A 266,244-nucleotide genomic window follows, 5' to 3' on the forward strand; every position below is an offset into this window, starting at 1 on the left:
TGGAACAATCATTAATTCAGGACTGGACTACGCAAACTCGCTTTACATAGGATTACCACAATATCAACTTGCGCGATTACAATTGATCCAAAACACGGCGGCAAGGCTGATAACAGGAAAAAAACCCTGGGAATCCATTTCTCCTTCACTGAGGAGCTTACATTGGCTAACCGTAAAAAATCGGATAACGTTCAAGACCCTTTGCCTCACCCACAAATGCGTGCATAGAGAAGCTCCGCAATACCTAATGGAGAAAATAAATCATTACACACCAAACCGCAGTCTTCGATCAGCCAACAAAAACCTCCTCCTCGTGCCCAAAGCCCGGTATAAATCCAAGGGTGATCGGAGATTCGCTGTCCAAGGGCCTCTGCTATGGAATGCTCTACCAATCAACATCCGCCTGGAAGAAAATCACCTGGCTTTTAGGAAAAAACTCAAGACCTTCCTCTTTTAGCAGCTGATCAAAGCTCGCCACAGCGCCTAGAGGCGATTCAGTTCGCATTGTGCGCTATATAAGTATTTCATTCATTCATTCATTCACTTGAATGCTTTACTGCAGTACCAAAACAAAATAGATTACAGTACACACATACAAAAATGACATTTAAATCCTGCAAGGCTATTTAAAACCCCTGAACATATTCAAAAATATAGAGATTTGGTTACACTATATGGCCATATAGTGCTAAGCCACTACTGCGTCAAAGTGCCCCATTATCAGTGGGTCCTTCACTATTCATAGAATGAAAGGTATTGCATCTCAACCATGGGAGACAAACTCCTCTTTATGGGAGATCTATAAGGACTCCTATAACACAGGTGGACACTAATAAGAAGTAATGAAGGGTGGATGGGGTGCTCTGGCCCAAGGGATCTGGTCAGGACCCTTACAATATACAAACAACAGACTTGGGGGGCACACCCTAAAAATGTGTTTACATTCAAGATGGTGCTGCTATAAGACCACAAACAGAACAAAATAGATTACAGCACACACATACAAAAATTACATTTAAATCCTGCAAGGCTATTTAAAACACCTGAAGAGTAGTGGGCTTATCACTATATGGCCATATGGTGCAACCAAATCCCCAAATTTTTGAATATGTTCAGGTGTTTTAAATAGCCTTGCAGGATTTAAATGTAATTTAATGTAATGTAATGTGTGCGCTATAATCTATTTTTTTCTGTTTGCGGTCTTATAGCAGCACCATCTTGAATGCATGTTTAGGGTGTGCCCCCCAAGTCTATTATTTGTATATTGTAAGGGTCCTAACCAGATCCCTTGGGCAGGAGATCCCCCATCCCCCTTCATTACTTCTTATTAGTGTCCAACTGTGTTATAGGAGGAGTCCTTTTAGATCTCCCATAAAGAGCAGTTTGTCTCCCATGGTTGAGATGCAGGACCTTTCATTCTATGAATAGTGAAGGACCCACTGATAATGGGGTACTTTGACGCAGTAGTGGGCTTAGCACTATATAGCCATATGGTGTAACCAAATCCACATATTTTCTGAATACGTTCAGGTGTTTTAAATAGCCTTGCAGCATTTAAATATAATTTTTGCATGTGTGCGCTGTAATCTATTTTGTTCTGTTTGCGGTCTTATAGTAGCACCATCTTGAATGTAAGCGCATTTTTAGGGTGTGCCCCCCAAGTCTGTAGTTTGTTCACTGCAGTGCCAGACAGCTTCTGTACTGCCTCCAGGTCACATCCTTTGTGGACTTCCTGCACTTGCTCCCAGGAACTATGGACGTGGGTCTGCTATATCCTAGAGGCTGGTGAGCTGTGGTATGCTGAACGCTGTTGCACCCTGTGCCAGGAAGATGATCTGAGCTAGGCTTGGCAGCTAAATCAGCTGCTCCAGTACCTGTTCTAGGTTTTAGACCTCCCATCTGTGACCCAGGCCCCCGTTGTTCAGATCCGCTGGAGAAACTGCCAAGGTGCTACAGGAGAAAAACAGAGAGAGCAGTGAATTGGTCACAGACCCACTGTTAAGCTGAATCTTCACTAGTGTCACCAGACGCCAATTGCAAGAAGTCACAGTGCAAGCTACCCATACATCATTGTTCAATTTGTTGCTAAACTAGGCCCAATTCAATGCAATTTTCATTTAACTGCTGCAACTGTGTCTGCCCTTTTGTTTAAGTACTAAATGGTATCAACAGATCCCTCTCTATTACTCAGTCTAACTTCTGAGGTGTAGCACACTAACCACTTGGAATATAGACATACCCCCCCCCCCCCGCGCGCCAATGTCTTCAAGGGCCCCATCCTATCCGGCAGAAGATTCACGTAAAGGACTGTCGTTGGATAACTCTATCCTGAGGGCAGACTTGTGTAGTTATCTTTTAGTTCTCATCCTCAGGCCTAAACTTAGTCCCATTGACCAAGAGCTCTTAGTGACACAGCCTTATCTCTGATGATTACTTTTTGGTCGCAGTTCATCTCATACTGAGAGCTACTGTTTATTCCATTGGAGTCACAGTATATGCTGGAATTTGAAATATTTGCAAAGGACCATGTGAAGCTGATTGTGTACTTGTTATTATGTTCATGCTTGTTAACATTAACTTGCCAATATATGCCCTTAGTCTATTTCTTAATTGCTTGTTAAGGTTTACAGAAAAAATATACTGGTGGTGTCAGTATGGTTGAGGCCTCATAGGACTGGACAACGGCATAGGATCCAAACTAACTAGTGGCTCCTAAGGGGTAGTGCTACACAAGTACTGGAACACTGTCTGCATTCCAGAACCCAACACTGAAAGAAGCCTGATGTCACTCTGTCTTGTAGCCCCTGTCAAGCGTCCAATCAGATGATGGCAGAGGGAGTTGGGTACAGACAGCTTTGTGCTGCAAGGCTTCCTGTTTGATGCTTCGCAGGACAGTTATAAGAGCTACTGCTGCCTCCCTCTGATGCATGGAAGAGACTTCTAGATAACAGATGGAGAGAAGTGCTGGCTCCACACAATGCTCTGTAACTGCACGGTGCCAGTACTGTTACAATAGTGACAGTACTCTCCAGCATACACAATCACTCTGTGGATAGAAGACTGGATGGTATTGCAGGACAGGTAGGGTTGCCACCTTTTCTTCAAGCCAAATCCAAAGGGTTGGATTTGTATAAGACCTAGGACACCTTTGGGTGCCCCAAGGAGAGTAGTAATGAGTTGTGCGTAGTGCTCTGTGGTGAACAATAGGTGTGGCCAAATTGTGTTAACAGTGGGTGTGGCTTACAGGAGCATGGTCAAATAAAACAAAAGCATTCTTGTACCAATAAAATATGCTTAGAATAATAAAACAAATGCCAATGTAAAAATATGAACTTAGCCAACCTTAAAAGTGGACTGTGTCAGTCAGTAGAGCACTGAACATTGTCAGTAGGGCAGTGGACAGTGTGTGGACAGTGTGTGGGCAGTGTCAGTAGGGCAGTGGATGGTGTGAACAGGGCACTGGGTGGTGTCAGGAGGGCTGAGGTTGGTGTCAGTAGGGATGTGTATGGTGTCAGTAGAGCAGTGTATGGTGTCAGTAGGGCAGTAGAGAGTGTCAGTAGAGCAGTGGAAATATAAGTAGAGCAGAGGTTGGTGTCAGTAGGGCAGTAGTGGATGGTGTCAGTCAGTAGAACAGTGGACTGTGTCAGTAGGGCAGTGGACTTTGACAGTAGGACAGAGGACAGTGTCAGTAGAGCACAGGTTGGTGTTAGTAGGACAGTGGACTGTGTCAGTAGATTTTTGTTTCACTATTTTATTTTTGTAATTATTTTTTACAATTTGTCTGGAGTCCAGTTGGGGGGGGCTTTGGTAAAATATCAGACCCCTGAGGTCTCACTTTTAAGACAGAGAAAGGGACTGAGGACCGAGATAATCTAGTCCCCTCCTTTGCAGCCTCAGCTGCTCTGGACAGTGATTAAATGGGAGGATATCTGAGCTGAGTGGCTTCCCATTCATTCAAAAACTGAAGCATAATAAACAAAATTTACTATGCTTCTGTTTTGAATGGACACAGGAACAATTGGTACAGATCACTCACTGTGTTCACTTAGAAAAGGAAGGGATCAGTAAATCACATATTTAATGGCCCCTTCCCTGCCCTTCATCCTGAAACATCCTCTGCAGCAACCAGTGGGAGAAGAGAGGAGGGAAGCTAACAGCAGGCAGCAGAAAGAAGTGGAACCTGAACAGAAGGGGCAGTGGGAGAGGTATATACTAGATCGGCAGCGTTTTCGTCCTGAAGCTGCTGAATGCCAGGAAGAGGGAAAGGAGGAGAACCTGGCTTTCAGCTGCTGCAGGAGGAAAATCAATTCTAGCAGGAGGAAAATCCAGGTGTCCAGATATGACAGGGAGGCTGCATGGGACCCCCTAAATGCATGGGGAGACACGGTCCAGTCTGAAAAATGTCTCTGGGTTTCAGGGTGGGGGTTTATTTTTACAGTTAGGCGCTGACCGCAAATGCGGAGAGGGGTATTTTTACAGTCAGGCACTGACCACCATAAGGACTGTAGCATACATTTGACCTGAATAAATCACATTGGTTATACTTAGCAACACCACTTTAGGACTCTCCCACTGTTTACACAAGTGGCCACATCCACCATTTGTTCTTGTGCACTCGTTGTGCCACTTTACTCCTCTTCTAGTGGGCTGGGAAGGGCAGGGTCAGTACCTGCACCCAATATCCAGCAACAAAAAAGGCCCTGTAAGTGCCACATTTGATAATCTCCTTAACAAGTTTCATTATAAATGATGGGAGAAAAAAATCATAAAAAATTAGACAGCGTGAAAGAAATAAACCAAACCAGCAAGTCTATAAGATATTTTTTCTTTACTGACTATAGTAGTAGGGACATTGTCAGTGGATATCAGTCAGGGATCTTACTGGTTTTTCAAGCCAACACTTTTTAGTTTTCTCCAGATTCAATAAATCTACTTTCACAAACCCCAGGGACAAACATTTACTAAAGTGCAGCTTACCAGTATTTAGATGTAATGGCTGCATACATTTTTAGGCTAAGAACATTTTAAGTAAGTACAGAAAATACCTTTAGATCTTGCCAAAAAAAGCTGTGTCCTTGTCAATTCTTGTGAGCTGAATTTAAAGCACAAACAATGTTATCTTTCTTCTTTTAACTGCTAAACTACATTTGTGACAACTATGGCTCCCTCCATTGATACAGTGGACAAGGTGAGCATAGCAACCCAGGGACAGGAAGTGTCTTTTGCTGGATCACCAGGTGAAAATAGAGGGGTAAATTAACCATGAAACAAGAAACCTAATACAGCCATCCCATCTAAGCACTGGTAAGCTGCACTATATTACATTTTTGTTTTTGGGTTTTTATACCCTTCAATAAAGAGAGGTATAATTTGATTCTGAAAATAGTGCGTTATGGTTTATGGAATCTAAGCATAAATACAGTGTCCTGGCTCTCTAATATTTGAATTTATCCGGTAGGAGATGAGGTGTTAAAGCACAGTTAGAACATGAATACGTTTTTATTAGGTTTTTTGGTGATCTTTGTAGAGCAGTAAACAACATCTTCTCTGTGCAGGACTGTGTTTACTGAATGCTAATGTGGAGGACACAGTTCTTGCACAGCCACACTGTGAATTCTCTATCTTATGAGGTGCTATTTGCCAGGAGGAATAAAACGAAGGCCACTGTGAATTTCCACTGGCTACCCGACCTCAGTGGAAAGTTTTGAAGCAAAGTGTGACGCTTGACTATGCTATACGAGATCGTTGATATATATGATGAAGTACTTACTAGTAGCAGAAATTCCGAGAACTCCAAGGATTTTAGCGAAGGAACAAAAAATAAAGGGATTAAACTCTTTATCTGTTACTTTGCTTCTTTGTTTAATTCCTTTGAGTGCCCAAAATCTCGTTATATATATATATATATATATATATATATATATATATATATATGTGTGTGTGTGTGTGTGTATATATATATATATATATATATATATGTATATATATATATATATATATATATATATATATATATATATATATATATATATGTGTGTGTGTGTGTGTGTGTATATATATATATATATATATATATATATATATATATATATATATATATATATATATATATATGTGTGTGTGTGTGTGTGTATGTGTGTGTATATATACACTACAGTCAAAGGTTGTAGAACACCCCTATTTTTCCAGTTTTTATTGAAATTTAAACATTTTAAGTTAAGTCCAAGTTAATCCCTCCAATGGCTTCCACTCACCCAACAAATACAATTCAGAGTACTAACAATAATTTACAAAGCCATCCACAACTCTGCCCCCAACTACATCACTAACCTAGTCCCAAAATACCAACCAAGACGCTCTCTTCGGTCATCCCAAGACCTCCTGCTCTCTAGTTCCCTTGTCACCTCCTCCCATGCTCGCCTCCAGGATTTCTCCAGAGCTTCTCCGATCCTTTGGAACTCCCTACCCCAATCTGTCCAACTGTCCCCTAATCTATCCATCTTTAGGCAATCCCTGAAAACCCTTCTCTTCAAAGAAGCCTATCCTGCTTCTAACTAACACTGTTTTACTTGCTCCATCAGCTCATCCCCCACAGCTATTACATTTTGTATCAATTGCCCCTTCCTTTTTAGATTGTAACCTCTAACGAGCAGGGCCCTCTGATTCCTCTTGCTCGTCTCCCTGCAAAGGTAAAGCATAATGGGCTACTATGCATCGCATAGTAGCCCATTATGTGTCACTTACCTGACACAGGAGCCAGCGATGTCACGGCTGTCCCCTGTAGTCCGGTGCATCCGTCTTCTTCCGGGTAGTGATGGACGAACTTCCGACGGGACGTTTCGCGAACGCGAAACGCGAACGGACCCAAACGTTCGCGAAACCGAACGTTCGCCGCGGGCCCCATTGACTTCAATGGGAGGCGAACTTTGCAAACCTTCATGTCGAATTTGCGGCCACGTGGTAATTATTAGGGGGTAAAACGTAGTCCCACCATCTGGACAATGACATAATACATGTATGAGGTGAATTTGGGATCGATAACTACAAGCATTTTTATTTTATTTGGGAAATTGTTCTAACAATTCAGGACTATGGAGCTAATGAAGGCAATGGAGGAGAGGGAAGGTCAGGGACCAGGGTAGGCAAAGAAGAGGGTGCAGGAGATGATCACCAGCAGCGTGACATACCGGAATGACACATGCACCGTGATAGAGGCATCTGACAGCAGCACCGTAATACAGAGCACTGACAGCAGCACCGTGACATACAGCGCTGACAGCAGCACCGTGACATACAGCGCTGACAGCAGCACCGTGACATACAGCGCTGACAGCAGCACCGTGACATACAGCGCTGACAGCAGCACCGTGACATACAGCGCTGACAGCAGCACCGTGACATACAGCGCTGACAGCAGCACCGTGACATACAGCGCTGACAGCAGCACCGTGACATACAGCGCTGACAGCAGCACCGTGACATACAGCGCTGACAGCAGCACCGTGACATACAGCGCTGACAGCAGCACCGTGACATACAGCGCTGACAGCAGCACCGTGACATACAGCACTGACAGCAGCACCGTAAGCAGCCCCAGGAGGAAGTCAGCACAGCACAGGGATGGTGTGATCCCCTCATAATAAGAACCCCCAGGAGGAAGTCAGCACAGCACAGGGATAGTGTGATCCCTTCATAATAAGAACCCCCAGGAGGAAGTCAGCACAGCACAGGGATATCATAAGCAGCCCCAGTAGAAATATGACACCGCTCAACCTCTTCAAAGAGGAGGGTAGGGGCATATAGTACGGTGTGCTTTTTTGGGTCAAGGAAGTGAGCCAAATGAATTAAGAAGGTCTGTGTGCTTGATTAAAAAAATAGTTTATAGACATATACATGGTCTACTGGTCACATGTGTTGAATTCCTCCGAGATCCATGCCTCATTCATTTTTAGAAATGTGAGGTAGTTAACACTGTGGTGAGCTAGGCGAGTACGCTTATCGGTCACAATCCCCCCTGCTGCGCTGAACGTCCTTTCGGACAGGACACTGGATGAGGGGCAAGCCAACAGTTCGATTGCAAATTGGGCAAGCTCTGGCCAGAGGTCAAGCCTGCCCACCCAGTAGTCTAGGGGTTCATCACTCCTCAGAGCGTCCACATCGGCCGTTAACCCAATGTAGTCGGACACCTGACGGTCTAGGCGTTCCCTGATGCTGGATCCGGATGACACCTGTCGATGGGTCGGCTGAAAGAATGACCTCATATCCGAAGTCACCAACACATCTTCAAACCGGCCTCTTCTTGCAGGCGCTGTTGGATTGGTACCCGCAAATCCTTCTCTGGGAGTGGGAATTGCTCCTCTGCCAGCGCACGCAAAAGCAGAATGCAGCATTTCTCGAAGCAAGGCCTGGAAGTGCTGCATTCTGACAGCCCTCTGCGACGGCGGTAACATTTCCGCCATTTTGTGTTTGTACCGGGGGGTCTAAGTACGTTGCCACCCAGTACTGGTCCTTGACCCTCATGCTTTTTATACGGGGGTCCCTATTAAAACACTGGAGCATGAAGGCCCCCATTTGCACTAAAGTGGAAGCGGTGTGGTGGCCTGGCTCCTGCTCATCATCCAGGATAATGTCGTCCTCTTCATTCTCCTCTCCCCATCCTCGCACAACAGGGATCCCAGAAAGGTTTAAAGCATGCTCTTCTTGCTCCTGCTCATCCGCCCCGGCACCATCCTCCTCTGACTCCTCATCAGACTCCTGTTGTTGACTTGTCTCAGATAGAGTAGCCCCCCCTGGGAATTCATCCAGCATTGCGACTTCCTCATCTTCCCGCTCCTGCTCCTCCACAGCCTGATCAATGACACGACGCAATGCACGCTCCAGAAAGAAGGCATAAGGTACCATGTCACTGATGGCGCCATGGCTGCGACTGACCAGTTTGGTGATCTCCTCAAATGGCCGCAGAAGTCTGCATGTGTCGCGCATGAGCAGCCACTGGCGCGGTGAAAAAAAACCCAGCTCCCCAGAACCGTTTCTTTCGCAGAGTTCATACAGGTAGACGTTAACTGCACGTTTCTGCTGGAGCAGCCTATCAAGCATATAGAAGGTTGAGTTCCATCGCGTCGGGCAATCGCAAATAAGACGTCTGACCGGCAGATGGTGTCGCCGCTGAATGTCAGCAAGGCGAGCCATGGCCGTGTAAGATCTTCTGAAATGGGCCGAGATTTTCCTTGCCTGCCGCAAGATGTCCTGGACCCCAGGGTATTTGACAAGGAATCGCTGCACGACCAAGTTTAAGACGTGTGCCATGCACGGCACGTGCGTGATTTTGCCCTGTTTCAATGCGCTAAGCAGATTGGCACCGTTGTCACACACCACTTTACCAACTGTCAAATTGAGCGGTGTTAGCCACTCATCTGCCTGTGAACGCAAAGCTGAAAGGAGTGCCGGGCCAGTGTGGCTCTTTGCTTCCAGGCACAACAGACGCAGCACGGCATGGCAACGTCTCACCTGGCATGTGGAATAGGTTCTGGGGAGCTTGGGCGGTGCAGTGGAAGAGACGCTAGCAGCGGAAAAGGAGGAGGCAGCTGAGGAGGAGAGGGAGGAGGATGGAGTAGGAGGAGGAGAAGAAGAGTCAGGCCTGCATGCAATCCGTGGCGGTAAAACCAAATCTACACGGGTGCCACGGGTTACATGCTTGACGGCCGTCAGAAGGTTCACCCAGTGGGCAGTAAAACTGATATACCTTCCCTGCCCGTGTTTGCTAGACCACGTGTCTGTGGTCAGATGTATCTTGGCACCGACACTGTGTGCCAGAGATACATTCACTTGCCGCTGAACATGGCCATATAGCTCTGGGATGCCCTTCTCTGAGAAATACTTCCTTCCTGGGACCTTCCATTGTGGTGTTCCAATGGCCACAAATTTGCGAAAGGCCTCCGAGTCCACCAGTTTATATGGCAGTAGTTGGCGGGCTATGAGTTCTGACAAGCCAGCCGCCAACCGTTGGGCAAGAGGGTTATCCGGCGTCATCATTTTTTTACGCTCAAACATTAGGCCCACGGAAGCCTGCCTTTTTGCAGAAAAATGTGAGCTTGGCGTGATGGAAGGTGGAGTGGAGGACAATTGTGAGGAGAGAGGAGAAGGAGAAGTAGAAGACGAGGCTGGACGGTGAGAGCCTGCAGTGTGGCTTTGTGTGTTCCGTTGCTCCCACTGGGCTCGGTGATGGCTGCTCATGTGCCTTCTTAAGGCGGTCGTCCCTAGGTGAGTATTGGGCTTACCGCGACTAACGCGTTGACTGCAAAGATTGCAGATGGCAACGCTATTGTCAGCAGCGGACACGTTAAAAAAAGCCCACACTGCGGAGCCATGTGCCGGTGTCCTGGGAGCGCCAGATGTGACCGTACATGGTCGATGACTCGCTCCTGATACATTTGCAGTCTGCTTTGTCCCTGCTGTGCAATGTAAGTCATTGCTGCTTCTCCTCCCTATCTGCTGGTCCATATCTCCCTCTGAACTCCCCTCCTCTTCCTCTCTTGTGGGCACCCACGTGACATCACTAGACACGTCATCATCAACGTCACCTTCCCCACCGCTATAAGTAGAGATCTCGGAGTAGGCAGCAACACCGGGGACCAACCTCCTCCTTGGGCTGATCTGGGTACTGGCGTCAGACTGCTGAGTAGCGCTTGTTGCTACCTCCTCTTCCTGATCCAATACCAAGAGTGGCTGCGCATCAGAAATGTCCTCTTGATATGGATCGGAAAATAATTCCAGTGACTCAAGCGGAAGGTATGTGGTGGTGGTGGTGGTGGTCGTGTTGTTGGTGGTAGTGTCTTTGGGGGTGCACATAGCAGAGAGTGAAGAAGAGGGTGCAGATCGAGAGGATGAGGAGGGTGCAGAAGAGTAAGGCTGAGCGAGCCACTCAACCAAGTCTGGTGCATCCTTTAAAGTAATTGAACGCACCTTCTGCAACTTCCCACTTTGGCTCAAGCCTGTTGCTCCTGCCCTACCCCTACCACCCCTGCGGAAGGGCCTGCCTCTTCCTCTGCCTGTCATTTTTTAAATGACCCTGTGACAAAACTCTTAGTCCCTATACCGATGAAGGACTGCTGCAGTATAGGGCAGCGGTCAGCAGTGGTGCACGTCAACCCTATCTATTGTGGACCGATAGCGGTCCTTACAGAACAGCAGACTGTACCGCACTCAAGCCTATGTACCGTAGCACCCTATACCAAGTTACCAGTCCTTATAAGAACTTTTGTGGACCAAGCAGGTTGTGTATTAGTGTTTAGCAGACTGTACGTCAGTCCCTATACCGCTGAAGGACTGCTGCAGTATAGGGCAGCGGTCAGCAGTGGTGCACGTCAACCCTATCTATTGTGGACCGATAGCGGTCCTTACAGAACAGCAGACTGTACCGCACTCAAGCCTATGTACCGTAGCACCCTATACCAAGTTACCAGTCCTTATAAGAACTTTTGTGGAACAAGCAGGTTGTGTGTTAGTGATTAGCAGACTGTACGTCAGTCCCTATACCGCTGAAGGACTGCTGCAGTATAGGTGAGCGGTCAGCAGTGGTGCACGTCAACCCTATCTATTGTGGACCTATAGCGGTCCTTACAGAACAGCAGACTGTACCGCACTCAAGCCTATGTACCGTAGCACCCTATACCAAGTTACCAGTCCTTATAAGAACTTTTGTGGACCAAGCAGGTTGTGTATTAGTGTTTAGCAGACTGTACGTCAGTCCCTATACCGCTGAAGGACTGCTGCAGTATAGGGCAGCGGTCAGCAGTGGTGCACGTCAACCCTATCTATTGTGGACCGATAGCGGTCCTTACAGAACAGCAGACTGTACCGCACTCAAGCCTATGTACCGTAGCACCCTATACCAAGTTACCAGTCCTTATAAGAACTTTTGTGGAACAAGCAGGTTGTGTGTTAGTGATTAGCAGACTGTACGTCAGTCCCTATACCGCTGAAGGACTGCTGCAGTATAGGTGAGCGGTCAGCAGTGGTGCACGTCAACCCTATCTATTGTGGACCGATAGCGGTCCTTACAGAACAGCAGACTGTACCGCACTCAAGCCTATGTACCGTAGCACCCTATACCAAGTTACCAGTCCTTATAAGAACTTTTGTGGACCAAGCAGGTTGTGTATTAGTGTTTAGCAGACTGTACGTCAGTCCCTATACCGCTGAAGGACTGCTGCAGTATAGGGCAGCGGTCAGCAGTGGTGCACGTCAACCCTATCTATTGTGGACCGATAGCGGTCCTTACAGAACAGCAGACTGTACCGCACTCAAGCCTATGTACCGTAGCACCCTATACCAAGTTACCAGTCCTTATAAGAACTTTTGTGGAACAAGCAGGTTGTGTGTTAGTGATTAGCAGACTGTACGTCAGTCCCTATACCGCTGAAGGACTGCTGCAGTATAGGTGAGCGGTCAGCAGTGGTGCACGTCAACCCTATCTATTGTGGACCTATAGCGGTCCTTACAGAACAGCAGACTGTACCGCACTCAAGCCTATGTACCGTAGCACCCTATACCAAGTTACCAGTCCTTATAAGAACTTTTGTGGACCAAGCAGGTTGTGTATTAGTGTTTAGCAGACTGTACGTCAGTCCCTATACCGCTGAAGGACTGCTGCAGTATAGGGCAGCGGTCAGCAGTGGTGCACGTCAACCCTATCTATTGTGGACCGATAGCGGTCCTTACAGAACAGCAGACTGTACCGCACTCAAGCCTATGTACCGTAGCACCCTATACCAAGTTACCAGTCCTTATAAGAACTTTTGTGGAACAAGCAGGTTGTGTGTTAGTGATTAGCAGACTGTACGTCAGTCCCTATACCGCTGAAGGACTGCTGCAGTATAGGTGAGCGGTCAGCAGTGGTGCACGTCAACCCTATCTATTGTGGACCGATAGCGGTCCTTACAGAACAGCAGACTGTACCGCACTCAAGCCTATGTACCGTAGCACCCTATACCAAGTTACCAGTCCTTATAAGAACTTTTGTGGACCAAGCAGGTTGTGTATTAGTGTTTAGCAGACTGTACGTCAGTCCCTATACCGCTGAAGGACTGCTGCAGTATAGGGCAGCGGTCAGCAGTGGTGCACGTCAACCCTATCTATTGTGGACCGATAGCGGTCCTTACAGAACAGCAGACTGTACCGCACTCAAGCCTATGTACCGTAGCACCCTATACCAAGTTACCAGTCCTTATAAGAACTTTTGTGGAACAAGCAGGTTGTGTGTTAGTGATTAGCAGACTGTACGTCAGTCCCTATACCGCTGAAGGACTGCTGCAGTATAGGTGAGCGGTCAGCAGTGGTGCACGTCAACCCTATCTATTGTGGACCTATAGCGGTCCTTACAGAACAGCAGACTGTACCGCACTCAAGCCTATGTACCGTAGCACCCTATACCAAGTTACCAGTCCTTATAAGAACTTTTGTGGACCAAGCAGGTTGTGTATTAGTGTTTAGCAGACTGTACGTCAGTCCCTATACCGCTGAAGGACTGCTGCAGTATAGGGCAGCGGTCAGCAGTGGTGCACGTCAACCCTATCTATTGTGGACCGATAGCGGTCCTTACAGAACAGCAGACTGTACCGCACTCAAGCCTATGTACCGTAGCACCCTATACCAAGTTACCAGTCCTTATAAGAACTTTTGTGGAACAAGCAGGTTGTGTGTTAGTGATTAGCAGACTGTACGTCAGTCCCTATACCGCTGAAGGACTGCTGCAGTATAGGTGAGCGGTCAGCAGTGGTGCACGTCAACCCTATCTATTGTGGACCGATAGCGGTCCTTACAGAACAGCAGACTGTACCGCACTCAAGCCTATGTACCGTAGCACCCTATACCAAGTTACCAGTCCTTATAAGAACTTTTGTGGACCAAGCAGGTTGTGTATTAGTGTTTAGCAGACTGTACGTCAGTCCCTATACCGCTGAAGGACTGCTGCAGTATAGGGCAGCGGTCAGCAGTGGTGCACGTCAACCCTATCTATTGTGGACCGATAGCGGTCCTTACAGAACAGCAGACTGTACCGCACTCAAGCCTATGTACCGTAGCACCCTATACCAAGTTACCAGTCCTTATAAGAACTTTTGTGGAACAAGCAGGTTGTGTGTTAGTGATTAGCAGACTGTACGTCAGTCCCTATACCGCTGAAGGACTGCTGCAGTATAGGTGAGCGGTCAGCAGTGGTGCACGTCAACCCTATCTATTGTGGACCGATAGCGGTCCTTACAGAACAGCAGACTGTACCGCACTCAAGCCTATGTACCGTAGCACCCTATACCAAGTTACCAGTCCTTATAAGAACTTTTGTGGACCAAGCAGGTTGTGTATTAGTGTTTAGCAGACTGTACGTCAGTCCCTATACCGCTGAAGGACTGCTGCAGTATAGGGCAGCGGTCAGCAGTGGTGCACGTCAACCCTATCTATTGTGGACCGATAGCGGTCCTTACAGAACAGCAGACTGTACCGCACTCAAGCCTATGTACCGTAGCACCCTATACCAAGTTACCAGTCCTTATAAGAACTTTTGTGGAACAAGCAGGTTGTGTGTTAGTGATTAGCAGACTGTACGTCAGTCCCTATACCGCTGAAGGACTGCTGCAGTATAGGGCAGCGGTCAGCAGTGGTGCACGTCAACCCTATCTATTGTGGACCGATAGCGGTCCTTACAGAACAGCAGACTGTACCGCACTCAAGCCTATGTACCGTAGCACCCTATACCAAGTTACCAGTCCTTATAAGAACTTTTGTGGAACAAGTGAGTTGTGAATGTTTAGCAGACTGCAGCAGAAGGGCAGCAGTCAAGTATAATATCCTTTCTATATTTGGAAGAAAGAATATTATACATGTACAAGCCTATTACTGTACCACTGATACCAGTCCTGAAAAGAACCTTTGTGGAACTAATAATAACAGCAAGTCTTTAAAATTACCCTCACTGCCTGACAACACTGCTTCCTTCCTGTCCCTATACAAATTGGCAAAAAAAGAGAACGATTAGTGGTTACTGGAACAGCTCTTTTGTGGACCTTGATAGTAACAGCTAATGATGATGATGATGATGATGATGATGAAAGACTAATCTGGCTGTCCCTGTAGCATACACCGTCCTTTCCCTTTCTCTAAACTAACAAAAGACACTCAGGCTGCTGCAAGAATCAGCAGCACAGCAAACCTATCAACACCTAACACCTATACCAGTCCTGAAAAGAACTTTTGTGTACCAAATAGCTAGTGGTTTATCTCTCCCTACTCCACACAGGAACCTGTCCCTATCGTAACAGAAGAAAGAATGTAAAATGGCCACCGGATCGGGTGTATTTATAGGTTAGGGGGAATGTACAAGTGTCCATGTGCTGTCATGTCTCAATTGGCTGTCCTGTATCACATGATAAACGTGTCACCAAAGGTTAAAGTTCTTGTATACATTAAACACGTAAGTCCGCCGCGGCGAACGACGGAAAAAGGCGTTCGAACGTGCGGACCGCGAATGTCGGAAATTCGCCGCGAAACGACCGCCGGGCGAACCGTTCGGCCATCACTACTTCCGGGTATCGCTGCTCCAGCCACTCACAGCGCCTGAGCAGTGATGACGTCACTCCCGCGCATGCGCACGGGAGCTGCCACTAACGGCATATCGGCATTAGCAGCGGCATGCTGCTAACGGCGATAGTGTGCCTGGGCGCCGCTGTCTACGGCACATGCACCGTAGACAGCTGTCACTGTCTACGGCGCATGCACCGTAGACCGTTGTTACTGTCTTTTAGTAAATATCTCCTAAACCATGTAGGTTTAGGAGATATTTCTTGGACCTACAGGTAAGCCTTAATCTAGGCTTACCTGTAGGTCAAAGTGGTTTGTAAGGGTTTACAGCCACTTTAACAACAATTGTTTTGCAGCAATGTACAGTAAGTAAATTAAATTGTTCCTAAACCCGCAACAGTAAAATCAGTCTGCATATGTAGTAAAGCATGCTTGTTATACTCACTGTGGGACCTAAGGGGTTCATCCTCTGCATTGTGTAAAAAGGCTTATCCTGTCTCCTCTGATCCCCCCTTCTTCTAGAGTCACCAATGTATCTTCTGATAGTACAGAGGCTAGGGGGCAAGCTACACATGCTCAGTTTAGTGTGTATTGCTAGAGAGTTTTTTTTATTTTCTTGAGAGTATATGTTATTAGCACAGGGGCGATCAGCACTGCCCAGATAGAGGGTCAGGGGTCCTGCATCCCCATTGGACAATCATGGGAAAATGAAAACTCCTCCAACAAGCTTTAACCAGACAAAGGTAGATATCACAAGATTGCTCTAACTGCTGATGAGAAAAGGTATTTGTCACCACCAGTTTATATTTATTAAAACTATTGCAGTTCCATGTTCTATGTGTAGCACCCTTTACCCTAGGTAGGTAGGTGCTACAGTAGTGTTTGTGTTTTACTGTCAGTGCAGGTAAATTTAGGCAGGCCTAGCTCAACTCATGGGCATCCCCAGAAATTTTTCCAAGGGGGGGGCATCATTTTAACGCCACTCATGCTCTGCCCCTTTTCGACAATCTCATGAAAATCTTTCCACTGGTAATACATATGTGTTATATAACAGATAATTCATCTTCACTTTGTATTGGAAGTTACTCTGGCGGCTGTGTTCCATGCCCATATAGCTTAGAGAATGTACATCCTTTTACATTACAATACATCTGTTGTGGCCATATTTTGATCTCATACTGTCACTGTATAGGCTGTTTTCATCAAGATAAAAATATGGCAACAACAGATGTATTGCAATGTAAAAAGATGTACATTCTTTAGGCTATATGGGCATGGTACGCAGCCACCTGAGTAACCTTGTGGACGCCCATGCTTTCAAAAACCAGCCCTGGAAAAAATTTCATACCAGCCTCACAGCATTATTATACCAGCCCAACAGCATAACGTCATTATTTTCTTGTTCATGAAAGAGAAAACCATACATTTTACCAGTTAATAGTGGTAAGTGATCAATCATCAAGGGGGACCCCAGAAACTCAGAACGTGGGGGGGACCACCTTCTGCAGAAAGAATACTCAAAGGTAAGGGGGGTAGGTTACTAATATAAGGAGGAAACCCTTTATATCCGTGCCCCTTACATTATAGTATTCACTCCCCCCTTACATCATTAAACCCCCCCCCCCCCCCCCCCCTGACTGGCCTGGCGGTGCTTTCACTGACCTCCTCTCAGGTGCACTGTGCAGGGCTCAGTCAGTCGGCTCCAGCTTGGTGGCTCTGGTTTTATCCTATAGTCTCCTGTCTACAGTCCACACAAGTCTGACTTTTCCCATGACCCCCATCCCGGCGGTGCTCCCACTCTTGACTCCTCTCCAGACTCCCTCAGCGACTGCAGACATGCTACAGGAGATGGTCAGAGAATGCAGACTTAATGCAAGAGCTCAATGCAGCCTCTCCAGTGCCCATCAAATGCAGCCTCACTGTGCCCAACAATGCAGCCTCACTGTGCCCACCAAATGCAGCCTCACTGTGCCCACCAAATGCAGCCTCACTGTGCCCACCAAATTCAGCCTCACTGTGCCCACCAAATTCAGCCTCACTGTGCCCACCAAATGCAGCCTCACTGTGTCCATCAAATGCAGCTTTACTGTGCCAATCATTGCAGCCCCTCCTGTGCCCCACGTCCCAGTCTGCAGTCTCTGTCTGTGGGAAGGTGTGTTGTTGATGCTTGGTACGGTACCTTGCATGCCAGCAGGATATCCATGATGGCCAGCAGCAGGCAGGGTCTGTTCTCATTTTGGATGGGGATTGTGCTCCTTCCAGAGGATCTGTCTGCTGTGAGATGGAGTGGTCCCTGGCCACCTGCACCTTCAGCCATCCTCATTTTCCGGCCCCAGTCAGCCTGTCCTGGGGAAGTGGAGAGCACTGGGTGGGAGTTGGAGAGAAGGGGGAGCGTACTAGAGAGTAGAGAGTACTGGCGGGGTTGGAGAACACATGGGAGGGGGGCAAAGAGCGAGGGGGAGTGGAGATCACAGGAGTGGGGAGCAGAGAGTGCTGGGGGGGAACTTGAGAGTACTGGGGTGCCAATAAGAACAGGGGTAGAGAGCACGGTAGGCTGAGAGCACTGGGGGGGCTAAGAGTGTGGGGCGGTGAAGAGCACTGGGGGGGCAGAAAAACAGGGGTGGAGAGCACGGGGGCTGGAGAGTACGGGGGGGTACAGAGAGCAGGGGGGAGTTGAGAGCACCAGTGGGGGCCAGAAAGAACAGGGGTGGAAAGCATGGGGGACTGGAGAGCACTATGGGGGGTGGAGAGCACTGGTAGGGTTGGAGAGCACATGGGTGGGGGCAAAATGCAGGGGTGGAGAGCACGGAGGGTAGAGAACACTGGGGGGGGGCTGGAGAGCACCAGGGGGGCAGAAAGGACAGGGGTGGGGAGAATGGGGGCTGGAGAGCACTGGGGTGGGGGCTGGAGAGTGATGGGGAGAGCTGAAGAGCACTGGGGTGGGGGCTGGAGAGTGATGGGGAGAGCTGAAGAGCACTGGGGGGGAAAGAACAGGGGAAGAGCACGGGGGGAGCACTGGAGGGAGTGGAGAGCACTGGGGGGAGAACAGGGGGGGAGAGCACTGGGGGGAGTGTAGAGCAAAGGGGGGAGAAAGAACAGGGGGGAGAGCACTGGGGGGAGTGGAGGGCACTAGGGGGGTGGGGAGAGCACTGGAGGGGAGAGAATTGGAGGGAGTGGAGAGCACTGGGGGGGAAGAACAGGGGGGAGAGCACTGGCGGGAGAGCACTGGGGAGAGCACTGGCGGGAGAGCACTGGGGGAGAGCACTGGGGGGAGAACAGGGGGGAGAGCACTGGGGAGGAGAACGGTGGGAGAGCACGGAGGGGAGAGGACTGGGGGGAGTGGAGAGCACTGTGGGGGGAGAGCACTGTGGGGAGTGGAGAGCACTGGGGTGGGGAACGGGGGGGAGAGCACTGTGGGGGAACATGGGGGAGAGCACTGGGGGGGAACAGGGGAGAACACTGGGATGGTGGCTAGAGAAGGATGGGGAGAGCTGGAGAGCAGGGGGGGGGGCAGGAGAGTGTGGTGGTGGAGGAGAGCACGGGGGGGCAGGAGAGTGTGGTGTGGTGAAGAGCACTGGGGGAGCAGAAAAACAGGAGTGGATAGCACGGGGGCTGGAGAGTACTGGGGGGGTACAAAGAGCAGGGGGGAGTGGAGAGCACCAGTGGGGGCCCAAAAGAACAGGGGTGGAAAGCACTGGGGACTGGAGAGCACTATGGGGGGTGGAGAGCACTGGTAGGGTTGAAGAGCACATGGGTGGGGGCAGAATGCAGGGGGAGTGGAGAGTACAGGGGTGGGGAGTGGAGAGTGCTGGGGAGCCAAAAAAACAGGGGTGGAGAGCACTGGGGGGGGGGGCTGGAGAGCACCAGGGGGGCAGAAAGAACAGGGGTGGGGAGAATGGGGGGCTGGAGAGCACTGGGGTGGGGGCTGGAGAGTGATGGGGAGAGCTGAGGAGCACTGGGGGGAGGAAGCACTGGGGGGAGTGGAAAGAAGAGGCAGGGAGAAAGAACAGGGGGGAGAGCACTGGAGGGAGTGGGGAGCACTGGGGGAAAGAACAGGGGGAGAGCACGGGGGGGGGGGGAGAACAGGAGGGAGAGCACTGGGGAGGAGAACAAGGGGAGAGCACGGAGGGGAGAGGACTGGGGGGAGCGGAAAGCACTGTGGGGGGGGGGAGAACGGGGGAAGCACTGGGGGGAGTGGAGAGCACTGGGCGAGGGGGAACAGGGGGGAGAGCACTGAGTGGGGAGAGCATGGGGGGGACAGGGGGAGCACTGGGATGGTGGCTAGAGAAGGATGGGGAGAGCTGGAGAGTTGGGGGGGCAGCAAGAACAGGGGAGGAGAAAACTGTGAGGGGCAGGAGAGTGTAGTGAAGGAGAGAGGGGGAGCAGGAGAGTGTGGTGGAGGAGAGAGGGGGCAGGAGAGTGCGGTGGTGGAGGAGAGAGGGGGGGCAGGAGAGTGTGGTGGAGGAGAGAGGGGGGGCAAGAGAGTGTGGTACAGGAGAGAGGGGGGGCAGGAGAGTGTGGTGGTGGAGTGCACTGGAGGGGGCAGGGAGCACAAGGTGAACTGGGGACAGTAAAATAAGTTGGATAGGAGAATTGGCAGGGCCCCCCCCCCCCCGGCCCTCCTATCCTGGCACTGTGGCACATAGGGCGGGCTGTACCTGCAGCATCTACTTCTCTTGATCATAGTGCTGGATGGCTCTGTGTACTGCGGCCAGTCTGTAACATGGCCCGCCCCCCCAGACCGGCTCATGTGATAGGGGGAACGTTGATTCTCTTTACTATCACATGAGTTGGTCTGAGGGGGCAGGGCCATGTTACAGAGCGGCTGCAGTACACAGAGCCATCCAGCGCTCTGATCCATGGGAGTTGGAGAGGGCGGAGGATGCAGTCGCCAGCGGACAAAAAAAAGAAAAAAAAAAGGGAAAATAAATGCAGCATGGTGGCGGCTACGGCAGACACCTTGGGGATTCCAGGGAGGGGCACTTGACCCCCCTTGCCCCCTGCTGCGGATGCCCATGGCTCAACTAGTCCTGTTTGTTTTTGATCTGGGGGCAGGGGAGTGGTTTAGTGTAGCAGCAGGTGGCTGATATGTGCTTGAGCTCTCTGGCGCCTCCTCTGTTTCCAGTGAGAAGGTTCTGGAAAAGAGGTTGGGCAGTGTGCTGGAGTAACATGGGGTGCATTTGGGAGCCCTGACCAATCCCCAACTAGGATTGGCAGGGGGCAGGCCTCCTATATATACCCATGGTCAGCCTGTGGTGAGAGGAGTTGTCAGATGGAAGAACTGAGATGATGGAGTGTTATGCCCCGTACACACGAGCGGACTTTTCGACATCCAAACTCCGACGGACTGAGTCCGGCGGACTATCCGATCGTGTGTGGGCTGCAACGGACTTTTGATTCGCCAAAGTCTGACGGACTTTAGAAATGAAGCATGCTTTAAATTTTCCCGACGGAACTCCGCCGGACCCGGTCCACTTTGAAAAATCCGCTCGTGTGTGTGCTACTCCGACGGACTAAAACCGACGCTAGGGCAGCTATTGGCTACTGTCTATGAACTTCCTACGTCGAATCCAGTCGTACGTCATCACGTTCGACTCCGTCGGAGTTTGGTGTGATGGTGTGTGGTCAAGTCCGTTCGGTCGAAAAGTCCGCCAGAACTCCGTCGGAACTCCAGCGGAACTCCGGCGGAACTCCTTTGGAGGTCTGTCAGACTTAATCCCTCTCGTGTGTACGGGGCATTAGACTGTCGTGGGCCTGAGTTCACCCCTCTCTAGGGGGTTAACTCAGGTCTGGAGCTCAGGAGCTGGAAGGAAGCCACTCTCTCTACCAGGGCTGTACCGTGCAGGCCGAGGGAGCACAGCAGCGGTGGTGGGCTGTTATGCTGACCCCCTGTCTTTAATGCATTGAGTCACTGATCAAGTATGCAAATCAGGAAATTCAGTGCAAAGTCAGAAAGGTAAGAGGATCAGCATGATAGCCAAGTATTATCTTTTTTAGTATGAAACTTCAAGCAATGGCAGCCTTTTCTCTTAGGCCGCGTACACACGCGGGGACTGTTCGCTCAACTTTGTTCGTCAAACAGTTTCAGCGGACAGTCCGCTCAAAATTAGCATGGACGGACTTGGCCACACACGACGAACGAACAGTCCGCTGAAACCGTGCGCGATGACGTGAACGGCACGTACGACGGGACTAGAAAACGACGTCCTATACACTGCAATGCAAACTTCGGCGTGTAAATCCTTTCTGAGCATGCGCAGAACTTAGTTTGACGAACAAGCCTACACACGAGGGGACTGTTCGCTGAAACAAAGTTTCAGCGGACAGTTTTTCGGAAATTCCGAAAAACTTTGTTCAGCAGACTGTTCGCTGAAACTGTCCGCTGAAAGCCCACACACGAGCGGACTGTCCGCCGAAACACTGTTCAGCGGACAAAGTTGAGCGAACAGTCCCCGCGTGTGTACGCGGCCTTAGAAAATGCTTTATTTTGTTTTCACCCATGTTGAGTGATCATTTCCAGTACCCTATCATGTTAAGGAAAGTTAAAAAAAAAATCCTCTGGAGCTGGGTCACCAGCAAGATTCTATAGGTTTGTTCTTGAGTTGGATTTGTATGTAAGTTGGAACAGGTAAATTTTTTAAGTGAAACCAAAATATAGTTTTTAGGTTTTGGATAGCATAGGTAAAGGTTAACAACCCTATAATGGTTGTTTTGATGTCTGTGTTCCTGTTCAGAAGCTTTTACCTCACTTTCTGTCCCTGTAACAATTGGATTTTTATAATTTTGGGTTGTCGTTTAACCACTTGCAGACCGGACCATTTTGCTGGTCAAAGACCAGAGCACTTTTTGCGATTCGGCACTGCGTCGCTTTAACTGACAATTGCGCGGTCGTGCGACGTGGCTCCCAAACAAAATTGACGTCCTTTTTTTCCCACAAATAGAGCTTTCTTTTGGTGGTATTTGATCACCCCTGCGGTTTTTATTTTTTGCGCTATAAACAAAAATAGAGCGACAATTTTGAAAAAAACGCATTATTTTTTACTTTTTGTTATAATAAATATCCCCCAAAAATATATAAAAAAACATTTTTTTCCTTCAGTTTAGGCCGATACGTATTCTTCTACATATTTTTGGTAAAAAAAATCGCAATAAGCGATTATTGATTGGTTTGCGCAAAAGTTATAGCGTTTACAAAATAGGGATAGTTTTATAGCATTTTTATTAATAATTTTTTATTATTTTTTTTTTACTAGTAATGGCGGCGATCTGCGATTTTTATTGTGACTGCGACATTGTGGGGGACCCATCGGACATTTTTGACACATTTTTGGGACCATTGTCATTTATACAGTAATCACTGCTATATAAATGCAGTGATTCCTGTGTAAATGACACTGGCAGTGAAAGGGTTAACCAGTGGGTGGCAGTGTAGGGGTTAAGTGTTCCTAGGGGTGTGTTACTAACTGTGGGGGGGTTGGGCTTTCATTTAGTGTACACTGATCTCTGCTCCAATCACATGGAGCAGAGATCAGCGTCACTAGTTGCTAGGCAGAATGGAGAAATGTTGTTTACACAGCATTTTCACCATTCGGCCGCTCCGTGAGACGATCGCGGGGATGCCCGCGGCGATCGAGTCCGCGGGTCCCGCGACCGGACTCACGGGCGTCCCGACCAGGGCGGGAGCGCGCCGCCGGCGGCGCGCTCCTGATGGCAGGGCGGCATCGAATATTGGACGTACCTGTACGCCAATATGCCTGCCCGTGCCATTCTGTCGACGTACATCGTCATGCTCTGGTCGGGAAGTGGTTAAACAAGGATTGGTAAGAAAGTTTCAGTGGAGATACTTTTTTTCCCATGATAACTCTGACAGGAGTGAATTTCCCTTCTTATAGGTAGACTTCTTCTCACTTCCTGTAGTCTCCCTCCATTTGTAAGTATGCATCGTATGTAAGTTGGATGTATGTAACTCGGGGACTGCTTGTAATTTAGATTCCAGTCTAGAGAAAGACAACATTAAGGTGTGGATTTCTGAAATCTGATTGTGTGTTATAGCACATCATTGCTCTTGTATTTGGGATGGTCCAAGGAAGAGAGACACGGATAGAATGTTCTGTATAGGCGTTTGTATTTGCATTGCAGTATATACCTTACTGTGCATGGCCAGCATGTTGGAAGCTAAAAATTGGTGAGAAATTAGTTATATACAACATGAGTATTAGTGTATGTTTATAAAGGCCAAGATGGGTCATTTGTGGATCACTTATACGTTGTACAGGTTCTTCACCATGTTATTATTATACAGGATTAATATATCACCAACAGTTTGTGCAGAGACAGTACAGTTACAATAAAATTCAAGAAAGGAAGGTTGAGTGGATCCTGCTGGTGAGCGCTTGCTATCTAGGGAGGGGCAAGTAATACAAAAGGTAACAGCTATGTGGAGATGAGTTGAAGGAAAAAGTTGGATTGTTAGGTATAGGCGGGATAGGCTTCCCTGAAGAGATGAGCAGGTGAAGAGATGATGATGTTATGAGACAAAGTGTAAGGAATACCAAATGCAGGTATCCTGCAGAGATGACCAGATAATTGGGATACACTTCAAGGAATCAGGAACCACACCCAGTATGATTAAATTAAGCTTAATAATTTAAATGACATCCTTACAACACCAACACACCATTAACAATGTAAAAGTGAGAAATAACAGTGACAGTGCAGCAATCCCAGAACAACAACCTAACTAGCAAACGCTAGGTACAGAAATGGAGGGAGCTCACATGAACAGGTCAGGATCAGGACTTGAACTGGGAACAAAGGGAGTGGAGCAGGATTCAGGGTACTGGATGCGGGATACACGAAATTGGGTGCAGGGTACTGGAAGCAGGTCACAGGATACAAGGCACAAATTACAGAATCAGGCAGGGACAAAGCTACACAAATATCAATCAAGGGAGGGATTATATACCTACTCAGCAGCCAGCATCAGGTGGAGAATAATTACTAGGATGAGCTGGCTACAGGGGGGCCACTCGCTGGTAGCCACCAGAAATGTGCCATGCAGCTCTGAGAACAACAGTGCCACCAGCAGGAGATCCAAGTGCTGACATGAGCCCTGACACAAGGTTAGTAATGTAGCTTGGGGCAGAGTTCAAGGTGGCTTTTATGTTATTCTTACGAATTTGAATTTAATTTGTTAAATACAGTGGAGGGATTGGCAGAGAGGGATTGGCTATTCTGAGCAGTTGGTAAGGTGGATAGGTCTGGTAGCAGTAATCATGATAGATTTAAGAGGGATAGCATGTTTACAGGTAGGCCAACACGGGGGGGGGGGTTGAGAATCTGTCACCACTGCACTGTGTAGTTTAATGTGTAACCAAACTCAAAACTTTTTATTTTTTTATGAAGTTGGGGAAATTTACCATATCTGTTTATCCAGATGACAATTGTCTCTAGGACAGAAAGTGATAAGTAATGTAAAGTTTCAACTTGTCACAATATAGGAATAGAGGGGATATATTTTAATGAGGACACTTGTTCTGGCAACATTTTAGAGTTTTCCTCACTTACTGTTATGTTTTCAGGTCAAGGAAAGAAGGGAAATTTCACCAATGGTGCACAGATGGCAATATGAACTGTACGGAATTTTAAAGGAAATCTAAAGTAACAGCATTTTATAACATCAGCATTGTAATATCAATGCAAACAATTATTATTTTTGACAATGCAATATAAAATCGCTTGAAAAATCTGCTGACCATCTCTTTTCACAACTTCCTGGTTTGCAGCTCCTGAAACTCCTTTTGTCATTAAGGCTGGGTTCACACCACAGCGATGCGGGAACGCCGCGAATCCGCTGCGTTTTCCCGCATCGCATGACTCCCGCCGGTAGTTCACACTGCCCTATGCGAACGGCTGGGAGTGTCAATGAAATGTTAATGACACCCCCAGATCCGTCCGCATATCGCAGTGCAATCTGCAGACTCGCACAGGAATCGGATCGCATGGTGTGAACACCCATGAGATCCGATTCTGTTGCGGACCAAAAAAAGGGTCCCGTGCGAGTTTGCTGCGGGAGCGATGCGAATTCAGCCATACTATCTGTATGGCTGAACTCGCATCGCTACGGAGATCGGATGTGATTTGCACTGCAGTGCGGTGCGAATCACATCCGGATCTCCCCCCGCAGCAGTGTGAACCCGGCCTAATTCAGAAGGCAGGCTCTGTGAATTGTGTGACACAGTAGTGCCTACCACTAGGCATAGTAAATATGTGTCACTGAATTCAAGGCATTAAATGTGTGGGGATCTTCATTAACCACTTTCAGACCGGACCATTTTGCTGGCTTAAGACCAGACCACTTTTTGCGATTCGGCACAGTGTCTCTTTAACTGACAATTGCGCGGTCCAAAACAAAATTGACGTCTTTTTTTTCCCACAAATAGAGCTTTCTTTTGGTGGTATTTGATCACTCCTGCGGTTTTTATTTTTTGCACTATAAACAAAAATAGAGTGACAATTTTTAAAAAAACGCATAATTTTTTACTTTTTGCTATAATAAATATCCCTCAAAAATGTATAAACAATTTTTTTTCCTCAGTTTAGACCGATACGTATTATTCTATATATTTTTGGTAAAAAAATCGCAATAATCGATTATTGATTGGTTTGCGCAAAATTTATAGCTTTTACAAAATAGGGGATAGTTTTAAGCCATTTTTATTAATAATTTTTTTTTTTACTACTAATGGCAGCGATCAGCGATTTTTATTGTGACTGCGACATTATGGCGAACACGTCAGACATTTTTGACACATTTTTGGGACCATTGTCATTTATACATCAATCAGTGCTATACAAATGCACTGATTCCTGTGTAAATGACACTGGCAGCGAAGGGGTTAACCAGGGGGTGGCAGTGTAGTGGTTAAGTGTGTCCTAGGGGCATGTTACTAACTGTGGGGGGCTGGGCTGTGTGTTAGTGAACACTGATCTCTGCTCCAATAACAGGGAGCAGAGATTAGTGTCACTTGTTGCTAGGCAGAACGGGGAGAAGCTATTTACATCAGCATCACCCCGTTCAGCCTCCCCGTGAGACGATCGCATGTATCCCCGTGGCGATCGAGTCCACCGGACCCACGACCGGACTCATGGGGGTCCCGACCAGCACGCACGCTGTCGGAGGTGCACACGCGGTGGCAGGGCGGCAATTACAAATGAACGTACCTGTACGCCAGTTTGCCTGCCCGTGCCATTCTGACGTACATCGTAGTGCACTGGTCGGGAAGTGGTTAAGTAAGCTTATTTGAAGATTGTTCATAGTAAAAGTTGAGAAATTCAATATGGAAATTAATATATGATTTAATTTTTTCCAATATAGATAAACTTTACCATTTTGGATATACACTTTATATCCAAAATGTAAAAATGTTTTGGTTTTAGATATATTTTAACTACTTGCTGACCACACTATAGCCAAATGGCGGCTACATTGTGGATAGCTATGACGGCCTACTGTGATCACGCTGCTGCTCACAGATTGAGGTAAAGAGCCAATCAGTGGCTCTTTTCCATGTGATCAGCTATGTCCAATCACAGCTGATCACGGATGTAAGTAGAAGCCAGTTATCTGCACTCCTTTCCTCATGCTGACAGCATTAGGAAGAAAGAAGAGAGTTGATAACCGGCTTTTCTAAAAGGGACATGTACACTGATTATCAGTGCAGTCCCAACAGTGCCCACCAGTGCTGTCAATCTGTGCCCACTAGTGCTGCCAATAAGTGCCCACCGGTGCTGCCAATCACTGCCCATTCGTGCCTCTTCATTAGTGTCGCCCATCAGTGCTGCCTACCAGTCCCATCATCAGTGCTGCCCCTCAGTGCCCATCAGTGCCACCTATCAGTGCTATTTATCAATGCCCATCAGTGCCACCTATCAGTGCCTATCAGTGCCACCTATCAGTGTCCATCAGGGCTGCCTATCAGTGCAGCCTTATCAGTACCCACCAGTGTTGTCTCATCAGTGCCCTTCAGTGCAGCCTATCAGTGCCCATCAATTCCCCTTGGTACTGCCTCATTAGTGTTGCTTCATTAGTGTCGACTCATCAGTGCCGCTTATCAGTGCCCATCAGTGCAGCCTCCCTATCAATGAAGGAGAAAAATTACCTGTTTGCAAAATTTTACTAAAAAAATGAAAAAGGTTGTTTTTTTGCTTGTTTTTTCAACATTTTCTGTCTTTTTTCATTTTTTTTGCAAAAAATAAAAAACTCAGTGGTGACTAAATATCACCAAAAGAAAGCTCTATTTGTGTGAAAAAAATAATAAAAAATTTGCTTGGGCACAGTGTTGCATGACTACACAATTGCAACAGCCATAAAAGCTGAAAATCGACTGGGTCAAGAAGGGTAAAAGTGCCCAGTGGACAAGTGGTTAAGCTAAATATGACTCAAAGCTACTGACAGTAAAGTCATTTTGAGGTCTTTCCTGGTTTCTGCTGACAAGTCCACATACGGTCCTTTGAATAAGAAGCAGCATGCACATTTGGCAGCCTTTACATCACATTAACCACAAGATGTAAAAACCTGGCACACAGTAATGCTATTCATATACATAACTTTACATTGCAGCTGCACACCAAGCAAATATAGCTAGAACAGGCCACAATGACAAGCAAAGAATTCTCATCGGGAAGAATTTCAGCCTAAATTATAATTAAACCCATGAACAAAAATGTAATATATTATAATTTTCCCGTTCTTAGATATGGCAGCTGCATTCATTTTAATTTTTTAGGTTAAGAACATTTTAGGAAGTACAGAAAATAACTTTTTATCTTGTCAGAAAAGCAGATCCTTGTCTTTTCCCGTGAGATGAACTGGAAGCAAAACCAATGTTATCTTCCTTCTGTAAACTACTACTTCCTCTATCCATCATGTAAATGTGACAAACAAAGCAGATATGTTTGAAGTCCAGCCTGAGTGGCAACCATGACTCTTTCCATAGATACAGTGGAGGACCAATTGTAGCCACCTAGGACCAGGAAGGGTATTACTGCTAATAAAATGAAAGGAAAAAAGCATGAAAAAGAAAACAAATGCAAGAATGAAAAATTGCTAAAGATTAGAAACAATAGCATTTTTTAGTGAAACAGTTAGCTTTAACATTTTTACTGAAATATTGTTATTTTTGTGCATTGTATAAAACTACAATTATTATTTGGCACTGATAATGTCTATTCCTTCTGAACCTTGACAGTTTGGTACAATCTTTAGAATGAATATTAGAGGCATTTGTATCGCCCATTGAGATACAGTTGTTGAAATTTAGTTTTTGGCCTCCCTGTAGGCAGGGCATGCACTAATATTCTGGGCTCTGCTACTATGCACTCAATTACTCCTTGGGGACCCTGAGACATAGTCAGGGCAGGACTTGGGCAAGGCTGCAATACGTTTTTTTTTCTTAAAATTCCCTCCTAAACTTGGGGTGCGTGTTATACGCTGATAAATACGGTAATGTATAGAAGGTTGGGCCCCTGGGCTTGAGTCACTTTCGGGCCCAACCTTCTATACATTACCGTATTTATCAGCGTATAACATGCACCCCAAGTTTAGGAGGGAATTTTAAGAAAAAAAAAACGTATATTTAACTGTCCATCAGTGCAGCCTTATCAGTGTCCATCTGCAGCCTTGTCAATGTCATTTGCAGCCTTGTCAGTGTAGCCTTGTCATTTGCAGCCTTGCCCCAGTGTCATTTGCAGCCTATTCATTGCAGTCTTGAAGTTTAAAAATGGCACCGCCGAGATACAGAGTCCTGTGTATCTCGGCAGCTCTCGGGTTCTCTCGGTGGCTCTTGGGTCCTCTCGCAGTCCGAGATAAGCCGAGTGTACTCAGCTCGGCTGACAGTCACGCCCAGTTCCTGTGTTATGTCCATCCAGCAGGGCTGGACTTATCATTGGGCGGGACTGGGTGTGACTGTGAGTGGAGCCGAGCTGAGTACACTCAGCTATGTATCTCAGTGGGGCCCCCTATTGGGCGAGGCCCATGGGCTCGAGCCCAGTCAAGTCCAATGGTAAGTCCAGTCCTGGACATAGTGGGTGGGAGAATAATGACCCCAGCCTACATGGTAATTTCTCCCCAGCCAATACCTGGTCATTATGGCAGGTGATCAGCAAGAGGCTGAGGGTGGTATAAATGGGCTAGCTCCAGGAGCAGAGGTCTCTTGTTCCTGGGGGAGTAAGACCCAACCTGAGGCGATCGGAGTACTGAAGTTGACTGACCTTGCACATGGCTACACAGTGATCAGGAAACAGTGAGTACCAGCCTTCTGGACCTAAAGACTTTCTTTGGCGTGAGTGCCTTCACCCTGAAGTCTTAGTGCAGAGTTAGTGCCCTCGTTTTCAAGTTTACAGTTACTGGAGTATCCCTAGGCTCACCCTCACCCTATCCAGGTTCTACCCAAAAATAAAAAAAGAACATAAAAAGAGCTGCACAGCCTGTTTACTGACTAAGGTGTGTGGGAAATGTTATTTGCTTGGCTGCCATGTGCCTATTAGGGAATGGCACCTGGGATCAAACCGCTAGACAAATCCTTGTCTGTGCGCTACATTATGATAATGCAAATTCTAATAAGGTTTAGTTTTGGGCAAGTTGCCATAAAAAGGATGTTAATTATATCCATAATACTACACATAACCCCTAACCAATACTCAAGTCTCATATGCGTAGATAATGTCCATAAAATTACACCATTTATTTTGTTTAGTTGCACATATTTAGATTGTGTTTAGTCTTCTGGTCTAGTCAAACCTGGGTAATGATACTCTTATCTACAAGCAGCTCTGCCCCTCATGTCATACATTAGTTGTAGGAAATAACACTGAATAATTATGCAGTATGCTGTCTGCATAATATCCATACCTATGTTTTAACTTTACAGGCCAACAAACGCAAGAAAAAATAGGTGGTTTCAAGTTTTCTGACTTATAAAGAGCCTTTCAATACACTCAACTTCCTCTATACTCTCTTCACTTCTAATTAATTTGGCCACATATATCTAACAGTGGCCAGCAGAGGGAAACAAAATATAAAAATGATCCGTCTGTAAATTTTGAGGATTGGTGCTGTCTCGCTTACGCTGCTGCCCTAGGCATGGGGACAAGAATGCTAATATGGAATATAAAGCCCTGTAAACGTACACTTTTTTGCAAATAGATATTACAACATTGTACTTATTACAACGTTTTACAAATTGAACTACAATGTTTTCATAATGTATATACATTGCTCTCAGCTTTATAGTGTTAATTGTCACATGGTTAATAATAATAATAATAAAAAAAAACTGAAATAAATACAGTTACAGTTAATATTATAAAAGGATGTTCATTCTGGTTCAAACCTGCAGCCACCTATTCCTTGCATGCATCTAAATTAAACATAACCATGCATATTTCATATGGGAAATTTTACAACTTTCCGTTAATTGAATTACAATCCTCCATGGTCACCTCTGCAGATGCTCAGACTGACAGCGCTGATAAATGGTTGTTGAAAACTCTAGAGAATTAAAATGCTTGGATGCTTACAAAAATGTCAAAATATAAGTTTGCAAAAATATTTTTCAAACATTTAAAGTAATATATTTCAAAGATGCTAGGAATTAAATAAGTTATAATTATTTGTGTTGTATTCTGTAAATTTTGTTTCCACACTATAGCTAGTATAGCTGTATTGATTTGGTAGGTAAAAGCATAGTCTGCTCTCTGTATCCAGTGAAGCTGTAAACAATGTACAGATGCTTGAGAGATCTTCAGAACCTCGGGAACCTTTGTGCTTTTGCTACCCCTCTGGTACTAATAAGTCAGCTGTGGGTCTATTTAGAGGGAACAGCGGCTGGTGTCCAGAAGAGCTTTGACCACTTAATCTCCTACTTAAAGGGGCTCTTCTCTTGCGGAAGTCTACTGTTTGTTTCAAGTTCAGACTTCAATATCGCTTATCCTGAGTATATATAAGTTCTCAGTTGTACATAGTTCTTGTTTTTGGAATATTCTACCACTACACTCAACCCTATCAAAGTTTTCCAAAACTAAAAAACACAAAACAATGTCCCCTAAACTGGTAATTGAAGCCTGCGTGCCTGGCTGTGGGGCAAAGCCTGTGAGGAAGACCTGGACAGTAATCCTGTGGCTCCTACTAGAGTAACATATGTGCATTCTCTTTTTCTCATTATAACTTTTTTACACTAATAACTAGAAAACAAGAAATGTAACTAAATTCAACATAACATATATCAACATATCTTCTCTAGATAGTGGAGTTAATGCCTGAATTATGAAATACATGAAAACTGTCTAAAGACAAAAAACTGAAGGCATTCACTTAGAGCAGGGATCTCAAACTGGTGGCCCTCCAGCTGTTGTGAAACTACAAGTCCCATCATGCCTCTGCCTGTTGGAGTAATACTTGTAACTGTCAGCCTTGCAATGCTTCATGGGACTTGTAGTTTCACAACAGCTGGAGGGCCGCAAGTTTGAGACCCCTGACTTAGAGTAAATAAAGTATACCTCAGCGTTAGGCTCCTCCTTTAATGTGTAACTGTGGTCAGAATGTGAAATCATATATTAATTTACAAGTAAACATTGTATTTGTGTTCTAAATAATCTAATAGTTTTGAAATAGTAAAATTACTTTCCACACATTTACTTCCTTTAATTCTATGACATGTATTCGTTGTAATCGGCACTGCTGTGTCACAAAATTCCCAGAGCCTGTCTTCTGAACTACAGAGAGGCTGAAAGCTCTGGGCATTAGGATAATGAAAGTATTACCATCAATTATCAATCAATATTGACCAAACTGGCTTTATGGCCTGGCAAATCCACTGATGTTAATATCCACAGAGTTTTCACTCATCTCCAACTTCAGCCCGAGGAGACTGCCTTGAGAGTCTTGGTAGCCTTTGATATTGAAAAGGCTTTCGACACAGTTCGGTGGGGTTACTTGAGGCAGGTGTTGGAACTCTTCAGTTTTGGTCCGGTCTTCAGGAAATGGATCGATCTATTATACAAAGTCCCTGTAGCAAATATTAAGCTGAATGGCAAGTTGTCATCTCCTTTTCCAATCCAGAAAGGGACGAGGCAGGGGTGTCATCCTTCCCCTGCCTTGTTTGCGATGGCTATGGAATCATTGGCAGAGGTACTAAGACCATCCGATAAGGTAGTTGGAGTTTGTGTAGGTTCCACTGTAGACAAGGTAGCACTTTACGCTGACAATTTAATACTCTTTCTAAAATACCCTGGCCCCTCACTCTCTGAAGCATTATGGATCCTAGACCACTTTGCGGCCCTCTTGGGTTTACATACTAATTAGGGTAAATCCCTAGTTTTTCCAATCGATCAGGAGGCTAGGAGGCTGGGTGATCCAAATTACCCTTTGCAATGGGCAATGACTATTAAATATTTAGGGATATATATTTCTTCCAACACTAAGGATTTTAGACAACTTAACTTGTCCCCAGATCTTCAGTGGTGTAAACAGAGGCTGAAAGCCTGGTCACATCTCTCTTTTTCCCTTATTGGGAGAAATAATCTAATAAAAATCCTCCCAGTCCTCTTGTACAACCTTAGGCATTCCCCAGTCTGGTTACTGAAATCCTTTTTTAAACAACTAGGTCCACTGATAGGCTCCTTATAATGGCAATCCCACCCAGCTAGATTTAGTAGGAAGATTTTATGCAGACCTTGAAAACAAGGGGGCTTGGTTTCATGTATCATGTATTTCAGAGTTTTAAATGAATGGTAATACCACTGAAGAGCTAAAAAGATAATCGATTCTCGAGAAAGACTTATGTGGATGTGAATAAAATATGAACTATTTCTCTAAAGGGTGTGATAATCCCCATGCATCTGATAACTTGAAAATTTTAATCGTTTGTGTCAGAGCTATAGAAGTAGATGGGGTAGAGTTGAGGTATTTACCTGATGAATTTCTAGGGGTAGATCTTCTATCAAATCCATAACTGAGTTAGTTTCCCCTCCCACTATATGTAGATTTTCAGGAGCTGTGGATTTTTTAATGGCAAAACATGATCAATAAATCTGTAACTTATAGAGGGTTTACTCAATCACATTGATTAATGCTCACGCTTTTCACAATCTAGTACTGGGCTTTACATTCTGTCAGTTTTCTTTTTTTTATATATTATTTTTTAAATAACTTTAATGCCCCGTACACACGATCACACGAAACTCCACCAGCAAAAGTCAGATGAGTGCTTTTGGTCGGAAAATACAATCGTGTGTATGCTCCATTAGACTTTTGCTGGCGGAATTTTGGCCAGCAAAAGAATGAGAGCATGTTCTCAATTTTTCGGTCGGAAAAAGTTCAGATCGGAAATTCCGATCATCTGCACAAATCCCGATGCGCAAAATTCCTACGCATGCTTGGAAACAATTTGACGCATGCTCGGAAGCAATGAACTTAATTTTCTTGGCTCGTCGTAGTGTTGTATGTTACCACGTTCTTGACGGTCGAAAGTTCAGAGAACTTTTGTGTGACCATGTGTATGCAAGCCAAGATTGAGCGGAATTTCGTGGGAAAAACTATTCATCTATTTATGATGGAAAATCCGCTCATGTATACGGGCATAAGACTTTGCCTTCAGCCAATTAAGGTGAAAACACTTTCCAGTAACCTGAGTAATTTTATATTATGGTAGAATGTATACTTCAACAACAATATCCTCAACACTCATTGGGATCCCTCTGACCCTCATTAGAGAAGCAGTTCTGTGATGACAACACTTCCTAGTCATTTATCACATGAGAAAATACCAGGTGGGGCATTAGCATAATGAGCGACGGTGGAATATAATGATTCTCTATTATGCTATATTGACAGACTTACATCTTCCAATTACAGTATATTCTCACTACACACAATGTTTGCGTTGTCAACCAAAGATGTCAAGTAAGGAGTTAACACCAACTGTACATATAGTAAGATGAACATTTTCTAAAAAGTCAGGATATTTGATAGTGTCAGCAAAATTGCTTACTCCATCTTTCATAAGCATGCTCTGTGAAGTTAGTTTGAGCATAAATATATTTGAGGGGCTTGCAATTTATTCTACGTATAAAAGTTAATAACGCTAAGCAGAGACATCCAGCATAAAGTGCATTTACCATGAATAAAATTATATAGGCTATTTGCAAATTACACTGATATGCCTTAGCCTATTTTGTAACACATAAACACCACATAGAATGTGTAAAATGTCCTTTGTAAAATGACAAATTTAATCCCAAAAAATGTATTTGTTCTGCAAGTTGTAGTTTTGTTTGTACTTCTGTAAAGATGCTGAAAGCAGAAACAATTTGGATATTTATGCAAAATTGGAACAAAGTCAGCAATGAATCTCTATAGAGATAATATCAGATGGTACAGCAATAAAATAACTTTCAAGATTCTGCAAATCCTATAAATCTTGCATTTCTGAATTTGCTTTTATATCAATGTTACGTTTTATAAAGCCTCATGTATTCAGAGTAAAACATGATTCATTATCATAATATTAGTAAATGTACAGGTCTACTGTACATGAATAACCTATATATATATATGCCATTGTTTACAGCCACAATATACACTATTTTGTCAAAAGTATTGGGATGCCTGCCTTTACACGCATATGAACTCTAATGGGTTCCCAGTCTTAGTCCATAGGGCTCACCCACCCTTTGCAGATATAACAGCTTCAACTCTTCTGGGAAGGCTGTCCACAAGGTTTAGGAGTGTGTATATGGGAATGTTTGACCATTCTTCCAGAAACGTATATGTAAGGGCAGGCACTCATGTTGGACGAGAAGCCCTGACTTGCAGTCTCTGCTCCAATTCATCCCAAAGGTCTTATATTGGTTTGAGGTCAGGACTCTGTGCCAGCCAGTTAAGCTGCAAAGGGTGGGTCAACTTAATATTGAACCCTGCGGAACAAAGCCTGAGATGCCATTCAAGTTCATGTGCCTGTAAAGGCAGGTATCCCAGTACTTTTGACAGTATAGTGTATATATTGTGCAATAACCCCTATAAGACCTGGCATATTAAATGGGCCCACTTAGCCTTATTACTGGTAATTGGCCTTGTAGCTGCACCCAGACACTCAGCAGCAATGGACAAGCAGACAGACTTCTACTCCAAATCTTTTTTGCTACTTTTTGTAAATTGTTTTGTCTTAGTTGTCCACAGGGGCGGACTGACCATTGGGCTACTCGGGCACTGCCCGAGGGCCCCACGCCACTAGGGGGCCCCATCAGAGTTGCCAGCCTCAGTAAAACCAGGTACAGTATGTAAATCCCGAGATTATAGCTGCCCCACCTCTCCAGTACCTTCTCAGCCAATAGAAACATGTCTGTGTGTACGGTGTGTGTGATTGTATACTGTGTGTGTGTTTGTGTATACTATGTGGCCCCATAATCTCTGATTGCCTGGGGGCCCCATAATCTCCTATTGCCCGGGGGCCCCATGAGTTGTCAGTCCGCCCCTGGTTGTCCAGCAAAAAAAAGCATCAGGGGTACAGGATACACATTAAAAAAAACATCATTCCCTTTGCTTAATAGTATCTTCTAAATCTTTTGCCACGGGCAAATACAGATTTGCTAGCACAGACAGACCAATAGCTTTGGGTTGGTTTATGCTGGAATGTCCGCATTCATTTGAGCTGCAAGTGCACTGGAGCATGGAAAAAGTACAAAAAGAACAAACAAGGAAGGCACAAACACCTAGTATATTACCAAAAATTCAATAGGTAAGATATAAAACCAATAAAAATGAATACTCACAAAAGTACAGTGTAAAAGAACACTTATGCCGCGTACACGCGACCGGACTTTCCGGCAGACTAGGTCCGACGATCTTCCCGACTGACTTTTGGCAGAGTTCCGATGGACTTTCCCGAACTAACGGACTTGTCCACACACGGACGACATTTTGAATGTGATTAGGTGAACGGGACTAAATAGCCAATAGCTTCCCCTGCGTCATATTTGGTCCGTCGGACCAGCACACAGACAAACAGTTTTCCCAATTTTAGTCTGTTGGAATTGAGTCCGTCGGATAGATTTGAAACATGTTCTATTTCTAGGTCCATCTGATTTTTATTTCGAAAAACAATCGGACTAGCCCACACATGATCACATTGTCTGACGGACTAATCCCTTCGGACCTAGTCTGCCGGAAAGTCCAGTCGTGTGTACGTGGCATAAGACCGGAATATTCCTTGTGGTGTAGGGTACAAGTGCTCAACAACATCCTGCTATACTGGTAAACATGAAAAAAAATTTTTTAAAGAAAATTTATAATGTGATAAATGCATAATACATTATGCAGTATTATACAGTATCTCACATTTTTGTACATATTTTATCATATCTTTTCATGTGACAACACTGAAGAAATTATACTTTGCTACAATGCAAAGTAGTGACTGTACAGCTTGTATAACAGTGTCAATTTGCTGTCCCCTCAAAATAACTTATTAATGTCCAAACCACTGGCAATAAAAGTGAGTATACCCATGGGCGTAGCCTAAGGGGTTGCAGGGGTCACAATCGCAACCTCGCCCATAGCTCCAGGGGGCCCCTACAGCCTCCCTGTCATATTATCATATCCTCCATAAAATCCAGATCCGATCTGCCCTAGGGCCCCACAGCCATGCTCCAGTGCTGGGCTTCTACTTTGCCTTCCACAGTCCACACCCCTCTGTTCCCATTGGCTGGGGAGAAGCTGTGAGCCATTTCCTGAATGGAGAGGAGCATGAGGTGAGAACAGCCTAGGATGTAGAAGTATCTGTGCTGTGTGCTGGCAACATGGAATAGTAACTGAGCTCAGCGAGGCAAGAGGAGGAGAGTGCCGTCCTGTAGCCACGATGGGACCGATGTAACTGGTGGGGTATGACACCGATCAGTGTCTCCTAGTCACCAACTGGGATTCTCTGTACCCCCTCACGCGGGGTTGTCTACTTACCCCACTTCCCTGACAACTGGGGAAAAGACACATACCTTCAGGAGGTGACCTTCCCCTAACACCTGCCAACACTGACAGAGAAACCATCAAATTGCTAAAACAAATCCCTTAACACCTCCTCAGGGGGCCCCTGAAGGGCTGCCATCTCCAGATTTTGTGTCACATGGCTTTGCCCTCTCAGATCCAAGTCTCCCCCCCCAAGCCCCCTGACCACCCCCTCCACCCTGCATGCTATGCCCGGCTGCTGAGCTCCTTTCCCATTACAGCACTCTATACTGTTCCTCTGCAGGGCAAAAATCACATTCCTTTACAACACAGCCAGTTAGCCACGATCTGCACAGGGTGTATTTGCCTACTGCAACTACACTGCCATTCCGATCAGAGAATTTCACAGGTGAGAAGGGCAACATAAAAGCCAGATACACCCTGTGAAGACTAACATACTGTGTGTAAAGGAATGTGATTTCAGCCCTGTGTAGTGTGTGTTTGTGTGTATGGGGGGGGGGGGGGCTGTATACAGTGCTGGGATGGGAGAGGAGCTCTGCCAAGTGAGCTGCCAGGGGGCCCTATCCTCTGATTCTCCAGCGGTGATTCCTGTCCTCTGATTCTCCAGCGATAATGCCTGTCCTCTGATATAAAGAGGAACTCTGGGAATTCAAAACTCTTAAGCCACTTTGAGTATCTTGGCATGCAGTGGATGTATATGCACGCACGTTGGAAGTAGTAGGGGGGGGGGGGCCAGGTCAACTTTTGCATTGGGGCCCACAAGCTTCAAGCTACGCCTCGGAGTACACCCCTAAGTGAAAATGTCCAAATTGGTCCCAATTTGCCATTTTCTCTCCCTGGTGTCATGTGACTCATTAGTGTTACAAGGTCTCAGGTGTGAGTGGGGAGCAGGTGTGTTAAATTTGGTGTTATCACTCTCACTTTCTCAGACTGGTCACTGGAAGTTCAACATGGCACCTCATGGCAAATAACTCTGAGGATATAAAAATAAATTGTTGCTCTACATAAAGATGGCCTAGGCTAGTGATGGTGAACTTGGCACTCCAGATGTTTTGGAACTACATTTCCCATAATGCTCAACTACACTGCAGAGTTCATGAGCATCATGGGAAATGTAGTTCCAAAACATCTGGGGTGGCAAGGTTCACCATCACTGGCCTAGGCTATAAGACGATTGCCAAGACCCTGAAAATGAGCTGCAACGTGATGGCCAAGACCATACAGAGGTTTAACAGGACAATTTCCTCTCAGAACAGGTCTCGCCATGGTCCACCAAAGAAGTTGAGTGCATGTGCTCAGCGTCATATCCATAGGTTGTCTTTGTGAAATAGACAAATGAGTGCTGCCAGCATTGCTGCAGAGGTTGAAGGGGTGGGGGCTTCAGCCTGTCAGTGCTCAGACCATAAACTGCACACTGCATCAAATAGGTCTGCATGGCTGTCGTCCCAGAAGGAAGCCTCTTCCAAAGATGATGCACAACAAAGCCCAGCCAGTTTGCTGAAGACAAGCAGACTAAGGACATGGATTACTGGAACCATGTCCTCTGATGACCAATATACATTTATTTGGTTCAGATTGATGGCTCTCACTAATGAGGCATACACCAATTATCGTCTGTTTTATGCCGATGTGGTGAGGGAGGATCTCCATAATAGTGAGGGCAGTGGTTCCAGGAGCAAAGCAGTATTGACTAGTGCCTAGTGACAGGTCCAACAGTATCAATCGACAATTTTACATAATTTTCAGCACCTGATATAACAGCAAAGCTTCTGCCATTAAGCAAATTATTGCAAAATACTGGGGTATACTCCATCATGACCCTTGTCTTATTAGTGCCATTTCTGAAACGGCCTAACATAATTTTTAATATACTCAAAGATTTGAGGGGCTATATAGCACCCAGTTGTAGCTGTTGTAACAGTTGGAGTTCTTTGTTTGACCAAAAGGGCAGTTACAGGTGTGGTGTCTCCAACTGTGGATCGTGTCAATACATGTGGCACATTCACTGGCAACACTAGCCATACCTACACCATACAGCAGTTAATCCATTAATTGTGGATTGCAGTTTGTGGTCTATTGACTGATATGTTTATGTTGGTCTTTACAGGTACATTTTGGGGAACATAAGAGGAACTTCCTCAAAGGTTTTGACAAACATTCAGTTCCACTTCATTTCATAGAAAAGCACAATAATGACCCCTCCAGCCTCAGGGTGTTTGGGTTGCAAACCATCATGGGTGATGTGGATTCGGGGAGACAGTCCTGCAGGCTTTGCAGAAAGGAAGCTTTCTGGATACATCAATATAGGGCTGGATGTTCATACTTTGATACACTTATCAGGATTTTAGTCAATGGGCATGAGATTAGCTTCCTTATACAGGGTACCATAAACAGATTACCAGGCATGTCTATGTTTATGTTTATACATGTATTGATTGATTTATCAATGGACCAATTTATTATATATATATATATATATATATATATATATATATATATATATATATATATATATATATATATATAATTTTTTATTTTTTTTATTATATATAGCATTAGTTCACTATTCTAAGTGAGATGATTTGGGCACTTTTTCAAACACGCCTGGTCAATATGGAAGCTTGATTTTACACTTTTTGAGTATGATTTTTTTCATATATTGATAGACCTCTTTTTTATATATTTAAACTTTTTAACTTTTCATTGATTCTTTGATCTAATTGCAATATTACAATCAGCATGAATACTTGTTGAGTGCTTTCAATTTATAACTTTTAATATTTGTAGTTACAGTAATACCTTGACTTACGAGTAACGTGGTATACGAGCATTTTGAAAGACGAGCAACATTTAAAAAAAAATGTTGTCTTGATATACAAGCACTGTCTTGATATACACAGTATACAATGGTTTTATGTAAAAAAAAAAAAAAAAGAATTACACTCACAATTTTAAAGAGTCTGGTGTTCATCCATGTAAAGCCACAAAGTATATGTACAGTAAAGCTGCCAGAGACACCCAGAGACACTCCCAGCTGGATGGGGCAGGCGTAACATGCACCCGGAAGTGATATCAACAGTTCCCGGGTGTCTCCGAATTCTCCAGGAAGCGCTGGAAGCCACCATCGCCCCCGAACCTCTGGCCACATATAGCACTGTATACTGTACACCAGTGGCTTTACTGTAATATGGACAGCAGCTTTACATGTATGAGCTCCAGACTCCTTAACATTGTGAGTCTAATTATTTTATTTTTTTTACATTAAAACTGTGATTCTTCTTTTTTTTTTGTCAACACAGAGGTACAGTACAGTATAGTATTCCTACTACATTATTGTACAGTATTAATATGAGCTATTCTCATATTTTGATCATTTTAATGTGAATAAATGGTTGTGGAACGAATTATCTGAGTTTCCATTATTTTTTATGGGAAAATTAGCTTTGATATAAGAGTGCTTTGGATTACAAATATGCTTCTGGAAGGAATTATTTTCACAATCTAAGGTATCATTGTATGTTTAATATATGCATTTTACAGGTCCTGCTGACAATTTATTTAATATATATTTTTTGTATTTGTATTTTTATCCGGGGCTATGTTACAGTCACATTTCTTTCTTTTTCCTTTTTTTCCCCCTAGTTACATATGTCCCAAATCATTTCTACATATAAGCATACATGGGACACCCTCGCAGTTATGTGTCAGCAGAAGTGACAAGGGAAGTCACTTTCGGTCGGTAGAGTGCCCTCATTAATTAATTAATTCATGCATTTATGCAGTTTTTTTTAGACTAGGTTTGCCGTTGTGACATCGGCATCTTTACAGGTTCCTGTCATTGAACCAGACTGGTTGCCTAACTATGAAGGATTGAGCGGCGAATGTGGCCTTGTGGAACCGGAAGTATGTGGTGCATTTCCGGTTCTCAGGTCTTTGTATCTTGAATTCCAGAGATTGCTGGAGATTATCCAGTGGCTATAGCAGGCTACTTTTAGATTCTTTTGGGGCACATGATGACACAACATGGATGTGCCATATTGGGTAAGTCCATTCCCATCACATCATATGACACACCTTTTTGGGGTACATAGATTGTATAATGTATTATGCATTTATCACCATCATTATAAATTCTAAAATAAAACTTTTATTAATTTTCATAAAAAAATAAATGTTTGTGCGTGACTGTGGTTCCGCCCTTCCTGTCATGGGAGGGTTAGTGTGTGTGTGCCTGTTTTTATGCATTTGAACACTGAGGTGCTGGTCAGCACAGCTCTGAGGTAGGGACACCCCCAAAAACACATCATATTGGCAGTATAGCGGGATGTTGTTGGAGCACTTGTACCCTGCACCACATGTCATCTTCCAGTCCATGTGTTCTTTTACACTGTACTTTTGTGAGTACTAATTATTATTGGTTTTATATCTTTCCTATTAAATTTTTGGTAGTGCACTAGGTGTTTGTAGGTTATCCGTTTGTTCTTTTTGTAGTTTTACATTGGATTCACCTATCTGTAGGGGGCTGCATTTGCCAAGCATTCCAGATGTTTATGGATGTGTTGCCTGCTTAGCCTTATCTCTCTGTGGAGGACCTCTGAGCGCTGGGATTGAATGTCTTTTTCTTGTCTTTTTCTTGCAAGCACTACTTTATTGAAACACAATGCACTAAACCACATGGTACAGCCAGGGCAGGACTTAGGGTGCTGGGGGCCCCTGGGCTTGAGTCACTTTCGGGCCCTACCTTCTATATTAATTTGTCGCCATCTGGTGCCGTAACAATATATTCGATCCAATCGTTATTTGAAGTGCCAAGCTACTTTTAAAAGGTGACTGGTACCATAGACAGCGTAAAATGCTAAAAAAAAGTAATAATCGATTACCGATTGAAGCTTGAAAAGCTTTTTTCCAATAAATAAATAATGATGAAAAAAGTTCAAAGTGATCAAGTGTTTATTGCAATGCACAAATGTCTTGGTCAGAATGAGAACATAAAACACTTATTTACCTGGAAAAAATATTGAAAAACTTGAATCAACTACCTTGTAAGGTTGCAATCATAACAAATCAATTGCAAGAATATAACAAAATAACATTGAACTTATATGTGGCACTGGGGACAGATGGCACTGAGGACAGGTGGCACTTATACATGGCAGTGGCACTGGGGACAGGTGGCACTGATGACGGATGGCACTTAAACGTGGCACTGGGGACAGATGGCACTGATGACAGATGGCACTTATATGTGGCACTGGGGACAGGTGGCATTGGGGAAAGATGGCACTTATACGTGGCACTGGGGACAGGTGGCACTGATGAAAGATGGCACTTATACGTGGCACTGGGGACAGATGGCACTGATGACAGATGGCACTTATACGTGGCACTGGGGACAGGTGGCACTGATGACGGATGGCACTTATATGTGGCACTGGGGACAGGTGGCATTGGGGACAGATGGCACTTATATGTGGCACTGGGGACAGGTGGCATTGGGGACAGATGGCACTGATGACAGATGGCACTTATATGTGGCACTGGGGACAGGTGGCATTGGGGACAGATGGCACTTATACGTGGCACTGGGGACAGGTGGCACTGATGAAAGATGGCACTTATACGTGGCACTGGGGACAGGTGGCACTGATGACAGATGGCACTTATACGTGGCACTGGGGACAGGTGGCACTGATGACAGATGGCACTAAGTACAGATGGCACTTATACGTGGCACTGGGGACAGGTGGCACTGGGGACAGATGGCACTGGGGACAGGTGGCACTGGGGACAGATGGGACAGATGGCACTGGGGACAGGTGGCACTTATACATGGCAGTGGCACTGGGGACAGGTGGCACTGATGACAGATGGCACTAAGTACAGATGGCACTTATATGTGGCACTGGGGACAGGTGGCACTGGGGACAGATGGCACTGGGGACAGGTGGGACAGATGGCACTGGGGACAGGTGGCACTTATACATGGCAGTGGCACTGGGGACAGGTGGCACTGATGACAGATGGCACTAAGTACAGATGGCACTTATATGTGGCACTGGGGACAGGTGGCACTGGGGACAGATGGCACTGGGGACAGGTGGCACTGGGGACAGATGGGACAGATGGCACTGGGGACAGGTGGCACTTATACATGGCAGTGGCACTGGGGACAGGTGGCACTGATGACAGATGGCACTAAGTACAGATGGCACTTATATGTGGCACTGGGGACAGGTGGCACTGGGGACAGATGGCACTGGGGACAGGTGGCACTGGGGACAGATGGGACAGATGGCACTGGGGACAGGTGGCACTGGGGACAGATGGGACAGATGGCACTGGGGACAGATGGGACAGGTGGCACTGGGGACAGATGGGACAGGTGGCACTGGGGACAGATGGGACAGGTGGCACTGGGGACAGATGGGACAGGTGGCACTGGGGACAGATGGGACAGGTGGCACTGGGGACAGATGGGACAGGTGGCACTGGGGACAGCACTTTACACTGTTTTTTTTTATTTTTTTTACTCACAGTGAAATGCACGTCGCTCTCCCTCCTCACAGGCTGTCTCTGTGAGGGGGAGAGCCGGCGATGAGAGATGATCTCATGATATCATCTCTCATTGCCATTGGACACTCAGATCAGTGCTAAATGGCCGCTGTGATTGGCCATTTAGCATGATCTGTGATTGGCTGTTTGGCTGTGTCCAAGGGACACTGCCGAGTCGACACAGTACTTCCCCGATGCGCGCCCGCGGCACGCATCAGGGGAAGTAAACGAGAGGAGGACGTCCAGGGACGTTATAGCGCGGACGCCTCGTGTATGGGCTGGCGGGGCTCGCGGGGCCCCCTATTGGACGGGGCCCATGGGCTTGAGCCCCGTCAAGCCCTATTGAAAGTCCGGCCCTGGGTACAGCGGTAATATTCGATTTAGTGCCTGCAAATGCACTGCGCTTGTGATCTTCATTTGCTGTGCCATTAACAATACATTGATGCCTGCATGCAGATCACAAGGGCAGCGCTTTCACCTGCAGTGTGGGAATCATGGACAGAACACACCTTTCCTGCATTGTGTTTTGGTGTGAATTTGTCCTCAAGTATCTTTATCCCCTTTCACAGGCTAAGGGTAACTTCACACTATACTGATGTATGAATATCAGATATTCCTGGCAGAAAAAGGGAAAAAAATGCGAGAATGGGCATTTTTCCAGGTATTCGTGTATATGTGTACACACGCAAAACAATTCTTCTATGTTTTTAAATTAAGGAAAGGTGGCATATGAGTGTATTTGCACATAGAGTATATTCTCATATATGTGTGTAGGCACGTAAAAATTACTGACCGGCAATGCAGATTTTTGTATTTTTATTTTTTTTACTGATCTATACGCAGTGCAAATTTACACTCCTTAAATTAAAGTGTAACTAAACCCAGGACCCTGCATTCACTATATCTGGTCTCCTACAGTACACAAAACATGCATAGAGTCCCCCTCTGTGCTGGGACCAATTTTATTTATTTTGTTTAAAAAACGACCTGGAGGATGAGGTAAACAGTTCAGTCTCTGTATTTGTGGACAGTACTAAGCTAAGCAGGGCAATAACTTCTCCGCAGGCTGTGGAAACCTTGCAAGAAGATCTGAATAAATTAATGGGGTGGGCAAATACATGGCAAATGAGGTTCAATGTAGAAACATTTTAAATAATGCATTTGGGTTGCAAAAATATGAATGCAATCTATACACTAGGGGGAGAACCTCTGGGGGAATCTAGGATGGAAAAGGACCTGGGGGTCCTAGTATATGATAGGCTCAGAAATGGCATGCAATGCCAAGCTGCTGCTAACAAAGCAAACAGAATATTGGCATGCATTAAAAAAGGGATCAACTCCAGAGATAAACCGATAATTCTCCTGCTCTACAAGACTCTGGTCCGGCCGCACCTAGAGTATATTGTCCAGTTCTGGGCACCAGTTCTCAGGAAGGATGTACTGGAAATGAAGTGAGTTGGGGGGCTGCACGAGTGCTGCCGGGACTGGGGAGCTACAGTTCATTGAGGGAACCATGAATGCCAACATGTACTCTGACATACTGAAGCAGAGCATGAAACCTTCCCTTCAGAGACTGGGCCGTAGGGCAGTATTCCAACACAATAATGACCCCAAACACACCTCCAAGATGACCACTGCCTTGCTAAAGAAGCTGAGGGTAAAGGTGATGGACTGGCCAAGCATGTCTCCAGACCTAAACCCTATTGAGCATCTGTGGGGCATCCTCAAAGTTGCGAACACTGACCTTTTTCTCTCTGGAGAAGAGACGCTTGAGAGCGGATATGATTTAAATTTATAAATACCATACTGGTGACTTCACAATAGGGATAAAACGTTTTTGCAGAAGGGAGTTTAACAAGACACGTGGCCCCTCATTAAAATTAGAAGAAAAGAGGTTTAATCTTAAACTATGTAGAGGATTCTTTACTGTAAGAGAAGTAAGGATGTGGAATTCCCTTCCACAAGCGGTGGTCTCAGCGGGGAGCATCGATAGTTTCTAAAAACTATTAGATAAGCACCTGAACGACTACAACATACAGGGATATACAATGTAATACTGACATATAATAATACACATAGGTTGAACTTGATGGACTTGTGTCTTTTTTCAACCTCACCTACTATGTAACTATATGCAACCCAATATCTTCTTGCTCTGCCTACTGGAAAACACTCAACTGTAGCAGGCAGAACCAAAAAACTGTCTTGGGCTTAGGGAAAACCCAACAAACCCAGATAATATAAGCAAAGCTCAGGGTAACTCCACCTATCTGCAAACACTAAATTTGGACAACCCAGCTTAAGACAGCCTGTGTATTATAGAATGCAGCGTTGTTCGGCTAAGAATTGTGCAAAAGGCTCCTTCTTTTTATTGACTATTGTCGAGCGGTGGGGTGCCAATGGGGCTACCCAAAGAGCAAATTTGGCTGATTCAACAAGAATCTGACAAAAGTCAAACCCTGTATGGCCAGCTTAAACTAACAGGTCACTGAATAGGGGTGAGAGGCAGCAGAGGGCCTAAATTATGTGAGAATTATGGAATCCCACAGTGGCTTGGCAGAGTGAGAGGAACAGTAATGCTGCATACACATGATCAGACTATCCGGCGGACTTAGTCCGGCGGACAACTCGCTGGATTTTGCAGCGGAGGTCCGCTGGATTTTCTGAACAAGTGGACCTGCCCACACACGACTTGACTTTTCCGGCGGACAATCCGCTAGACTATGGCGGGGGTCCGTCGGACTTTTGAAATGAACGGACTTGCCCACACACGGAGTAAAGTCCGTTCCTTTTGAACGTGGCTCCAGGTAGACGGGACTAGCGCAGGAAGTTAATGTCGCCGCCTCCATTGGCGAGATTGACACCTCGCGAGCCCCAACAACTGGTATGGATTTAAAGGGGAACCCCTACACCAAAAAAACGGAGTGGGGGTTCCCCCAAAGTCCATAGCAAACCCTTATCCGATCACGCAGCCTGGCCGGTCAGCAAAGGGGGTGGGGACGCCCCTCCACCCCAAAGCGCCTTTTCCCCATGTTGATGAGGACAAGGGCCTCTTCCCGACAACCCTGGCCGTTGGTTGTCAGGGTCTGGGGGGGGTTTATCAGAATTCAGGAGCCCCCTTTAATAAGGGGGCCCCCAGATCCCGGCCCCCCACCCTATGTGAATGAGTATGGGGTACGATGTACATCGGATAGGGATAAGGGGCGGGGTCACCGGGTGATGTCACAGTCCCGGGGGATGCCGGGCTCCTCTGCTAGTAAAAGAGCAGAAGATAGCGGAGGAGTCCGGTGAGAAGACCCCCGAAGATGGAAGAAGACCCCCGGAGCTGTCTAATAAAGTATTTTAAAAACCTGTGTTGTGTTTTTTTATTAACACCGTACCGTATAGATGTGTCAAGCTCAGTTAAAGGTGAAGCCAGATCATGCAACACAACGCATGTGTAACATGATACTCTGTCAAATCTGTGATTTCAAATATTATTATACTATTGAGAATCAAGTCCAAATATTAAGTGAAGACTCTATTGCAAGAATACCTGGAAGAGAAGAAAGGGGAAAACAAGGGAATTATAAAGCAAATTTTAACATACTTTAAGAAACTCAGGTTGAACTGGATGGACTGGTGTCTTTATTCAACCTTACTAACTATGTAACTATGTAAAACTTGCAAAGTCATTACTTGTGGCACAGAAGACAATTAGCGAGTCTATCTTCAGAGGGGAAGGCAGCTACATGCACCAGTCCTTCTTACCTCTCTTTGCTCTTTGAATTAAGTTGTTGGTGTAGAAGACAAATCCTCTTCCTTCTGCAAAAAAAGTACCAGTTCGTAGATAGGCCTGAAGTAGAGTTGCGCTGATCCTTCCTGAATTACCTTGACTTCTACTTTCCGAACCTTTCCATTATTACTTGGTGCAGTCTTTGTAATGAAACACATAGGCCAATGGCTGCTGTGGGCATTCTTTTCTTTCAAAAGGACTATGTCGCTCACTTGTAGATTGGGTTTGCTAAGTTGGCCTTTGCCATGCCCTTGAAGGTTGCAAAGGTTCTCCTTCTTCCAGTGACTCCAGAAGACATTGGTATGATGCTGAACTTGCTTGTGGTGATGTTGAACCAGCAATGCAGTGATGTGATATCGTACTAAAACAGTAAGAGGATTTTGTTCCTCAATGAACAGATTGGACTTCCTTATGTGACCTCCAACTCAAAGTACCATGTCGTGATCAATCATTGGATTAAATGTAGATGTGCCAAGTTCAGTTAAAGGTGGAGTCAGCAAGCCTAGTCTAGAAACAGCCGACCAGAGAGATACCAGGCAGGATCAGAGGTCAGCAAAGAGCAGGCAGCTAGGTACAAATTCATTGGGCAGAACTGTGGTCAGTAGTTCAGACCGTGGTCAGTAGGGGAAATAGTGAACATAAGCAGACAAGGTTGCTCTAAAAGCAGGTCAGGTGGGAGGCTGGTCAATGACAGGATCAGGATGAGTAGCAGAATCAGGATCACAGGAGCAAGACTGAGCACCATTCAGCAAGGAGCTTGTGCAGAATTTAAATTTAAATAGCCCACTTGGTGTCAGTGGACATGCACAAGTCCACATGTGGTTGTACATGTGTACAATGATACACATGAAGTTAAAATTCTATGCCCGTAAATATGTGCATGCTTATGCCCATGCGTATTAGGCTGGTGCAATTTTCTTTACACACAAGTACAGGGAGAATATACAAACTCAATGCTGGTACTGTGTGTGTTTTTGATATACCTGTAGATGATACCAGCTGAGGTTTTTCAAAGGGCAAAGCGACAGAACAGGTTAGAAAACCTTGTTTTTTGCTTAATAAGCCAACATCAGAGGTGTGTACATCAAAGGTACAAATATGACTACCCATATTTAGGGTTGTGTTCGACAGAAAAAATTCATGAGAGTGGTATCATGCAACATCCAACCCTTTCTAGTGTCTATGTCCAGTTAACTTGCCGGCTACATCTGTAATATCCAGTTTCTTTCCATTTTTTATCTGTAGTTCAGTTAAATTTGACGAGTGCCAATAGAATTTCACAAATTAATCAGCAGAAATCCACTGATCCCAGGATCGTGCATGCAGATGACAAGCAATATGGAAAATACAAATATATGATTAGCCACATATGAATACTTCCCACATTATTCATAGCATATGCATGTTCTTACTAGCAAGTAGGGATGAGCCGAACACCCCCCCGGTTCGTACCAGAACTTTCGAACGGACCCCACGTTCGTTACGAACGTTAGAACCCCATTGAAGTCTATGGGACTCGAACGTTCGAAATGGAAAGTGCTAATTTTAACGGCTAATATGCAAGATACTGTCCTAAAAAGGGTTTGGGGACCTGCCTCCTGCCCCAGGGGACATGGGTCAATGCCTAAAATGTTTTTAAAAATGGCCGTTTTGGCGGGAGCACTGATTTTACTGACAATGAAAGTGAAAAAAAAAAGTTAAATTAAATATGGTGCCTGGGGGGTGTCTGTAGTATGCCTGTGAAGTGCCACGTGTTTCCCGTGTTTAGAACAGTCCCTGCACAAAATTACATTAAACGGAAATAACACCATTTAAAACTGCTTGCGGTTTTAATGGTATATCTGGTTCCTGCAATATGGTTGAAAATCATTGAGAAAAATGGCATGGGTAGCCCTCCCTGCCCATTACCAGCCTATTTGGGTCTTGTACGCATATTAAGGGGAACCCTGTACCCATATTAAAAAAAGGAAATGCGTGTGGCCCCTAGGCCCTATATACTCAGAACAGCAGTATACAGGCGGTGCAAACAAGACAGGGACTGTGTAGGTTTGTTGTGTTAAGTTGAATCTGTTTGTAATTTTCAACTGGTACATTTTTAAAGTGTAGCTCCAGTCAAAAAAACTATTTTTAAGCTTTTTGGAAAACATAGGGAAGGGTTATCACCCCTGTAGAATTTGTTTTGTCGTCCATCTTTTTTCATCTCACTTGCTGCTGTCTCCTTGCGTTTGCAAGTAGGAGATGTTTGTAAGTTGGATGTTTGAAAGTAGGGGCCTGCCCTATATGCTCTGCAGAAATGGCAGAACAAGGTGTTGGTTTTGCCACAACATTGTAAGCCCTGAAAGTGACTCTTGGTGGGCGCTGGAGCGCCCTGCTGTGAACGATTATATCAAGAATTGTAATTACATGCCATTGTTGAACAGTGGTAGAAAAATTGACCTTTGGTGGTTGTGGTGCTGGTGCCACAACACTATAAGTCCTCACCGTTACTCTGGGTGGACACAGGAAGGGGCCCTCCTGTGAAAAATTATATCAAGAATTGTAATTACATGTCCCTGTTAAACAGGGGCAGAAAAATTTGGCCTTAGGCACTGCTGCTGGTGCCACCACACTGCAACCTCTTCCATATACTCTAGTTTTTTTGCTGGAATTAGCCCTGCTGCAAAGCATTGCATCAAAAATTGTACTTAAACGCCCCTGTTAAACAGGGGAAGAAAAATTGGGCCTTAGGCTGAGGTGAATATTGCGGTGTATACTGCGGTCAGGGCACGCAGACAATAACCAGAAAACAGCAGAGATAAAGGGGTATATACAGATGTATACTGTGCTGTGCTGGAGGCACACACAACTTCCAATAACTCCTGGCAATTGGGCTCAAATAGAGAACATCTATGTAGGTGGATTATAGCGGTATGTACTGGGTACAGAGCACGCAGACAGCACACACTATCTCCTAACACTACTGACTGCAAGCTCTATTATTAAAGATAGATCACTAGCTATATAGGTGAGGTGAATATAGTGGTGTATACTGCGGTCAGGGCACAGACAATAACCACTACACAAGAGCAAGATAGGAAATCAGCCAAAAACGATCGGTGTGTACTGTGTTGAAGGTACACAGAACACCCACTGCTTCAGATGCCAACACACTACACGAGGCCGCCTCAATGGCGGCCTTATATAGTGTGGGGCGTGCACTACACAGCCTGAGCTATGATTGGCCACAGGCATCCTGCCTGTGGCCAATCATGGCTCTCCTCGCTGCTGGCGCTGCGATTGGCCAAGCATGCGGGGTCACAGTGCATGCTTGGCCAATCATGAGCCAGCAATGCACTGCGCCATCGCAGTGCATTGTGGGCCGTGAGCGCCACACGAATTTTGACGCGAACGGACCAAGAGTTCGGATTTCGCCGAACGGACGAACAGCCAATGTTCGAGTCGAACGTACGTTCGACTCGAACACGAAGCTCATCCCTACTAGGAAGAGGTCACTTTAAATCCCATAATATAGAAACACTCCATTAGAACTTATGACAGAAATGTATACTGTGATCTGAAGATGATGAATGAGAAGCAGTATTTACTGACCTTCCATGCAAGAACTATGTGCTCTTTCTAAGTATTTCAATATGTGATGTCTACTTTATATTCCACAGTATCATCAGGTGTTGATCAATAGGTTCATTTTTCCCTTTCCACTTCAACATTTCATAAATTACCTGTCAATTCATTTTGTCAGACTTTGTTAGAGTCTTCTACGCTTGGGTTCAGCATTCGCCTACAAGTTATTATAATTATAAGATTTAGAAGCAAACCCAATTCACAACTAAGAAATGTAAGAAATAAGTTCCAGGGAATGATAAGAAATGTCTGGAGGGATCCTGGCAATCAATCTTAATTATAAAAGTGTCTCACAATAAAACTGTTATTCATAGAACCCAAGTATTCCATTTTATTTTGTCACTGCATCTTGTGAGGATGAAAGGGAGAATCTGATTGGTTGTCATGGACAATACTAACAGTCTGGATCAACTGTGGGTATAGAATAGTGTATATGATGTTTTTCTATTTATGTGTTTTTTTTTTCTCTGTTGGTTGAACTGGATGGGCTTTTGTCTTTTTTCAGCCAGATTAACTATGTAACTACATGTAGACCACCATTTTTCAACTTTTTTCAGTCACGGCTTAACTTAAAAATAGGCATCCGATTGGCACATACACATGAATTGCCGCCCGCCCTTCTCCCGCCCCCCCCCCAAAATATTGTTTGCCGCTCCCCCCCCAAAATATTGAGCACCAGCCGCCACTGACCCTGACCCTAAAGCAATACTAATGCTAAAGCTGTACATTCCATAGATGGTACATTTTTTTTTATTCAGCCAAGAGGCTGAACGCAAAAAAAAAAAAAAGCAGGTTCCTACATCCACACAAACAAGGTGGATTGAGGAATCCCCCCCCCCACTGACACATTTGGGTTGATTTACTAAAACTGGAGAGTGGAAAATCTGGTGCAGCTCTGCATAGAAATCAATCAGCTTCCATTTTTTTTTTGTCAAAGCTTAACCAAGCTGAAGTTAGAAGTTGATTGGCTGCCACACACAGGTGCACCAGATTTTGCACTCTCCGGTTTTAGTAAATCTGTATTTACTGACTATTCTGACAGCAGGACTCTCCACTGTCAGAATACACTGATCAGTGGCTGCAGCCAATGGATTGAACAACCTGTTTTGTTTCATTTAGCCCACTAACTGAACGAAAAAGTGGCTGAAAAAAAAAAACATCTGTGGCCACCTTTATGCCCCATACACACAGTCGAACATTCCGACCACAAAATCCACCGGATTTTGGCCAAAACTTGTGTTGCATACACACGGTCGCACAAAGTTGTCAAAAAATCCAATCGCTCTGAACGCGGTGACGTAGAACAGGTACGTTGAGACTATAAACGGGCCAGTAGCCTATTGCTTTCGTCTCTTAGTTTATTCTGAGCAAGCGTGGCACTTTGTCTGTCGGAATTGTCTACACACGATCGAAATTCATACGATCGGATTTTGTTGTCGGAAAATTTTAGATCCTGCTCTCAAACTTTGTGCGTCGGAAAATCCGACGGAAAAAGTCAGATGGAGCCCACACACGGTCGGATTTTCCTACAACATGATCCGATCGCACATTTTCCATCGGAAAATCCGAGGGTGTGTATGGGACATAAGTGTCAGTGTTAGCATCAGGATCAGCGTGAGGTGATTGGCTGCAGCTGCTGCTGATCAACAATAGTTCTCTTGTCCGTTTGATAAAAGTCAATCTAATGATCGATTTCTGATGAATGAGGACAGCCACACAAAACCAGCCAAATCTCGAATTGTCTATGGCCAGCTTGGGTAAATGATGAGCTAGCGCTCCGGTAATGTTCTTTAGCAGTTTACTAATGTTGCATCTAAAACATGTCCAGTATAACCCAATATTTTCGAGACACAAAGGTCCCCCTTATCAAGTGACAGACATACAGTAGTGTATGTCTGGTAAATTGCTAAAGTACATGCTATCAATTTATAAAGATTGTTTAGTGCCACCAGAACACCCAGATCCTCAGCCAGAGAGAACCCTTTTAAAATGTAATTAATTTTGCAATGTTTAAAAAGAAATGAACAGCTAATTGGTGAATTGAGAAAATGTTAAACTGAGATGTGGAAGTTGTGACGAGAAGTGGTGTATATTTAGAAAAAAATGCAATACATCCTGGCAATGACACATTTTTGGAGCTGGAACAAACCAAATTAAAGAGGAACTACACTGCATCTGAGCACCACAAACCACAAATGCTTTGTAATTCATTTCTAATATTCAACGTAAACTCCCCCATCCATCCATATCTCCAAGCTTTATTTTGCTGAGAAAGTGCAGTTGCTGTAGATCTGAAGTGCAGTTGCTGTAGATCTGAAGTGCACAGTTGCTGTAGATCTGAGGGGGACATGCAAGGAAAATAAAAATACAGCATTTTAGCTTGGACACGATTGGATGATTAAATCAGCAGCGCTTCTCCTCATTTCAGATCTTCTCCTCAGATCTACAGCGACTGCACTTCCAAGGGCACTTGATTTTTACCCTGTTCCTAAATGTCTGTGGGTCATACTTGGGTTCAGGGCAGGCTCCACTGGGCTCAGTGACATCATGGCGCTTGGTGCGTTTTCTCAAATGCAAGTCTGAATGCAAGCAGGGGAAGGATGGGGAAGTGAGAGCGCCGGCCTGGGAGTTGGAAGAGGATCAAAGGCAAAGCCTGCCCTCAGTGCCCTGCATCTGGCGAGCAATTACGGATGGTCAGTGTAACTAATAGCTCCAGCCAAGAGGTCATGCAGCCTGTGGAGGGTGTCAAGTCACTGATGCAAGGGGGAGAGTGAATACACTAAGGTAAAGGGGGGCACCGATATAAAAATTCCCTCTTATATCAGTAACCCTCCCTTATCTTAGTGTATTCACTCTGCGGAAGGTGGTCAGAGTTCCCCTTTACATCAGAATCTGCAGGATTTTCCCTTACAGTGCAAGGGTGAACTCTGTGGACCCTAATGTAAATGGGAACATTGCAGACTGTGATGTAAGGGGGAACTCTGATGTAAAGGGGAATGCTATGGACCGTGATGTAAGGGGCAGCGTGACCAGAGATCATAGAGTTCCCCTTTACACCTGAGTCTGCAGTGTTCCCCTTTACATCAGGGTTCCCCTTTACATCAGGGTACGTCAGGTGCACTGTAAGGGGGAATCCTGCAGACTCTGATGTAAGGGGGAACTTTCTTGACTCTTGTGTAAGGGAGGGGCTATGGTGACCTGAGACCCCCTTACATCAGGGTTCCCTTTACATCAGAGTCTGCAGCATTCCCCTTTACAGAAGGGTCCACAGTATTCTATTTTACATCAGGGTTTTCAGAGTTCCCCCTTGCACTGTAAGGGGGACCTGTGCAAAATCTGATGTAAGGGGGAAGACTGTGGACTCTGATGTAAGGAAGAACTCTGTGGACTATGATGTAAAAGAGAACTCGGCAAAGTCTGATGTAAGATGGAACACTGTGGACTGTGATGTAAAAGGGAAACTCTGTGCACTCTGATGTAAGGGGGGAACTCTGGGGACTCTTGTGCATGGGGGGGGGGGGGGGGCACCAAAGTCCACAGCATTCCTTCTAACATCAGTTTTCAGAGTTCTCCTTTACATTGCAGTCCACAGTTGTCCACTTTTACATCAGGGTTCGCAGAGATCTGCACTGTAAAGGGGAACCCTGCAGACTTTGATGTAAAGGGGAACCCTGATGTAAGGGGGGACTCTGTAGACTTTGATGTAAGGGCAAACTCCATGGACTCTGATGTAAGGGGGGACACTGATGTAAGAAGAAATACTGGGGACTCTGATGTGGAGAGGATCTCTGATATAAAGGGGGCACTCTGATGTAAGGAGAGACGCTTTGAACTCTGGTGTATAGGGAATTGATGGGGACTTTGATATAATGGGGGCCTCCAATGTAAAGACAGGGTTCATCCTGACTGCTGTTCTCTATATTTTGTTTTGTGTGTTCCTTACTCCTGTCCCCTGCACTCTATACATTATGTTGTACATTTTATAGTCCTGACCAAGGTGTTCATTGTCCCAACAATTGCTGGGTTTAATGAAGTTGAAGTTTCTCTTTAAAGTCGGCTCAGTCAGACAAAATGATATCCCTTTTGTTTGCATGAAAGCATATGCAGTGAAATCATTACACTTTTTAAAAAGTACCCTTTGTTCTGAGGTTTATTTGTGTCTGTGAAGCTGTCAGTTGTGGTACAGTAATTAGGAATATTTTGTGGGTACAAGGACTGGTATATGTGTGCAGAGTATAGAGCGACTAGGCACAGATTCTCTTTAATAACCCCCTTTCGGCCCCTCCGACTCTCAAATCTTTCCATACATACTGATCGCCACAGCCTTTTTTCTCTGTTATATCCCAGACCTGGTGCCCCAGGTCTTTCATTGTCATGCTCACCTTTTGTCATTCTGTTCGGATTTTTCCATTGTAAAGCTGGCGGATTACTTGTTCTGAGTGTTAAAGTGGTTGTATACTCATTTTTTTTACTTTTACCTACAGGAAAGCCTATAATAAGGCTTACCTGTAGGTAAAAAAAATATCTCCTAAACCTGTACGGTTTAGGAGATATTCCCCTCGGTATGCGCCGCTGACTGCAGCGGCGCATGCGCACAAGGGGATTCTCGGCTGAAAGTCCGGCAGTGGCATGTGTGGGAGTGACTATATCGCGGCTCAGGCAACTCACAGCGCCGGAGCCGCGATACCCGGAAGAAACGCAGAGGGAGCATGTCAGCTCCCTCGACGTGGATCGGGCCAGATGTCGGGGCCTCGTTCTAAGGTAAGTATTTCATAATTAGCTAGTATGCGGTGCATACTAGCTCATTATGCCTTTTGCTTTGCAGGTGGTAAAAAAAAAAAATTTGCGGGTTTACTACCGCTTTAATGTTTATATATTGTTTATACTGCTAAGTTGTGATTGTCTCAGTTTAAAAGCGTTTCTGTCATATTTGAGGACGTCAGTAAAAAATGTGCTTCATCCATAAAATGTTTTAGGTCTTCTCAGTAAAAAAAGTCACAGGAGGTTGACATCACAGGTACTGGTCCATGTGGTAAATTCCTTCCTCTTCCAGCCCAGTCCTCCCCTGTTCCTACCGTAAAATAGATGTGGGGTATGAAGCAGGCCTGTTTTCTTATGCTAATTTTGGGGAGATACTTGTGTGATAATATTCATAATTGGTATATGAATTTCTTTTTTTTTTTTTTATAATTAGCTAGTATGGAGCTGAATTTCTTTTCTACTTACCTATACCCTGTTGTCTTCTTTCACAGTTTGCCTTTCTCTCATGTGAAAATAAAGATTCTGTTTGCTTAGCTACCTTAGTTTTTATTAATATTAGTGTAGCACCCTCCAGTGGTTCTCGCCCTTGATTGGATAGATTTATAGCAGTGCAGCCATTGGCTCCCGCTGCTGTCAATCAAATTCAATGATGCAGGCGGCAGGAGTGGGGCCGAGTTTGGCATTCTGTGTCTATGGACGTTAATGCTGGACTCAGGAGCATGCCCGCAGGTAACCCCCAGGGAGAGCGCTTCTCCTAGGGGGTTTACCAATGCGGGAAGGAGCCACGAGCGCCGTTGGGGGACCCCAGAAGACGATGCTTGGGGCCACTCTGTGCAAAACGAACTGCACAGTGGAGGTAAGTATGATACGTTTGTTATTTAAAAAAAAAAATTAGAGTTTACACCCCCTTTGAACTATTTCCCAGTCTTTTCACTTAATAGGCTTCTGCTGGGCTCTGCCCCTTTTCCTATGCATATAAAACCAGGAGGGAACTTTGCCCAGAGGCAGCCCAGCCACATGGGAGAAGACAGGCTGACTGCTGCAATGTAATCCGATTGTCCAGCAACCACTTGTCTGAGGGAGTCCCTGCTCTGCTCTCCTTCAAGCTATCTTCTTGTCCAGCTGTCATCACTGGGAATTGCCTGCAAAGAGGAGCTTGCCAACATGCCTGGGTTTGCTGAGTCCTGTAGTCCCACCACACACAGCATGTCCTCTGCAGCCACCCGAGAGAGAGGAGCCTGCCAACATCTATGAAGCTGCTGGGACTTACAGTCCCCCTGAAGACACCAGCATGGACTTTACCTTTGCAGGTATGCCGGACTAAACACAAGCCTGAGTTAGGGATTTGGGGTGTAGGGAAAATAACTATTTAATGTGCATGTATTCTGTAATATTTTTCACCTTCATAAACAAAGTTTTCAACTTTGCCCACTGCCTGGTCCTAAGTTATTGCAAGGAGTGTAATGCAAGTAATTGGGGCACATAGTCTTCAGCTTGTGGGTCACTACACACATTGGGGTATGAAGACAGGACTTAAAGAGACATTCTATTGCAGTACTACATGTGGTTGCCATGGGCAACGAAAACCTACAGTCAGTTAAAGCAGCCTGTCATTAGGGTGTATCTGTTACAGGTGGGATGGCCTGTTGTAGAGAGGGAAATGTTGTCGGTACTCCTTCTGTAGTGGTCTGTCTATCATAGCAATGGGAGCTTATCAGCACCACCCAGTATGGAGATATGGAAGTTAAGTAGGTGCATGCATGGAGCCTGCGCTAAGCACATAGCCGGGCCCCATTCTGCTACCAAGGAGAGGTAGTGGCAATTGCTGGACAATGCTTATCACAGATTGAGGTGAAGAGCCAAACAGCAGCTTTTTACCATGTGATCAGCTGTGTCCAATCACAGCTGATCACAGATGTAAATAGAAGCTGGTTATCGGCACTCGTTTCCTCATGCTGAGAGCATGAGGAGAGGAGAAGAGAGCCGATAACCGGCTTCTCTAAAAGGCACATCTACACAGTGTCCTGATTATCAGTGCAGTCCAAACAGTTCCCACCAGTGCTGCCAATCAGTGCCCACCAGTGCTGCCAATAAGTGCCCATCCCTGCTGCCAATCAGTGCCCATCAGTGCCTCCTTATTAGTGTCATCTATCAGTGCCACCTACCAGGGCACATCAGTGCCACCTATCAGTGCCGCTCATCAGTGCTGGCTATCAGTGCCCATTAGTGCTACCTTTCAGTGCCCATCAGTGAAGGAGAAAAAATACCTGTTTCCAAAATTTTAGAACAAACTCTGAAAATGTTTTTCCTTTTTTACATTTCGGTCTGTATTTGTTTATTTAGTAAAAAATATAAACCCCAGTGATGATTAACCACTTGAAGACCAGCCTCTGCAGTTATACTGTGGCAGAATGGCAGGGCTGGGCGAAACTACATTATGTAGCGCGCGCCCCCCGAGCCAATGCGAGTGCCCGGCGGTCACGATCACCGCCGGGCTCCTGCGATCGCAGCTGACACATGGAGGGGAGGAGAAGAGACAGATTGTCTGTTCCTACAGAGTATGAACAGCAATCTGTAATTTCCCCTGCATAGTCCCCTCCCCCCTTCAGTTAGAACACACACTAGGGGAACATATTAACCCCTTGATCGCCCCTAGTGGTTAACCCCTTCACTGCCAGTGACATTTTTACAGTAATCAATGCATTTTTATAGTATTGATCACTGTATTAATGCCAAAGGTCCCAAAAATGTGTCAAAATTGTCCGATGTGTCCACCAATGTCCACGCAAACCAATCAATATACGCTTATTGTAGAAGAATACATATTCTCGATCTACACATCCTCCCTGGGTCAGCTGATAGCCTCCCATGGCATTCACTACCATTTATATGCTGATGACACCCAAATCTATCTCTCTGCCCCTCAGCTCACCCCATCAATCTCCTCACACATCACTGATCTACTAACAGACATATCAGCCTGGATGTCAAACCACTTCCTCCAACTTAATCTAAAACTGAGCTCTTAATATTTCCTCCCCCACGTGCCCCTACGCCTGACTTCTCTGTCAAGATCAATGCCACATCTATCAGTCCGTCCCCACATGCCAGGGTGCTAGGGGTAACCTTAGACTCCGAACTGTCCTTTCAGGCCCACATACAAGCCCTGTCCAAATCATGCCGCCTTAGCCTCCGCAACATTTCCAGAATATGCCCCTTTTTAACTAATGACACCACCAAGCTTCTAATTCACTCCCTGGTCATCTCTCACCTTGACTACTGCAACTCCCTCCTCATTGGATTACCTTTACATAGGCTATCTCCCTTTCAGTCCATAATGAATGCCACTGCCAGACTCATCCACCTTACCAGCCATTCAGTGTCCTCCACCCCTCTCTGCAAATCCCTTCACTGGCTTCCACTCACCCAACGAATAAAATTCAAAGTACTAACAATAATTTACAAAGCCATCCATAACTCTGCCCCTAGTTACATCACTAACCTAGTCCCAAAATACCAACCAAGCCGCTCTTTTTGGTCATCCCAAGACCTCCTGCTCTCTAGCTCCCTTGTCACCTCCTCCCATTCTCATCTCCAGGATTTCTCCAGAGCTTCTCCCGAGCTTCTCCCATCCTTTGGAACTCCCTACCCCAATCTGTCCGACTGTCCCCTAATCTATCTATCTTCAGACGATCCCTGAAAACCCTTCTCTTCAAAGAAGCCTATCCTGCTTCTAACTAACACTGTTTTACTTCATCCATCAGCTCATCCCCCCACAGCTATTACCTTTTGTATCAATTGACCCTCCCTCTGATTCCTCTTGTACCAAATTGTAATGTAACTGTAATGTCTGCCCTCATGTTGTAAAGCGTTGCGCAAACTGTTGGCGCTATATAAAACCTGTATAATAATAATAATAATAATAATATTTGCCTAAACTGAGGAAAAAAATATTTTTTTATATATTTTTGGGGGATATTTATTATAGCAAAAAAGTAAAAAATAATGTGCTTTTTTCAAAATTGTCACTCTTTTTTGGTTTATAGTGCAAAAAATAAAAACCGCAGAGGTGATCAAATACCACCAAAAGAAAGCTAAATTTTTGGGAAAAAAAGACGTCAATTTTGTTTGGGTGCAACGTTGCACGACCACGCAATTTTCAGTTAAATCGTCGCAGTGCCAAATCGCAAAAAGCACTCTGGTCAGGAAGGGGGTAAAATCTTCCGGGGCTGAAGTGGTTAAATGCCACCAAAAGAAATCTCTATTTGTGTGAAAAAAATGATAAGAATTCAGTTTGTGGTACAGTGGTACAGAAAATTGGGTACAATTTTCATTCAAAGTGCGACAGCGCTGAAAGCTGATAATTGGCCTGGTCAGGAAGGGGGTAAAAGTGCCCATTAGGCAAGTGGTTAAGGTACCCCATGTGTGAGGAGAGTGACCCTGTTACAGGTGCCTAGGGTAGCCCCGAAGAGCCAACCCCAGGGCTAGTCCTCTTATGTGACCCAGACTTGGCATCCAATGAGTTAATGAGGAACACAAAGGAAGGTCTGCCATCAACCGTCTCCACCTACTCCCATGCTTATACAGTCACGTGAATTGGCTCCCCTGCATAATCCAGCAGTAGCTGTGGGGGAGTGGAGAGACTGTTGACAACGGCTGCACCATGGGAGCCTAATGGCGTGTACACACGACCGGATTTTTCAATGGACTAGGTCCGACGGAATGAATCCGTCAGATATTATGATCGTGTATGAGCTCCAGCTGACTTTTTTTTCCCCAAAAGTCAGACAGACCTAGAAATAAAACATGTTTCAAATCTTTCCGACGGACTCGAGTCCGGTCGAAAAATCCTTTCATCTGTATGCTAGTCCGACAGATGAAAACTGACGCTAGGGCAGCTATTGGCTACTGGCTATGAACTTCCTTATTCTAGTCCGGTCGTACGTCATCATGTTCGAATCCTTCGGACTTTGGTGTGCTTGTGTGTGGCCAAGTCCGTTCGTTCGGAAAGTCCGTCGGAACTCCGCTGAAAGTCCGTCGGGAAGACCGTCGGACCTAGTCTGTGGAAGGGTCCGGTCGTGTGTGCATGACATAAGGGTGACGCCATCGCTCCTGACGTTCACTTCCATTGTCAGGCGTGTTCTCTCCATCCCCCTGCAGCAGCGGGCTGAAAATACGTAAGAATACACATCTTGTTTATGCAAGTTATGTAGCATTGGTTTTAGGAGGGGGAAAGAAGCATTTTTAAGTTAGGCTTTAGCTGGAATACTATTTTACTTTGGAAAAATTCATCCATTGTACGAAAATGTACATCTCTTAGGAATGAAATAGCTGTCTGCAAATGATTAGAAAGTGAGTGGGTCTTGGTTATAATAGAGTGCATGCCCTAAGTATGTTTTCTTTGCCACAGACCTGCTAAATGCATTTTAGTAGCTAGGGAAATCTGAAGCCTATTAACCTTGTGTATTTCATATAGGGAGAAAAAAAGCATAGACAGTCTTTCAAATGTCACAGTTTTATTTTAAACCATATCTTAAGAAAGATGCTGTCTTAGAAAACAGAAAAATCTGGTCAAACATTACTTTTGTGATATAGATAACAAACAGCAAAACAATAGAACTCTATGCAGATTGTGCTTTTTCGTACATACAGTACATATTACTTGAATACAATTACTGGTGGCTATATACTAGCCTCCATCAAACTCAAAATCCAGAAGTCAACCACAGATCAGGTTTCATTGTCAAACCTGCATTAAGAAGATAAAAGATCATTGCTGATTGGCTGCCTTAGTTTATCTCCATTCCAGAGCCTGTTTAGCCAAAAGCTTGACACAACTAATGCCGCGTACACACGATCGGAAATTCCACCAACAAAAGTCCAATGAAAGCTTTTGGTCAGAAAATGCGACCGTGTGTATACTCCATCGTCTTTTGCTGGCGGAATTCCAGCCAGAAAAAGATTGAGAATGTTCTGTATTTTTCAGTCGGAAAAAGTTCAGATCATCTGTACAAATTCTGATGCGCCAAATTCCTACGCATGCTCGGAAACAATTCGACGCATGCTTGAAAGCATTGAACCTCATTTTCTCGGCTTGTCATAGTGTTGTCACCGCGTTCTTGACGGTCGAAAGTCCAGAGAACTTTTGTGTGACCGTGTGTATGCAAGCCAAGCTTGAGCGGAATTCTGCCCCATGTGTATGGGGCAATAGAGAATGCCTGTTGCTAAACAATCTACCATTTTCCTAGGGCTCCAGTACAGTTCTTTCAGGTTACATCTGCCTTACATTCAGGGATGCTGTTAAAAAAGTTACGGGGGGCCCCATACAGCCTACCCTACAGCCCCCCCCCCCTCCAAATTTCAAAATGATAAAATTAGCAGAGGTCAGTTCACATGGGCAGAAGCCACTGTCTACACATGCAGATGGATAGGCAATGTTATGTGTATCTAGGGAGACAGTCTACCAATGCCTCTCACACTTCTGACACCCATGTCATGCCCCTGGGCTACAAGTACAGCATATTTTTGGAGAACACAGTACTGTGCAGTATGAAGCAGGGTCAGGTCTGCTGTGTGCAATCCTGCCCAGCCTGTATGAGCTCAGCTTTCTACATGAAATCAGCCCGCGGTGTGCTGTGCTGGCAGTGTTGGTAAGCAAGGTGGACCAGGGAGCCCCCACTTCTCTTGATAAAAACACTTGTGCCCCTCCTGCCTAACCGCCCCACCCTCCTCCCCCGGGAGCCAGAGTTGAGAGGTGGAGCTGTGCTGTGCTAGGACGTCTAGCAACCAATGACTGCAAAGAAGAGGAAGGGGGAGTGGGATAGAAGCAAAGAGCTCTTCTCCGCTGTCTCCGCTGTCAGGAGCCCGCCCTCCCGTTCTCCACCATTCTGGCTATCCCTTCGTTCAGCCATGGGGGAGGGAAGCCATGTAGGGAGATCGACGCTGGAAGAAAAAGTCAGCTGACCAGCTGACACTAATGGAGTGAAGGGGAGGAGCTCTCCGCTCTGCAGGAGACCCCATGACACAGGAGCATCCCTGGAGGCACAAGAGTAATGATGAAGGGGAAGGAATCAACTGACTAACTGACAAAATAAGTGACAAATTGTCAGTGCAACTGATCCCAACCTCTGCCTCTTACTGACCCCCCCATGGGGAAGAGAGTAGACCTGTGGTGGTGGTGGGGGGATGGGATCAAGGAGAGGCAGATGTGGTGGTGGGGGAGGATGGCACCACCACTGCCACTGCTCCCACCCCACTCACCACCACCGCCACTGATCGCACCCCCCTCACCGCCGCCACTGCTCCCACCCCCCCACCACCACCACCACCACCACCACCACCGCCACTGATTTCACCCCAGCCACTGCCACCACTGATCCTACCCCACCACCACCGCCGTCGCCACTGATCTCACCAACGCCGTCACCAATGATCCCACCCCCCTCACCACCACTACCGCCGCAGCTACTGACCTCGCCGGTACTGATCCCATCCCCCTCACCACCACCACCGCCACTGATACCACCCCCCTTTGCCACCACCACTGCAGCCACCACTGATCCCCCCCCCCCACCTCACCACCTCCGCCACTGATCTCACCATTGCCGCTGGCACTGATCCCTCTCCCCTCACCACCACCGCTACCACTGATCCCACCGCCCTCACCACTGCCACTGATCCAACCTCCCCTCACTACCACCGATGCCACTGATCCCACCCCCCTCACCACCACCACTGATCTCACCACCACCACCCCTTCACTACCACCACTGCCACTGATCCCACCCCCTTCACCACCGCTGGAGGAACCGAAAAAACTCTGGATAGCCGCACTCCGGATCAGGTAAAATAAGTTGTGCCTTTATTATTTCCACCAAAAAAACCTTCACATCATACGAGTTACAGCAGCAGAGGGAATGTAGAACAGGGAATGCTGACGCGTTTCACGCTGAAATTAGCGCTTACTCATAGTTACCCCTTCACCACCGCTGGCGCCACTAATCCCACCCACCTTTACCACTGCCACTGATCCCGCCCCCCTCGCTACCACTACCGCCATTGATCCCACCCCCCCACCACCACCACCTCCGCCACCACCGATCCCGCCCCCTCACCACCACTACCACTGATCCCACCCCCTCACCGCCACCGCCACTGATCCCACCCCCCTTCACCACCACCACCACCTCTGATAACACCCCCCTCACCACCACCACCACTGATCCCACCCCCTCACCGCCACCGCTGCCACTGATCCCACCCCCCCTCACCACCACTGCTTCCACTGATCCCACCCCCTCATCACTGCCACTGATCCCACCCCATCACCTCCACTGATCCCACCCCCCTCACCACCACCATTGCCACTGATCACACCCCCTCACCGCCACCGCCGCCACTGATCCCACCCCCCTCACCACCACCGCTTCCACTGATCCCACCCCCTCATCACTGCCACTGATCCCACCCCATCACCTCCACTGATCCCCCCCTCACTCCCACTTCCGCCATTGATCCCATCCCCTTGACCACCCACCACCACCACTGCCGCTGATCCCACCCCTCTCAACACCGCTGCCACCTCTGATCACACCCCCATCACCACCGATCCCACCCCCTTCACCACCACCACAGCCGCCAATGATCCCACCCCCACCACCTCCATTGCCACTGATCCCACCCCCTCACCACCGCCACTGCCACTGATCCCACCCCCTCACCATTATCACCGGTGCCGCCATTGATCCCACCCCCCTCACCACCACCACCACTGATGCCACTGATCTCACCCCCTCACCACCACTACCACTGATCCCACCTCCACCATCACTGATCCCACCACCACAACTGATCCCACCACCCTCACCACCACCACTGATACCGCCCCCCACCACCAAAACTGCCACTGATCCCACCCCCCTCACCACCACTGCCACTGCTACCACTGATCCCACCTCCCACCACCACCATTGCCACTGATCCCATCCCCCTCACCATCCCCACTGCCACTGATCTAACCCCCCACCGCCATCCCCATCCCAGCCCATCCCTCCACCACTGCTGCCACTCATCCCATCCACCCCACCCCACCCCTACCACTTATCCCATTCCCCCCCACCCCAACTGCCACTCATCCCATCACATTCCCCCATTACTGCCAACATTGCTCGTTGCCACTCATCCATCCAATTCCCCCATCACTGCCACCACCACTCGCTGTCACTCATCCCAGCTCCATGCTCCAGGGGGCCCATGCCTCACCCTTGTACACCTGGATAGGAGGGGCGGCAGGGCAGCATATAGCGGAACCAATAACCTCCATTTTCCTCCTGCAATCACTGAAAGCGTACTTTTCCTCTCCCTCCCGCTGACATTCAGCGGCTGCATGAAGAAAATGGAGGGGATTGGTTCCTCTATATGCTGCCCCCCCCGCTCCTCCTATCCAGGTGTACAGGGGTGACACATGGGCCCCCTGAAGCATGGGGCTGGGTCACTACATGCGTCAGGGGGGCCCTTCATGGTTTCTTGCACCGGGGCCCTGAAGGTTATACGCTATATTATTTTTTCTTTATTTGCTACAAAAGTGGAGTTACCCTTTAAAACATTCAGTCAAAGTTATATCTTGCAAATTGCATTGTTTTGGTTATGTATTTCCTCAGACTTTACAAATTGTCTAATGTGCATGTAGGATACTCTATGCAGGTATCCCAGACCACATGGGGGGGGGGGGGGGACTGCAGGGGACATAAAATGACCAAACAGCATCTGCATCTGCCTTTCCATCAGGCACTTCAAGCCATAAGTTCAAATCGTCTAATGGAACCCAGGGTTCACATGGCAGTTGCTTTCTACTCATCAATTTAAATTCTATGTAACCAAATCACCCAGGAACCTATATGGTATCTACAGTATATATGGGTCCCTACAATAAGTATTAAGGCTGCTGAATTTGCTGCCAGTTCCACATACCCTTTGCCACTAGAGGTCGCCACTTCCCTCAAAGTCTGTGTGGATTTACTGGCTGCATGGAGAGATAGCTTCTTCCCCACAGGTGTGGAAGGTGAATTGGTTATTTCAGATCTAATGACATTACAGGGATAAACACATTTTATTTGTCTATTGTATAATTGAATTTAGAAAATAAACTTGCAGAGAATCTTTAATAAACATTGATTTATGAAAAATAAACGATAAAGGAAAAAAAACAACTTGCACCTGATAGATAGGCAAGCAACTTAATTTAACTGTGTTTTATTCTATTGTGTAACCTATAGCAACCAACAAAATTATCACCTTGATTTCCTGACCCACACTAGAAAAAATGCTAGCCTGCTAGGTTTTATAGCAACCTTGTACACATTGCATTATTCTATACAAAAAGCCCTGTAGCCTTTCAGACTTTGAAGTATTGTTGGTTCTTTCAACTTTTAAATTGCTTCTGTCACTAAGTTTACAAAATAAAACATATATTACACTATAAATAACTCAACTAAACTAATATAATGTTTCTCTCTAGGCAAAAGCCTGCTGAGAAACCTTTTTATTAGCACTAAAGTGCAAAATCTATAAATAAATTTGATGAACAAGTCAATATCCACACAAAACCGGAAAACGAAAATAAAGAAAATAAAAAGGGATATTTTAACTGAAAGGCCCATTGTTTAAAGGGAACATAGTTTGGGTTGCTCTGTGAATCCTTTGGTATGGGTAAATCGTGTACCAAACTGAATATTCACATTACAAATATTTCATTTTATATAAATAGTGTGCCCTTGGTTGGGCAAGAAACATTCTTGGCTTGGTAGCATGTCAGTTTATAAAATGGACATCCTGCTTCCCTTTCTCTATCTCTTCCAAACACTACTTATGAAAATCCTGCTTTTGATCTTTTCAGGTTCTGTGTTCATCTTTACTTTGTTATCAGTCTCCAGTATGCCTAAGGAAGGACAACCTTAATGAAAGCAGGATGGAGGCGCCAGCTTACCACGTCAGCTGTACCTACTGTATTTGCATAGCAGAATGGATTTCTGAAGCACACTAAGCTATGGATTCACTTGATCTAAAGTCCACACCCACAATCACTCTCAAACCCCTAATAACCTCTCTTTTGAACACGTGGGGCTACTCAATACATTTCCAAAACCTTTTTTGTGGGTTGCTTAACTCCCCAATTTGGGAATGTCATGTCTAAGGTTTATTAAATGAAGTAAGAAAGTATACAGTGGTGTGAAAAAGTGTTTGCCCCCTTCCTCATTTCCTGTTCCTTTGCATGTTTGTCACACTTAAGTGTTTCGGAACATCAAACCAATTTAAACAATAGTCAAGGACAACACAAGTAAACACAAAATGCAATTTGTAAATGAAGGTGTTTATTATTAAAGGTGAAAAAAAATCCAAACCATCATGGCCCTGTGTGAAAAAGTGATTGCCCCCTAAACCTAATAACTGGTTGGGCCACCCTTAGCAGCAACAACTGCAACCAAGCGTTTGCGATAACGTGCAATGAGGCTTTTACAGCGTCCTGGAGGAATTTTGGCCCACTCATCTTTGCAGAATTGTCCTAATTCAGTTACATTAGAGGGTTTTCGAGCATGAACGGCCTTTTTAAGGTCATACCACAACATCTCAATAGGATTCAGGTCAGGACTTTGGCTAGGCCACTCCAAAGTCTTCATTTTGTTTTTTTTCAGCCATTCGGTGGTGGACTTGCTGGTGTGTTTAGGATCATTGTCCTGCTGCAGAACCCAAGTTCGTTTCAGCTTGAGTACACGAACAGATGGTCGGACATTCTCCTTCAGGATCTCTTGGTAGACAGCAGAATTCATAGTTCCTTTTATCACGGCAAGTCTTCCAGGTCCTGAAGCAGCAAAACAGCCCTAGACCATCACACTACCACCACCATATTTTACTGTTGGTATAATGTTCTTTTTATGAAATGCAGTGTTCCTTCTACGCCAGATATACTTGGACACACACCTTCCAAAGAGTTCCACTTTTGTCTCATCGGTCCACAGAATGTTGTCCCAAAAGTCTTGGGGATCATCAAGATGTGTTGTAGAGAAATTGAGACGAGCTTTGATGTTCTTTTTGCTCAGCAGTGGTTTTCTCCTTGGAACTCTGCCATGCAGGCCATTTTTGCCCAGTCTTTTCCTGATGGTGGAGGCATGAACGCTGACCTTAACTGAGGCAAGTGAGGCCTGCAGTTCCTTGGACGTTGTTGTGGGGTCTTTTGTGACCTCTTGGATGAGTTGTCGCTGCGCTCTTGGGGTAATTTTGGGCGGCCGGCCACTCCTGGGAAGGTTCACCACTGTTCCATGTCTTCGCCATTTGTGGGTAATGGCTCTCACTGTGGTTCGCTGTATTCCCAAAGCTTTGGAAATGGCTTTATAACCCTTTCCAGACTGATAGATCTCAATTACTTTCTTTCTCAATTGTTCCTGAATTTCTTTGGGTCTCGGCATGATGTGTAGCTTTTAAGGATCTTCTGGTGGACCTTACTGTGTCAAGCAGCTCCTATTTAAGTGATGCCTTGATTGTGAACAGGTGTGGCAATAATCAGGCCTGAGTGTGGCTAGAGAAATTGAACTCAGGTGTGGACAACCACAGTTATAGTATGTTTTAACAAGGGGGGCAATCACTTTTTCACACAGGGCCATGATGGTTTGGATTTTTTTTCACCTTTAATAATAAACACCTTCATTTACAAATTGCATTTTGTGTTTACTTGTGTTGTCCTTGACTATTGTTTAAATTGGTTTGATGTTCCCGAAACACTTAAGTGTGACAAACATGCAAAGGAACAGGAAATGAGGAAGGGGGCAAACACTTTTTCACACCACTGTAAAAACCTGGTGCTTAGTCTGAGGGGTTCCTTTTAATAAATAAATATTTCTTATATGAATGATGAATATATAATATGGGTTCTTGACTCGTGCAGATGCCCAGGTAGGTTTGGATTATGGAGGCAAACCCATAAGTGTTGAGGTTTCTAAAATGATATTGCTTAAACCCCTCTCCAATTATGCAAACTATGAATGCAGCTGCCCTAAAAACATTGACTGGGCTTTGTTTAGCAGATCTTCCTTATCAGGACAAATAGCTTGCTTATGTACAACTTTAACACTTCTATTCTTATTTCATTATCTTAGGTGAGCTTTCTAGGAGTTTGAAGATGTATGCATAAATAGGATGGATCACACCCATATGATTTTTTAACTATATAGATTAATACGTTACTATCCCATGTTCTCCCGAAACCGGACCTTTTACACCAGAGAGTGTGAAAAGGAATTGGGCCACTCATGACCAAATGGTGCAGATGTCCTTCTATGCTGCACAAATCTTCTCTTTGGTCTCCAACCTGTTGGTGGACATTGTTCCCTTATGAGTTTATGTGAAATCTCCATTATTAGCTGTAAAATATGATAATTATGAATGTATTTAATTTAGAGTGGTATCTATGGGGGTGTAACATAGCTTCCCAGAAGTCCCTGTTATACAGACGATTTGGTGCCTATGCTTGTTTATCTTAACAATGGGACCCAAAATGTAATGTTCTACAAATATTCACTTCAAAGGATCCTTCATTTAGATATGCAATGAGAGTGGCCAGCCCGTCATCAATACTTAACTTCCCTGAAAAGGTCATGTACCTACAAGTGAAATCTCCCACTCAAAATAGTCGGTGCCAAGGATTTGCATTAATGGGGGCTGACTTATGCAAAATATAGGTACAGGTATCAGAGCTACGCCATGTCAACCAATGAGGCATCAGCCAGTAATGATATACACAGACTAGATGGGAGGGTACACACTCTGGTAGAGTAGTCACCAGAATGAATGAGCCCCTAGCGCTTATGCGGGGCTCCATGGGAAAGTACAGAAGGCTGCAGTTTTTCTGGTGCTTGCCCCCACCCCCCATTTCTCTCTCTTTAGGTTGCCCCAAGTGATGGCAGATTGTGGAGCTTCATGGCAATGGGTCCCGATTGGCTGAATTGGGCCGGGCTGTGGTTATATAAGCCGGCGGCTTTACCGCTCCGTTCACCACCTGAGGAGACCCCGGCTGAAGACGGAGCCGCATGCTGCTCCCACCCTCCCTCCCGAATATATATAAATATTTGATTTTGTCTTGGCGTTTGTTAGTGGGGTTTGTCATCCAGTTCAGTTCTGGATGGACTATGTGATATTATTAATAAATTAAAACATTTATGGTTATATAATTTTAAGATTAAATATGTTGCTGTAATGGATGATTATTGTCCATTTTGAGTGACCCCTTAATAAATGCCATGGCCATTATAGCCAACATGAAATTGTGTTGTGTCTCTTTATTCAATACCTCTTTGAGTCCTTTGTGCTGTCCCATGAAACCATTGTGGATAGTAGCATGGTAACTATGGAATATCTCCATTGTAATGGTATCTAAATGTTTGTCTTATGTCTTTTCTGTCCTGTTGTTTGTAGATTAAAGTTTTGAGTATTTGACTCTGTATTCCTTCATGTAATCCATAATTTATACCCTTTTCCTGCACAATAGATAGATTTCTGTGTATTAGTCTAGGCCTCTTTACTATTTACCAATACATTTTTGTTATTGTGTTAAAGCTTTCACTCATGGTCAAACAACTCTTATTAACCCAAATCATATCTGAGAGATATTAAATCTCAAATAGACTTACGGGTAACAGCGTGGGGGGAAGAAAGTAGTAACAAAGCTCTGGATTGATTTTTCTAATTCCTCTGGTGCTCTTTTCTCTAGTTCTTGCAATCTGTAGATCCTTCCCAGATGCTGTGGGACTCACCTCTCCTTTTTATCCTCCCCTGTCTTCTCCCTATCCATCCTTTTTTGACTGTGATTTCTACAGTCATGCTGCACTCACTGGATGCACTTTGGTATTTGTTTGTCTTATCCATGGTAATACTTTTGTATTTGAAGTAATGTTATCATTCTTGATGGGAGAGCATGCTTCTCACCTGTATACCCTGTTTCTGTTCCAGTTAAGTTAAAAGGGTATATAAATAGTAAAATAATAGGATATAAAATATGTTTCAATGCTTATCAACTTTATTTGAACATTTTTCAAACCAAAATAATTTAATTTGAAATAACAATGTTGTAAAAACGTGTATTTGCAAAGAACAGACATACTTATTAAAATATTAAAATTATAATTTATATAACCTTGTAAAAAAAAATCTATGTATTTTATTACCATTGCACTTGCCCCTTTAAAGTTTTATACCATGACTCTTTAGGCCTCATGCACATTGGTTTATTGTAAACACTGTTTTCTCTTAACATAAGAAAATCAGTGTTAAAAGCTCACCTAAGCTGCGTTTTTTCAAACCAGTTGAGGCAAATTTAGCAGCTTTTGGTGTTTGAGTGTTTACTTATTTAATTGGTCAGAATTATTATTTATTTAATGCTAAAGACGCTCATTTGTGTTCTGACGTGTTTAGTTATGTTTGCTGTTTTAGGCCTGATTCACACTTATGCAGGTTGCAGTTTGCATATTGCAGGTGCATTTTATGTTTTTCAATGCATGCTTTTCATCCACTAAAATCTATGGAACCAAAAACCAGAAAAAAGTCCCTGGCCCTTTCCATAAAATGCACAGATGTGAACTACATCTATAGGAAACCATGTTAAATGGACTATAGTGTGTTTCTGCAAAACCGAAAATGCACTAAAAAATTCATAGGTGTGAACCAGGCCTCGTGCCCAAAAGCTCATCTCCTGAATGTGATTCTTTTGCATTCAACAGAAGTAACTTTAAAAACCTATATGTGCATGTACACATAAGGCTGGATTCACACTAAGGCTGAATTCACACCTATGCATTTTTAGTGCTTTTTGCATTTTGCAGATTTGCACTACAGAACGTGTTCCATAGGAAACCATGTTAAATGGACTGTAGTGCAAATCTGCAAAATGCAAAAAGCACTAAAAATGCATAGGTGTGAATCCAGCCTTATGCAGTTTTAGTGCTTTTTGCATTTTGAAGATTTGCACTACAGTCCATTTAACATGGTTTCCTATGGAACACGTTCTATAGAGCAAATCTGCAAAATGCAAAAAGCACTAAAAATGCATAGGTGTGAATCCAGCCTTATGCAGTTTTAGTGCTTTTTGCATTTTGAAGATTTGCACTACAGTCCATTTAACATGGTTTCCTATGGAACACGTTCTATAGAGCAAATCTGCAAAATGCAAAAAGCACTAAAAATGCATAGGTGTGAATCCAGGGTGGATTTACTAAAACTGGAGTGCAAAATCTGGTGCAGCTGTGCATGGTAGCCAATCAGCTTCGAACTTCAGCTTGTTCAAATAAGCTTTGACAAAAAAATGGAAACTTATTGGTTTCTATACAGAGCACCCCATATGCTTTTATTAAGGTGCGCTCAGGGGCTTAGGCAAAAAAATGCCAAAAGCCACAAAAACGTAAATTTAGGAGCAGCAATGTGCATGAGGCCTTAATTTAAAACTGATTGTCACCAACTTTTTTTGAACTGTACAGCTACTAAAGAAACTATACACTTATTATGAATGAAGATTTTGTTAAACAGATCCTCATATTTTACTGTTATTAATACTGAGATATGGTATATATATTTATTACATTTTTCTACAAAAAACTTCATTAATAACAAACTATTTACAAATGACAGAAACCACAAATATAATTAACAGAATAATAGACATCAATAAACTGATCTTGCAGGTCTTCAGTCACATCCCACCACGGGTGGCTTTGGAATGTAACGTCACTTAAGCACTAGTGCGGTGCCCTGCTGCAGCTTATTTCCAGGTACTTTGCTGTTATGTTAGTTGCCATGTCAGAAGACTGTGAACTTCAATCACCATGCTTTTCTTCTTTAGTTGACCTTGTTTTTTGATAACTGCCCTTACATTGATTTTATTATCAGGTGATAACTTCTCTCTGGTTTCCTAAGACCATGGCAACAGCAACAAACAGCAAGATTTAACCTCAGCATCCACCTTGAACAATATCCTCCCCAGAGCGTTTTGTCACTGTAAGGGTGGTGAAAATCTGAAAGCAAACATAATGTTGACATATATTAGAACAGTGAACAGTCTGCCCCTTAATGTAAGTTACTTTGGGAATTTTTACACACATTGACCCTTTTAATGAGAGCTATAACGTAATCTCATCATCTTTCGTGTTTGTAATCAAAGGGAGGCGTATTACGTGATTGGAAGGAGCCACACTGAGTTTAAGTCCTTTGTTCTTGAGGTGAAAGGCAATTAAGGAGCATTTAACTGTCACACACCAATCAAAGTTAAATGCTTTACAAAAGTGTGCAGCATGAATGAAAATTTCTCTCTAAGTGTGCAGAATTATTCAGCGAAATTCAGCAGTAAGCATCAACAGTCACAGATTGAAAACATAGAATGACATGGCTTGCCAAATCATATATTCATCAACCATCTAGGATGTCACCTAGCATGATGCATGATAGCCTAGTTCTACAATATCCAAATCTACCATCATAATTTCTGTGTGTGTGGGCATGACAAGATAGACATGGGCCCACATATGTAAACTGGTTAGAAAGGGCTAAGATAGTCCTTTAACTACAGCAATAAAACATTGCTCTTTTTAAGGTACTGAATTAGTTAAAAATGTATGCGAGTCAAATTTTGATATGGAAAGCACAACTGCAATATGTCATGCTGCATGGTATAAATTAAAGAGAAATTGCCGTTGTAACAGAGTAATTATAGGGAATCACATTGTGTCAGCCTATGGTTCTTCAAAGGCTTTAATTAACTATATCAAAAACGTCTTTTGTAAGAGCATCAATGTACTGCATGAACAAGTGCACTGTACAGTTTGTCAGCTAAACATGTTTGATGTCTCTTCATTGAAGCAGCCTCACAGAAGGCCACGGCATCTTTCAATAGCAAAACAATTATGCACATATTTCCATGTCAAAATACAGATAGGGAGGGCAGTTGTAAGTAGAACTCCGTGCAAACATAAAAACACTCTCAGCTGAGAGAAATACAGTGACTGCAGGTGCTTATAGCCTTCTAAAAATACTAGTTGCCTGGCTGTCTCTGGTCTCAAGATGTTAACGAACCTGGAAAAAAGTATGAGAACTCTAAATTTCCTATTGCAGCACAAATGCCCCTCGATAATCACTACTAGCACCCCCTCCCCCCCAATAGTGCATTTGGGTTCAGACAGGGTGGCTCATCACTGCGGAACAGCAGAAGGACCTATTTATCCAGCAGCAATTTGGGGGGTAGCTCTAAATATCTTCATCAAGCCGATTAAATGTCAAAAGTAGTTTTCAATCTGCAGCTTTCAGTAACCTCCCTGGCGGTGTGATTATGTCAGATTTTTGAATTTTTGAATTTCAAAGTGGTACATTGTTTTCAATAGAAATTTGGCATTTTATATTGTAGCCCTTGAATTATTAGTAATAACACACTTAAATCTGTCCAAACAAGAATCTAGTAGACATCACGGGTATGATGAAGTTTGAAACACAAAACCATAAATTATAATATAATAAATAACTATAAATAATTATAAAAAATAATATCACTGTTTTCTTCCCCCATGCTTCACGAGGCTCTCAGGGAATGAAGCCCGAAACACAGGACATCGGGCAGATGATCCAGTGAAGGACACAGCAGGGGACATCTCAGGATCCTGGTGACAAGGTAAGTATGTTGTAACAGGATTCTGCAATGCAATCCTGAGTGTGGCCCGGGGTTACCGCTAATGGTACTGAAATTTAAGCCAGAGCCACACTCGGGATCACCACCAGGAGGGTTAAAATAATACCTTGTGATCCTGCTATGAAGGACCTTGTTCAGGCACTTCCTCTTATAATGTGACAATGTTCTGGTCCTACCTCCCTATTGCTTTCTTGCATGTCATGTGTGTTAATAATGGAGATGATATAAACAGCTTTTCCAGTACACATTACGCTGACATGTTTCTCCATTATCACCACTAGAAAACCACCCAGAGTAATGATGTACAGCCAAAGCAGCAGCCCATGAACGTAAAAAATGCTGTCAAAAGACTGCAGGAGATCCGAAGCACTCAGATTAAAAAAAAAATGTTAACAAAAGAATAAGGCCTTATGCACACTGAACATTTTTAACACTGCTGTTAAAGGTGGTTGGCATTTTTTTCCCTGTCTCTAAACAGCCCCTGCATGTTAGCCTATGTGTCCATGCACATATAGGCATTTAGAGGCAGGAAAAAGAAAAAACACTGTCAGCGCATCCAGGAGCAACTATATTTTGGCAGAAAAATGCTTGACGAGTGTAAACGTATCTAAACACGCATTAATGCTAGCGCATCTATAGCTGGAGCATTATTTTGTTTCAATAAAATGAATTAACACTCAAGTAGCTGATACGCCTAAACGTGTCTAGATGCATTTACAAACAGCAAGGGTTCTACCAAGAGAAAAGTAACTTAGGAGAGATGGGCAAAAGCCAGGTGTGCATGAAGTCTTAGGCTACGTTCACGCCTAGGCATTTTGAACCGTGTGCGGAATCGCCAAGATTTCGGCCACGTTTTCAGAATCTTGGCAAAATGCAAGACATGTTGCAAAAAGAAATGCAAAAACATTATTTCTCAATGGCAACCCAAACGCGGTGGGATTTTACCACAATCATCGAACGACAATATGTGCTACAATCACAGCAAAAATCGAAATGTCAGATGCTCCTGGCTCTGTGCATGGTGCAATTCTAAAAACACTCCACTAAAAAACACAAAAAAGCTAACCAAAATTTGCTGCAGCAGCTGTTGCTGCGTGATGCTTAGGTGTGAATGAAGCCTAAGAATATTTCTTTAAAAAAAAACGAATTTCTGTTTATTATGCACAGTGCTTAAAGAGAAGTTCTGCCCCCCCCCCCCCCAAAATTAAAATCAGCAGCTACAAACACTGTAGCTGCTGACTTTTACTATTAGGGCACTTAATGGTGTCCTCACCCAAGCAGGTTCTTGAATTGTCTCACGGGTGCTGGCACCTTCATCTTGGCTAAGGGAAGCCTACAGTGAAGCCTTGTGGCTTCAATGCCGGTTTCCTACTGTGCATGTATGAATCGCTCTGCATTTTGTGAATGGGCCTGCTGCTGGAAGTGGGAGCGGGTACCTGCCAAAACCAGGTACCCGCTCCCCCCCCCTCAAATGTGCCCAATGAGGGAGGGGAGCAGACAAGCGGAGCTTCCCTTTTTGGTTGGAGGCTCTGCCAGCGTTTTTATTACTATTAATGTTCTGAAAAATGGGTATAAAATACTTGAGGGTAAAGACCCTACTGTTCCCCAGAGTTATCACCCTATATCCCTCCTAAATGTGGATATTAAAATTCTGGCAAAAATCCTGGCAAACAGATTGAAACACCTTATGCCACATGTCATCCACCCAGACCAAATGGGATTTTTTGCTGGTCGTGAAGCTAGCGACAACTCGCTTCGAGCAATCCATCTCATACACTGGGCCCGTACCTGTCCTGACCCTGTGCCTTACCTAATCCTCTCTACAGACGCAGAAAAGGTATTTGGCTGCGTCGACTGGTCCTACCTGAAAGCGGTACTAGAATCTATGGCGTTGGGACCAAACATGTTAAATTGGATTATGGCCTTATACTCTATGCCCAGGTCAAAGTTAATGGCCTCTTCTCCTCCAAGTTCCCAAACAGGAATGGCACGAGGCAGGGATGCCCCTCTCGAACCTCCTTTTCGGCATGGTACTTGAACCATGGTGTAGGATAGGAGTGAATGGGGATATTAAGGGCTTGAGGGTTGGTAACACAGAATACAAGCTGTCAGCATATGCTGATGATGTGCTGTTCCACCTTGCGGACCCTCTGATTTCATTACCTAACCTGATGCGGGAACTTCATCACTATGGGACATATCAAATTTCAAAATTAATCTTACAAAATCAGAGATTCTTCCTATCCAGCTATCCCCCTCCCTAACACATAACTTACAGGTGGCTTTTCCTTTTACTTGGGCCAAATCCTCATTAATATATTTAGGCATCCAGCTCACAGACTGATATGACACCCTGTATTCCATCACTTACCCCTCATTATTAGCTATGGTTAAAAAAGACTTACTGCAATGGACTAAAACTGCCTTTACCTGGTTGGGGAGGGTTAACATTATAAAGATGAACATTCTCCCAAGAATACTTTTCTATTTACAGATGATCCCTGTGCCCTAACAGGGGGCTTCTTCACCCAACTATCTAGAATGCTTTTAGGGTTTGTGTGGAATTCACGGAAGCCACGCATTGCCATGAAAGTGTTAAGATGCCCCAAACAGGCTGGTGTTTTAGGGCTCCCAGATATACAAAAGTATTATAGTGCTATTGTTCTTCAGGGTTTCCTCAACTGCCGCTTCCATACCCACACTAAGCTATGGGTTTCCCTGGAGAAATACATGGCTAGCAGGAACCTGACATATGACCTGTGGCTCTCCTGGGGGCACAGGGGTTTGTCGGACACTACCTCCCCATTGATGACCCATGCTCTTGCAGTATGGGATAGGATAAACCCAACTCTGGGTGTGGTCCCCCCTTATGTCCCTGCTAACCCTGATGGGAGGGTTCCTGTGGTTCCCCTCTGGAGAACAACTGCCCTTTTTTGGCCCTTGGGTGGAGGATGGTGGTGCGAGTTGTTGCCAGCTCATGGGGAATGGTAAACTATTGTGTCTAACTACCCTAAGAACAAGATATGGAAGCTTCCCTATGGACTTCTGGAGGTATAGGCATCTCCACCACTTTTTTTGAGATTAATGGCTATTCTATAAGGGATATCTCCTCTCTTACGCCTTTTCAATGCCTCTTTATTGAGGATGAACCAATACTGCATATGGTGTCTGAACTGTATCAACTGATTGGCTCCACCACCTCTGCAGCAAGGCCAGCCTATGCCTGGATCTAGGAAAGAGAAATGGGGCTCGAGTTCACTGCAGCCCAGCTGACACATTCTAGCTCTATTGAACCTAGAAACAGCAGGAAACAAACTACAAAATGTTATCACAATGGTACCGAGTACCGGCTGACCTTGCCCGAATCGATCCCTCAACCCCTGAGTATTGCTGGAGAGGTTGCAGCCCTCGTGGTGGGAATGCCCCATAATACAACCTTTCTGGGCTGATATTCAGGCTCAGATAAAGGAGATATTGGGCCTAGATGTTCCTCTCTCCCTACTTCACTACCTCTTGCACACCTCTTCTCTACCAATTAGCCAATACAGGAAAAGTGCAGTGCCTCATCTTTTGAATACAGAGTGGTGCTCGATTCCTACATTCTGGAAGAGAACCCAGATTCCTGACAGAGGGGAGTGGATCCATAAGGTAAATTAAATCAGGGAAGTGGAGGAATGGACAGCGACCTGCAGAGGTACTCGAGACCGCTTCACCGACGTTTGGTCATTCTGGACGAATTACACCTCTGACCCAGGGCAATTGTCATCTAGTTGAGATCTGGCACTGCTGGAACTGGCTGAGCCATCCCTTAGACAAGGGAACCAACCTAGCGAGACGTGAGCTGGGGCATAACTGGCATATGGGTGGGATGTCTTCCTTCCCCAGGTATTCTTTCTATTTGGATGGCAGAGGGCTAGGTCTGGTGTGGAAGGGGAAACTCAATGCGAGACTACAGGTATGCTCATATTTCCATTTTTTTTCTCATTCTTTCTTCTTCCCCTCCTTTTGTCTCTGTTATTTTTGTTTACAGGGTTCAAGACTGGGGGCTTCGGCCCAATATGTCATTAACATAGCCCGACTTACAGTCCTAGTGCTTTTGCCACCATGGGGGAGGCCGCCCTTTCGGGGGTTGGCATTGTTATTCCCTGCCAGTGACAATCTTTAGCCTCTGGGGAGGGGCCTTGGTCGTGGCAGAGGTGGTTGTCAGAGGCTGTTTATGCCCCTCACCTCCGGAGTCAGTGCTGCTGGGCTACCCCGTGATTAATTAGATGGATCAATCAATGTCCACTTGCCTAGTGCTGGCTTTTGGGCTCGTCTGCTACGCCAAGACCCAATAAGGGCTTTAAGCTACAATTGTTGTTCTTATTTGTATAGTTTGCCTGTTCTTGTATCTGTCTGTTACACATGCCTTTTTGCATCTAACGCTTGTGATATACTGAAATGCTCGGTATGACCTGTTATTTGTTTTCTTTTATTAATAAAAAGAGATTATACAAAAAAAAAAAATACTTGACATCCAAGCCATATTCTGTGGAAGTTAAAACCTTCTGCAGTGCTGAACTCCCATTAGCATAGGCAGAGAATAAGAGCGCTCAGCTTTAACACTTTTTAATAAATTGTGGCCCTGGGCACTGCTCTGCAATGCCACTCACCACATTAGATGTCAGTTCTGACCTTGCCTAAGAAAGAACTCTTAAGCAAGGCCATCGATAAAAGCGACAAATTGCTCTAGCTGGCATTAACTTTTCTGAAATTTCTTCTACGGCTGGATTTTATAATTTGGAAGCAATATTCTTTCTTCAGATAGCAGGCTCAGTAGCAGACTTCTAATGAGGAATAATGCTGCTAGAATTCATCAGTTTTGATCTTATGTAATGGCAAGCTCTAGGAGCGGTGACTTTATGATCTCTTCTAAATTAAAATACCTAAAGCGGAACTAAACTTTGTTGGCATGGGTTGAGCTTTCACCATAATCTGCCAGTATGCACAGCATACAACAGGAAGTTAAAGGAAATATACAGGGATATAATATTAGACATTTGTCACTGGAAATACTGTTACAGTTGGAGGATTTTCCTTTTCCTCCAGTTCTGGTGACATTGAATTACCCATCACTTTCTGTAAAAACTGACAAGGGTCAGCAGTTCAAACAGAGAGGAAGAATCTTCAAAGTAGGGTGAGAGACAGCATTAAAACCCCAAAAATTCATTATACCATATAGCAGAGACTTTGTATACCCTTGTGTAGGGGTGGGCACATGGCTAAAGGCTGGTGCCATTAAAATCCAATTGTAAAGAAAGCCAGCATGCCAACAGATTCAAGCAAGAAGTTTGCTGGAATTCCATATCAGGAGAAAAACAGCAATGTTTTAAAAAAAAGTGGAACTGAGCCCTCAAAACTGTTATTTTCCTGATATGGGACTATGGGTTTGGATTTGTTGGCATGCTGGCTTTCTTTATTTTTAGAAATCAGATTCTAACAGGGACTTTATTATTACCCCACTCTATTCAAAATTTAAAAAACCTGAAAATTATGGCAGGAGAATATAGGTGATAGGGTATTTTATTGATTTATTTATTGCAGCTAATTACAATATATAGCGGCATCAATTTGCGCAGCACTCTACATATATATTGTATATTCACATCAGTTCTTGCCCTCAAGGAGCTTACAAACGAAGGTCCCTAACTCACCTTTAGACTTCATGCACACTGGAAGTTATAATAACGTTATAAAAGCACCAGTAGCTTTGCAGTGAGTTTTTCAACGTTTATCAATAAACATTTTTGCAATAGCGTTTTTTAGCGTTTTTTGCCGTTAGCGCTTTTTAAAGTTTTTATTTTTTCCCAATGGATTAAAAATGTTAAACGAGGGTGAGCCACATGTTTATCTGCGTTTTTAAGTGTTTTTAGGCGTTTTGTGACGTGAGAGTGTTTTTAAAGCTGAAAACAGCTAAAAAAAAACACTCAGAATCCACTAGTTTTGGATTTTTTTTACAGCCAAAAAACGCTTCAGCCAAAAACAGTTGATAACAGCCTATGTTTGCATGGACACATAGGATAACATGCTGGAGAGTTTATTGACTGTAGAAAAAAATGTCTGAAGCCAAAAACAGCAGCTGTAAAAACGTCCAAAAACATGCAGCATGCTTGAGGCCTTATACATAAACACACTAGGGCCAACTTAGACAGGAGCCAATTAACCTACCAGGATTTCTGAACTTTTCCCTGTCCCTCCCCCCTCGGTAGCCAGGTGTAGGGAGCACTGGGTGACGGAGGTTGCGGGTTTGGGAGGAGAAAAATGGGATGATATGTGGAGCTTCCCTTTCACTCACTTACTATTAGCTAGGCATCAATGAATACATTTAAATTCCTACATTGGATATATTCTACTCCAGCAAAGTTATCTAATATTTACCCGGGGACCTCAGAAAAATGTTGTCACTGCTCACATTCTCCAGCCAATTTTAGTCAGATCTTTTGGCATTGTCAGGTAGCTAAAGAGTTTTGGTCTGCCATTGGGTGCTGTATCATGCAGATGACCTTTGTGCCAGTGCCTCTGACGCTGGAGACATGCTTACTTGGCCTAGTGGAGGGTTTGGTACCTATCAGGGCTCAGCGCACTCTGCTCAGTCTGCTATTATTTTATGCTTGCAAGGCGCTGATCTTTTATTAGGAGAAGCCCATGACACCCTTATTGTCTAACTGGAAAAGGCTTGTGAATAAAGTGATTCCGTTTTATAATGCCCTAAAAAGTTTGACAAAGTTTGGAAGATCTGTTTAGATAGTCCTGTTTCTGTCGCCTAAAGATTATTAGGATATGTCTACTTGGGTGGAGTTTGGTTGGGTGGTGGTGGTTATGGGTGCACCCTGCTCTGGAATTCCTGTCTCAACAATGGAATTTATCTCGGGCATAAGTGCTGCCTAAATGGTTGCATGTAGGTGTGATTAATGGCCTTGTTGCCATTAATCTCACCTAATTGCAAAATCACTGTATTTCTGTATATAATTTAATGATGGCACTCCTATACCTTTAAGGGGACTTGTATCCAGGAAGGTGCAGTTATCCGCCAGGGTGGTGAGCCTGGACTGGGGGGCGGGGAGGGGGGGTGCTTTGGGTGTTTTTTTCAACTGTTAGACCCCTTTCACACTGGAGCGTTTTGCAGGTGCTATAGCGTTAAAAATAGTGCCTGCAAAACACCCTAAAACAGCTGCTCCATTCACTCCAGTGTGAAAGCCTTTCACACTGGAGCAGTGCGCTGGCGGGGCGTCAGAAAAAGTCCTGCCAGCAGCTTCTTTGGAGCGGTTAAGGAGTGATGAATTCACTGCTCCTCCACCGCTACTCCCCACTGAAATCAATGTGCAGCGCTGCGATACCAACAGCAACCCCCTTTTCGGCGGGGGGGGGGGGGGGGTTAAAACTTCCCCCGCTAGCGACCGAATATTGCCGCAAAAACAATGGAAAAGCTAAAAATAGCTCCGCTTTACCGCTGATGTAGTGTGAAAGGGGTCTAACTTGTTATTGTGGAATCCTGCCCTGCGTGGCATGTTATTTTGTTGCCTGTTCTTTTTGTGCTGTAATAATAAAGTAAATTTACAAGAAAAAAAAACCTGCCAGGTCTTTGGAGTATGGGAGGAAACCCGCACAGGCACAGGGGGAACTCCAGGCAGATAGTGCCCTGGTTGGGGTTCGAGACAAATTTTAAGCGTTACTAAACCCAGGACCCAGTATTCACTACTTGGTCTACCACAGTACAGTACATAGAGCATGGAAATACAATAGTTTTAGTAAATATAAACTACTAAATACTGCAAAATCCCATCTTCAGTAAGAGCAGCCTTGTGACTTCTATCAGTGTCCAGCATAGCACTGGTTAAAGCTTGTAGGAGGAGTTTTCATTCTTCCCTGACTGTTCTATGAGGCTGCAGGACCCCTCATCCTCTGTATGGGCAGTGCTGATTGGCCATGTGCTGATTAAATGCACTCTCCCAAGAACAAAAAAAAACTCTCTAGCAGTACACACCAAACTGAGCATGTGTGACTTGCCCCCAAGGCTCTGTTCTAACAGGAGGTGGTTTGGGGACTGTGGAAGAAGGGGAGGATCAAAGGAGACAGAATTTTTACACAATGCGGAAGAGTAACCCCTTAGGTTCCATAATGAGTATAACAATCATGCTTTACTGCATATACAGACTGATTTTACTGTTGCGAGTTTAGTAACACTTAGTAACACTAAGACAAATACATATCCGGTAACTGGACCATGCTCCCAGGCTCCACCTATACTCCTGAATAGACTGACTGTTTAACTGCTTTGTATGTAATCATGCTTATGGCAAATTATTAGGATGAAATGATTGTCTAGGTACAGTAGTTTGAACACCATAATTAGATGTCTATGGCGGATACTGTCCATATGTTTTAGGACACCACATATCTTGGTTATGGGGCTGCCTGTAAAATGAATGGTCTGCAGGCAGCTGTTCTCAGTAGCTAGGTCTTATCATGAGCTCAGTTTGATAATAAACACATCAAATAGCAATGATCGGAGAGGAACACACATACCTCTGCACATACTGGATGGATTCCTATCGTGCTGTCCAGCTGCTCTTTTGTGAGGCCACATTTTATTGCTACTGCAAATCCTTGTGTGATCTCTCCAGCATTAGGTGAAAGTACATGGAAGCCAACCACTCGTTCCTATAATGAAATGCAGTGGATATGACCTTTAAGCATTATTTCACCATCAGCAAGTAAAAAAGGGCGACAATAACAACCACATACCGTACATAATATTGTAATACATTATATAAATCCATTCATAACATGTCCTCCATGTAAGAAAAGCATATTGAATGTACTGGCGCTATATAGAAGTCACACAGAAGATTTCCCATGGGGTTCCTTCAGCATTACTTTAAACTCTTTCTAAGAAAGCTGCCATTGCTAACCTTAATTTTAAAATGAAAATTTTAGTTGCTTGGTTTTGCTGACCTGTCTTTAATACTTTCTGACTCACTAACCTGGAATAATTATTCAGATTTGGAGAAGTCAGAGCAAAATCAAGTATACTTATGTGCAAACTAATTCTGGTTCATGACTTATGCCCCATACACACGATCGGAAATTCCACCAGCAAAAGTCCGACGTGAGCTTTTGGTCAGAAATTCCGACCGTGTGTATGCTACATCGGACTTTTGCTGGCGGAATTCCTGCCAGCAAAAGATTGGGAGCAGGTTCTCAATTTTTCAAACAAGCAGGACAAAACTCTGGATAGCCGCACACTGGAAAAAGACTTGAAATCCCATCTTTAATTGAAACAACGTGGGTCACATCAAAACAAAATCAAAAAATACACAGCAAAAGGAATAGCAGGGTACAGGAAAAACTGATGCGTTTCACACCGTAATCACTGCTTACTCAGCTATGAGAAAGCACTGATTACGGTGCGAAACGCATCAGATTTTTCCTGTACCCTGTTATTCCTTTTGCTGTGGATTTTTTGATTCTGTTTTGATGTGACCCACGTTGTTTCAATTAAAGATGGGATTTCAAGTCTTTTTCCAGTGTGCGGCTATCCAGAGTTTTGTCCTGCTTGTTTGCTCATGGAGTGTGTAATGGTCAGCACCTGGGGCTCATTAATAGGAGACAGAGCTTCAGTCCTTGAGGATTACTTTGGAGTGGTGGTTCATCCTTTCTCAATTTTTCAGTCGGAAAAAGTTCCGAACAGAAATTCCGATCGTCTGTACCAATTCCGATGCGCAAAATTCCTACGCATGCTCGGAAACAATTCGATGCATGCTCAGAAGCATTGAACTTAATTTTCTCGGCTCATCGTAGTGTTGTACATCACCATGTTCTTAACGGGCGAAGGTTCAGAGAACTTTTGTGTGACCGCATGTATGCAAGGCAAGCCTGAGCGGAATTCCGTCGGAAAAACCATCCAAGATTTTTATGACGGAAATTCCGCTCGTGTGTACAGGGCATTAGAGGGTTTGCATGACAGTCAGGAAACTAGATGCAAACGTCAGCAATGGCAGCCTATATGTTTCCAAAAGGTATCCATTAGAGGGAAACTATTGTGTATTTTCAATTACTACAAAAGTTTTATTACTGTGCAATTAATTTTAAAGCAATATTTATGGTTAACATTTGTACATGCTTATTGCTCGATACATGTCATCATATTTTGCTCTTCATTTATTTGTTTATGGACCACACAAGAGCAATTAGCTTTTTTTGCTATATTACTTTTAACATAGGGTATTTGAAGAGCTGTTTTATTTTTAACTAATTTGGCAGGCTCAAACTTTCACTAAGAGGAAGGAACATTAAAGTACATTCACTGTGTTGAATTACTAACCAGGGGTTGATTTACTAAAAGCGGCGAGTACATAATCTGGTGCAGCTGTGCATGGTAGCCAATTAACGTCTAGCATTAGCTTGTTCAAATAAGCTTTGACACAAAACCTGGAAGCTGATTGGTTTCTGTGCAGAGCTGCACCAGACTGTGCACTCTTCAGTTTTAGTAAATCGACCCCACAATGTTCATATATAATAGCTACAGTTGGCTACACCAGTGTACACAAATAAGTGTACATAACAGTGCATCTGGAAAGCATTCACGGTGCTTCACTTTTTCCACATTTTGTTATGTTACAGCCTTATTCCAAAATAGATTAAATTCATTCTTTTCCTCAAAATTCTAGAAATACCCCATAATGACATTGTGAAAAGAAGTTTGGATACACTGTAGACACACAAAAATTGATTTGAATTAATATGTTTTTTTACATGAATATGAACCTAAAAAGTACATGAACGGTGTCCGGAAATACCTGTGTTATTCTATATAAATGATCCTAAGCAAATGCTGAATTCAGGCCGTTAACTTCACTTATGCATTAAAGAATATGTAAACCAAACATTTCATACTCTTGATATGTGTCTGCTGTATCATGTACTTGTATGAAAAAACATCCTGTTCTCTTTGTATCGCTTCCTTTGTGTGAAATCCCTGGTGTTACTGCCAGTCCCTCTGCTTTTCTATTAAAAAAAGACCACACTGGACATGAGAGCACAGCATGGTCAGATTTAAAGCTATGCTCGGAACTCAGCCTGCTCTCCTGCAACGATCAAACTTCTGAGGACATCCCCCTCCCAGCACAGCCATTCACTGGGAAGCTCAGTGTACTGCTGTTTCTTATCCCCCACTTCTCTTCGTTCCTTAATGCAGCTGAGAACATAGGGTGTGTGATCACAAAAAAGAAAAAAAAAGGTATTTATATATATATATATATATATATATATATATATATATATATATATATATATACACACACACAAATGTTTTGCCGTTCATTTCTATTGTTGTTTTACAAGATGAGGATTTACATATACTCTAAATAAAAATAAAAGGTCTGCCGCCCTACTCTCCTCCTCTCTGAAGCTGTTGCCAGCAGTAATTGCCTTCCATCAATATATGTTGCCAGGGTTAAATGACATCCAATATCATACAATCCAATTCCTGTGAAGGCACGTTTTCATAGGCCCTCCACATAAGGCTGATTGATTTACTAAAACTGATTTACTAAAACGTACTTGATTTACTAAAGCTGGAGAGTGCAAAATGCGGTGCAGCTTTGCATAGAAACCAATCAGCTTCCAGGTTTTTATTTCTCAAAGCTTTACTGAACAAGCTGAAATTAGAAGCTGATTGGCTACCATGCACAGCTGTACCAGATTTTGCACTCTTCAGCTTTAGTAAATCAATAAGGGGAGGTATCCCCATGGCACGCTGCACTCACAGTATAATGAGGAAGAGGACGACGCTGGTGAGACAGCAAGAATAAAGCTCTTATTTAAAGGGACAACTGTATTGGGAAATGTTCATATCCAAAGTGAAGAACAATCCATTTAGAAACATTTTATAAACCTAATGACTACCATTCTTTGCAGGTTTATATACAAAATAATGATCTCACGATGAATCACAAGAACATGAGCAATAAAGCAACAAATCAAGTTGAATACCTTGAACATAGAAATGTCATGCTTACGCAATCAAATTAGCATAAAGAGAAGGTATGTGCAGTAACTCATAGCAACTATAATAGATGCTTTTTAATGATGGCTGGAATTTAAGATTTAATTTACAACTCTATAATAAAACGAAAGAAATACTAAAATAAAACGTATTAAATAATTTCTGCTTGCTGGATAGGAGTGTTTAGATGTCAGTAAATCCCTTAAAAACTTTCACGTTCACTGTAGGGAGATGATATTTGATCTCTCAGAGATGAAGTTACTATATGTTAAATGTCTAGTTTTTAGGGCAATCACTATAGCAGTTATGTAGCACATAAGTCAGCTTGTTTTATAGGGGTCAGCCGACTTCACGAGCCAGGTTAGTAGAACTGATGCGATTCTCCTGCCATTCATCATCTTTATGATTATGGCCTGTCGCATTACCATAGTCAGCACAACACAGGTGAGTGGTGCAAGGTGACAGCCACCATCCAAGGAGAATGGTTATTTCAATTCTTATTTCTTATTTAGCCTAGCATAATATGCCATGGATATTGGATGTGGAGGGAAATTGGAGGCTAGAAGTGACAATGATGGAAAAGTAATGGTGTTATCTATATCAGCACATTTTACAACATGTTTTATTAGAGTACAGACATTAGTTAGTCTCATCATTCAGGAAAAGACAGGCTCTATTCTAATGACAGAGCTCATAAGCCTCTGTTTATAAAATACTGTGGGGTTGTTTTACTAAAGACAAATAGACTGTGCACTTTGCAAAGAGCAGTTACCCTCTGCAAGTGCAGTTGCTCCGAAGCTTAGTAAATGAGGTCAAGCTTCACTTTGCAAAGAATACCCAATCACATACAGGGAAACTAAAAACGGCACTTGCTTGCACATGATTGGATGATGGAAGTCAACGGAGTTTCTGCTCATTTACTAAGCTCTGGAGCAATTGCACTTGCAGAATATTATTGCACTTAGCAAAGTTCACAGTCTGTTTGCCTTCAGTAAATCAACCCCTTTGCATCATAGGCCAAATCTGAAATCTAAACTCCAGGTTTATAAGGGACAAATTAGTTCAGCTCTGTAATTAATTAAATGAATTGTTCCTGAATACAAGCAGTGTCAGTATATGAATTAGACTGCTTCTAGAAAGCAGAGCTCAGAGAGGGGAAGGGAAGAAGCACAAGGATCCAATTCCATGTGTTGCAGTGCAAGAAACATTCTGACTGGAGAAGAGGGCAAAGAGATTAGCCCATTAGCGTGCTGCTTCTATTTAGTGACTAGGTGTGGGTAGGGAGGAGACCATAAAGTTAAAGTTAAATTGCAGCAAAAAAAAAGGTCAAGTCCCCTCCTTTACCAGACAGGACTATGCTGTGGGGCAGAGATTTGTTGGGCTGGCTATAGATTACAGCTTTTTTTTTAATCTGGTTGATTGAAAGCTGATCACAAAAACAAAAACAAAACCATAATGGACTCCCCTATCCACACAAGTGAGGTGGATGGAAAAATCCTCCCTTCTGTGTCATTGTATTCTGACAGTGGGACTCCTCCGTTGTCAGAATACACTGATCGATGGCTGCAGCCAATTGGCCATAGACACCGATCAACAAAAATTTTCCAACATTCCCGTTGAACAGAAGTTGATCATTAAATTGATTTGTGTCGAGTGAAATCGACCATACATGGATCAAAATTCGGCTGGTCCCTGCTGAACCTGCCAAATACTGATCCATTTATAGCCAGCTTAAATCTCAGGACAGAATGGACAGCTAATAAAGGACAAAGCAAATAAAGGGAGTGCAGGACCTCAGTTATGGGGGAAGACTACAAGCATTTAACGTATTCTCTCTGGAGATGAGGTGCTTGGGAGGAGATATGATAGCGATCTACAAATACCTTACTGGTGGTGACCCTAGCATAATGAAGAAACTTTTCAGTGGGAAGGAGTTTGAAAAGACACATGGCTATTCATTGAAACTGGAAGGAGAAGCGGTTTAACCTTAAACTGCGTAAAGGGCTCTTTACTGTCAGGTTGGTGAGGATTTAGAACTCCCTTCCACAAGCAATGGTATCAGCAGGGAGTGTCGCTAGTTTCAAAAAACTTTTTAAATGGGCATCTTAACAATCACAACATACCACGATATGGAATTTAATATGGACATAAACACACACACACACACACACACACACACACACACACACACACACACACACACACACACACACACACGTTGAACTGGAAGGACTGGTGTCTTTTTTCAACCTTAACAACTATGTAATAACTATGTAATGTATGTAAATAGAAATTCTTTGGCAGGCAGAACAGCTTTCATATATATATTTTATCTGTGTATTTAGCTATTTGCCTGCAGTGCAACTGTAAGTTATAGCAATGTAAGTTCTCATGAAAGTCTCATTGCTAACCCATTTAAAAGAGAAGTGTGGGATTAAAAAAAATAAACATACATACTCACCTAGCTGGATGCAGCATTGATCTGATGCTGCATCTGGGCCATGTCTTCTCTAAGACCAAGATCTGAGCGATCAAAGACCTCTGATCATTCAGTTCTCGGTCTTTAGTGTGCAGAGAGCTGGTGACTGCCATTCACCGGCTTTCTGTTCTTCCCTTCCAGCACTCACTGGAGTGCTGGGCTGTGGAGGGTGCGTGAACAACTGGCTCAGGCTCTCAGCAGCACACTGGAAGTCTGGAATCTGGGCAAATCCTGACATTAAAGTTGAGATCCCTCCAAAGTCTGTTGGCTGAATACGGGTCATAGGAGAGCACTTTCTTCTGCACAAAAAAGCTTTGGCCCTACTTCTCCTTTAAACAGCTGTAATGTCTTCATGTTCTTATGCCCAACATAAGAACATGGTTGTTATTTTTTTTTGTTGCAAAACCACAATATTGCTGGGATAAAATGTCAGCTTAATGAGGTTGTTAACTTCTGAAAAAAAAATGGCAAAAAACAAACAAACCTGCAAGACAAAGGCATAATGAGCTAGTATGCATCGCTCTTTATGAAATACTTACCTTAGAACGATGCCCTGCAGTTCTGCCCACACTCCGCTCCCATGTCCAACATCTTTCCTGGAGTTACTTTCTGGTTCATGGGCTCTGGCACTGTGATTGGCCAGAGCCGCAATAACGTCACTCCCACACATGCCAACGATCGCGGCACGGGTCCTGAAGAAACAGGACAAGCGGGCCAAGCGGTGCAAGTTTAGGAGATACAGTACCTACCTAAGGTAAGCCTTACTATAAGCTTACCTGTAGGTACAATTAGAAAGGAATATCTTACGTCCTCTTTAAAGTACCATCCCATCACAAATGATAAGTTATAACACTCTTTAAAGTGCCAGTATACCCAGAAGTGTAATTTACACTACAATTCAATATGCATTGTGAGTGAATTGACCCTTTAATACATTAACAAACACACCACAGGCTCTTAATCTTAGATAAAATCTCCTCATTGTAAACCCAATTAAGTTCTTCAGCTATACTGTAAACGGCTGTGCTAATATGCACTCTAATTATACACAAGAAGCCAAAAAGCTCACTTTCTGCAGAGATAAAGATATTGTCACACATGAGCATCATCTGTTTTCTGCGGTTGTCATTTTTACCTTATGTTAACCAATTCCTTGGTTAACTAGTTACCAGGCAATGTTCACGTTTACCAGCTGAACCAATAAATTGATTTTGTAAAGTGTAATTTAAAGGAAATCTGGAGTACTTTTTTTCACATATTTAAATTATGTTTTGTACCAAAAACGAAATGCGTTAAAATTGTCCTTTTATTTAATTATAGTCGTGTCAGTTTGAAATTGTGTGTGGTTAATATTTCATAATTGCGGCAAGAAGGTGGTGAGCTTGAAGCTACTTTCCATTTTTATAAAAGCTTATTTACTGGTATAAATGAATAACAGTGAATAAACCTGAACAGGAGATTGACAACAAAACAATTGAGACTCACCCCCCTCCCTCTCTCCTAGCAGAGATGGCAATTTTTTAACTAGTCAGTTCACCCAGGCAACCACAATTCATTCAGCAAATGTTTGTTTAACCACTTCAGCCCAGGAAGATTTGGCTGCTCAATGACCAGAGCATTTTTTGCGATACGGCACTGCATCGCTTTAACTAACAATTGCGCGGTTGTGCGACGCTGTACCCAAACAAAATGTATGTGCTTTTTTTCCCACAAATAGAGCTTTCTTTTGCTGGTATAAGATCATGTCTGCGGTTTTTATTTTTTGCACTATAAACAAAAATAGAGCTCCAATTTTTTAAAAAACACAATATTTTGTACTCTTTACTATAATAAATATCCCAAATGTAAAAAGAAAAAAAAACAGTAATTTTTTTTTCTCAGATTAGGCCGATATGTATTCTTCTACATATTTTTGGCAATAAAAATCGCAATAAGTGTATATGGTTTGATTTGCTCAAAAGTTATAGCATCTACAAAATAGGGGATAAATTTATGTCAATTTTATAATTTTTTTACTAGTAATGGCGATGATCTGCGGTTTTTATCATAACTTTTTATCATAACTGTGACATTATGGCAGATACATCGGACATTTCTGGCACATTTTTTGGATGATTGACAATTATACAGCGATCAGTGCTATAAAAATGGACTGATTACTGTAAAAATGCCACTGGCAGAGAAGGGGGTTAACACTAGGGGGCGATCAAGAGGTTAACTGTGTTCCCTGACTGTGTGTTCTAACTGTAGGGGGAAGGGACTGACTAGAGGGGATGACAGATCGTGGCTATTAGGAACTCACGATCTGTCTCTCCTCACAGAACAGAACAGTGTTTACACACACACACGTCCCTGTTCTGCCTCTCATGCCCATGATTACTCGTGGCTGGTGGTCAAGCGGTTAAACTGTTACTAAACCGAGGACCCTGCATTCACTATATCTGGTCTACCACAGTACACAGAACATGGAAATGCAATAGTTTAAATAAATAGAAACTTCTAAATATCTTTTTTCATCAGCAGTATTGAGCAGTCTTGTGACTTCTATTAGTGTCTGGTTAAAGCTTGTGGGAGGAGTTTTCATTCTGCTCTGACTGTCCTATAGGATTGCAGGACCCCTGACTGTCTGGATTGTGCTGATCACATGCATTCTCCTAAGAAAAAAAACTCTCTAGCAATACACACCAAACTGAGCATATGCAGCTTCACCCCTAGCCTCTGTTCTATCAAGAGAGGGTTTGGGGACAGTGGAAGTAGCCAGAATCAAACAGCCTTTTTACACAATGCAGAGGATTAACCTCTTAGGTTCCACATTGAGTATAACCAGCATGATTTACTGCATATACAGACTGATTTTGTAACACTATACAGTTTGTTTTTGTTTTTTTACTAATAACTAAACAAAACTCATATTGCATATCAGTTTGAAAATGTGTAAATTAAAAAATAATATTAAACATAAAATAATTGCATTTTAGACATGCTTATGTGCTTATGTCATAACACACCTAAAATGCCGCTTGAACAAAATTGTTATAGTGTACCAAATAAAACATAACCTCTTTCTATGAAGAAGGTGTTAATGACAGACATTGTTTACATTAATCTGCAGTTTTTTAGGGTAACTACTTTTTTTAATACTGTAAGGATTTTAGGGCACTTTAAGGAACTGTCCAAATATTGAAATGCTAACATGCGCACTAAAAAACTCTTTAAAATTATCTAGGGAATTTATGATAAATATCTTATTCAATATCTTATTCATTAAAACAGAGCTCCACCCTAAAGTGGAACTTCCGCTCATCGGATTCTCCCCCACCTCCAGTGTCACAATTGGCACCTTTCGGGGGGAGGGGGGGCAGGATACCTGTTTTTGACAGGTATTCTTTCCCACTTCAGGGAGTCCGGCCGCGGCTGTGATGTGGCTGTGACATCTCCGTGGGGCTCCCTCCTCCTCCTCCCCCGGCCGCCAGGCTAATAGGAGAGAGGAGCAGGGCCTCGCACATGCGCAGTAGGGTTCCCGGCGTGAAGCCGAAAGGCTACACTGCCGGGTTCCCTTACCCGCAATGTTGGCGGCAGCACCCGACAGCTGATGGAAACATCAGCTGCGGTGCCGACATCGAGGGACTGCAGGACAGGAAAGTGTCCATTTATTAAAAGCCAGCAGCTGCAGTATGTGTAGCTGCTGGCTTTTATTTTTATTTTTTTCCCCGGAACACCACTTTAGGTAGATAATAACTCAGTTTCATTTAAAGTCAATGGTTTCCTAAAATGTATTATTATTATAACAGAAAAATTAGAATAAATATGTTGATCTTTCCTGACAAGTTATGTTACATATGTAGGATGTCTTATTTTTATTTATAGACTCCTTTGATTTGTTTTACTGGGTATCACACAGTCACCAATCAGACTAAAACTTTCAGTTTCTAATCATTAAAAAACAAGGATCGTAACTGGAGGCTATACGTAGTAATTCCTAATAAATTTGTGTGAGACTGCAGCATGCCTTTAGGGAATATTCTACTATGTTATACACTAATTAGAGTGGGAGCTTTTAAATTGAGATAGTCCCTTCTCATAACCTGTATGGTGATACTGTCTTGTAGGAAATATTCTAAAAAGATATACAAAGACTTAAAAATAGCAAAACATTTTGGCAACTGTCTCCATTTATTTTTTGAATGATGCAATTAGTTTTAGATTATCATATTATAGGAGATATGTCAACTGACAGTATTAATGGAATGACCACCTGACAGGCAGCATTAAATATGCAAAAAAAAAAGAGGTAGAAATGTATCCACACACAGAGTAGATTTTGTCCTGCAATAGACTTACTCCATTGGCTGAAAGCACTGATCGGATGCCGACCGACAGACCTTTTTCAGTCATGCCCCCTCGACAGAAGCCAGAACGGCAGTGCTGTACACATGGGTTGAATGTTGGCTGGTTTCTATTGAACCTGCTGATGCCGCCCGATATTCTGCCCGTGTATACAGCCCTTTATTCAAAGAGCTCTTCGGGTTAACAAAAAGACATTCAGACCAAGGCCCCCTAGGGAAATGTTCCAGAATAGGCTTGGCAGCAATAAAACCTGGTTTTATTATAAAAAGTAATCATTCCTGGTGTCAGGGAAGCATAGAATTTGTTTCTAGCACTTAACGCAAAAGATTTAACAGAGTTAATTATGTTCTATTAACATACAGATAAATTAGGAGATAACACAGTTATAGCTATTAGCCCCATTAACTGAACATTAAAAGCCTAGGTGGTTTTCCATGTGCTGTCACCCATAAGCACACAGTCCCTGGTCAATGCAAAATCAGTTATATAACCTTTACAGTTGTTAAATAATCAATGTGGAGCATGTAGTTGACTATTATAACATAAATCATTTAGCATTCAATAAAACCCTGCAAATAATTGATTTAAAGTAATATAATAAGAATAAACTAACTGTACATTTTCAAAATTCTTCATATAGATATATTTAGATTGGCATTCAGCACAATTTCTCTACAAAATGAAAAACACTTTCAACGTTATTTTCAATGCTTTTGTTTGTCACCAAAATGCACATAGAATGCACGAAATGACTGCATAAGCTACAGAGCAGAAAAGACTCTATGTATATTTACAGTTTTGCTTTTTTTTTTTTTAGAACTGAAAGTATAATGCTTGAGATGGCATTGACTTGTAAACGTGAAAACTGGGCTACAAATGTACAGCATAACTGATAACAAAATAATCTTCAATGTATATTTTGTTACACTATTTAAAATTGGGGTTGGGGTTTGAGTTTTCTATAGCCAGTCTCTTTTCAGAGATACAGGATACCAAACCTTTCATTAAAATTTAGAACTAACTGAGGGCCCTGATGATAAGTTAATTGATTTGTCAAAGAAACTAGAAAGGTAGCCAATTACTAAAGTTATAATGATAATCAGTGACTTGATATTATGACTTATGCTAGTTATACCAAGGTTGGTAATACACAATGTGGTCAAATCCCTAAAGCATAATGCATTTTCATTACTCTGCTTTGTTTTTACAATTAGAAGCATTCAATGAGCTTCTAACTTTATCAGTAAAATACTGTACTAAAAGCAGAACTCCAGCAAAGAATAACAAGAGAAAAAAATTGACAAAATAGCCAATAAAAAAACATAAATAAAGCATTGTTTGCTAAATTATTCACCAATCCAGAGCTGTCCCCTCAGTACTTCTTTAACACCACTATATTATTTTAGTCTGATATCCAACATCATTTCACCCACTTCCTCTGAGCCCAGGCTGAACCCGGATTAGGACTCTGCCCAACCCTCGACTTTACATGAGAAAGGAGAGGCTCATCTCTCTGTCAGTCAAGGCCCTCCTTCTGCCATATCTTGCCAGCACATGAACTGATGGACTAATTTTACTGCTTTTTCCCTCAGTCAAGTCCTACTATACAGGGCCTGAAAGATTGCTACCAGGTCAAATTCAGATACATTCACAGTTTACATTCAGCAAATAAAATAAATAATGTTTGATTATATATTATATATACGTGTTAGTTTGTGTCTATTATATCAGTCTAGAATTTATCTTTAAAGCCCAACTATCCTTGCAGTGTGGCCCCCACATTGAGAAGAGCTAAATGGTGGTTATCTGGAGTGGGTGAAGGAACTGGCATTATTACTTACCCCCATCCCCTGCTCCAGGGCTGTGCAATTCTCCCCAAAACTCAAGTCTGTGGATGTGTGGGCGGGGCTTACTGCACCCGAGTGGGAGCCTTAAGAGAAGTCTCGCTAGTGCCCCAAATTGCGGGTTGAGGCTGCCATTTAACACAATGCTGGTGTTAAGGCAGCACTCCAACTTAAAAGTGTCCAATAGAACACAATTACCTCTGTACACGTTAGATTACAGTTCCTCGTTATACTTCTTAACTCTTCTCTCTTTTCTTGTATAACATTTCTGAGCCAGTACCGCTGAGCTTGCACTGGACTACACCAGCCCAGTATTCAGTCAATTCACTACCAGTGACATCGATTTGTAGATTTCCCTTGAATATTAGGAAGCTGAACTTGTACATAACCCGTGCTTATTATCTCCCTCACTCCATCTTCCGTGACTGCCAGGCTGAGTCCCTAGGATGCCCCCTGCCATGATGTCTGACCCATTAGTGGGGTCCCGGTCACTAGTCGCCTTGTACCCGGATTAAGCCCTGTTCTTTTGGATATGCCATGCATGGCACCCTTTTGAGATTGTCCTCAAGTATCTTCAGATCAGGCCAAGTTGATTACCATGAAATGTTCTTTACTGAAGTTGTTTGACTGTAACAAATGAATAGTTCAACAAGTTATCTTCACTACACCTGTGTTCACTACACATTCCTGTACACAATCTTCTCTGTGCCCCTTAGTTAGTCCACTGGTGTCCGTGAATGCCCCACGATGTAGTCAAAACATAATTAGGTTAGAAATTCCCTTTAAGTCCAAAGCATAAGTCTGCATCTCTGGAACCCTGACTGGGTTCCCAACAGGGGGTGGTTTCAGGCATATAGTCAATTTCATCCTAGTTCAGCTACTGTTCCTTGAGTGGTGAGACCTGGAACCATACCTCCAACCATCTTTATAACTACAGCGCCCCCAAAAAGTAGTTTCCTTCCCTTTATATATGTTTGCCCCAACAGAGGGCAGTACTTCCTCAAAAAGACAAGAAAACTTGGCCAGCAGAGTTAACCTTTACCTCTCAAGGAGTACCACCTCAGCTGGGCAAACACAACTAAACAGTGCAATATTCTAACACATAAATCTAACCATAGACAGCAATTGAAAACAACAGAACCCTTTAATATAACATAAACGTAAGGTCCACCTGCTAACGGGGGGTCTCTCTACATCATCACTTTCAAAGCAGGGATATTAATCCTGAATTTTACATGGAGTTGCCATTAGTGCGACTGAAGCCTTGAGCTTAGAAAGGAGGCGGCAGAACCCATGACTAGAAGGACCGTGCTGGAGAAAGGAATTCAATATTTCTACTTATTTCAGCACCCCTAGACATAGTGAGCATTTAACTCTTGCAGTGTGCACTGCAAGGGTATATTTGTTGTGCCAGGAAAAGAGAAGAAGAAGGGGGCGCCTCTGGGTGTAGATTTTTAAAAGGCAATTTATTCACAGGTAAAACAAACAGATGATGCACTCACAATTTCCAAGGCATAAAAAGGCATGTAGAATACAAGGGGGGCGGTTTTTTCATCTGATTCGTCCGTCACATAGGATCCGGTCCGCGGGTGTCATGTTGTTCTCTCCTGGCGTTACCACGAGTTGGCCTGATGAAAGAGCGCGGTCGTCTCTCCACCTCGACCCGAACGCTCAGGAAACGCGTCGCCCGCCGTGACGTCACAACCCCGCGACCCGCGTGTCACCGCTAACCAAGCCTCGCTTTGGAAACACATCCTCTGCGTCCACCAAGCCGGCATTTTTTAACAACAAACTCGTGGTAACGCCAGGAGAGGACAACATGACACCCGCGGACCGGATCCTATGTGACGGACGAATCAGATGAAAAAAACACCCCCCTTGTATTCTACATGCCTTTTTATGCCTTGGAAAATGTGAGTGCATCATCTGTTTGTTTTACCTGTGAATAAATTGCCTTTTAAAAATCTACACCCAGAGGCGCCCCCTTCTTCTTCTCTTTTCCTTCAACAGTCTAGGAGCCTGGTTTCAGCTCCCTGTGGTGGCAGCCCTGCATTCCAAAGTCCCACTCAAAGAACGAAAGACACTTTCACGGGACTTGAGAACTAAAAGTTCTCATTCATATTATTGTCCAATATAACTTTATACAGACAGCCCTCTGGAGTATATTATTTTCTGATCTTTTGCGCCTCTACTTGTCGTATATTTGTTGTGCCCACTGTTGGACTAGAAAATGAGATATGAACCCTTACTGAATAGTTTTTAGTTTGCCAAAGCACCTTGTATCATAAGCAACCATTTTTTTAAATAAAATACAGTGTTCACCTTTTTTTCATCCTATGTTGCATATCATCACTGCTGATCTCCTGCAGCCACTTCATGTCTACATGCATGTCCTTTAGCAACTGCTGTACATCATTTCAGTGGAACATGCTTAGTCAGTGGCATGGCTACTTGTAGTCTCCATCATAAGAGCGGGTGACAACTCGGAAGAGACATTGGGGGTGCTGTCACCCTATATTCATAGCAGATCACCAGGTATTATTTTAATGAAAGGTGATATTTTTAAATGATTGAAAACTTTTGAACCTATAATAATGTGGGATAGATTATATGAAATTTTAGTTATTAGGATTATATAGTAAATTCAGTAAATACAGTAGAGTATAGTATAGTAGAGTAGAGTATAGTATATAGTACATTTATGTAGTTTATCACAGTTTGAGTTGTTGTTGTTTGAGAATGTGTATTCGCCTGCATATTAGAAAACACCTATTATGAGAGCTTCTAAAAATTCTGGCTTCCTGACTTGGACTCGCTTAAGTATTTCTGAGTCAAAACCCCAGAATAAACATACAACACAATTGTCAGAAAAGTGTCAGTATTCCTTATGTTTATACTTGTTCCATGTTAGTGAATGAGGCCCCATTCACATTAGGAACTGTTTGGAATTGCGGGCAGAATCTTCGTCATTCTTCCCATAAATTCCAAATCACGGCAAACCAAGCAACACGCATTTGGGTGTTATTGGAGCCAGAGCATCAATATGACAGCAAGACAACTAGCATTTTCAGAAAAAAAGTCAGAATCGGCAGCCTGTTTCTATTGCGATAATTTTCCTTTAAGCACTTCTATGCAGAGAACTGTTTCCTGCATCACCAATTCACATTCTGTCATGTATAAATAGGTCACTTTTTAATATAAATTGTAGAATATGACATTGATTATACAAAAATCTAGTTATTGTAATGGAATTGCCCCATAATAAATTGTGATACTCTATTAAGCCTGACTTCTTCCTACTGATTAAACAATGCCTTTAAATATAAACTTTGTATCCATATTAAATATTGACATTAATATCAAACATTTCAACATGGTAATTTTAATTTTAATGGCTTGTATAAAACTAATGAAGCCTTTGATAGTTATAGTCAGCAAATAACTCTTGAGGTTGATAAACTTTATGTCTCTTCAGAAAATTAATTTAATGCACATGAAATAAAATAATCACATTATTTTAATGTAGCATGGGATCAGAAATCCTATCACAACTAGAAAGTTGTAAGAATAGTTACTTAGTTATTTCATGGTATATGTCATACGTGAATTAATGAGCTAGTGAATTAATTATATCTTGGTTTTTATTAAAAAGAAAATTAATAACATTTATAGATTTTGTCTTAAAGGAACTTGCGTGATTACCCACTTTCCATTAAGAGCAATTTTTTCATTTTTCGCATACATGTTAAAATTAGCATTTTTAGCTTCGATATTACATAAAACCACCAAAAGATTATATATTTTCTTACAGCAGAGGCCCTGATGGTAGTTGCAATGTTTTATGTTGCATGATATTTATGCAAGTGTTCATAAAATGTAAATTTTCTAAAAAAATACACAAAAATACATTTTAGTGCCCACAAACACAATTTAACCCCCATTTTTGTACAGAATAAAATATGAGTTTGTATCAAGTAAACAGATACCAAACATGTTAAGCCTTGAGACTGTGCCCTCTAAAGCCTCTAATACCCTCTGACCCAGTCAACTGCAAAGCATTTTAGTATATCAATTCAAAAAGCGACAGGACTAAAAAAAGAAAACGAGGGCATCCACTACATATAAAGTCTGGTAAGCGTGACTATAATATATTTTAGTTTTGAGGATAAAATATACTTCAAAATAATGTTTCCTACACTGAACTGACTTTCTACCCAATTCACCAACAATCCAAATAAAGGACATTACAGGCACCTATGTAGCTAAGAGCATCTTAAGAATGACTGCAAGGAATAGAAAAAGGCAAAATCTATGTAAAACATGCAATTTTCAGTAGTTGGTAGGTATGAGGAATCTTTGTACTGAATTTTACAACAGCATGAGTAAAAGCAACAGAAAGATAAGCTATACATGGAAATCTGTACTGCAAATCAATGGAGCAATAACATTAATTTACCTTTATAAAGCATTATTGATTTTTTGGGGTTAAATGTCCAAAGTATTTTTAATGCTGTACAATGGCCTATGTATTTTAACTATTGAGAGTTCTGGTTCATATAGTTATATAGTTATCATTTATATTTTTAATAACTGTAACCATAAGCCATACACACATACAAAATATTTTTATATACAGTATATATATAGCTATATATAAATATAAATATAGACAGCATACACACATATACAGTATATATATATATATATATATATATATACACACACACACACACACACACACACACACACACACACACACACACACACACACACACACACACACACACACATGTCCTCACTTACATTGTCTTTTATATGGCAGATGATTTTAGCATAGCATTTGTTGCTGTCTCTCTCTGGAACTGTCCATTCCAGGGGCCAGAAATAACTGTGATAGACCTGCAAGAGGAAATAATACAGGCTTACAAGATAAAAACTACATACAAAGTAAAAAAGAATATGTAGATCATGTATTCATTTTGGAAATATATGTTTGTGTGTCTCTGTGCCATGCAAAGCAGAAGATGGGCTATAAACGCACAAGCTTAGGAACTGAACTATTGAAGCTGCACATAAAAAAGGCAAGCAGAGGGAAAGGGGCTTGCCAGTATTGTCTGTGGACTCCCACCAACTGATGTTCCCCTGATTACTGACCTACCATGCTCTAACCTGCACTGTGCCTTTGTATGGAGGCAGCCATCTTGGTAGAGGCAGGGCTTTGCTTTGTTGTGTCAGAGCCTCCACTAAGGAGAACACCGCAACTCATTATCACCGCATCTCACTCCAAATCCAGGAAATGCAAGATAAAATCTTTTGGGGTGCAGCTTAAACAATCTATATGTATGGATGTTCCCTATAATATAGAAAATCTTAACTTTTTGAGTTCAGGTTCACTTTAAGTGATAGATCTAATTTTGCAGTTGCGGATTATTGTCCTAAAATGGTTACAGGGAAACTGGTTGTTTTTGGTCAATTTGCTGTTTTTTTATGGGGTTTTTTAAATGTAGTTTTGTATCTGGTCTCTCTCTCTCTCTCTCTCTCTCTCTCTCTCTCTCTCTCTCTCTCTCTCTCTCTATATATATATATATATATATATATATATATATATATATATAAAAAATACATAAACATTTTCATAAATGACATTTGCATAAATGGCAAGCATTTCCAAAGTACCATGGTTTAGCTAAAGGCATAGTATCACAGAGCAGCTTGCTTTGCAGCTCCTTTTGTCAGATTCACATCTCCTACTGAGATAATAGAGAAAAATGAGTTTATGCTGTGATGGCATCAGTTTTGTAAACAACGATTTTTTAAGTGCAGTTGAGGGTAATACTTCTATAGGAAACTAGAGATTTATCTACTGGGACAGAAGACTGCATAATGTTATTTATGCAATATTTAAGTGAATAAAAAAGAATAAGGAATTTATTTTGAACAAAATTTATATATTAAAACAACACTATACACTGCCTTTAATAAGCTCTACCGTGACAGAAAGTGAATGGTACCATCACACTTGTGCAAGGTTGGCTGTGTCTTACCTCTATATTATCCTCCCCATACTTGGCAATAGCATTTTCTTCAGATAGCCCACATGCTCCATATTCCAGTGGTGTAAATACAGTAGTTGGGACAGTCACATAGTCACACTATTTAAGAGATTGTAAATAAGCAGTTAAACTCAGCTATGTTATTATCTATTGACATTTCTCTAAAACGGTGTTTCTCAACCTTTAAAGTTCTGCAAAATCTTGAGGCACCCCATACTAAAATGTAAAAAACTAAACTAATAGTGTTACATGGCACAGCAACATGCACACATGTAGGACACCCAACATTAGAGGTGATTTATTCATCCAAAAAAATACACTTTCATATACAGGTACTGACTATTATACCAATGTTTCTCTCCTACCTTATTTTCTCTCTCTTATTCAGCTAATGTTACCCCAGAGGGCCAGGGGAGGTAAATACAAGGATGCTGTGCAGGAGCCCGACATTCTCTATATCAACCGAGGACATCATTGGTTGTTGGGAGGGCAGGGGCTGGAAGGTTGTAAGGGCGCACAATGAAAACCTGTGGCTTTGTGTAACTAAAAGGCAGGCTTGAGCCACCCTCTGACTTGTATAAAAATGTTGCCCAATTTTTAGGCATTTTGCTAAGGCACCCCTGAAGAAAACTAAAGGCACCCTGGTTGAAAAAGGCTGCACCAGAAGGTCATGACCTTCACAACTGCTTAGGTATTTGTAATACCTCCATCAATATAAATCATTGTTTGTGTATACTTCCCATGAGGACTGAACTTCCTTGTACCATGGATACATAATGCAAATTTATATTTTGGATAACTGACCTTTACAGTGGATCCACCATAGAGTCTCTGAGCCAGAAGGCGACCTGCTTGGATAGCCACTGGGGTAAGCTCTATTTTGTTTTCTAGTATATCGCCAATAGCATAGATATACGGTACAGTTGTCTGCTCCTCATCATTGACTGGAATTTTTCCTGTCCTGTAGGAGATTAATTGGAAAATGTTATGAAAATTATTTCAAATAACAGCTATAGCACATCATTACAGGAACTTCTGAATAAGCACATGGAGGCAATCTTTCCCAGAATTGATTATTCTGTTTTCAGCAGACTTCTTTAGGGTTTGATCCATGTTTTTCAAGGTGACTGAACATGTCCCCCACTCCACATCATGCTGTAATCAGAACAATATTTGTCATGTTGTCATGTAGCAATGTCACTCAATCCCATGTGACTTGCATATAACCCCAGGATACCAACTGCTACTTAATGGCATGTATATCATTTATTTTATTATTAGCTACACAAGTACTTTTGCTAGTTTTTGCCATACTTTTCATTGATCTTTACTCCAGGTATATCCAAGCCAATTTTTCTTGTGCACGCATCTCTTCCAATTGCAAGTAACACCTGACAAGTATATATAATATCTCATTATTATTGTTGATAAAGAGCAGACATTTGTTTACAGATACATAACATAAAATATAAAATGAAAGCCTCACATAACAGATAGATAGAGATTATACCTCCAAAATAAATAGGGAATCCTAATTTCAGAATAAGGATATCATTATTAGAAAGCTCAGACAATTTCTGTACAATTTATGTAGCAACCAATCAGATCCAAGATACACTATTAGTTGGGAAATTGAAAATAACTTCTAAATGGCTTCCGAGGAAAGTAGCCCTATTCTTTTTTTTCCTTTTAAAGGATCATTTGCTGTATTAAAAACATTTACTACCTGTTGGACTTTTATCTATACCAAATGTCTAATAAGTTAAATATCTGTAATAGAGCTCCCTGTTTGTGCACACATACAGGGGCTGATAACGACATATTCATTAGCACAGAAACATGTGTGCTTGAAATACTTAACAAGGTTAAAGGGAAGTTTCAGTGTATAATGGCTCATTTCCATCACCAGCTGCATTATACCCCCTAAAAAGATTATAGGGAAACTAGTTGCATTAATGCATCACATTGTTTCATTTTTTTCCCCCAACTTTATTATGTTACGTGACACTTCATTCATCTTTATTCACAGCTGCGGGTCACTGCATCTTAACATGCTGCGCTGAAAAAAGTACAGCACTTCAAACTTTTCTCAAAGCACACCATTACAGCTCTGGAGTGTCAACCGAATTAATGGGACATAAGGCAAATTGCCCTGGCTATGCTTTGATATTGTTTATCATGTTGTAATAGATATCATGGCAACTAATTGAAGTTATAAGATATCCATTGAATTCCACACCAGGAAGTCACTTCCCATTGTTATCTGCAGTTTAAAATCTCACGTTGTGTTATTGTCAGCCAACCTACTCAAAAATGACTGACTTTCTTAACTAATAAGTCACTTACATTGATTAACTGAATTTCATACAATACAGCATACACACAATAAATATATACCGTATATACTCGAGTATAAGCCGAGATTTTCAGCCTCTTTTTTGAGGCTGAAAGTGCCCCCTCGGCTTATACTCGAGTCACCGCTGTCTGACTGCTCGATCAGCGTATCGAGCAGACAGACGGCGGACATTAAAATTCAAAAGCCGCGCCTCCTTCTCCGCCTCCGCCTGTGATAGGCGGAACACTGAATTTCCCAGCAGTCAGTGTTCCGCCTATCACGGACATCTGTTCATTCTCATACTACGGACGAGTATGAGAGGATGTCCGTGATAGGCGGAACACAGGCTGCTGGGAAATTGAGTGTTCCGCCTATCACAGGCGGAGGACGGAGGCGCAGCTTTTGAATCGTAGAATGGCCGCCGAGAAGAGCGGCGATCCATCGGCACGACACGGGACGGAGGAGGCACGGGACAGAGGAGGCACGGGACACCGGAAGGCACGGGACAGAGGAGGCACGGGACAGAGGAGGCTCGGGACGACGGCGGCTCGGGACGGAGGCTTGGGACACAGGTAGGCTGGACACACACACAAGGCTGCACGGACACACACACACACACACACACACACACACACACACACACAGGGATGGATGGATGGATGGATGGATACACACACACACACACACACACACAGGGATGGATGGATGGATGAATACACACACACACACACACACACACACACACACACACACACACACACACACACACACAGGGATGGATGGATGGATGGATGGATACACACACACACACACACACACACAGGGATGGATGGATGGATGAATACACACACACACACACACACACACACACACACACACAGGGATGGATGGATACACACACAGGGATGGATGGACGGACACACAGGGATGGATGGATGGATGGATGGATGGACACACACACAGGGATGGATGGACGGACACACACACAGGGATGGACGGACACACAGGGATGGACAGCCATGTCTCACCCTCGGCTTATACACGAGTCAATAAGTTTTCCAGTTTTTTGGGGGTAAATTGGGGGCCTCGGCTTATATTCGGGTCGGCCTATACTCGAGTATATACGGTAATCAAATATAATATTTATTAAAAAAAATCAATAAAAAGAAACATTATCCAAATAAGTTAAGATGCAAATTCAATAATTGTGTAGTCACAATTGACACACAATACTATACCAAATAAGTCCAAAAACTGAATTTAAAGATGAATGACAAATGCACAGTAATTGATTCATCAGTGGGAACCCATAACAACCATAAAAATATGCTAATATTCATATGGTCGATTAATTGCTGGTCTGTGAGAGATCAAGGATCTCAAGCTTGCAGAACAATAAATATTTGGGTTGTTTTTGGGAAGAAGGGGATGGTCTAATTTCTGAATTTTTTAATGTATGAGATTCAAGACAGAAATGGTCTACCCAGAACTGGAACACAAAGTATAGGAGTAAGTCTCTGTCAGCAAGGCATTATCAGTCTTTTTAGTCCCCCAAAAGCAGTATTTTAGTTATAGGTGAAATCTGGTAATTGGATGCATCATTTACAGATGGCGAGGATGCGTTTTATCACCTCCTTTTTTTTAACCCCTTACACCCAGAATTGCAATGCATGTGTAACCAGGCACCCCCATTCAGCTGAAGCAGGCAGGCCTTAGCCCCTGGTTTTTCTAATTGTCAAGAGTAAGCCCCCATACACACAGTCGGACATTCCGACGGAAAATGTCCGATCGGACCGTGTTGTCAGATAATCCAACCATGTGTGGGCTCCATCTGACTTTTTCTGTCGGAATGTCCGACCAACAAAGTTTGAGAGCTGGGTATAAAATTTTCCGACAGCATGATCCTATCGGACTTTGTCCGATTGTTTGTAGAGAATTCCGATTGGACAAAGTGCCACGCATGCTCAGATCAAATTAGGAGACCAAAGCTATCAGTTACTAGCCCGAACGTAGTTCCGTCTTAACGAACTAACGTCATCACTTTCCGAACGATCAAATTTTCTGACAACTTTGTCCGACCGTGTGTATGCAACACCAGTTTCGGACAAAATCCGTCTGAAAAATCGGTCAGATTTTGTGGTCGGATTTTCCGACCGCGTGTACGGGGGCTTAGATTTCTCTGCCATAATTCCCAACTCTGTTTCTGCCCACTTAGGAGGTGTGCAAAACTATGAATTTGAGCAGAGAAATACAGTCTTTGAAAGATCAAAGACAGTATCAGATGGTTTAGCTCTCCAGCACTAGTATCTAAAAAGAATCCGTTTTGGTTGGACTGACAGTTTAACTATAAAACATTTTATGATGAGACTGCATAAATAGTATGTTGGCCTAGAAACTTCATCTGAATTAGCATGTCATGCAAAATATAGTCCACTGTAATGATATATTTGACATTCTCTGTAAGAAAAAATACTGATATATGTAACTGTCATCATTACAAAGACTTCTGGATAGTATTGAAGGGATGTCATTATTCAGTAATTGGGAAAGATAATTATGGCGGGTTTAGTACTCACTGTATTGTATTCTTCAACAATCTCTTTACCGTCAGCTGACTGAGATGTCACTTTTAGCCTCCCAGGTGCTCCTACTTCTATCTGCTCTATCTGCCAGAAGAAGATAACAAGATATCATATGCAAGCATAATGACATAAAAAGTAATCCCACACATATGAATGAATCACTGAACAAGTTATATATTAAATGAACAGTATTTTTGATGGCATCATTAAGTACCGTAATTAATTTAGTAATCTCCACTTAGGAAGAACTCCTTCTTTCTATAATTATTATCTATAATAATTCTTTCTATAATTAATGGTTAAAATTAGAAATGGTGAACAATAATAATATAATGAATTATATTTTACCATATGACGATGAACATTTTCATAATAAAACATCTAATTGGGTGCAAAAAACGTATACAAAGAAGAAAAGAGAAGAAAAGAACAAAAAAATACAAAAAATACAAAAACCAAAAACACAGCGCTGGGCATTTTAAACATAACATAGAAATTATAAACATAGATTGATTACCTAGAATGAAATCCATATATCAAATATTTAGTAAATTCAGACACATATACCAGTGATTATATCCAAATATTGACATTTGCTAAAAATATGTAGCATGGTCTTGAATCCTCTGCCTTTTAAGTTTCCTTATTAGTCAATCGGGCAATATTAAATGACCAATAGGAAGGTTTGGACTGTGGAAGGGGACAGGGTACAGTCACATCATTTAGCTGTGTATAGCTCGGAAACTACATATCATTCTGACATGTGGTTTTCTCTAAGGGTACCCGCTAATTATGCCACTTTCATTATAGGCTCAGATTAAATTGCCCAGGTTTGTGAAATTATACGTTTAAAAGCTTGAGTTGAAGGACTTTAGGCTTGTGTCTATGCCATCAGTTTGAGATGCTTCTGAGATCATTTGAAATTCTTTGATTATCAACAACTGATCTCCTTCTAACCAGAATGTCATCTGCTTCTAGACAGTTTTGCATTCCCATATACGCGTTTGGAAATGCAAAACCAGTTCAACATGAACAAAAGCCCATCACTACCCTAAAAGTATAATTACAGTTTTGACAGTTCATATACAAAACTATACAGTATCTTTACAGCTGTTCTACAAAGATAAGAATTTGGAAGGTACCTTTGCAGGCACATATTCTTTAATGAACTTGACTCCATGCTCTTCCATGTGTTCGCCAATTTTATTAGCCATTTCCTGGTCAAAACCTCTTAACAGAATGGAGCGCACCATTACAGTGACATCCAGACCAAGTCCTGCTAGAAACCCAGCACACTCTAATGCCACATAGGAGGCACCGACCACAAGAGTCTTTCCTGGGCAATATGGCAAAGAAAAGAGGTCATCACTGAAATTAAACGGAAACAGAAAAGATTACTGTTGTATAATGTAAAAGAAAAAAAACACAAAAATAAATGTACACCTGAGAAGATTTTGCAATCCCATTAAAACTTAGGGTTAGTATCAACACTGTAATTTTCCCAAGTATAAGTGTGTGTATAGTCAAAACAATTTCTTTCCTTTAGATGGAGTAGAAAGGATTAGAACCTCTTTAAAGTTTGAATGGCTGTCTGTCGCCCCTGCTGGAATGACTTGCCCTGTTTGTCCTAGTGATAATTTTTTATTGAGACAGAAAGTAAAGGGAAAACCAAAATGTAACAGTTGTCTCAGGAACAAGATGTCAGGGCAGATGTTATTCCAGTAATAACTACTTAAGAGGTTAATTCTAGGGCTGTTACTTATTAAAATAATTTGATTAATCGATTTTTTTTTATTAATTATAACACACATACAGATCCAACTACTTTTAGCTGATCTCCTTGCATTGCAACCCTGCATTAGTCAGTGGTAAATGTGGTATACACTATATACAATCACCCGACACTAGTTAGTTTCCACAATCCATGACTTAACTTCACAGTTCACACAAATAAGTTTTAAATTCAAACTTCAGCACTGACGTAAGTAATTTTTTTTCCACAGTAGCATGACAATCCATCCACCTCCGGTCTAACTAATCACTCTCATCTTATGGCATGGACCCCTGTGCAAACAGATGGTCATGCAAGCGGGTATCAAAAGGGTTAACACGGACCATAAACTTCTCTCACATCTCCTTAGATCTCAGCAAGGATGCCAGGTCATGGGTAGAAAGAAAAGAAAAGAAGTGCTCACCGCTTAAGTATAAGATGACATTTTTGTGTTCAAACATAAACTACTCACATAAAGATGATAAAAACACCATGTAAAGCCGAGAATTATGTTAGTTCCGTAGGGCAGCAGCGGGTGACGTCATGCGTAGCTCCTCCCCCGTACTCGTTACGTTCAATCAGAACTTCAACGTCACCGGACTCCTCCCCCCTTCCCTTCGTTAGCAGACAGAGGCACTTGGAGAAGGGGGGAGGAGTCCAGTGACGTTGATGTCCTTGACGTCACCGGATCTCAGAGAGAACTCCCTGATAACCCAGAAGCTGACAGAGAGGTGAGTATCAATCAAAAGAATTTTGATCGATCAAAAAAATTTATCGATTAATCGAGGAATTAATCTTTAATTTCCACAGCCCTAGTTAATTCCCTTCACTTTGGAGAGATTTATGTTGCGTCTCCAGCACAGAGAGTGAAAGAAATCTCCTCAGCAAATATACCAGGGTTTTTAAACTTTCCAGATTCTATCTAAAATTAAAAATAAAAGTTTTGACTATACATATACTGCTTTATGACCATATTTAAGGTCCTATTGTATACACAAGTTAAATATTATCATTTATGTATGGACAATCACGCAAATACCATAAGAATGCCACAAGACTCTACATAACCCTATATTTTATTTATCAAGTATTGCTCAGTACACGTTGGATCACAAAAACATGTATGAAACAAACAAAAATCATCGAGGTTGGTACCTGGTAATACAGTATTCTTTGTCTCCAGGTATTCCAGGGTAGCGTGGTCTTTCTCCTGTAGCTATGAGAAATGTATTTGCAGTATAATATTTCACTCTTCCTTTTGGATTTGTTGACTGCAGAACAAAATTGGTATTTTAAGGAAAACATGAAATACATATTAAAAAGAGACCTATCCAGGGGCAGACTGACCATTGGGCCACTCGGGCACTGCCCGAGGGCCCCATGCCACTAGGGGGCCCCATCAGGGTTGCCAGCCTCAGTAAACCCAGGGACAGTATGTAAAAATCTGTTTTTTTTTACATCTGTCTCTGAAATGTCCCTTACTGACATCCGTTTGGTCTAAAAATCCAGAGATTATAGCTGCCCCGCCTCTCCAGTACCTTCCTTCCCAGCCAATAGAAATATGTGACCCCATAATCTCTGATTGCCTGGGGGCCCCATAATCTCCTATTGCCCGGGGGCCCCATGAGTTGTCAGTCCGCCCCTGGACCTATCGTCACATAAACATGAACGTTGCCATTGCTTACTTCCTTTTCTGCATATGGGTCAGTGAATGAATGTATAAGTAAGAGGGTCAGCATTACAGCCAAGCCATAAGCATGTTCATAAAGAGCAGTGTGACAGTGTTAGGCTCTGCTACTCTGCGAGTATTGAGAAAGGTAAAATAGGGTTCACACTAATGCAGAGTGAGGGGCTCTGGATTATTTTGTCTGAGCGGAGAAGACTTGATGGGGCAATGCCTTCAATCCTGTGTCCAGGCCTTCCTGGAGACCTGCAGGCTGTGTGAGTGGGCAGGTGTGCACACTCTTTATAAGCAAGGACTTGACTGTAGCTCAGGGCTCCTGTCAGGAGGCAGCTGTGTGCTACATTCAGGAGACTCCCATTAGGAAAGGTGCTCTACTGAGGAGACAGCACTCTATGTTGGAGGAGAAATTCCTTACCCCACAGGACTGAAAGAGTCAGGTTAGCTAAGCGAGTCTGGAGGACTGGGAGAGCTGAAGTGGAAAATCCTGATGTACTGTAAAGGGCTTTGCTTTTCTTTAAGTTTGTGTAAAAACAAAACAAAAAAAAAACTGGGCTGACAACCCCTAAAACCACAATTTTGACTGACGTGGACTCACTACAAATGCTTCTACCACTGAGCTGAATTGCCCCAATATCACAGCAGTCAGCAAGGTTGGAATGCATTTGTTTTCATGACAAGTTTTCTTTAAGCTGTGCAAAAAAACACTTGATGGTTAGACATGTAAACACAATCCAAGCATCTAATAATGGGGGTTATTTACTAAAGGAAAATCCACTTTGCACTGAAAGTGCACTTGAAATTGCACTGAAAGTGCCCTCGGAAGTAAAGTCGCTGTAGATCAAAGGGGGACATGCAAGGAAAATAAACAGCATTTTAGCTTGCACATGATTGGATGATAAAATCAGCAGAGCTTCCATTCATTTTAGATCTACCCCTTAGATTTAAAGCGACTGCAATTCCAACTGCACTTTTAGTGCACTTTCAAGTGCACTTGCAGTGCAAAGTGGATTTGCCTTTTGTAATTATCCCCCAATGTCTTATCACACAGATTCAACCCTAAACATGAAGCCTTCAGTTACATAAGTAGTATTCATGTTTACACCGTGAGAATAGCTAGTGGGGAGGCACAGCACCTACACTACCATGACTTTTCTCTGTAAAGACAATATTCATCAGACAAGGAAATCTACCATGTCCAATTGCTTCTTCTCCTAAAATATGTTGGCTGGGAATGTTGCTCACACACATGAGATCATCTCTTAGCCCCATTCACACTGGAGCGTAGCGTTTTCAGGCAGAAAGTCACGCGATTTTGAACCCTCTCCATAGAGAATAATTGATTTTTTTCCCCTCTTAGCTTCAAGCTTCAAGCTACATGTGAATGGGTCCTTAATCTGGACATGATACTATCATTCCATGTCCATAGGCACCTTTCCATTGCCTAAAAACAGTTTCATGACAGAACAGCACATTTCTTGAACAGAGAAAAAGTATTAATTATAATGTTTAGTACAGTGATGAATGGTTAGGTTCGCTGCTTTTTTTTGCTCCATCACCATTGGGGAGATTTCTTCGGAGTTCCTTTCCCATTGACATATTACAATGGCTATAGGCAGGAGAATGTGGTAGTTCAGAATGTGTGATTAGACATTCAGATGCTTAGAATCTTATGCCTGGCAGTAATCAGATATGCCTGATGTTAACTGTTCATCTCTATTTTACCAGCAAAATTAACAGAACATCAAATGAAACAATCCAACAAATATGTCCGCTAGTGATGCCTATGCCTGTTTTCTGTATTAATCCAAAATGACAATCTATGCACCTTACACTGGGTAAATAATTCACAGTAATGCCGCGTACACACGAGCGGACTGTATGGCGTACTTAGTCCGTCGAAACACACGAAACACATGTGTGGGCTTCAGTGGACTTTTTCAGCATGCAGTCCGGCGTACTAAGAATTTCGGATTTTTCGAAATTCTGTCCGTCGTACTTTGGTTTCAGCGGACAATCCGCTCGTCAGTATGCTAGTTCGACGGACTAAGAATGGCGCATGCCCAGAAAGGATTTACACGGCGGAAGGGTGCTTTGCTGTGTCTTGGACTTCCTATTTCTAGTCCCGTCGTACGTACTGTACACGTCATCGCGCAAGCTTTCGACGGACTGTTTGTGCATCCGTGTGTGGTCAAGTCCGTTCAGTCGAAAGTACGACGGACTGTCCGTCGGATTGCATGACGAACTAAGTACGCCATACAGTCCGCTCGTGTGTACGTGGCATTACACTGAACACAATCATATTGCGTGATAATCTCTAAGTTTATATGGCAGGCATTATACGTAAGCCATCGCTATATGTAGTAGTAATACAGCCTAATCTATCTTTAAAAAGCAAGTAAAATTCAATACCTTAATCTTGTGTGCTTCCACAAACTCTCCAAAACCATTTTCATATTCCACATGGTTTTGTATGAGTGACACCCTGTAGTTCCAGTTCAGAGAGCGAATCTGGCTCTGGATTGACTTTGTCATCCTCTCCCAATTGTGTTGCACTGGTAATAGAGAGAAAAAGGGACATTTTATATTGTATAAACAGCTAGTTAAATACTCAGAAATCCTATGTATATCAAAATGATACTCTAGAAAGGTGCCGTACATTTTTAGTACATACATAATTAGAATAATTACTGTAAAGTTTACCTATGATTCATTTTTTTTATGTGAATCAGTTTTAATTGCTTGCTGTGCCATATTTTTTGAAGATATAGGTTTGTAAATGTTTCCACTATTGGTGCTCTCTATGTCAGACAGTGCAATCAGCAGTTTTGCTAAATCGCTACTGACTAATGACAGCCAAATGAATAACAGGTTGCAATTTTATTGCTTTCAGTGAGTCAATGTGATTCTCAGCTGACCTATAGACCAGATACAAAACAGCAACTGCTAAGAGGGACAGCATGCACATATGGCTATCGAGGGGAGCAGTTATCAGTGGGACAGGAAGACAGAAAGTAATAATAACCTCTTTTTTTTCCCACTGTAGAAAGATCACTTCCAGTGTTGGTCACTCCATTAGGGGCACAGGGGCGCTGCCCCCTAATCCATGTGTCCCCCGCCCCTAATCTATATGCAGGGTGCCAGACGCATGGATTTCAATGGGGTTATTTTTTCTAAGCACATAATTAGAGCCTGAGGCTATAATTGGCTTCAAAAAAGGGTGGGTCCAGGGCGTAGATCGATTCTCCTCCCGACCAATCAGGAAGCGGGTTCTGAGACCCGATCAGCCAGGGAGTCTTAGAACTCACGACCAATCGGGTCTCAGGGGACTCACTTCCTGTTCAGAAGAGCCTGAGGCTCTAATAGGCTTCAAAAAGGGGTAGGCTCAGGGCACATAGCACTGCACCCTGAGCCTACCCAGTTGTGTGACAATAGCGAATTAATATTCACTATTGTCTTACTGATTCTCCACTAAGAGTCTCCAAAACTACGGCCCTCCAGCTGCTGCAAAATGACACGTCCCATGAGGCATTGTAAACCTTTGACATTCACAGACATGATGAGGCATGATGGGAATTGTAGTTCCTGAACAACTGGAGAACCATAGTTTGGAGACCCCTGCCATTATTGTTTAACATGAATTAAAATTATATACTGAACAGTTTTACAAGCTATTAAGTTAATCAATACAAAGTTATAACTAAAAGCCCAGGCTGATAAAAATAGAAGTTGGATTATTATACAAGAGACAAGCTGATAGTGTTTCTAGGCCTAATAACAGCCATTATTCTGTCTAGGGACATATAACCTAAACAGGATAAGTCCAGATCTGAACCCCATGCTAATTTGAACTTCAGAAACAATGTGCCCATCATCAGCATAAGAGATTCACAAAATAACAATTCTCTGTTTCCTTGTTGCTAAATCAGTGAAGTGTAAAAAGAAAGGATGCAGGTAATCGCTTCAAACAATTCTGTATGATTCTATGTAATCTCCATAAATGGTCATGATATCGTTGCCAACATTGATGTGGATGCTTCCAAAAATAATTCAGTAATTGTATGTTATGGTGTAACTATTGTTTTGCTATTAATTATCACCTGTTTATGATAAGTAATGTATATGCTAAGTAAAAGATACATTAGAGGCAAGCAGTCATGGAAATAACATAAGCCCATAATATAATGTAAAAAAAAAAGTACCGTATATACTCGAGTATAAGCCGAGATTTTCAGCCTCTTTTTTGAGGCTGAAAGTGCCCCCCTCGGCTTATACTCGAGTCATCGCTGTCTGCCCGCTCGATCAGCGTGTCGAGCAGACAGACAGCGGCCATTCTATTCAAAAGCCGCGCCTCCGGCTCCGCCTTCGCCTGTGATAGGCGGAACACTGAATTTCCCAGCAGCCTGTGTTCCGCCTATCACGGACATCGTATCATCCTCGTACTACGGACGAGGATGATACGACGTCTGTGATAGGCGGAACACAGGCTGCTGGGAAATTCAGTGTTCCGCCTATCACAGGCGAAGGCGGCGGCGCAGCTTTTGAACTTTACAATGGCCGCCGACGAAGAGGGCACGGGATGGAGGCAAGGCAAGGCACGGCACGGCACGGGACGGGACGGGACGGGGGCAAGGCAAGGCACGACACGGGACGGATGCAAGGAGGCAAGGCACGGCACGGGACGGAGGCAAGGAGGCAAGGCACGGGACGGAGGCTCGGGACAAAGGTAGGCTGGACACACACACACACACACACACACACACACACACACACACACACACACACACACACACACACACACACACATGGATGGAGACACACACAGGGATGGATGGATGGATGGATGGAGACACACATACACAGGGATGGATGGATGGATGGATGGAGACACACACACACAGGGATGGATGGATGGATGGATGGAGACACACACACACAGGGATGGATGGATGGATGGACACACACACACACAGGGATGGATGGACGGACACACAGGGATGGACGGACACACAGGGATGGACGGACACACAGGGATGGACGGACACACAGGGATGGACGGACACACACACAGGGATGGACAGGCATGTCTCACCCTCGGCTTATACACGAGTCAATAAGTTTGCCAGTTTTTTTGGGGGTAAATTGGGGGCCTCGGCTTATATTCGGGTCGGCCTATACTCGAGTATATACGGTATATAGTAGGGGGCATCACATTTCTTTTTACAATAAAAATGTCAATTGTAACCAACTGAGTAGCACTTCAATGTAAAAAAACAATGATGAAAGTGTAGTGACCCAAAGCAACCAGACATATTTGTATTTAATTTATTAAAGGAAAATCAGTAAAAAAATATTCTTGGCTTATGGGTTACTGCATCTTGCTCCTTATCCTAACAAATTGTGGTTTACATGCAGTAGACATTTTAAAACAATGAGTATATCATTTTTTTAACTTGATTGCCTCTTTACTACAATGGAAAATACATACTTATCATAGATGCACAGTAATGATGTTAACAAATTCAATACTTCTGTGTTTTATTGGCACCAGGAATGACTGGGCATTCAGCTACTGGCATTTAAATTAATCCCTTCCCTCTCATCATGTTGTGCGGCCTCACTATGAGTAAGTGGAGCCAAGAGAATAAGTGCTGTTTAGGAACACTGCTTTATTAATGACATACCATTATCTTCAATTTGCCAGCCATATTTGTTTGAATCTTTCAAAGCTTGTCTCAGAAGAGCTGCTTGATGCATTAGCTTTTTGGGAATGCAGCCCACATTTACGCATGTGCCTCCAAGACCTATAAAAAGAGAAAATACATTACTGAAATGCAAAATGAATGCAGATTGTTATTTATTAAGAAATAAAAAACATCAGGAGCTTGTGCAAACCTATAACGCGGTGTAGTGAGCAAAGGTGTAGTGAAATCCTGCATATTTGTATACTATTATGTATAATTGTACGATAACATGTGTTTTTTATGAACTCTGAAGTGAACCACAAATAGAAATGGACTGTGCTATTGTAATGCCAACATCCTACCTATTAGGAATCTATTTATCAGTTTTTTTACATAAGATTTACACAACTTTCACCCCGGATTTACAAATTTTTCTGAGTTAGAAAAATGTGTGAACCTTGTGTCAAAACATTTATAAATAGATCCCTAAGTTTCATCTGAACTGATTTGTTGTGTAATTTTTATAGGTTTTCTAGCTGCCACTAGTAGATAAATTTGGAAAATGATTTTGAATACTACAGATAAACTTAGAAGGCAAATAATTAGCTTATGTTTAAATAGTCCTTTCCATCTTACCCCATTTGGTTCCTACAGGAGATGGGATAACGTAATCCAACACCAACACTTTCTTGCCATACTTTGCAGCCTCCTAAATAACAACAAATTTAAGCTTTTTTAGTGTTCTCCTTCCACTAAATATATCTATACAAATATATTTTTGATGTTTTTACCTTAGAAGCTGCTAGACCTCCAGAGCCTCCACCAATAACGATGAGGTCAAAATCATAGGTATCCACTTTGGGTTTATCTTCCTTACCTTCCAGCAGTTTCTGGAAAAGACCATCCTTAGACAACTGAAATATTAATAATTGTAGCTCTGGTTAGTGTAGTCATACTTTGTCAAAAAATCTGAAAACATCATTCAAGGAAAGGTAGCACTTCTTCTTGGCTATACTTCTTAAAACGTATTTACACCAGAAAATATAGCATTACCTATATCAGTGATGGCGAACCTTGGCACCCCAGATGTTTTGGAACTACATTTCCCATGATGCTCAACTACACTGCAGAGTGCATGAGCATCATGGGAAATGTAGTTCCAAAACATCAGGGATGCCAAGGTTCGCCATCACTGACCTATATCAACCTCTTCAGGCAATAAGGTTTTTATACGTGTCTCTGACCCCATCGTAGAGATTGTATAGTCCTGACAGCACACATAAATGCTTGTAGCAACAGAATGGAATTCCAAAGTTGACAGCACTTCTTTAGTAAGAAAAATCTCTTTATTACAACATCATTTGATTCCCCCACTTGGGCCAGGTGCTTTCATCAAGGTGCATGTAAACTCCCCATTTTGGAGATCTCACCTCATTCTCAGTCACAGGAACAAGAAGACACAGACAGTAATAATAACCCAAGGTTTCCCTCCCTACTGTGTCCCAAAACTTAAAAAAAAAAGCTTTGCCTGGAGTTGGGATGAGGAATTATGCCTGATATGGAAAGACTGGCTGTCTCCCTTGAATATATTCTGTAACCAAAGATTGATATGCATTCTTCTTTTACTGGGTGAAATGGGGGTATTTTGTAGAACAGTACAGAAACAATCACTGATAACAGTGAACAGGTGACAATTCCTATCATAGTTTAGTTTGGGTTGAATTTTTGGGTTATGACCATTTTTATAAGTATCAATCAAGAGAATCAGTTATTTTTTTGTAATTTTTTGACAAGGCAGCTAATGTGCTGTCAGCCCTGTCTGTTTACACCTACAAGTATTAGGTAGGTACCTAAAGAGTCCTGTTCTCTTAAGCATCAGAAACCACTACTTTGAAGAGATGTAACTTTTTGGTGGGTACACCCTCTAAAGCTACCCCCTAATGATGAAGGTGATTTGGGTAAGTATTGCAATGCTAATACTATGCATTCATGCCTGCTGTATCATGCTAATAGCATCAAGAAGAGATGTGTAAACTATTTAAAAAAAAACTTTTAAGGCCTCCTTTGAATACACAACCAAACTTGTGTGAAAAACGAAGACTGTAAGCTGTAAAGTAGAAAGATTCACTACTTCAACTTCCACATATAGTTATTGATGAGTGTTGCTGGGGAAATATCCCTCGTCAATGTTGTCACATGGACATGAAATAAGATGAAATCACCCCAATGGGGCAACAGTTACTAATAAAAGCAAATGTTCTAATTCTTCCCCACTATCTTCAAAATAATATACTGTATAGCAGCAGTGTGCATATTCATTAACAAATGAAATGCCTACCTAGTACTTAATATGTTGCAAAACAGTTAATTATATTAGTCACTCTAACTTGATCAGATGGGCTCACAATATATGCAAGGAAGCATGAATTTATTATCTGACTCATCCATATTCCGGTTCTGCTTATTTAAGCTGCCACATGTGGGAAAATCCCAGCACCTTACGCATCACTTTCCAGACTGAAGGAACCTCTCCTGCTTTTTTTGGGTGTGTCAGCATTATTACTGTACTTCTCAGAAATAAGTTGGAATGTTTTTTCAATACAGATAAAATACTATTTCGTGCCATTCACGTGATCATCAAATGACAATTGTTATTAAAATGTCTATTTGCAAGTACTGACGTTTGGTACTGACGTTTGGTACTGACGTGTTAACGTTATCTATAGTTCAGAGAGGTGACCAACTTGGCTGACTGCCTTGTTTTCATTATAAAATATAGCTATTCTGGGCTTACCTCGTGTGCCTTTTTTTAAATGGAACAGTAATATCTGAGAAAAAAATGTTAGCATGCTGTTAATACAGACATACTGGAACTGTAACAACCATTTTCACATACTATACTGTAATTAATAGTTCTTCCACTAGGTGACAGCATTTATTGCTTGTATAATATAGTGTTCTTAGTGGAACTACGCGGTTATAATTTAATTTCCTGTTTCTGTTGTCTCCAATAAAATAGGAAGACACAACTATGTGTCCAGCACCATTTGACTGATAAGAGTCATATCTGCAGCAGCTTTCAATCGAATAGCAGTGTCCTGTATATAGTAGTTCTAAATCTAAACCCTTCCTGGAGGTCATTTAGTTTGCTAAATCGCTGTGTATAATAAACAATTACTCTGAGCTGATTTACGAAAAGTGACAATGGTGGACCATGGCTGTGTAAGATGTTTTGGAACGATTGCTTTTAGTCTCCCCCAGGGGTGCATGTGAAAGGGTGACATCACGGGAGCACAATTAGAAAATAATGCCATCCTGCCATTTGTGTATGTGTGCTGTGGGGCAGGGAATGGCCTGGCCTGCACAGTTGGTTGGATTTAAAAAAACACGATTTGATTGTTTGGATAATGATGACTTCGAAAGCCAACCAAGTTCTTCTCTGGAATGTACCAATGCCAAAAATAAAAAATAAAAAAGAGAAAATTGTATCCCTCCCTGACACTAAATTGTCAGGTCACCCTTACAGGTCCAAAACACACTGATGATATGGCTCATGTGAGCCCACTCTTTTATAGAAAGGGGCTCAGCTATCCATTTCTTTTAATTATTGACTCTTGCAACTCAGCTGACCTGGGGCAAAGGCTATGCACTGCATTACAGGTTGTTCGCTATCTCTGCCAGTGAACCTGTAAACTATTCGGGAAAATGTTTCCAGTTCATGAACTTTGCAAATCCCAAGGAATTGCCATAGACCCATTCGTAATGGTGAGCCCAAACCTCATCCTTAACCCACATATGTTTTTATCAATTAATGTCTGTCAGTCTGTGTCTTTGACAGTCTAGTCTGCCCATCACCATCTGTTCATAAGTCTGTGTATGTAAGCCTTTGTAAATGCTAGGTTTGGTTTATTAGAAGTACACCCTGCACTAAATTATTAAAGCGCTGGTAAACTCTAATGCAGCGTACACACGACCAGACTTTTCAACGAACTATGTCTGATGGAATGAATCAGTCGGATATTACGATCGTGTATGGGCTCCAGCGAACTTTTTTTTCTCAAAAAGTCAGAAGGACCTAGAAATAAAACATGTTTCAAATCTTTCCGATGGACTCGAGTCCGATTGAAAAATCAGTTAGTCTGTATGCTAGTGCGAAGGATGAAAACCGACGATAGGGCAACTATTGGCTACTGGCTATGAACTTCCTTATTCTAGTCCGGTCATACGTCATCACGTTCGAATCCGTCCGACTTTGGTATGCTTGTGTGTGGTCAAGTCCGTTCATTCGGAAAGTCAGTCAGAACTCCGCCAAAAGTCCATCGGGAAGACCGTTGGACCTAGTCCGTCGAAAAGTCCAGTCGAGGGTACGCGGCATAACAATACATTTCTCTTATTTGCTCCATTTTGGTCTGGTAAATATACAATAGAAAGTTCTCAAACAAAACAATCAGAGCAGTCCTATAATGATACCCCAAAAAAAAAGATTCCTGCTAGAACATTATCCAGTGCTTTTCACTACACCTCACAAGTATGCAATAATCACATAAAATCACATAAAAGGAATATAAAATAATTATAATAAAAAAGCATAAAGTCCCATCTATAATGTCCTCTTATGTGTCCATCAAAATCCACCATCAATGTGCTGTAATAGTAATCTCTTCAGTTCCTCCAAACTCTAGGTGATACATGCATCCATTCCATATGCATCCAACATGCTCACCTTTTCTATTGGACCTCAATATAAATCGAGGCCTCAATGCACTTGTTGCCCCACAATAGGCTTTTAGTTATCTATGGCCGCAGGGTTTGAAACAATAACTGTTTTGCAAGGTATCAGCTTTACTCCATCTCAGGTAGGTATGTAAGTAAAATAAAATGGAACCAAAAATAGTGCTCTCTGTATAGAACTATTAAAAAAACTTCTCCAAGAATAAACTCACATTAAACAAGCACCCCAAGTGCTATGTGAATAAAATTATAAAGACTCATTTTATTAAAAAGCTCCTTAGTGGGTAAACTTACAAAAAAAAGCACCCCAAGTGTTATGTAAACAGCATTAAAAAGACATAGGTAACAGCACCCACAGTGCATCTAGCTCACCAGCTTCATCTTGGTTCCTGTATGCCTAACGCTCCCAGTCAGAGCTTCATCAGTAGCTTTACATGGGAATGTAAAGCGTATAGGAACTGTGAGATACATTTACTGTGGTTGCTGTTACCTATGTCTTTTTAATGCTGTTTACATAGCACTTAGGGTACTTTTCATTATGAGTTTGTGAGTTTACCCATTTAGGAGCTTTTTAATAAACAAGTGCTATACAGAGAACACTATTTCTACTCATATTTATCGTACAGTACAGTACCTGAGGCGGAGTGAAGCTGGTGAAGAGACAGAGAAGAACAGAGTTCCATTTCTTATGGCTATAGATGTCTAGATTGCCCATGGTAGGGCAATAAGCACATTGAGACCTTGATTCATATTTATGTCAAATAAGAGAGGTGAGTATATTGAATGCACAAGGGGTGGATGCATATGTCACCTAGAGCAACTGAAAAGATCACAATTATAGCACATTGGTGATGGATTTTTTATGGACGCTTAGGAGGACATTGTAGATGGGACTTTATGTTTTTTAGGTTACAATTATTTTATGTTAATTTATGTGATTTCCCTGCATTTTATGTATTGCATACAACTAAAAGTATAAGTAAAATAGCTGTTCATCCAGCCAGCTGATACCTTCCTGTGGTCTATGCCTCTGGACTGATATCATTTTTCCCAGCTATCTCTGTGAACTGCAAAACACTTTCCCCTGTTATGGAGCAGATAGGGAGGGACAATGTAGTCCTAACATACTTCCGGTCCTAGGGAGACAGCACTGCTTAGTATCGTTGTCACATGACAGGAAATGTGTTAATGACAGGATTACCAGGTTACACTAAAATAAAATAAAAAGTGTGATCAAAGAAAACCAATGCAGCCACCACATCAAAGGACCCTAAGCTGCAACACTATATTTTTTTTGTTCTTGGATTTAGATATGTTTTAAAGGCATTATGATTTACAGAGCAATTTGTTTACCTTTATATATTCACTTTGCCTACAGCCTCATGCATTTACTGTATATTGCAAACAAACTTCCCGGATATAAAGCAGGCCATACATGGTTGAATTTCGAACAAATTTTCTGTTCAAAATCAGAAAGTTAATTTTTTTTGTGATCCAATGATGCCACCATTGATTTTCGAAATTCGGCCAACCAAGCCTTCAATTTCACCTCATGTTGCTACAGAAAAAAAAATTTGTGGCCGGGAATCTTCTTTTCTCTCCGTAAATATTCTTTTCTTACACATGCACATTTTTTTTTCTTATTACATTTCTCGCACGATTCTCCCATCATTTATTAGAAAATTGTTAATTTTTCAAAACATGTCTAACATGTCCGATTCCTCAAATTTGATTGCTGCACGAAAATCGGGCCTTGCTGTAGCCCACTAATGGTGCGAAATTAGTCTGAAAATTCTTAGATATGATTTTCGAAAGAAAATTCTTTCGAAATTTGAACCGTGTATGGCCGGCATTAATGGTACATTATTCCATACATAATGGAGACCTTTGTCCTGTGTCATGGTAACAAAATCTCGATTGTTCAGTATAACAATGGCACACTTTTGTACACCGCTGTACTAATTTACAGTGCTAGCAATTTCTGATCTATGACATGAAATGTAGCATTGTAGTATTGTAGCACCCTCCACCTTAGGTAGGTAGGTGCTAGAGTAGTGGGTTTATTTTGTACTGTCAGCGCAGGTAAATTTAGGCAGGCCTATGCTGTGAGCTAGGCTTGTTTGTTTTTGATCTGGGGGCAGGGGAGTAGTTTAGTGTAGCAGCAGGTGACTGACATGCCCTTCAGCTCTTGGGCATCTACTCTGGTTTTCAGAAGGTTATGGAAAAGAGGCAGGGCAGAGGGATGGAGTGACATGGGGTGCATGTGGGAGCCCTGACCAATCCCCAACTAGTACTGGCAGGGGGGCAGGAATCCTATATATACCCATGGTCAGCCTGCTGTGGGAGGAGTTGTTGGGTGGAAGAACTGGATGATGGAGTGTTAGACTGTCGTGGTCTAAAAAAAAAACCTTTTTGGGGGGTGACTTCAGGCCTGGAGCTCAGGAGCTCCGAGGGAGCCTCTCTCTACATGGTCATTGAGAGGTGTCCTGGAACAGAAGCAGGAAGAGGACAGTTGAGAGCACTGCCAGAAAGTCATTCAGGAGGGATCCATGTTGGGGTCGGTGAGTGAGAAGCACAGTTTGAAGCTCTGAGAGAGACATGCCAGGATTTGGATGTGGAGCCAGAGGGAGAGACTGTGGTGTTGTTTTGGAGTCAAGTCATTGCAGCCACGAGGGAGGGCAGGATTTGCATTGGACGTTCTGGGATCAGTAGTCCACCAAGTGTCGGTTAGCTTATTTATTCTTCTCAAGTAAAACGGTTGCTACCACAAAGGGGGCTGCAGACCCCTGCCTACAGTTCTTTCAGACAGTTTGACATAAACAAATGTTAACATAGTTAAGTTATAGTTAACAGCAGTAGCTATAAAACAGTAAAGCGTAAACGTCTACCTTAGCATTTGCATCCTGGACAAGAATTAAAGTGGTTGTAAACCCTTACAAACCACTTTGACCTACAGGTAAGCCTACATTAAGGCTTACCTGTAGGTCCAAGAAATATCTCCTAAACCTATAAGGTTTAGAAGATATTTTCAAAAAGACAGGCACCATTGTCTACGGCGCATGCGCCGTAGACAGCGGCGTGCAGTCGCACTGGGCATGCCGCTGCTAATGGTGATATGCCATTAGTGGCGGCTCCCATGCGCATGTGCGGGAGTGACGTCATCGCTGCTCCGGCGCTGTGAGTGGCCGGAGCAGTGATACCCGGAAGAAGATGGACGCTCTGTGCTACAGGGGACAGTTGAGACATTGCTGGCTCCTCTGTCAGGTAATGACACATAATAGGCTACTATGTGATGCATAGTAGCCCATTATGCTTTACCTTTACAGGGAGACAAAGAGGAAGTAAACCCATCAGGGTTTACTTCCTCTTTAACCTTGGACAAAGAATAAGAGAATAGTCTAGATTTAAAACAGAGGAAGGTCTTTTCACTGCAACTATTCTGCATTTCCTGTTATCTATACTTAGCTTTATTGATAAACCTATTTTACACTTCACTGCAATCAGGGCATATTGTTTGTGATACATTTAAGTAATCTGTTATGCCTGTCAGGTGCTGCAAATTTAAAGTAATTACTTTGGATGATGCCAAAGAATACACAAACAAATAAGATTACAGCCATTACAACTTACTTTGCTTTGAATGTCTAGCCTTCACTCCAGAAACTACTTGTACAGCCCATCGGTAAATTGTTATATTAGGGTGAATATGTAATAGGGAGAATGAAAAATGTATGTGCTCTCCATAGCAACCAATAAGATTTTAGTAGTCATTTTGCACTAAAGGAGGATAGAAAATATAATTTGGATGCTGGGATCTAATTTTACTGACTGTTTACTGAGACAAGGCTTTCCACTAAATTCGCCATAGCTGAGAATACTGAATTCAGTTATTGTGGCCTAAATGTATTGCAAGGCTTAAAGCTAAAGATAGCAGAATTGTAGTAGAGTAAATTAAAATATGATAATATACAGGCATAACCCACTTTTACGTACACAATGGGGTTTATTTACTAAAACTGAAAGTGCAAAATCAGGCTCCCCTCTGCATAGAAACCAATGAGATTCTAACCCCAGCTTGTTCAATTAAGCTTTGGCAATAAAACCTGGAAGCTCATTGGTTTCTATGCAGAAGTGAGCCTGATTTTTCACTTTCCAGCTATAGTGAATAAACCCCACTGTGTACTTAAAAGTGCCTGTATTGGTTTAGCCACTTAAGCCCTGGACCGTTTGGCTGGCCAAAGACCAGAGCACTTTTTGCGATTCGGCAATGAGACACTTTAACTGACAATTGCGACGCAGCTTCCAAACAAAATTGCTATAAAAAAATTGCTAATTGATAAATTTGCTATAATAAATATCCCCAAAAAATCTATAAAAAAACGTTTTTTTCCCTCAGTTTAGACCGATATATATTCTTCTACATATTTTTGGTAAAAAAAAACACAATAAGCGTTTATTGATTGGTTTGCGCAAAAATTATACCGTCTACAAAATAAAGGAATAGTTTTATGGCATTTTTAATAAAAAAAATTGTATTATTAGTAATGGCAGCGATCAGCAATTTTTATCGTGACTGCGACATTATGGTGGACAGATCAGACACTTTTGGCGCTATTTTGGGACCATTCACATTTATACAGAGATCAGATTAAAAATACATTGATTACTGTTTAAATGTGACTGGCAGCAAAGGGGTTAACCCCTAGGTGGCGCTGTAGGGGTTAAGTGTGTCCTAGTGAGTGATTGTAACTGTGGGGGGGGGGGGCTGTGGGTGACACGACACTGATCAGCGCTCTCGATTACAGGGAGCTGTGATCAGTGTCAGTGTCATTAGGCAGAATGGGGAAATGCTTGTTTACAATAGCATTTCCCTGATCTTCCTCTCCGCAAGACGATCACGGATATCCCCGCGGACATCGAGTCCGCGGGACCCGCGATCATGCTCACAGAGCTCCCGGCGGGTGCGCTCGAGCCCACAAGCTGCCTCTTAAAGAGCAACATACAGGTACGTTAATCTGCCTGTACGTGCCCTTCTGCCGCAGTATATCTGTGTGTGGGGGTCGGGAAGCGGTTAAGAATAAGCTTGACCTGTCCATTTTGAATTTTGTAGGTTTCATTGTATATTGCCTGTGCATTATACTGTATGTTCATATCAACTGGTTTCTAGTAGTTACATTCTTAATTGCTACACATGTGGAATTCCTTAAAGCTGAACTCCAGGAAAAAGCTAAATACACCACTTAAATACAGATATGGTTGCTGTTTACTTGTCAAAGGATTTGTAATTCTGTCCATCCAGTCCTGGCATTTACACAGCCCATATTCTGTTTGATGACCTGAGTTGTCTCTATTTCTTTTAAGACAAGGCCACCGGCTTGTGATTGGACAATGAATACATAGAAAGATACTGATAAATAAATATTTGTATTTTGTAAGCATATGTACTTGCAGAACACCTAAATGGCTAAAAGCGCTGCCCCTCCTTCTCCCAGTTTAGATTGCTGCTATACAGAGACTAACATCAAATCCTATTCAGATACCTGTATTTATGATAGTTGCATTAATTCTTCTAGGGTAACAGGAGCACATTAACTATTGTACTCCTGTGATGGGGGCAGAGCTTCAACAATTGTATCCCATGTCAGTGTGTTTTAGGTAGGATAAACTACCTAACTCCCCTACTACAGGTACAAACAACAAATAACATTGAAATATGTGGTATTGTTGTGATCATCAGGAGCTGGAGAATTTATTTTGGGTTGTTCTTTGATGGTAAGTTATGGTAAGAGCAAGTAACTATTTTGGGCCAGTTTTCTTTTAAAGGATAAGTTATTAAAAAAAAAACAAATAATAATAAGTGCACATTTTTGGTAGTTAAAATAATTGTGGATTATTAAATTTTTTCTGTAGGAGTCTGGAAAACATTGCACCTGTGATCAGCAAATTGCATATGCCATGCAGGACTCCTGCAGACAGTCAGTATAAGCTGTCTGCCTGTACATCAAATGGACAGGCAGTTGCACACTGACAGGAAGAATCAATGGACTACCAGAGTGCTCAACAGCGTCCTTGTAGTTCATTAAAGCGGGAGTCCACCGGGACACCGCGTTTTTTTTTTTTTTTTTAAAAGCCAGCAGCTACAAATACTGCAGCTGCTGACTTTTAAATAGTGACACTTACCTGTCCAGCGCGCCCGCGATGTCGGCACCCGAAGCCGATCGCTCGCTCGGCTGCCGGGTCCCGCCGCCATCTTGGGTATGGGAATCAGGAAATGGAGCCTTTCGGCTTCATTTCCCGGTTCCCTACTGCGCATGCGCGAGCCGCGCGGCGCAATCCGGACGGTCCCCGCTGCCTCTGGGAGCTGTGTGTTTCCCAGCAGGCAGCGGGGCACTTGCTGAAGGGGGCGGGCGCTGCGGAACGTACGCCCCGTTCCGCAGAGAGCTAGCCCGGAAGTGGGTGCAGTTACCTGGATTATCCAGGTAACTGCACCCCCCTCCCCCCTGAAAGGTGCCGATTGTGGCGCCGGAGGGGGGGGGATTCCGATGAGCGGAGGTCCATTTTAGGGTGGACCTCCGCTTTAAGAACTACAAGTTGATAGCCGCAAAGACTGTCGGTACTTGTAGTTTTCACATTCACAGAACTCTGTGAATGAGTGACGTGGCTGATGCATTTTTTTTATAATTGTAACAGTGAGCGTGGGAAGAAGATCCCCCACTCACTGTCACAGCGGTGGATCGGGCAGTGCGGGGGCCAGTGCTACAGTAACATGTTACTAAATATGGGTATAACATGTTAAGAAAGGTGAACTTATTCTGTCATAATAATAAGAAATCAGGAGATATCCGTTACCATTTACCACCAAATGAAAGCCCCATTTGTCCAGAAAAAAAAGGTAAAATTGATCTGGAAACACAAAGTAGTTGTGATCATATGTACGGTTTTACTTACATGTTTAACACATGTCAAGGTTGCAAAATTGGGTCTGGTGTGTTTTACCCTCAGTCATGAAGGGGTTAATAATGCATATCGTTTTCCTTTTTTTTCTATTTACAAGTCTACAGACACTGAGTAAAGGGTCAAAAGTATAATAAATAAAACATCTTTCAAACTTAATTATCTGGTTCATAAAATTATATTTTGCTCCTGGTATAAACAGCCTATCTTACATTAAAAAGAGGTGATTGACATTAGATGATGGTTGTTAGAAAATCATCAAATTAATGAAGAATCCCATGTGCAGCCATTATACTGAAACATTATGCTGATCACCAGAAAATATACAAGCAAACAGCTTTTTAGCTTTACATTCAGAAAGGTAAATCACAGGATAAAGGGTGATCAAGCTCAAGAGGGTTTTCATCTAACACAAGGGCCCTGAGGTTGCTTCTTAAAATTCTTTTCATCAGATACTATTACATTTCCAGTCCTGTGGTTGCTTGAGCCGCCAAAAATTAATTTTTGAAAAAGAATGCAATCAACCAGTCCCAAGTTTTACAGATGATGGCCAGCAAAATAATACTTCCCAGGATAAACTTAATAATAAAAAGTAAGTTTTTTTATTATTCATTTTCTATTGTATTGTTATTTATGTTGTATTATTTTATATATTTGTTATATTGTTTTACATAATTTTTGTATTGAGGGGGGCCATTCTGTGAAGGGTTCTCAGGGCAATAGCCCCCTTTGCCCCCGTATAAATCTGGCCCTGACTCCAGCTCCCTTATAGTGTATCTAAAGCCAATTTATTTTTTAGTTTTGAACTGAGAAGGGAAGGTTTTGAACCCTGATGCTCAACCTGGGCTCATGGACTATATGCCATTGTTTGGCACTTATTGCGAGACCTCTGAACCTCTTTATCTCTTTCACACTATTTTACCTTTTCTGTACTGTCCATCCCTTTTCTCTGTTTATGTTTCTAACTAATACTAATAAAGACTAAGACTAACAAATATGCTGCAAATAATTCTTATTGGGTTTGTATGGAGCACATATGGGGAAGCATTGGTTTGTAAAGGGGCTGTAATAGAAGGGATCTCTAGCAGTCTCATGTAATGTTTCTCCAGTCTATGAGTGTCTCCTGAAGCATATCCCAAGTTTTTGACATATAGCATGTTTTCTGTGTCTGACTATCTTCTGTAACAGGCTGCAGTCTCTGACAGATTCTTTAGTATTAGGTTCACTTATTATTATGGGCAGCCCTTTGGTGATTTCAAGTGAGTTAATCACTGCTAAATTAGAATCTCTGTCAGGTTTTTATTGATGTTTGTGTCACTTTTGGGGATATTTCTCTGTTTCTGTTTCTCTATTTCTTTGTTCTGGTGACCATTGTCACTGGGAATGAAAGTGTGAGAACATTTGAAATTTAAGGTGGTCAATGGAATACGAATAAAAGTGAAATCTTCCAATGGGGATTACCTAATCCAGGCCACTTTGTATTATATTTCAAGGCAGGGAGTAAAGGTAAATTTCCACAATGGGAAGCCTTAAGCAACAAATCTTGACAGATGTTTTAACCATTCCTTATTCTATCGAAAAACTCAACTTTTTGCTTTAGATATATTTTAGGAGGCCCCTTCTGCACAGTTTGTGCATATTCTCCATGTTTTCCTCTGAGTGCTCTGGTTAGTTCCCACAACCCGAAATCTTACTGAAATATTAACTAGCATCTTTCCTAAAGTGTGAATAAAGTGAACATTTAACTCATGTGAGACATACAATGAATATTACGTAGGTGCTATATAAATGAATATACTTGGTAAATTAATTCAATGGAAAAAGTATACTCCTCCCTGCCAACTCCTCAATAATTTTTCTATAAACCCAGCCTCCTCCCCTTTAGAGGATGGGACATATACTGGTCATGATGCCACAAACACAATGCTCCCTCCTTATTAATACAAAACTTTTTAATTAACTAGTGCTTACATTGCCTTTTCTTGTTAGCCCAGGGATGTTCCATGCAAGGAATGAATTTACCTGGGGATGTCTAAATTAGAATTGTTAAACTCCCTGCACTTTTGGCAAAAATCCAAATAAACATATTTGTAAAATAAAATGCAAACAGATAGAAGTTAAAGCTTTATGTTTAACTTGCCTTGTTAATGTGTCAATGCAATACATATGAGATATAGAATGTAATTCATATATTGTCGTATCAAATCAACATAAACACAATTTTTGATACTAATAAAACAAATGTGACTGTGATAGATTTATACGAGTCAACAAGATTTTACATAAACTCTATTAAAATATAAATAACTGCCATACCAAGGCACAAATACAGATTTCTTTCAGCATGATAAATCTTACAAGGTAACATAACCATACCTGAATAACTTGATCGTAGCCACCAATAAGTTTCTCCTTCACAAAAACGTTAGGTAAGGCCGTTTCCATGGTATATTCATAAAGTTCTTCTTCAATTGTCAGTCCTGAGTCTATGAAGAAATCATAGGTGAGCACTACATTTATAAACTGAGGATGAGCCAAACAGGGAGGGACATGGAAATTTCACAACCTTATTATCACTTCCTTTCTTACACATCTAATGATTCCCCACTAAATGTGTCATCAAGTGTGACTTGCAAATCTCAAAAGATACAAGGAAGATAGCTCAACTTTCAAAGGACTTGGCAAGAGATTGAAGATATATCCAAAGATGAGGGCTTAATGTAATGCTTAAATATTGGTGTATATATTACCAAACAGTTTTTCCTTTCACTTTAACAAAAAAATTGAATATTACCACCTGAGCTAATGTTTACTGCTTGTTATTCTTTTATTAGTCTTATAACAAAACCATGCAAAATGTACAGTTCCTATAGTCTTAAACTGTGTTTTACAAACTTTTCATTGTGTATTTTTAATCAAATGAGTTTTCCAGATTACCAATTAGAATGGGTTTAAAAGGTTATTTTTTTACATGTAGATCTGTAAAAAAAAAAGATGAAAACAGTCTATAAATGATTTGCTATATGCATGGTTCTCAGCCTCTATATACAATTAAAATGTAACATATAATTTAAGTATACACACAAAAATAAAAAAAAGGCTTCAAAGCTTTGTCCTAATATTCTTGACAATAATCAGTTATTCCGATACCTCTTTTTGGGTCCCCATAACAGTGACAAGTTGTTGTTAGTGTCTCCTCATGTTTTCATGGAAAAATATCCTTGATTCCCAATAGAAATTAACTCTTCACACTGGAAACACAGTCAAGGCTGGATTTCTGCTTCTTCCATCTACCTCAAATGACCAGCATAACTTAGTATTACCCTAATTACTTTAGATGTCATAGTCACACAGAAAGATGCCAACAGCCTGTGAGTAAGATTGAGGACTAGAAAAGTAGGGCAAACTATTATCTTATTCTGACTTTATTTCGTTACAACGGGACTACGTTCAGGCTAGTAGCCAATAGCTTTGGTCTAGGATTTTTTTGTCGGAATGTCCGACCGTGTGTACAAGGGCTAAGACTGATTCCATTGTGGTAGCATGATTTTAGTATTGCTTGATGTTTCTTTAGACATAAATCAGTCAATGGATGTTATTATATGTGGAGATTTCTTTTTTAAAACCAACCGGTTCAACATGCGCATGATCACATGTAAGAGAGATATAATTAGCTTATAGGAAAAAGTAAAAGTAGTAGAACTTGCTTGCTTCATAATGACAAAGCACAAATCTCAATTTATATAAACGTGTTACTGCTCTAGATGTGCTTTTATTAGGTTTCTACTTCCTCAGCTTGGAATTTCCACATTGGTAAGACCTAGAAATAAAATGGATGTAATGGGGATCAATGTCTTTGACGTACATAAAATAATAATTTAATGTTAAAGTGAAAAAAATCTACATAGTCTTTAAGGGTATTTACAAAAGAAACTGGAAGACCTTTGTTGCATAAATATTCATCCCCTTTATTATTAAAAAAAACCTATACAAGCTCTAGCGCATGGGTGCTCAACCTGTGGCCCTACAGCTGTTGCATGAATACAGGTCTCGTGAGACATTGCAAGGCTGACCATTACAAGCATGATTCCTAGAGGCAGAGGCATGATGGCACTTGTAGTTCTGGAGCTGGAGGGCCACAGGTTGGGCACCCATGCTCTAATGCAGGGGTCTCCAAACTATGGCCCTCCAGTTGTTCAGGAACTACAATTCCCTTCATGCCTAATCATGTCTGTGAATGTCAGAGTTTTACAGTGCCTCATGGGATGTGTAGTTCCACAACAGCTGAAGGGATGTAGTTTGGAGATCCCTGCACTAGTGCAACTAACTGCCTTCTGATGTCATACATTTAACTGAATTGAGTCCTCCTGTCTGCAATTAATATCATATGGCCTAAAATAAAATACTACACATTTACTAGGCATGAGTAAATGTGCCTGTGTTCAGTTTGCTCTGCATTTGTCAAACACATAACGAAGTACAAAAATTGCCAAGTTAAAACCATGCCCCACTGTAGTCTATTGGGGGGGGGGGATCTTGAAAAAAAAATGTTGGCTTTTTTTAGGCTTATAGGCAAAAGATTGTTAAAGGGACAGTACCCAGCATGGGGAGCTGGGCATTGCCATGACAATTCCTAATAGAAAAGAAAAAAAATGAAAATACTGTACAGATTATAGAGGGTCCAATTTTAATGCAAATTCAAGGGCGACATGTGAAAAACACAATACTTTAACCACTTGAAGACATCTCCTTCCAGTCTAGGTAACTTTTCCTTACTGTCATATTTGAATGGCAATTACTTAGTCATGCAACACTGTAACCAAATTAATTCTCTATCATGTTTTTAAGCAAGATATAACTTTTTTCTAGTGATATTTAATAATCACGGTTGTTCTTGTTTTTTTTTTACCATATATAAATGAAAAAAGACCAAACATTTTGAGAAAAAAATGGGTTTCTTCGTTTTTGTTATAAAACTTTGCAAATGATTAATCTTTCATCCTTAATTTAGGCCAAAAGGTGTTCTGCTACATTTCTTTGGTAAAAATAGGCAAATAGGTGTAAAATAGTTTATTTATATGAAAGCTATAGAGTCTGGTGAGGAAGCCAGGAAGAGGATGGCGAGCTACAAGGCTGGTGATTCTAAAATGGAACAATTTAAAAGATACTTGGAGACGGCAGGAGTACTCGACACTCTTACTATAATATTGGTAGAGCTGTATGAAAAACCAGAGAAGCCCAACAATGCACTAGACTTTTTAAAACAGCACTTAGGTGCTGCAGGCCCTGAAACACAAGATGTGGAAGCTTTGCATTTGGAGGTCACAGAACTGAAACAAAAGTATCATAACTATGGTATGTATACTGTATGTGAATGTGTATATATACTGTATATATAATGTATCAACTCTGATGTACTAACTGACTCTCAATGCCAAAACAGTACAAACACCTGCAAAATTACCAATTTTTTGCAAAGTAGACAGTCCAAGGTATTTAGTAAGAGACATGATTATTTTTTAAAGTTGTAATTTTCTGACACAATTTTTGTAAAATTAGGAAAATATTTAAAATTTGATTTTATTTGTCACTGGTTATTTGTCACACACAGCATGGACATACTTACAATTACACAAAAAAAACTAATTTTTCTACTCCCCAGTATGGTGATACCATATGTTTGAGACTTTTTTGCTGCCAGATGCAAAGAGGGGCTCAAAATTTAAGAAACACCATCAGACTTTCAGAGGCATAAAAAATGCATCTGATTTTTTGACTTCCAATCACATTTCTTGAGGCCCTAAAGTGCCCGAATAGGGGAATCACCCACAAAATGATACCAATTTGCAAAGTAGACCCTCCACCATATTTAATTAGAGGCATGGTGAGACTTTTGAACATTACATTTTTTCCCACAAGTTTCTTGAAAATGAGAAAGAAAATTCAAATGTATTTTTCTACATACAGCTGTCACGTAAGATTTTTCTCACACACAGCACGGGCATACTTAGAATTACAACCCAAAACACATTCTGCTTGTGCTCCAGAGTTTGGGGTTATCGCATATGTGAGAATCTTTTGCAGCCTAGCCGCACAGGGCCCAAAATGAAGCAACTTCATGCTTTCAAGGGGCATAAATAAGGCATCTAATTTCTTGACTTTCTATCATGTGTTTGAGGCCCTGGAGTGCAAGGACAGTAGAAACACCCATAAAATTACCATATTTTAGAAACAAAATACCCCAAGGTATTTTTAAGAGGCATCATAATCCTTTAAAAATATATTTTTTGCTGCCACACATTTTTAAAGAAAGGATCTTTTTTTACACAGTTAAAAATTTATTAAATGTTCGTAACCTGACAACATATATAATATAATATAATATTTTGGCAGCCTAGTTGCATAGAGGGGCCCAGAATTCAAGGAACTCCTTCAACCTTTCAAGGGGCATAAATGATTTAATTTCCTGACTACCTATCACAGTTTTGGAGTCTGTGGAGCACCAGGATAGCAGAAACACACACAAAATGGTCACATTTTGGAGCGTATACACCCCAAGGTCTTTTTTTAGGACATGGTGATTCTTTTGAAGATTTCAAGTTTCAGGAAAAGGAAAATTAATTTTTTCACACACAGTTGTCAATTTAATAATATCTTTTTCACATAGCAGGGACATACATTATATCTTACATAATACAAAAATCAACCAATTGTACCAAAAACACTGTACACGTCACCTCTATATGAGTGATGAGGGAATATAGCTTAGTGTAGCATCACCTATAGCTGTCCCCATTACTATAAACCAAGCAAGCCTAGCCTACTGGTATATGGCTGCCCCCAGGCATGCCATGCTCACTGGCCAGGAAGTACAGGCAGAAACTAGGAACAAAAGAGTTGCCACGGTTCCAGGAGTTCAATTGTCCACAGAGGATGGCTGGGACTGGTGTCTTACAGGAACATAGCCAGTGGTACATGCAGATGGGTAGCAGGCAGAAACATGGTTAGCAAACAGGCAAAAGATTACTCCAGGCAGCAGGCTGGAGTAATGTTCTATAAACAGGCCGGGGTTAGTACAGGTGTCAGGCAGTAACAACACTGCAATGGTATGGCAGAAATCATGGACACTGTACTGGCTGCACTGGTCACACTGTACAGATGTGGCAGCAATTAGGGACACTTGATGGCTACAGTGGCTCTGGTGACACTGTCGAAACTAACAACCAGGAACATGTTTGCTGGTTGTTCTGGTCTGGTGATATTGTAACTGGTGTGTTGATGGAGTACACTGATTTGGTGACACTGGGATTGGTATGGCAGTGATCATGGACACTGCTGCAGGCTGCACTGGTCTGGTGTGGCAGCAATCAGGAACACTGTTTCTAGCTTACATTGGTCTGGTGACACTGGAACTTTTGTGGTGACGATCAAGAACACTGATGCTGGCATAAACTGGTCTGGTGACACTGGGACTATAGGGGCAGTGATCAGGAACACTGTTGCTGGCTTACAGTGGTCTGGTGACACTTGGACTTGTGTGGCAGTGATCATGAATACTGATGATGACATACAATGGTCTGGTGACACTGGGACTGGAGTGGCAGTGATCAGGAACACTGTTTCTGGCTTACACTGGTCTGTTGACACAGAGGACTGGTGTGGCAGCATTCATAAATGATGTTGTTGGCTTACACTGGTCTGGGGAAACTGGGACTGGAGTGGAGGCGATCAGAAACACTGTTAATAGCGTACACTGGTCTGGTGAACAAAGCAGAGGGGGAAGGAGGAACACAGCACAAAAGATATAGTGCACTATCATCAATAAAATGCTTTATTAGAAACAAACCATCCTACGTACAAGATTAAAAACATCACTGGCAGGGGGAACATGAGAAACTTCTGGAAATATGAAAATGGGGGAGCTATGGCAAGCTCCCTGGCCAAGGGCATGGGTAGAGATGGACATCTGGTGCTTTGGAAAGCCTGGCTTGATGACATATGAGCCACACTTATCGCCAGTTCCAACAGTGCTGCCCCCTCTATGGAATGTCACCACGCTGGGGTGGGTAGCCTTGTTAGGTAAACTGAGAAAGAGGAAATTGCTTCGAAACACATCCTGAGCATACTCCGGTTGTGACGTCACATGGGGGGGCTTGGAATTGCGGACAAGCAGTGTAATCACACAAGGCTTTCCAGGGTACCAGCAGTCCAGACACTGCTTTTCCATTTTCACCCATGCTGCTGGCCAGGGCACTTGGAGGAGTCCAAAGTCAACAAATTTTCACACTGCCAGCAGTTTCTCATTTTCCTCCGTCGGTGATGTTTTTAACCCTGTGAGTAGGATACTTTATTTCTAAAAAAAAAAATTTATTTATGATACTACACTATGGTTTTTGTGCTGTGTTCCTCCCTCCCCCCTCTGCTTTGTTTTAACAAACCAGAATGTTCCTTTATTGCAAACAATGAAGACACGTTACATCAAATAAGTCCAACATGGACCAAATCCAAGCAAAGAAAAACAAAATATAGTACATGTACCGGAAGCAGACATAAAATGAAAATACATATCCAAAAAAAGGGAAAACGGGAAAGTTACAGGGAATAAGACAAAGAGAAGGAAAAAAAAAAAAAAAAGGTAATTAGAAGGACGTGGGACCCCCACTCTCCCACCCAACGGCCCCACCCTCAGCCCGTCCATGCCATCCATACCTTGGAGAATTTTTGGGGACAGTGTCTGTTCATGTAAGTGAGTTTATATAACGGGAGCACCGCATTGATGGACTTTTCCCACATACCAACCGTAGGGGGGGAAGAGGTGTGCCACCTCAGTATAATTTCCCTTTTGGCATAGAACAGGAGGTAAGTCAACAGCAGTTTGGTATATCTGGGCCTCTGATCATCGTCCTGAATCCCCAGCAAAGCCAACTCCGGCGACAGGGGGAGTTCCAGCTGGAGGCGACCATTAATAGTGTCAACTACCTGGGCCCAGTATTTAGCAACTTTGGGACAACTCCAGAACATATGGAAATACGTGCCCACAGCCTGTTTGCATCTGGGGCAGTCCCGCGATCACTGGGGATACAGTTTATGAAGCCTTTGGGGAGTGTAGTAGACCCTGTGCAGGAATTTAACCTGAATCAGCTTTTCCCTGGAGGATATCAGGATAGCGGCGCTATCCGCCAGACAGTCCTCCCAGTCAGACCTATCCAGGCCAGGTAAGTCTGCCTTCCACAGGTCCCACAATTTATGCATCTTAGCAGAGTCCATCCGTAACAGGCCAAGGTACAGATCCGACAGGGGCCTATCCACCCTCTCCTGCACTAGTATCCCCTCAATAGGGTCCATCTGCAGTCTAATCGGGGAGGGGAACTGTGCCCCGATGGCATGGCGTAACTGGAGGTAGCGGAACAGCATCCAACCCGGCAAGCGGTACTTCTCCCGGAGGGCTGAGTAGGAGAGCAAGACACCATCCTCGTATATGTTCCCCAACGTGCTAATCCCATATCGAACCCAAATCCGCGGATCCGGCACTCTCTGTACATGGGAAAGACCAGGGTTGCCCCAAAGAGGGCAGTGAGGGGACCAGTCCCGCGGGCCAACAAGCCCTCGTCTGGCCACCATCCATGCCCTGAGGGTAGTTTTTGTAGGTGCCGGGAGCTCGCTGCGTGCCCGCCCCCCCTTATATACCAAGGCGCTCAGCTCAGTGAATGACCCCACGACCTCCGCTTCTAAGCACACAGCAGCATTCCCTCTAGGGAGCGCGAGCCACCACCGAACCGAGACCAACACCGCCGCCCAAAAGTACGCCCGATAATCCGGTAACGCCAACCCCCCACAGCGGGCAGGGAGCATCAGGGTAGCACGAGCCAGCCGGGGGGTCCCCCCCCTCCAAATAAAGGAGCCCACGCATTTGTCCACCTCCGCAAAGAAGGACTTGGGCACCCAGGTAGGACTTTGGCGAAAAACATACAAGAATTTGGGGAGGAAAATCATCTTCAGCAGATTGATGCGGCCCATAAGGTTCAGAGGGAGGGTGGCCCAAGCCGCACACCTAGTCCGAAGCTGGGACAGGACCGGCTGCAGATTAAGCTCCCCAAAGCTTGACAGCTCCCTTCCAACCCGGATGCCCAAGTATTTAAATTGATCGACCCAGCGGAGAGGCACATCTACAGTGCGGTCCTGAACTTGCGGGTCAATTGGAAATAAAATGGATTTGGACCAATTGATGCGGATACCGGAAAATCTACCAAAGGTGTTAAAGATCTCAAGAGCCGCTGACAGGGAGTCATCCGCATCCTGGAGATACAGAAGGGCATCATCCGCGTATAACGAAATTTTCTCCTCCAGCGATCCCAGCCGCAGCCCCCGCACCCTCTCCGAGGCCCTAACCAGCACCGCCAGAGGCTCAATCGCCAATGCAAACAGGGCCGGGGAAAGGGGCAGCCCTGCCTCGTACCCCGCTGTAGTGGGAAGGATGTCGAGAGGCTATTATTGGTCCGAACACGGGCCCGAGGTTCCCGATACAGTATCCGCAGCCAACGGAGAAACCTAGGCCCAAACCCGAAGCGACCCAAGAGTTCCCATAAAAAGACCCATTCGACCGAGTCAAGCGCCTTTTCGGCGTCCAGGGAGGCGATGACCCGTTTCCCGCAGTTACTATGCGCTATGGATAAGTTAATAAAAAGGCGCCGGAGGTTGATGTCGGTGCACTTCCCGGGCACAAACCCAGTTTGGTCTGAGTGGACCACCTCCTCTAATACCGCAGACAACCTGTTCGCCAGGATTTTCGCCAGCACCTTGACATCTACATTCAAGAGCGATATCGGACGGTAAGAGGAGCAGTCTTCAGGATCCTTACCCGGTTTGGGCACCAACACCACCACCGCCTCATACATAGATGCCGGTAGTGCCTCCAGACGGAAGCACTGAGCATACAGGGACACCAGCCGGGGGGCCAGTAGATCTAAATACTGTGAGTAAAATTCCCTAGGCAGGCCATCTGCCCCAGGGGTCCTCCCTGCCTGCAATTGCGACAGGGCAGCCTGGACCTCCTCCAAGGTAATATCCTTCTCCAGTGCCGAACATGCCTGAACACTAAGGGACGGAAGGGGAACACCCTCCAGGTATCCAGACAGCTCCTGAGAGCTATAGTCCACCCTGGTCGAGTATAGGTGTCGATAGTACTGGGCAAATCGTAGATTCACCTCCTCTGAGGACCGCAGTAATGTCCCGTCCAAGGCCCGTACCCCAGGAATGTGGTTGACCGCAAACTGTCCCTTAGCCAGCCATGCCATCAGACGTCCAGTCTTGTCCCCGTACTCAAAAATTTTTTGGGCTGTAACTAGCCGTGACTTCTGCATCCCCTCCACCCGATTCAGGGACAACCGGTGCAATGCAAATTGCCATTCCCCATAGGCCAGCTGATCAGGATTAGCCACATACACTTCCTCCTTTTCCTTAGCAACCCGCTCTAGTTCATCCAGGGAGTGGGAGGCCTGCCTGCGAGCGGCCGAAATCCTAGCAATATATTCCCCCAGCCTCATTCTCCAGCCAGAAGTGGCACATCCCCTCCTGTACTGCCTCCCGCACCCCCTCATCCTCCACCCAGTACCTGGACAGCCTCCATATCCGCTCCCCCGGCTGCCCATACGACAACCTAAGGAGCAGCGGAGCATGGTCCGAAATTCCCCTGGACAGGATGTCCACCTCCAATAACCGCCGAAGCATGGAGCCGGAGGCGTACACCATATCAATGCGGGACAGGGTACGGTAAGTATTAGAGTGGCACGTGAACCGCCTGGAGTCCGGGTTAAACCGGCGCCAGACGTCTGTCAGGGCGAAGCTGTCAGCCCAGGCAGCCAAACCAGGCGTCCACCTAGACGTCGCACCCATCCTATCCACATCAGGGGTTGAAGTCAAATTAAAGTCCCCCATTATCAAAACATCTTCCACCCCATAGGAGACCACTTGCTGCATCAACTCATGAAGCAGGGCCACATCCGCCGGGGGGGGGGAGATATAACCCCACTAAAATGCAAGGGCTGTCAGCTAGCAAGGCATGAAGGATCACATATCTTCCGGCAGGGTCAGTCTTGATATCCAAGAGCTGGAAAGGCAGCTGCTTGTGTATCAGTATACTGACCCCCCTAGAGTAAGTAGACTGCGTGGAGTGGTAGTGCGAGCCAACCCAGGCCCTTTTTAAACCCAGAATCCGAGAACCCAACAGATGAGTCTCCTGTAATACACAGACTTGTGGGGAGTATTTTTTAAGGTAGTTAAAAACCAGCGTCCTCTTTTGGGCAGAGTTCAGCCCCCGTACATTCCAGGAGATCATAGAAACCTTGGCCATTGTACCAGTAAAATAGAATGAGGCACACAGGACCGGACAGGTGCAGCGGCAGACAGTGCCAGCGCCCCCTCCAACCAAGCAGCACTGAGCCACCCCCACCGCCTCCCCCCCGTCCCACAGTCACCCATATTGGATATTTGAGCATGCCTTAAAGGAACAGAACAACAAAACATAAGAAAATAAATCAGAACATAACAAACCAACACCCACAGAGTGGGCAAACCCCAGTTAGCAACGGCCAACTTCCCCCCCCCTCCCCCACCCCGCAGAGCCCACCCAAGGTAAGTCTGCATGTTTCCCTAAAAACCGGCCCGAAGGCAACTAATAGCAGGAGGCGTGCGTGTTCTCAAGAGGCAGCAACGTGCAACGCCTCATCAGCTGCAACAGTTAGAGTCACTCAATCTGTGCTGCCCTCATGTCTGTGTAAAACAGCATCAATTCCATGAGATGCTGCCTGAAATTTTAAACCGTGTCAAGAAGATCACCCGACCGAGGCCAGGGGTGCAAACTTAAAGTACCTTGTGCTTCGCAGAAATGTACTGGAGAACCATCACTGTCCTGGAAAGCAGCGGGCATAAACGGACCGAAAGTGCAGGGGAGGCAGATGAAACAACCCTCAGCTTATGGAACTGTAGCCTGAAAGGTTCCTTTGAAGGTCAGGGGATTCATCATAGTGAAGACACCAGCAAAACGCTCCAGCACCCCCTTCTCCTCTTCCATGTATACAGTGTGACAGTTGGTCACTCCGATGTAAGTCTGCCCAACCGCAGCTATCTGGACCATATAAATAGCTAGGGTCTGCACGGAACACTCCACCGGCTTGATATAAAGCTGGGTCTCCTTGGGCTGCAGTGCTCGCTTGGGACAACCAAGCTTCCCCAGGTGCTGGACAAGATGTAGTTCCCCAAGTGTTAATCTAGGGGGGAAAACAGCATCTGCAACGGAGCCAGCGCGAGCCCCACAATTCCCCCCTCCCACATGCCAGGCGTCCAAAGCAAGTCCCAATAGAGTCCCCCCCACAAGTCCAAAGGCACCTAACCACCCCACTGCACGGGTCAATCCAACCAGTACTCACAGTCCAGCAGCCTAATAGACAAGGTAACTTGGTTCAGGTGTTCGGTACATCTTCATCCCCGTGGGGGGATAGTTTCAATCCACGCGGCCGCCTCCTTAGGGGACAGGAAAAACCTGGTAGTTTCCCCATCAATCACCCGGAGCTTGGCAGGGAAGAGTACGCTGTACTTGATGCCCTTCGCCCGAAGAGCCGCCTTCACAGCATCAAAGGAGCGGCGGAGCTTCTGCGTCTCCAGGGAGAAATCCGGGAACAGCATCAGCCGGTTATTCTGGTAGGTCAGCTCCCCCGCCGCCCTAGCCGCCCGAAGCAGCTCATCTCGGTCCCGGAAATTTAGCAGGCGTAGGATGAACGTACGGGGAGGGGACCCCTGCGGACCGGGCTGCGGCGGCAGCCTGTGGGCCCTCTCCACCGTAAAGTAAGGAGACAACCGAGCCGCAGGGAGCAGGGAACGGAGCATCTCCTCCGCAAATACAGCCGGATTCGGGCCCTCCGCGCCTTCCACCAGACCCACAATGCGCACATTATTCCGGCGGCATCTGTTCTCAGAATCCTCGGCTCGGTGCTCCAGCAGTTTAACTCTAGCGTGCAGGGAACGGATGGCGATGGTATTTTGCCCCGCCGCATCTTCCACCAGTCCCACTCTGTGCTCAGCCTCCGACACTCGGGAGCGGACTTTATCCAGGTCCTGCCGGAGAAGGCCCACGTCCATCTGTACCTCCTCAATCTTATTAGTCAGGGCCGCCTGGCAGGACGTAACGGCCGTCTGACACGCAGCTATCGCAGCCATGACTTCAGGGATGCCCGGGGCTGATGCAGCAGCGTCCCCTCGCGCGTCTGTCTGAGACGCCATGTTACAGCGAGGCGGCCGGTCGTTAGGCCCAGAGGGAACCGGTCCGGTCTCCAGAGGAATATCAGGGGGAAATTTCAGTCTCTTACCCCCTTTTCCGCGCCCTGGGAGTCTGGAAGGCATTCACCGACCCCAACCACCAAAAAGTACAGCAATCCAAACGGTTTAGCAGGTTACAGGATAAAAAGGGCAGCAGAGCTCTCTGGCACACGTCTTCTCACTCCACCATCTTGGACACGCCCCCCCTCTGCTTTGTTTACCAGACATATATATATATATATATATATATATATATATATATATATATATATATATGTATATATATATATATATATATGTATATATATATATATATATATGTATGTATATACATATATATATACACACACACACACACACTAGCTCACAAAATTGAGTACACTCCTCACTTTAAAAAAAAAAATGTATGTCTTTTCATGTGACAACATTGAAGAACTGACACTTTGCTACAATGTAAAGTAGTGAGTGTACAGTATAGTGTCATGGTTATGCATTAGAGTTGTTCTCCTTACCTGTCTGCATGTGTTCATTTCTAGAGACCAACCGAGCTTCACCTGACTGCTTTTATTTCCTTCCTCTGGAATGGCTCCACCCTAGCCCCTATCAGACTACACTATATTAACCTTTGCACTGCTAGCCTATCCTGCTGATCAACCTTTGTGTATTAGCTTCCTGTTTCCTGTCGTGTGCTCTGCTTCTGATTTCCGTTACCGACCTTGGCGTGTTCTGACCATCCCTGCTTGCCTGTGACCCTGACCTATTGGCGTGTACCCGACTATTCTGTTCTGCTTGTGGCCCCGACCTTGGCTTTGTCCCTCACCATCCCTATCCTCCTGTTACCTACTGTGGGTGTGAGCTGGGGGACCCTGGGGGTTGCGACCTGGAGCCAGTTGCAGCCAAGACCATCTTCACCACTCGAAGCTCTGGTGAACACCAGCTGGCTCTTAGACTCCGCGCCCCGGGGAATCTTACGCTCTTATCCCAGTGGGATCTGTCCCCCGTCTGCAGCCGTCAGCCGTAGGGTCCACAGCCTTGCGGTGCATCCCCAACCCTACGGTGTGCACCTGTCACCTGGGCTCTAGGTGACCTGACAGTTTGATCAGCCATGGACCCGGCTGACGTGCCGCTCCCTGCAGTCGATCCATTGCAGGGCATAGTGCGGAGACTCGAGACCCAGGAATCTAATCAGACTCAGGTGATGCGATTCCTCCAGGATCTGGCTTCTCGCTTCGAGCAGCTACAGGCTTCCTTGGGAACCCCGAACCCGCAGCCTCATCGCACCAGTCGCATCCACGCATTCATTAGTACTGCCTGCTCCGTCCCGTTTCTCTGGGGACTCCAAGGCCTGCAGGGGCTTCCTCAGCCAATGCACCATTCATTTTGAGCTCCAGCCTCAAAACTTTCTATCCGATCGGGCAAAGGTAGCCTATATCATTTCCCTCCTCTCCGGTGAAGCTTTAGCCTGGGCTGGCCCCTGTGGGAGAAAAATGATCCAGTGGTTTCCAGCCTGTCCGACTTCTTGAAGCTCTTTCGTAACATCTTTGAGGAGCCAGCTCGGGTTTCTTCTGTGGCTAGTGCCCTTTTACGCCTTCGCCAAGAATCTGGTTCAGTGGGCCAATATGCACTTCAGTTCCGTATCCTTACAGCGGAATTGAGCTGGAACAATGAGGTCCTGGTCGCAACCTTTTTACATGGCCTCTCAGACCGAGTGAAGGACGAATTAGCAGGAAGAGCTATCCCCGCCGGTCTAGACGAAGTCATTTCCTTATGTAATCAAATTGACATTCGCTTCCAGGAGAGGTCCTTAGAAAAAAGACGCCAGCACCCCCCAGGTTCTAGTCAGCCTGAGCTTTTTCCCCGTCGCCCTGTGGAGCATTCTCCGTCTGCTGAGGAGCCCATGCAGCTGGGCCGGACCAGACTAACCCCCGAAGAACGTGCTAGATGCAGAACTCTGGGCTTGTGTCTTTATTGTGGGGGAAAGGGTCATTTTCGTGACTTCTGCTCGCTCCGTCCGGGAAACGATCGGGTCTAATACATTTGGAAGGTGGAGTATTGGACCCAGAAACATCACCTTCTCGTCTCCTTCTTCCGGTGTTCCTCCATGTAGGCACTTCTCCCCAATCAGTCCTAGCATATCTGGACTCCGGGGCTGCCGGCAATTTTATGGACTGGAGAACTGCCTCTTCTATGAAGCTTACCCTTTCTCCCCTCGCTACTCCACTAGTAGTCTCGGCAATTGATGGCACTGTGCTCCCAGGGGGCCCTATCCGTTTCCAGACGCTACCTATTAGGATGTCGGTAGGGATACTCCACCAGGAGTGGATCTCCTTCCTCATCCTACCCAAGGCCTCTACCCCCATTGTATTGGGTCTTCCTTGGCTGCAGCTCCACTCGCCACATGTGGACTGGGTATCTGGGCAGATCCTGGCCTGGGGTCCTTCGTGTTTCTCGTCTTGTCTTTCCAAGGTGACCCCCAAGAGGAAACTTCCCATTGCTACCACATCTGTCTCGTCCGATCTTCCTGCGGCTTATAGCGATTTCCGGGATGTGTTCTGTAAGAAGTCTGCTGAGGTACTTCCTCCTCACAGATCTTTTGACTGTGCTATTGACCTTGTCCCTGGAGCAACCGTGCCCAGGGGTCGTACCTACCCTTTATCCATTCCAGAGACCCAAGCCATGTCTGAGTATGTCGCTGAGAATTTGGAGAGAGGTTTCATCCGGAAATCCTCATCGCCTGCAGGAGCAGGGTTCTTTTTCGTTGCCAAAAAGGATGGCACCCTCAGGCCCTGCATTGACTATAGAGGTTTAAACGCTGTGACTATTAAAAACCGTTACCCCTTACCTCTAATATCTGAGCTATTCGACAGGTTGAAGGGGACTTCCATTTTCACTAAATTGGATCTCAGAGGTGCATACAATCTCATTCGAATACGAGAAGGTGACGAATGGAAGACCGCATTTAACACTAGGGACGGGCATTACGAGTACTTGGTTATGCCTTTTGGTTTGTGTAATGCTCCAGCTGTGTTCCAGAACTTTGTCAACGAAATATTCAGGGATCTACTGTACCAGTTTGTTGTCATCTATCTGGATGACATTCTCATCTTTTCCCAAAATCTGCCTGCTCACAGAAACCATGTACGCACCGTACTTCAGCGCCTTAGAGAGAACAATCTCTATGCCAAGATGGAGAAATGTTCCTTTGAATGTTCCGAGGTCCTGTTTCTGGGATGTTTTGTTTCTAGTGAGGGTCTTCGCATGGATCCCGGAAAGGTCTCTGCCATTACCAACTGGCCCCTTCCTGCTAGCCTCAAGGCCACACAGCGCTTCCTTGGCTTCACAAATTATTATAGGCAGTTCATAAGGAATTACTCTTCCATTGCTGCGCCTATTATCGCTTTGACCAAGAAGGGTGCTAATGCCAAAGACTGGTCTTCCGAGGCTGTCTCTGCGTTTCACGATCTGAAACAGGCCTTTGTCTCTGGACCCCTCTTGAGGAGACCAAATCCTGAAGACCCATTTTTTATTGAAGTAGACGCTTCTTCGATGGGGGTGGGAGCTGTGCTTCTTCAGGACTTTGAGAAGAAACGTCAACCATGTGCGTTCTTCTCCAAAAAAATTTCTCAGGCAGAGAGAAATTATGCCATTGGTGATCGGGAACTTCTCGCAATTAAATTGGCGTTGGAGGAGTGGCGTCATCTCTTGGAAGGTTCCCCTCACTCCATAACGATCTTTACTGATCATAAGAATCTACAGTACCTACAGAATGCTAAACGTCTGAACCCCAGACAGGCCAGGTGGAGTCTCTTCTTTTCTCGTTTTAAATTCACGATTACGTACAAACCTGGTTCCTGCAACGGTCGAGCTGATGCGCTCTCTAGGTCATTTGACACCTTGGACGAGGAGTCCAACCCTGATCCTGAGCCGATCATTCCTACCTCTTGCATTGTTGCCCATTCTACCACCCTGGAATCAAAGATTCCTCCTAGTAAGACCTTTGTTCCCACGGAGCTAAGAACCAAGATCCTTCGTTGGGGACATGATTCCAAGATGGCAGGTCATGCTGGGTTCCTCCGATCCTTCCTGCTTATCAGTCGTCACTACTGGTGGCCTAATCTCCGCTCGGATGTTAAAGACTATGTTAAGGCTTGTCACGTCTGTGCTCAGTCTAAATCTTCCACTCAAGCCCCTGCTGGTCTTCTCATGCCCTTGCCCATTCCTAAGGAGCCCTGGTCTCATATCGCCATGGATTTTATCACTGATCTTCCACTATCGGAGAATAATACGGCCATTTGGGTAGTAATCGATCGGTTCTCCAAGATGGCTCATTTTGTTCCTCTTCCTGGTCTCCCTTCTGCCCCTGCCTTGGTTCCCATTTTTGTACGAGAGATTTTCCGCCTTCATGGTGTTCCTTCGCATGTCGTCTCGGACAGGGGTGTGCAATTTACTTCTCGTTTTTGGGGAGCCTTTTGCAAATCCCTCGACATTACCTTGGATTTTACCTCTTCTTATCATCCCCAATCCAATGGCCAGACTGAGAGAGTTAATCAGGAGTTAGAGGTCTTTCTCCGTACCTTGGTCTCTGCCCATCATGATGATGAAAACACCCTTCCTCACTGTTTATGGAAGACATCCTCAGCTTCCCCTTCCTATGATTTGTTCTTCTGACATTCCAGCTTTGGCTACTGTTCAGGAATCATTCAATTCCATGTGGGCTGACGTTCATGATTCCCTCCAGAAAGCTGCCAACAAATTCAAGAGTTTTGCTGACCGTCGCAGGCGTAAGCCACCCTCTTTTCAGCCAGGAGACAAAGTCTGGCTCTCCACCAGGAACATCAAACTCTGGGTTCCTTCCCTCAAATTTGCCCCAAGATTCATTGGTCCATACACCATAATTTCTAAACTGAATCCGGTTTGTTTCAAGCTCCAGATTCCCAAAAGCCTCAAAATCTCTAACTCCTTCCATGTTGCCCTTCTAAAGCCGTTAGTCCTCAATAAGTTCTCTCGTCCCTCCCCTACCATAGCACCGGTCTCTGAGGATGATCAGGAGTACGAGGTTAGCCAAATTTTGGATTCCCGACTCTGTAGAGGCATTCTCCAGTACCTCGTGCACTGGAAAGGTTTTGGTCCTGAGGAGAGGTCGTGGATTTCGGCTTCCGAGGTCTTTGCACCTCGTCTGTTGAGGAAGTTTCATTTGAAGTTCCCCTCTAAACCTGGTCCCAGGCGGGGGAGGGGGAGGCCTCGTAAGAGGGGGGGTACTGTCATGGTTATGCATTAGAGTTGTTCTCCTTACCTGTCTGCATGTGTTCATTTCTAGAGACCAGCCGAGCTTCACCTGACTGCTTTTATTTCCTTCCTCTGGAATGGCTCCACCCTAGCCCCTGTCAGACTACACTATATTAACCTTTGCACTGCTAGCCTATCCTGCTGATCAACCTTTGTGTATTAGCTTCCTGTTTCCTGTCGTGTGCTCTGCTTCTGATTTCCGTTACCGACCTTGGCGTGTTCTGACCATCCCTGCTTGCCTGTGACCCTGACCTATTGGCGTGTACCCGACTATTCTGTTCTGCTTGTGGCCCCGACCTTGGCTTTGTTCCTCACCATCCCTATCCTCCTGTTACCTACTGTGGGTGTGAGCTGGGGGACCCTGGGGGGTCGCGACCTGGAGCCAGTTGCAGCCAAGACCATCTTCACCACTCGAAGCTCTGGTGAACACCAGCTGGCTCTTAGACTCCGCGCCCCGGGGAATCTTACGCTCTTACCCCAGTGGGATCTGTCCCCCGTCTGCAGCCGTCAGCCGTAGGGTCCACAGCCTTGCGGTGCATCCCCAACCCTACGGTGTGCACCTGTCACCTGGGCTCTAGGTGACCTGACATATAGCTTGTATAACAGTGTAAATTTGCTGTCCCTGAAAAATAACTCAGCAAGCAGCTATTAATGTCTGAATCACTGGCAACAAAATGAAAATGTGCAAATTTGGCCCAAAGTGTCAATAGTTTGTGTGGCCACCATTATTTTCCAGCACTGCCTTAAACCTCTTGAGCATGTAGTTTACCAGAGCTTCCCAGGCTGCCGCCGGAGTCCTCTTCCCCTCCTTCATGACAACATCACGGAGCTGGTGGATGTTAGAGACCTTCCGCTCCTGCACCTTTCATTTGAGGATGCCCCACAGATGCTCAATAGGGTTTAGGTCTGGAGACATGCTTGGCCAGTCCATCACCTTTACACTCAACTTCTTTAGCAAGGAGGTCATCTTGGAGGGGTGTTTGGGGTCGTTATTATGTTGGAATACTGCCCTGGGACCCAGTCTCCGAAGGGAGTAGATCATGCCCTGCTTCAGTATGTCACAGTACATGGTGGCATTCATGGTTCCCACAAGGAACTGTAGCTCCCCAATGTCAGCAGCACTCATGCAGCCCCAGACCATGACACTCCCACCACCATGGTTGACTGTAGGCAAGACACACTTGTCTTTGTACTCATCACCTGGTTGTTCCCACACACGCTTGACCATCTGAACAAAATAAGTTTATCTTGGTCAGACCACAGGACATGGCTCCAGTAATCCATGTCCTTAGTCCACTTGTCTTCAGCATACTGTTTGCGGGCTTTCTTGTGCATCATCTCTAGACGAGGCTTCCTTCTGGGATGACAGCCATGCAGACAAATTTGATGCTTGATGCATATGGTCTGATCACTGACAGGCTGATCCCTCACCCCTTCAACCTCTGTAGCAATGCTGGCAGCAATCATACATCTATTTCCCAAAGACAACCTCTGGATATGACGCTGAGCCCATGCACTCATCTTCTTTGGTCGACCATGGCGAGGCCTGTTCTGAGTGAAACCTGTCCTGTTAAACCACTGTATGGTCTTGGCCACTGTGCTACAGCTCAGTTTCAGGGTCTTGGCAATCTTCTTATAGCCTAGGTCACCTTTATGTAGAGCGACAATTCTTTTTTTTCAGATCCTCAGAGAGTTCTTTGCCATGAGGTGCCATGTTGAACTTCCAGTGACCAGTATGAGAGAGTGAGAGCGATAACACCAAATTTAACACACCTGCTTCCTTATTCACACCTGAGACCTTGTAACACTAACGAGTCACATGACACCAGGGAGGCAAAATGGCTAACTGGGTCCAATTTGCACATTTTCACTTAGGGGTGTACTCACTTTTGTTGCCAGCGGTTTAGACAATAATGGCTGTGTGTTGAGTTATTTTGAGAGGACAGCAACTTTACACAGTTATACAAGCTATAAACTCACTACTTTACATTGTAGCAAAGTGTCATTTCTTCAGTGTTGTCACATGAAAAGGTAAAATATTTACAAAAATGTCAGGGGTGTAATCACTTTTGTGAGATATTGTATATATATATATATATATATAGGCATATATTGGTTGTATATTAGCATGCATTGGCTTTTTATATAAATGTTGAATACTGTATATCACATATTTTAGGTTACTGTGTGTTTAACCTCCCTGGCGGTATGATTATGTCAAATTTTTAATGCTCAAAGTTGTACAATGTTTTGCATTGAAATTTGACGTCTTATATTGTAGGCCTGTAATTCTTAGGAACAACTCACTTAAATATGTCCAAACAAGAGTCTAGTAGACATCCCTGGTACGATAAAGTTTAGAAAAACAAAATCATAAACTATAATATAATAAATAACTAGAAATAATTATAACAAATAATAATATAATACTAATAAAATATATTTACTAATGTAATCAAAACAAAAACACAGAAATTTGCTCAGTTGCAGAATTGTCACTGTCATTACTTTCAGTGTTTGATGACGAATTTCCCCACAAATCACTATCTTTCAATTCTGCAAGTGATTCTAATTCATTATCGCCATTTCCTAGCTGGTCCAAAACCGATTTTGACGTAAAGGGACACTTTTTCGTTGCTATGGACAATCTCAAGTTTCCAGGCAGAAAGAACAGTATATATAATATAAAACTACATGCAGGGCACTGGTCAAAGCATTAGGGACAAAAAGGAGGTGAAATAATTTGATATAGTCATGTAATCTGTGGCGTGACGCTCGCAGGGAACGGAGTCCGGCATTGTGATAGATCGTGATAGATCGAGCGGAAGACACAGCTAGCACACACAGCGGGGAGACATTGCAGGATCCAAGGTAAGTAACTTTGCCTGGATCCTGCGATTCAACCCCGAGTTTGGCTCCGGGTTACTGCTTTTGGTAATGAAAATTCACCTCGAGCCACACTCAGGATTACCACCAAGGAAGTTAATATACTTTGGTCTCACTGAATTGAGCCCTGTGTGCTGAGCCCCTTTGGCATTTTGCAGTTTTTTGCTTTTGTTTAACACTAATAACACTGGTACTGGTGTGGCGGGCATCAGGAACACTGCTGCTGTCATACACTGGTCAGGGGACACTGCAATTGGTTTGGCGGTGATCAGAATGCTGGCTTACACTTTCTTTAACAGAAGTCATGTTATGAACACTGCTACCCAGACTTATCCTGGTTTATAATTAAACACCTTTTCAGCATCTTTTTCTTTCTCTTATTGGCATTGAGCTTTATATTATCTTATGATAGATATTTTTTTTATATCTGTGTAATCTATTTCAGAGGCTTTCATTAGCCATTACTGAAAAAAATTATCTGATTTTCTGTATAACATGATTTTGTTGGCACCTGAAGTCAGCAATGGTGCAATAGGGCCTTGCTTCTTCTGCTACTTGCTTTTTGTAAACTTATGAATCTACAGGTGAGAAATTAGTAGGGCATTTAGGAGTCTTTACTGACAGTAAAAGGAATACTAACCATTGAGTATATATTACAAAATACAAATGGAATAGTCTTTGAACTTACTAATAATACATATTATTATTAAATTCACCTACACTCCACAAAATATAGGATTTTCAGTTTTCTGTGAAGACATCTTTTATTATGACATAGCAAAAGCCAACTCCAGAGGAAGGTTCAGGTTAAATAAAAAAATAAAAATAAATGCTCTTTAGGGTTCCCAAAGGGATTACTTGTTTAAAAGTAAAGGTAAGTCTTTTGATGCACTAGTCATGCAGCACCTTTTGTAACAGGACAGCGATGGTCTTTGAACTGAATTAGGAAAAGAGACAGCAATAAGACACAACTACTTTTATGCATTAAAACAGATAGTATTTAATAAAGAATTCATAATAAAGGAGAAGTGAATATGTCTCTCCCCAGGCTCATGACAGGCTTATTCACTTCTGCTTCATTGTGAGTGCAGTATTATTGTTCTTTATTAGACTTTATTAAATTTTATGTGTATAATGCACAAAGGTTGTAAAAACACTGACATCTTCTTAATAACTGAATTATTGTAGGTTACTTAAGGACAGACAACCTAAAACATGATTTTCTGGGTTAAGATGATCTACCCTGCAGGCTTGCAAGCTTACGTCTTACCTGTTTTGTCTATTTCCACTGCCAAATATGGAACATCCAGTTCATCAAAGAGGTTTTTAACCTATAGGGGGAAAAATAATCATATCTTTAATCGTAATTCTGTAGCCCACAGTGTTTGCTTCTTGTCTTGCAATGCAACAGAATTGTTCTGCTTAAATGCCCCTTACAAGGAAAACAGTTGTAGACAGAAAAACATGTAACCTGGACATAGTGTTTCTGGTGGCAAAATGGTCTGTCCTGAACCAACAACAAAGAAGAACTATGATCATAAATCTAGAACTATGATCAGAAAATTCCAGAGATAGCAAAGACAACATTGCCACCTTGCCAAAATGTTCACTACAATTTCCTCCCCCAAGTTTCTGGCTTAAAGACAGTAAAGAATCCCATATACATGTAGGCTCATTGACAGAGCACTCTAAAGGACTTTCATTCAGTGAGAATATGGGAGAGATTTATACCTCGTACACACGATCAGATAATCGGCTTTCGGATTGATCGCACGATAGTCTGATTATTAATACACAGCTTTTGACAGCCGATCACAACAGTTCCTCCAACAATTTTCAAAGGGACAAACATGAAAACTATGCTCTGAAGATAGTCCAGTGAACGACAATCGTTTAATCAGTACAGTATGCATCCGCTAAAAATCTATAGACTAACAACAGGCATGACCGGAAACACGAAAATAACGCAGAACGAGATGGGAGAACAATATGAATGGAAATAGCCAAAAGGCATGGCAGACAGGGGTCAGATGTATTTGACATCATTTACAATACGTAGCTACGCAAACTGGAAGGTTTTCCAGAATTGTACAAAAAAAAAATTGTACATTTCGTAGAGCGCAAAATGCACTGTTGAATTCAATATTAATACTATGCAACAAAATGCAAAGGATTAGTTGTACAATTATCTGATCCTGTGTACGAGGCATAAGGCTCCATTCACACATGTGCGACTTGTCATGCAACTTTGGACAACAAAGTTGTTCCCCATGTTTTCCAATGATAACCATTCATATATGTGCGACTTAAAGGTCCAAGGTCCAACTTTAATGCAAATTCAGGCCCCTGGACATCAATAGTAACTTTCAAAAGTTGCATTAAAGACATATCTGAATGCTATACAATGCAACGGTTGTCCATTATCACTGGTCAAAGCCAAAGCCGTATACAAGTTGCACCCATCAAAAGTTGCGTCAAGGTTGCATTAAAGTGCACCAAAGTTGCACTCCAAAGTCTGCACAACTTTGGAATCGTACAAGCATGAATGGAGCTTTACAAAAACTGGTCCTCACAGAATTTGGTGCAGCTGTGCATAGTAACCAATTAGCTTCTAACTTCAGTTTGTTAAATTAAAGCAGTAGTAAAGCCAACTGTTTGATTTTTACCTACAGGTAAGCATATAATAAGGCTTATATGTAGGTAAAATGAAAAGCGGCTATATCCAGGGTGAGATTTTCACCCTGGATGCAGCTGCTGACATCACCCGCGCATGAGCTCTAAAGGTCCGGCATAGTGTGCGGGACATTCAGTGCTTTTTGCCACAACTAAGGGCTCCCGCACACATGCACAGGAGTGACGTCATCGTGGCTCCGACCACTCACAGCAATGGAGCCCATGAGCCCGGAATGTCAGCCCTTTCAGCAGTGACAGTGTGCCACTGGAAGGGCTTCACTCTAGACTAAGTACAGTAGTTCGAATGAAAACATTAGGGGACTAGAGGTAACAAACCTCTGGACTTTAAAGGTGCTATATAGGTTGTTTAGAAAATGTCCAACAATATTGGATAAAACATATAAATGTTATTACAAATGTTTAAAAAACATGAGACAGAATCGAATTAAAAAAAATTCAAATATTTCACTGAGGCAAAATGCATAGCTAATACCACTTTCTCAACATGTTTCGCTTGGCTGAGCTTCTTCAGGAGACTTAGCGTGTGGCATCTAATATGCTATAAATCACCAACGATTTGAATAAACGCTCATGTTATAAATATAATAAATCCATAAAAAATGGCATACATGAATTGTTTAAACATGCAATACCAAAATATATTAAAAGATATCAAATTTAAAGCCTAAAGAAAATATATATTCTCAATAGTGACTATAAAGCTACAGAAACCCCCCCCCCCCCCCCCAAAACTTAAAGAAATGAACCTTACCCAAAACTGTCTCAGGTATGCAAGTGACTCATGGTTGAAGATCAAAAAATATATATATATGTAGGTATCATTTGTTCAAGCCAAAGCCTACGTCTCGCATTCCATTCTCTGTGGGATTTTTTAAGATGGCCGCCATGGAGTGTACGTAATCTGTGCCATCTATTGCGCTACCATTTTAACCTCGGCGCATGCACAACGGTACTCTTTTACATCCACAACGTGGCGATGACATCAGACACCATTGCGCCGGAGAAACAGACAAAACGGGGATTTTCCCCATCACTTTCTGACGGTCATACCGAGAGTGAGGTAGGAGTTGACACCCTCTCCTTGCCAACCTCTAACCTCAAGCCTATCTCATCACTGGTAAGAACTTTCACTGTACCTTACTCAACCTTATGCTCAGCAATGCTTTTGCGCGTCTGGGATGGACATTTTTTAAATCTGTCTTATTTGTTAGATTCCTACTTTTGTTGTTCATTATTATTTTTTAGGCTCCTCTACTTGGAGAGTTTCAGCTTATGGTCCTTTTTTGGCCCCGCTCTATTGAATTTGGGGTCGTACTGACCAAATGCTTAGCCTTTCATTCCTCTCCCTACTTTTCTACATCCCTATCAGCAGTGAATCACTCCAGTTATCACTGTGGATGTAACTCGAGGACAAAATTGATTCTATTGCAGTGACTGATTGAAGGTAATTCATTCCTTTCCCTAAGACAATTAGATTTGATTCTCATTGATTTAACTCATTTACATACAACATATTTTCTATTTTTTCTATTTTCTTTATACTTTTCTGTGTGTTTTTTTCTAAACAGAAAAAACTTCCCAAATGACAATCTTTGTCCTTCTCTGCAAACCTTGAGGGGATCCGATGTGAAGAGGCTGGCTTTGGGTTGCACAAATGATACCTACATATATATATATATATATATATATATATATATATATATATATATATATATATATATATATATATATATATATATATATATATATATATATATATATATATATATATATATATATATATATATATATTTTTTGATCTTCAACCATGAGTCACTTGTATACCGGAGACAGATTTGGGTAAGGTTCATTTATTTAAGGTTTTTTTGTTTTTTTTCTGTAGCTTTATAGTCTCTATTGAGAATATATATTTTCTTTATACCCTAAATTTGATATCTTTTGATATATTTTGATATCTCATGCTTAAACAATTCATGTATGCCATGTTTATAAATTTTTTATATTTATAACATGAGCGTTTATTCAAATCTTTTGTGATTTATAGCATATTAGATAGATTCTACACCCTAAGTCTCCTGAAGAAGCTCCTCCGAGCGAAACATGTTGAGAAAGTGGTATTATCTATGTATTTTGTCTCAGTGAAATATTTAAAAATTTTTTAAATTCGAGTCTGTCTCATGTTTTTTAAACAATTGTAATAAAATGTATATGTTTTATCCAATATTGTTGGTAAATTGATATTTTCTAAACAACCTATATAACGCCTTTAAAGTCCCGAGGTTTGTTACCTCCAGTCCCCTAATGTTTTCTTTCATTTTATAAATTGGGATGTGGTGTTTTCTTTTTGATTCCTCCCTTCCGTCCTTTGTTGTAAGTACAGTATTTCATTATGCCATTGTCTTTCAGGTGTTTGTTTTTTTTGTAGTTCTGCAGCAGTTTACTACCTCATTAAGCTTGACAGTAAACCTATAAGCTGACTAGTCACTATGACCAGCTGCACCAGATTCTGTGTGCATCAGTTTTAGTAAATCTCCCCCAAGGCCTCATGCACACTGGACATTAAAATAATGTTCTAAAAACGTCAGTAGCTTTGCAGTGTTTTTTTCAAAGTTTTTTTTAGCGTTTATTTGCATTTTTTAGCGTTTTCCCACTTTTAGGAGTTTTTTTTTGAAGAAAAATGTTTTTTATTTATTTTTTCAATGGATCAAAAACGTTAAATGCTGGTGAGTGATGTTTTTGAGCGTTTATTAGCGTTTATCAGCGTTTATCAGCGTTTATCAGCGTTACAGCGTTTTTACAGCTGAAAAACGTCTCTCAGAACCCACTAGTCTTGTTTTTTTTTTTACAGCTCAAAAACACCACTGCCCAAAACTGCTGATAACAGTCTATGTGTGCATGGATACATGGCATAACAAAAGTTTAATGACTGTAGAAAAAAACATCTACAACTAAACACAGCTGCTGTAAAAACGTCAAAAAACGTCCAGTGTGCATGAGGACTTAAATGTCCAGATAGAAGATTTTGAAGGAAAATGTGACTTGCACATGCTAGTAAATAGGGACAGTATAAAGGGACTGAGCAGGCTAAGTAAGATTAAGACTATTATCTATTATGATATGTAAGTACAGCCAAGATTTTCCCAGAAAAACAAGCCAGAACATTTATTCAATGTCTCATGGTAAACTGCCATAAAACAAAGTTGAATGCTATCAACTCACCATCTGTTGCTAAGTTTACAGCTCACAATTTCTGCTTATAAAATTAAAAACAGCTTTCTACTCAATTTTAATTTAATATTGAAGCTGATAAGAATGCAGAAGCTGTTGATGCAGAGTTAATGTTCAATTTTACAGCACATTACTGCTTATTTAATGTTGTTTTATTCAGTTTAAGAAGAGTATTGATTTTCATAAGATGTGTAGCAAGAATCGACTTGCTAATTATATATGCCAGGCAAAGCTAAGGGCAATATTTATATGATTAGAAAGTTCTGTGGTTATTCAGCTTCGAATAACATGAACAATGTTTTGCCCATGACTAAGCTTGAAAAATTCAAGGTGGTTGTGTTAAGACTTGTTTACACAGGATATGTGTCTTCATTACATCTACATTGCTTTGCATTTAAAAGACACTGCTGGGGCTGAAAGCAATAAAAAAATCCAAAGGTTTGAGTTGTCACTGGAACAGGAATGGAGAGGAAATCCTCTATTGGGGACACTTGTTCCAGTGATGACTGTGTAGGAAAGATTTTACTACCTTTGAATAGATTTCCTATCACTTCCTGTTAGTTTTACAATAGGAAGTGAAGGAAAAACCACAGTGCATCAGTGTGAAACACTCTAATGCCGCTTACACACGGTCGGAGAATCCGTCGGAATGCATCTTATCGGACCGTGTGGTCAGATAATCCGACTGTGTGTGGTATGCAATGGACTGATTCCGTCCGAATCTCCGTCGGACCCAATTTTCCAACATGTTGGAAATATTTCCCGACCAACTGGGCCAGTCGGACGTAATCCGATCATGTGTAGAGAATTTTGATCGGACCAAGTGGCACGCATGCTCAGATCAAATTCCTACATCAAAGCTATTGGCTACTAGCCTGAATCTAGTCCCATCGTAACGAAATTACGTCATCACGTTCTGAAAGATCGGATTTTTCGACAACTTAGTCCGACCGTGTGTATGCAACAGTTTCGGACACAATCCGTCAGACTAAATCTGACGGACAAAATCCGACGGATTTGGTTGTGGAAATCTCCGACCGTGTGTACAGGGGCTTATAGGGGCTTAAATCAATCCCTACTCTATCCACAACGAAAAGGTTTTTGATTTAAATATACTTCAACCATGAAACCCATTGATGTGGACAGATGATGCTTAAAGCAGTTGTATATCACTGCACGTTTTTTGTTTTTTTTTCCCCTAACCTGCAAGGCAAAGGCACAATGTGCTAGTATGCTTAGCATACTAGCACATTATGTGAAACTTACCTCTAAACAAAGCCTTCCAGCGATGCAATGTCATCGCTGGAGACAGCGTTCATCTTCACCCGTCTTGCTTCCATGTTCGCAAACTCTGACTCTGTGACTGGCCGGAGCCGCGATGATGTCACTCCTGCACATGCGGCACAGGGCTCCAAAGAAACTGCACGGGCGGCTGTTCCTTCAGCACGCATGTGCCAGTGATGTCATTGGCTGCATGTACAGTAAATATCTCCTAAACAGTGCATGTTTAGGAGATATTTACACTACCTATAGGTAAGCCTTATTATAGACATACCTATAGGTAAAAGTTAAGGATGGAAGTTTACTTCATCTTTAAAGCTGAACTCCATGTAGAGATAAAAGACACATATTAAAGTGGAAGTAATTCCTATAATAACGCTTACCTGTAGGTATAGTGAGTATCTCCTAAACCTACATGGATTAGGAGATATTTACACTGCATGCAGCTGGTGATGTCACCGGCACATGAACTCTGAAGGAACAGCATATCCGTGCCATCCCTTATGAAAAGTTTGATGGAAGGAGCACTCATAAAACTAGATCTGCTCACAGGTGCCAAGGCTCAGTGTGTCCTTTCACACACAAACAGGACAAAAATAAATAGATAGAGCCAGCAACACTGTAGTTCATAAAGTGCGTTTACTGGTCACATCAGAGTGACAAAATATTATGGATCTGGCGCATTTGGGCAGAAGCCTTAGCCGTAGCTAATTTTAGACTAGAAATGGCAAGATATTTATATCTAAAACAAACTCCACCTTCAAAGGAATCATCATATTCAATTGATATAATTATTTAATTGGGTGGTTATTGCACTAAAGCCAAAGAGACAGACAACAGATCAAAATGGGCGATCATAAGGTTCACAGATAAAATGAAACACCTTAAAATTAACATTCAAAATGATAATAAATTTGATGAAGCACACTTTGTGTGCGAAACATGTAAGCTGTGTCTCCCTTGCTTGTTCATGTAGTGCTCCTCATGTTGTGCATCGTAGGCTCTCGTATTAGGAACATCATTTTCGGACGACTCGGTATTCATTTCTGGGTTATGGTCCGCGAGGAGATCGTGCGGTGCCTCGTTTCTCTGGGGTCTTGGCGGGGGTGTGCTTTTTCCCCATGAAGGTCTGGCACGCCAGGGGACGCAGGTAAGGGGAGTCTCGGCTTCCCTTTGTTTTGTCAGAGTTCGTGGTGTGTAGTTTCAGGGTTCATATGGGGGGGGGGGGCTGTGTGTGTTGTGGGCTGATTGGCTAACTGAGGTCAGGTCAGGCACACCCCCCCCCCCCCCCCAGGCAGTCAGTCACAAAAATAAAAAATAAATTAAAAAAAATGTTTTTTTCCCTTAAATGGCCCTTTAAAAAAAAAGAAAAATGAAATGAAAAAAAGTGCTTAAGTGCACTGTGTTTGAGCGCCGGACACAGTGGACTATGTGAAGCGCCACGTCAATTCAATCACAAGATTGCAGACGCGGCGCTTCATTTGCAGGGTTTTAACCCGCCTTGTGGCGCAATGAAAAGTGCCTATCTGCATCCGCCCGGCGCCCATAGGATTACTATGGCCTTGTGCTTTGAGTGAGAGACTAGTTAGTATGTCACTTCCGGTTTTCCCTGTGTCAGACAGTGCGCCCGAGCGGAGGAGCGGACTCCTTCACTTGCCTCTGTTAAAAACAAAACAACAAACACCTAGTTGGAAATCCCACTCACTCACTCACTGTCCATCCATCCCACTCACTCACTGTCCATCCATCCATCCCACTCACTCACTGTCCATCCATCCATCCATCCCACTCACTCACTGTCCATCCATCCCACTCACTGTCCATCCATCCCACTCACTCACTCACTGTCCATCCATCCATCCATCCATCCCACTCACTCACTGTCCATCCATCCATCCATCCCACTCACTCACTGTCCATCCATCCCACTCACTCACTCACTGTCCATCCATCCATACATCCCACTCACTCACTGTCCATCCATCCATCCATCCCACTCACTCACTGTCCATCCACCCATCCATCCCACTCACTCACTCACTGTCCATCCATCCATCCCACTCACTCACTGTCTATCCATCCATCCCACTCACTCACTCACTGTCCATCCATCCATCCCACTCACTCTCTCACTCACTGTCCATCCATCCAACCCACTCACTGTCCATCCATCCATCCCACTCACTCACTCACTGTCCATCCATCCATCTATCCCACTCACTCAATGCCCATAAATCCATCCCACTCAGTGTCCATCCATCCATCCATCCCACTCAGTGTCCATCCATCCATCCCACTCAGTGTCCATCCATCCATCCCGCTCAGTGTCCATCCATCCCGCTCAGTGTCCATCCATCCATCCATCCCGCTCAGTGTCCATCCATCCATCTCGCTTAGTGTCCATCCATCCATCCTGCTCAGTGTCCATCCATCCATCCCACTCAGTGTCCATCTATCCATTCCCTCCCACCCAGTATCTATCCATCCATCCTTCCATCCCCCTACCCAGTGTCTATCTATCTATCTATCTATCTATCTATCTATCCATGTGTCCATTTATCTAATTTCTCTGTCTATTTATCCAACTATCTGTAGGCCCTATTGCGGGCAAGTGACCAGCGGGGGGGGGCGAGGCTGGTTCGGGCATTCTTTGCGCCCCCCCTGCCTTTGCATATTCTCAGGGCATGTCCTGGGTATATTGCACCAGTGTAAAAGGAAAAAAAAAAGTAGTTTGCATGTTTGTTTGTTTGTTTGTTTTTTCTCTCTCTCTATAGTGGGTTTGTGTCTACATATCTACAGGAGGCTCGAGGTTGCGTTCTTGGCGTTTTTTTTCTTTCTTCTCCCTGTCCATCTCAGGTAGGTATTTGTTTTCTTAAACACCGGTTCAGGGGGGCTTATTTTTGTTTCAGATCTGATGCTTCAGGTTGTTGCTGAGCAGTTGTGTGTATTTCCTTCTGTAGTGGTGATTTTCTACATTGCAGCAGGGTTCTCAGTGACTGTTTGGTTCCTGGGCACGTTCAGGCATGTTTTTTTGTTTTTTTTTGTTTCCGTGACAAGTCTCCTCATCTGTTCTCACGCAGCCTATCGTTTCTCATGCAATTTACGTTTTCTAAGGCAATTTACGTTTTCTAAGGCTATTTACGCTTTCTTATGCAAATTACGTTTTTAATGAAAAATTAAGTTTTCTCATGCAATTTGCATTTTTCTCATGCAATTTACGTTTTCTAATGCAATTTACGTTTCTAATGCAATTTACGTTTCCAATGCAATTTATGTTTTCTAATGCCATTACGTTTTTAATGCAATTAAGTTTTCTTAGGCAATTTACATTTTCTCATGCAATTTACGTTTTCTCGTGCGATTTTACGTTTTCTCATGCAATTCACATTTTCTTTGAAGTTAAGTTTTTCCAGGCAGCACGTTTTCTCATGCAGTTTTCGTGTTCTCATATGGTTCACGGGTTCTTGTGTTAGTTTCACGGGTTTCTCGTGCAAGTTTCACGGGTTTCTCGTGCAAGTTTCACGGGTTTCTCAGGCGAGTTGCATTTTCTCATGCGATTTTCATTTTTTCCTCGTGCAATGTTTAATTTTTCTCGTGCGATATACGTTTTTCATGCGATATATATTCTTGTATAATTTTATATTTTTAGGGGCAAGTTACATTCTTCAGGCAATTTTAGTTTTCACGCTGTTTTATTGTTCTCGCAGCCTCGTTCTCATGCTGCTCACGTTTTCACGCTTTCATAAGCTTTCATTCCCTATGCAGTTTGCTATTGTCTATCAGCTAACGTTTCTCATGTGGGTTATCTTGTTTCTCCTAGTGCTGCTGGGGACCATTTATGTGTTTTCTCTCTCTGGTGTCAGTTTCACAGTTTCACAGTTTTATGGTTTTCCAGGGGCTTTTGCGTCACACCTTCACATTAGTTAACATCCCCACTACAGTTACCTGTCACATGTTCAGGTTCATGAGGATTGAGTTGGTCAATCGGCTTGTGCGGTGGTAAGTCCTCTCATGGATCTTACTCATGTACTCCTCGTTCTTTCTTGTTCATAGTACATGTTACCACTTCTTTCGCTGGCCTGACACGGTTCCGGGCTATTAGGCAAGAATTTATGTTTATTTGCCTTTTACACCTCAGGTTGCTCAGCCTGGTTGTTGACGTACTGGCATATTCAGTCCCGTTTCTTACGTTTGTTTTGGGGGGGTGGCCAGTTGGTCACAGGTAAGTCATGCGGTTGGTTATCATAGTTCTTTATTGTTTATTGTTTCGGTTTTGCAGGTCATGTCGCAAGCAGCTGATATTGGGAACTTCGCTTCCATCTCACCGTCTTCGGTTAGGGGGTCGGAGCCCGGTAGCTCGCTATCACTCAGAACCTGGACTGTTTCGAGACTGACGGCAGAACATCATCGCAGAGGGATTTCATATCCGGGATCAGCCCGGAAAGCCCAGCTTTTTAGGTTACTTTTCCCTCGGGCATCAGACTCAAGGACGGAGCAAGTAACTCTACGGACTGTGGCTTCATCCCTGGCTCAAATCCACACTACACGAAGTTCCCTGGTCATGTCCTGTCAAGAACTGCGCAATAGGGTGGAGGTTTTGGAGAGCCAGCCAAGTGCAGCTCCTGCAGCGGCTGCCGGCCCTGTGACCTTAGCAGATCCCGGGACCCCCTCAGTACCAGGGCACGTTCCGGTAGGCCCAGGTCATTTTTTGGGTGCTCCCCCTGTTACCCCAGCACACTTTATCCCAGCTAACATCAAGAGGGATATCCTGGAGGGGAAGGATGTTAACCTGGCATCCCTTTTAATAGCGGCCCACGATGTTGCGGACAACAGGTCCTACGCTTGCGGGGATGTTTCAGTGGTGGTGAAGACCAGGGATTACAGGCTTAGTCGCAAGTTGTCCATCCCTGAGTTTGTCCTGGCTTTTAGTCTCTACAGAGATATCATTTGCTCTGTGAATCCTCTCAGAAGGGAAGAGTTGGACCTGTACCTATATACGATGGTCGAGTTAGGCCACAAGTATGGGGGATCCAACTTTTACGATTATCATCAGTCCTTTTCCGCTAAGGCTGCGGCCCGGTTTGCTTAATTCCAAATAGTTACGGTTTGGAGCAACATACAGTGGTGTGAAAAAGTGTTTGCCCCCTTCCTAATTTCCTGTTCCTTTGCATGTTTGTCACACTTAAGTGTTTCGGAACATCAAACCAATTTAAACAATAGTCAAGGACAACACAAGTAAACACAAAATGCAATTTGTAAATGAAGGTGTTTATTATTAAAGGTGAAAAAAAATCCAAACCATCATGGCCCTGTGTGAAAAAGTGATTGCCCCCCTTGTTAAAACATACTATAACTGTGGTTGTCCACACCTGAGTTCAATTTCTCTAGCCACACCCAGGCCTGATTATTGCCACACCTGTTCACAATCAAGGCATCACTTAAATAGGAGCTGCTTGACACAGTAAGGTCCACCAGAAGATCCTTTAAAGCTACACATCATGCCGAGACCCAAAGAAATTCAGGAACAATTGAGAAAGAAAGTAATTGAGATCTATCAGTCTGGAAAGGGTTATAAAGCCATTTCCAAAGCTTTGGGAATCCAGCGAACCACAGTGAGAGCCATTATCCACAAATGGCGAAGACATGGAACAGTGGTGAACCTTCCCAGGAGTGGCCGACCGCCCAAAATTACCCCAAGAGCGCAGCGACGACTCATCCAAGAGGTCACAAAAGACCCCACAACAACGTCCAAGGAACTGCAGGCCTCACTTGCCTCAGTTAAGGTCAGCGTTCATGCCTCCACCATCAGGAAAAGACTGGGCAAAAATGGCCTGCATGGCAGAGTTCCAAGGAGAAAACCACTGCTGAGCAAAAAGAACATCAAAGCTCGTCTCAATTTCTCCACAACACATCTTGATGATCCCCAAGACTTTTGGGACAACATTCTGTGGACCGATGAGACAAAAGTGGAACTCTTTGGAAGGTGTGTGTCCAAGTATATCTGGCGTAGAAGGAACACTGCATTTCATAAAAAGAACATTATACCAACAGTAAAATATGGTGGTGGTAGTGTGATGGTCTGGGGCTGTGTTGCTGCTTCAGGACCTGGAAGACTTGCCGTGATAAAAGGAACTATGAATTCTGCTGTCTACCAAGAGATCCTGAAGGAGAATGTCCGACCATCTGTTCGTGTACTCACGCTGAAACGAACTTGGGTTCTGCAGCAGGACAATGATCCTAAACACACCAGCAAGTCCACCACCGAATGGCTGAAGAAAAACAAAATGAAGACTTTGGAGTGGCCTAGCCAAAGTCCTGACCTGAATCCTATTGAGATGTTGTGGTATGACCTTAAAAAGGCCGTCCATGCTCGAAAACCCTCTAATGTAACTGAATTAGGAAAATTCTGAAAAGATGAGTGGGCGAAAATTCCTCCAGGATGCTGTAAAAGCCTCATTGCACGTTATCGCAAACGCTTGGTTGCAGTTGTTGCTGCTAAGGGTGGCCCAACCAGTTATTAGGTTTAGGGGGCAATCACTTTTTCACACAGGGCCATGATGGTTTGGATTTTTTTCACATTTAATAATAAACACCTTCATTTACAAATTGCATTTTGTGTTTACTTGTGTTGTCCTTGACTATTGTTTAAATTGGTTTGATGTTCCGAAACACTTAAGTGTGACAAACATGCAAAGGAACAGGAAATGAGGAAGGGGGCAAACACTTTTTCACACCACTGTAGATACCGAATTATTTTGCCGGCATTTTGTTGGGCTCAGATCTCCAGTATGTGTGACTTGCCAGTCATCTACGCACACTGCATACTGGTGCCCAAATTCAGAGGTTTCTGTGCTACCGAGTACTTCCAGAGGGTTAGGTGTTGCTCTCCCTTCCTCAGGTCACCCGGCTCCCTTGGATAAATTAGGCCGTTCTCTCCATTTTCTGGGGAAATCCCAAATCTGCAACAACTTCAACCTTGGGGTATGCAATTACAGTCTATGCCGGTTGTTGCATATCTGTACCGGGTGTTTCAGGGCTCATCCCAAGTCGGCCTGTTCCCTTAGGCAGAATAAAGCTTCATGACTATTTGCATGTGCCTTTTTTTAGGAGTGTTTAGCCTCCTACCCGTCTCCTTCTTTGTGCGTTTTTTTGGTTAAGGGTTTCACTGAGGGTTGTCACACGGGGTTTGTCTCCTTACCTTCGGTTAGTTTCAAGTGTCAGAACCTTAGGTCATCATCGGTAGACACGGAACCGGTGGATTTGTAGCTGCAGACAGAAATTGAAAAGGGTTTTGTCATTGGGCCATTCAAGTCACCACCTTTCTGTGTATGGAGGGTCAACCCCCTGGGGCTTGTTAGAGGGAAATTTTCTAATAAACCACAATCTATGACTTGTCTGCCCCTCATTGTTCTCATGTGGCTAGCCTCAACTCTTTGATCCCTTTCAGAAGAATTTTCCCTGAAATATGCTTTGGTGGATCAGGCGATTCAGTCTATCATTAAGGTAGGCGTAGGCGCCTGGTTGTCCAAAGCAGACATTGCGGACGCTTTCAAGCTTCTGCCTATTCTACTCTCTCTCTGGCAGTGGCATGGTATCAAATGGAAGGGTGTTTACTATTTTGCTACCAAGCTTACGTTTGGGTCCAAAAGCAGCCAGCAGCTTTTGCTCAGACTCTTAGGCCGCGTACACACGGGCGGACTGTCTGCCCAACTTAGTCCGCCGAAACACATTTGAGCGGACAGTCCGCTCGTGTGTGGGCTTCAGCGGACTTTTTCAGCGGACAGTCTGACGAACAAAGTCTTACGGAATTTCCGTAAGATTGTCCGCCCAAACTTGGTTTGAGCGGACAGTCCGCCCGTGTGTGTGCCAGTCCGCTGTACTTTCGAAATGAGCGGACTTTTCCCGCCCGGAGAAAAGTCCGCTCATTTCGAGCGGGTATTCAGGTAGGCGGAGCACGCGACGGAGACGTCGCGGGCCCCGCCGCCTGGTATGGACTTAAAGGGGAACCCCAACGCCGAAAAAAATCGGCGTGGGGGTGCCCCCCAAAGTCCACAACAGACCCTTGTCCGAGCACGCTACCCGGCCGGCCAGGAAAGGGGGCGAGCGAGCGCCCCCCCCCTCCTGAGCCGTACCAGGCCGCGGGCCCTCAACATGCTTGGGTGCCCCCAAAGCACCTTGTCCCCATGTTGATGAGGACAAGGGCCTCTTCCCGACAACCCTGGCCGTTGGTTGTCGGGGTCTGCGGGCGGGGGGCTTATCGGAATCCGGGAGCCCCCTTTAATAAGGGGGCCCCCGGATACCGGCCTCCCACCCTATGTGAATGAGTATGGGGTACAATGTACCCCTACCCATTCACCTGTAAAATAAAAGTACCAAAAAAAACACAACACACGAGATAAAATATTTTATTGCACAGCTCCGGGGGTCTTCCGTCTTCGGGGGTCTTCTTGCCGGACTCCTCCGCTATCTTCTTGTAGCTCTTTTGCTAGCGGAGGAGTCCGGCTTTCTTCCTCCCCGCCGCCGGCCTCTTCTCCCGACTCCGGGGGTCTTGTCCCCCTCTTCGGTTCTTCTGCCAGGCCACCGCGCCTTCTTATAGCTCTTTTACAGGCGGTGGCCCGGTCTTCTGTCGCCTCTGCCGCCGCTGTCGCCGCCGCCGCCGCCTTCCGTTCTTCTTCTTCTTCTTCTTCTTCTTCAGGAGATGTTGCCTCGACGATCTCTCCGGCCGGAATGCCAGAGCCGCGCTGCGCGGCCACTTATATAGTGACAATGGGGCAGTGTCACATGGTATATGTCACATGGGTTGGTGTCACATGGTGACCCCGCCCCCTTACGATGTCATAGTCCCCATGTGACATCAACCCATGTGACCAACCCATGTGACATATACCATGTGACACCGCCCCATTGTCACTATATAAGTGGCCGAGCAGCGCGGCTCTGGCATTCCGGCCGGAGAGATCGTCTGCTCAAAAAGTGCCGTGTGTGGGCAAGTCCGTTCATTCAAAAGTATGACGGACTGTCCGTCGGATTGTCTGACGAACTTAGTTGGCCAGACAATCCGCCCGTGTGTACGCGGCCTTAGTTGGATTCTCACATACAGGGAAAATTGTCAGAAGGTGATCCATTATTTAGATGATTTTCTCCTCATTCAAGGTTGTGATCAGGTCCCCTCTGACCTTCTGAAGCTTACATCTGTTTTTTCAGCGCTTAAGATTCCACACGCAGTTAAGAAGATGGAGGGGCCAGGTACCAGACTTATGTTCCTGGGCATCACGCTGGATACGCCTTCCATGCAGGCCAGTCTTCCCACAGACAAGCTTGTAAGAATCAGAGATCGCATTCATGCTTTTACAGTCTCCCGAGTCTGTACCAGGGTCGAACTACTTTCACTTCTGGGCATGTTAAATTTTGCTATGAGGATTATCCCCCAAGGAAATGCTTTCATTTCTAGATTATTATCTTTGTTGCCATCAGCCCCCAGCGCTAATTCTCGTGTGTGTCTGGATCCTGCGGCTATTGCGGACCTTCAGATGTGGGATAAGTTCCTTCAGCATTGGAATGGGGTCACTATGTTTATCCCTGCTGAGTGTAGTTCCTCCCCCCAAATTTCCACAGACGCAGCAGCCACCAAAGGCTATGCAGCCGTATTTGGCTCACACTGGCTGGTAGGGTCTTGGTCAGATGAGGTTTTGGCAATTCCTCAGTTCACTGAGACATCGGCTTTGTTCTAAATTTATCCTATAGTGGCAGCAGCTCAGGTGTGGGGGCATCTATGGGCAGGATAGATGGTAGTGTTTTCTACTGATAATCAAGCGACCTCTGAGATCATTAATAATGGAAGATCCAGGTCCCTGCTGATCATGAGTTTTGTACGCAGGCTTGGTTGTCCCTCCATTTCAACTTTCACATCCATTGTAGGTTCATCAATGGCATAGATAACATAGCAGCCGATGCTTTGTCACGGTTTAACCTCCCATTATTTTTCCAACAGGTCCCAGATGCAGATGCCTGCGCCACGCCTTCGCCTCAGTTCCAGCAATTGGTGATGGATTAGATTCTCTTTGTGTTGATGCAGCAAATTTGATCAATAAATCTTTATCAGTGAATACCAGGAAGGCATATGCCACGGCTTGGGGGGTCTTCCAGGCCTTCAGGGCTAGATTTCCTTGCCTTGATAGTTTTAATATCCAGTACCTACTAGCTTTTACCGCTTTTTGCCACTCTGAACTCAAACTGGCCCATAGTACTATCAGGACATATCTAGCTGGCATTCAACATTTCATGTTTTTGGGGGACCCTGTTAGGCCCTCCTTTCTTTCCACTCACCCGATTAGGGCCACTCTCAAAGGGATCCAGAAATGTAGCCCTCCTCCCAGGCACTGTAGACTTCCCATCACAGGCCACATTTTCCAGGACATGTCTGATATCCTCTCGAGATCTCCTTTTGGGTGGTTATCCAGCTTGGTGCTTAAGGCAGCTATATATCTGGCCTTTTACGGTTTTCTTAGGCCAGGGGAATTTACGCAGTCTGGTACAGGGTCTCGCATACTTTTAGCCAATCAGTTGGTTAGGTACCCCGGCTATTTCTGTTTGCATTTACATGTGTGCAAGACAAAGCAAGGAGGCAGCACGGACATTACGTTTTTTGAGACCAGGAATGCATGGTGCCGGTGTCAGTTTTAGATCAGTTGGTCAGTGCTACAGCTGATCTGCCCAGGGACAGTCCTCTGTTGCCTTTCCCTTGTGGTACCCTTTCTGCAGCCCAATTCATTCAACATTGCCGCACCATATGGGCCAATCTGGGTTTGGACCCTAAGGCATACTCTGGCCCAGGGCCGTCTTTAATGTTGATTGGACCCTGGGCAAAAATTTTCTTGGGGCCCCCCCCCCCCCATGCAATTTCACTCTCCACCTGCTCTGAGACATACAATAAATAGTAGCTAGACTTAAAATCAGTTTACTGTATCAGATCAGGCAGCACTTGCAATTGGTTGCCAGAGGTTACCGCATATCATTGCTGCTTACCGACTGGTTGCTTAAGGTTACAGCACACATTACGGCTCGCTGATTAGTTGCTAGAGGTTACAGCAAATGGTTTCTGCTTGTTGATTGGTTGCTAAAGATTACTGTACAGTATTACTGCTCATTGATTGGTTGCTAGAGGTTACAGCACATCATCTCTTCACTGCAGGGGGGCATGATATACATACAAATACCTCCTTTATTTACATATCAATGCCACTGGCTGCCGCTATTTACATATGAATGCTGGTTATTTACATAGTAAACATGAGAAACACAGAGTTCGCAGGTGAGTCATCTGTACACAACAATAAGGCAGAGGTGGGCAGCATTAGTACCAGCACTTCACACTGAGATATCAGGACACAGCACAGGACTAAAACTTCAAAGGACAAGGGAATTTAAACTGGGATAGTTGGCAAGTATGAGGCAGCTGCTTTGGGCCCCACAACAATGACAGGGCCCAGGGCAGCTGCCCCTTTTGCCCTGCCTTAAAGACGGCCCTGCTTTGGCCATTCATTCCGAAATAGGTGCGACTTCCGCAGCCTCGTGCCAAGGGGTCCCTGTTCATATCATTAAGACATTAGGCAGGTGGAGGTCAGCTTGTTTTTCTAGGTATATCCAAGGTCCTTTTTTGGAGATATCTTAAGCTTTTGTCAATTTGGCTAATTGAGTATTATTTAGTATGTAAATACATTTTTGGTTAAGCTTTCATCCTACTGTCATTGTTTGCCCCCTTTTAGGCATACTGACCATGTGACCCCGGCACACCTCAGGTCAAATGTTCTCTGTTGTCTTTTGTTCTTTCCTACGCTATCCACAGGTTGACTCCGGGTAAAAGTGTAAGGCTGACCGCAGGTCAGCCTGTTTTTGTAAGCAAAGTCAGGCCGCATAAAGCCTGCCCCCCTCTGCCTCCTTCCCCCTGTGGTCGTAGGCTCTCGTATCCCACCCACCCATTCCCCTTTTACTTTTCATTTCATTTCATTCCATTCTAGGGTATGCCTCCTTTTAGGCATACTGACCACACCTCAGGTCAAATGTTCTCTGTTGTCTTTTGTTCTTTCCTACACTATCCACGGGTTGACTCCGGGTACAACTGCAACTATATAGACATTTCTCTGAGAAGCACGGGTAAAGAAAAATGATGGGAGGGAACAAACACAGAAAATACATCACATGGAACCAGAAGGCATACACATGAACCATGAGTTGTAGATTGAATTACTTCAGGAAGAGATCAACATCCCATCTGACGGTTTATGCCTGCAGGGATACGTGTCCCCAGAGAAAAAAATCCACATAACTTCCTGTTTAAGAAGTTTCTGTGCATGTCACCTTCACGTACTGACAGTCTAATTCTTTGTACTGCAGAAAAAGAAAGGGAATTCATATTGCCAAAATGCTCTAATTTAAAATGCTTTGATAGACATCTTTTTCTCAAGAAAGGCAGAGGATTGGCAGTGCCCAACCCTTGACTATATTATATTGCAGCCCAAATGCAGCATCTGATTGGGTCCATGGCCCATGATCCAGAGGGCTCCTCAGTAAGATTGATGCTGATCGGCTCTGGAGCGGAAACCATTCCAATGGGCCTGGAGGCACAGAGGTTTCATAAATCTAACAAATAGATGCCCACCCTTACTCTAATCCAAAAAATATGGAACAAGGGCAGACAGATACAGGAGGTGCTAGGCTTCACTGAATATAGCCCGATATGGGGGAACCTTTCTTATGTTGAACTGGGGAAGTTGCGGCAGGGACCCAAGTATCGATACTTCGGTGTAACAATGCTGTCACAAATATTTAAAGAAGGCAAGCTGCTCTCCTTCTCTGAATTGCAAAACAGATTTATTTACCATTTACCATGTATTACTCCTATCTCCAGCTCAGGCACGCAGTGGGCATGCAAGGAGAGGCTACCCATTGGACTATGTCTACTACTCCCATCTTTCTTTTACAAATATTTTATTGAAAATTAAGCATAACATAGCAATTCAGACATGTGACTGAGACATCAGACAGAAAAATGAGGGAAAAAGAAACGAATGTCTCGATGAGGGGAGGATACATAAGTGTTATAATGTTCCACAAGATAATAAAGGTAGCAAAAGAAGAGGAAAAAAAATAAAATAAAAACAAAGGCCCAGTATAAACAGATAATCATATTGTAAATTCAATTGCGTCTCAAAAAGGCCATATATAGTGCAGCCTAGCTCAGGTAACATCAAAAATATTGATATAAAGACACATAAGTGCCGGGCTGTGCTGCTAAACAGACATATAGAAGGAGCGATGGAAAAAAATAAAGATAAAAAGAAAATGGAATTTTCCTCTCTAAGGTGAGCCATCTCGTCTTCAAAATATCTCATATCAGTATAATCTTCAACCACATGTCGACTCCTCTAAATGGGAGTCACCGAAAAGGACAAATAGAAAAAAAAGATGAATAGATAGAATACAGACCGTGGGTAAGAGTGCCCACAAAGAGGGAGTAAAGAAAAAGGTAAAAAGCAAAGAAAAAGGGGGGAAAAGAAGAAGAAAAGAGAAGGGGAAGAGGTCCTCCGGGGCCGCGCCCACGCGCCCTTAGATTGAAAGAAGTTGGTCATTAAATCTAGAGGGCCGGATATAAGTTATCCATGGTTGCCACACTCTGAGGAATTTGGCATGGGTGTCAGAGGTAAATGATGTCAGTTTTTTGTTAATCATTATATCGTTCATGTGGTTTTTAACAGCTTCAAAGCTAAGTGTTGGAGTTTTCCACACTCTTGCGATGGTAATCTTAGTGGCGCTAAAAAGATGCTGGGCTAGCTGCCTCTCCGGGCGAAAAAGTTCTGGGATAGGCTTACATAAAAGGGCTACGAAGGGGTCCCTTCTAAAATTAGAGTGAAGCATATTACGCAGTAGGGTATAAACCCTAATCCATAATCTACAGGCCTTAGGGCAGGACCACCAAATATGGGCCATGGTGCCTGCACTTGCACAGCCCCGAAAGCAATTGGGTGAGTAGGAGGGGATAAAGCGAGCTATCCTGGATGGCGTATAATACCACCTGTAAAAAACGTTATATGCATTCTCGAGGATGGACACATTCCTGGAACTTTTCATAAGGGACAATGTCATGGTCTGCCAGTCCTCTACATCCAACCTCCTGCCCAGGTCCGTTTCCCATTGAAGATGATACTTCCTAACGGGGGGTTTCTTAAAAGTAGTAATAAAGGAGTAAATCAAAGATATTAGTCCGGAGGAATGAGGTTGGGACCTACAGACACGTTCAAAGGGGGTCAATACGTACGGGGTAGGAAGAGCTTTGAGAAGCTGTTGAATAAAATGCTTGAGTTGAAGGTAACTGTAATGCTCTCTAAGGGGGATATCATGGGAAGATCTCAGGGAGCCAAATGTTAGCACTCTCATTGGGGTGAGCAGAGAATGGACATCCGTAAAACCATTATCCACCCACCAGGAGAATTGCCTAGGATTTTCACAGCTAGGAGGGAACAAAGGGCAATGAACAAGACGTAATAATGGCAGATGGGGGGACAGTAATCCCGCCGAGTATTTGACAGAATCCCATACCCGGAGGGAATGAGTCATACAGGGCCCGAACCCACTCGGGCGATCCTTTGGGGGCAACCATGGTATTGAGGAGATAGGAATAGGATGAGAATCAACAAGGTCCATGGTAGCCCATAAAGGCATTTGATAAGTGTCGTGAAGGTGGGCCAGGGGAGCCACGGTCGCCGCAGCATAATAGGCTTGAAGGTTAGGGACCGAGAAGCCTCCTTTAATTCGACGAGCGTACATTATTTGCTTATGAATTCGGGGCCTAGAGGAGCTCCAGATAAATTTTAGCAATCTCTTTTGATGAAGTCGGAGGATATGGGAAGCCACCGGTACCGGTAACACTCGAAAAAAGTACAATAATTTTGGGAGATAAGTCATGCGTACCGCGACTATTCTGCCGAACCAGGAGAGCGGAAGGTTAGTCCAAGAAGATAACGAGTCAGTAAGTTTCCTAAATAGAGGGGGAAAATTTGCCTGGTACAAGCCCTCATAGGTAGGAGTAAGACATATCCCTAAATAGGGCAGCGAGGGGAGCCACTGAAAAGAGAAATTCATTTTCAAGGAGGCCAATTCTGATAGAGGGAGATTTACCGACATAGCTTTTGATTTAGTGGGATTGACTCGTAGACCAGAGAAAGATGCAAAGGAGTCCAATAGGGAGAATAGGTTGGGTAAGGAGACTCTAGGAGACATCAGTGTCAATAGGATATCATCTGCAAATAATGACATTTTGTGCTCAGAGCCAGCAATCAGAATGCCTTTTATGTCTGGATGTGAGCAAATCGCCTCGGCCAGCGGCTCCAAGGCCAAGATAAACAATAGGGGGGAGAGCGGACAGCCCTGCCGAGTACCCCTCTGTATGGGAAAAACAGGAGATTCAAATCCATAATATTTTATTTTAGCTTGGGGGGCATCATATAGGGCCTCCAACCACCGCATAAACGGGGCACCAAATCCATAATGGCGGAGCACTGACATAAGGTAAGGCCAGGACAGAGTGTCAAAGGCCTTATTCACATCCAGAGATAAAAGCATAGTCTCCATTTAAAAGCATAGTCTCCAACTACTCCCATCTTTCACCTTTTTCACACAAGCACTGAAACCAAAGGGATCATTTCAAGTTGCTACCAAATTTTACTGACGCACCATTTAAGGGAACACCCCACTAAGGCACCATTCCTATAGGAAAAAGACATACCGCTGACAGTAGACCAATGGAAGGAAGCTCTGCAATCAATCACCACATGTTCTCTTAACGTGGGCCAAAAAGTTTCCCAATTATACATAGTGGTCCAGGTGCATTACACCCCGCTCAGAGTACATAAGATGCCAGACCCCCTATGTGACAGGTGTAGGTAACACCAGGGAGATCTAATTCACCTTCTATGGAGATGCCCAAAGCTCCCCCGGTACTGAAAGGTGGTGCTTGGGGCGCTTAATGAAGTGTTCCAGACAGCCATCCCCTTAGACCCAATTCATTTTATCCTGGGAACTTTAGAGGTGGTTATCTCAGAGGAAGGGGTGAGAATAGCATCCTCTAGAGCACTGTTCCATGCCGTAAACTAATTTTTCTGGGATGGAAATTGATCTCACCACCCACAGTAGCCTCATGGATAACACATATGGGGAACAAATTGATAATGGAAAGATATATTTACCAACATATGGGAAGCCCAGGTAGATTTGAAAGAATCTGGTCACCCTGGCTAGACAACCCTGGACTTAGTCCCGGGGAATTGGTGATGTCTAGAATCTTACAGGGCAATTTGGGAGGAGCCCAATAATAAGCTTGAAATGCTTAACTCCAGTTAAAATGTATGAATACATGTACCTCAATATATGGTAGACCTGATGGTCATGAAGACAGGATACATGTAAATGGCACTGAGATGAAAACAAAATGTAAATGTAACTTTATGTGAATACATTACATTAGAAATTGGTTAAACTTGTTCAATAAACATCTTTTGATTGAAAAAAAAAGACATCTTTTTCTCATTGCTATAAGCTACCCCATTAAAGTATTCACTAATCTATATGCGTAAGGCCCTTGAAGTGCATGTCACATAAAGTAATTGACAGAGACCCCATTCAACCATGTATACCATATATTTTGTACTGCAATTAATAAATAATAAATTAATTAATAAAACTCTCCCCCACTCTGATGCTTCTTTTCATTTAGTCCATAATAATAAGTATTTATAGCCAAGTAAACTATAGCCACTGTAATCCAACCCAAATCGCATATTACTTACTGTTTAAAGAAACTTTTAAAAACTTGTTTCCAGGGGTTAGGCAGCGCCATCTTAAGTATTGTTTTCTGAGTCCACAGTCCTATTGTGTATTTCCGCCCTTACATTGAGCACTTCCTGTACTGTTATCCAAGCCTCCTTCTAAATCCAACGTTTCTATGGCAACCCTGCTTCCCTGTTCATAGCTGACTTGTTTTATTTCATAGTATTTACTTGTGCCTATTGTCTAAAGCTTCAACTGATAAGACTGCAGTAATGGCCAAGTTTGCACTGCATGTGATATCACATGGTCACATGGTGTGTAGGAGGAAGCTCTGAATGATTCTGCAGCCTCCTGGGATATCAGTGGTGTGCTGTAGGAAGTCTGGATAACAGATAGACAAGCACATAGAGAGTGTGCTGTAAATCAGGGGAGATCTGGGCATGCTCAGTGTTGTCATTCTAAAGAACAAAAAGGATTACAACAATACTAAATGAGTAAGGAGATATCTACAAGCAGTGTTCATTAGGGTTTTTTTATGCTGATTTACATGGGACAAAGTTGTGGGGGAGAGTTTACAACCACTTTAATTGCAAATACTTTGCCATTGTGGCATGAGGTGATTGATTTGTGATTTCTGTTGTGTTTATCACAATATTGGCAGGTATTTAACCCACAACTATACCAGCCACTGGTGCTGAGCCAGGTATTAGTGGTGGGGGATGATTGATACAATTCCCCAAAATACAGGTATGGTGTCAAGAGAAGTTGCAACCATTGGAGAGTACTTCAATAAGGTCCTTATCTGAAAAGAGAACAGGAAGATTTTTTTAAATTTTTTTTATTGATTTGGTCCCATTCTCTGGATAAAGTGGTAACAAAAGTAATGGAGAGATTTATTTTTATTGCAATTGCATTGCATTGTTTCTGTCCCTATTTGTGGCAATGGCATTGCCTATGTTTATGTGCCACTCTTGATAGTCTTGGTTTTTCAAGTGTGAAGAAATGTTAAGACATTCTGATTGGAAGCTGTCAGGAGTGGAACAGTTGCACCTAGCCCTGATACGTTCTATTCCAGTTGGCAAATTTATTGTATGGGAAGGATGGCAACTGGAGGCCAGGAGTAAGGAATTATAAGTACCAGTATATATAACCAGTTCTGTCTCAACAAATTAAAAAAAATGGTAATCTTAGATATGAATTATAGGAGGAGTAAGGAATTGCCTGCAATGAATTTGTGAAAGGTCCTGGTATCTATATTGCCTGTGCTCTGGTCTCCTTTGAGAGTAATATCAAGAAAATCAAGTCTATCTTTGCTGCTTTTTTAAAACAATTCAAGATTAAGGCTGTTGTCATTTAGATATAAAACAAAGGAGAGCAGAGTATGATTCCAAATAAGGATTAGATCATCTGTATTCCTCCCATATCAATGTATATGGGAGGCATAGATGTCCTGTTGATAAAAAAGGAAGTATTTCTCCCACCAGCCCATATAGAGATTGGCTAATGACTGGGAAAATTTGGCTCCCATGCAAGCCCCACAGTAATGTACATAAAAAACTTCATGGAAAATGAAATAATTATGTTGCAATAAAAATGTAACTGACAAAATGATTAATTCTTTCAACGGGGAATTATATGTACCGTGTTTGAACAAATTAAATTTCAATGCATCCAGTGCCAGGGAATGCGGGATGCAGGAGTACAAGGACTTTACGTCCAAAGTGAGACAAGAAAAATGATTTTGCCAGTAAATGTAATTTACACATTTTAAAATTGAAGCTGTGTCTTTTATGTAACCTGGCAGTCTCATCACTAAGGATTGTAAGCATTGGTCCACCCACTCACCTATTTTCTGTAAAAGAGAACCTATACCTGCTACCATTGGATGACCTTTTATGGGGGTATCCTTCTTGTGAATTTTGGGTAGGTGGTGGAACACTGGGACAACTGGGTGATCCACTAGTACGTGCACTGCCATGTTTTCGGTTAGGACCCCCATTTCTAATCCTGAATCCAAAAGATGTGTCATTTTATTTTTGAAAATCTGAGCGGAGTCAGACCTGAACATGCGATAGATAAGGGAATCATTAAGTTGGCGCAAAGCTTCAGCCTTGCAGTCCCTATCATTGAGTACAATTACAGCACCACCCTTACCTGCCTCCCGTATCACAATGTCTTTGCAAGTTTTGAGGTCAATAAGGGCTTGTCTCTCCACACACTAAGGTTATGGAAAGGCTGTGCTGGGGCAGTGTTCATTTTTTCTTTAAGGGACAAAAGCTCTTTCTTCACTAGATTTCGAATACCTGTGACATCCCTTCAGAGCTCCTTGACCCCTGCACACATTCACAGGAGTGATGCCATTGTGGTTGCGGCCAATCAGACGGCCAGAGGATGCAAAACCCGGAAGGAAAACCAGGTGAAGATGGAAGCTCTGTCAGTGGCAATAGCGACACTGGAGGGCTTTGTTCTAAGGTAAATATTTCATAATGTGCTTGTATGCGATGCATACTAGCACATTATGCTATTGCCTAGCAGGGTTTAAAAAGCAAAAGTGCGGTTTACTACAGCTTTCATTAAATATTAAATGTATTTTTAGATGCAGCAGGACCTAGTCAGTTGTGCTGAAGTGTTCATATAATAATAAGGAACATGCTGAGAGATGAGTTTATCAGTCTTCTGCTTTTGCTTTCATTATCCACATGCTGGCGGAGGAAAGAGACCTGTGTTACTTAAGTGTAGCAGAGAAAAATGAAGACTTCTGCCTGCAAGACACGGTTGTGATGTATAGCAGAACTGTAAATCTGATGACAGGATGGACAGAAACGTTGGCAGGTACACCTGCTTCCTTATATATATTAAACTGGTTGTAAAAGCTAAATATTTTTTACCTTTATGCATTTTCTCGCTCCTCATTGGCTGAGACAGTGTGTGTGAATGGACATGCAGAACCCGTGGCTCGGCTCAGGTGCCCACATTGCAAGCTGTTGGCTCTGAGGGCACTCGGCGGGAGGGAGGGGCCCGAGAGACCAGAGAAGAGAAGGATTGGGGCTGCTCTGTGCAAAATCGCCAATAAAACGTACTCAGTCCGTTTGGGTTTAAAATGCTCTGGAAAATTTTAAGCATTATCGCAAGGTCAGGGTTTACGAATCAAACCATTTTAGACTATGAAATACCCAAGGGAGCTTCTGTAATATATTTTTTTCATTTTAGTAAGAAAACTACTAATTGATTAAACATACAGCAAACAATTAAATGTGCATGCATGAAATGGTGACCCTTTGGAAAGTATATATGGTACCTTGGAGCAGTTTTCACAAGTTGTCTTGCTGAAGATAACAACATCACTATTGCTGATGTATTCCTGGATTTGAATTCTTAATTGAGTCTTTCGCTTTTTCTGCTCTTGCGTGTTTCGGCCTTTCCCATTCATACTGACTGGTCTGTTTTCAGGTGTCTTCACATATTGATCCCCTGCAGCTACAGCTGGTAAATTCAAAGAACTATTATTGAAAAAGACTATGGTTTTCATATTTTGTACAAATACATTTTTTAAGATAAATAGTAAAAGACAAACAAGTATAACCTAATTTTCTTAGTACTTTGATAACATTGATACTGGTCAGTGAGATTATAAACTTTGTTAAAAATATTTATTAACTTGTTTCCTAAAGGTTAAACTGTATTATACATTCAGTGTTTTTAATACACATGTAAATGTTATCAATTTAATATAAATTATATTAGTTTCATAATTTATTGTAAAAACAATTGGATAATGCGACGCACTCTGGATATAACAATGTCATTTAAAATGGTATAGGTAAAGGAATAGAAAGTATAACATATAAAACAGTCCTTATTTGGAGATTAGTCCATGTGAGGATAAGAAATAAACAAATAACTGTCCATGGAGGGCTGCCAGTTCAGGAGTTTAGAAGGCAGAAATAACTCTGTAATGTAGAAAGGACAAAAAGATCAGCGCCCTCTAAGTTCAGTATGCAAGTATTTTAATGTAAATTAAAGGTATATTAAAATACAGCCACAAAGGTGTAATGGGAATTGGCATGTAACATGGTGTCATCCGCTCCGACTGCCGGGTGAAGAGGAGGTCCAATGCTGTTATTATGGACGTGTGTCTGCGGTCCTGTCCTTCCTCCGGCCACACTGTTGTTGTACAGGGCTTCCGGATGGCAGGGACAGCATTCAGCGGCGTGCGCAGGTGATCGTCACTTCTGTCACTTCCGGGTCGGGTCAGCGGGTGGTGCTTCGTGTTCGGGACATGCATGTCCCTTCATCAGGCTTCAGTCTGACCAGGCCCGGAAATGACCGAAGTGACGGCGGTCTGGCCTTTATGGAAGAGTGGCAAGAAGAAAGCCATTGTTGAAAGAAAGCCATAAGTAGTCCCTTTTGCAGTTTGCAAAACTGCAAAAGGGACTACTGTGGACAGATTCTCCCACCTGAGCTGTGGATCTCTGCAGCTCCTCTAGAGTTACCATGGGCCTCTTGGCTGCTTCTCTGATTAATGCTCTTTTTGCCCGGCCCATCATTTTAGGTGGATGATCATGTCTTGGTAGGTTGCAGTTGTGCCATACTCTTTCCATTTTCAGATGATGGATTGAAAAGTGCTCCGTGAGATGTTTAAAGCTTGGGATATTTTTTTTATAACCCAATCCTGCTTTAAACTTCTCCACAACTTTATCCCTGACATGTCTGGTGTGTTACTTGGCCTTCATGATGCTGTTTGTTCACTAAGGTTCTCTAACAAACCTCTGAGGGCTTCACAGAACATCTGTATTTATACTGAGATTAAATTACACATACAGGTGAACTCTATCGGCAGAAGGGCTTGTACAGGCAAACTAATGTACCTGCACATTGCCCTTTAAGAGGTGGCCTGCTGGAGCATGCCCGCGGCAAGCTCCGTGAGTCGGGTCACGGGTCCCAAGGACTCAATCACCACGGGGATACCCGTGATCGTCTCACGGAGAGGAAGAATGGGGAGATGCTAATGTAAACAAGCATTTCCCCATTCTGCCTAATGACACTGACACTGATCACAGCTCCCTGTAATCAAGAGCGGTGATCAGTGTCGTGTCACACACAGCCCCTCCCCCCCCCCCACAATTAGAATCACTACTTAGGACACACTTTATGAAAGAAAATGTGAAAATATTCCCCGTGGGATTTTAAGGCAGCAAATTGAGAGACTTTAAATGAATTTTTTCTAAATACTTTATTGCTTATAAAACACTAAATGACTCCTGTCACAGTGGATAAGCATGATAAGATTAAAATATGAGCTTTGGTGTGACAATAAAGATCCGTAAGCTTTTTTACAATATTGCTAGATTTACAATCCTAGGTAAAATGTATCTTTACTTCTACCCATATAACAAGTAAATAATTAATGTAAAATACAGTATCATTAAACAAGCACCTATACAGGCATCTCCACATATTTACCCTTTCTATAGTGATCTATGTACAGGCCGAAAACTCTCGTAGCAACATCTAATTCCGCTGGAGGCAAACCCGAACTGTCCACACCCTGCTATTCATGTCCACATAATCCTCCGGGGAGGGAAGGGGGAGAAAGATAGTTCAATACATGAACCGGGAGCCCTTTGGGACCTACAAGCGGTCACAAAACTTTTGAGGCTTCCACCATCCAAAAAGAGGAACGGAGAGTTGCACCTGAGAATAATTACGTTTATAAAATAATTCTTTATGTATTTGTAAATATAAGTAATATATTAACTATTAATCTAGTATCTCGGGGGAGTGAGGGAGGAGAATATATATATGTATCCTGTAAATTTAATTACAATACAATTAAATTTACAGGATACATATATATATTCTCCTCCCTCACTAGCAGGCTGTGGACAGTTCGGGTTTGCCTCCAGCGGAATTAGATGTTGCTACGAGAGCTTTCAGCCTGTACATACATCACTATGGAAAGGGTAAATATGTGGAGATGCCTGTATAGGTGCTTGTTTAATGATACTGTATTTTACATTAATTATTTACTTGTTATATTGGTAGAAATAAAGAACCCCCTGAAGAAGACTGTGACCAGTTCCAATTTGAAATGCATTGGGGTATTTCCCTACACTAAGTGGTTTTGTTATAACATGTAAAGAAATAATTTGGGAACCCATAAGGAGAGATCTTTTGTTGAAACGGAGATACATTTTACCTAGGATTGTAAATCTAGCAATATTGTAAAAAAGCTTACGGATCTTTATTGTCACACCAAAGCTCATATTTTAATCTTATCATGCTTATCCACTGTGACAGGAGTCATTTAGTGTTTTATAAGCAATAAAATATTTTGAAAAAATTCATTTGATGTCTCTCAATTTGCTGCCTTAAAACCCCACGGGGAATATTTTCACATTTTCTTTCGTATAGATTTCTGGGATGTGCAGCCTTTCTTGAAACCCAGTAAAAATGTTCAAAAATTTTTTCTTAGGACACACTCAACCCCTACAGCGCCACCTAGTGATTAACCCCTTCGCTGCCAGTCACTCTCCCTGTTCTGCCTAGTGACAGTGTCACTGATCTATGCTCCCTGTGATCGGTCAGTGATGTGTCACACGTAGCCAGCCCCCCCACAGTTAGAAACACTCCCCAGGACACGCTTAACCCCTGCACTGCCCCCTAGTGGTTAACTCCTTTACTGCCAGTGTCATTTACACAGGAATCAGTGCATTTGTATAGCACTGATTGCTGTATAAATGACAATGGTCCCAAAAATGTGTCAAAAATGTCTGATGTGTCCGCCATAATGTCGTAGTCATGATAAAAATCGCTGATCGCCGCCATTACTAGTAAAAAAAAAATATTAATAACAATGGCATAAAACTATCCCCTATTTTGTAAACGCTATAACTTTCGCGCAAACCAATCAATACACGCTTATTGCGATTTTTTTAAAATCAAAAATATGTAGAAGAATACGTATCAGCCTAAACTGAGGAAAAAAATGTTTTTATATATTTTTGGGGGATATTTATTATAGCAAAATGTAAAAAATAGTGAGTTTTTTCAAAATTGTCGCTATTTTTTGGTTTATAGCGCAAAAAATAAAAACCACAGGGGTGATCAAATACCACCAAAAGAAAGCTCTATTTGTGCAAAAGGTTTGTGGGAGGTCAGGGAGGGAGTAAATTCTTCTGTGGCTGAAGTGATTAAAGTGAATGGGACTGTTGGGGAATCAACAGCGGGTCAGAGGAGGAGACAGATGACAGTTGCTCTTTAAAAATTATGATTTAAAACAAGTTGATTTAAATCAAGCCTTTTTACTAGTGATTTAAATCATAATTTAAATTGACACCCTGCTGGTGACAGCATTGACCCAGAACCCAAAACCACAAAAAGAGTAAATATATAAACTAAGTCTTCCCTGCTGTATCCAAAATGTAAAAAAAAAAAAGTTTTAGCTAGAGATACATTATAATAACAATATTAACGTTTACGCACATGACATATACACACATATCTATATATTTTACTTTTCTCTGAAGGGCATTTTGGAATCTTTTTAATCAGAAACAATCAATCAATCAATAATGACAGCACTATGTTACAAAGTCTATCTTGGGTAATTGCTTGGGGTTTTTCTTTTATCAGTCTAACGACTTCATTGACTTTAGAGGCATAAATGGAAATTTTCAGCATGTTGCAAGCATTGAATGGAAAACGTAGACGAGCTGTACAATGAAATCTGAAATAAAAGCTGAAAGAACAAATCAATCTTCAAAAATAGTTTTCCTGGTGCCTCCATGGCAGCATACCTGTGACAAGCTCCGCCTTGGCTCCTCCCTCAGGACTAGTGAATATTATAAAAGAAAAGGTTAGTACAGCCCCCGCATTCTCCTTTTTTTCCTCATACCTCATGGCAGTGAATCCTGGTCGGCGTCCTTACCTTCTGCATTCGGCAGCGTCCGTCCGGGTTCAAGCCTCTCCCGGACGCAGTTCCTTCTCTTGGGCAGCTAAATGCGCTTATAAGGTTGGAAGTCCCTTCTGTAGGATCTTTTGGGACAAGCAGTTTGTCTCTTAAGTAAGAACTTTACCTGCAGTATGGGTGTTCAGGCTCCAGTCTATGGCAGCAGAGGTAGCAGCTTTGCTCTGTCCCTGAGGTTTGTTTTTTCCCTCCAGTCTCATCTGTCCTTCCTCTCTCCTGCGCTCTGTTTCCGCGGTCCCCATAGTCCTAGCTGGCCCCCCTTTCCTTTCCCATGTGTGTTTGTCACTCCCAGACTCACTAGGGGCCGCGCGCGGCGAGTCTGTGTCATTTTATAATAGTCTAGCGTTCCCGCCGTCGTCTGCGCATGCGCCGGCGGGTCGTATGTTTCGACGGTCAGTTTTGACGTTCGGCGCGTGCGCGGTAGCGTCGGAAGCTTCGGCGGCCATCTTTTTTGAGGGCGAATGGTTCTTTTTGCCCTCAGAGTGTCAGAGGAGGAGCTTTAGCACGACATCACTTCCCCTCCTCCTATTTATTTCCCCAGCAGCACAAGTGAAATGCCTGTGGTCAACAAGAGAATTACACTCTAGAGTTCCAGGCTATTCCCACCCCTGTTAAGGTAAGGCATGTTTTAATGCATTTGTTTTTGTACATGTGATCATCCGAATACATTGGTATAGCTCTGATGGAATGTCTCTTTTCACTTAAAAAGAATTAATTTATTAATATATTAAATTATTTAAATCGGAGCCTCCAAAAAAAAAAAAAAAAAAAATATATATATAAAAAATGGATTTAAAAAAAAAAAAAAAAAAAAAACACAAAACACAACACACAGTAACGGGGGGTGGGAATCGTCACTTTTGTAGGCAAATTCCCTTCTTTTCCGTGAATCAGCGCACGACTGGTTGACGCCTTTTTTCCTCTGCTTCTTTCCTAGCCGTTACCTCTGCTAAGCCGCCTAAACATGAGCCTTTCGCCGCCCGCTCAAGATCCTACTCTACTCCCAAGGTAAGGACCTACGCCCAGGTAAGTTTAAAAAAAAAAAAAAAAAAAAAGAGTGCACTAAGGACGATACTTTTGTATTTCAGTCCTGTACGCCAGAAGACGTCTAAGAAGACCTCAAGGCGATATGGAGATGACGATGATGATTCCTGTCACAGCAGAGACAGGTCACCCAGACATGGGCATTACAGAAGCGGCAGGAAAGCTTCAGCTAAGAGGCGCCGTCATTCGCGCTCCCCGAGACCTAGACCTACCAGATGTCAGGCCTGCGGAGGCTCCCCACTTCCGGACAAACTAATTTGTCGAGACTGCCTTAGAGACTATGCAGCAGACAGAGAGTCTGAGAGCCTACAGGTGGCAGATCTCCTTAAAAAGGCAGTAAAAGACTCCCTTACGGAATTGGTCGCTACAAGGCCGACACAACAACCGGCATCTCCTCCTCAGGAGCTGATGGCTGAGGCCTCCATTCCTGGTCCATCCACCAGTGGAAGTGGTCGTCTGTTCCCTCCCTCCTCCTCTAAGCATCAGGACGAAATGGCCATTTCAGAGGATTCCTCAGATGACACAGATGCCTCTGGCTTTGCCTTTGCCATGGTCCAGCCCTATGTGCAGGCCGTTAAACAAGCAATCGGTTGGGAGGATTCCAACGTGGAGGTCAGGAAGTCCAAATCATACTTCCCCTTCCTTAAGCGCCAGATCTCCTTCTTCCCTCTTATGGAGGAAATCAGGGAGGTGATCGAGGAAGAATGGGGGAGGACAGACAAAAGACTTTCCACCAATCGATTGGGAAAATTATACCCTCTCTCCGAGGCAGATTCCAAAATGCTGGAGGGCCCTCCGGTGGTAGATGCCGCAGTGGTAAGGCTGGCCAAGAACGTCACTTTACCCCTAGATGATTCAACCTCCTTCAAGGACCCTCTGGATAGAAGGATGGACCTTGACCTTAAGAAGGCCTATCAGATGGCAGGATATGCCTGTAAACCTGCAATAGCTCTGACATCAGTGTCCAACGCACTACGCGTCTGGACAGATAATATAGAGTCGGCAATCCAACAGGATATCCCTAAAGAAGAGATAATAAGGGCATTGGATGAGCTGAAGCTCTCAGCCGACTTCATTGGAGAAGCCGCCATCGATTCCATTCGTTGCTCCGCAAGGGCAATGCTTCACACAGTAATGGCCAAAAGGGCACTGTGGCTAAAACCATGGGCAGCGGACGTTGCCTCGAAGCAAAATTGGTGCAAGATACCTTTTGACGGTAAAGCCTTGTTCGGGGAAAAACTCGACAAAGCCATCTCTCGGGTCACCGGCGGAAAGTCAGGCCTACTTCCTCAAGACAGGCGATCTAGACGTTTCAGATCCTCTGCACCAAGGTTCCAATATTCCAAAAATAGGGACTACCGACAATCAAGACAAGGGAAAGGCTTCAGGCACAACTGGAAGAGCACACAGTCTACGTTTCTCAAGTCCAGGAGGCAGAGGCCGGTACCTACCCCACAGGAGCCATCAAAATCTTTTTGACGCCAGGCCAGCCCAAGTGATCCCTGTGGGGGCCAGGTTGAAACAGTTCTCAAAGATTTGGGAACAAAAATGCAGGGATCCCTGGGTAGTTGCAACAGTCAAACACGGTCATTCCTGGTCCTTCCTAAACCAACCCCCCAAGGACTATTTTTCCCCGACAAGGGTGTCAAGATCTCCTCAAAAGGCGGAAGCTCTGAAGCGATTTCTTCTTTCCCTACAGGAACAACGGGCAGTAGTTCCAGTGCCTCCATCCGAGAGATTTTCAGGTTTCTATTCCACCCTGTTTCTAGTCCCCAAAAGAAACGGAGGGTGGAGACCTGTGATAGACCTAAAGAGGCTAAATCGCTACATTTTTCTGGAAAAGTTCAAGATGGAGTCTCTTCAGACGATCATTCGCGTAGTCCAACCAGGGGATTGGATGTTGTCAATAGACCTGCAAGACGCCTACTTACACATACCTATACTCCCTACGTTCCAGAAATACCTGAGATTTGCGGTGGGGCAAGTACATCTCCAATTTCGGAGCCTTCCGTTTGGCCTCTGCACGTCACCCAGAGTCTTTACAAAAACCCTGATTGCCATCATAGCACCTCTGAGAGAATTGGGGCTCCGGGTGTATCACTATCTGGACGACCTTCTACTCCTGGCGAAGAACCCAACCCAGTTATTAGAACACAGGGATATCCTGTTAACAACACTAGTGGATTTCGGTTGGAAGATAAACTACGAGAAAAGTCTTCTCTCTCCGACCCAAGAGATGGTCTATCTGGGAGCCCTGTTCAATACAATGAAAGGATCAGTGTCTCTCCCTCCTCAGAAGGTATCTTCCATTATCCAACAGATGAAGAAGGTGAGCTTGAGATCCTACCTGACAGCCTCAAATTGTTTGAGCCTGATAGGTCGGATGTCATCATGCATCCCTATGGTCCCCTGGGCCCACTGGCATTTGAGACATTTTCAGCTGGAGTTCTTAAGAATGTGGAACAAACGATATCTATCCCAACCCATACACCTGACAACCCGGATGCTCAGGAGTCTACATTGGTGGATGAAGAGACAGTCGCTTCTGAAGTCTTGCCCGCTAGGGCATGTCGACTGGATCATAATTACTACCGATGCCAGCGCAGCTGGTTGGGGAGCACATTCCAACAAGACCTCAGTACAAGGGAGATGGTCCTTCAATGCAGCAGGCGTGGTGTCCAATGTCCTGGAGCTCAGAGCGGCCTATCTTGCACTGCTAGCCCTGGAGTTCGAGATTTCGGGCAAACCAGTTCTCCTCAGGATGGACAACAGGGCCGCTGTATCTTATGTGCACCGTCAAGGGGGAACGCGCAGCAGATCCCTCCTGAACGAGGTGGAGCCCATATTCCTCTGGGCCGAAAGGAATCTGAAGGACCTGAGGGCAGTCTATCTGCCCGGCCATCTCAACTCAAGGGCAGACAGCCTTTCCCGCAGGTTCGCAGACACCAACGAGTGGTCCTTACACCCGGAAATCTTCAACTGCATAATGATCCAGTGGGGGCCCCTCGAGCTAGATCTCTTTGCGACAGCATCCAACACCAAACTTCCAAGGTTTATCTCGAGATTTCCGCACCCCCAGGCGGAGGCAACAGATGCCCTATCAGCCCCGTGGGCATGCGATCGGGCCTACGCTTTTCCCCCACGGCCCCTCATACCGAGGTTCCTGTCAAGACTCGTGAGGGAGACATCGACGGTGATAGCGGTTCTGCCATACTGGCCAAGAAGGCCTTGGTTCCCTACGGCAATGGATCTGAGCACCAGTCCTCCAGTCAAAGTTCCAATAGTACCCCTCCTCCTGTCGCAAGGATGTCACACCCACCCAGATCCCCGCAGGCTGGACCTTCACATCTGGCAACTGAAAGGGAAAGGTTCCAATCCCTAGGGTGCTCCGACAAGGTGATCGCAACCCTGCTCAAGGCAAGAAAACCATCCACAAACAACATATATGATAAAGTATGGAACAACTTCAAGACCTTCATGCTTGATAGAAACTGTGATCCAGGTTCCCCTTCGTCATCTCAAATTCTTGAGTTCCTGCAGGCAGGCCTGGACCTGGGTCTTGCATTGAGTACTTTGAAGGTACAGGTATCAGCGATCTCAGCAGCAACCAGTAGAAGATGGGCGGAGGATCCATTGTTAATCCAATTTTTTAAGGCCGTCAGGAAGATCAGACCACCGTCTAAACAATCTTTTCCCACTTGGGACCTTACGGTCATCCTGGAGTCCTTAGCCAATCCATCCTTTGCCCCTTCGGACTCAATATCACTCTGGAACCTAACTTTAAAATTAGCCTTTCTGATAGCCATAACCTCCGGCAGACGGGTGTCAGAGCTCCAAGCTTTGGGAGCAGATCAGGATCACATTATATTTTACCCAGATAGAGTGGAACTCAGAACAGTACGAGGGTTCATTCCCAAGGTCGCTTCATCCTTGAGCATGTCAGAACCCTGGGCACTCCCAACATTTTCTGAACAGGACTCTGTTGCTCTTCATGAATTAGACATCGCCTCCACTCTGAAATGCTATCTCCAAGCCACAGCTCCATTCCGGGCTTCCATCAGACTGTTCATAATTCCCTGGGGAAAACGTAAAGGAAAGGAGGCATCAGCCAGAACAATCGCTTCATGGATCGTCAAACTCATCCACAAGGTGTACAGGACAAAGGGACTAGAGACCCCTTCGGCGGTCAGGGCGCACTCCACAAGAGCGGTCTCTGCCTCTTGGGCGGCAAGAGCGAATGTGTCGATCGAAACTATTTGTCGGGCAGCGACCTGGTCGTCCCAACACACATTCCTGAAACATTACAGGGTGGACCCAGGAGCTCTCTCCTCAGTGGAGTTTGGCAGACAGGCAATCACTTCGGCCTTCGCCTCTTCTAAATAATAAATTCTTTAAATAAACCTCTAAGCATTATCCCACCCGTCTCAGCTAGTTATTTGTCACAGGTATGCTGCCATGGAGGCACCAGGAAAACAGAAAATTGTACTATACTTACCGTAATTTTCTTTTCCTGGTGCCTATCCATGGCAGCATACATTCCCACCCTCGGTATTCTATATTAACGAGAATGCGGGGGCTGTACTAACCTTTTCTTTTATAATATTCACTAGTCCTGAGGGAGGAGCCAAGGCGGAGCTTGTCACAGGTATGCTGCCATGGATAGGCACCAGGAAAAGAAAATTACGGTAAGTATAGTACAATTTTCTGTTTTCTATGTTCCCTGTTCACACCATACATGCAAGAACAGAAAAATTCAGTTCAATAGACATGGCATGGACAAACCCTTAAAGAGACCCTGCCACTAAAGCTTTAATTTCAACAAAAATCTTCTCATAAGTTCATGGAAAAAATCCTGAAACTGTTGCCGTTCTCCACCATCTTTCATGTGCTGTCAGCAGTCCTAGCAGACTCAGAACTGTTACTCAGCTAACGCCATCCTTTTTTTTCCACAAATAGAGCTTTCTTTTGGTGGTATTTGATCAACCCTGCGTTTTTTATTTTTTGCGCTATAAACAAAAATAGAGCGTCAATTTTGAAAAAAAACGCATTCTTTTTTTACTTTCTATTATAATAAATATCCCCCAAAAATATATAAAAAAAAAAAATTTTCCCTCAGTTTAGGCCGATACGTATTCTTATACATATTTTTGGTTAAAAAAAATTGCAATAAGTGATTATTGATTGGTTTGCGCAAAAGTTATAGCGTTTACAAAATAGGGGATAGTTTTATGGCATTTTTATTAATTTTTTTTACTAGTAATGGCGGCGATCAGCGATTTTTATTGTGACTGCGACATTATGGCGGACACATCGGCCATTTTTGACAAATTTTTGGGACCATTGTCATTTATACAGCAATCAGTGCTATACAAATGCACTGATTCCTGTGTAAATGACACTGGCAGTGAAGGGGTTAACCAGGGGGTGGCAGTGTAGGGGTTAAGTGTTCCTAGGGGCGTGTTACTAACTGTGGGGGGCTGGGCTTTGTGTTAGTGAACACTGATCTCTGCTCCAATCACATGGAGCAGAGATCAGTGTCACTTGTTGTTAGGCAGAACAGGGAGATGCTGTTTACAACGGCATCTCCCTGTTCAGCCTCCCATGAGACGATCGTGGGTAACCCCACGGCGATTGAGTCAGCGGGACCCGCGATCGGACTCACGGGGGTCCCGACTGGCATGCAAGCGCACCTCCGGCGGCGTGCACGCGATGGCAGGGCGGCATATAGAAATGGACGTATCTGTACGCCAATATTCCTGCCTGTGCCATTCTGTCGATTTACATCAGCGTGCGCCGGTCAACAAATGATTAAAGCCTGGCTTGCTGACATCCCTTCTGGCTCCTTATCCTGCTTGCTGTTGCTCTACTTGGATCCCTGACTTCTGGCCTGGCTGATTGCCCGATCTGGTTAATGAACTCTGGCCTGGATGACTACTCTATCCGGTTACTGGACTCTGGCTATGCTTTGACTACACTTTTTCTATTTACAGTGCCTTGTGAAAGTATTCGGCCCCCTTGAACTTTTCAACCTTTTGCCACATTTCAGGCTTCAAACATAAAGATATAAAATTTTAATTTTTTGTGAAGAATCACCAACAAGTGGGACACAATTGTGAAGTGGAACAAAATCTATTGGATTTTTGAAACTTTTTTAATAAAAAAATGAAAAGTGGGGCGTGCAACATTATTCGACCCCCTTGCGTTAATACTTTGTAGAGCCACCTTTTGCTGCGATTACAGCTGCAAGTCGCTTGGGGTATGTCTCTATCAGTTTTGCACATTGAGAGACTGAAATTCTTGCCCATTCTTCCTTGCAAAACAGCTCGAACTCAGTGAGGTTGGGTGGAGAGCGTTTGTGAACAGCAGTTTTCAGCTCTTTCCACAGATTCTCGATTGGATTCAGGTCGTTTATTTGTGAACCATTCCTTTGTAGATTTTGCTGTATGTTTGGGATCATTGTCTTGTTGGAAGATAAATCTCCGTCCCAATTTCAGGTCTTTTGCAGACTCCAACAGGTTTTCATCCAGAATGGTCCTGTATTTGGCTGCATCCATCTTCCCCTCAATTTTAACCATCTTCCCTGTCCCTGCTGAAGAAAAGCAGGCCCAACCATGATGCTGCCACCACCATGTTTGACAGTGGGGATGGTGTGTTGAGGGTGATGAGCTGTGTTGCTTTTATGCCAAACATATCATTTTGCATTGTGGGCAAAAAGTTCGATTTTGGTTTCATCTGACCAGAGCACCTTCTTCCACATGTTTGGTGTGTCTCCCAGGTGGCTTGTGGCAAACTTTAGACGAGACTTTTTATGGATATCTTTGAGAAATGGCTTTCTTCTTGCCACTCTTCCATAAAGGCCAGATTTGTGCAGTGTACGACTGATTCTTGTCCTATGGACAGACTCTCCCACCTCAGCTGTAGTTCTCTGCAGTTCATCCAGAGTGATCATGGGCCTCTTGGCTGCATCTCTGATCAGTCTTCTCCTTGTCTGAGCTGAAAGTTTAGAGGGACAGCCAGGTCTTGGTAGATTTGCAGTGGTCTGATACTCCTTACATTTCAAAATGATCGCTTGCACAGTGCTCCTTGGGATGTTTAAAGCTTGGGAAATCTTTTTGTATCCAAATCCGGCTTTAAACTTCTCCACAACAGTATTACGCACCTGCCTGGTGTGTTCCTTGGTCTTCATGATGCTCTCTGCGCTTTCAACAGAACCCTGAGACTATCACAGAGCAGGTGCATTTATACAAAGACTTTATTACACACAAGTGGATTCTATTTATCACCATCAGTCATTTAGGACAACATTGGATCATTCAGAGATCCTCACTGAACTTCTGGAGTGAGTTTGCTGCACTGAAATTAAAGGGACCGAATAATTTTGCATGCACCACTTTTCAGTTTTTTATTTGCTAAAAAAGTTTAAAATATCCAATAGATTTCGTTCCACTTCACAATTGTGTCCCACTTGTTGGTGATTCTTCACAAAAAATTCAAATGTTATATCTTTATGTTTGAAGCCTGAAATGTGGCAAAAGGTTAAAAAGTTCAAGGGGGCCGAATACTTTCGCAAGGCACTGTACCTTTTGATTTTTATTTAATAAACAAGTGCGATTTAATTGTACTTCTGGCTTGGTCTGCTTCATGGTTTCTGACAGTAGGTGAAGGCCATGAATTCAGAAGATACAGTCAATCCACTTGTTAGTAATATTTTTTCAACATTGGATGAGCAAGATCACCGCATGGGTCAGTTTGCCATGGCGTTACAAACGCTCCTGAGTCGCACGGCTCACCTGGAATCCCCACGGTGGCTGCTCCGGTACAACCTGAGTCGCAGGCCGTCCCTGCTGCTGTGCCAGTCTCTGTGCAGGCACCCGCCTTGAGTATTACCTCTATAAAAGGTATGTCTGGTTCCGCTCCACTTCCCCAGCGATTTGGGGGTGATCCAGTTCAAAGCAGAGGGTTTCTCAATCAGGTTGAGATATACTTCGAGATGCTGCCCCAGGTGTTTCCCACGGACAGAAGCAAAGTAGGTTTCGCAATATCTTTTCTTTCTGAGAGAGCCTTGGCCTGGGCTAACCCTCTATGGGAGACACAAAAACCTGTTGTCTTGAGTTATCCTCAGTTTGTGGCCTCCTTTAAAAGGGAATTTGACGTTCCTGCACGCTCCTCTTCTGCTGCCAAGTGCCTCATGTCAATCAAAAAGAGAACTGTTGCCGACTACGCCATTGAATTCCGTACTCTGGCAGCAGAGGTTGCTTGGAACAATGAGGCCCTTGTGGCTGCTTTTTCTCATGGTCTCTCGGATTCCATCAAGGATGAGATAGCAGCCCGAGATATAGCAACTGAGCTGGAGAGCTTGATCTCGTTTGCCATCCTCATTGACTCCAGACTCAAAGAAAGACTTTCTCTTAAGGAGCACTTGCAGAAGCCTCCTGTATGTTTGCCTCCAAGCTTTGTAGTCCCACCCATGCCTCCCTCACCTCCCATGCCTCCTGGTACCAAGTCGGTCAGTAAAGATGAACCCATGCATCTGGGCTTCACGCGTCTCTCTGCGGATGAGAGAGCCCTTAGGAGGAGGGAGAGATTATGCCTTTATTGTGGCCAGGCAGGTCACTTTTTGAAGTCTTGTCCTACCCGTCCAGGGAACGCCCGAACCTTGAGGTCCTGTCATGGACAGACCTTAGGTGGTGTTGTTTCATCCCCAGTTATCCAGAAGGATAACCCCAAGGTTTCGGTCACCCTTTCTTGGGCTGAGTCGTCCATCGAGATACAGGCTCTAATCGACTCTGGGGCTGCATGCCTGTTCATTGATGCTGCATTTGTTTCGCAGCACTCGATTCTGCTGCAGCTGCGTGACACTCCACTTGCCATTGTCGCTCTTGACGGGAGACCTTTACAGCCTGCCCATGTGACTCATGAGACGGTTCCATTGTCCATGGCCGTAGGGGCTCTTCACCATGAGATAATCCAATTCCAAGTTATTTCCTCACCCAGGTTTCCGCTGGTTATTGCTTATCCTTGGTTACACAGGCACAACCCCTCTTTTGATTGGCTCCATGCTGAGGTTCTCTCCTGGTCACCACAATGCAGTGAGACATGATTCCTGAAGGTATCCAAGGTCCTGTGCACCTCTTCACTCCCCTCCCTGCCAGAGGAGTACCGCGATTCTAGCGATATCTTTGATAAAGGTCAAGCCGGTAGTTTGCCTCCACACCGGTCTTATGATTGCGCAATTGACCTTCAGCCTGGTGCCATACCTCCTCGTGGCCGGGTTTACTCTTTGTCGGTCTTGGAGGATAAGGCCATGGTGGAGTATGTTGCTGACGCACTTTCTCAAGGTTTCATCCCCAAATCCTCGTCTCCTGCTGACGCTGGTTTCTTCTTTGTGAAGAAGAGCGGTGAACTGAGACCTTGTATAGATTATAGGGGTCTCAATCGTGTCACGATTAAGAATGCTTACCCGATTCCACTGATTACAGGGTTATTTGACCGACTCACGGGAGCAACGGTTTTCACGAAACTTGACTTGAGAGGGGCATAAAATCTTGTGCGCATTAAGGAGGGCGACGAGTGGAAAACTGCGTTTAATACCAGAACAGGCCATTATGAATACCTGGTAATGCCTTTTGGCCTTTGTAACGCCCCAGCTGTTTTCAAGGAATTTATTAACGATGTCCTCCGAGATTTGTTACAGTTATGTGTGGTGGTTTATCTCGATGATATCCTCATGTTTTCCAAGTCCCTGGAGTGCCACCACACAGATGTCTGTCATGTGCTTCAGAAACTAGGAGAGAACAATCTCTATTGTACACTGGAGAAGTGCGAGTTCCATCGTGAACAGGTTACATTCCTGGGCAATGTCATTTCCACTGCTGGTTTTTCGAAGGACCCAGAGAAACTTTTGGCAGTTCTACAGTGGCCTCAACCCGTGGGTTTACGTCCTCTGCAGCGTTTCCTGTGTTTTGCCAACTATCGGAAGTTTATTCGTAACTCCTCGTCTGTGGTCAAGCCCCTAACTGATATGACCAGAAAGGACAGTAACCCACAGAGTTGGTCTCCGTAGTCCATTAAGGCCTTTGAGACTCTCAAGGCTGCCTTTGTTTCTGCTCCTGTGTTGGCACATCCTTATCCTGCGTTGCCTTTTATCCTAGAAGTTGATGCTTCTGAGACTGGAGTTGGCGCCCTTCTGTCTCAACGTCCTAATTCTGAGAGCGCAATGCATCCTTGTGGCTACTTTTCCAAGAAATTGTCACCTGCTGAGTGCAATTATGAGATTGGTGACAGAGAGCTGTTGGCGATCATTTTAGACATAAGACAAGTAGGGGCGCAAAACACCTAAAATAATAACCAAACGGGGAAAAAAATCCTCCTTCAAGACAATACATATACAGATTAAAACGTCCAATTATATGTTTATGGCGTCTAATCCCATAAAAATTAGTTGGTTCCGGGGGCGTGGCTTGGCGCGCGGAGGAAATGGCTGCATAGACACAGAGCTCCCGGAGACTCACGGCCCGTCAGCACTTTCCCTGGCCGATTTCGCAGCGCAAGATGAGCAAACAAGGGCGACATAACGCTGGGACCAGATCACGGCAACAATCTGCTTCGTCCCAGACCCGCAGCATCCAGGACATCTTCCTAACTCAAGTCCGTTCGGGCCGCAACACGCCGCACAAGATGGCGCTGCCACGAGGCAAGGAGGAGGAGATGAGTGATGGCTCTAAAGGTACGGCGGACGACCTGGTAAGCGGTATGAGCAACCCCGATCAGCCTCTCATGCTGGGTGGCATGACGTCCATAGCCTCAGACATTAAAAACACACTGTTCACAGCGATCACAGATCTTAAAGCTGATCTCCTTTCCCTGACTGAAAAAATGTCTACGCTGGAGAGAGCAGAGTACAGGAGAGACCAGGCTGTGCATAGGCTAGAAGCTACAATGGCCTCGCATGCTGCGCACCTGATTACCATTAACAGACATTTAGAGGACCTTGATAATAGGGGCAAGCGCTGCAACATCAGGGTGAGAGGGGTCCCGGAGACAGTGGCCCCCGATCAAATACCATCCGCACTACGCTCCATATTTAATAACTTACTGGAGAACCCGGCCGATACCCCCATTGACTTTGTGCGGGCGCATAGAGCTCTACGGGCGAGACCTGCGGAAGCTGCTCCACCTAGAGACATTATATGCTGTCTCCAGAGCTTCCCTCTGAAAGAGGAGATTCTTAATCAAGCTAGGAAGAACGCTCGGATCCAGTTCAATGACAGTGAACTTGCGCTCTATCAAGACCTGTCACCCATCACTTTGCAGAACAGGAGGGCTCTTCGTCCCTTACTAGAAGTACTACGGGAGAGGGGCATTGTCTATAAATGGCGCTTCCCTTTTGCACTTCAGGCCTCTGTTAATGGGAGACAATTTATGCTTAAATTGCCGGAGGAGCTTCCTGACTTCTGTGCTGCACTTAATATCCCGTGCGTAAACCTTCCCGACTGGTATGCGGAGTTCAAAACCCCTCCACCTGCTGTCAGCCCGGAGGACTCACCCCACACATCACCTGCGAAACCTCCAACGAAGAAAAGCAGAGGCAGCAGGCTGAGCTCCGGAGCTGGAGAGCGTCTTAACTTAGCTGCGCGGCAATCCAGAAGCCAGGACCGCACTTGAGTGAATAACGGACCACGGTCCACGTTAGTTTATTCCATCTGTTCTTACGCATTTACCTCTGACAGGGTCTAACTTGCAGGTGTACTTTTTCTTTCACCTCTGAATATAAACTCACCCTGAATACTTTTTTCTAGTTGCGGAACTTCTGCACTCGTATTGTTTGTGACCTATCTCCGCCAGTAAGATACACGTCTCGTGTTGAGGATGGTTGCCCGAGTCAGAGTCATCTGTTAAACTGTTGCCTAGTTGACATTCTCTGGCCAGGGGATGTACATTTGCACCGTTCTACACTAAATATGGGCCTGTGAGTCTCCCCTCTGGTGACTCTGGGTGGTTTGTTTTTCTTATTTGTTCTTGTCCTCTTTTTTGTTTTTCTCTTTAGTGTTTATTTCGTTGATACTATTATATTTAATAATTTTTTTTTTTACTTTTTTTTGTCATATCCTGTGCACCCATCCCTTCGGGGGTGTTCCTCCCACGTCCCCACAAGCGGGCCAGGGTGGTGCTGCCGGGTTTTTCCTGGGAGCACTTTTCCCTGCCTTCCCATTAGCTTGCAGTACAGTGTTCTGCAGGCAGAAGCCGCTACCTCTAGATACACCCTGAGAGCAGGGTGTTCTCCCCTATCCACCTTGCCACTACCCATACCCTTTCCTATACCTTCTCTCTTTCTGCCCTCTCTCCGTATTCTGTTTCTTTCACTTTTGCGCTTTCCTTTTTTCCTATAGGGCGAGTCCCCCGAGGAGGGAACCGGTATCCATACTCATCGTTGGGTCGTTGCCCGACTCTGATATCCCATAACGTGAGGGGTCTGAACATACCGGAGAAACGCACCTCTATTCTCAGGGAGTTGAATAAGGTAAAACCTTCATTTGTATATCTGCAGGAGACACACTTCCGGGCAAATCAATTCCCCAGACTGTTTAACAAACATTTCCCGCGGGTGTTCCACGCAGCAAACCCTCAGGCCAAGACGAAAGGGGTTTCGATCCTAATTCACAGGTCAGCGGGTTTTGAGGTGACCCAGCAGCTAGCAGATCCTGAGGGTAGGTACCTGTTCCTGAAGGGAAAGTGGGGCAACACGCCTTTAACGCTGGCCAATGTTTACTTCCCCAATAGTGCCCAGGTATCTTTTTGCAAACAGGTAGTGACGGAGTTAAAAAGCTTTGCCACGGGATGCATTTTATTAGGTGGGGATTTTAATGTGCCGCTCAATCCAGTTCAAGACACCTCTACGAGCAAATCGAGCCTGCCCTTTCGCACGTTAAAACAGATCAAACAATTGTTGCAATCACTAACTCTGATAGACACCTGGTGCACTTTAAACCCTGAAGGCAGGGATTTCACTTGTTATTCAGCACCTCATAACAAGTATGCACGCATAGATTACACCTTTATTTCACAACGGGACTTGTTAGAAGTAAGAGGTTCACACATAGGACTCCAGACTCTCTCAGACCACCGATCTCGTTATCAATGGCGCACCCGGACACGAGACCGAAGACTTGTATGTGGAGACTGAACCCCTCCCTATTGACAGACGTAGAACTTCTCCCGACACTGACGGAAGCCCTCAGCAACTACTTTAAAGAAAACATCTTGGACGAACTTTCCCCTTTAACCATCTGGGAAGCTCACAAATGTGTAATGAGGGGGGAGTTCATTAGAGCTGGGGCATCGCGTAAAAGAAAGGCGGAATTGCAGATCACTACTCTGGCCTCGAGAATTGCGCAGCTCGAATCCAGACACAAGCACTCCTTAGATACCATGACAGCTCAGGAATTGTCTCGGGCGAGGACGGAGCTGAAAAGCATTATGGAGACCAAAAGCAAACGTGCACTTTTTCTAAAACAAAAAATGTATTATGAACATGGAGATAAGGGAGGTAAACTTTTAGCTAGAGCAGTGAAGGAGGCCACTCTTTCTAACAACATCTTAGCGTTCAAATCGACGGATGGCCATCTGACGAACCGTGTAGACAGAATTGCCGATAGCTTTTGCCAGTTCTATACTAATCTTTATAACATCTCCCCTCAACACAAGCCAGGCGGGTTGCAAGGAGAGAGAAAACAAATTATACAGGATTATTTATCCCAGAGGGGCATGCCCACTCTCTCCCCTGAGGATGCGGAGACTATGGAGAACCCGATCTCCTCAGAGGAATTACTAAAGACGATAAAAAGCCTCAAACCGGGCAAGAGCCCCGGTCCTGACGGACTGACGGCGCATTACTACAAGGTCTTCTCAGGCTTGCTGGAGAAACCACTCCTGAGAACACTTAATTCTCTTCGGGATCCCCACCACCTCCCGGCCTCTTTTTTAGGAGCCCACATAACGGTGATCCCCAAGCCTGGGAAAGACCCCACAGTGTGTGCTAATTACCGTCCCATTTCATTACTTAATATCGATTAAAAAATTATGTCTAAGATTATAGCAAACCGCCTAAGAAACTTCCTGCCCCACCTGATCGGCCCAGACCAGGCGGGATTCATGCCGGGGAGGGAATCCAGGGATAATGTAACGAAAGCTTTGAACCTGATCCACCACTGCCGGAGCGCTCGGATCAGGGGCCTTCTCCTGTCCACGGATGCGGAGAAGGCCTTCGATAGAGTCAGCTGGGATTTTCTGTTCGCCACCTGTGCCCATGTTGGTTTGCGCCCTTGTATGCTTTCCTGTATTTCCTCCCTATACCAGAACCCGACAGTGCAATTGAAAATTAATGGAACACTGTTCGAACCCGTGAAGATACGCAACAGGACGAGACAGGGCTGCCCCCTTTCCCCACTTTTGTTCATACTTACCTTAGAACCATTTATACGCACGGTCAATAATACTCCCTCCATGGCAGGCTTTCCAGTGGGACGGAGAGTCTATAAAACCGCCGCTTATGCAGAGGATTTGTTATTCTTTCTGACCCACCCTCATACCTCGATTCCAAATTTGCTACAGGCCTTTTCAACCTATGGTTACCTCTCAAACCTCAAGATTAACTATTCTAAATCAGAGGCTATGAACCATTTACTCCCCATAGACGCACTGACGCAAGCCCAATCGAACACGTCGTTCAGGTGGGTGACAGGTACACCGAAATATCTGGGGGTTAACCTTACCCCTTAGATAAGCAACATTTTCACCCACAATTTTAAGCCCATGCTGAAACAGATTGGACTGGATTTGACAAAATGGTCCCGGGGCCTTTTTTCGTGGTTTGGAAGGGCTGCATTAATCAAAATGATAACGCTCCCGCGCCTGCTCTATCTTTTTCACACACTACCTATCGAGCTTCCGGCCACCTTTTTTAAACAACTCCAATCTTTACTGTGGAAATTTTTATGGGCACAAAAAAGACCACGCATTGGTCTGAACTTGTTGATGAAACCGAAGGAGGCGGGGGGGATGGGATTCCCGAATTTTAAACTGTACTATTATGCTACCCACTTAGCTAGAATCATCGATTGGTACTGCCACGCAGGCAGCAAGGACTGGACCTGGGTAGAGGACAGTGTGTCGAGGACCCCATTGCGATTTTCCCCTTGGATCCCGTGGACTAGGTGTCCTAGGGAACTATCGCAACACCCCCTTATTGGGGCCTCGTTGAAGGTCTTCCACAGCCTGGCTTCTCGCCACCACTTTACTTCCTCCCCCGGCCCACTCACTCCCCTCCTAGGCAATCCAGACTTCCCACCGGGGTTGTCGGCCAATACCTTCACAAGACTGGCAAAATCACCCCTCTTGACCACACATTTGGTACGAAATAAAAAAATCCTCTCCTTTGTTAATCTACAGGACACCTTCCCTCCTGACATGCTGTCCTTCTGGAGCTATAGACAGGCATGTCATTACCTCTTGGCACCTGTGAGGAAGGAGGCAGTTCTTAGGGACCCTACACCCTTTGAGTTGATTTGTCTGCGTGGGGCACCTGTGGAGAAAACAACATCATTCATGCATGTCTCCAGCAGTTGGATCGCACAGGGTCAGATAGATTTAGGGAACGCTGGGAGAAGGCGCTCCATACCCGCTTTACAGATGCACAATGGCGTGATGCTTGTATCCTAGCCCATAAAAGTACTATTAGCACCAGATTACAAGAAAAGTCATACAAGCTGCTCTTGCAGTGGTATGCAACCCCGACCAAAGTGAAACGGTGGTACCCGACGTCCTCGGGCCTCTGCTGGCGCTGTGGAGGGGCTGCGGGGGACATGCTGCATGTCTGGTGGAGTTGCCCACGGTTGACTTGTTTCTGGAACGAAATCCGTAAACTAATAATACAGATTACCAACACCAAAATACAGCTTACACCAGTCTGTTGTCTCCTGCACATATCAAATTTACCGCTGAGCAAGTACAATAGGTCCTTGACAAAATATCTGCTGATAACGGCCAAATCGCTAATTCTTAGATACTGGAAACTCACTACGGTACCCTCAGTTGTGGAATGGGTACACACGGTCAATCACATCTTCGCATTGGAAGAATTGCTTGCCACGGCAAAAGATACAGCAGATAAATTCCACAAAACCTGGTCCCCCTGGGTTCAGTTCAAGTACTCGAAGGCTTTCCGTGACCTGATCGCTGGCTGAGCTATCGCCCTCAGAGTAAAATAACAGACTTTATCGTAGGTCCCTGACCCTGGTAGGGCTTGCCCTACAACTCTCCTAGCCTCCTCGGGGTGGCATCCTTACTACGCTCGCTCTCTCTTTATGTTTCATTTCCCACCTCCCCTCTTCTTCTTCTCTTTACCTTATCTCTCCTAACTTCCCCCCCATCACTCCTAGGCCAAACTCCCAATTTGATCGGAGAAAAAACTTGGGAAAATTATACCAGATTAGTGGTTATGCCGAGATAGCGTAGCTATGGCTCTACCTAGTTTTGTTTAATGGAAGGTACGGATCATAATGCGAGCCGGCTACTCTCATTGAATTGTTCTGAGCTCTTGTCTCTGAGTATGGTTTTTGGCTATTTCATGACTGGTCTTGGCTGTATCACATTTATGTATAAGGTTTCTGTTCTTGTGAATCTGCTTAATAAAAATGTATTGATATAAAAAAAAAAAAAAATTAGTTGGTTCCTTTTCAGGGATTTCCACATGCAGGGCTGCCACCAAGAAGAAACTGAAACCAGATTTCCAGACACTATAATGCAAACACAAATAAGAGGGGTGCCTCTGGGTGCAGATTTTCTTTAAAAGTATAAATGTATTGTTATGCTGTTAAAATTAAACTCACATTTTCCATGAGTAGTTAAGGCATTGTAATCCATCCACAATGATTCGGTCAGTCATCCTATTCATCTGGTCCGCAATTACTAGCTGCTCTTTTCCTGTGTCTCCACTGTTAGATTGGTACTGCCAGCTACAGTGGACGCAGTGTATGTTAAACCAAAATGAGGCTTGGAGCGCTGTAACAAGTGGGGCGCAGGGAGATGACGTCACTACTTGGCAATGCGTTTCCTGAGCGTAGGGTCGCAATGGGGAGGCGACCGCGCTCTTTCTTCAGGCCAATAGTGGATGTCGGTGAGGGCATTAGATAAATAAAGGGGTAAATAGACCAGCGGCATAGCCGGAACTTATTAAATCAAAAGGAAATCCCGATGAGAAAAAAAGAAACAAAGAAAAGAAAAATAGAAAAGGGGACAAAAAATGAATTAACCAACAGTGCATTGAAAACACTAATTAAGGGGAAAGAAACAATACACTTGTGAGAAGCAATAAAAGATTAAATAAAATGGGGAAAAATAATCATTAGAAAATAAAACGGACTAAGGAGATATTTAAATGGAGCAAAAGTAACAGTATTCAGAACATAATTGGTGATAATAAAGGAACAAAAAAATAAAAAAATAAATAAAAATACATAAAAAATTACAAAAAATAATAAATAATAATAGTAATAAATAAATGGATAAAACAGTAATAGGCGATAATAGTAGTAAGATGCTAAATATTATGAATTTGACAAGAAAAATTAATAATACTTTTAAAAAAAATAATAATAACTGAAAAAATTACTGAAAAAATGAATGGAAATGGAGTCTGGTAAACAATATATATAATAAAAAAGACGGAGGGAAATGGGGAGTGGCCAAAAGGCTCTCAATTAAATAATACAAGGAAATAAGGGAACAAGGGAAAAATTGGCTATAAGCATATTCCGCCTTCTTGCGACAGCGCCCAAAGCATCGTCTTCATAGACCTAAATATATAAACATACATTTAAGGAGGAGTAAATCAATATTATTTTCTATAAGTCCATCAATAGCTCATATATAAAAATATAATCAGATAAACAATATGACTTGTATACATATATTAATAATAAATAGAGTATTAAAAAGAAATAGTAAATATACTAAAATAACTATATTATAATAATAATATAGTTGCACCTGCAACATCTAGATATAGTCTAGAAATATATATTAGTCTATGAATATATCTCCATAAGTTCATGCGTGAGAAAACACACAGGTATATACAATTATAGGCCATTGAATGCTTTAAAGGGAAATAATCACTATTTTCATATATAAAATTTCCAATATTTCTATGTTTCAGCTTAATGCTGAAAGAATATATAGAAAGAATTATTATATGGAAAATTATATAAAAAATGTATGTATATAAAAGCTATAATAAGAGGGATATCATATCCAACATTAAGACTCAACGTAAAAAAAGGAAGAAAAAAGAGAGGAATATTAGCTCCCTGGAGTTAACACCTGGAGTTAGCACTATAATATAGTCGCAATCTCAATGCATTCAATACCCCCTGGTGAGAGAACGTCCAAGGTGTAAATCCAAAAAGTTTTGCGGACACACAGCTTCTTGAATCTTTCGGCCAGGGGAAAATGATTAGGGATCTGTTCTGTGATCCAGACTTTTAAGCCCACCGTAGACCCCTGATGGAACTGGGCGAAATGTTTGGGGGCACTATGGGGGTCAGTACCTCCCTCTATGAATCTTCTATGTTCCCAAAGCATTGTCTAAAATGAAAGAGCGAAAAGTGCTCTAATATTCCTCCCTACATAAATTAGACCGCACGGCCAACTAAGTCCGTATACCACAAAGTAGGAAGAACAATTAAAGAATTCTTTCAATACATAGGTTTTACCTTTGGTTGAGAATTATTTTTGTCCATGACAGACAAATTTACAAGTCTTGCACAATGCTTTCGACATTGATACATACCTGTTAAGGGTATCAACGTCGGAATGGCTGGGGTTTTTTTTTGCGCGCTAAATTTACTAGGTGCGATCTTGTTTTTGAGATTGGGAACCCTGCGATAGGTTACTGTCAGACGGGTTGGGAGCACTGATCTTAGATGTGGGTCTTGTTGTAAAATCCCCCAATGTTTCTGTAATATTCACTCCATACCTTTATATTTATTGTGGAAGGTAGTTATGAATCTACTAGAGAAATCTTAAGACCGATTTGTTTTAGCGGGTTTTCCTGGGAGATATTGTTTAAAGGCCTCATCAACCAGGGATTCAGGATATTTTTTCTCCAAAAATTTGGTTTTTAGAGTTGTTCTCAACTCTATATAATCTGATTCCTTCGTACAGTTTTGTCGAAGCCGACAAAATTGGCCCTTAGGAATATTCCTAACCCACTTTGGATAGTGGCAATTATCAAAGTGCAAATAGGAGTTGCCTGCGGTTGGCTTAGTGTAATTTTTTGAGGTAATAATATGGCCTTCATGTCCCAGCTCTAGGTCCAGGAAGGCCATAGCATTAGGATCCATATTTGATGTGAATGACAATCCATAAAATTTGTCATTACAGTGTTGGACGAGGAGGAGAATCTGGTCAATTGCACCATCCCAAATGATGATCACATCATCAATGTATCTCCCGTAAAATATAATATTTTCTGCATTAGGGTTATTTTTATGGATAAATCGGGATTCCCAGAAACCCATCGCCAAATTTGCGTATGAACGTGCAAAATTAGCTCTTATCGCCGTTTGTTGGTTTTGTTGGTAGAAATCACCATCAAAGGTGAAATAATTGTGTGTTAAACAGAATCTTACTGCTTCAATAACAAATTTCGCTTGGCGCATGTTAATTAGGGGAGCATCATATAGATATTGTTCCACTGCCATGAGTCCAAATGTGTGTGGTATGGATGTGTACAGGGAGCAAACGTCAAGCGAGAGCCAAACTTATGAGGGCTCCCATTGGTAAGGTGCCAAGAGTTCCAAAAGATGGAGACCATCACGGATAAAAGACTGCAGTTGTACCACTATCGGCTGTAGGAATTGAGCGATATATAAACTAAAACCTGTTGTAACACTGTCCATTGCAGCCACAATTGGTCGACCCTTGATTGATTCCTCCCCCTTTATCTGCAGACTTGATTACTAGATCTTCTGTCTGTATAAGGCTGTCTAGTGTTTTTATTTCCAGAGGTAAAAGATTATTATCTTTGGATTTGGAGGCTATATTACAAAGTTTAACTAAATCTGCGTAAACCGCCCTGTAGAAACTTTCACTGTAGGGTCCTTTTGATTGAGTGGGAAAGAAAATTGACTTGGGTTTCAAAGATGTATGAATAATAGGGGGGGATGAAGCTAAATGTTGTGTGAGTATTTGAGACATGAGTTCCTCATCATTAGAAATTTCTAAATCGTCGATGTCCAACAAAGCTGGATCTGGACTCAGTTCGGGTGAATTTATGATGGATATTGTAGTGGAAATGGTGCTAGGATCATTCAGACCCTTCTTATTTTTCTCCTGTTTTATATAATAGTGCCTTTTCAAGGAGAGGTTGCGTACATAGTTATTTAAATCTTTGAAGAGGATAAAGGGGTTAGGTCTATTTATTGGTGCAAAATTTAGCCCACGACTGAATAATGAGATATTAGCTGGTGATAGGGCGTGGGAAGACAAATTAAAGATCTTTACCGTTTTTGGTGTTTCAATACATTTGCGTAACTTCTTGGTTTGTCCTCCTCTACAGCCTCTTCTGTGAGCTTTCTTTTTCGGGAAGTTGAGGTTGGAGGAGGACTCACCACTAAAAAAGATGGTGTTGTAAAATCTGCTGTGGGTAGTATACTCCGAGTCTTTTGACTTGCCAATGGTAAAATATCACATGGCTCCAAATTGTTAGAACATTCCCCTACTTGGTCCATTAGTATTGAGAGTGATCTTTTATTATTTTTGTTTTTGTTTTTATTTTTATTTTTACAGGGAGTCAGCACTTCATTCTGTTTTTGTACAGATATTGGGGTTTGAACTCTGTTAATATCCATGGTAGATAGGGATGTTATTAACAGGGAGGTGTCAGAGGGCCTATTATAGAATTGATTCAAGGACTTAATTAGTCCATTAATTTTACCCTTATTTTTATTTTGTTTCTCAAAAAAATTTTGTGGTTGACTTTGACCTACAGAGGATTTTTTCAACCGGTTATTGTAAACCTCTATAGGAATGATTTTACTGAAGGGATTAATATTCATGAGGGCAGGGAGGACTCTATTGGGCAACACGGAATTTGTTTTTGTTAAATTCTTACGAGATGGAGAAAAAGAGGGTTGGGAGGTAGAGGGGAAAGGGACCGAAAGATCAAAAGGTGGGTGCTGGTGCCTGTTCTTTTTATTCCAGGAAAACACACGATTCATATTATAGTCATCCAAATCGCGTTAAAATTTTCCTATTTTTACATTAATAAGGTCATCCTCCTCTTTTTTGGTATTTTTCTTTAGAATATCAAGCCAGGATGATGGAATTTGCACTGAGTGGTGATCATTTTAGCCCTGAAAGAATGGAGACATCTCCTTGAAGGTACCACTGTGCCTGTTCTTATTCTTACTGACCATAAGAATCTTACATTCTTGTCTGAGGCTAAGCGACTCTCTCCCAGAAAAGCGCGATGGGCTCTTTTCTTGTCGAGCTTTAACTACTTTGTCTCATTCTTACCCGGTACTAAGAATGTAAGGGCTGATGCCTTGTCATGACAATTTTCCTCCACTTCCAAGTCGGAGTTACGGTTCCTATGATTCCTCCTGATCGTATCTTGGTTACGGTTCGCACCAGTCTTACTTCTCCTTTGGGTGACAAAATTCTTGCTGCTCAGGTCCATGCTCCTCCTGAGAAACCTTGTGACTGCTGCTTTGTCCCAGAGAGTCTCCGTACTGCTGTGCTCCAGACTTACCATTCTCCCAAGGCAGCTGGCCATCCTGGGAAGAATCAACTCATTTGGGCCATTTCCCAACAATTCTGGTGGCCTAGTCTACGGGCTGATGTTACTCATGTGTGCTCAGAGTAAGACTCCACGACATCTTCCAGTGGGCCTCACAGTTGGGAATACAGCTTGCGTTCTCTTCTGCGTATCACCCGCAGTCTAATGGGGCCGCAGAGCAAGCCAATCAGTCCTTGGAGCAATTCCTACATTACTATATTTCTGACCATCATAACAACTGGTCAGACCTATTACCATGGGCAGAGTTTTCTCACAACAGTGCCTTGAATTCCGCCTCCCGATTGTCTCCATTTATGGCAAATTATGGTTTCCAACCTTCCATGTTGCCTGGCTCGTTTGTTCTGCAGAGTATTCCTGCGTTAGAGGAGCATCTCTGTGGTCTTCGTTCCACTTGGGTACAAGTCCAGGAGGCTTTGCGTCATGCTAATGATAGGTACAGACTCCATGCTGACCGCAGATGCCTGCCCACGCCTTCCTACCAGGTTGGGAACAGGGTCTGTCTGTCATCTCACAACCTCCGACTTCGTGTTCCCTCACTGAAGTTTGCACCTCGGTTTATTGGGCCTTTCCGTATCCTTCGCAGGATTAAACCAGTGGATTATGCATTGGACCTTCCTCCTAGTATGCGCATCTCAAATGTGTTTCAAGTCTCCTTATTGAAACCGTTGGTCTGTAAACGATTTACCACCTCAGTGCCACACCCTCACCCTATTCAGGTTGAGCACCATGAGGAGTATGAGGTACAATCTATTGTTGACTCCCGTAGGTTCCGTGGGCGCATACAGTACCTGGTGCAAGGGGTACGGTCCGGAGGAACGCTCCTGTGTTTCATCCTCGGACGTACATGCCCCTGTCCTCCTCCGCGAGTTCCATAGACGGTTTTTCCTCAAGCCCGGAGGCCCTCCGAGGGAGAGGGGTCATTGAGGAGGGGGTACTGTCAGGGCTGGCTTAGCCCTTCCTTCTCTGGGCTGGCTGCTTAGCTGTCCAGCTCACTTCACCTCTGCCTTCGCCTTGGTCACATCACAAAAAACCATCTCCTGCGGTTCTGTTTAAAGACTGGCTTGCTGACATCCCTTCTGGCTCCTTATCTTGCTTGCTGTTGCTCTACTTGGATCCCTGACTTCTGGCCTGGCTGATTACCTGATCTGGTTATTGAACTCTGGCCTGGCTGACTACTCTATCCGGTTACTGGACTCTGGCTATGCTTTGACTACGCTTTTTCTATTTACCTTTTTATTTTTATTTAATAAACAAGTGCTATTTAATTGTACTTCTGTCTCGGTCTGATTCATGGTTTCTGACATCCGCCCAGGTGTGAGTCTTTTGTCTGAGCTGAGCCGGCCCATCATACCAAGCGGTGGCTCGAGCAGAATGATGCAATGGGCGGAGCCGGCAGGGGCAGTGGTGTCAGAAAGCTGCCCAGTGTCAGGATGCCATCTCCTCAGCAAAGGATAACTATTTCAGTATCAACAGGATCACATCTGGCAGCTCTGCAGTGTCTTCCCAACTGGGAAACAATCCAATTGGGTGTAGCATTCCAGTGCTGTGTTCATCCCAGCAGCCAGATTCAGCTGGGAATCTGGTTTCTACAGATTCTGGCGAGTCCCAGCAAATACATTTGTTGTGTGAATTGTCTTCTTCGCTTTCAAACTTAGTTAAAGAGTTGCATTCAAAATCAGCCATTTCATCCAGTGTAATAGAGAAAATTAGATTATTGGGTGACTATGCTTTATTAGCTAAGGCTGGTGTTTTAATTCATTGGGTTTTCATTTTGATGATAAGTTTTATTTTGACAGATGTCTTCCAATGGAGTGCTCCCTTTCTTGTTATTATTTTGAATCATTTTCCACTTTTTTAGAATGGGTTGTTTCAGGTAAGTCGGGTTCTCCTTTTTTAATACATTACCTGGATTTTCCCTTTATAGGAGCCGCAAATTCCACGCAATGTATTTTCCTTTTGAAATTTTTTTGTGATACTTGTGCTGAATTCTGGGTTCCTTTGGTGAGGGAAAAAAATGTTTGGCTCACAACATGCCTTAAATTTTTAGGTATCACAATAGATATGGTTGATAAAGAGTTTAGACTTCCTTTGGAAAAAATTCACAAAATTACCAAGCTGCTGTTGTCATTAATTAGAAAAAAGAACATATTGCTAAAAGACATGTAGTCATTACTAGGGCTCTTAGCCTTTACTACTTGGGTATGGCCAATAGGTAGAATATTTTCTAGAAAGCTATATTGCTATTTCTAAGCTGAAGAATCCATTTTCACATATAAGGTTGACCAATGACTTGAAAGAAGATATGCTGTTAAATTTTTTAGTTCATTTTAAAGAAAAAACATTCTGGCAAGAAGAATTCATTGTAGATAGCAACTTTTATTTGTTCAGTGATTCTGCTGGATACGTTGGCTTTGGAGCCACTTGGGGCACTCATTCGTCTCCATGTCCTGCTGATTGGATAAGCAAAGCTTTTTGTAAAAATATTGTGCTACTTGAACTATTCCCATTGATAGTGGCTATTGAGATTTGGGGAGAGCATTTTGAGAAATAGAAGACTCCTTGTTAGCACTGATAACAGGGGTGTCCTGTTTGCTGTTAATTGCCTCCCCTCAAAGTCACAACGCATTATTTCTCTTCTGCGCTACTTGGTATATAAGTGTCTTTGTTTAACTATGTGGGTCAAGGCACAATATATTCCAGGTAAGGAGAATACACTTGCAGATGCACTTTCTCGTTCGCAGATGGAATGGTACTTTTTCCTGTTGCCAACGGCAGATTCCCAAGGTACACCATGCCCTCAATGTCTATGGGAAATCATATAGTTTCTGACTGTATTTAAAAAAAAAATCGCTAGCTTCTTCATAGTGGGTTGGTTACAAATCCTCTTGGATGTTATGGTTAAAATTCTTGAATACTAATAACATGGACATGTTTTTGTGCTCTGAACATATTGTTTTGTTATTTTTGGAGTCTCTAATGAGTAAAAATTATTCCTGGACTCATATCTAGAGGCGATTCAGTTCGCATTGTGCGCTATATAAGTATTTCATTCATTCATTCATTCATCTACAAGACATTGTCAGGAATCTCCTTTTTTCAAAAAAGAAATAATCTCCTGTCTTGTCTGAGTTTCTTTACAGTTCATCAAGCATTGAAAGGTTACAATAAGTGTAATTTTCCCCCGATGACAGGAGTCCTATCACCCCTGATAGTCTTACTTCTTTATGCATGATGACTAGTTCAATTTGCTTTTCTATTTATGAGGCTACACTGTTTAATATTGTTTTTACCTTAGCTTTTTTCACAGCATTGCGCATTTCTGAAATAATTTCTGTTAACAAATCCTATGGGGTTGCTGCAACTGCATGTGATTCTTGAGGAAGGAAAGTTAAAACTTTATTTGTTCCAGTAAAACTGATCAATTGGGCAAAGGTACTTGGCTTATTTTATCTTCATGCCCCGGCTCACCAATATGCCCAGTTATGTGTATACAGACTTACCTATCTATCTAATCACCCTGATGCGGGGAATCTGTTGTTATTTATATATGCAAATAGGTCACCTTTAACCAAATTTCAAATTAATAGAATTTTTACTAAATGTTGCAAGTCTTTGCAGTTAAATGATAATATTAAGATCTCATCACATTCTTTCAGAATTGGAGCTGCTACAGAAGTTGCTAGAATTGGTTTTGATTACAAGGACATAAAAACATTGGTCAGATGGAAATCTGATTCCTATAAGTTGTATGTTCGGCCTAACGTTTTTATTCATTTTTATAGGTGGCCCGAGAGTCGTCTTCCTGATTAGACACAAGCTGCATCTCGTTACTACTCTACTAATTGAGGATTGGATCCTTTGTTTCAAGTTTATTGGTTTGGTAATGGTATGTTATGGGAAGAATTGTTATTTGAATTTGGTAAACTTCAGTTAGTTTTCCTGCCCTGGATATTCTATTAAAACATTTGGGAGGCAATGTCAGTCAACAGAAAACGCTGAATTTAATTTTGAATATCCAGCATGCTATTCATCAAATTAAAATTTCTTTCCCTGAAATGGTGATAATTTTTTTTTTCAGAGATCATACCACAAACTTTGATGCTTAAACCATTAGAAAGAGTATGTAAGAGGATTACTAAAGCCCTGAAAAAGTTAAATGTACCCAGTCTATGATTGTCTTTTAAACATACTGACTTGGATGGTGGACTTCTGGACTTATACCAGGATGATGGGGTCCATTTGTTGGAAATTGGCCTGGACATACTAAATTTCGATTTTTTGACTAGTATCGAATTGGCCGCAGGCTTTTGGGGTGGAGTGACAGGAGGGGTGTCTTATTACACCCACCTGTCAGTTGGGAACAGTTGTTAATAAAAAATAAAAAGTAAGTATTGAAGTTTATTTCAGCTTGAGTCAAAGTGGCTGAGCTGGGAGTTTTAGAAAAGGTGTTATATGTATTAATGCTGGTATAAATTTTTACCTAAGTTATATGGTATTAAAATAAACCAATGATAATAGCCATGGCCAAAAATATTTACCCAAAAAAAAAAAAAAAAAAAAATATATATATATATATATATATATATATATATATATATATATATATATATATATATGAATTTATAAGATATTTCTAATGGCTTGATTGATAATATATTAATAAAAAATATTTTAATTAGTTTGGTGTCATGTTTATTATTTATGTCCATATCATACTGTCTGCGATCCCATATTCTTTAGTACATTCGTTTATGGAAAAATCTGACAGCAATTGAAAATTATGATTGTTTCCGCACTTTTACCTGCAATTTTATTAAACTGGTGACTGGGTTTTAGAACCACTTCCCATCCGGACCAATTCTGGCAGTTCGCTCCTACATGTAAAAATCATAATTTTTTCATAGAAATTACTCAGAACCCCCAAACATTGTATATGTCTTTTAGCAGAGATTCTAGGAAACAAAATGGAGCTCATTGCAACTTTTTATGTCACATGGTATTTGCATAGCAATTCTTCAAACATGTTTTTTTTTTAATTAAATTACATTTTATTCATGAATTAAAAAGCAAAAAAAACACTAAACTTAGCCTGATTTTTTTTTATAATGTAAAAAATTATGTTACGCTGAGTAAATGGATACCTAACATGTCATGCTTGAAAATTGCACACGCTCGTGGAATGGCATCAAACTTTGGTACTGAAAAATCTCCATAGGCAATGTTTTACGTTTGTTTACAGGTTACCTTTTTAGAGGTACAGAGGAGATCTTGGTATAGAATTATTTCTCTCACTCTAACATTCACAGCGATACCTCACATGTGTGGTTTGAATGCCGTTTACATATTTGGGCACGACATACGTATGCGTTCGCTTCTGTATGCGAGTTAGCAGGGACAGGGATGCTTTAAATTATTATTTTTTTATTGTTTATTTTATTTTCATTCTTTGATTTTTACACTTTCCCGTTAAATTATAATTTTTTGATCACTTTTATTCCTATTACAATGAATGCAAACATCCCTTGTAATAGGAATAGGGCATGATAGGTCCCCTTCATAGAGAGGCTTATTGACCCCACATCTCTGCTCTAAGCTGGAAAGCCTGAGGTAAAAAAAAAATAGGACAATCTCGGCTTTCCAGCCGAGTATATGGCAGAATTTACAACTGCCAGGCGTGACGTCATAACGTGGCACCCGGGCCTCCGAGAGTCATAGAGATGACCGGGACCATCTGTTCCCCAAAAATCTCAATGATCAAATTCCGGCGCCGATGGATTCCTTCTCCGGCTCGCGGATCACACGGACGAAGTACCGGAGGGTGGCAGGAGGAGGGGGACGTCCCCTCCCGGCGCCTGTAAGAACAATCAAGCGGCTGTCAGAAACCATGAAATCAGACCAAGACAGAAGTACAGCTGTCTGTAGATCGTGTGGAGCGCAGCTGGAATGCACGCCGTCCTCCACAGATCTTGTGGTGTAGCCGGGATTTTTTAGCAATAAGCTATCTGTTTATATTTTTTCACCAATTGTATGAGGACAGTTTCTCTAGCACTCGGGCCAGCAGCAGATCACGCTATGTTACGGCGATACCAGTGTATGCTGTTGGGACATAGCAGGTGCATTTTTTACAATCTTTGCCCTCATGCATTATATTGGTTTTGGTTTTGCTATTGTGGCTGTCGGACACTATATATAATTTTAATTACTATTCTATTTTACATTTTTATTTTTGTTTAATATATATATATATGTATATATATATTTAAACAAAAATAAAAATAGAAAATATATATATATTTTTTTTATTTTTTTTATTTACAGATTGCAGGTAATACAAAAACAGACTAAACAAGAACATGTTACTCAGCTTTCCTTGGTACCGATCAATACATTATGTACAGTATACAGGTCAATTACAAAAGTACAGTATTACAGTGTTACCAACAGCTAATACACTAGGTCAATGACTCTAGTTCTCTTTACTGGCCTTCTTCCTAGCGATCTCCATACATTCAGGTAATTCTCTTAGGTGTCCCTTTTTCGGTCTGTCCCTGAGAATTTGCCTCCAAGTCAGGCCCTTACCACTAAAAGAAAAGGCCTGGGCGGTACTATGCTAATAGGTGCCATTCATTGGTAAGGAAGATGAGGAAATAGTATGACAAAACCCTGACAATCACAAGATTTTTTGCTAAACTAAGGGGTAGGAGCAGGGGGGGGGGGGAGAGGGGAAGAGTAGGGCAAGAGGAAAGAAGACAGAGGGAGGAAGAAAAAGGGATGAGTGGACCAGCGTGGTCAAGAACTGGTAGGGCAAAGAGGAGTGACTCCAGTGGTTCCCACGAGCCGGGACCTCCATTCCCCTCCAACAAGGGGACTCACAAATAAGTCTTATATTCATCTGAAAACCTGAAAAGATTCCAAGGTAACCATCAGGCGTCATGCTCCGTCTCCCTATCCCCCATGGTCGACGTTAGCTGCTCCATACGATGAATGTCGCAGACCCTCTCAAACCATTGTGTTACTGCCGGCGGGGACTGTTGCCTCCACGTACTAGTGATGCATGCCCTGGCCGCGTTTAATATATTTTTTGTCTTGATTTGTATAAGAATTTTTTAATAAATGAATTTTTTGGTGACAAACATACTGCACTATGGGAGCTGCTTTTTTTCTTTCTGAGGATCCATCTGCCTGCTAAAACCTTTTTAAAGGGGACCATCCTAGACACAAAGCAGTGAAAGAAGGTGGAGAAATCGAGCGTAAAGCAGTTGGAGACTGAGGAATTATACGCACGCAACCCCTTAGGGGAATAAAGATCTGGTGAGTGGGGACCCGAGGGGGGTGAGCACAGAAGTCACTGGACCTTCCTGAATGAGCACTAAAGTCACCTAGTTTGATTCACATTTAATTCTGGAGATTTGCTACACATTGACTGTGCACTCTATATCTACCTCGATTATAAATTGTTTATTATTTTTCACATCATTTCTTTTTTTCATAGATTTTTTAGCAGCCATTTTGGGATATAAAAATTAGTTGGTGCTATAATATTTTTTTGCACATGTTTTTGCACTTTTGTGCACACTGCACTTTATGAAACTTGGAGTACTGTATGTGTGCTTTTTTGCACACTTTTTTTGCACATTTGTTTTGCACATTATTTGGACTCTATTGCCACATTGGATGTATTAGTGATGTCCCTTCGCTCTTGCACATGGAGATACATATTGTGGACTTAATGAACTCTATAGAAACACTGTGATTGAGGACTTTCACATTTATATTTATAGTTTTGATCTATATAGAATTTTATTTCTGTGTTTCAGAATTTTTTTCTGTGTTTCATATTTAGAATTGTGTACTACATCTCACTGGCCTAATTCATCCCAACACCCAGTATTGGTTTATATTAATAGGCTGTACGTAGAGAACGGGGCGCTTTTCTTTGTTTATTTTAAGTGTTAGTTGTATACGCACCTAATATAGGGGAATACTGTATACAAATTCCTCATTGGACATTTAGTCCGATAAAAGATAAGTTAGTGTAATCTCACCACTAGAGAAGATATTTTGATTCTTCCCTCTGTGTAGGTGGGTCTCTGACCTCGTGTAGCAGAGAGGTTTTAGAGGACCCCCTAAATATTGTTTTAGCTCATATAATATCTCTTTGAGGTAGTGCCTAGGGCCCTATTATTTTCTTATAAAACAGAAGTACAGTTAAATCACACTTTTTTAATAATAAAAGTAAATAGAACAAGCGTAGTCAAAACATAGCCAGAGTTCAGGAACTGGAAAGGATAGTCAGACAAGCCAAACATCAGTAGAGCCAGGAGATGAGCGTAGTAAAACAGCAAGCAGGATCTGGAGCCAGAAGGGATGTCACCCAAGCAAGTATTTTGACAGGAATTCAGGAGAGCGTCTCTGTGATGTTGACTAAGGTGAAGGCAGAGCTCCTCTGGACTGGACGGCTTAAGTAGGCAGGACTGACGAACAGGATGTCAGCAACAGCTGAGAAAATGTGGAGAGATAGAAGCTGGCAATTAGCTGACAGCTGAGTCAGCCAGCTCAGAGAAGCAAGGGCTGAGCCCAGCCCTGACAGTACCCCCTCCTCAACGAACCCTCCCCCTCCAAGGACCACCAGGCTTGGGGGGAAAATGTCTATGTAAATCACGGAGGAGGACAGGGGCATGTGCGTCCGAGGATGAGACCCAAGAGCATTCCTCCGGACCATACCCCATCCAATGCACCAGGTACTGTATGCGCCCACAGAACCTACAGGAGTCACCAATGGACTGTATTTCATATTGCTCATGGTTCTCAACTTGTTCAGGGTGAGGACGTGGCACAGAGGTGGTAAAGCGGTTGCAGACCAAAGGTTTTAATAAGGAGACATGAAATACATTCAAAACACACATGTTAGAAGGTAGGTCTAATGCGTAAGCCACTGGGTTAATCCTGCGAAGAATACAGAAGGGCCCAATAAACCAAGGTGCGAACTTCAATGAGGGAACACAAAGTCGGAGGTTGTGAGATGACAGACAGACCCTGTCCCCAGCCTGGTAGGAAGGCGTGGGCAGGCATCTGCGGTCAGCATGGAGTCTGTGCCTATCATTAGCACGTCGCAAAGCCTTCTGGACTTGTGCCCAAGTCAAAGGAAGACCACAGAGATGCTCCTCTAATGCAGGAATAATCTGCAGAACAAATGAGTCAGGCAACATGGAAGGTTGGAAACCATAGTTCACCATAAACGGGGACAATCTCGAAACAGAATTCAAGGCACTATTGTGAGCAAACTCTGACCACGTTAATAGGTCTGACCAGTTGTTATGATGGTCAGAAATATAGTAATGTAGGAATTGCTCCAAGGACTGATTGGCTCGTTCTGTGGCCCCTATTAGACTGCAGGTAATACACAGAAGAAAAAGCAAGCTGAATTCCCAACTGTGCACAAAAGGTTCGCCAGAACCGTGACACAAATTGACTACCCCTGTCCGAGACAATTACCTTGGGTATCGCATGTAAGTGAAAGATCTCCCGAGCAAAAATGGAAGCCAGTTCCTTAGAAGTGGGCAACTTCTTAAGTGGAATACAATTAGACATTTTTGTTTACATTGTAGACATTTACCGTTCAAAAACCACCATAAGGATAACTGTGTTGCCCTGGGAGTTGGGTAACTCCACAATGAAATCCAGACAGGTGGGTCCAGGGCCTCTCTCCATTGAGTATAGGTTGTAGAAGGCCCACTGGAAGATGTCGTGGAGCCTTACTCTGAGCACACACGGAACAGGCAGCTACGAAGGCGGTACTCCTCTGGCAGGGAGGAGAGTGCAGAGGTGCACAGGACTTTGGCTACCTTCTGGAAGCATGTCTTACTGCATTGTGGTGACCAGGAGAGAATCTCAGCACAGAGCCAATCAAAATAGGGGTTGTGCTTCTGTAACAAAGGATAACCAATAACCAGCAAAAATGTAGGTGAGGAAATAACTTGGAATTTAATTATCTCATGGTGAAGAGCTCCTACAGCCATGGAAAACTGAACCATCTCATGAGTCACATGGGCAGGCTGTAGGGGTCTCCCGTCAAGAACCTCAGTGGCAAGTGGAGTGTCACGCAGCTGCAGAGGAATCGAGTGCTTCGATACAAAGGCAGCATTAATGAACAGGCCTGCAGCCCCAGAGTCGATTACAGCCTGTATCTCGACTGATGACTCAGCCCAAGAAAGGGTGACCATGTGATAAACACGAGATCAGCAGAAGGAGCCCAAAGGGTGGCACACATGGTGCTGAACTTTCCTTTTAGAGTCCCGTTGTACGCGGCTTACGTCACCGCGTTCTTGATGACCAGAAATTCCGATAACTTTCTCCGACTGTGTGTAGACAACACCAGTTTCGGACAAAATCCGTTGGAAATTATCCGACGGATTTGGTGATCGGAATGTCCGACCGTGTGTACGGGGCTAACTGTGGAGAGATAGGAGCTGGCAATTAGCTGACAGCTGAGCAGCCAGCTCAGAGAAATAAGGGCTGAGCCCAGCCCTGACAGTGGCTGAACTGCCGCTATGATTGTTCTTACGGTGTAGGGAATAGCCGGCTGAAGAGAACGATACTGGGTTGATGCCTGTATATGCAGGCATCAGCCCGATATAACTACTTAAACAGGGTGTCCAGGTACGCCCTCCCAGCAGGAAGTGGTTAAGGTACCATGATGTGCTTATTTTGCCCATAATAACAGCCTGGCTTTGCCACATTACTACCCAAAACTACCAGATGTTTTTGCAAAGTCCATTATACGCAACTGACCATTTACTGGCTTACCCATAAAATGTACTGCCCAGTAATGGCTCGTGTAGGGTGACATATCATGTCTAGGAAGACATATGCAAGTCTAGCTTTGGTCTGTAACAGGAAGTAAATTATAACAGGAAGTAAATTCATAGCAACTATATAACCTGCTCATGCAAGCAGATGTTTGATAACAAAAGTTATTTTTTATGTCAGCTTACAAAACCAAGTGCAACTTCTTGTAATAGCCTTCTGGCTATTTTGTTGCACTGCTCTATTTCCTCAACAAGACATAGCTTCATTAGTCCCAGAGTGTAGGAAGGGTGCAGCATGGTGTACCAGCAATAATACACAGTCAGGTGCAATATAAAACTTGTATTCAAGTAATGCAGCAACAGTTCACAACAAACCTTGTGGAAAGACTGCCCAGCCAGGTGCACTCACTGTTTCCAGCAAAGTGAACAGAGCAGATTCCAGCTGGGCTGACTGCATCTGAAGAGAAGGGCAAAATGTGGCCTGGCCGTCTTGTGACCAATCAAGACGGCTCTTTGCTTTCCCTCCTTGTCAAGAACCTTTCCCTACCACTAGAACTGTCCTCAACAGATGGGGTACCTATGGGAGCCAGGGCCTTAAATAGGCTCTGCCTGACCCAAAATGGCTGATTGAGTCATATGGAGTGGCAGCATCCAATAGGATAGCTTCTCCAGTGACACAGGAAACCATAGAGCAGGGATACTGAATTAAAATTCACATAGGTCCGGTCTGTAACATTTTCTTTCTTCAGAGGTCCGACTCTAATTTCTGTTCTATGACTCAGATCCTTCACATCATAGCGCTGCCCCCCCTTTAATATCACAGCCCCCACTTATATCACAGCTCCCATTAACATGACAGACCCCCCTTTGACATCAGAGCTACCCTCCTCACAACAAAGCCCCCCCTAACATCACAATCCCCCTTGCAATCACAACCCTCCACATCACAGCTCCCCCTTCTCGCATCATAACCCCCTTTGCAATCACAGCACCCCCCATAACATTATCCCTCCTTCACATCAAAGCCCCCCATATCACAGCTCCTCTTGACTTCCTCTCCAACAACAGTGCTGCTGCAGAAGAGCGCCACCTGCAGTGGAGAAAATAGACTGCAACCGTCTACAAGACTTTCTGGTGGACTGGTTCTCTAATTCACCAAACTGGGACATCAGGCTAGTGGTTCTTCAGCTCAAACACAAATTTCCTCTGTCTGTCAACAGTCTACAGCTCTCGCTGATTTCAGTGCCTGTCTGTTGGACCAGATAGGTCTAGGCACGTGTTCTTTATGTGTCCTCACACATGCTACTTTTGCAACAGACAGGAACCTTGACTGATTGGAAACATCCTACCACCAGCAGGCAACACCTGTCTGTCCAGTCTCCTCTGTTGGGAATGCCTGTTCTGATCATTCTGGGACCCTTTACTGCCCAAACAGGCTATATCCTTGTCACTTATCAAATTACTATAAGTTATTGTGTAGCGCTTGCTCCTGACGAGCAGGTGCTATGATTTTTTCAAAGTTAACTTTCCTGAAACCACAGTTGGGTTTCAGTACCAGTCTAGCTGGGTTGCACTGGGTTCTCCTTGACCACAGGTGTCACTGTCCCCGCCAGCAAGGTTGAGAACGCAGTCTACCTGGGTGTATTGAATGCCACTGTTCTTTCGTAAAACCAGCCCAGTGGGAGTGTTCTCCTGCTGCATTCTGGGAGGTGGTATTTTAGGTGCTGACATCACGTGACCGGGGTCTGTTCTGCTCTGTTGGAGAGAATATTTTCTGTCTGTTTGGTTCTGGTCCTCCTGACCAGCCCCCATGGCCCTCCTGGCCTGGGGTGCGGAACCATGCAGTTAAAGTCTCAGGGCTGGGTAACCCGAGGCAGCGCAACTGCAGGGACAGACCTGAATGGATTTCGGGGCCTATTGATCCAAGGGTGAAGAAATAAAAAGTAGACTTGGCGCTATACCTTTAAGACATAAACAATAGTAAATAATAAATGATATTGTGCTCCTTGTAATTCAACTATATTCTGCTTGTGTCAAAAAATAAAGTGGAAAATAAAAATAAATATAAAAGGTGAAAATACGCAATACAAAAAGAAAAATCTCAATAGTGACAAGTCCCCTAAATTGGGGTTGAATATGGGTGTGATATTACCACATATGAGAAAAGAAGAAAAAAAAATTGTGTAATATTATCTATATAAATGTATATAAATGAATACCCTTTAAAATCACACTACAAAAATCTTATGCATAAGTGCATGTAACAAAAAATACATATAATGCAAAAGAGTGAAGCCATCCAATGAACCACCAGTAAACATGCGATTATATAAATGCAAAAAAACGCTAATAGGAGTTCAAAAAGTCCCAAAGAATGTGAAAGTAGCTTGTGCAGAAGATGTGTGACCACTAATAAAGATCTTCCCTGTGCGTGTGCCAAATACTGATATTGCCCTCACCAGATACCCTGCCCCTGCAGGGGTAGGATCGCCTCCACAGTGTAAGCCCCTGTGTCGCTGTTTGATGATTCTCTGGGGGGTTCGTTTGTCATCCGCTGGGAAAATTTCACTTGAGCTCACCAGCAAAAACTGTGTCCCATTCAGTGTTCCCGACTGCTCCAGGGGTCCCAAAGGCCAGGTCACCAGCTGCTTAACCTTCTCAGTCCAAAACAGTCCCCCACTCTTGCTCCTCAGTGTGTATTGCTTCAAAAGCCCTCATAGACAGGTGCTGCTTTTTTTCTATTTTTCATTGATCCAAAGGTGGCCCGGTGCCGTCTCATCCAAGGCAGAGGTCCAGCAACTGGAGAAACCCCAGGGGAGGACTCTTCAGGAGAAGGCCGTGCGCAAGGCTGGCTTCTCTAAAGAAGCCTGGAGGCTTAGTTGAAGGACACTACATGGATCTACACTCATATGGTATCGCCAGATCGGCTGAGAGATACTGGTACCGTATGATAGCTCTTTAAATTTGTCTATGTCCCTCAGTAATGCTCAAGTCTGTGGCAAAGACTTTTCTCAAATATTCTACACTCAAGTCTGTGGCAGAGACTTTTCTCAAATATCCTACACTCAAGTCTGTGGCAGAGATTTTTCTCCAATATTCTACACTCAAGTCTGTGGCATAGACTTTGCTTAACACCCTACCAGCTGCTAGGCCTAGTGAGAGGAGGTCTATCCGGGGGTTGTAAAATCCAGCTGTGAAACAGTCGATATTCTCTGGATTTTTCCTACAATAGACTTTCTATTTTTGCAGTCTAAAGTAACTGAGCTTAATCCTAACCCTCTACCCTTGTCTAAAGACTCTCTTTCTGGTTCAAATAAATAACCCAAAAGAAGATTCAGTGTCAGTTTCCACATTTCTATGGGCCATCTTCCATGGGAACCCCTAGACGGAGAAAAGGTTAAGAAGGTAACCCAAAAGAAGATTCAGTGTCAGTTTCCACATTTCTTTGGGCCATCTTCCACAGGAACCCCTAGACGGAGAAGAGGTTAAGAAGGTAAGCCCAATAAAACCAGCAGCTCCTTCGGGGGTCAGTGCTACACTTGTATCCTAGCAATCTGTGCAAGACAGTTTGTGTTCAGAGGAAAATTTCCCCAAAGGAAGACCAGAGTATTCTCCAGTGTGTAGCCTGTGTCTTACTGTGTAAGCACACATATATCACTCCCCCCTCTCCTACCATTTGCTTTTCCGTCATCATCAACAAAAGAAGCAGGCTCAAAAGATCAGTCGCTAATGTCCTGGATCTCGTTAACTGTGTGCCATTTGATCTGTTATATAACATGGAGGTGCAGGGAATCAAAGGAAGTTTCCATCACTTTCCAGCAGGCACATGATCTGAGAGTAGGCCTGCCTCTTGTGTCTGCACTGACTGCAGGAGTAGCTTATCTACTATATTAATATTCTCTGACCTCTTAGACTGTAGCCCAGGAGTAGGGAACCTTGGCTCTCCAGCTGTTTTGAAACTACAAGTCCCATGAGACATTGCAAGACCCTAACGATCACAGGCATGACTTCTAGAGGCAGAGGCATGATGGGATTTAGGCCCATTTGGTCAGAAGTGAAGGCTCTCTTTGTATCATATTCCAGACCTGTCTGAAGTTTGTAATTTCATTCCTAGTTTGTTAATACAATGCTGATCAAAATGCAAGTGCTTCGTAAAACAATGATAGTGATAAGTAATTGTTATGCCGCGTACACACGACTGGACTATTCAACGGACTAGGTCCGACGGTCTTCCCGGCAGACTTTTAGCGGAGGTCCGACGGACTTTCCAAACTAACAGACTTGGGCACACACGAACGGACGAAGTCCATTCGAAATTCTGTTTGGTTTGAACGTGATAGCATAAGACGGGACTAAACAAGGAATTTCAATAGCCAGTAGCCAATAGCCATCCTTGCGTCATATTTGGTCTGTCGGACTAGCATACAGATGAACAGATTTTTCGACCGGACTCGAGGTCCGGCGGATTATTTTTCCTGAAAAATGATTAGACTAGCCCACACACGATCGGATTGTCCGATGGACTGATCCCGTCGGATCTAGTCTGCCGGAAAGTCCGGTCGTGTGTAAGGAGATCTAGGGTAGTAAAGGGCAATACAGCAGGTTGGTAGATCCAATGGTGCAAATCATTTTAAAAAGAATAAAGATATAAAAAGGTTGTCTAGTACATAATATGAAAAAAACAGATAAATAGGAAAAAATTATATAGATAATAAAATCAGTGCCTCAGTGTTGGTGGGCAAATAAAAATATTTGTCCTGTACATCTATAATGCTAGTATTAAAATACAACAAATTGTTGAATATCGGGGAGAAAAAGATTTATATAAACAGCACAATTAGGGTTCTGTAAATAATATATATATATATATATATATATATATATATATATATATCAGGACTTTGGACTTTGACTCAATAATCACATCACTAACAAATTAAACAGGTTATTTCATTGTTGTAGATTATAATTAACATTTTTTTTCATAGAGATTCACCATGGCGTACCATTAAAATCGATGTAGTAACTTTGCAGCAATTCATACATTAAAATAGAAGTATTGGTTTGAGGTTGTTTTAAAAATCATACTTACCTAGGTGGATACGGCATTGATCCAGAACCTGCAGGTTGTCCCCCGCCGCCTCTAAATGTGAGAGCTGAGCTATCAAACACTGCTGATCGCTCAGTTCTCCCTGCCACTCTGAGCAGAGAGCTAGTGCTCTGCCCCCATGTGCTCACTAGAGTGCTGGCCTGTGGAGGGGGTGGGAGCGGCTGACTCAGGCTCTCAGCGACTTGCTGGAAGACTGAGCCAGGTGCTGATCCAGGCTCTTAGGTGGATCCCGACCATATGGTTATGATCTTCACCCAGCCACAACCAGCTCTGTGATTCCAGGCTTAAAAAGGGGTCACAGGAGTACAGAACAGACAGCACTTCTCTGATCCACAGATGTACAGCCAAATGAGCTTTGGCTGTACTTCTCCTTTAAATGTCAATGCAGGGCATATAATGTACTCTGGAAAACTGTTTGACACATTTAATGGAAAAAAACAATCTTTTTTCACATCCCATATTCGAAAGTTCACATCCCATATTCGAGGTCTGATCTGAGTTTTCTATACTGAATTCTGCCACAAACCCTTGTAGTGCTGCATTCTACTCAAAACCCATACCCACACAGAAAATCTTGATCCTCCTCAGCTGCCTGCTGAATTCAAGCACCCAGGTGCTGATGACACACTGGGCTCATCCTCCGGCCTACCCCTCAGCTAATCTGTGTGTTTGATCCTGCAGACTCCTGGGAGATGTGATCTAAGTATCCCAGGAGGCTGCAGGAGCACAGATACGCCATTCTAGACCTAGGCAGGGCCAAAGAAAACCAATTAATAAATAGGTAAACAGAAAAAAAAAAGCAAAACAAAATTGCATGCACTCCAAAGGTCTAGGCTGATCACAGAACAGGGTAAAGAGCCAATCACAGCGGGCTCTTTACCACATGATTAGCTGTCAGCCAATGACTGCTGATCAGGAAGTAGACAAAACAAACAGAGATTTCACAGCTCCAAGTCATGAGCTATGAGTAAGCGCTGTTTGTAGCGTGAAACGCGTTAGCAATTTTATTCAAAAATCCTTTTTTGTTCCCTTTTTGCTGTGATGTTTTGTGCAACGGAGTTTTGCACTTGCATTTTGAAGAAATAAAGGCATCTAATTTTTACACAATCTGGAGTGCGGCTATCCAGAGTTTCGTTCTGAAACAGAAGTCGGTTATCTGATTCTCGCAATCAGCGTGAGGAGAAAAGAATAAAGCTGGTAACCAGCTTCTGTTACAGGGACATCAGTACTGATCTGTGCAACCTATCAGTGCCCACAAATGCCATCTATCAGTGCCCACCAGTGCCACCTTTCAGTGGTGCCAATCAGTGCCCATCAGTGGCTCATCATCAGTGTCACCTACCAGTGCTGCCTACCAGTGCCTATCAGTGCTTATCAGTGCCACCTATCAGTGCCACCTCTCAGTTCCCTTCAGTGCCCCCTATCAGTGCCTGCTTATAAGTGCCCACCAGTGCCACCTCATCAGTGCCCATCAGTGCAGCCTCATCAGTGCCCATCATTGCCACCTCATCAGTGCCCATCAGTGCAGCCTATCAGTGCCCATCAGTGTAGTTTCATCAGCACACATCAGTGAAGGAGAAAAATTACCTGCTCGCAAAATTTTATAACAAACTATGAAAAAAAATTCTGAATTTTCTGTGTTTTTTTGTTTCTTTAGCAAAAATAAAAAACACAGTGGTGATTAAATACCACCAAAAAAAGCTCAATTTGTGTGAAAAAAATGATAAAAATTTGTGTTTGGGTATAATGTTGCATGACCACGCAATTGTCATTCGAAGTGCAACAGCGCTGAAAGCTGAAAATTGGCCTGGTCAGGAAGGAGATATAAGTGCCCAGTAGGCAAGTGGTTAATTGGTAGGCCATCGTTCTGCTTTCATTTGAAAGGAATGTACAGTGAGCCATTATGTCGAACAACGTGAAAAACAGATTTAGGGTTGAAAAAAATGAAGTATTCACAAGGAATTCTATATTCTCACTCAAACATATCTTCATCCCAGAGAAGCATAATTAAATGGAAAATAATAGGGACTTTCTTGCAATGCAATTTGCAATTCATAAACAAGTAAGACAGGTTATTATATCGTTAATTATTATAATTAAAATATTTCCATTGATGTGCTCTATGTAGTACTATTAACCACTTGCTTACTGGGCACTTAAACCCCCCTCCTGCCCAGACCAACTTTCAGCTTTCAGCGCTGACGCACTTTGAATGACAATTGCGCGGCCATATAACACTGTACTCAAATGACATTTTTATCATTTTTTTCCCACAAATAGAGCTTTCTTTTGGTGGTATTTAATTACAGCTGGGAGTTTTATTTTTTGCTAAACAAACAAAAAAAATGCAAAAAAAAAAAATCATGTTTAATAGTTTGTTATACAATTTTGCAAACAGGTAATTTTTCTCCTTCATTGAAATGCACTGATGAGGCGGCACTGGTGGGCACTGATAGGCTGCACTGGTGGGCACTGATAGGCACAGTTAAGGCGGCACTAATAGGCACAGATAAGGTGGCACCGATAGGCACAGATAAGGCAGTACTGATGGGCACAGATAAGGCGGCACTGATGGACAAAGATGGGCACAGATAAGATGGCACTGATGGGTGGCACTGATGGGTGGCATGGATGGGTGGCACGAATGGGTGGCACTAAGGGGCACTGATAGGTACCACTGATAGATGGGACTGATGGGCACTGATAGGTGGCACTGATAGGTGACTCTGATAGGTGGCACTGATGGCGGCACTGATGGTCACTGATGGGCACTGGTAGATGACACTGATGGGCACGGATATGTGGCACTGGGGTGCAGCACTGTTGTTGAGGCAGATTGTGGGCACTGATAGGTGGCACTGTGGGTACTGATGGGTGGCACTGTGGGCACTGATGGGTGGCACTGTGGGCACTGATGGGTGGCACTAATGTGGGGCACTTTTTTATTATTTGGGTGGCACTGGCAGGGGCCAGGTGGGCACTGATAAGCTGGCCGTGATCGAAAAATAGCCGATTACCGGCTCTGTTGTGTCACATGATCAGCTGTCATTGGCTGACAGCTGATCACGTGGTAAGGGGTCGGGATTGACTCCTTGCTCCGATCTGTGATCAGGCGAGTCTCAGGGGGCACGCAGGCCGCTCGTGCATGGGACGATGTCAATAGACGTCGTCCCGGCAAAGCAGGTCCGCGCTGTAGCCGTCATTCGGCTATAGCACGGATCTCAAGTGGATTAAAAAAAGTAGATATATATTGCAGCACAGTGGCTAAGTGGTGGGCAGCACGGTGGCAGCAAGTTGTTGGCACTTCCGCCTAGCAGCACTAGGGTTCAAATCCCAACCACGACACTACCTGCCTGGAGTTTGCATGTTCTCCCTGCGCCTGTATGGGTTTCCCCCGGGTACTCCGGTTTCCTCCCACATTCCAAAGACATGCTGGTAGGCTAATTGAATCCTGTCTAAATTGGCCCCAGTATATTTATGAATAGGGACCTTAGATTGTAAGCTCCTTGAGGGCAGGGACTGGTGTAAATTCGATATATATGTTAAGAGCTACGTAAATTGATGGTGCTATATAAATACCTATAATTAATAAATATATTAACAAAATACAATAGTTATGAGTATATCTGCACTTACAGTTTTCATTTAGCCCCCCCCCCCCCCCCGACAAAGTCCCACAGATACCTGTCAGTGAAATCTACCTAATCCAGCTCCCTGTGATGGTGTGACAAACAATGCTGTACTGCTCCTGAATTAAGAGAAGAGATGCCATTCTCATGTAGGCTGTGCCTGTTTGTGATGGTATGACAAACAATGCTGCACCGCTCCTGAATTAAGAGAAGAGATGCCATTCTCATGTAGGCTGTGCCTGCTTGCACGAAAGTGGGGTAAAAAAAAATTGCAGGAGGCATACGGTTATCAGCATTGTCACTGCTGAATCACCAGCCTATAGTTCATCAATCAGTACCTGGCCACACCAAGCCCTGCCCACTTCTTTCTGATAGCACTGCCTCTGTTGCTGTAACCCTCCCACTGTGAGCTGCAGTGTCTGGGAGGGGGAGCAGTTGAGAAATAAATGAAGGAGGATTTGACGCAGTCAGGGAAGGAAAAGGACGTTTTTTTTTTTATATTATGAGGCTTGTGCATCGGCTAGTAACTGAATGTAGGAATTTAGAATAATTTACGGGACCTTTTAGTTGTACTTTCAGCAAATCTTTTTTTTTTTTAATCCATTGCTAAGATTCTTACCTGGAGCTCCTGCCAGTAATAGCACTTCCCGCTGTAGGGTGACAATGTTAAGCTATTACCTCTTAATTAGTAACAGTCGGTTTTGTGCACTCCTTTAGTTGCCTGCTGGCCTGCCTATCAAGACTTTATGAGGCATGCACACCTACGATTTCATGCTGGGGTTAAAGTAATTGTAAACAATCACCTTGTAAAACAACCCATTCAGTTTATAATATTTTTTTAATTCATTTTTTTTTATAAGTGATCACATTCCATCTCTTCCTTCTGTTTTCAGCTGCATAGGTGCTAAGATGGAAGAGAAGCAAGAGTACACTGAGCTTCCCAGTGAAAGACTGTGCAATGGAGGTGTGTCAGGACAAGTCCCGATCATTGGAGGAGAGCACACTGAGTTTCCAGCACAGCTAGAGAACTGACCACAGTGTGCTCTACTGCTTAGTGTGGTCAGTTTTTAATAGGAAAGCAGAGACTGGCAGAAACATCAGGGATTTCACACAAAGGAAGAAATACAAAGAAATCAGGAGACTTTCTCATAAAAGCACATGTACAGTAGGCACATATCAGGAATATGAAATGTTGGGGTAACAAACACTTTAAACACTGCAATTCCAATTATGCTACATACCATCACTAGTGTAAGCTTTTAATTTACCTCTTATCATTTTTATCCTACTGTTTTTACTAAGGGTGGGCCATTATTGTATATTTCTGCAGTGGGCCTCAGGTACCCCAGTCTGATACTAAATTATTTAATTCAACATACAGTATCTCACAAAAGTGAGTACACCCCTCACATTTTGTAAATATTTTATTATATCTATTCATGTGACAACACTGAAGAAATTACACTTTGCTACAATGTACAGTAGTGAGTGTACAGCTTGTATAACAGTGTAAATTTGCTGTCCTCTCAAAATAACTCAACACACAGCCATTAATGTCTAAACCGCTGGCAACAAGAGTGAGTACACCCCTAAGTGAAAATGTCCAATTTGGGCCCAAAGTGTCAATATTTTGTGTGGCCACCATTATTTTACAGCACTGCATTAATCTTTTTGAGCATGGAGTTCACCAGAGCTTCACAGGTTGCCTCTTCCACTCCTCCATGGGGTTGGTGGATGATAGAGACATTTGAGTGGTGTACTCATTTTTGTGAGATACTGTACAAAGATCACCGTTTTAGAGCATAAAGAAGAAGAAAAAGGGCCTATTTCCTTTTTTTGAAACAAAGGGTATCTATTATTCCTCTGCAGGAGCATATAGAGAATCTCACTTATTCTAGTTTTTAAAATAAATGTATATGATCATAATCATATAGGAAATCTACCGAACAAATGATACAGCTCCAAATAAGGTATGCAACAATATCTCTGAGACTTGTTGATGAAAATTGTATTAACAAGAACCTTTATTGTGTGCTCACAGCAACCAATTAGCTTCTATGAAATGAAGAAATTAAAATGAGCTAATGATTCTTACTGGTTGCTTTAGCCAACTGAAACCTTTTTTAACTTTAATAGATACACCTGTTTGTCATCTTTTCTGCTCAGATACATTAATGATAGAAGAGATGGTATAAGCAAGATGTTTCTAGTTCTGATACTACAGCATTAACAATTCACAGGACACCTATACTTTCCTAACTACATGCTACAAAGATTAGTTATGTTGCAATAACTCATTGCAACCAATCCAATACATTTTCAAAAACTTGGAAAACTAAAGAAAGTTTATTTCTGACCCGTTGCTGCTATTACTTCTCTTTGCCCTACTCAAATAGTCTGCTAAATACTGCTTCAGTATAATGTATGCAGTATTAACAAACATGCAACTATATTAAGCACAAAGAAGGCTGCACAATGTGTCAAGTAAAAAACAAACAGTTATATGAAAATGTAATCATAATATGTTTTAATCCTCAAAAATAAAATAAAAAATAAAAAAAGCCACATTATAAAAAAAAGTTAAATAAATACTTAAATATGTAATACACTAAATAGAAGTAATATGTAAGTAAACATATTAAGACAAACAAAATGCCAGCTTACCTGCTTTGTAGAGACTCAGGCTCTTAACTTTATTCTGATCCGCTAAGACAACCTTCCCTTTCTTCACCGAATTACCCATTGTGTAGCTTAGAAAGCATCATGTGCACAGTCCCAGAGTGAGGACAAGGTCTGTTGCCTGTCACCTATTATCATCACCTGTTTGTTGACCTTAGATATCATAACCAGAAAAAAAATGACAATGGCTGTTCTTGTTCATCCTTCTGCAGTCACCAATCAAACCTTTGTACCTAGCAGTATGTCACCTGGTTTATCATTGTATTCTAGGAATAGAAGAAAATGTGCAAGTGGCCTGAATTGAAAATGTATGTTATTAGTGTATTTGTAGATGCAACATGGGATATATAAGGCAACAAATTTCCCTTTGAGGATTGCTTTTATTGTTTAGCTTTGTTACATGTATCAGGGAATGGGATTCGGTCCCTTGATACAAGTTAAAAAGAGCTGTCATTGCCTGTATAGTTCATGATCTGCTTTTATCCTCTGCTTGATGTTGTATACTGGTAAACAATGACCTCTGCTGGCATGTGCTGATCATTGCAATAATGGAAACCGGTGCAGAGGAATATGTAGGCTTCCACTGATGACATCATTCTAGCCTTTGGCTACGGTGCTTTCTAAATCATTGAACAGTGGGGATGAGGTTCAGGTTTGCAGCTACAGTGCCTTGCAAAAATACTACCTATTTTGTTACATTACAGCCTTTAGTTCAATGTTTTTTTAATCTGAATTCTATGCAATGGATCAGAACACAATCGTCTAAGTTGGTGAAGTAAAATTAGAAAAATATATACATAAAACTATTTTTCAGAAATAAAAAAAAAGGATAATTGGCATGTGTGTATGTATTCACCCCCTTTGTTATGAAGCCCATAAAAAGCAGAGAGGCAGCACAGAGACCTAAGGTAACCCTGGAGGAGCTGCAGAGTTCCACAGCAGAGACTGGAGTATCTGTACATAGGACGACAATAAGCCGTACACTCCATAGAGTTGGGCTTTATGGCAGAGTGGCTTTTACTTTCAGCAAAATACAAAATGGCACGTTTTGAGTTTGCAAAGATGCATGTGGAAGACTCCCAAAATGTATGGAGGAACGTGCTCTGGTCTGATGAGACTAAAATTAAACTTTTTGGCCATCAAAGAAAACGCTATGTCTGGCACAAACCCAACACATCACATCACCCAAAGAACACCATCCCCACAGTGAAACATGGTGGTGGCAGCATCATGCTGTAGGGATGTTTTTGTCGGGACTGGGAAACTGGTCAGAGTTGAGGGAAAGATGGATAGTGCTAAATATAGGAATATTCTTGAGCAAAACCTGTACCGCTCTGTGTGTAATTTGAGGCTAGGACAGAGGTTCACCTTCCAGCAGGACAATGGCCCTAAACACATTGCTAAAACAACACTTGAGTGGTTTAAGGGGAAACATGTAAATGTGTTGGAATGGCCTAGTCAAAGCCCAGGCCTCAATCCATTGGAAAATCTGTGGTCAGACTTAAAGATTGCTATCCACAAGCACAAACCATCCAACTTGAAGGAGTTGGAGCAGTTTTGCAAGGAGGAATGGGCAAAAATCCCAGTGGTAAGATGTGGCAAGCTCAGAGAGACTTATCCAAAGGGACTTGGAGCTGTGATAGCCGCAAAAGGTGACTCTACAAAGTATTGACTTTAGTGGGGTGAATAGTTATGCACATTGACTTTTTCTGTTATTTTGTCCTATTTGTTGTTTGCTTCACAATAAAAAACAAAAAACAAAAAAAAAACTTCAAAGTTGTGGGCATGTTCTGTAAATTAAATGATGCAAATCCTCAAACAATCCATGTTAATTCCAGGTTGTTGTTAATAAAGCAGACATTAGGTAAACTTATAAAGTACAAAGTACACTAGGTCATCTATATGGCAGATTAAATGTTACAACCATACTTAGTTAGAGACCTCTGAACAAGTAAAAGGCATAAAAGCATCTCTATGATTCATCCGTTAGTCTGATAAGGTATAGGTATAAGGCATAGGTCTGTCTATATTTTGCAACTGTTCCAAAGGAAAATGGAGAATAAGGTTTTTATCAAGCTCGAGAGCAATATAAGAGTGAAAGGGCTTGAGATGAAGGTTATAAAGAGAGAGAGAAGAGATTGGAGAAAGAAGAAGGGGGGGAGTAGGGGGGGCAACTAGTGGGGGATAGAAGAAGGAAGAAGGGTGTAGGGGGTATCGGTGGCATGCAGGCCATCAATCCAGCTGTAATATAGTTAAAATCTATGAGATCAGACAGAAAGTAAACCACTTCACATCAGTGACCAGGCCGTATATTTGTGAGAAATGGCTCTTTATGTGAGTTATTAAAAAAAAACAACGTGAGTGGCGTCCTAATGAGTTTTTGACATGATTTCCTTGTAGCAGGAGGTGGACGTAAATTCAAGTCAAGGTGCCCAAATACGTTTGTGTCAGTTGGAGGGGCCTCTAGCGTTGTGAGTAATATCCTCCATGAGGTGGACCTCAGCGACCTTTTGTAGCCATGTTTTTATAGATGGGGTTGATGGATGACCCCACAGGGTCAAAATTAAAGCTTTAGCTGAGTTCAGCAAATGGGGTATAAGCGAGCATTATATGAGCCAACGGAGACTTTGGTCGCATTAAAGAAGGTGGTCCATGGATTGTTTGGTAGGGAGACCCCTGTGATTTGATGAATCAGATTGAGGATGTTGGTCCAGTAAGGGCGGATGATTGGGCAAAACCACCATATATGTGCGTGAGTAGCTTTGTTCCCACAGCTCCTCCAGCACAATGGGGAGTTGGCGGAGAACATATGGTGTAGTTTGGATGGTGTGTAGTGCCACCTGGTAAGCAACTCATAGTTGAGCTCCATAATTTTTGAAGCTAGAGAAGAGACATGAGCCAGTTTCAGGACCTTGTCTTTTTGTTTGTTCGCAATGGATAAGTTTAGGTCCGTTTCCCATTTTGTCAAGAAAGACGGATGGCCAGGGTTTTGGAGCTCGATGTGAGCTTTATAGAAAGTCGAGATGCTATGTTGCGGTGGGTCCTTTTGGTGAAACACTACCTCAATGTCATTAAGGTCTTATAATTCACGTAGAGGTAGGGGGAGCCACCTTGTAAAACATAGTAGTTGATTATGTCCCCATTGGTTCATGAAGGTGGTTGTATTAGATCTCGGAGATCGGCTTCAGTGAGTTGGATTGGAGAACGTGATGTGAGCAAGAGAGGTTCATTTAGGGACCAGGATTTGAAGCCAGAGTCCAAGAGGCCCGGTAGGAAGTATATGTGATTAAGCAGAGGCATCAATGGGAATTGTAGGCCCAGGCGTATTTTCTATGCAAAGCGTCCCAGACATCTAAAGAGGACTTGGTAAGAGTTGGGGTCAAATGATTAAGATTCCTAAAAGATCAGGGGATCCAGGGAGCGTTTGAAAGATCAATGCCACTCAGCGAATGTTCAATTTGTAGCCATAACTTAAAGTCTTTAGTGTATTTCCAGTCAGCCAATCTCGATAAAACTACAGCTTTATAGTATGATCGAAGATTGGGAAGAGCCAATCCTCCTGTTTAGAGCGAAACAAGATTCAAAATTCTCTAGCTACCCTGGGGTGGCTATCCCGCCAGATAAAGTGGGAGATCTGTTGAAGAACCCTATAGGAACACCCAGTGGAATCATTTGGAAAATAAAAAGAATGCGAGGGAGAATATTAATTTTGATTATATTTATTTTACCTAACGAGGAGTGAGAAAGGTTAGACCACTTTCTCAAATCTTCCCTAACGCTGTTTAATAAGGGGATGTAATTTTGTTTATGGACGTTTGTTCCCATTTGAAGGGGAAAAGGGGTTTCAGTGCTTCTGTCGCCGCATCATTTGAAATAAAATGAATGCAAGAACGATGTACACCTAAACCACCTCACATTATAAAACTCACATTCACTGCACCCCCTTATACCCATAGATAAATAAATGTTTTTTATTTCTGTATCCTTTGCACATCCTAATTCTTGTAATAAAACCCTAGCCTGTGCAGTTTTTCTCTAGTAAATTTGCACCCATATGTCTTACTTTTTGTATTCTGCTGTTATTAAACTCAAAAGCAAACATTTATTATATGAAGTTTACCAATTCTTTGTCTTGTTTTTCAAAACAAGTTCTCCTGCAGATGTAAAAATTTAGTGCAAAAATCCCACACAATTACACTCTCATAAAAAATAAAGTAAACTGAATAACAAAAACGTCAAAGAACAGCTATCACTCCACTGTGCAATCTCTACACTAGTCTCAATATTGCACAGTCACAGTGAAGCGCTCCTTCATAAAAAATTACCAAATCTTGACTCACTATAGCGTGAATATGCGAATGCACAAATAAATACTCGCAAAATAGCCAAACCATGTAAATTAGCGTGAAAATGGAATTCACTATAGTGCTCGGGAAAAATACTCAACAAAATCTAATTCACTAGAGGTCACAGACAACAGAGACCGTCTAAATCATTAGTTGTGCTAGAGACACGGGAATTGCACATGGAAATAATGTTTAGATCAAAGATCACTGGGCTCAGTATCCCATTGCTAGGGCCAGTTTACACCAGAACGTGGTGCCAGAAAGGCATTTTCCATGTGTGCTGCTTCCTGCACCGTGTTGAAAATACTCTGCCTTTGTGATCTACTGTGGGTGATAATACATTGTTAAATCCAAGCCTAGATCACAAACCCAGTGTGTTTGTGAGCACAAAAATAAAAATCAGTATTACAAGAGAGTGCACAGTTTAGGAGTGCTTTACACTCAGAATGCAGGGTTCAGACGTGTGTTGCGCTCAGAATGCAGGAATCAAGAGTGAGTTGTGCTCAGAATGCAGGGATCAGAAGTGTGTTGAGCTCAGAATGTAGGGTTCAGGAGTACGTTGTGCTCAGAATGCAAAGATCAGGATTGCGTTATGCTCAGAGTGCAGGGTTTGGGAGTGCGTTACGCTCAGAATACAAGGATCAGGGGTGTGCTTCAATCAGAATGCAGGCATCAGGAGTGCGTTATGCTCCAAATGCAGGGATCAGGAGTGCATTGCGCTCAGAATGCAGGGTGGGGGGGAGTAATGTTTGATCATTGCATCCTAGCTCTGCAGTCTGCACACAGTGGAGATCGGGAGGAAGCACAGTTCTGGACTGGGGACGGGAGCTGGCCGAGTGACTTTTCATATTATCAAGCTGGTGATTGGTTGCTTAGGACCTAGCAACCAATCACCTGCGGGTTACCTTAAAAAAATGTACTTGGCCAGCTCCTCCTCCCACCCTCTGTGCCGGCTCTCGCTCCCCACTGTTATCTGATGACAGTGGCGGGATACCCTGATGAAGTCACGTGATTGACGTAACGCATAGGGAGTGGCCGGGAAACTAACACAATACCGGAAGTCGTTTTTCTTTTGAGCTGTTACCGTTTTTATTCAATATGAGAGTCCAATTGTTTTTATTAGTAAATCAAATATTCCTGTTTTAAATACTACACTATTGGAGCCTCTTCCCCCCTCCCTTTGTTTTCTTATTGAGTGGCATATTTTTGCAGAGGTAGCTACCTGGTGTATAGTACATCTGCTACAGGGATGGATGGCCCCCTTGTGGTCTAATACATGCACCCACATTATCGAGCTGTAAAGTACAACAGTGGAAGACCCCCTGGTGGTGGACAATAGGACGAGCAGAAGATTTACATATAACTAAGGAGTGGAGGTGAGAGTTCTGAGAGCCCAGACTGTGATTCCATTCATTGTTCTCTTTTTTTGCTTATGGGAACGAGTTTCAGTGCCCTTTGTGTGGTTTATGCTATTAAGAGACTTACTTATATGGATTTATGAAACGGTGCATACTTTCCTCAATATTTTGGATTATTATTAGTGTTTTCATTCCGTTCTATTTATCAGCACTTGTCACTTTATTATTGTTACATTGTTTTGTACACAATTTTTTTGCGCAGGATCATCATGGACTTTATTTAACATAACTATTCTACACTCACACACCAAGAACCACCAAATATCACAGAGGAAACCAAGAAGCATAACTCCTGACTAATGTCATTCCACCACCTATAGGTATATGTCCAAAGAAATGCAGTATTTTTGTGTATTTATGTGTAGAAGGGTTCCACCACCATTGCAAATCATGCCATATGTTTTCCATGGGCAAGATCAATAATCGGCCTTAAGATTTCCCCACCAACACTAATTGCAGCCTCTTACCAAGCAAAATACCCCAAAATTAGAGATGTTATCAGATGTTAATCAGCCATAACCAGCCTTCAAAACAGATGGCATATGCCAGAAACAGGTTATTCAATTGTTCTCCAGCCTTCCACAGAACACGTGACTTATGACTGTTTGACACTACAAGGATGCAGCCTCCATCTATGCAGCAGCACAGTGGCTAATGGGTTAGCACTTCTGCCTAGCAGTGCTGGGGTTATGGTTCAAATCCCAAACATGCTGCCACTTCAGATTGAGACATTATCTGCTCTCCCTATGTTGTTAAACACAACTCCTGACTCAGGTCCTTACATAAATGATGTCTAAATGTAGTATTTATGTGTAGGATGGTTCCACCACCATTGCAAATCGTGTCATATGTTTTCCATGGGCAAGGACTTAAGATTTTCACCTTGGGGACAGGAGTTGAGAAACACTGTTCTAGCAGTATGCTAACAGTAATTAGCCATAACCAGCCTTCAAAACAGATGGCATATCACAGAAACAGGATGTTCAATGGCTCCCCGGCCTTCCACAGTACACCTGCATTGATTAACTTATTGCCCCCCTGGGACTTAGGACTGTTTGACACCATAGAGATGCAGCCTCCATCCATGTGGCAGCATAGTGGCTAACTGGTTAGCACTTGTGCTTAGCAGCACTTGGGTCGATGGTTCGAATCCCAAATATGCTGGTATCTGGCTAGAGGTTTGTATGGTCTTCCTCTGTTGTGGTGTTAAAATGTATTTTTCACCAGTGATTACATTTTTGATGGGTTTAACATAATAGAAACCCAAGAAATTACATTATAAATCAATTTATAAATGTGCACCAAATCTAGAACTGTGTGTTTTGGGCCAGATATGGATGCTGTATTAATGTTAATTGTTGGATTAATGTTGTATGCTGATGATGACTGACGAATGCACTTTGTCACCAATTTGTTTAAAGCAGCCCTCACAAAGTTGTCATTTCCTGTTTTGTACCCTCCATATGCCCAACAACATACAAGTTTAATTTGTCTAGAAAGCGGTGCAGTGAACAAAGGCTATCCGATTCAGCGAAGACACAGTTGAGTGACAGTGGATGGGTGAGAGGCATCCACTGCACAACCAATTACAACAACAGTTCCAGGACCAGAAAGAGAGGCTGTCAGGAATAGATGTATCTGAGACTGAAAAATCAATTCTTCAAAAGGAGTAGTGGAGACAAGGACACTGCTGGTGACCTGTAAGGAGGAGGTGAGAACAGGTCTGGGGAATTTGAAGGGCTGTTTTCTTTTTACCTGGGCAAATTGATAGACTCTCAAAGGAGGACGCTTATTTTTTCTGATTTGCTTGCTGCTTTGATACTTTGCTTTTAATATTAATATCAGCAAAATAAATATGACAAGCAAGTAGGGGGAGGAGGCCCTGCAACAAGAGGGTGCAAACCCACAGTCACAGTACTCAGCAAAGGATAAAGAAAGCCAAGCAGCTGCTAAACTAGGGAAGTTTGCACACACACCTGCTAAAAGTAATCAAATTGCTTTAGAAGCAAGGGATAAAAGAATACTTTAACTTCCTAAGGCATGATGTGCACAAGGTAAGGGTATGGACAACTGCAGTGGGGGGGGGGGGGGGTGAGCTCAGTTGAGGACGATCTGAACCCATTAAAGAAGGAAAGGAAACTAATGAGTGAAAAAATGAATGTTTATACCTTTAAAATGGAAGATATGGAGAATAGAATGTGCAGAAACAACGTAAGACTATTGGGGCTCCCCAAACGCTGTGAGGGTCCAAACCCTGCAAGCTTCATGGAAAAGTGGCTTGTGGAAATTTTTGGGAAGGAATCCTTCTCTTCTTTCTTTGCAATAGAGAGAGCACATAGAGTTCCATAAGTGTCACCACCAGGGGGCATCCCAGGCAATTTTTGTTAATAATGCTTTATTTTAAAGACAAAGACATTATACTTCAGAAGGCAAGAGAAATTAGAGATTTCTCCCCAGAATTGCAGAGAAGTCCCAATCAGTGCCCCATTAAAGTGTCAATCAGTGTGACTCAGTAATGCCTGTCATTAGCTCCTCATCAGTGCTGCCTATCCAGTGCCACCTATCAGTGCCCATCTGTGCCACCTATCAGTGCCCATCAGTGCTGCCTATCAGTGCCCATCAGTTTTTTTCTTTTTAATTGTCAGTCTTTTTTCATTTATAGTGCAAAAATTTAAACCCGCAGAGGTGATAAAATACCACCAAAGAAAGTTCTATTTGTGGGAAGAAAAATTATAAAAATTTCGTTTGGGTACAGTGTTTCATAACTGTGCAAATGTCATTCAAAATGCGACAGCGCTCAAAGCTAAAAATTGTCCTGGGCAGGAAGGGCCTGGTATGGAAGTGGTTAAAAAGGAGAAACTTTCAAACCCAATACCACTCTGTGTATATGTCATACTCCAGAGGAGTAAGTACTCTAATTGGTTTGGGGGGAGGGGTTCTCCTGCAGACAGACTAGGATAGATGAAAAAGGCCGGTATATTTTTCTACATTGCATTTTTGAGGGTATAGGATGTATCTTGGCTAATGTATATATTTTCCACCCCCATTTAATGTTGAGGTTTTATATCAGTTAATGAAATTTATCTCCGATAAGCCTGATGTCCCGATACTGGTAATAGGTGACTTCAATATGGTACTGGATGGGAGGGCAGATAGATGTCCCCCAGGAATGCATATAGGAAAAGGCATGGAAACACTCTCACAAATAGTGGGAGATATAGGACTGCTGGATTTTTTTCTATTCCTTCTATATGAGGTGCTACTGTTGCCTGATTGGACGAGTGAACAGAGCTCGAGCAGATGATCACATCAACTGTATTGTTGATGTGCTGAGGTTTGGTACTGTTGGATTATGGTAATGTTGTAAAAACATTTCTGTACTGATCTATTGTCTCTGGTTGATGATTCTGTATTTTTTCTGCTTGTGTTCTCAATAAAGCTTTGTGATATAAAAATAAATAAAAAATCCAGCTGGGTAGCGCTACATGTAAAAGAAGTTAGTGTAGTTAAATCCAGTAATCATGGTAATTATTTGGTGGGCTTTGACCTTGATTCTAAGTTAAATACTTTCACTCACAAAAATTTTGTATTTTATATAAGTTTCATATATTTTTAATATAAGGTATTAAACACCTATAGGTAAAGTTCATTGTTTAACCACTTAAGCCTCTTTTTGAGATGTGTTGTTTACAAATTAAATACTTTTTTTTTTGCTAGAAAATTACTTAGAACTCCCAAACTTTGCCTACCCCTGCTCTAGCTGATCCCGTGGCTGAAGAAGGAGAAAGAGGTGAGGACACAGCAGCCTTGAGTGTCTTCATCTGCAGCTATGTTATAAGGTACTGCAAACAGTCACTACATAGATCTCTAACCTGCCCTATACCACCCCTGTAGGTGCTGTCTGCTCTACAGCATTCCCGTGTGTTCCTGTTACCTGTATCTGAGATCTGATCCTGTACCCCCCTGCTTATATGTCCCACCACTGTACCACCCTGCCCTTCTGTCCTGCCACTGTACCACCCTGCTCATTTGCCCCACCAATGTTCCCCCTTTCTCATCTGCCCCACCACTGTACCTCCCTGCACATCTGCTCCACCGCCGTACCCAAATGCTCTTCTGTCTCACTGCTGAACCATCTTCTCATCTGTCCTAACACTGAACTTATCTGTTCATCTGCACCACCACTGTACCTCCCTGCACTTCTGCTCCACCGCCGTACCCCTATGCTGTTCTGTCTCACTGCTGAACCATCTTCTCATCTGTCCTAACACTGAATTTATCTGCTCATCTGCCCCACCACTGTAACCCCTTTCTCATCTGCCCCCACTGCATCTCCTGCACATCTGTCCCACCACTGTACCCCCTGCTCTTCTGCCCCACCACTGTAGCCCCCTGCTCATTGGTTCCACCGATGTACCTCCTTTCTCCTCTGCACCCCTCTGTACCCCTCTGCACATCTGTCCCACCTCTGTACCCCCCTGCTCCTCTGCCCTAACACTGAACCCCCTGCTCTTCTGTTCCACTGCTGATCCCCCTTCTCATCTCTTCCACCACTGTACCTCCCTGTACATCTGCCCACCGATGTACCCTCCTGCTCTTTTGTTCCACCTTTGAACCCCTCCTGCTCATTTTCCCCACACCTGTACCCTCCTGCTCATTTTCCCCACCGCTGTACCCTCTTCTCATCTATGATATGCGTGATATGCAGAGTGGTGAAAGGAAGCAGAGAAAAGACACATCTACCTGTTCTGGCACACTCATCCTGCTGATCCGCCTCTCGCATCCAATTCAAGTGCTTGTATGTGATGTCACATACACATACAAGCATACGGAATGGATGCGCAATGATGTGCTCAGGTCAGGGGAATTTTCTGAAAGAAGTGGGCCTGTGTGCAGGATCATAAGTTGGGCCCCCGCAGCTGAGAAAAAGTGGTTGGGTGTGATTTTCATTGCGCTGAATACTGGCTGTCGCTTAAAGGGACACAGAGTGCAGGGGTTCAGTAGTAAGTGATGCAAAGGTTCAGGAATAATTTGAACAAAATTCCCAGACGCTCAACAGTAATTCCACAAACTGTCATCTGATTGTGGTTTTCTCAATCACAGTGAAATTCTTTCTGAGATTGGTAGTGGCAACCAAGCAAGTGATCTTCCTCCAGATGGTGGAAGGGGCTAGCAGGACTGTGATTGCCTTTAGCGGTGGCCAATGACAGTCCTCCTCCTCCTGGAAACAGGGACTGCCCTCCCTCAGCAGAACTGCACCCAATCTCTTCCCCATCACAAAAGCTGACGATCGCAGCTACAGCAAAGTTAGAGAACCAAACAATGTTTCCCATCTTTTACAATGTGTGGGGGCACAGTGCCTCCCCCTCAGTGCAGGTGCAGTGTGTGGAATTCTGAAATTGGAATGTATTAGTGTCTCACTGACACTTCCCTGTGCTTCTCTGCTGATGATGAGGGAGTTGGGTGAAAAGAGGCTTCGCGTGCTGCTTGTGGCACCCACGCCAGGGGTTGCCTACCTCGGAGCTAGCGTAAAGAAGTCTGTGGGAGGAGTGGAGGAGGCAGCCACACCCCCAGATCCACCCACCAACCCCAGCTGAAGAAGATATTGGAGATCCCCGAGGGTTAGCTTCACTGACTGGGGAGTGTTATAGGTACTCCCTCGCACGGCTACGTGTCCTGCTCACACCGCTCCGCTGCAGCTCTGCAAGTGCACGCAATATAATGCACTGTGTAGCGGCGGCCCTTGTGTCACCCCTCTGGTGGCCGCACCCCCCCCCCCCCCCCCCATAGCAACACCACTGGTATTACTGGAAATATGTAATAGCCTTGGCTCAATAGTTCAAAGTCCTTGGAAATTTCTTCTTTACGTCTGGATTCACATATCTGCAGCCTCTGTTCACAGCATGGGGTCTGGTGTGTTTCTGTACACTGGTTCAGGTACGATTCAGGTCCAAATTTTTGCCTGAATTCACACCTGAACTGGACCCAAAAACGCACTGGACTCTTGTGCAATCCAGACCACGGCTGCCTCGAACCTGTGTGAACCAGCTCCATTGAGAGCAGGTCACACTCGCCTGTAATGCGAATTGGATGCAGGGAAATTTGTATATATGTAAACCCAGCCTTAACCTGGCTGAGCTTTACAGGGCAGCACAGTTGTCTTGAACTTTGCAGAAAAATCCAAAAGCTTTGTACAAGGTTAGTTTTTTTCCATTTTAATTCAATTTCAATTTGTTTGCAATTTTCCTTTCCTTTTTCTTCAAATAAACTTTATTGATGATGTCATTTCAACAATATGAAAAGAAATCCTGGTACTAATAAACATAAAAAAAAAATCAATTCAATTTTAATTTTGTGCATTAAAATGCGCAATTAAAAAAAAGTTTTACGTTCACTACTGACCTATTTCCACTGGTTAATCTAATTCATGCATGCGTAATTTTTGTGACGATTACTTTCTATTGTATACGCGATTCCTGAGGACTTGTGGACAGCAACAGTGCATCCAGAAAGTATTCACAGCGCTTCACTTTCTCCACATTTTGTTATGTTACATCCTTATTTCAAAATGGATACAATTAATTACTTTCCTTAACCACTTCAATACAGGGCACTTAAACACCTTCCTGCCCAGACCAATTTTGAGCTTTCAGCGCTGTCGCACTTTGAATGACAATTGCACGGTCATGCTACACTGTACCCAAATTAAATTTTTATTATTTTTTTCCCACAAATAGAGCTTTCTTTTGGTGGTATTTGATCACCTCTACGGTTTTTATTTTTTGCTAAACAAATAAAAAAATACCGAAAATTTTGAAAATGAATATGTATTTTTTTTGTTTCAGTTTCAAAACTTTGTAAATAAGTACGTTTTCTCCTTCACTGATGGGCACTGATGGGCACTGATAAGGTGGCACTGATGGGCACTGATGAGGTGGCACCAATGAAATGGCACTGATGAGGTGGCATTGATGGACACTGATATGTGGCACTTATAGGCGGCACTGATAGGTGGCGATGATGGGCACTGATAGGCGGCACTGATGGGCGACACGGATGGGCACTGATAGGTAGCACAAATTGGCACTGATAGCTGGCACAGATTGGCATGGATAGGCGGTACGGATGGGCATGGATAGGCAGTACAGATGGGCATGGATAGGTGGCACATATGGGCATGGATAGGCAGCACAGATGGGCACTGATGGGCACTGATAGGTGGCACGGATTGGCACTGATAGACGGCACGGATGGGCACTGATAGGCGGCATTGTATTGTTTTATACTGTACTAATGGATGCCAATCAGTGCCAAACAATAATGCATGCCAATCAGTGATGCCCATTGTGGGCACTGATTGGCATCCATTGTGGGCACTGATTGGCATCCATTGTGGGCACTGACTGGAATCCCTGGTGGTCTAGGGTGGCATACCTTGTGCTGGGTATCCCTGGTGGTCTGGTGGCATCCCTGGTGGTCCAGTGTGGGCATCATTCGGGGGGGCTGTGCTCATAATCGATCAGCACAGACCCCCCCCCTGTCAGAGGAGCAGCTGATCCGCTCTCCTCTACTCGCGTCTGACAGACGCGAGTGAGGAAAAGACGGTCACCGGCTCTTCCTATTTACACTGTGATCAGCCGTGATTGGACACGACTGATCACGTGGTAAAGAGTTTCCGTCGGAGACTCTTTACTGAGATTGTAGTTGTGGGGTGTCAGACTGGCTCAAAATCCTGATCACGGCATATGACGTCCAGTCAGGATTTTGAAACAACTTTGCCGCCGTTCTTTTGTTATAGGGCGGGCGGCAAGTGGTTAAAATTCTACAAACAATACCCCATAATGACAACACGAAAGAACTGTTTGAAATCTTTGTAAATTTATTAAAACTAAAAAAATCACATGTATATAAGTATTTACAGCCTTTTCCATGACACCCAAAATTGAACTGCATCCTGTTTCCACTGATCAGCCTTGAGATGTTTCTACAACTTGATTTGGAAAGGCACACACCTGTCTATATAAGGTCCCAAAGTAAACAGTGCATGGCAGAGTACAAACCAAGCCATGAAGTCCAAGGAATTGTCTCTAGACCTCTGAGACAGGATTGTATCGAGGCACAGATCTGGGGAAGGGTACAGAAAAATGTCTGCAACATTGAAGGTCCCAATGAGCACAATGGCCTCCATCATCCGTAAATGAAACAGGTTTGGAACCACAAGGACTCTTCCTAGAGTGGGCCGCCCATCCAAACTGAGAGATCGGGGGAAAAAAGGGTCTTAATCAGGGAGGTGACCAAGAACCTGATGGTCTCTCTGACATAACTCTAGCATTTATTTGTGGAGAGAGGAGAACCTTCCAGAAGAATAACCATCTCTGCAGCACTCCACCAATCAGGCCTGTATGGTAGAATGGCCAGATGGAAATCACTCCTCAGTAAAAGGCACATGACAGCCCATCTGGAGTTTGCCAAAAAGCCCATGAAGGACTCTCAGACCATGAGAAACAAAATTCTTTGGTTTGATAAAACAAAGATTGAATTCTTTGGCCTGACTGGCAAGTGTCATGTCTGGAGGAAACCAGGCACCGCTCTTCACCTGGCCAATACCATCCCTACAGTGAAGCATGGTGGTGACAGCATCATGCTGTGGGGATTTTTTTTTAGTGGCAGTCAATGGGAGACTAGTCAGGATCGAGGGAAAGATAAATGCAGCAATGTACAGAGACATCTTTGATGAAAACCTCAGATTGGGTTCATCCTCCAACAAGACAACGACCCTAAGCACACAGCCAAGATAACAAAGAAGTGGCTACGGGAAAACTCTGTGAATGTCCCTGAGTGGCCCAGCCAGAGCCCATGCACCCGTTTGCTCTTGCCCGCTGCATTGTGTGTGTGCGAACCCGCTAATTCGCGCACCCGTATGTGCAGACCCGTGTCTGCCATTACGCAATTCTACCCCGCAGGCACACAGGGAAGCGCCGACGCTGGCATGGTGGATTACTGTTAGTCCTCTGACAGCCCCCCATCCAACCTGATGGAACTTGTGAGGTCTTGCAAAGAAGAATCGGAGAAACTGCCCAAAAATAGGTGTGCCAAGCTTGTAGCACCATACCTAAAAAGGCTTGAGGCTGTAATTGGTGCCAAAGGTGCTTCAACAAAGTATTGAGCAAAGGCTGTGAATACTTATGTACATGGGATTTATTTTGTGTTTTATTTTTAATAGATTTGCAAAGATTTCAAATAAACTTCTTTCACGTTGTCATTATACATAGTTGGTAAGGTTGAATTAAGACAACAGTCCATCCAGTTCAACCTGTGTTGGTGGGTGTGTGTGCGTGTAGGGCAGTATTTATCAACTCCAGTCCTCAAGGCGCCCCAACAGGTCATGTTTTCAGGATTTTCCTCAGATGAAACAGCTGTAGTAATTACTAAGGCAGTGAAACTGATCAAATCACCTGTGCAAAATAATGGGAAGGCTGAAAACATGACCTGTTGGGGCCCATTGAGGACTGGAGTTGAGAAACACTAGTGTAGAAAATCATTTCCCATATCCCTATATATTGTTTTCGCTAGGATTCCCATCCAAGAGTCTTTTAAAACTAACCATACTTTCTGCCGACAGCACCGATTGTGAAAGAGAGTTCCACATCCTTACTGCCCTGACAATGAAAAACCCCCTATGCAGCTTAAGGTAAAGGCGCTTCTCTTCCAGCCTCATCGTGTGGGCCATTCGTGCCAAATTCGAGTGGCGCGTCATGGCCCATAATTCACTGCGGCATCGCAGTGCATTGCTGGCTGATGATTGACCAAGCATGCACTATGACCCGCATGCTTGGTCAATCACAGCACCATCTGTACGGCGAGCCAGGGTGGCTTTGGCCAATTATGGCCCAGGGGTTTATACATGCTCCACACTATATAAGGCTGTCTGCGTGGCGGCCTTGTGTAGTGTGTTTCGGCGTGCTGATAGAGCTAGGCAGTGTCATTTTGTTTAATTTGAGTTAGATAGAGAAGGCAGGAGGCAAGTCAGTTAGCTGCAGTGAGTGTATTGTGTATATATATGCATCCTAGTTGTTGTGTATTTATATATATATATATATATATATATATATATATATATATATATATATATATATCCATTTGCCGCCCGCCCTATAGGCAAATGCCGGCTGCAAAGTGGTTTCAAAATCCTGACTGGACGTCATAGGACGTCCTCAGGATTTTGAGCCGCTGCGCGTCCCCGGGGTCTGACTCAGTCTGACACCCCGCAACTACGATCTCGGTAAAGAGTCTCCGACAGAGACTCTTTACCACGTGATCAGCCGTGTTCAATCGCGGCTGATCACAGTGAAAATAGGAAGAGCCGGTGATTGGCTTTTCCTCACTCGCATCTGTCAGACGTGAGTAGAGGAGAACTGATCGGCTGCTCCTCTGACGGCGGGGGGGGGTCTGTGCTGATCGATTGTCAGCACAGCCCCCCCCAAGGATGCCCACACTGGACCGCCAGGGACGCCACCAGACCACCAGGGATGCCCAGCACCAGGTATGCCACCCTAGACCACCAGGGATACCAGTCAGTGCCCACAATGGATGCCAATCAGTGCCCACAATGGATGCGAATCAGTGTCCACAATGGGCATCACTGATTGGCATGCATTATTGTTTGGCACTGATTGGCATCCAACAGAACAAAACAATACAATACAATGTTGCCTATCAGTGCCCATCTGTGCCACCTATCAGTGCCCCTCCATGCCAACTATCAGTGCCCATCCATCCCAACTATCAGTGCCCATCCATGCCCATCTGTGCTGCCTATCCATGCCCATCTGGGCCACCTATCCATGCCTATTCATGCCACCTATCCATGCCAATCCGTGCCAGCTATCAGTGCCAATTTGTGCCACCTATCAGTGTCCATCCGTGTCACCCATCATTGCCACCTATCAGTGCCCATCAGTGCTGCCTATCAGTGCCACATATCAGTGCCCATCAGTGCCGCCTTATCAGTGCCTGTCAGTGCAGCCCCATCAGTGTCCATCAGTGAAGGAGAAAACGTACTTATTTACAAAGTTTTGAAACTGAAACAAAAAAAAACATTTTGTCTTTTTTTATTTGTTTAGCAAAAAATAAAAAACGTAGAGGTGATCAAATACCACCAAAAGAAAGCTCTATTTGTGGGAAAAAAATTATAAAAATGTAATTTGGTTACAGTGTAGCATGGCCGTGCAATTTTCATTCAAACTGCGACAGCGCTGAAAGCTCAAAATTGGTCTGGGCAGAAAGGTGTTTAAGTGCCTGGTATTGAGGTGGATATATATATATATATATATATACACTGTATTCAGTTTAGCTAGATTCCCTCCTGTGTACTGTGTCCTTTGCACAGTGTGCACTTAAAGCTACCCCAATTGCTGGTGTTCTTCTGATCCTATACCGCAGGCAGCTGCAGTAATTAGAGTTGGTGTACTGTGTACTCTGCACAGTGTGCACTTAAAGCTACCCCAATTGTTGGTGTTCTTCTGATCCTATACCACAGGCAGGCAGCTGCAGTAAATAGAGTTGGTGTACTGTGTACTCGGCCCAGTGTGCACTTAAAGCTACCCCAATTGCTGGTGTTCTTCTGATCCTATACGACAGGCAGGCAGCTGCAGTAATTACAGTTGGTGTACTGTGTACTCTGCACAGTGTGCACTTAAAGCTGTAGTGGGGGCGTGGCCGGATGAGAGAGTGAGTGAGTGAGAGTAGAGACCCTGTCCTCGCCTCCCCTCGTTCCCCCGATAGAAGCCTGGATGCAGCGTTTAAATTAAAGAATATGCAACATTCCCGCGGAGCAGAGCAGAGCGAGCGGCGCACCCAAAAGTAGCCGAGAGGAGCCGAGGGAAAGCTACGTCGCCGGTCCAGGTTATCGTGAGACCACACATGTGGTACAGCGCAGCGGAGGGCTTTTTTGAATGCTGCAAGCGGAACGGAGACCTCGGAAGCCGAACCAGTGAAGTGGAGCTTCTTAGTAGCCTGTGGCAACGGCCTGGGCTAAGCGGTAATACGGGTTATGGAAGGGCGAGTGAGGAGGAAGAAATGCAAATGATATGCAAGTGACAAGATCTATCAGACATGACTGCTAGTAACAAGCAGATCTATATATAGTTGACACCCTCCCTTCACCTCTCTATTCTTTCCTGTTTTTTGACCGGCAGAATTTTAATCACTTGGTTTGATTGTTGAACTGCGGACTAAGGCAGTAAGAGACCAAAGGCACTGCATAATATAAATTGCCCAGCTTTACACTATAACTACACTGTATCAAAAAGGGGAGAGAAGTTCTTTTGTTTTTGTTAATATGTTAAGTTAATCTGAGACCTACATGAAGAAGAAATTAATCATTAATCAACAATATTGAATGCACAAATAGAATCAAGTCTAGAAATGGTATGCTATGTAATTTGGGATATTGCAATATGTATAGTCAATACGAGATTGGCATGAAGGAAAAATTAATTATTTGGCACATTGTATGCACATAATATGCACAAATGAAATTATAGCTTAGAGATGGAGTGTTATGTAATAAACGGGACACTAGGGACACTAATGTGATATTTACTAGGAAGGTGGGGGTTATGTTAGGCATCCCCCCCCTTTTTTTTCACTATATTGGGGTGAATTGAATAATAGAGCAATTGGACTGGCATGTGTATGGGATTTGGGGGATGGGAAGTGTTGAGCAATGTTGTTTGTATGGGGTGAAGTGGTGTATTTTTGTTGGTGTTTTGTGGTTGAGGGCCCATCTGTGTTGAACTAGTGAAGGAGTGCTATGGACAGGCTATCTTGCCGGAGACTTTTTCACTGAAGGTTCCCTCCTCCCCTCCTCCCCCCCCCCCCCTTTTTTTTTTTTTTTTCTTCATTTTTTCTCTGTGAGATGGGTTCAATTGAATGATGGGCTAAGATTGTGTTATATAAATACCATGTTTGGAATTAGAAAGGGTGGGTCTCCAGGTAAATTGGGGGGTGGGGAGGTGAGGTGGGGCACCCTGGGTCCTTGGGTGAATGAATAAGAGGGCCACCATAGTGACCCCTAGGGGACGCCCTGATGGGCAGAGGAGAGGGGGTAGGGGGATGGGGGGGGATGGGATGCTTTGAGGGGTGGGGATGGGTGGGTGGGAGGGGGATGGGTGGGTTTTCAAACACGCGTTGTATGTATTGGGAGAGTGGTGGACGTGGGGGGGAGTGGGGGTGTTGCCCCCGTTCTCCAGCCCTTTATTATTTTTGATCTAATGAACACCGATATCAATGAGTAGAGCGAGTATCATCTCATGGAATGTGAGAGGTCTGGGAGAACCAAATAAGAGAGCGGCGGTCATTTTAGAAACAGAGGGAAGGGGACCTGGCCTGCTTTTTCTCCAGGAGACGCATCTGACTCCAAACACAGCCTCGCTGTTAAATAATCAGAAATTTCAGGCATATTACCATTCTTTCCACTCTTCTTATTCTCGGGGAGTGAGTGTCTTGGTAAGGAGGGGAACGGACTTTCTATGTAAGGAGTCTTCTATTGATGAGGAAGGCAGGTTTGTCTTCCTGTACTGTTTGATTGGTAGGCAGCACTATATTCTAGCCAATATTTACATATCCCCCCCCTTTTAAGTTGGAGGTCATGTATAAATTGTTTGCGTTTAGCGTGGACAAACCAGGTGTCCCGTGGGTAATACTAGGGGATTTTAATGAAACACTAGACAGCAGTTTGGATAGATTCCCTTGCCCAGATGGGAATAGAATAGGTCGACTGCAGGGGTTTTTATTGGAAATAGGCCTGAGTGACTTTTGGCGAATCCGACATCCCCAGGAGAGGCAGTATTCCTGCCACTCTAACACCCATCACACTCTGTCAAGAATAGATATGGTCCTTGGGAACAAGGAGGCATCGGGGCTGGTACAGGATATAGAGTATGGTGTAAGGGGAATCTCAGACCATTCCCCCTTATCTATCACTGTGAGTATGGGAGATAGAATGGGCCCTGGGGAGTGGAGGGTAAACCCTGGCTGGCTGGAACTGATTGGTAAATCTAGTCATCTAGTGGATAGGATTAGGGACTTCCTTCAAATCAATAGGGGCTCAGCGGCATCTGGAATAGTCTGGGACTCTTTAAAAGCCTATACTAGAGGTATATTAATACAGCAAATCGCGATAATCAAGAGGGAAACCCGAGATCAGGAGAGTATAATAAAAAATGATGTTAATCAGGCAGAGAGAGCATATATAGAGGATCCATCGATAGACAGGCAGAAGGTATGGTTGGATAGCCAACAGGTACCGTATATACTCGAGTATAGGCCGACCCGAGTATAAGCCGAGGCCCCCAATTTACCCCCAAAAAACTGGGAAACCTATTGACTCGTGTATAAGCCGAGGGTGAGATATGCCTGTCCATCCCTGTGTGTGTGTGTCCATCCATCCATCCATCCCTGTGTGTGTGTGTGTCCATCCATCCCTGTGTGTGTGTGTGTCCATCCATCCATCCATCCCTGTGTGTGTGTGTGTCCATCCATCCATCCATCCCTGTGTGTGTGTCCATCCATCCATCCCTGTGTGTGTGTGTGTCCATCCATGTGTGTGTGTGTGTGTGTGTGTGTGTGTGTGTGTGTGTGTGTGTGTGTGTGTGTGTGTGTGTGTACATTTTCTACATTCCCTAAAAGAGAGAACATGCAAATAAAGCATTGCATAGGGGGAGGATGCATGAAGTTGAGAGTTCCTGGGACATTAAGGCAGTGGACTGTGGAACTGGAGGAAGTAGGAATGTCAGCAGCACTTGCCAAACAGGTGTGGTAGTGATCAAAGTATGCAGATGGCACATAATGTGTGTGTGTGGCCTTGTGTGTCCAGCCTACCTGTGTCCCGAGCCTCCGTCCGGTCCCGAGCCTCCGTCCGGTCCCGTCCCGTCCCGAGCCTCCGTCCGGTCCCGTCCCGTCCCGAGCCTCCGTCCGGTCCCGTCCCGTCCCGAGACTCCGTCCGGTCCCGTCCCGTCCCGAGCCGAGCCTCCGTCCGGTCCCGTCCCAGGATCACCGCTCTTCGTCGGCGCCCATTCCCCTGTTCAAATGCCGCGCCTCCCTGTCTGTGATAGGCGGAACACAATTTCCCAGCAGTCTGTGTTCCGCCTATCACGGACATCCTCTTATCCTCGTCCGTAGTATGATGATGAGCGGATGTCCGTGATAGGCGGAACACAGACTGCTGGGAAATTGTGTTCCGCCTATCACAGACAGGGAGGCGCGGCTTTTGAAAGTTAGAATGGCCGCTGTCTGTCTGCTCGACACGCTGTTCGGGCAGACAGACGGCGATGACTCGAGTATAAGCCGAGGGGGGCACTTTCAGCCTCAAAAAAGAGGCTGAAAATCTCGGCTTATACTCGAGTATATACGGTATATAAAATGGCACTTTTGAAAAAGGCAGAGAATAGACGCATATTCCAACGCCAATATTATTTTGGCGAAGGAGAAAAGGTGGGTCGTGCCCTCTCCCTTTTAGTTAAAACTAATAGATCCTCTGCAGCAATACAAGCGATTAAAACGCCTAATGGGGATCCCTCCTCTAGCCCCTCTGCGATTATGAAGGTGCTTGGCGATTATTATAAAAATTTATATAAATCAGCTACCCAGGGCTACCCTATTGATTTCCTATACCAAACAGCAATTCCAACTCTGTCAGAACATGATAAAATGAGTCTTGAATCACCACTTACGTTAGAAGAGTTAAAAAAGGCAGTGGCTGAAATGCCTAACTATAAATCCCCAGGCCCAGACGGGCTACCAATAGAAATTTATAAACGCTATGGTGAAGTGCTGTTGCCGGAACTCCTGGAAACGTTAAATTATGCATTGGAAGTGGGTGCAAATATTACTTTAATACTCAAGGAGGGGAAGGACCATCAGGAAGTTTCATCATATCGACCAATATCTTTGTTATGCTCCGATGTAAAAATATTAGCTAAGGCCCTAGCGACCCGTCTCAATAACTGTATCCATAAACTAATACACCCAGACCAGTCCGGGTTTATCCCGGGCAGGTCAACTAGCACCAATATTAGGAGAGTCTTTCTCAACATACAAATACCCAGGGACAACGATGGACTTGGAGCTATATTAGCCCTAGATGCCACTAAGGCTTTCGATAGTCTGGAATGGGGCTATCTATGGGGAGTGTTGGAGCGTTTTGGCTTCGGCCCATTATTCATCCAGTGGGTAAAGTTATTATATAATAGACCTAGGGCAAAAATTAAGATGGGAACTGTATTCTCTGAAGTGTTTCAGTTGGAGAGGGGGACGAGACAAGGATGTCCGCTGTCCCCCCTCTTGTTCGTACTGGCCATGGAACCCCTGGCTGTCCTGACGAGATTGCGTCCGGACATCCAGGGATTCCGACGTGGATCGGGGGAAGACAAAATTGCCCTGTTTGCGGACGATGTCCTGTTCTTCATCGGGGACATAAACTCTACCTTGAATAATGTAGTGCAGATGATGGGGGACTGCCGTTGACCAGACCCGGGGATTTATTACCGCCTATAATGACGGGTCTAGAGGTGGTGTCTAAGCTGAAGCACCTGGGGGTCTGGATCACCGGAGAAGTAGATCAGTATGTTAAGGAGAATCTAACGCCACTGCTGATGAAACTGAAACAGAAGGTCAATAATTGGTGTTGCCTCCCTCTCTCCGCGGTGGGGCGCTGTAATCTAATTAAAATGATCTGGCAGCCACAAATTTTATATATCTTGCACAACTCTCCAATTTGGATCAATCAGAAGTGGTTCAAGAAACTGGAATCGTTGTTTCGTGATCTAATTTGGAAGAAGGGGCAAGCTCGGATCAGGCTACAGACACTTCAGCTCCCCGTCGAGAGAGGGGGAATGGCGATACCACACCCGAGATCATATTTTTGGCAGCCCAACTCCAGCATTTAGCTGGGGCTGGGCTCCAAAGTGGAGGGTGCCCAAATCATAAACTAATGATTGATAATGCACCACATAAATCATTGGTTGAGGTCTTGGAAGCCAACTCGTTTGCCTATAGGTGCCCTACCAATGTACTAGCGAGGAGGGTGTGGCAGATAGCAAAGCAAGGTATGGGATATGTGGGAGTGACTAATTACACACCTTTATGGCATAATGGAAACCTGGTTGAATTAAATAGCATAGATAGATCCTTGGAATGGGAAAGGCAGGGGATTAGCCGACTAGTGCAACTATATGAAGGGAATTTTATAAAATCCTTTGAAGATCTTAGGCAGGAATTTAATATTTCTAATAAGACGTTTTATAAATACCTGCAATTGAGACACGGAATTCAAGCACAGTTTGGGACACTAGTTATCAAAAGGACTGATACTCCCTTGTTCCATGGACTTATTGATAAACGGCAAGAAAAAGGCCAGATCTCTAGCCTATATATAAAATTCAGGGATCAAACTCTGAAAGGGGAGGGACCTGAAAAGAGCAGGCGGGGATGGGGGGGGGATGTAGGGCCGATAACTCAGAAGCAATGGGATGAGATACTTGATCAGGGGAGCCTGGTATCTATATCTCCATCACAGCGAATGTCCCATTTGTTTCTTATATATAGGGCATACTATACCCCCCAAAAGATGTGGAAAATGGGCAGGAAACCCAGGAATGATTGCCCCAGATGTGGGGCACCCGGAGACCTCTTCCATATGGTGTGGAAGTGCCCTAAACTGTACAGGTACTGGATAGAAATAGTACATAGAATAAACAGGACCTTTAAGACTACTTTGAAACCAGGAGCCAAGATCTGCTTGCTGGGGATTTTAGAGGAGGGTAGAATTCCCTCCCTAACAAGGACGTCTATATTAAAGCGGTTCTTCACCCTAAAGGGGAAGTTCCGCTAGTATTATCCCTCCCCCCCTCCGGTGCCACAATCGGCACCTTTCGGGGGGGAGGGGGGTGCAGTTACCTGGATAATCCAGGTAACTGCACCCACTTCCGGCCAGACCGCCGCATGGCTCCGCCCACCGCCGCATGGCTCCGCCCCCCGTTGTGTTCTGGGAAACACACAGTTCCCAGAGACACAGCGGGGAACCAGCGCAGCGCGACTCGCGCATGCGCAGTAGGGAACCGGGCAGTGAAGCCCTCTTGCTTCACTTCCCGATTCCCTGACAGAGGATGGCGGCGGTGGCTGCAGCGAGACAAGCGATCGCTCGTCATCTGCCGCCGACATCGCTGGAACCTGGGACAGGTAAGTGTGATATTATTAAAAGTCAGCAGCTGCAATATTAGTAGCTGCTGGCTTTTAAAACTTTTTTTTTTTTTTGTGCAGCTCCTCTTTAAGGTGCCTATATCAGGCTAGGCGGCTGATAGCAATAAATTGGCAAAATAAAAATCCTCCTGTACTGGAATCATGGGCAAATGCAATTAACTCCACAATATGGTGTGAACGAGCGATGTTTGTAAGGCAAAATAACTTAAAGAAATTTAGGGCACTATGGAACCCCTGGCTGAATGCCATGGGTTATCCCCTGGGTGGGATTGCAGAGGGATAGATTTAGTGTTCGTCAGCCTGGTCTGGGGTCGAGGGGGGGGACTTCTTCTCCGGCACCCCCCTCGGTGGACTGCCCTTTGGGTGCGTCACCCCTGCTCCCTTTCCATGATTCCAACGACGTCCACCATCTTCCAATCTCTCAACCAGCCACCTATGATTAAGGTGGCTGGGATTAGCAACGTGTGTTTGAAATGGGGGGTGGGTTGGGTGGGGGGTTGGGGGATATTTATGCAGGCAAGCCTGTGGTAACTTGAGTATTGTATATGGTCTTGCTTCTATTATATATGCATGAGATCATGGTCTTTGTGAAATGTTAAAGTCATTGTTGAATTGTACTTAAAAAACTTAATAAAGAGAAATTAATTCAAAAAAAAAAAGCTTCCCCAATTGCTGGTGTTCTGATCCTATACCGCAGGCAGCTGCAGTAATTACAGTTGGTGTACTGTGTACTCTGCAGTGTGCACTTAAAGCTACCCCAATCGCTGGTGTTCTTCTGATCATATACCACAGGCAGGCAGCTGCAGTAATTACAGTTGGTGTACTGTGTACTCTGCACAGTGTGCACTTAAAGCTACCCCAATTGCTGGTGTTCTTCTGATTCTATACCACAGGCAGCTGCAGTAATTACAGTTGGTGTACTGTGTACTCTGCAGTGTGCACTTAAAGCTACCCCAATCGCTGGTGTTCTTCTGATCATATACCACAGGCAGGCAGCTGCAGTAATTACAGTTGGTGTACTGTGTACTGTGCACAGTGTGCACTTAAAGCTTTCCCAATTGCTGGTGTTCTGATCCTATACCGCAGGCAGCTGCAGTAATTACAGTTGGTGTACTGTGTACGCTGCACAGTGTGCACTTAAAGCTACCCCAATTGCTGGTGTTCTTCTGATTCTATACCACAGGCAGCTGCAGTAATTACAGTTGGTGTACTGTGTACTCTGCAGTGTGCACTTAAAGCTACCCCAATTGCTGGTGTTCTTCTGATCCTATACCACAGGCAGGCAGCTGAAGTAATTACAGTTGGTGTACTGTGTACTCTGCACAGTGTGCACTTAAAGCTTCCCCAATTGCTGGTGTTCTGATCCTATACCGCAGGCAGCTGCAGTAATTACAGTTGGTGTACTGTGTACGCTGCACAGTGTGCACTTAAAGCTACCCCAATTGCTGGTGTTCTTCTGATCCTATACCACAGGCAGCTGCAGTAATTACAGTTGGCGTACTTTGTAATCTGCACAGTGTGCGCTTAAAGCTACCCCAATTGCTGGTGCTCTTCTGATCCTATACCACAGGCAGGCAGCTGCAGTAATTACAGTTGGTGTACTGTGTACTTTGCACAGTGTGCACATAAAGCTACCCCAATTGCTGGTGTTCTCATACTAATAATACTACAGTCAGGCAGTTGATTCTGCTAGCTGCAGTATAATCAGTGTATACGTCCCAGCTTTGTGCAGCTACATCTCCCTGCGGGCATTACTATGTCTGGAAGGCCAACAAGGAGAGGCAGACAGTCACGAGCCAATAAAAGAGGGCAGGCAGGCTCTGTGTCTAGAGGCAACAATGCTGGTCGTGGACACGGTGCATCCTCATCAGCACGTGGCCATGGGACACACTTGTCCATTTTTCGTCAGCTGCCCGTGTTGAGCCGCAACATGCCAAAGACTTGGTAGTGTGAATGACCAAGCCGTCCTCATCCTCCTCATCCTCTCTCACCCAGGCTCAGGGTACTTTGTCTGACAAAGCAGCTGCCAACGCGGCCTCTTCCCTCAGCTCAATGGCATCAGTCACTCCTTCCCTAGCCCCACCATGTCCTCCTGAGGAGTCCCCCGAACTATTTGAGCACAGTGTTGGGTACATGCTCCAGGAGGATGCCCAGCGTTTTGAAGGCTCTAATGATGATACCCAGCTAGAGGAAGGCAGTAGCGTGAGCCTAGAGAGAGGGGGTGCCCAAGAAGGACAGCAATCTGGCAGTCATGTTACCCCAGCTGCAGCATACTGCCAGGTTTGCTACAATGATGAGGAGGGAGGGGATGATGAGGTCACTGACTCCACGCGGGTGCCTGATAGGAAAGAGGAGGAGAAGGAGGAGGAGGTATATCTCCAATGAGGCAGGATGCCCTCCAGGGGCCAGCTAAAGGGCAACACACCGACTGCATCACACCGCAGAGCTCCGCATATGCAGGGCGCTGCCTCTGCACGTTATTCCAAAAGTTCTTTGGTGCGGGCCTTTTTTGAGACGAGTGCATCAGATCGCACCTCTGCTATTTGCAACATATGTCTCAAGCGTATCTCGCGTGGCCAAAACATCCGCCACTTGGGCACCACAACATGCAGTTTGTTGGTAATCGTACCTAAAAGACCCACACCAAAGAACAAAGCGGACTTCTTCTTGCTCCTCATCAGCTGGGATCTCCAAACCCACTATACCTTCAGTCCTCTCTAAAACCTGCACTGAGAGGAGTGAAGGTGTAGAATAAGGTGTGTCACAGCCAAGTACTTGCGGGCAATCTTCTATCGGTACACTGATGTCCGATTGTACCAGTCAAATTTGCCCCAGCTGCTGCACCACCAAAAGAAGTTCACTCCCAGCCATCCACATGCCCAGCGGTTGAATGCTAGCTTGGCTAAATTGTTAGCACTTCAACTGCTGCCTTTACAGATGGTAGACTCTGCCCCCTTCCGTGAGTTTGTGGAATGTGCAGTTCCTCAGTGGCAGGTTTCCAAACGCCACTTTTTCGCACAGAAGGCGATTCCGGCTCTCTACCGGCATGTGGAGGGCAATGTCTTGGCCTCACTGGACAGAGCGGTTAGCGGTAAGGTGCATATTATCGCTGACTCATGGTCCAGCAGGCATGGACAGGAAGGACATGGATGTTACCTATCTTTCACAGTGCATTGGGTGACTCTGCTGGCAGCTGGGAAGGATGCAGGACAAGGTGCAGTAGTGTTGGAGGTTATTCCGCCACCACGCCTCCAAAATGCTACTGGTGATTCCGACACACCTCTCTCCTCCACCCCCTCCTCTTCTTCCATGGCCTCTTCCTGTGCTTTGTCCTTGGAACCAGCGGTGCTCAGTAGGCATTCAAGGGGTTTGCGACAATGGCACCAACCTCCTCCCCACCCTTCGACAGGGACAACTGACCCATGTTCTCTGTTTGGCTCATGTACTTACCTTGGTGGTGCAGTGGTTCTTGGGCAAATACCCTGGCTTACAGGATGTCCCGAGGCAGGCCAGGAAAGTCTGTGTGCATTTCCGCCAGTCATATAATGCTAGTGCTCGGCTGGCTGACCTCCAAAAGGAATTTAACCTGCCCAAGAACCGCCTAATCTGTGACATGCCCACCAGGTGGAACTCAACTTTGGCCTTGCTGCAGTGGCTGCACACGCAGCAGAGGGCCATCAATGAGTACCTGTGTGACTATGGCACTAGGACAGGGTCAGTGGAGCTTGGTTTTTCCCCACACCAGTGGGCCATGATCAGGGATGCATGCACTGTCCTGTCACCATTTGAGGAGGCCACAAGGATGGTGAGCAGTGATAGTGCATGCATCAGTGACACTTTCCCTCTTGTGAGTAATAACGATCTCCGTGATCTATCTTCAAACAGCATGCAATGTGCGTCCTCTTCACCACAAATAATGTATAGATTGCCTGTTTACCAGAGGGCGATGACTGCCAAAAGAACAGTCTCGCCTAGCGTTTGGGAAATAGGTCTCCCGCAACCCTTTAGATGTTCATAGAGCCTCCGTATGTAACACTCAATACCGGGAAACAAAAGAGACTTCCATAGTGTGATACCGTAAAATCAATACCGTAAAATCAATACAATCGCTCTACTTGGCCAATTCCCAGACGAGATACGTTTGCTGACGAAACGCGTAGGGTGAGCCTTGACGGTGATATCATCACGCTAGCTGCAAGACGGTGGATGGATACAGGAACAAGGAAGTAGAGCGATTGTTTTGGTGAGACCGCATTGGAGATTTACACACTTGGATATATTTTCGGCCATTTGATGAATACTAATTTGTGAGTGCAAACTTTATCTTTATTAAAAATGTATTGATTTTACGGTATCACACTATGCTGTTTGAAGATAGATCATGGAGATCATTATTACTCACTTATTACGTGGACACTTTATAAACATTTTTTCACCATTGATTCTAATAGGGCTCTGCATTAGTTTTCTTTTTTCTTTTTTTTTGATCACATTTTTTTTCTTTTTCTTCCTTCTTTTTCCTTTTGTAGTTAATTAACTGTATTAATTATTCACAAATTAATTAATCATGTAATTCAATTATGTGTTGTTATTAGCGCTGCATCTATTTTGTTTTTATAATTGTAGCGATAAATAAACTTGAAGAAGGGTGGAAAAATTTTCAGGAACAAACCAATGTCTAAAGCCCGATCTGATTTTCTGCAGACAAAGCGTCAGACTTTTTTCCGAAGGGCATTGGCCATGAACTTGTCTTGCAGACAAACGGCACACATTTGTCACCAACAAAAACTAACATAGTGACGTACTACGTGGCTTTTCAGCTCTTTAGTCCTACCCTTTGACAGCACTGATTCCGAGCATGCATGTTTGTACTTTGGAATTTAGTCTGATGGACTTGTATACACACAATCGGAAAATCTGACAACAGACCGTTGTCCATTGTTAACCTCTAAAATCTATAATTCAGATTTATTAATCACAAGATATAATATGGGTTAAATGAGAATTCTATTGACTAGGAGGTAAAGCTTTAAATATAATAACATTTATTAAAAGTAGTTGAAAGTCTAGTTAATACACAAATCTCTATCTATGCTCTTACATCAAGGAAGAAAATACTAGGTTGAAATAAAATATTTACATGAAAGAATACAGAGTATATTCTTTAACCACTTTCAGACCGGACCATTTTGCTGATTTAAGACCAGACCACTTTTTGCGATTCGGCACTGCGTCGCTTTAACTGACAATTGCGCGGTCGTGCGATGTGGCTCCCAAACAAAATTGACGTCCTTTTTTTCCCACAAATAGACCTTTCTTTTGGTGGTATTTGATCACCCCTGTGGTTTTTATTTTTTGCGCTATAAGCAAAAATAGAGCGACTATTTCGAAAAAAACGGATCATTTTTTACTTTTTGTTATAATACATATCCCCCAAAAATATCTCAAAAACATTTTTTTGCCCTCAGTTTAGGTCGATACGTATTCTTCTACATATTTTTGGTAAAAAAAATCACAATAAGTGAATATTGATTGGTTTGTGCAAAAGTTATAGTGTTTACAAAATAGGGGATAGTTTTATGGCATTTTTATACATTTTTTTTTTTTACTAGTAATGGTGGCGATCAGCGATTTTTATTGTGACTGTGACATTATGGCGGACACATCTGAAATTTTTGACACATTTTTGTCATTTATACAGCAACCAGTGCTATACAAATGCAGTGATTTCTGTGTAAATGACACTGGCAGTGAATGGGGTTAACTAGGGGGTGGCAGCGTAGGGGTTAAGTGTTCCTAGGGGCGTGTTACTAACTGTGGGGGGCTGGGCTTTGTGTTAGTGAACACTGATCTCTGCTCCAATCACACGGAGCAGAGATCAGTGTCACTTGTTGCTAGGCAGAACAGGGAGGTGCTGTTTACAATGGCATCTCCCCGTTCAGCCGCCCCGTGAGACAATCGTGGGTATCTCCACTGCGATTGAGTCAGTGGGACCCACGACCGGACTCACTCACAGTCGGGAGCGTGCACGCGATGGCAGGGTGGCATATAGAAATGGACATACCTGTACGCCAATATGCCTGCCCGTGCCATTCTGCCGACGTACATCGGCGTGCGCCGGTCGGGAAGTGGTTAAGACAGTGATCTACAAGCATATTTAGTTACAAGTAACGGGGCACACCTTTCCCATAATTTCCCATCCTTACCAACGTTCCACTCTGATGGCTGGTTTCCCAAAAAGAGGGCTGTTACCTCCCCTTTGCTCTGAGTATATGCCTTCATGCTGATGCCCCATAGGCTGGCCTAGTTCGATCATGATTGGAGGGCTTACTACATAAGTCGGCCCCCTTTCATGCAAATCCTTGTGGCTATTCTGGGCAGAAGATTTAATTGGATTTCCCCAGGAACTTACCGTATATACTCGAGTATAGGCCGACCCGAATATAAGCCGAGGCCCCCAATTTACCCCCAAAAAAACTGGCAAACTTATTGACTCGTGTATAAGCCGAGGGTGAGACATGCCTGTCCATCCCTGTGTGTGTGTCCGTCCATCCCTGTGTGTCCGTCCATCCCTGTGTGTCCGTCCATCCCTGTGTGTCCGTCCATCCATCCCTGTGTGTGTGTGTGTCCATCCATCCATCCATCCCTGTGTGTGTGTGTCTCCATCCATCCATCCATCCATCCCTGTGTGTGTGTGTGTGTCTCCATCCATCCATCCATCCCTGTGTGTGTCTCCATCCATCCACCCATCCCTGTGTGTGTCTCCATCCATCCACCCATCCCTGTGTGTGTGTGTATCCATCCGTGTGTGTGTGTGTGTGTGTGTGTGTGTGTGTGTGTGTGTGTGTGTGTGTGTGTGTGTGTGTGTGTGTGTGTGTGTGTGTGTGTGTGTGTGTGTGTGTCCAGCCTACCTTTGTCCCGAGCCTCCGTCCCGTGCCTTGCCTCCTTGCCTCCGTTCCGTCCCGTGCCGTCCCGTGCCGTGCCGTGCCTTGCCGTCGTGTCGTGCCTTGCCTTGCCTTGCCTCCGTCCCGTCCCGTGCCGTGCCGTGCCTTGCCTTGCCTTGCCTTGCCTCCGTCCCGTGCCCTCTTCGGCGGCCATTGTAAAATTCAAAAGCCACGCCTCCTCCTTCGCCTGTGATAGGCGGAACACTGAATTTCCCAGCAGCCTGTGTTCCGCCTATCACTGACGTCGTATCATCCTCGTCCGTAGTACGAGGATGATACGATGTCCGTGATAGGCGGAACACAGGCTGCTGGGAAATTCAGTGTTCCGCCTATCACAGGCGAAGGCGGAGCCGGAGGCGCGGCTTTTGAATAGTAGAATGGCCGCTGTCTGTCTGCTCGACACGCTGATCGAGCGGGCAGACAGCGATGACTCGAGTATAAGCCGAGGGGGGCACTTTCAGCCTCAAAAAAGAGGCTGAAAATCTCGGCTTATACTCGAGTATATACGGTAGGTATTAATTATGGGTTGGGCTCCCTTCATTGCAGACCCAAGAATGGGGTCCTTTGAAGTGAGTAGGTGTAGAACAATGGAATTGGCTCTCCATTGTTGGTATATACAAGCCTCGGCCCCGCATTGTCTGCTCTTAACAAGCGCTTGGAGGAAGGCCTTTGCCCAGCTTTCATAGATGCAAGTTAAAGCGGAGCTCCACCCTAAAGTGGAGCTTCCGCTCATTGGAACCCTCCCCCCCCTCCGGCGCCACAATTGGCACCTTTCAGGGGGGAGGGGGGTGCAGGTACCTGTACAGTATAGGTATCTGCACCCACTTCCGGCATAGATATCTGCAGAAGCTACGCCCCTTTCAGCAGAATCTACGCCCCTTTCCGAAGGTCCCCTGCTGTCTGCTGGGAAACACACGGATCCCAGAGACAGCGGGGACCATCCTTATTGCGCAGCACGACTCGCGCATGCGCAGTAGAGAACCGGGAAATGAAGCCGCAAGGCTCCACTTCCTGATTCCCATACCCAAGATGGCGGCGGCAGCACCCGAGAGGCGATCGAGAGATTGGCTTCGGGTGCCGACATCGCGGGCACGCTGGGCGGGTAAGTGTCATTATTTTAAAAATCAGCAGCTGCAGTACATTTGTAGCTGCTGACTTAAAAAAAAAAAAACGGCGGACTCCCGCTTTAAATGAGACATATTCATAATTACAATATTTTCTAGATCTTAATGGACATTTCACATAAACTCATAAGGCAACAGCCATGGAAAATTTATAAGCCTGCCATCCAACATTTGTCCACAGAAAATCTGTCAACAATTGTCCGATGAAGGGTACAAACAGTCAGAATTTAGGCCAACAGTCTGTCAACACACAATTCCTGTCAGAAAATCCAATCATGTGTACGAGGCTTTACTGTCAGTTTGTTTTTTCGTTCTTGAAAAATCATTTGAAAAATTGTATAATGAAACCAGTTTAATGCATATGGTGTTACTTTCAAATAGCAAAACTGGACCAAATTTTGAGGGCTTTCAAACAAAATTAGTTGACTGAGCGATGGCAAGAAAGAACATGATAACAATGTTCTGCTGAAAGTTTTCGTAAGAACCTTTGTATGAGAGTATGGTCAGCTTAACACCTATGGTTTTGCCTCACACAGGGATCATAGTAAATCTCCTGACAATGCGTTCTTCTGTTTTTCTTATTAGAAGGATGGCACCACCTTTGTTTGGGGCTGGCTCATTAATGACACAATCATGAAATCCTGGTTACTGCACAGTTCTTGGCTATGAATGCCTCCGTTGTGATCTCTTACCTTGACACATGCTACCTAGTTACAATATTGCAGTCTGATTGGAGGAGACTGAAGAAATGCTTTCTGCTGCCTGTAGCACATTATGCATGTAGCACTTACCCCTGAAGGAGCTGCAGAATTTTTCGGGGCTTAGCGATTACCTCTTCCAGCGCGCACTCGTTGTCCTTGTCTAGGGGTTCCCAGGGTTGATAACCCAGTAACTGTAGAGACCGACACTTGAATTCCTTGTTAGGATTTTTATTTTGCATAAAACGGTTGAACAAACTCAGTCTCTAAGTTGGGAATAGAGGTTATCAGGGTATAATTTAGCTCAGGTGCTTGGAACTGCTGACTTCAATAAAAGTCTCACTCTATGTACACAATCCAGGGAACAGCAGCTCGCAACTGGATTCTTTAGCTGTTGGATAAATCCTTAAGTTTGGGTTTAGCAGCCAACAGGTAATTCTAGCATTCAAAGTCTCTCACACAGACTTGGTTGGAAACTTGGTTACAACTGGAAGGGTAGAAGTAGGAACTTTTCTTACTGTACCAGAATCTTTCAGCCGGTCAGGCGATACCGTAAGAATTGTGGATTCAATCAATGTCCATGTCAGCTCAGCTTCCAGGCTCTTACTGAGCAGCCAGCCTTGTGGATGGCTCTCTCACTGAAGAGTCCTCCACTGGTCACGTGTACAGTTGCTGGGCCTCTCCAAAACCCGAGACGGCACCGGAACACCTTAGAATCCTCCTTCCAATTACTGCGCCTCGAACTAGCCAGTTCTGAGGCTCGGAAACGGATGGATCCGCACCCCAGGCTATGAGGGCCCCTGGGGGCTGGTCAGGAGGACCAGGACCATGGAGTCAGCAACAACTTCTGGACTGGAACCCCAAACCACGTGACTTCGGCACCCCTTCCCGGATTAAGCAGTGAGACAAACGCGCCCACTGATTGGCTCCGAGATAGAGATTGGTACCCAATGCGTCCAACCAGACTGTGTTCTATAGCCTCCCACAGGTGTACAACCCCACCTATCACCAGGCAGAACTTCTATACAGCCCAGCCAAACTGATGCCAAAGTACAGTTTAGCACAATTAGTCCCAAAACTCATTACAGTTTTGGGCAAAAACTAAATTTAAACATATAGCACGTACTCGTTAGGAGTACCGGCGCTAGATGTACATACATTTATTTATGCAGACTTATAATCTTATTAAAAGGTGCACTTTGATTAAAAATATATTTAGCGCTGAGAGGCCAAATATGGGGCTAATGTTGCTGTAACATGATAGTAAATGACAGGCAGAAAGTATCCTGTTCTCTTGTATTGCTTCCTTTGTGTGAAATCCCTAGTGTTCCTGCCAGTCCCTCTGCTTTCCTAATAAAAAACTGACCATGCTAAGCAGGAGAGCACACCGTGGTAAGTTTTCTAGCTATGCTGGGAACTCAGTATGGTATCCTCCAATGATCAGACTTGTCCTGACACCCCCCCCCCCCGCACAGCTATTCACTGGGAGGTTCAGTATGCTTCTGGTTCTCCTCTCCCAGCTCTTATGCAGCTGAGAACAGAGGGAATGTGACCACTTATAAAAAGGGGGGAAAAAAGGTATTTATGATATTTTTTTCTATTTTAAAGTGACTAGGTTGTTTTACAAGGTGATCGTTTACAATCACTATAAGCATATTTTTTAGTAGTTACGGGCTCTACTTTATACTTAGGTTTTGTTTATCTCTCTTTCTTGAAAATTCTTATGATGAAAATCTTAATAAAAACATACTATTTAAAGAAGCCATAATTGCAAGTTAAGTGGGAGCTATACTTCTGCGGATAGTTGGATTCCCAGGGTCTAAAGGAAAATAACAACATAGCATATTAGGCATTTCACAATATACATAACACAATCGATCTGAGCACCAAATAGACAGCAAAGCATCATGAAGAAAACGGTAGGTTCCATCAAACAGACACCCTTGTGCCCATCCCACTCTGTGCTTGTCCAGAGCAGTATGGGCATACACCTTGAAGCAGAGTTACACCCAAAAGTGGAACTTTCCCTTTAAGGCCTCCTCCTCGGCTCCCGTTTGTGAAACAGAGATTTTGGGAAGGGGGGGGGGGGAGCAGGTACCTGAATATGATAGGTACCTGCTCCCACTTCCATTCCGGACGCCTAGGGGTGCATCCGGAAGCAGAAGCTCTCACTCCCAAAGTCTTCTGGGACATATGACAGGTCCTATAAGAATTCAGGGGCCAGTCACAGACCGCAGAGCTACTCACGCATGAGAAGTGGGCACCTGGCTGTGAAGCCGCAAACTGTCTCAGCTGGGTGTCCACGGTAGAGATTTCGGCGCCGCCGAGGGAGGACATGGGGAGAATGCGGCTTCGGTGAGTACACCATTGGATCATTGGATAGGTGAGTGGCTGTTATTAAAAGTCAGCAGCTACACTTTTCGTAGCTGCTGACTTTTAATTAAAAAAAATCACTGGAACTCCACTTTAAGTGTTCAAATAGAACAGGAACTATCAAAGGAAAAATACTAATGCCGCTTACACACGACCAGACTTTCCAGCAGAAAAGGTCAGACAGAATCATTTCATCGTATATTCTGATCATGTGTGGGCTTCAGCTGACTTTTTTTTCAAAAAGTCTGACGGACCTAGAAATAGAACATGTTTTAAATCTTTCCGACAGAATCAATTCCCATCGGGAAAACCGTTCGTCTGCAAGGGCAGCTACTGGCAATTGAACTTCCTTTTCTAGTCCTGTCGTACGTCATCGAGTTCGAAACAAACGGACTTTGGTGTGATCTTGTGTGGGCAAGTCCATTCGGTCAGAAATCCTTCAGAAATACCGTCAGAGTTTATTCTGACGGAAAGTTTGGTCTTGTGTACGGGGCATTAGAAAAGGAAAGCAAACAGCTGTCCAGGAGAACAATAAACCACACACACTGTCTAAATAGTGCCATAACCATTGTACACAGATGTTTTATTTGTTGAAAAAATATACTTTCCAGGGATGAGAAACTGAAAGATCTCTGCCTCTGTAGGAAGCTCTGTGTTGTTTACCAACACAGAGCCGATCACCTGGTCCCGGCCGTGAATCATTGACCCGGACCTGCTGACAGGCTCCCGCTGTGTACAGTGCCCTAAAATCCGAAGTAGACAGGTCACCAAGTGGTTAAGTACATTTGAGCTCATACTTTCTAAGAGGTTTATAGAAAGTTAAAAATGTCCCATGGAATGATAGATATCTGCCAATCTTTGAACATCATGACATAACACTGATATCTGCCATGATTCTTGGTGACATCACAGAAAGTGATTTGAAAATGAAAGCAACCTATCATTTATAAGTTTAAATAATCACCCCAACTCTGATTTATTATTAGGGGTTGACCGAACACCCCCCCCCCCCCCCCCCCCGTTCGGTTTGCACCAGAACATGCGAACAGGCAAAAAATTTGTTTGAACACACGAACACAGTTAAAGTCTATGGGACACGAACATGAAAACTCAAAAGTGCTAAAGTAATTTTAAAGGCTTATATGCATGGTAAGTTCAACTCTAACATTGTCGAATAGCGAACAATTTGGGGTGTTCGAAAGCCGCGGAACATTCTTTAAAAAGTCCATGGGAGATATCAAAAGTGCTAATTTTAAAGGCTTGTATGCATGGTATTGTCATAAAAGGTGTTTGGGAACCTGGGCCCTGCCCCAGGGGACATGCACCAATGCAAAAAAAGTTTTAAAAACAGCTGTTTTTTCGGGAGCAGTGATTTTAAGAATGCTTAAAGTGAAACAATAAAAGTGTAATATTCCCTTAAATTTCATACCTGTGGGATGTCTATAGTATGACTGTAAAGTGGCGCATGTTTCCTGTGTTTAGAACAGTCTGGCAGCAAAATTACAAAAGAAGTCATTTAAAACTACTCGTGTCTATAATAAATTGTCGGTCCAGCAATACACATAAAATTCATTGTTAAAAATGGCATGGGATTCCCCCACAGGGGAACCCCGAACCAAAATTTTTTAAAAAATACATGGGGGCCCCCCAAATTCCAAAGGGCCTGGTATGCATATTAAGGAGAACCTTGCGCCAAAATAAAAAAAAATGGTGTGGGGGTCCCCCCAAAAATCCATAACAGACCCTTATCCGAGCACGCAACCTGGCAGGCCGCAGGAAAAGAGGGGGGGACGAGAGAGTGCCCCTCCTGAACCATACCAGGCCACATGCCCTCAACATTGGGAGGGTGCTTTGGGGGACAGTTTTATTTTTAAATTTTTTTAATAAAGGACTTATCCCAAGGCGTGTAGTGTCTTTTTTTTACCATTTTCACAAATGTTTTTTGCCCGTTACCATTTCACACGAGGGGGCCCCGGATCTAGGGGTCCTCTTGTTAAAGGGGCTTCCAGATTCTGATAAGCCCCCGCCCGCAGACCCACACATCCACCTGGAAAGGGTTGTGGGGATGAGGCCCTTATCCCCATCAACATGGGGACAAAGTGCTTCGGGGGGCTGCTACCCCAAAGCACCCTCCCAATGCTGAGGGCATGTGGTGTTGTATGGTTCAGGAGGGGGACACTCTCTCGCCCCCCTCTTTTCCTGCGGCCTACCAGGTTGCGTGCTCGGATAAGGGACTGGTATTGATTTTTGGGGGGGACCCCATGCCATTTTTTTTTTAATTTTGGCGCGAGGGTTCCCCTTAATATCCATACCAGACCTGAAGGGCCTGGTATGGAATTTGGGGGGCCCCCAACGCATTTTTCAAAAAAATATTGGTTTGGGCTTCCGTTTTTATCAATTAACTTTTATGTGTATTGCCGGACCGACAATTTATTATAGCCGCAAGTAGTTTTAAATTACTTTTTTTCCTTTAGAAATTTCATTTTGCTGTCAGACTTTTCTAAACACGGGAAACATGCGCCACTTTACAGACATACTATTGACGACCCCCCCCCCCCCCCCCCCCCAGGTACGTATTAAAATCACTGCTTCCGAAAAAACTGCCATTTTTAAAAAGTTTTTTTGCATTGATACATGTCCCCTGGGGCAGGACCCAGGTCCCCAGACACTTTTTATGACAATACCATGCATATAAAGCTTTAAAATTAGCACTTTTGATTTCTCCCATAGACTTTTTAAAGGGTGTTTTGCGGCTTCGAATTTGCTGCGAACACCCCAAATTGTTCACTATTCAAATCGGGTGTTCGCAACTTACGTTTGATTTGAACATCGGGACTATCCCTATTTATTATATAGAAAAAAACACTTGCAAATAATGATATTCTTCTTGTAGAACCACACCCATTTTAAATAAATGTCCTACCCTTAATTAAAGTACATGCTCTGCTTACAATGGCTTTCTGTGCACCTAAAAAAAAAAGGTGTTCCTAAAAGTTAAAAACCCCTAAAGATGTGGATAAGTGAGTTTGGGGTGGAGGAACTTGACTGGCCTGCACAGAGTCCTGACCTCAACCCCCGATAGAACACCTTTGGGATGAATTAGAGTGGAGACTGTGAGCCAGGCCTTCTCGTCCAACATGAGTGCCTGACCTCACAAATGCGCTTCTGGAAGAATGGTCAAACATTCCCATAGACACACTCCTAAACCTTGTGGACATCCTTCCCAGAGGCGTTAAAGCTTTTATAGCTGCAAAGGGTGGGCCAACTCAATATTGGCCCCTACGGCCTAGGCAGGTGTCCCAATATTTTTGACAATATAGTGTATGTAAAGTGTGCAGAAAAATATAGCTTTACTTTAACCACTTAAGGACAGAGCCTTGTTTTGAGATTTGGTGTTTACAATTTAAAATTATTATTTTTTTCTAGAAAATTACTTAGAACCCTTAGAGAATAAAATGGCGGTCGTTGCAATACTTTATGTCACACCGTACTTGCGCACCAGTCTTACAAGCCCAATTTTTTGGGAAAAAAATACACTTTTTGAATTAAAAAATAAGACAACAGTAAGGCTCGGTTCACACAGGGGGCGACACGAGGCGACACGACCTGACAAGTCGCCCCCGTTCTGTACTACGGAACCGTTCTAAGAGGAGTGACTTGAGTCGCTCTGACTTAGAAAAAAGGTTCCTGTACTACTTTTGGGCGACCTCGGGGCGACTTGCATTGACTTCTATACAGAAGTCATTTGCAAGTCGCCGCTGAGGTCGCGGCGCGGCAAGTCGTGTCGCCTCGCATCGCCCCCTGTGTGAACCGAGCCTAAGGTTAGTCCAATTTTTTTTTTTTATATATTGTGAAAGATAATATTACGTTGAGTAAATTGATACCCAACATGTCACGCTTCAAAATTTCGTCCGCTCGTGGAATGGCGACAAACTTTGACCCTTAAATATCTCCATA

General features: G+C 43.6%; 1 protein-coding gene across 1 annotated transcript; it reads right to left on the bottom strand.

The window, feature by feature from the left end:
• Positions 1 to 72,934: 72,934 nt before the first annotated feature.
• Positions 72,935 to 227,321, bottom strand: TXNRD1 (thioredoxin reductase 1). The gene is made up of 17 exons (XM_077472116.1): positions 227,109 to 227,321; positions 177,324 to 177,508; positions 151,272 to 151,332; positions 129,896 to 130,005; positions 116,626 to 116,748; positions 116,471 to 116,543; positions 115,835 to 115,954; positions 112,563 to 112,705; positions 109,625 to 109,740; positions 107,841 to 108,066; positions 106,693 to 106,782; positions 103,096 to 103,172; positions 102,586 to 102,742; positions 101,773 to 101,880; positions 100,532 to 100,627; positions 83,578 to 83,712; positions 72,935 to 73,351 (listed from the first exon to the last, which is right to left on the bottom strand). Exons 1-17 carry the CDS (start codon positions 227,185 to 227,187, stop codon positions 73,289 to 73,291), a joined length of 1,962 nt encoding a protein of 653 aa, XP_077328242.1. The 5' UTR covers positions 227,188 to 227,321; the 3' UTR covers positions 72,935 to 73,288.
• Positions 227,322 to 266,244: the final 38,923 nt, after the last annotated feature.

Source organism: Lithobates pipiens, unplaced genomic scaffold (assembly GCF_037356315.1).
Source record: "Lithobates pipiens isolate NorthernLeopardFrog02 unplaced genomic scaffold, aLitPip1_a1.2 Scaffold_8, whole genome shotgun sequence".
Taxonomy (NCBI): domain Eukaryota; kingdom Metazoa; phylum Chordata; class Amphibia; order Anura; family Ranidae; genus Lithobates; species Lithobates pipiens.

Coding starts and splice junctions, on each gene's coding strand:
- TXNRD1 (XM_077472116.1), bottom strand. CDS start 227,187: ATGGGTAATTCGGTGAAGAAAGGGAAGGTTGTCTTAGCGGATCAGAAT. Junction 130,006..151,271: donor AGTGGAAATAGACAAAACAG/GTAAGACGTAAG, acceptor ATTTCTTCATAG/ACTCAGGACTGACAATTGAA. Junction 73,352..83,577: donor TCCATCCAGTATGTGCAGAG/GTATGTGTGTTC, acceptor GTTTGCTTTCAG/ATTTTCACCACCCTTACAGT.